General features: G+C 49.3%; 8 protein-coding genes across 17 annotated transcripts; 3 read left to right on the top strand and 5 right to left on the bottom strand.

Moving 5' to 3' along the window:
• Window positions 1–44656: 44656 nt before the first annotated feature.
• On the top strand, window positions 44657–112031 carry LOC116955461 (multivesicular body subunit 12B-like). 4 transcript variants are annotated; one of them, XM_032976554.2, is made up of 10 exons: window positions 44657–45019; window positions 79758–79872; window positions 89069–89176; window positions 92625–92721; window positions 94922–95051; window positions 97028–97189; window positions 99607–99707; window positions 105223–105278; window positions 107427–107486; window positions 111379–112031. In XM_032976554.2, the coding sequence occupies exons 2-10, from the start codon at window positions 79762–79764 to the stop codon at window positions 111439–111441; spliced, it is 888 nt and encodes a 295-aa protein (XP_032832445.1). In that variant the 5' UTR covers window positions 44657–45019; window positions 79758–79761; the 3' UTR covers window positions 111442–112031. The 4 variants fall into 4 exon arrangements, with proteins under 4 accessions (XP_032832445.1, XP_032832448.1, XP_075909130.1 ...); XM_076053015.1 differs by lacking the exon at window positions 44657–45019 and adding an exon at window positions 45026–45410; XM_032976555.2 differs by lacking the exon at window positions 44657–45019 and adding an exon at window positions 74127–74241.
• A 10689-nt stretch (window positions 112032–122720) lies between these two features.
• CSNK2B (casein kinase 2 beta) lies at window positions 122721–132732 on the bottom strand. Of its 3 annotated transcripts, none has more exons than XM_032976309.2 (7): window positions 132591–132732; window positions 131056–131132; window positions 130454–130556; window positions 129608–129723; window positions 127796–127871; window positions 125521–125710; window positions 122721–123201 (listed from the first exon to the last, which is right to left on the bottom strand). In XM_032976309.2, exons 2-7 carry the CDS (start codon window positions 131125–131127, stop codon window positions 123111–123113), a joined length of 648 nt encoding a protein of 215 aa, XP_032832200.1. In that variant the 5' UTR covers window positions 131128–131132; window positions 132591–132732; the 3' UTR covers window positions 122721–123110. The 3 variants fall into 3 exon arrangements, with proteins under 3 accessions (XP_032832200.1, XP_032832202.1, XP_032832201.1); XM_032976311.2 differs by having other exon boundaries at window positions 132582–132604; XM_032976310.2 differs by lacking the exon at window positions 132591–132732 and adding an exon at window positions 132439–132573.
• Window positions 132733–133536: 804 nt separating this feature from the next.
• Window positions 133537–142543, top strand: POLE3 (DNA polymerase epsilon 3, accessory subunit). 2 transcript variants are annotated; one of them, XM_032976306.2, is made up of 5 exons: window positions 133537–133670; window positions 136156–136230; window positions 138965–139050; window positions 140895–141013; window positions 142161–142543. In XM_032976306.2, the coding sequence occupies exons 2-5, from the start codon at window positions 136165–136167 to the stop codon at window positions 142385–142387; spliced, it is 498 nt and encodes a 165-aa protein (XP_032832197.2). In that variant the 5' UTR covers window positions 133537–133670; window positions 136156–136164; the 3' UTR covers window positions 142388–142543. The 2 variants fall into 2 exon arrangements, with proteins under 2 accessions (XP_032832197.2, XP_032832196.2); XM_032976305.2 differs by having other exon boundaries at window positions 133653–133789.
• Window positions 142544–144568: 2025 nt separating this feature from the next.
• RPL12 (ribosomal protein L12) lies at window positions 144569–152453 on the bottom strand. The gene is made up of 7 exons (XM_032976304.2): window positions 152273–152453; window positions 149923–149996; window positions 149354–149452; window positions 148558–148639; window positions 147812–147898; window positions 145520–145632; window positions 144569–144642 (listed from the first exon to the last, which is right to left on the bottom strand). The coding sequence occupies exons 1-7, from the start codon at window positions 152307–152309 to the stop codon at window positions 144637–144639; spliced, it is 498 nt and encodes a 165-aa protein (XP_032832195.1). The 5' UTR covers window positions 152310–152453; the 3' UTR covers window positions 144569–144636.
• A 7225-nt stretch (window positions 152454–159678) lies between these two features.
• Window positions 159679–188471, bottom strand: LOC116955339 (CCN family member 1-like). Of its 2 annotated transcripts, XM_076053016.1 has the most exons (7): window positions 188343–188471; window positions 184338–184409; window positions 176379–176613; window positions 172335–172526; window positions 168593–168751; window positions 166782–167056; window positions 159679–164550 (listed from the first exon to the last, which is right to left on the bottom strand). In XM_076053016.1, the coding sequence occupies exons 1-7, from the start codon at window positions 188364–188366 to the stop codon at window positions 164035–164037; spliced, it is 1473 nt and encodes a 490-aa protein (XP_075909131.1). In that variant the 5' UTR covers window positions 188367–188471; the 3' UTR covers window positions 159679–164034. The 2 variants fall into 2 exon arrangements, with proteins under 2 accessions (XP_075909131.1, XP_075909132.1); XM_076053017.1 differs by lacking the exons at window positions 184338–184409; window positions 188343–188471 and adding an exon at window positions 179864–180417.
• On the top strand, window positions 188365–240124 carry LOC116955433 (N(G),N(G)-dimethylarginine dimethylaminohydrolase 1-like). The gene is made up of 6 exons (XM_032976509.2): window positions 188365–188688; window positions 225493–225592; window positions 232440–232513; window positions 234371–234490; window positions 235031–235174; window positions 236893–240124. The coding sequence occupies exons 1-6, from the start codon at window positions 188365–188367 to the stop codon at window positions 237007–237009; spliced, it is 879 nt and encodes a 292-aa protein (XP_032832400.1). The 3' UTR covers window positions 237010–240124.
• Window positions 240125–242013: 1889 nt separating this feature from the next.
• LOC142905827 (solute carrier family 2, facilitated glucose transporter member 8-like) lies at window positions 242014–256844 on the bottom strand. Its single transcript, XM_076053021.1, has 5 exons — window positions 256670–256844; window positions 255876–255984; window positions 249436–249636; window positions 248967–249112; window positions 242014–248013 (listed from the first exon to the last, which is right to left on the bottom strand). The coding sequence occupies exons 1-5, from the start codon at window positions 256745–256747 to the stop codon at window positions 247720–247722; spliced, it is 828 nt and encodes a 275-aa protein (XP_075909136.1). The 5' UTR covers window positions 256748–256844; the 3' UTR covers window positions 242014–247719.
• Window positions 256845–257018: 174 nt separating this feature from the next.
• On the bottom strand, window positions 257019–267229 carry LOC116955364 (solute carrier family 2, facilitated glucose transporter member 8). Of its 3 annotated transcripts, none has more exons than XM_076053018.1 (7): window positions 266993–267229; window positions 263210–263426; window positions 261482–261644; window positions 260339–260545; window positions 259987–260086; window positions 259253–259482; window positions 257019–257227 (listed from the first exon to the last, which is right to left on the bottom strand). In XM_076053018.1, exons 2-7 carry the CDS (start codon window positions 263389–263391, stop codon window positions 257087–257089), a joined length of 1023 nt encoding a protein of 340 aa, XP_075909133.1. In that variant the 5' UTR covers window positions 263392–263426; window positions 266993–267229; the 3' UTR covers window positions 257019–257086. The 3 variants fall into 3 exon arrangements, with proteins under 3 accessions (XP_075909133.1, XP_075909134.1, XP_075909135.1); XM_076053019.1 differs by having other exon boundaries at window positions 257019–257224; XM_076053020.1 differs by having other exon boundaries at window positions 257020–257221.
• Between the last annotated feature and the right edge of the window lie 19662 nt (window positions 267230–286891).

Genomic DNA, 286891 nt, shown 5'->3' with positions numbered 1-286891 from the left:
TGTCTGTGTGTCTGTGTGTGTGCGTGCGTGTGTCTGTGTGTGTCTGTGTGTGTGTCTGTGTGTGTGTGTCTGTGTGTGTGTCTGTGTGTGGTGTATGTCTGTGTGTGTCTGTGTATGCGTGTGTGTCTGTTGTGTGTGTGTGTGTCTGTGTGTGTCTGTGTGTGTCTGTGTCTGTCTGTGTGTCTGTGTGCGTGTGTCTGTGTGTGTGTCTGTGTGCGTGTGTCTGTGTGTGTGCGTGTGTCTGTGTGTGTGTGTATCTGTGTGTCTGTGTGTGGTAGTTGTGCTCGCTAACAGCACTTGCCCCTACAGTCTGTTAAGGCTATATGGGGGATCTTTGTCTTTGTCTTTGGTAGTTGTAGCGGTTAGCGCTACGCTGCGCTATGAACCCGGCGACCCGGGTTCATTTCCCGCTCACGGCCAACACCAGTGACGATTATCTGAAACGTTCCTGGGCCTCCCCTAAGTCGACTCAGCCTCAAACGAGTACCTGGTGCGGTGTGTAGTAGTAAACATCGCCACTGGAGAGACAAAGGCGGCCGGGCGTGGGTGCTGGCCACCCACCCCCTCGTGTGCCGTGCCGGCCTTCACAGATGCTGCTCGCTAACAGCACTTGCCCCAACAGTCTGTTACAGCCTACACGGGCGTTTGTGCGCGTGTGCGTTGCTGGCCATGTGGGGAGCGGTGGTGCAGCGGTTAGCGCTCCGCCCCGCCTACGATACCCGGCGACCTGAGTTCGATTCCCGACACGAGGTGACGTGGTTGCTGGCCACCTCTACCACCCACCCCCATCGTGTGCCACAGTGCCGGTAGCCTCCATTGGTGCTCTCGCATCACTCCCCAGAGGCTTGACAACCGAGGCAGCGGTAAGGGGGGCCGTCCATAAATGACGTCACGCGATTTTTGACCCCCCCCCCCTTCGTCACACGGCGTCACAAAAAGTCAGACCCCCCACCCCCCACGTCAAATATGACGTCACAAAGCTCTGCGCCCCCCCTCCCCAAAAAAATAAATAAAACATGCTTCAAATCGCTTTAAACTATTGTCATTGTAGTTGCGTGTTTAATGTGGCGCTGACACTCTGATGTTGTAGGAGAAAACATTTATTTAAAAAAAATAGATTTAATTAAGTAGAACGTGTTGTCTTAATTTATTTATAAAGTTGCGCATTTTGATGTGACGTCACATTTCTCAAACCCCTCCCCCCCACCTCCCTCGTCACACATCGTCACAAATGTCTGACTCCCCCCGCTTTCCCCCGGCAGGTGCGTGACGTCATTTATGGACGGCCCCAATACTCATACATCTCCCCGGTGGTTGGACGGTGGAACAAAAGTCATCGATCGCTCGCCTTAGATGTGCGTCATTTTATTGGCTCCCAAATGTTTTGTCAGACGCTGTTGGTGGGCAGACCTCTTTGATTTTATTTAATTGGCATTTGAAGCGTTCAAAAGCCGATTCTGTGGTGGTGTTGGTGGTGTTGGTGATGCTGCGTTGGGCACTTGTGTACAGGGCAGGGTGCTAAAATAAAAGTCAACACGCTCCGTGTCAACAACAACAACCACCACCACTACCACAATTGTGTGTTGTTGTTGTTGTTGTGTGTTAGGGAGCGGTGGTGTAGCGGTTAGCGCTACGCTCCGCTACTTGACCCGGCGACCCGAGTTCGATTCCCGCTCAACTGAACCGGTCCTGGGCCTCTCCTAGGTCGACTCAACATGAGCTCCTGGTGCAGTGGTGTGTAGTAAAAAGCGCCACTGGGGAGACAAAGGCGGTCGGGCGTGGTGTTGGTCCACCCACTCTCTCGTGTGACACGCAGGCCTTCATACTGTAGGTGCTACTTACTCGTTAACAGCACTGTTAATGTTACACGGGGGATGTCTGTCTGGTGTTCGTGTTGCCTTACATCAGGGATATGCAATTGGTGAACTGGACTGCCATGGTGAAGTGGACTTCCATGGTGAAGTGGACTTCCATGGTGAACTGTAATTCCATGGTGAACTGGTCTTCCATGGTGAACTGGACTTCCACAGTGAACTGGACTTCCACAGTGAAGTGGACTTCCATGGTGAACTGGACTTCCATGGTGAACTGGACTTCTATGGTGAACTGTAATTCTATGGTGAACTGGACTTCCATGGTGAACTGTAATTCTATGGTGAACTAGACTTCCATGGTGAACTGGACTTCCATGGTGAACTGTAATTCTATGGTGAACTGGACTTCCATGGTGAACTGGACTTCCATGGTGAACTGGACTTCCATGGAGCGGCTCTTGAAATGTTACTGAATTGTTTTTTGTTTGACCCAATTCAAAATCAAATTCGATCTTCTTGTTGTTGTTGTTGTTAACGACCTCCTGCCTGAAACGAGAAAGAAAACACTGATATACAGGGTGGCCCGAAAGTCAGGACGCGTATTGGGTTACCATATCTCACGGAACCTTTTTCCCCCCCACTATCAAAGGATTGAAAATTAATAATAGTAATAATAATAATAGGCATTTATCCTTTCTGGCAGTGAAATAGGAGCTGTGTTAAGATCTTCAAACGCCAAATAGAAACGTTTTGCAAGGAATCAGGTTCATGCATTAACCACACACACACACACAGAAGTACTTTGCGGTGAACATACAAACACAAACGTGGCTCTGATACTGATGTGTGATGCGTCGTCTTTGAGACTGATTTGGCCTGCAGCAGACACAGCAGCAGCGGGCTTCTTCACGGCCCAGTCCTCACCACCAGTGTCAGACCAGAGAACAACGCCACAAAAGACGAACAGCACAAGGGCAATGCCACGCGCGTGTCGGAGCGTTCGTAGCTCGCCGTGTGAGCAAGCAGCTACAAATCGCGAGAGCTTTGGTTATCGTGGTTTCATTTAACACCGCTGTAAAACAACATTTGAATCGGTGATTCTTCAAGTTGATATCGTCTATCGGGATCTCGTTTATCACGTCTAATTTTTTTTTATTTCCATTACGGTTTTTTTTTATGCGTAAATAAAAATGACGCAATTGACAAAACGTCCAATTGATGAATGTTGGAAGATCAAACGTGTAATCGTTTTTTTGTTTTTTTAAGCCCTAAATTCATTTCAAAAAGATAAGTAATGCACCTCTAATTCATATCAAGAACGGAGGTCGGTTGAACACGGAGGCTTTCCTGGCAAATCGCCCGCTGATGTTGGTTAATGTCATTAACAGCGAAACGTCACAGTACTCAAGTTGTCAATGTTGTACAATTACTCTTTAATACACTGCGCTACTATACACTATACACTACACTACTATACACTATACTATACACTACTATATACTACACTACATACACTACACTATACCATACACTACACTATACACTACACTCTACACTACTCTACTATACACTACACTGTACACTACACTACTACACACTATACTATACACTACACTACTATACACTACACTATACACTACACTACCATACACTACACTATACGCTACAGTATACACTACACTATACACTACACTATACACTGCACTACTATACACTACACTATACACTGCACTGCTATACACTATACTATACACTACACTACTACACACTACACTACTATACACTACACTACTATACACTAAACCACACTATACACTACACTATACACTACACCACACTATACACTACACTACTATACACTACACTATACACTACACCACACTATACACTACACTACTATACACCACACTATACACTACGCCACTATACGCTACACTACTATACACTACACTACTAAACCCTACACTATACACTACACTATACACTACACTATACACTACACTATACACTACTATACACTACACTATACACCGCACTACACACTACACCACACTATATACTACACTATACACTAAACTATACACGACACCACACTATACACTACACCACACTATACACTACACTACTATACACTACACTATACACTACACTACTATACACTACACTATACACTACACTACTATACACCACATTATACACTACACGTTTCGTTTACGTGACAAACCTTACTGGCTTTGGCGGGTGGTGGAGGCTGACGACACATCTACACACTGACCGCCTTTGTCTTCTTTTAGCGGCGATGTTTTTTGTTGTTTTTTACCACAGCGCATCAGAGAATCGTCACCTGGTGGTGTTTGTCGACAGCCTTGGACGGGAATCAAACCTCGGTTGTCGTGGCCGGATTCCCAGTGCAGCAACAGCAGCAGCAGCAGCGCTGAATGCAACCACCACCATCACCATCACCACCATCACCACCATCACCATCACCACCACCATCACCACCACCATCACCACCACCATCACCACCATCATCATCACCACCATCACCACCATCATCACCATCACCATCATCACCAGCACCATCACCAGCACCATCACCACCACCATCACCACCATCACCACCATCACCATCATCACCACCACCATCACCACGACCATCATCACCATCACCATCATCACTACCACCATCATCACCATCACCACCACCATCATCACCATCACCACCATCATCACCACCACCATCACCACCACCATCACCACCATCACCACCATCACCATCACCACCACCATCACCACCATCACCACCACCATCACCACACCATCACCACCATCACCACCATCACCACCACCATCACCACCACCATCACCACCATCACCATCACCACCATCACCAACATCACCACCATCACCACCACCACAATCACCATCACCACTACCACCATCACCACCACCACCACCATCACCACCATCACCAACATCACCACCACCATCACCACCATCACCAACATCACCACCACCATCACCACCACCATCACCACCATCACCATCATCACCAACACCACCACCACCATCACCACCACCATCACCACCACCACCATCATCACCATCACCACCACCATCACCACCACCACCATCACCACCATCACCAACATCACCACCATCACCACCACCACAATCACCATCACCACCACCATCACCACCATCACCAACATCACTACCACCATCACCACCACCATCACCACCACCATCATCACCATCACCACCATCACCATCATCACCACCACCATCACCACCACCATCATCACCATCATCATCACCACCACCATCATCACCATCACCACCACCATCATCACCATCACCACCATCACCACCACCATCACCACCATCACCACCACCATCACCACCACCATCACCACCATCACCATCACCACCATCACCAACATCACCACCATCACCACCACCACAATCACCATCACCACTACCACCATCACCACCACCACCACCATCACCACCATCACCAACATCACCACCACCATCACCACCATCACCAACATCACCACCACCATCACCACCACCATCACCACCATCACCATCATCACCAACACCACCACCACCATCACCACCACCATCACCACCACCACCATCATCACCATCACCACCACCATCACCACCATCACCACCACCATCACCATCACCACCATCACCAACATCACCACCATCACCACCACCACAATCACCATCACCACCACCCCATCACCACCATCACCAACATCACTACCACCATCACCACCACCATCACCACCATCACCACCATCACCACCACCATCACCACCATCACCATCACCACCATCACCAACATCACCACCATCACCACCACCACAATCACCATCACCACCACCATCACCACCACCATCACCACCATCACCAACATCACTACCACCATCACCACCACCACCATCACCACCATCACCACCATCACCACCATCACCAACATCACCACCATCACCACCATCACCAACATCACCACCATCACCACCACCACAATCACCATCACCACCACCACCATCACCACCACACCACCCACACACCACCATCCACCACCATCACCACCATCACCAACATCACCGCCACCATCACCACCATCACCATCACCACCACGTCCGCTTAATTACGGATCTCATTAGCGCAGCTGTAAATGATGGAAATTAACACTTCTCAATTAATCCGATTCATTATGCTAACGAGGCCGGCTAATGGGTAAGTGAGGCAACTTTAAACGCGCGGTGATTTACGCGGCGTTCTGTGAGCCCTGAGCGGACCACAACTCCCCCCCCCACTGCACCCCCCCCCCATTGCCCCCCCCCACTCCACACCCCCCCCACTACCCCCCTCACTCCCCCCTCCTCCACTGCCCCCCACTCTCCCCACCCTCGTCTCGAGCGCGTGGACAAACACGCAGAGCCCTGGGGCTGATGCAGCACAATCACCACTAGCACCATCACCACTACCATCATCACTACAATCATCACTAGCACCATCACTACTACCATCATCACTACAATCATCACTAGCACCATCACCACTACCATCATCACTACCATCACCGCTAGCACCATCACCACTACCATCACCACTAGCACCATCATCACTACCATCACCACTACCATCACCATCATCACTACCATCACCCCACTACCATCACCATCACCACTACCATCACCATCACCCCACTACCATCACCATCACCACTACCATCATCGCTACCATCACCCCACTACTATCACCATCATCACTACCATCACCCCACTACCATCACCATCATCACTACCATCACCACCACCCCACTACCATCACCATCATCACTACCATCACCACCACTACCAGCACGATCACCACCACTACCATCACCACTAGCACCATCACCATCACCACTACCATCATCGCTACCATCACCCCACTACCATCACCATCACGACTACCATCACCATCACCACTAGCACCATCACCATCACCACTACATCATCGCGACCATCACCCCACTACCATCACCATCATCACTACCATCATCACTACCATCACCCCACTACCATCACCATCACCACTACCATCATCACTACCATCACCCCACTACCATCACCATCACCACTACCATCACCACCATCACCACTACCCTCAACACCACTACCAGGACTATCACCACCACTACCATCACCACTAGCACCATCACCATAACCACTACCATCTTCACTACCATCACCCCACTACTATCACCATCATCACTACCATTATCACTACCATCACCCCACTACCATCACCATCACCACTACCATCACCACTAGCACCATCACCATCACCACTACCATCATCACTACCATCACCATCATCACTACCATCACCATCACCACTGCCATCACCCCACTACCATCACCATCATCACTACCATCACCAGGACCCCACCACCATCACCATCACTACCAGCACTATCACCACCACTACCATCACCACTAGCACCATCACCATCACCACTACCATCATCACTACCATCACCCCACTACAATCACCATCATCACTACCATCATCACTACCATCACCACTACCATCATCACTACCATCATCCCACTACCATCACCATCACCACTACCATCACCATCGCCGCTAGCACCATCACGATCACCACTACCATCATCACTACCATCACCCCACTACAATCACCATCATCACTACCATCATCACTACCATCACCACTACCATCATCACTACCATCACCCCACTACCATCACCATCACCACTACCATCACTGCTAGCACCATCACGATCACCACTACCATCATCACTACCATCACCCGACTACAATCACCATTATCACTACCATCATCACTACCGTCACCATCACCACTACCATCATCACTACCATCACCCCACTACCATCACCATCATCACTACCATCACCATCACGACTAGCACCATCACCATCATCACTACCATCATCACTACCATCACCCCACTACCATCATCACTACCATCACCCCACTACCATCACCATCATCACTACCATCATCACTACCATCACCCCACTACCATCACCCCACTACCATCATAACTACCATCACCATCGACACTACCATCATCACTACCATCACCCCACTACCATCACCATCATCACTACCATCACCATCACCACTACCATCACCACTACCATCACCACCATCACCACTACCATCACCACCACTACCACCACTATCACCACCACTACCATCACCACTACCATCACGATCACCACTAGCACCACTACCATCACCATCACCAATACCATCACCACTACCATCACCTCACTACCATCACCATCACTCCACTACCATCACCATAACCACTAGTATCACAATCACCACAAGCACCACTCCCATCACCACTACCATCACAATCACCACCAGCACCACTACCATCACCACTATCGTCACCACCACCACTATCACCACTACCATCACCACTACCATCACCACCATCACCACTACCATCACCATCACCACTACCATCACCACCATCACCACCCTCACCACCAGGACCACTACCATCACCATCACTACTACCATCACCACTACCATCACCACTACCATCACCACCACCACCATCACTACCATCATCACCACTATCATTACCATCACCACCATCATCATCACCACCACCATCATCATCACCATCACCACCACCATCACTACCATCATGGCCACTATCATCACCATCACCACCATCATCATCACCACCACCATCATCATCACCACCACTACCATCACCACCACCATCACCACCACTACCACCACCATCACCACCACCACCACTATCACCACTACCATCACCATTACCACTGCCATCACAATCACCACCAGCACCACCAGCACCACTACCATCACCACCACCATCACAATCACCACCAGCACCACTACCATCACCATCACCACTACCATCACCACGACCATCATCACCACCACTACCACCACTATCACCACCACTACCATCACCACTATCATCACCACCATCACCACTACTATCATCACCACCATCATCACCACCACCATCACCACTACCATCACCATTACCACTACCACCACCATCACGACTACCATCACCACTACCATCACCACCACCATCACTATCATCATCACCATCACCACTATCATCATCATCACAACCACCATCATCATTACCACCACCATGACCACTACCATCGCCACCATCATCACCACCATAACCATCACCACTACCACCTCTATCACCACCACTACCACCACCACCATCAACACCACCACTACCAACCACTATCACCACCATCACCACCACCATTACCATCACTACCACCAATACCAATACCCCGGCCATTCGCCACTAAGTAACGGTGACGTCACCACGGCACCTGTGCCAGGCTAGGTGCACTTTGCGACCACGTGAAGTGTCGAAGGCTCGCTGCTGACAAGAGGTCTCGGGACAGACCCAGCAGGTGCCACGGGTTGGCTGACTGAGATGACTGGCTGATGCACCACCTGTGCCCCCTACTGTGCCAACCTGTTGTGCTTTAGACGCCCGGCGCTTCGCTCGTTGTTGTGAGCGTCGCTCCTCCGCCCTCCGTTGTTGCTGGAGGGCGACTGCCTCCAACTGCCCAGTAGCGTCCTTCACGAGCCTCTTCCCACAGAGGCCGATCTTGACACCGCTAGTACCAGTCATCGGCAAGTCCACTCAGCTCCACGTCCTCCTGTACCACATCACTCCATCTCTTCTCTAGCCCGTGCCGCGCCCGCTTAGCCCCCTCAATCCGGCCAAACAAAAGCTGTTTCGGCATGCGGTGGCTGGGCATGCGGGCTACATGGCCCAACCAACGCAGCCTTGCCTGCCGAAGGAGCTCACCGATGGGACCTTGCCCAGATCTTTCAAGGATTTGTGAGCTCCTCACACAATCAAGGCTGGTTAAACCCGGGATGGATCTTAGGCATGCCAGCCTGAATGTTTCTAAACGGCGCAGATGTTCCACTAGAGGGGTCCACGTTTCACAAGCATAGAAAAGGGAGGGCATGACCGTGGCCGAGAGGACCCGAAGCTTCGTGCGGAGCTTTCACACAGCATTGTGCAGCCAATGCAAAGATCATTCCGCCCCACTGATTCGGAGTGAGACCTCTGCTGTCAACCCGGAGTTGGTCATGAGCACACTGCCCAGGTATGGGAAACTCTCCACTCTCTCCACAACTGCTCCATCACCAATGGGGAGCTGAAGGGGCGATTGTTTAATGGCACAAAATACCCATGCAGGTGTTAGTTTTGGTGGGGCTGATGGTAAGACCCCATCTCTTAGTGGCACACTCCAGGTTCACCAATTGAGAGCCATCCCTCGACCGCACCCGGGCATCAATCAGACTCCCCTTGTATCTGTACCAGATGGAAATTCCTCTGGTACAGCCATGGAAAGCTTCACGAACTACGTGGTCAAAATAGATGTTAAATAATGTGGGAACCAGAGGACATCCCTGTCGCACCCCAAGGTGAACAGGCAATGGCTCCGACTCCCAGCCACGCAGATTTACCCGAGCCTGCCCATCAGGGAGGCCCTTAATGATTGTGAGCAGAGCGTCAGGGACTCTAAAAGCACGAATAACAACCCAGAGCCCAGGCCTACTGATGGTATCATAAGCCTTGACCAGGTCAATAAAGCAGAGATGTAGGTCTTGTTGAAATTCCCTACATCTCTGCTGTAGCAGACCGACAGAGAATATGGCATCCGTGCAGGACCGCCCTGGTCTGAAACCACTTTGGGGCTCCGCAAGCCTCTCCTCAGCGTGCCCGGCAAGGTAATGGTGAATAATCCTTGCCAGGACCTTTCCCGGTATACTGAGCAGAGATATGCCCCTATAGGGTGTTACAATCTGACCACAAAGGGCATCCTTCAAATCCTGCGGAACCCGCCCTAGACAGTTGTTATGTTGTCCTGTAGGGCAGTCTTCACACAGACGCCACCCTCCCTTCAGCATTTCGCTTGGGAGATCGTCTCTGCCCGGATCTTTTCCTGGTCCCCCTCTCGCACCTCTTCCACAGATGGCAACTCAAGCCGGCCATTCAGAATGGGTGGTTACTTCTGCACAATATTTGAGGCACGGCAGCCTGCTAGCAGACTCGTTCCCACCTTGCCCCACGATGTTGTCTGGGCCGATGGAATTCCCCTTCCCCCGTAACCTCAGAAAAATGCTCTGCAGACCTGCAGATATGTTCCTGGGGGTCGGAGATCGGATTACGGTTCTGACCCTAAGGATGGTGATAGGTGAGGCGCTGCAAGTTTTGATGGAATTTAATAATGACTTGTGATTGCGGGCTATTAAGGCAGATGCCATCTCCTCAGCAAACACCATCATCACCACCATCACCACCATCATCACCACCACCATCATCACCACCATCATCTCCACTATCATCACCATCACCACCATTACCACCATCATTACCACCACCATCATCACCATCATCATCACCACCATCATCATGACCACCACCATCATCACCACCATCATCTTTACGACCACCATAACCACCACCACCATAACCACCATCACCACCATTACCACCATCATTACCACCACCATCATCACCACCATCATCACCAACATTACCACCATCATGACCACCACCACCATCATCACCACCATTATCATCACCACCATTACCATCATCATCACCACCACCATTACTCATTCACTCATTCAATCGCTCACTCACACTTTCACCCTCTCATTCATTCACTCACTCGTTCACTCATTCCCTCACCCGCTCATTTACACACTCGTCCACTCATTCAATTACTAATTCACTCATTCAATCGTTCCCTCACCCGCTCATTTACACACTCGTCCACTCATTCAATTACTCATTCACTCATTCAATCGTTCCCTCACTCGTTCATTTACACACTCGTCCACTCATTCAATTACTCATTCACTCATTCAATCGTTCCCTCACCCGTTCATTTACACGCTCGTCCACTCATTCCATTGCCCTTCCAACACAAAACTCCAAAAAATATTTCTAGCGGTTAAGAAGCGAATTCGCACCACGTGCGTCGCCACTTCGGCTTTACATTTTATTTTTTCTTATTTTTAAAACCCAGAGCTCGTTTTTTTAATTAAACATACAGTATATATATGTGTGTGGGGGGGTGGTGGATGTGACGGGATGGGAATTTCATTTTTTTATATTATTTTGTTCTATCTCGTGTAGGATAAAAAAATATATCAGTCGAGGATTGTAATGAGAGCGGGGGGTAAGGTCGCGACAATGCCGCCGTGACCGCACGCTCCACCGCTCCCTTGCCGGGAGATGCGAATGTCGCCTGCTTTATGAGGCCTGAAGATTAAAGGAGAGAGCGAATTGGGGGTTGGGGTGGCTGTGTGGGTGGTTGGGTGTGTGGGTGGGTGAGTGGGTTGGTGTGTGGGTGAGTGGGTTGGTGTGTGGGTGGGTGTGTGGGTGAGTATGTGGGTGAGTGGGTGAGAGGGTGTGTGGGTGAGTGTGTGAGTGGGTGTGTGGGTGTGTGGGTGGGTGAGTGGGTGGATGTGTGGGTGAGTGGGTGGGTGTGTGGGTGGATGGGTGTGTGGATGAGTTGGTGGGTGTGTGGGTGAGTGGGTGGGTGGGTGTGTGGATGAGTGGGTGGGTGGGTGTGTGGGTAGGTGCGTAGTTGGGTGGGCGGGGGAGTGAATGTGTGCGTGAGTGGCTAGATGGGTGAGTGGGTGGGCGGGGGAGTGAGTGTGTAAGTGGATGGCTTTATGGGTGAGTGGGTGGCTGTGTGGGTAGGTGCGTGGTTGGGTGGGTGGGGGGGTGGATGCGTGAGTGGTTGGCTGTGTGGGTGAGTGGGTGGGCGGGGGAGTGAGTGTGTGAGTGAGTGGCTGGATGGGTGGGTGTGTGTGTGTGAGTGGGTGGGTGTGTGAGTGGGTGGGTGGGTGAGAGGCTGGGTTAGTGGCTGGGTGAGTTGGTGCCCTGGTGAGTGGCTGGGTTAGTGGGTAGCTGGGTGGGTGAGTGGCCGGGTGAGTTGGTGCCCTGGTGAGCGGCTTGGTGAGTGGTTAGCTGGGTGGGTGGGTGAGTGGCTGGGTGAGTTGGTGCCCTGGTGAGCGGCTTGGTGAGTGGTTAGCTGGGTGGGTGGGTGAGTGGCTGGGTGAGTTGGTGCCCTTGTGAGCGGCTTGGTGAGTGAGTAGCTAGGTGGGTGGGTGAGTGGCTGGGTGAGTGGCTGGGTGAGTGGCTGGGTGAGTGGCTGGGTGAGTGGCTGGGTGAGTGGCTGGGTGAGTGGGGTCGCTTTGCTTTGTCTCTCGACCACGGGGTGGCGTGGTGGGAGCGGTTGAAGAAATTCGAATCTCGATTCACGACTCGCTCAGTCGTGAGACCCCCCACCACCCACGGATTGTGCGCAACCGCGATTTGCGCGCGACTCGTCGACTGACGCGGGCTTCAGACAAGGAACTCTTCACAACCGGCGCGATTTGTCGCGTTCTGGAGGCGTCGGGGGGGGGGCGGGGGGGGTGGTGGTCCCAGGTAGCGAGGCAGAACGCAGGGGTCAGGGTCGTCGCGGATTTCAAAGTTCGCAGCAGCAATCTTGGTCCAGAATTGTCGGGGGAGGACGGTGAGTAGATGGCTTTCTCGCCTCGCGCAACTCACGCACAGATCCCCCGTGTCGCCTGCGACAGACCGTTGCGGCAGGTGGATGTTGGCGAGTAGCAGCGCCGATGAAATCTTCCGCGCGCTGTGGCGCACGTGGGGGTGGGTGGCCAGCGCAACCACGCCCGGCCGCCTTTGTCTCCCCCTTGGCGGCGATGTGTACTGCACACCGCGCCGTGTACTCATTTTGAGGCTGAGTCGACCTACGGGGAGGCCCAGGGCCGGTTCGGGTTAATCGTCGCCGGCGTTGGTGGCCGTGAGCGGGAATCGAACTGGGGTCGCCGGCTTTGTAAGCGCAGTGCGCTAAGCGTTGCGCCACCGCTCCCCACACTGCACACATGTACGGAGACACAAAGACAAAGATCCACACCCCCCCCCCCCCCCGTATAGCCTCAACAGACTGTTGGGGCAAGTGCTAGCGAGCTGCACCTGTGAAGGCCGGCAAGGCACACGAGGGGGTGGGAGGCCAGCACCACGTGACGATGTTCACACACCGCACCGGGAACTCACTTGAGGCTGAGTCGACCTAGGGGGAGACCCAGGGGCGTTGGCCGTGAGCCGGTATCGAACTCGGGTCGTTCCACTACCGCACTCACCACCAACACCGGCGCCATTCGCCACTAAGTGACGCTGACGTCACCACGGCGCCTGTGCCAGGCTAGGTGCACTTTGACGCCACGTGAAGTATCGAAGACTCGCCGCTGGCAGGAGGTCTCGAGACAGACCCAGCAGGTGCCATGGGTCATCTGACTGAGATGACCACTGGTAGATGCACCAGCAGCTGTACCCCCTACTGTGCCAGGCTAGGTGCAGGAGGTCTCGGGACACACCCAGCAGCTGCCCCTGGTTGGCTGACTGAGATGACCGGTAGATGCACCACCAGCTGTACCCCCCTTCTGTGCCAGGCTAGGTGCAGGAGGTCTCGGGACAGACCCAGCAGGTGCCACGGGTCGTCTGACTGAGATGACCGGTAGATGCACCATCACCAGCTGTACCCCCCTACTGTGCCAACTTGCTGCGCTTTAGCCACCCGGCGCTCCGCTCGTTGTTGTGAGCGTCGCTCCTCTGCCCTCCGTTGCTGTTGCTAGAGGGGCGACTGCCTCCAACTGCCCCAGTAGTAGAAGCGGCGTCCTTCGCGAGCCTCCTCCTCCACACGCACTCACGCGGCTGCGTTCACTTCTACCATTGGGCCGTGACAACGGGGGGAGCGGCTGAGCCCGCTCCACGTTCTTCCAACCAGGGACTCTGGCTCCGTTGAACTTCTTTCGCACCATACGTTGACAGACGCGGTAATAGGAGGTGCAGTGTTGAAGTCTATGGTGAGTGTTGAGTCTGTGGGCAGTGTTGAGTCTATGGGTAGTGTTGAGACTGTGGGCAGTGTTGAGTCTATGGGCAGTGTTGAGTGTATGGGCAGTGTTGAGTCTATGGGCAGTTTCGATTTAAAGCTTTCGTGACTGCAATGATTCATCTTCTTTGGTTCTTTCGGTAAATTCACGTAGAATGAGAATAAAATAATAAATTGATCAAATAAAATAACACAATAATATTCTCACGAAGTTTCGGCCACAACACAAGCGGCCTTCATCAGGTGAAGGGACGAGACTGTCTGGTAGGACAGCGCTGGAGTGAAAGAGCCACGTTCAGATCACGGCCTTTAAGCTGTGTGAGAGGAACAAAGCGCATTGACAAAGGAATTAGCATATAATTTAGCATTGAAATGGCTGAATGATTAGCTTGTGACTGGTCACAGAAAGAGCTATGTTAAAAGCATACACATCCGCAGAGGCACCCCTTGATAAAAGAATTAGCATAGAATTTAGCATTGAAATAGCTAAGTTAAAGCATACACATCTGCAGAGGCACCCCTTGACAAAGGAATTAGCATAGAATTTAGCATTGAAATAGCTGAGTGATTAGCTTGTAACTGGTCACAGAAATAGCTACGTTAAAGTCAGAGCATACACATTCACCGAGGCACTTAGTACAAATCAAACAGGAGAATTAAGCATTGAAATAACTAGGCGAATTTAGCATTGAAATAACTGAGTGATTAGCTAGTGACTGGTCACAGAAATGACTATGTTGAAGTCAAGGCCTACACATCTGAGCTATTCACAGTACTATATAGTGAACCAATAAAAAACTAAAATATAAATTATTTTAATGTTATCAAAAAACTCTATATTCTCCAATCAGCTAAGCTACCAACAATAAGTCGTTATATATCACAATGCTATATGGCGAAAAAATGGGTGGATTCTTACCCTCAACTTTAGCACCACGGATAGCTACGGGCCCCGTTCAGACGGACGAGTTCATCCATGGTCGGAACAGAGGAGGGGGAGAGAGACAGCTGCGAGGCGCTATTATACTCCATGTTGTAAACCATACCATTAACCGTGGTGTGAGAGGTATTAAGAGTCAATGCTGGCGAAAGAGCTGCGGTCTGAAGGTCATCGTAAAATACAATTAATTAAGAACAGAAATGGTTTAAAACATCTTTCCAGTGGTTACTAAGCCAGAATCCATCTTCTCGGTTGAAATTGTCTCTGTGCTTGTATATGTGAATGGCCTCATGAACGAATCTCTCATGGTAGCCGGTTGGTTTGCAAAGAACCTCCGTCTTGGAGAAGTCAATGTCATGTGAGCCCACTGAATTATAACAGTGATTTGCCACAGCAGAGGAGTTCGTCCTACCGTGTTTCAAGTCTGCTTTATGTTCGCGGATGCGGTCCGAGATATGTCGTTTGGTTTCTCCAATGTAGCTACTACCACAGAGGCACTTTAGTTTGTAAACGCCCGGTTACTGTATGTCTGGAACAGCATCTTTTACAGATGGAACTAAATCACGGATTTTATGTACTGTGTTGAATCGGACCTGGATCTTGTGTTTATTCAGGATTTTGGAGATCTTTTTAGTGACCCCTGCAATGTAGGGTAAGGTGATGGTTTTGAGTGGCTCCACAAGAGGATCCTTCTTCATGACTGGAGTGATGGCTTTGCGGATTGTGTAGTCGGAGTAGCCATTAGCCCTGAGAGCCTGGTGTACGTGCTTGAGTTCACTGGTAATGTGTTCCTGGTCGGAAATGCATTGGGCTCTATGGTATAGAGTCTTGATGAGGGAGTTCTTCTGGGATGGATGGTGGTGGGAATCCGGTTTCAAGTAAGCATCTGTATGGGTAGCTTTCCTGTAGACAGAGTGGCTCATTGAACCATCATGTCTCCTTTTAATTAAAACATCCAAAAAGGGTAATTTGCCATCTTTTTCGACCTCCATGGTAAATCTGATGGCTGGGTGTATGGAATTGATGTGGTCGCGGAATTGGTCTAGAGCAGGCTGGCCATGTGGCCAGATGACAAAGGTGTCATCAACGTACCTCTTCCATAAGGTCGGGCGTAGAGTGGCAGTCTGGATGGCGTCAGTTTCAAATTTTTCCATGAATACGTTGGCTACAACCGGAGATAGGGGGGAGCCCATTGGGGTGCCCTCAGTTTGTTTGTAGAAAGTTCCATTCCAGGTAAAGTATGTGTTGGTTAAGCAATGTCTCACCAGGGGGGTACATCAGTATGCAGTCCTTGATGAACCAGGTCTTCAATTATAGCGATGGTGTCAGGTACCGGGACTTTGGTGAACAAGGACACCACATCAAAACTGACAAGCAGGTCGTCTGAGGACAGGGAAATGCCTTTGATTGTCGATACCAGGTGAGTAGAATTCAGTACCGCAGAGGTGGTTTTTCCAGTGAAAGGTCGCAGTATATCAGCCAGAAAACGTACCAGTTTATCACTCAGCTATTTCAATGCTAAATTCTATGCTAATTCCTTTGTCAAGGGGTGCCTCTGCGGATGTGTATGCTTTAACTTAGCTATTTCAATGCTAAATTCTATGCTAATTCTTTTATCAAGGGGTGCCTCTGCGGATGTGTATGCTTTAACTTTTAACATAGCTATTTCTGTGACCAGTCACAAGCTAATCATTCAGCCATTTCAATGCTAAATTATATGCTAATTCCTTTGTCAAGGCGCTTTGTTCCTCTCACACAGCTTAAAGGCCGTGATCTGAACGTGGCTCTTTCACTCCAGCGCTGTCCTACCAGACAGTCTTGTCCCTTCACCTGATGAAGGCCGCTTGTGTTGTGGCCGAAACGTCGTGAGAATATTATTGTGTTATTTTATTTGATCAATTTATTATTTTATTCTCATTCTATGGGCAGTGTTGAGTCTCTGGCAGTGTTGAGTCTATGGGAAGTGTTGAGTCTATGGGCAGTGTTGAGTCTATGGGCAGTGTTGAGTCTATGGGCAGTGTTGAGTCTATGGGCAGTGTTGAGTCTATGGGCAGTGTTGAGTCTATGGGCAGTGTTGAGTCTATGGGGAGTGTTGAGTCTGTGGGCAGTGTTGAGTCTATGGGCAGCGTTGACTCTATGGGTAGTGTTGAGTCTATGGTGCAGTATTGAGTCTATGGGCAGTGTTGAGTCTGTGGGCAGTGTTGAGTCTATGGGCAGTGTTGAGTCTATGGGCAGTGTTGAGTCTATGGGCAGTGTTGAGTCTATGGGCAGTGTTGAGTCTATGGGCAGTGTTGAGTCTATGGGTAGTTTTTAGTCTATGGGCAGTGTTGAGTCTATGGGCAGTGTTGAGTCCATGGGCAGTGTTGAGTCCCAACACTACCCATAGACTGAACACTCATAATAAAGGGTCTTGGGTTAGATCGCGTATGAGTCGAAACCCCCCACCACCCGACACAAACAGAGAGAGACAACACAGACACACAGAGAGAGACACACACAGACACACAGAGAGAGACACACAACATAGACACAGAGAGAGACAACACAGATACACACAGAGAGAGACACACAACATAGACACACAGAGAGAGACACACAACATAGACACACAGAGAGAGACACACAACACAGAGAGAGAGACACACACAGAGACACACAGAGAGAGACAAAACAGACACAGAGAGAGACAACACAGACAAACAGAGAGAGACACACAACATAGACACACAGAGAGACAACACAGACACAGAGAGAGACAACACAGAGAGAGACACAGAGAGAGACACAGAGAGAGAGACACACAACATAGACACACAGAGAGAGACAACACAGACACACAGAGAGAGACACACAACATAGACACAGAGAGAGAGACACACAACATAGACACACAGAGAGAGACACACAACACAGACACACAGAGAGAGACACACAACATAGACACACAACATAGACACACAGAGAGAGACACATGGAGACACACAGAGAGAGACACACAACATAGACACACAGAGAGAGACACACAACATAGACACACAGAGAGAGACACAGAGAGAGACACACATAAAGAGACACACAGAGTGAGACACACAACATAGACACACAGAGAGAGACAACACAGAGACACACAGAAAGAGACACACAACATAGACACACAACATAGACACACAGAGAGAGACACACAACATAGACACACAGAGTGAGATACACAGAGAGAGACAACACAGACACACAGAGAGACACACAACATAGACACACAGAGAGAGACAACACAGAGAGAGACACACAACATAGACACAGAGAGAGAGACACAACATAGACACAGAGAGAGACACAGAGAGAGACACACAGAGAGAGAAAACACAGAGAGAGACACACATCTTCTTTGGTTCTTTCGGTAAAGTCACGTAGAATGAGAATAAAATAATAAATTGATAAAATAAAATAACACAACAATATTCTCACGACGTTTCGGCCACAACACAAGCGGCCTTCATCAGGTGAAGGGACGAGACTGTCTGGTAGGACACTCCAGCACTGTCCTCCAGCACTGTCCTACCAGACAGTCTCGTCCCTTCACCTGATGAAGGCCGCTTGTGTTGTGGCCGAAACGTCGTGAGAATATTATTGTGTTATTTTATTTTATCAATTTATTATTTTATTCTCATTCTACGTGACTTTACCGAAAGAACCAAAGAAGATGAATCATTGCAGTCACGAAAGCTTTAAATCGAAAGAGACACACATCATAGACACACAGAGAGAGACAACACAGAGACACACAGAGTGAGGCACACAGAGAGAGAAAACACAGAGAGAGACACACAGAGAGAGACACACAACATAGACACACAGAGAGACAACACAGACACACAAGCAGAGAGAGACAACACAGAGACACAGAGAGAGAGACTTACAGAGACACACAGAGAGAGACAACACAGACACACACAGAGAGACACACAACATAGACACACAGAGAGAGACACACAACATAGACACACAGAAAAAGACACACAACATAGACACACAGAGAGACAACACAGACACACAAGCAGAGAGAGACAACACAGAGAGAGACACACAACATAGACACACAGAGAGACAACACAGAGACACAGAGAGAGACAACACAGAGAGAGAGACACAACATAGACACACAGAGAGAGACAACACAGAGACACAGAGAGAGACAACACAGAGAGAGACACAACACAGACACACAGAGAGAGACACACAACATAGACACACAGAGAGCGACACACAACATAGACACACACAGAGAGACAACACAGAGACACAGAGAGAGACACACAACATAGACACACAGAGAGACAACACAGACACACACAGAGAGACACACAACATAGACACACAGAGAGAGACAACACAGAGACACAGAGAGAGACACACAACATAGACACACAGAGAGAGACAACACAGAAACACACAGAAAAAGACACACAACATAGACACACAGAGAGAGACAACACAGAGACACACAGAGAGAGACACACAACATAGACACACACAGAGAGACACACACAGAGAGAGACACACAACATAGACACACATGTGTGTCTATGTTGTGTGTCTCTTCGTGTCTGTGTTTTTGTCTCTCTCTCAATTTTAGTTCTACCTGATGACGGTTGCTGATGTTGCAATCGAAACGTCGACTTCTATTATTTAATGTATTTCCTTTCTACGTGACTTTACCGAAAGAACAAAGTTCACATTAGACATTGTAATTGTAGGATGTATTATTTAATACGCTTCTAGGCTGCAAGAGCGGTTAAAATCTTTGTATTTCTCTCAATTTCAATGGATTCTCGAATTAGTCTTGGCCAGTAACAATTCGCTTTTGCACAACACTTCAACGTTGTGAAAATAAATTGGGTGTCCTCGTTGGCAAGCGATGTTCCGACGGTTGTGTTTGAGAGTATTTAATATTTCTTTGGTGTTCTTTTAGCCTTACGCTAATGATACGTCCCGTCTGTCCAATATAGCATCTGCCACATAAGCAATTAATCCGATACACACCTTCTGTTGGTAACTTATGCAATTAATCTTTAGTACAAGATGCTCGCTTTTTGAATTCTGTGCACCGTGCCAAATGTTACTTTGATGTTTTTTTGCTTTTGCAAAACTTGGGGGGGGGGGCCGTCCATAAATGACGTCACGCACCTGGGGGGGGAGGGGGGGGGTCAGGCATTTGTGACGATGTGTGACGAGGAGGGGGTGGGGGGTTGAGAAATGTGACGTCACGTAAAAATGCGCAACTTTATAAATAAATATAGAATTGTTATAACAACACTAATTGTTATAACAACACTCCTACAACATCAGAGTGCAGCGCCGCATTAAATACGCACTACATATTTGACAATAGTTTAAAGCGTTTTGAAGAATGTTTTATTTTCAAAATGAAAATATGGTTTTGTGGGGGGGGGGGGGGCGGGGGGCAGAGCTTTGTGACGTCATATTTGAGGGGGGGGTCTGACTTTTTGTGACTCTGGCGTGACGTCATTTATGGACGGCCCCTTGAGCGAACTTGTCAGTTAACCCCGCAAAAAAAATGCTATGTTAATTGTCCGAACAATCCGATCGCTTTCAGCAGTATTGCTGCTCGATCTTGGTTTCGGCATTGAATGCTCTGCAAATGTGAATATTCTTGTAGCCATTCAATCGTAGCGCTTCTCAAACACGTATAGCCTCTCTCCACACGCCATCTCACACTGTTTTAGCACCCCATGTACGAGCGTCTTGATGAGAGAGGATTTCTGTTGCGGGGTGATGATGCCTTCCACTTTCGGTGAACGCTGCGCGTGTTGTTTTACCATTTAGGCCGCCTTCGAGCAAAATATCCGGGAAAAGGGAGTGTGTTAGTCACCGAAATTTCCATCAAGGCCGTAATTATAATACAAATTGGGGGGGACACATCCCTCACATTATTCAATATGCTCAAAATGTCCCCCCCCCCCCCCCAATATTTTGCTATGAAATAAAAATTGTTATGCTATGTAGATAAAAACAATTTGCTCAACCTTGGCCACAATATCTGGACTCGTCTTCATATAAATCAATGCGTAGATTTCTGTTCCATACGATTGTGGTTATGGTTGTACATTTATTACTCCCTAATCTCTGCCATCACATACGATGAAACAAGAAATGGTAAAAAAAGTAAAAACAGAGCAATATAATACAATACACTATTATACATTATTGTAAAAAAATATATATAAATTAAAAGTCCATCCCACGTGCTAGTGATTTTTTGTAATATTTTAGGCAGGAAATTAGTTTTAAAGTGTAGATATTTTTCTGGGTTGGGACCCCCCAAACACCCTGGATGATTTGACCCCCCCCCCCCTCCATAGCTAGGGCCTTGATTTCCATGGTGAACTGGATGGCCAGGTTTTGTGCATTGAGATGATTTAGAAATGCATTAAGTGTCTATTTACCATGTTGCCACACAACCAAAGTGTCATCAGCATATCTAAATAACAAAAAACTATGGTTTCAATGTACTTGAAGCAAGTGCTCTTACTTCAAGTACATTAACATCGACTCAACACTGCCCATAGACTCAACACTGCCCATAGACTCAACACTGCCCATAGACTAACACTGCCCATGAACTCACCACTGCCCATAGACTCAGCACCGCCCATAGACTCAACACCGCCCATAGACTCAACACTGCCCATAGACTCAACACTGCCCATAGACTCAACACTGCCCATAGACTAACACTGCCCATAAACTCAACACTACCCATAGACTCAACACTGCCCATAGACTAACACTGCCCATGAACTCAACACTGCCCATAGACTCAGCACTGCCCATAGACTCAACACCGCCCATAGACTCAACACTGCCCATAGACTCAACACTGCCCATAGACTCAACACTGCCCATAGACTCAACACTGCCCATAGACTCAACACTACCCATAGACTCAACACTGCCCATAGACTAACACTGCCCATAAACTCAACACTACCCATAGACTCAACACTGCCCATAGACTAACACTGCCCATAAACTAAACACTGCCCATAGACTCAACACTACCCATAGACTCAACACTGCCCATAGACTCAACACTGCCCATAGACTAACACTGCCCATAAACTCAACACTACCCATAGACTCAACACTGCCCATAGACTAACACTGCCCATAAACTAAACACTGCCCATAGACTCAACACTGCCCATAGACTCAACACTGCCCATAGACTCAACACTGCCCATAGACTCAACACCGCCCATAGACTCAACACTGCCCATAAACTCAACACAGCCCATAGACTCAACACTGCCCATAGACTAACACTGCCCATAAACTAAACACTGCCCATAGACTCAACACTGCCCATAGACTCAACACTGCCCATAGACTCAACACTGCCCATAGACTCAACACCGCCCATAGACTCAACACTGCCCATAGACTCAACACCGCCCATAGACTCAACACTGCCCATAAACTCAACACAGCCCATAGACTCAACACTGCCCATAGACTAACACTGCCCATAAACTAAACACTGCCCATAGACTCAACACTGCCCATAGACTCAACACTGCCCATAGACTCAACACTGCCCATAGACTCAACACAGCCCATAGACTCAACACTGCACCCTAGACTCAACACTGCCCACACACCCAACGCCGCACCTCCGATTGTCACGGTTGGCTACGTACGGTGCGAAAGAAGTCCAACAACAACAACAACCACCACCACCACCACACGCAACATACACACGCGCACGTGCGTCAACATCCCCCCACGTACCCCCAGCCCCGCGTCACAGCCGCTTGAAGTTCCACCGCTTGGCGCAGCGATGCTGCCCCCTAGCGGTGGCCCTCTCGCCGCGAGCCAAATCCGTGAGCGCGCGACTGAGCGTGGCACCGCCTGTGGCAGACGCAACTCTCACGTGAACTCACGGGGGGAGGGGTGGGGGGAGGAGTGGGGGGAGGGGTGGGGGGGAGGGGTGGGGTGGGGGGGAGGGGTGGGGGGAGAGGTGGGGGGAGGGGTGGGGGGAGGGGATGGGTGGAGGGGAGGGGTGGGGGGGGGATGGGTGGAGGGGAGGGGTGGGGGGGGAGGTGTGGGGGGAGGGGTGGGGGGGGACAGCGATGCCGCGGCGTGCTTGTGGGGAGACACAAACCCGCCATGGATCATCTCCTGAGATGTCACGATCATCTCCTGAGATATCACAAATCATCTCCTGAGATATCACGAATCATCTCCTGAGATGTCACGATCATCTCCTGAGATGTCACGAATCATCTCCTGAGATGTCACGATCATCTCCTGAGATATCACAAATCATCTCCTGAGATGTCGCTATCATCTCCTGAGATATCACGAATCATCTCCTGAGATGTCACGATCATCTCCTGAGATATCACGAATCATCTCCTGAGATGTCACGATCATCTCCTGAGATATCACGAATCATCTCCTGAGATGTCACGATCATCTCCTGAGATATCACGAATCATCTCCGGAGATGTCACGAATCATCTCCTGAGATATCACGAATCGTCTCCTGAGATGTCACGATCATCTCCTGAGATATCACGAATCATCTCCTGAGATGTCACGATCATCTCCTGAGATATCACGAATCATCTCCTGAGATGTCACGAATCATCTCCTGAGATGTCACGAATCATCTCCTGAGATGTCTTTAATCATCTCCTGAGATGTCACGAATCATCTCCTGAGATATCACGAATCATCTCCTGAGATGTCACGATTATCTCCTGAGATATCACGATCATCTCCTGAGATGTCACGAATCATCTCCTTAGATATCACGAATCATCTCCTGAGATGTCACGAATCATCTCCTGAGATGTCACGAATCATCTCCTGAGATGTCTTTAATCATCTCCTGAGATGTCACGAATCATCTCCTGAGATATCACGAATCATCTCCTGAGATGTCACGATTATCTCCTGAGATATCACGATCATCTCCTGAGATGTCACGAATCATCTCCTGAGATGTTACGAATCATCTCCTGAGATGGCACGAATCATCTCCTGAGATGTCACTAATCATCTCCTGAGATATCACGAATCATCTCCTGAGATGTCACGATCATCTCCTGAGATATCACGATCATCTCCTGAGATGTCACGAATCATCTCCTGAGATGTCACGAATCATCTCCCGAGATGTCAGGAATCATCTCCTGAGATGTCATTAATAATCTCCTGAGATGTCAAAATCATCTCCTAAGATGTCTTTAATCATCTCCTGAGATGTCACGAATCATCTCCTGATATGTCACGAATCATCACCTGAGATAGCAGGAATCATCTCCTGAGATATCACTAATCATCTCCTGAGATGTCACGATCATCTCCTGAGATGTCACGATCATCTCCTGAGATATCACGAATCATCTCCTGAGATATCACGAATCATCTCCTGAGATGTCACGAATCATCTCCTGAGATGTCACGAACCATCTCCTGAGATGTCACGAATCATCTCCTGATATGTCACGAATCATCTCCTGAGATGTCACGATCATCTCCTGAGATGTCACGATCATCTCCTGAATTGTCACGAATCATCTCCTGAGATGTCACGAATCATCTCCTGAGATGTCACGAATCATCTCCTGAGATGTCACGAACCATCTCCTGAGATGTCACGAATCATCTCCTGATATGTCACGAATCATCTCCTGAGATGTCACGAATCATATCCTGAGATGTCACGATCATCTCCTGAGATATCACGATGATCTCCTGAGATATCACAAATCATCTCCTGAGATGTCACGATCATCTCATTAGATGTCACGAATCATCTCCTGAGATGTCTTTGATCATCTCCTGAGATGTCACGATCATCTCCTGAGATGTCTTTAATCATCTCCTGAGATGTCACGATCATCTCCTGTGATGTCATTAATCATCTCCTGAGATATCACGATCATCTCCTGAAATGTCGCGAATCATCTCCTGAGATGTCACGAATAAGCTCCTGAGATGTCATGAATCATCTCCTGAGATGTCACGATCATCTCCTGAGATATCACGAATCATCTCCTGAGATATCACGATCATCTCCTGAGATATCGCGAATCATCTCCTGAGAAGTCACGAATCATCTCTTGAGATGTCACGAATCATCTCCTGAGATGTCTTTAATCATCTCCTGAGATGTCACGAATCATGTCCTGAGATATTACGAATCATCTCCTGAGATGTCACGAACATCTCCTGAGATATCAAGATCATCTCCTGAGATGTCACGAATCATCTCCTGAGATGTCACGAATCATCTCCCGAGATGTCACGAATAATCTCCTGAGATGTCACGAATCATCTCCTGAGATGGCACGAATCATCTCCTGAGATGTCACGAATCATCTCCTGAGACGTCACGATCATCTCCTGAGATGTCACGATCATCTCCTGAGATATCACGAATCATCTCCTGAGATATCACGAATCATCTCCTGAGATGTCACGAATCATCTCCTGAGATGTCACGTACCATCTCCTGAGATGTCACGAATCATCTCCTGAGATGTCACGATCATCTCCTGAGATGTCACGATCATCTCCTGAATTGTCACGAATCATCTCCTGAGATGTCACGAATCATGTCCTGAGATATCACGAATCATCTCCTGAGATGTCACGAATCATCTCCTGAGATGTCACGAACCATCTCCTGAAATGTCACGAATCATCTCCTGATATGTCACGAATCATCTCCTGAGATGTCACGAATCATCTCCTGAGATGTCACGATCATCTCCTGAGATATCACGATGATCTCCTGAGATATCACAAATCATCTCCTGAGATGTCACGATCATCTCCTGAGATGTCACGAATCATCTCCTGAGATGTCTTTGATCATCTCCTGAGATGTCACGATCATCTCCTGAGATGTCTTTAATCATCTCCTGAGATGTCACGATCATCTCCTGTGAAGTCATTAATCATCTCCTGAGATATCATGATCATCTCCTGAAATGTCGCAAATCATCTCTTGAGATGTCACGAATCAGCTCCTGAGATGTCATGAATCATCTACTGAGATGTCACGATCATCTCCTGAGATATCGCGAATCATCTCCTGAGATGTCGCGAATCATCTCCTGAGATGTCACAAATCATCTCCCGAGATGTCACGAATAATCTCCTGAGATGTCACGAATCATCTCCTGAGATGGCTCGAATCATCTCCTGAGATGTCACGAATCATCTCCTGAGATGTCACGAATCATCTCCTGAGATATCACGAATCATCTCCTGAGATGTCACGATCATCTCCTGAGATGTCACGAATCATCTCCTGAGATATCTTTGATCATCTCCTGAGATGTCACGATCATCTCCTGAGATGTCTTTAATCATCTCCTGAGATGGCACGATCATCTCCTGTGATGTCATTAATCATCTCCTGAGATATCACGATCATCTCCTGAAATGTCGCGAATCATCTCCTGAGATGTCACGAATCAGCTCCTGAGATGTCATGAATCATCTCCTGAGATGTCACGATCATCTCCTAAGATATCACGAATCATCTCCTGAGATATCACGATCATCTCCTGAGATATCGCGAATCATCTCCTGAGATGTCACGAATATCTCCTGAGATGTCACGAATCATCTCCTGAGATGTCTTTAATCATCTCCTGAGATGTCACGAATCATATCCTGAGATATTACGAATCATCTCCTGAGATGTCACGAACATCTCCTGAGATATCAAGATCATCTCCTGAGATGTCACGAATCATCTCCTGAGATGTCACGAATCATCTCCCGAGATGTCACGAATAATCTCCTGAGATGTCACGATCATCTCCTGAGATGTCTTTAATCATCTCCTGAGATGTCACGATCATCTCCTGTGATGTCATTAATCATCTCCTGAGATATCACGATCATCTCCTGAAATGTCGCGAATCATCTCCTGAGATGTCACGAATCAGCTCCTGAGATATCGCGAATCATCTCCTGAGATGTCACGAATCATCTCTTGAGATGTCACGAATCATTTCCTGAGATGTCTTTAATCATCTCCTGAGATGTCACGAATCATGTCCTGCAATATTACGAATCATCTCCTGAGATGTCACGAATCATCTCCTGAGATGTCACGAATCATCTCCCGAGATGTCACGAATAATCTCCTGAGATGGCACGAATCATCTCCTGAGATGTCACGAATCATCTCCTGAGATGTCACGAATCATCTCCTGAGATATCACGAATCATCTCCTGAGATGTCACGATCATCTCCTGAGATTTCACAATCATCTTCTGAGATGTCACGAATCATCTCCTGAGATGTCACGAATAATCTCCCGAGATGTCACGAATCATCTCTTGAGATGTCATTAATCATCTCCTGAGATGTCACAATCATCTCGTGAGATGTCACGAATCATCTCACTTAGATGTCACCATCATCTCCTGAGATGTCACGATCATCTCCTGAATTGTCACGAATCATCTCCTGAGATGTCACGAATCATCTCCTGAGATGTCACGAATCATCTCCTGAGATGTCACGATCATCTCCTGAGATATCACGAATCATCTCCTGAGATTTCACGATCATCTCCTGAGATGTCACGATCATCTCCTGAGATGTCACGAATCATCTCTTGAGATGTCACAAATCATCTCTTGAGATGTCACGAATAATCTCCTGAGATATCACGAATCATCTCCTGAGATGTCTTTAATCATCTCCTAAGATGTCACGAATCATCTCCTGATATGTCACGAATCATCTCCTGAGATGTCTTTAATCATCTCCTAAGATGTCACGAATCATCTCCTGAGATGTCACGAATCATCTCCTGAGATATCACGAATCATCTCCTGAGATATCACGAATCATCTCTTGAGATGTCACGATCATCTCCTGAGATGTCATGATCATCTCCTGAGATATTACGAATCATCTCCTGAGATATCACGAATCATCTCCTGAGATGTCACGAATCATCTCCTGAGATGTCACGAACCATCTCCTGAAATATCACGAATCATCTCCTGATATGTCACGAATCATCTCCTGAGATGTCACGAATCATCTCCTGAGATGTCACGATCATCTCCTGAGATATCACGAATCATCTCCTGAGATGTCACGATCATCTCCTGAGATATCACGAATCATCTCCTGAGATTTCACGATCATCTACTGAGATGTCACGATCATCTCCTGAGATGTCACGAATCATCTCTTGAGATGTCACGAATCATCTCCTGAGATGTCACGAATCATCTCCTGAGATATCACGAATCATCTCCTGAGATGTCACGAATCATCTCCTGAGATGTCTTTAATCATCTCCTGTGATGTCACGAATCATCTCCTGATATGTAACGAATCATCTCCTGAGGTATCACGAATCATCTCCTGAGATATCACGAATCATCTCCTGAGATGTCACGATCATCTCCCGAGATATTACGAATCATCTCCTGAGATATCACGAATCATCTCCTGAGATGTCACGAATCATCTTCTGAAATGTCACGAATCATCTCATGAGATATCACAAATCATCTCCTGAGATGTCACGATCATCTCCTGAGATATCACGAATGATCTCCTGAGATGTCACGAATCATCTCCTGAGATGTCATGATCACCTCCTGAGATATCACGAATCATCTCCTGAGAAATCACGAATCATCTCCTGAGATGTCACGAATCATCTCCTGAGATGTCACGAACCATCTCCTGAGATGTCACGAATCATCTCCTGAGATGTCACGAATAATCTCCTGAGATGTCACGATCATCTCCTGAGATATCACGATCATCTCCTGAGATGTCACGAATAATCTCCTGAGATATCACAAATCATCTCCTGAGATGTCACAAATTATCTAATGAGATGTCACGAATCATCTCCCGAGATGTCACGAATCATCTCCTGTGATGTCACGAATCATCTCCTGAGATGGCACGAATCATCTCCTGAGATGTCACGAATCATCTCCTGAGATGTCACGAATCATCTCCTGCGATATCACGAATTATCTCCTGAGGTGTCACGATCATCTCCTGAGATATCACGATCATCTGCTGAGATGTCACAAATTATCTCCTTAGATGTCAATATCATCTCCTGAGATGTCAAGATCATCTCCTGAATTGTCAGGAATCATCTCCTGAGATGTCACGAATCATCTCCTGAGATGTCACGAATCATCTCGTGAAATGTCACGAATCATCTCCTGAGATGTCACGATCATCTCCTGAGATATCACGACTCATCTCCTGAGATTTCACGATCATCTCCTGAGATGTCACGATCATTTCCTGAGATGTCACGAATCATCTCTTGAGATGTCACGAATCATCGCCTGAGATGTCACGAATCATCTCCTGAGATATCACGAATCATCTCCTGAGATATCGCGAATCATCTCCTGAGATATCACGAATCATCTCCTGAGATGTCTTTAATCATCTCCTGAGATGTCACGAATCATCTCCTGAGATGCCACGAATCATCTCCTGAGATGTCACGATCATTTCCTGAGATGTCACGAATCATCTCCTGAGATGTCACGATCATCTCCTGAGATGTCACGAATCGTCTCCTGAGATGTCATTAATCATCTCCTGAGATATCACGAATCATCTCCTGAGATGTCACGAATCATCTCCTGAGATATCACGAATCATCTCCTGAGATGTCACGATCATCTCCTGAGATTTCACAATCATCTTCTGAGATGTCACGAATCATCTCCTGAGATGTCACGAATAATCTCCCGAGATGTCACGAATCATCTCTTGAGATGTCATTAATCATCTCCTGAGATGTCACAATCATCTCGTGAGATGTCACGAATCATCTCACTTAGATGTCACCATCATCTCCTGAGATGTCACGATCATCTCCTGAATTGTCACGAATCATCTCCTGAGATGTCACGAATCATCTCCTGAGATGTCACGAATCATCTCCTGAGATGTCACGATCATCTCCTGAGATATCACAAATCATCTCCTGAGATTTCACGATCATCTCCTGAGATGTCACGATCATCTCCTGAGATGTCACGAATCATCTCTTGAGATGTCACAAATCATCTCTTGAGATGTCACGAATAATCTCCTGAGATATCACGAATCATCTCCTGAGATGTCACGAATCATCTCCTGAGATGTCTTTAATCATCTCCTAAGATGTCACGAATCATCTCCTGATATGTCACGAATCATCTCCTGAGATGTCTTTAATCATCTCCTAAGATGTCACGAATCATCTCCTGAGATGTCACGAATCATCTCCTGAGATATCACGAATCATCTCCTGAGATATCACGAATCATCTCTTGAGATGTCACGATCATCTCCTGAGATGTCATGATCATCTCCTGAGATATTACGAATCATCTCCTGAGATATCACGAATCATCTCCTGAGATGTCACGAATCATCTCCTGAGATGTCACGAACCATCTCCTGAAATATCACGAATCATCTCCTGATATGTCACGAATCATCTCCTGAGATGTCACGAATCATCTCCTGAGATGTCACGATCATCTCCTGAGATATCACGAATCATCTCCTGAGATGTCACGATCATCTCCTGAGATATCACGAATCATCTCCTGAGATTTCACGATCATCTACTGAGATGTCACGATCATCTCCTGAGATGTCACGAATCATCTCTTGAGATGTCACGAATCATCTCCTGAGATGTCACGAATCATCTCCTGAGATATCACGAATCATCTCCTGAGATGTCACGAATCATCTCCTGAGATGTCTTTAATCATCTCCTGTGATGTCACGAATCATCTCCTGATATGTAACGAATCATCTCCTGAGGTATCACGAATCATCTCCTGAGATATCACGAATCATCTCCTGAGATGTCACGATCATCTCCCGAGATATTACGAATCATCTCCTGAGATATCACGAATCATCTCCTGAGATGTCACGAATCATCTTCTGAAATGTCACGAATCATCTCATGAGATATCACAAATCATCTCCTGAGATGTCACGATCATCTCCTGAGATATCACGAATGATCTCCTGAGATGTCACGAATCATCTCCTGAGATGTCATGATCACCTCCTGAGATATCACGAATCATCTCCTGAGAAATCACGAATCATCTCCCGAGATGTCACGAATAATCTCCTGAGATGGCACGAATCATCTCCTGAGATGTCACGAATCATCTCCTGAGATGTCACGAATCATCTCCTGAGATATCACGAATCATCTCCTGAGATGTCACGATCATCTCCTGAGATTTCACAATCATCTTCTGAGATGTCACGAATCATCTCCTGAGATGTCACGAATAATCTCCCGAGATGTCACGAATCATCTCTTGAGATGTCATTAATCATCTCCTGAGATGTCACAATCATCTCGTGAGATGTCACGAATCATCTCACTTAGATGTCACCATCATCTCCTGAGATGTCACGATCATCTCCTGAATTGTCACGAATCATCTCCTGAGATGTCACGAATCATCTCCTGAGATGTCACGAATCATCTCCTGAGATGTCACGATCATCTCCTGAGATATCACGAATCATCTCCTGAGATTTCACGATCATCTCCTGAGATGTCACGATCATCTCCTGAGATGTCACGAATCATCTCTTGAGATGTCACAAATCATCTCTTGAGATGTCACGAATAATCTCCTGAGATATCACGAATCATCTCCTGAGATGTCTTTAATCATCTCCTAAGATGTCACGAATCATCTCCTGATATGTCACGAATCATCTCCTGAGATGTCTTTAATCATCTCCTAAGATGTCACGAATCATCTCCTGAGATGTCACGAATCATCTCCTGAGATATCACGAATCATCTCCTGAGATATCACGAATCATCTCTTGAGATGTCACGATCATCTCCTGAGATGTCATGATCATCTCCTGAGATATTACGAATCATCTCCTGAGATATCACGAATCATCTCCTGAGATGTCACGAATCATCTCCTGAGATGTCACGAACCATCTCCTGAAATATCACGAATCATCTCCTGATATGTCACGAATCATCTCCTGAGATGTCACGAATCATCTCCTGAGATGTCACGATCATCTCCTGAGATATCACGAATCATCTCCTGAGATGTCACGATCATCTCCTGAGATATCACGAATCATCTCCTGAGATTTCACGATCATCTACTGAGATGTCACGATCATCTCCTGAGATGTCACGAATCATCTCTTGAGATGTCACGAATCATCTCCTGAGATGTCACGAATCATCTCCTGAGATATCACGAATCATCTCCTGAGATGTCACGAATCATCTCCTGAGATGTCTTTAATCATCTCCTGTGATGTCACGAATCATCTCCTGATATGTAACGAATCATCTCCTGAGGTATCACGAATCATCTCCTGAGATATCACGAATCATCTCCTGAGATGTCACGATCATCTCCCGAGATATTACGAATCATCTCCTGAGATATCACGAATCATCTCCTGAGATGTCACGAATCATCTTCTGAAATGTCACGAATCATCTCATGAGATATCACAAATCATCTCCTGAGATGTCACGATCATCTCCTGAGATATCACGAATGATCTCCTGAGATGTCACGAATCATCTCCTGAGATGTCATGATCACCTCCTGAGATATCACGAATCATCTCCTGAGAAATCACGAATCATCTCCTGAGATGTCACGAATCATCTCCTGAGATGTCACGAACCATCTCCTGAGATGTCACGAATCATCTCCTGAGATGTCACGAATAATCTCCTGAGATGTCACGATCATCTCCTGAGATATCACGATCATCTCCTGAGATGTCACGAATAATCTCCTGAGATATCACAAATCATCTCCTGAGATGTCACAAATTATCTAATGAGATGTCACGAATCATCTCCCGAGATGTCACGAATCATCTCCTGTGATGTCACGAATCATCTCCTGAGATGGCACGAATCATCTCCTGAGATGTCACGAATCATCTCCTGAGATGTCACGAATCATCTCCTGCGATATCACGAATTATCTCCTGAGGTGTCACGATCATCTCCTGAGATATCACGATCATCTGCTGAGATGTCACAAATTATCTCCTTAGATGTCAATATCATCTCCTGAGATGTCAAGATCATCTCCTGAATTGTCAGGAATCATCTCCTGAGATGTCACGAATCATCTCCTGAGATGTCACGAATCATCTCGTGAAATGTCACGAATCATCTCCTGAGATGTCACGATCATCTCCTGAGATATCACGACTCATCTCCTGAGATTTCACGATCATCTCCTGAGATGTCACGATCATTTCCTGAGATGTCACGAATCATCTCTTGAGATGTCACGAATCATCGCCTGAGATGTCACGAATCATCTCCTGAGATATCACGAATCATCTCCTGAGATATCGCGAATCATCTCCTGAGATATCACGAATCATCTCCTGAGATGTCTTTAATCATCTCCTGAGATGTCACGAATCATCTCCTGAGATGCCACGAATCATCTCCTGAGATGTCACGATCATTTCCTGAGATGTCACGAATCATCTCCTGAGATGTCACGATCATCTCCTGAGATGTCACGAATCGTCTCCTGAGATGTCATTAATCATCTCCTGAGATATCACGAATCATCTCCTGAGATGTCACGAATCATCTCCTGAGATATCACGAATCATCTCCTGAGATGTCACGATCATCTCCTGAGATTTCACAATCATCTTCTGAGATGTCACGAATCATCTCCTGAGATGTCACGAATAATCTCCCGAGATGTCACGAATCATCTCTTGAGATGTCATTAATCATCTCCTGAGATGTCACAATCATCTCGTGAGATGTCACGAATCATCTCACTTAGATGTCACCATCATCTCCTGAGATGTCACGATCATCTCCTGAATTGTCACGAATCATCTCCTGAGATGTCACGAATCATCTCCTGAGATGTCACGAATCATCTCCTGAGATGTCACGATCATCTCCTGAGATATCACAAATCATCTCCTGAGATTTCACGATCATCTCCTGAGATGTCACGATCATCTCCTGAGATGTCACGAATCATCTCTTGAGATGTCACAAATCATCTCTTGAGATGTCACGAATAATCTCCTGAGATATCACGAATCATCTCCTGAGATGTCACGAATCATCTCCTGAGATGTCTTTAATCATCTCCTAAGATGTCACGAATCATCTCCTGATATGTCACGAATCATCTCCTGAGATGCCTTTAATCATCTCCTAAGATGTCACGAATCATCTCCTGAGATGTCACGAATCATCTCCTGAGATATCACGAATCATCTCCTGAGATATCACGAATCATCTCTTGAGATGTCACGATCATCTCCTGAGATGTCATGATCATCTCCTGAGATATTACGAATCATCTCCTGAGATATCACGAATCATCTCCTGAGATGTCACGAATCATCTCCTGAGATGTCACGAACCATCTCCTGAAATATCACGAATCATCTCCTGATATGTCACGAATCATCTCCTGAGATGTCACGAATCATCTCCTGAGATGTCACGATCATCTCCTGAGATATCACGAATCATCTCCTGAGATGTCACGATCATCTCCTGAGATATCACGAATCATCTCCTGAGATTTCACGATCATCTACTGAGATGTCACGATCATCTCCTGAGATGTCACGAATCATCTCTTGAGATGTCACGAATCATCTCCTGAGATGTCACGAATCATCTCCTGAGATATCACGAATCATCTCCTGAGATGTCACGAATCATCTCCTGAGATGTCTTTAATCATCTCCTGTGATGTCACGAATCATCTCCTGATATGTAACGAATCATCTCCTGAGGTATCACGAATCATCTCCTGAGATATCACGAATCATCTCCTGAGATGTCACGATCATCTCCCGAGATATTACGAATCATCTCCTGAGATATCACGAATCATCTCCTGAGATGTCACGAATCATCTTCTGAAATGTCACGAATCATCTCATGAGATATCACAAATCATCTCCTGAGATGTCACGATCATCTCCTGAGATATCACGAATGATCTCCTGAGATGTCACGAATCATCTCCTGAGATGTCATGATCACCTCCTGAGATATCACGAATCATCTCCTGAGAAATCACGAATCATCTCCTGAGATGTCACGAATCATCTCCTGAGATGTCACGAACCATCTCCTGAGATGTCACGAATCATCTCCTGAGATGTCACGAATAATCTCGTGAGATGTCACGATCATCTCCTGAGATATCACGATCATCTCCTGAGATGTCACGAATAATCTCCTGAGATATCACAAATCATCTCCTGAGATGTCACAAATTATCTAATGAGATGTCACGAATCATCTCCCGAGATGTCACGAATCATCTCCTGTGATGTCACGAATCATCTCCTGAGATGGCACGAATCATCTCCTGAGATGTCACGAATCATCTCCTGAGATGTCACGAATCATCTCCTGCGATATCACGAATTATCTCCTGAGGTGTCACGATCATCTCCTGAGATATCACGATCATCTGCTGAGATGTCACAAATTATCTCCTTAGATGTCAATATCATCTCCTGAGATGTCAAGATCATCTCCTGAATTGTCAGGAATCATCTCCTGAGATGTCACGAATCATCTCCTGAGATGTCACGAATCATCTCGTGAAATGTCACGAATCATCTCCTGAGATGTCACGATCATCTCCTGAGATATCACGACTCATCTCCTGAGATTTCACGATCATCTCCTGAGATGTCACGATCATTTCCTGAGATGTCACGAATCATCTCTTGAGATGTCACGAATCATCTCCTGAGATGTCACGAATCATCTCCTGAGATATCACGAATCATCTCCTGAGATATCGCGAATCATCTCCTGAGATATCACGAATCATCTCCTGAGATGTCTTTAATCATCTCCTGATATGTCACGAATCATCTCCTGAGATGCCACGAATCATCTCCTGAGATGTCACGATCATTTCCTGAGATGTCACGAATCATCTCCTGAGATGTCACGATCATCTCCTGAGATGTCACGAATCGTCTCCTGAGATGTCATTAATCATCTCCTGAGATATCACGAATCATCTCCTGAGATGTCACGATCATCTCCTGAATTGTCACGAATCATCTCCTGAGATGTCACGAATCATCTCCTGAGATGTCACGAATCATCTCCTGAGATGTCAACAATCTTCTCCTGAGATATCACGAATAATCTCCTGAGATGTCACGAATCATCTCCTGAGATGTCTTTAATCATCTCCTGAGATGTCACGAATCATCTCCTGAGATGTCGCGAATCATCTCCTGAGATGTCCCGAATCATCTCCTGAGATCCCACGATTATCTCCTGAGATATCACGAATCATCTCTTGAGATGTCACGATCATCTCCTGAGATGTCACGATCATCTCCTGAGATATCACGAATCATCTCCTGAGATGTCACGAATCATCTCCTGAGATGTCACGAACCATCTCCTGAAATATCACGAATCATCTCCTGATATGTCACGAATCATCTCCTGAGATGTCACGAATCATCTCCTGAGATGTCACGATCATCTCCTGAGATATCACGAATCATCTCCTGAGATGTCACGATCATCTCCTGAGATATCACGAATCATCTCCTGAGATTTCACGATCATCTACTGAGATGTCACGATCATCTCCTGAGATGTCACGAATCATCTCTTGAGATGTCACGAATCATCTCCTGAGATGTCACGAATCATCTCCTGAGATATCACGAATCATCTCCTGAGATGTCACGAATCATCTCCTGAGATGTCTTTAATCATCTCCTGTGATGTCACGAATCATCTCCTGATATGTAACGAATCATCTCCTGAGGTATCACGAATCATCTCCTGAGATATCACGAATCATCTCCTGAGATGTCACGATCATCTTCTGAGATGTCACGATCATCTCCCGAGATATTACGAATCATCTCCTGAGATATCACGAATCATCTCCTGAGATGTCACGAATCATCTTCTGAAATGTCACGAATCATCTCATGAGATATCACAAATCATCTCCTGAGATGTCACGATCATCTCCTGAGATATCACGAATGATCTCCTGAGATGTCACGAATCATCTCCTGAGATGTCATGATCACCTCCTGAGATATCACGAATCATCTCCTGAGAAATCACGAATCATCTCCTGAGATGTCACGAATCATCTCCTGAGATGTCTCGAACCATCTCCTGAGATGTCACGAATCATCTCCTGAGATGTCACGAATCATCTCCTGAGATGTCACGAATAATCTCCTGAGATGTCACGATCATCTCCTGAGATATCACGATCATCTCCTGAGATGTCACGAATCATCTCCTGAGATATCACAAATCATCTCCTGAGATGTCACAAATTATCTAATGAGATGTCACGAATCATCTCCCGAGATGTCACGAATCATCTCCTGTGATGTCACGAATCATCTCCTGAGATGGCACGAATCATCTCCTGCGATATCACGAATTATCTCCTGAGGTGTCACGATCATCTCCTGAGATATCACGATCATCTGCTGAGATGTCACGAATTATCTCCTTAGATGTCAATATCATCTCCTGAGATGTCACGATCATCTCCTGAATTGTCAGGAATCATCTCCTGAGATGTCACGAATCATGTCCTGAGATATCACGAATCATCTCGTGAAATGTCACGAATCATCTCCTGAGATGTCACGATCATCTCCTGAGATATCACGACTCATCTCCTGAGGTTTTTTACGATCATCTCCTGAGATGTCACGATCATCTCCTGAGATATCACGAATCATCTCCTGAGATATCGCGAATCATCTCCTGAGATATCACGAATCATCTCCTGAGATGTCTTTAATCATCTCCTGAGATGTCACGAATCATCTCCTGAGATGCCACGAATCATCTCCTGAGATGTCACGATCATTTCCTGAGATGTCACGAATCATCTCCTGAGATGTCACGATCATCTCCTGAGATGTCACGAATCGTCTCCTGAGATGTCATTAATCATCTCCTGAGATATCACGAATCATCTCCTGAGATGTCACGATCATCTCCTGAATTGTCACGAATCATCTCCTGAGATGTCACGAATCATCTCCTGAGATGTCAACAATCTTCTCCTGAGATATCACGAATAATCTCCTGAGATGTCACGAATCATCTCCTGAGATGTCTTTAATCATCTCCTGAGATGTCACGAATCATCTCCTGAGATGTCTTTAATCATCTCCTGAGATGTCACGAATCATCTCCTGAGATGTCGCGAATCATCTCCTGAGATGTCCCGAATCATCTCCTGAGATCCCACGATTATCTCCTGAGATATCACGAATCATCTCCTGAGATGATGTGCTGCAGCTCCACAAATTTGCACCGCTCTTCAAGGATTTGGCCATGCCAACGCCGGAATGTTGCGACGAGGCCAGATGGGTTTGGGTAGGAGACACGAACAATAAGAATAAAACGTTTCCAAGACTTGGAGAATTCAAAACACTTTAACACTTAAATCTTAGTGCCGCTTGGAAGCGAATCGTCAATAATTATAATAATACATTGTTTAAATGCATCCCTATACAGGTCACCATGCTTTAATAGGCATTACAGTCGGTACGGCTATTTTAGTTTAAACACTTCGGAGGCGTTCGCGAGCAATATCGTCCGTGACACAGGTATTTTTGGGGGGGGTTAGATCGCCTAAATATATAATTGTCGTTAAACCCGCCACCACCCGATGCAGCCAACTCGGAAGGAAGTGTCACGTAAACAGAACGTCTCCTAACAGAACATCTCCTGGCCACCGTGATGATGATGAGAGAGAGACACGCAGACTCCAAATATACAGCAGCAGCAGGCGTCAGGGTCAGGATCGAACCCACGACCTCCTGTACACCAGGCGAGGTAGTTAACATCTCATAGCCACCGTGATGATGATGAGAGAGAGAGAGACACGCAGACTCCAAATATGCAGCAGCAGGCGTTAAAGTCGAGATCGAACCCACGACCTCCTGCATACCAGGCGATGGAGAAAACATCTCCTAGCCACCACGGCGCCTTCCTGATGATGATGATGATGATCGTGACCATGTCCCAAGGTTACCAACCCTTGCCTGAGACTCAACCTCACGACCTTACCACTTGCCGAAGCCCTGCTCGCTCGCCCACCAAATCAGTGCACGCTTTAGCCACCGCGCGGGGAGGCGATGATTGTGCGCGTGGACACCCACGCGCGCGCCCGTACAAAAGGTTCGCACTCATCGCGCGCAAACAAAGCGCTTGCCAGTGAATCCACCACGATTACTTCGCCGCTGATCTGCGCCAAACAGCATGAACCATCATCGCGTCCTCGCAGCAACAGCGGCGTTTGGCTCGGCCATCGAACGAAGACGGTGGTCACCGCATCGTCGCGCAGCGCTTTCAGACGCGCTTCTGCGGCCGTCTGGAACGCTCTTCCCTTCCGATGTTCGGAAGCCACTGGGAGCTATGTACCATTTAAATCACACTGGTAAGGAACCTCCTGGTTACTACACCACCAGCCCACAGGGGATTATTGTGTCCGTCCGTCCGTCGTGCATCCGATAATGGGAGGGAGGGGCTGGGTGGGGAGGGTGGGGAGGGAGGGGCTGGGTGGGGAGGGAGGGGCTGGGTGGGGGGTGGGAGGGGTGGGGCTGGGTGGGGAGGGGCTGGGTGGGGAGGGTGGGGAGGGGCTGGGTGGGGAGGGGCTGGGTGGGGAGGGTGGGGTGGGGCTGGGTGGGGAGGGGCTGGTCACCCCGTGGTGCCCTTATAAAACTCAACGTTTAACCTACTCACGCCGGCTTGTGCCCACCCTCACAGTCGGGCATATTGTGCTGAACACACCACGTGGTGCCGCCGTTGACCTTGGCCATTGACCTTGGCCATTGACCGAGCAACCCAACGTTCCTACCAGCTCCCTCCCTCCCTGCAGGAGAATGTGATCATCGTCTAGATTGACAAACTCATTTCCCTAGAACTGCTTGTTGTGTGTTTGGTTTGTTTTCCTTTCCCCGCACCTCCGAATAGCACGGTCGGATACGTACGGTGCGAAAGAAGTTCAACATACATACCACTATACACTACACTGATATTACAGCACACTATACACTACACTGATATTACAGCACACTATACACTACACTAAACACTCTACACCACACACTGCTACACCATACACTACAATACACAATACCACTAAACACTAAACACTCTACACCACACACTGCTACACCATACACTACAATACACAACACCACTAAACACTTTACACCACACACTGCTACACCATACACTACAATACACAACACCACTAAACACTAAACACTTTACACCACACACTGCTACACCATACACTACAATACACAACACCACTAAACACTTTACACCACACACTGCTACACCATACACAACAATACACCACTAACCACTAAACACTTTACACCACACACTACTGCACCATACACTACAATACACAACACCACTAAACACTTTACACCACACACTGCTGCACGATACACCACAATACACAACACCACTAAACACTAAACACTTTACACCACACACTGTGCACCATACACTACAATACACAACACCACTAACCACTAAACACTTTACACCACACACTGCTGCACAATACACTACAATACACAACACCACTAACACTTTACACTTTACACCATACACTGTGCACCATACACAACAATACACCACTAAACACTTTACACCACACACTGCTGCACAATACACAACACCACTAACACTTTACTCTTTACACCACACACTGCTACACCATACACAACAATACACAACACCACTAAACACTAAACACTTTACACCACACACTACAGCACCATACACTACAATACACAACACCACTAAACACTTTACACCACACACTGCTGCACAATACACTACAATACACAACACCACTAAATACTTTACACCATACACTGTGCACCATACACTACAATACACAACACCACTAAACACTTTACACCACACACTGCTACACCATACACTACAATACACAACACCACTAAACACTAAACACTTTACACCACACACTGCTACACCATACACCACAATACACAACACCACTAAACACTTTACACCACACACTACTGCACCATACACTACAATACACAACACCACTAAACACTTTACACCATACACTGTGCACCATACACTACAATACACAACACCACTAACACTTTACACCACACACTGCTACACCATACACTACAATACACAACACCACTAACCACTAAACACTCTACACCACACACTAATGCACCATACACTACAATACACAACACCACTACACACTAAACACTTTACACCACACACTGCTGCACAATACACTACAATACACAACACCACTAAACACTTTACACTTTACACCACACACTGTGCACCATACACTACAATACACAACACCACTAAACACTAAACACTTTACACCACACACTACAGCACCATACACTACAATACACAACACCACTAAACACGTTACACCACACACTGCTACACCATACACTACAATACACAACACCACTAAACACTAAACACTTTACACCACACACTACTGCATCATACACTACAATACACAACACCACTAAACACTAAACACTTTACACCACACACTACTGCATCATACACCACAATACACAACACCACTAAACACTTTACACCACACACTACTGCATCATACACCACAATACACAACACCACTAAACACTTTACACTTTACACCACACACTACTGCACCATACACCACAATACACAACACCACTAAACACTTTACACCACACACTGCTACACCATACACTACAATACACAACACCACTAAACACTTTACACCACACACTGCTACACCATACACCACAATACACAACACCACTAAACACTTTACACTTTACACCACACACTGCTACACCATTCACTACAATACACAACACCACTAAACACTAAACACTCTACACCACACACTGCTGCACAATACACTACAATACACAACACCACTAAACACTTTACACCACACCCTGCTGCACCATACACTACAATACACAACACCACTAAACACTAAACACTTTACACCACACACTGTGCACCATACACCACAATACACAACACCACTAAACACTAAACACTTTACACCACACACTGCTACACCATACACTACAATACACAACACCACTAAACACTAAACACTTTACACCACACACTACTGCACCATACACTACAATACACAACACCACTAAACACTTTACACCACACACTGCTACACCATACACTACAATACACAACACCACTAAACACTTTACACCACACACTGCTACACCATACACAACAATACACAACACCACTAAACACTTTACACCACACACTGCTACACCATACACTACAATACACAACACCACTAAACACTTTACACCACACACTGCTACACCATACACTACAATACACAACACCACTAAACACTTTACACCACACACTGATGCACCATACACTACAATACACAACACCACTAAACACTTTACACCACACACTGCTGCACAATACACTACAATACACAACACCACTAACCACTAAACACTCTACACCATACACTGATGCACCATACACTACAATACACAACACCACTAACACTTTACACCACACACTGCTACACCATACACTACAATACACAACACCACTAAACACTAAACACTTTACACCACACACTGCTGCACCATACACTACAATACACAACACAAGATTTTTGTTTTCTATCTGCCAAGGCCGGAAATATAAACAATATATATTTTAATAATAATTGCTTTGCTATGCAAATAAAAACAATTTGCTCAACCTTGGCCACAATATCTGGGCTTGTCTTCATATAAATCAATGCATAGATTTCTGTTTATATGATTGTGGTTATGGTTGTTTATTAACCCCCCCCCCATGTTGACTCCATGGCTGCGGCCTTGCTATCTCAGTGACTTTTACCGAAATAGCCAACAATATGAATATTCAGAGCGCAGAGAGAGGGAGGGAGGAGAGGGCGGGATTTAAAAAGTGCATAATAAATAAATAATATGCTAATCGTCTCGTGAATAGTGGGTGGGGGTGGGGTGGGATTTAAAACGTACAAAAAATATAAATAATATGCTAATCGCTTCGTGAATAGTGGATGGGGCGGGATTTAAAAAGTATACAGAAATAAATAATATGGTAATCGCTTCGTGAATAGTGGGTGGGATTTAAAAGCAAAAATAAATAAATAATATGCTAATCGCTTCGTGAATAGTGGATGGGGCGGGATTTAAAAAGTATACAGAAATAAATAATATGGTAATCGCTTCGTGAATAGTGGGTGGGATTTAAAAAGTGCAAATAAATAAATAATATGCTAATCGCTTCGTGAATAGTGGGTGGGATTTAAAAAGTGCCAAATAAATAAATAATATGCTAATCGCCTCGTGAATAGTGGGTGGGGGTGGGGCGGGGTGGGATAAAAAAAGTACAAATAAATAAATAATATGCTAATCGCCTCGTGAATAGTGGGTGAGGGTGGGGCGGGGTGGGATTTAAAAAGTGTAAAATAAATAAATAAATATGCCAATCGCTTTGTGAATAGTGGGGTGGGTGGGGGCGGGGTGGGGGTGGAGCCCTTTAAACCCACAGCTGCCCTCGGGGTGGGGGCGGGGTGGGGCGGGATTTTAAAAGTACAAAGCAAATAAATAAATAATATGCTAATCGCTTTGTGAATAGTGGGTGGGATTCAAAAAGTACAAAATAAATAAATAATATGCTAATCGACTCGTGAATAGTGGGGGTGGGGTGGGGGTGGAGCCCTTTAAACCCACAGCTGTTCTCGCCGAGCCTCGCACGGCACTCAACCGCCCAACTCTCTTGCACGATTTTACTGCTAAAGCGGTTGTCGTTTATGGGTGCCGATTAACCATTAGTTTGTTATCGACGTGTTTGTTCGGTGGCGAATAAGTTATCGTATGGAAACCACCACCCCCACCGATCAGAGTTAGCGACTCAATCGTCGTATGCGAAGCGAATTTGCGCGTTATCTGAAATCGCCACACGCGGGAATTTTGTTTAAAAAAAATTTTGTTTATCAATTCGCCCGCGATATCGCCTCAAAAAAAAAGGCACGAGGAGGAAGCTGATTAAGGTAACGCGACGTTTTTATATATTTTAAACAATTACATATATTTTATTTTTTAGCTGTGTTGCAAGTCGCTGGCGGCATTGAAAGCGCCGAAGCTGCCAACGTGGACCCGGTTCGACACCCGGACCACAACAGCTGTTTTAAGTGAAATCTAAGCCGGTAATTGGCCGGGTTTGCGATGATGAAACGTCGTCGGTTGTACGCGATAAAATTGTTAAACTGAACACGAAAAGAAATTGTCGCAGACTTTTTTTTCTCTTTAAAATCGAACTCGCCTCGAAATAACGGGATTGGCCATGACTCCCGCAGCGGCCTAGTCAATCCACGGCGTTGCCTAGAAAGCCCTGCCGAAGATGAAGCGCTTCGCCCGGCCGGTCTTTTCCTTGTGCTCGCTGTAAGTGTGGCCTTTTTTTTATTTTGCGAGGGAAATTTGGCATGAGGGGGATATTGTTACATTTTACTTTTTTGAAATGTAACAAAAAAATGTATTGCCGTGGTCATGTTCGCACATTCATGCCTTTCGTACGTTGCGTATTGTTGTTTTAGCGTGCGGGTTTCGTGTTTGTTTTTATTTTAAATCGCTTTGCCAACGCGTCGCAACAACAATAGTGGCGCGGTCGTGGTGAAGTATGGTCAAACGACGCGAAATGACTCGCACGGCGCGGGGAATGCCTTCATCCCGCAGTGTTTGTACAAAGGGGGACTGTAAGCTACGCTACTTAAAGTGCTGTGCCCGTGCGCGGCAAAGTGTTTAAGAGTTCATAGTTCATTTAGTTCATTTATTTTGGTATAGCCCTGTGAGCCATTCGGCTCTTGAATCGGGTGCAACCTCAACAAACAAAAAACATGAACAAGAAAACATCTTAAAGTGACTTTGTGTGACTGTGCAAACAGAAAATACAGGAAAAAAATATCTAAATATTCCTGAAATAGCACCGTACACCAACGCTGTGTGCAAAAATCCCAGTGGGATGCAAGTGAAATAACAACAACAAGAGGAGTATAAAATCCATTGTTGTACTGTACGTGCTATGTTCCCCGCGTCTACGCGCCCCGCCTTTAACAAACCCGCACTAGGGGAGCGCTCATCCAGCAGTAGATTGACAAAAGGTGTCTCGCCCTCTCTCTCCCTCTCTCTCCCTCTCTCTTTCTCTTTACGCGTACTGTAAAGCATCGTTTATTTTTGGTTTAAAAACTGTTATTTTTGCCTTTTTACATTATGCCTGACTCCGGCCATGGGACTGTGGAACGTCCACTCCCGATCGTCCCACGCTAAAAAGCTCCATCGTGGCCGGTAAAATATGTACACATTTGTCTGGAATTCTGCAGCGATATGCTGCTGCGGATAGACTGATCACGGTCGTAGGAATGTGGAATTTCCATCACTGGCGCAAGACCAGTTTCTCACTTGACTTTTGAACGCATCCGTCAAACTACACATCGATTCACACTCTGGTTCTATTCGGTAAAGTCACGTAGGTAAAAAAAATAAAAACAACAAAAATCACGACGTTTCGGCCACAACACAAGCGGCCTTCATCAGGTGAAGGGATCAGGCTGTCTCGAGGATCCCTTCGCCTGATGAAGGCCGCTTGTGTTGTGGCCGAAACGTCGTGATTTTTGTCGTTTTATTTTTTTTTACCGACGTGACTACCAAATAGAACCAAAGAGTATGGATCCTTGCAGTCACGAAAGCTTCAAATCTAGAATACACGTCGATTATATAACTGCAGTTTTAGAGGTCTACACTGCGTCGATCGAAGCGCTATTATGAATATAAAAATAAGATAGTACATTGTACTCTTATGCGGCACATAACCCGTAAGTGATTGTGACCTGATGTTGACCCTTAAGATGTTCTAGAAGGATTAGAAAGCGGAGAATTAGCACACGTTAGGTACGTAGTAATTCAAGTGTATGCTCCCATAAATTATAGTTCGTAGATCGCTTGGTTGCGATCGCGGGGCAGGGTAGCCCTAAAAGTTCTACAATGCTTTAAAACACACATTTTAGCTTTATCGTAAGCATTGCTGAACCAAGTAATTTACCTCCTGTGGAGTGTGACACTAAAGCGGATGGAGAGCGGGGTTGGTCACAACGCTTGTGTTTATAATTTCAATGATGTGCATTAGGCAGCTATAATTATATTTTAAACTAATTTGCCTATCAATCCAACTTTATTTAAAGGTCCTTTTTTTTTCTTAAACCAGCGTTCCCCCATTTTAAAAAAATATATTATTCTCCAATAAAACTTAAAAAACATTATAATTAGAAAAATAATTAGGTTAGTTTTTTTTATAAGATTAGATTGACGTTATAGTCTTGTACATAGTCAGTGCGAGAACCCCTTTTCTAAATTAGTGGCCAATTAATTCAATGGAAACCAAAATCTAAACTACACTCTCTATATTCTTTGTTCTTTCGGTAAAGTCACGTAGAAGGGAAACTATAAAATCATAACAATAACAGGTCCCTACAGGGTGGGCTGGTAGGAACATTGGAATTTTTCACTTCGTTAAAGTATTGAAAGGGGACGGACGGACGGACACATTAATCTATTGCAGGCTGGTACACTCAGTTTACAACTTCGTTCATACCAGTATAAAAAAATATATTATTCTCGAAACGTCGTGAGAATTTTATTGCTTTATATTTTTATTATTGCATTGTTTCCCTTCTACGTGGTGACTTTACCGAAAGAACCAAGAATATGAATCCCTGCAGTCACGAAAGCTTTAAATCGAAAAATTGTGGTTCATTTGTGGCAAGCGCTTTGTGTGAAATGAGTGCGACTTTTGTCACGTGTTCGTTTGGCAGTCGAAAGCCAATGCAGCTCAACGAGCCTTGGACGGGACAAGGCCGGATCTTGCAGTGGCCCGTCACGACACGTGCCAAGGAATTTTTAATCTGGTGGAATAAGCGAACTCCACTCGGCTACCACCCCCTGATGCTGCCGTGGAATGGCTTTAGAAAATTTAAACAAAAAATGCATTTGTAGTCTGCTGGTGCTGCTTATTCCAAACGCCTTAAAAAAGAGGCAGAGTAAAACATAAATATGGAAAATGGGGGGGGGGGGGGGGAGAGAAAGCACGTGTTAAGAAAATGCGGCAGCGAAATTGAAATTCGATTTAAGTCACACAGTATAGATGAGTTGAGTCGCATACAATGAGGTGTGGGCCCCGCCAAGGCTATTGGCGGAAACGTCAGAAGATATTTTCCCAAAAAATTAAATCGGGCAAAGGGTAGCCAACAAACGGAGTAAACATTAACCGTCTCAGTTTTGTGGACAACGTTTTGTCAATAACAACTGATGTATGCACGTACATGTTGAACATATTTCGTGTTGAGCCTGTGGGCAGCGTTGAGTCTGTGGGCAGTGTTGAGTCTGTGGGTAGTGTTGAGTCTATGGGCAGTGTTGAGTCTATGGGTAGTGTTGAGTCTGTGGGCAGCGTTGAGTCTATGGGCAGCGCTGAGTCTATGGGCAGCGCTGAGTCTATGGGCAGTGTTGAGTCTATGGGCAGTGTTGAGTCTATGGGCAGTGTTGAGTCTATGGTGCAGTGTTGAGTCTATGGGCAGCGTTGAGTCTGTGGGCAGCGTTGAGTCTATGGGCAGTGTTGAGTCTATGGGCAGTGTTGAGTCTATGGGTAGTGTTGAGTCTGTGGGCAGTGTTGAGTCTGTGGGCAGTGTTGAGTCTGGGCTGTGACTCTATGGGCTGTGTTGAGTCTATGGGCAGTGTTGAGTCTATGAGCAGTGTTGAGTCTATGGGCAGTGTTGAGTCTATGGGCAGTGTTGAGTCTATGGGCAGTGTTGAGTCTATGGGCAGTGTTGAGTCTATGGGCAGTGTTGAGTCTGTGGGCAGCGTTGAGTCTGTGGGCAGCGTTGAGTCTATGGGCAGTGTTGAGGCTATGGGCAGTGTTGAGTCTGTGGGCAGCGTTGAGTCTGTGGCCAGCGTTGAGTCTATGGGCAGTGTTGAGTCTGTGGGCTGTGAGTCTATGGGCTGTGTTGAGTCTATGGGCAGTGTTGAGTCTATGGGCAGTGTTGAGTCTATGAGCAGTGCTGAGTCTATGGGCAGTGTTAGTGTATGGGCAGTGTTGAGTCTATGGTGCAGTGTTGAGTCTATGGTGCAGTGTTGAGTCTATGGGCAGTGTTGAGTCTATGGGCAGTGTTAGTCTATGGGCAGTGTTGAGTCTATGGTGCAGTGTTGAGTCTATGGTGCAGTGTTGAGTCTATGGGCAGTGTTGAGTCTATGGGCAGTGTTGAGTCTATGGTGCAGTGTTAAGTCTATGGGCAGTGTTGAGTCTATGGGCGGTGTTTAGTCTATGGTGCAGTGTTGAGTCTATGGGCAGTGTTGAGTCTACGGGCAGTGTTGAGTCTACGGGCAGTGTTGAGTCTACGGGCAGTGTTGAGTCTATGGGCAGTGTTGAGTCTATGGGCAGTGTTGAGTCTATGGGCGGTGTTTAGTCTATGGTGCAGTGTTGAGTCTATGGGCAGTGTTGAGTCTACGGGCAGTGTTGAGTCTATGGGCAGTGTTGAGTCTATGGGCGGTGTTGAGTCTATGGGCAGTGTTGAGTCTATGGGCAGTATGTATGTTGAACTTCTTTCGCCACAGTGCACAGCCAAACGTGCTAATCGGAGGTGATTGAAATGGTGTACTGTACAATACTGTACAGGTAACGATTGAAGCTCTGAACAAAGGAAGTCTGCAAAGTGGGGCTCCAAATAGAATTGAGCAAGGTCATGGACGGCAAGGTCACCAAGGGGATCTGCTTTTTTTGGGATGTTTATCCTTTGGGGGGCCGGGGGGGAAGTTCCTTTTTAATTTGTCAACGTGCAATCAAAACTCTTTTTACCACCGCAGTTATCGTGACTCATCATGGAGTTCATTTGTGCGTTCGTTTCTCAGTCTGCTTGTCCTGGTAAGGGTCGCGGCGGCAGCGTGTTGAGTGGTGACGTCCAGACCTCTCTTTCCCTGGCGACAGACTCCAGCACTACTACACACTACTACACTACACTATACACTACTACACTATACACTACTACACTATAGCAGCGTGTTGAGTGGTGGCGTCCAGACCTCCCTTTCCCTGGCGACAGACTCCAGCACTACTACACTATACACTACTGCACTACACTATACACTACTACACTATAGCAGCGTGTTGAGTAGTGGCGTCCAGACCTCCCTTTCCCTGGCGACAGACTCCAGCACTACTACACTATACACTACACTATACACTACTACACTATACACTACTACACTATAGCAGCGTGTTGAGTAGTGGCGTTCAGACCTCCCTTTCCCTGGCGACAGACTCCAGCACTGCTATACTATACACTACTACACTGCACTATACACTACTGCACTATACACTACTGCACTATACACTACTGCACTATACACTACTGCACTATACACTACTGCACTATACACTACTGCACTATACACTACTGCACTATACACTACTGCACTATACACTACTGCACTATACACTACTGCACTATACACTACTGCACTATACACTACTGCACTATACACTACTACACTATACACTACTATACACTACTATACACTACACTATACACTACTATACATTACTATACACGACTACATTATACACTACACTATACGCTACTATACACTTATACACTACTATACACAGACTCTAGTTCTTCCTAGGGAATTCCCAGGCCAGCCGAGCGACAGTCTCGCCAGCGTGTCCTGGGCTGGCCCCAGGGCCTTGGCCGAGTGTATTAATAGAGTGTGTTCAATAATTGACGGTCTTACCGATAGCAATCTGATTATATAGCGGAGACGCAGTGATTATTATATTTTTTTTAAGCACAGTTAGTTGAATTGAGCAAATGTCGAAGCGCTTGGGAAAAAAATGATGGGAGGGAATTCCAAAATTAGCAGCACATTGCGTTATGAACAGGCTCAGTGACTTTCATTCGATTTTAAGGGACGCTGCGGTGGCTAGGAGATGTTAAGGCCGTCGCCTGGTATGCAGGAGGTCGTGTGGGTTCGATCACAACCCTGACGTCTGCTGCTGTATATTTGGAGTTTGCGTTAGTTTCTCCCCGTGGTCGCGAGGATTTTTCTGCGATTCCTCCGGTTTCTCCCAAATACTCTAAACATAAGTATGCATTTAAAAACTAAGCTATGTTTTATTTTATCAGGCAAGCCCCACTGAGCTATGTAGCTCTTCTTCAGAAGCGACCTGGCCACAGGTGATCGCTCAACAAAGTGGCGTGTGATCATGTGGAAATGTACAGCAAGCCAATTCGAAGGGCCGAATTGAACTTGTGAAATAAACAAATACTCTAAAGCAGTGGTTCTTAACCTGGGTTCGATCGAACCCCAGGGGTTCGGTGAGTCGATCTCAGGGGTTCGGCAGAGCCCCCGCCACGGAGGTCCGGACACACTTGAATTATTGTGTAAATTTGTGATGACACACACGGCCCGCTTGGCCATCACTGGCTGCAGATGATCACGCTACACTGCTTGGCCAATCAGCGCTGCGGGGAATTTAGTGCGTACTCAGTAGTCAACGTGTGACTGTTGTTGTCGTACGTCGTGTGATTTCTTTAATATGTTATCCATACTAACTATGTCGGGCAAAAGAAGAAAGTGGTCGGACGAATATGTACAACATGGATTCTCATGTATCACGGAACGTGATGGGAGTGAGCGTCCTATCTGCATGATTTGCAACGCCAAGTTGAGCAACTCTAGTCTTGCACTGGTAAAACTAAAGGAACACTTCTTGAAGCTGCATGGAGACGGGGAATACAAGAACACAACACTTGCTGAATTCAGGGTGAAGAGAGCCAGATTCGATGAAAGGGCCACTCTGCCTGCTCTTGGATTTGTACCTGTTAACAAACCGATCCTGACAGCATCGTACGAAGTTGCTTACCTGATCGCAAAGCAGGGCAAGCCACACACCATTGGTGAAACACTTGTGAAACCAGCTGCATTAAAGATGGCGAATCTGATACTCGGAACAGCGGCCGAAGGTAAATTATCCCAAATTCCCCTTTCAAATGACACCGTCAGTGACAGAATAGAAGACATGAGTAAAGACATCTTGGCTCAAGTAGTCGCGGATCTGATTTCAAGCCCGGCAAAATTCAGCCTTCAACTCGACGAAACCACAGACGTTTCTGATCTAAGCCAGCTTGCTGTTTTTGTACGCTACGTGAAAGACGACATGATAAAAGAAGAGTTTGTATTTTGTAAGCCTCTTACAACAACAACGAAGGCAGCCGATGTGAAGAAGCTTGTGGATGACTTCTTCAGAGACAACAATCTTTCATGGGATATGGTTTCTGCAGTTTGTACGGACGGAGCTCCAGTCATGCTGGGAAGAAAGTCTGGTTTTGGTGCGCTAGTAAAGGCCGATGCACCACACATCATTGTGACGCATTGTATTCTGCACAGGCATGCGTTGGCAACAAAAATCTTACCTCCAAAAATGACAGAAGTATTAAAAACTGTGGTGGAATGTGTGAACTATGTGCGAAAAAGTGCTCTGAGGCACCGCATCTTCAGTGAGCTGTGTAAAGAAATGGGCTCTGAATTTGAGGTACTTCTGCTCCATTCTAATATTCGGTGGTTATCCCAGGGACAGGTGCTGAATCGTGTTTTTGCCATGCGTGTGGAATTAGCCCTATTTTTGCAAGAGCACCAACACTGCCATGCAGATTGCTTCAAAAATCCTGAGTTCATTCTCATTTTAGCGTACATGGCTGATATATTCGCAGCTCTCAATCATCTCAATCAGCAGATGCAGGGTGGTGGAGTCAATATCATGGAAGCGGAAGAACACCTGAAGGCTTTTCAAAAAAAGCTACCGTTATGGAAACGACGAACAGAGAACAATAACTTCGCAAACTTCTCGCTTCTGGACGACTGTGCAAGTAAGGTCGAAGATGTGTCTGGAATCGGAGATATTTCTGTATCCACGGAACTGAAGCAAACAATTGCCACGCACTTAGATGAGCTTGCAAAGTCTCTCGACAGATATTTCCCTACAAGAGAGTCATATCCAGCATGGGTGAGACAGCCGTTCACGTTTGCTGTTGAAACAGCAGATGTCAATGATGAATTCCTCGACGAAATCATTGAAATTCAGCAGAGCCAGGTTCAACAGCAACTCTTCAGAACAACAACGCTCTCAATGTTTTGGTGTCGACAAATGAACAAGTATCCAGTTATTGCTAAGAAAGCCCTGGATTTTTTTATACCATTTGTTACAACATATCTTTGTGAGCAATCCTTTTCGAGGATGCTGGACATAAAAACGAAGAAAAGGAACAGACTTTGCTGTGAAAATGACATGAGAGTGGCACTTGCCAAGGTGAAGCCACGCATATCTGAACTGATCTCTCAAAGGCAACAGCAGAAGTCACATTGATTTCCAGGTATGTAATTTGTTGTGAGTTTATGCATTCTGTTGGTTTTATTCTTTGAACAAGGTAATGTTCATGCACGGCTCATTTTGTGTACCAGTAAAAAACATATCTGTCTTGAATTTGAAAAAAATCACATTTTATTTTTCACTAAAGAGGGGTTCGGTGAATGCGCATATGAAACTGGTGGGGTTCGGTACCTCCAACAAGGTTAAGAACCACTGCTCTAAAGGCACATGGATTCTCAATGTGGAGGGAAAACTGGAGGAACCGGAGAAAAATCCACCCACCCAACCAAACTCCAAATATGCTGCAGATGTCGGGGTCGGGTTGGAATCAACGACCTCCTATATACCAGGCGAGGTAGTTAACATCTCGCCACCGCTTTAGATTTCCACGCGATGATGATAAGCCACCTCTCGTTGATCTATGATATGTGATGGCCAAGTCTCTTCTGAAAAAAAAGAGCTATATAGCTCAGTGGGGCCTTACCTGGTAAAAAAATAAAGTTTAGTTTAGCTTCATGCCCACAGCGCCTTATCACGGCGCAACATCACCTGGGGGGCACACATCTTTGTGAGGGGCGCACCTCTGGTTGGCTGCTTGCTCGCGGTCAAGTGACGCACTTCAACCAATCCGTGCCGCGTTAAACACAATGACAGAGTCACAGAATGACAGAATGACAGACCTGGGTGTTTATATATATTTACACCCACAAGGGCTGTCTAGGGCTCCCTCTGTTGGACATCTATCCGCCAGCAGTGGCGCTACGAAGCAATTGCAGGGTAGCACCTTTACCTTTAAAAGGCAGCTTTGATGATTCATGCGGTAGGTGGTGTTTGATTAATCGAATGAATACCCACAAGGGCTATACTCGTTGGTTTTTTTCGGCAAAGTCACGTAGGTAAAATTAAATAAATGAGCAAAGCCAAACTTTAGCTGCCTTTTAATTGTACAGCCATTTCCATCTCTTCCAGTTGGTTTCTCTCATTTTCGACAACCGCTCGCCATCGCCTCTCTGTCCCCCTAACCCCCTGCAGCATAACAAAAGGCAGCTTAACTTAGCCCCCACGGCCCTTCCTGGCTCCTCCCCCCCCCCTTAACCTGTATATATATAATCTCGGGTCTCTTAGAGCTCTCTTCACTTGATGCAGCTATTTTGCAGTGACGGTTTCCACCTGAAGACGACGGAAGCTTGTGCTGCCTCCGAAACGTCGTGATTTAATTTGGTTGTTTTCATTTATTTTATTTTACCTTACGTGACTTTACCCGACAAAAAAATCAAATGGTGTGAATCCTTGCAGTCACGGAAGCGTCAAATCTTGAACTCGCAAGGGCTGTCTAGGGCTCCCGCTCGTGTACACATCTCCAGCAGTGACGCTGTGAAGCAATTGCAGGGTAGCACCTTGACCTGTAAACGGCAGCGATGATGATTCATGAGGTGGGTGGTGTTTTATTGATAGAATTCATACCCACAAGGGCCGACACGGCAGTCCCACTCCACCCCCCCCCCCCTTCAAAGAAATATAAGTTGTTGGCTAATTTTGTTTATGCTATGCTTCATTAGCTTATCTACAAAAGCACGAATGTTTGTCAAGATTATCATCGCTCTTTTTTTCCCTTCTGCTTCATAAATCTTTGAGTAACGCTTTCCACGATGTGAAAAACAATACTCCTCCTGGCGAGGCCACTTTTGGCGAGATTAGAAGGCTCGTGACGAACATGGCCCTTGCCAAGGGGCCCGAATTGAACTTGTGAAATCAACTATTTTCAAATACACAATGACACGTACTTTCCATAAATACTCACCCATATATGCCACACATACACACGAGCACACCCATACATAAACACCACAAACGCGTGACACTTGCCATGCCTACATACACTATACACACTCGCACACCTGTCATAAATACTCAGCGTACAGATTTGCACGTGCCATTACCGACAGCACATACCAATACACAGCTTTCGTATGTGTATTACATGTGTGTGTGTGTGTTGAACTTATTTCGCGCCGTACGTGGCCAGCCGTGCTAATCGGAGGTGCGTGCTAATGTATAGCATATACATAACACATGCCATACACACTAATACGTCGTATATCGGACAAACATCCCCCGTATAGCCTTAACAGACTGTTGGAGCAAGTGCTGATAGTGAGCACCTATGAAGGCTGGCACGGCACACGAGGGGGTGGGTAGCCAACACCACGCCCGGCCGCCTTTGTCTCCCCAGGAGCGATGTTTCAATGCTGCACCGGGTGCTCATTTGAGGCTGAATCGACCTAGGGTAGGCCCAGGATCGGTTCGGATAATCGTCACTGGTGTTGGCCGCGAGCCGGAATGGAACTCGGGTCGCCAGGTTTCTTCACGCAGCGTAGCGCTCACCGCTACACCACCGCTACCCACACGTCGTGTATAGACACACACGCACACCACGCACACGAACGCACTTCATATACATGCACACACGCCACAACAACAACAACAACCGCCATTCGCCACTAAGTGGCGGTGACGTCACCACGACACTTTGTGCCAGGCCATGTGCACCTTGAGGCCACGTGAAGTGTTGGAGCAGACCCAGGTGCCACGGGTCGACTGACTGAGAAGACCGAGATGACTGGCTGATGGCACCACCTGTGCCCCCTACTGTGCCAACCTGCTGTGCCTCAGCCACCCGGCGCTCCGCTCGTTGTTGTGAGCGTCGCTCCTCCGCCCTCTTTTGTTTGTTGGAGGGCGACTGCCTCCAACTGCCCAGTAGCGTCCTTCACGAGTTTCCTCCACACACGCCACACTCGCTAACACACACATGCCACACTCGCTAACACACATGCCATACACAGACACTAACCACTGCGCCACCACTCCACCACGGCTCGCATCAGTGGTGACTGATATCTGCACCGCTCCTGAGGCTAATCCACACTGACCAGTGGGATGAAGCACGTTTCAAAAAAAAAAATCCCCCGCGGTTAAGTCATGGGCAGGCCCATCATCCAGCAGTGGATTGACAAAGGGCTGTGAATGACCATATTTCAATGGGTCTCAAAAGTACACGTGTTTTTTACACAAGTGAAACGTTAAGCTCGCTCGGTTGGCTACCTGCTGCAATGATTGACCATTGTGGAAATGATTCTATTAATCCACGTTCATTCATCCGTACGGAAAATTATTTAGCCTCTGACAAGGAGGAGCTTTTTTGCGTTCAGGTTGTCCCCCCCCCCACCCCGCACCTGATAAGCACGTTTGGCTACTGTACAGTGCGAAAGAAGTTCAACCTACATACAGAATGTGATCAGTTCGGCTGGCGATACATTTCCACATGATGATAGGCCTCTTCGTTGAGCTATCATTTGTGGCCACGCCACTTCTGAAAGAGAGCTGTACGGCCCAGTGGGCTTTGCCTGCTATACTGGAAATAGTTAATGGTAAAAATAGTATCTCAATGTAAGTCTATGAGTCTCTGAGTATATGACTCCACTTAAATCTCTGTCTGTATGTGTGTCCGTCGTCGAAGCTTAAATTATTTAAATTTTGCCAGGTAGAGCCCACTGAGCTATGTAGCTCTTTTTCAGAAGCGACCTGGTCGCGAATGATGACTCAATGAAGTGGGCTCATAGTCACGTGGAATTGTATAGCGGCAGCCAATTACTCTACAGCGCATGTTGCTAAAATCCGCGCGACCGCGGAGAGAGAGACACGCAAACTCAAAAATATACAGCAGGCGTCAGGGTCGGGATCGAACCCACGACCTCCTGTATACCAGGCGAGGTAGTTAATGTCTCGCCACCATAGTTAACATCTCGCCAACGTTCCAGGCAATGTAGTTAACAAAATCAAATTCCCCCCGCCCCTCCCACAAATAGAGTCCAGTTATCCCCCTCACTCGTCCGGAACATGGGCCCTTAGTGCAGTTGCATCGCCGACGCACTCCGATAGCCATGCCACCGCTCAGAATGCGTGCCGCTTGTTGCCATGTCGGCTGTGTGGGAATGGCTTCTCTTGTGTAGTCGTGTGGAGCCGGCGTTTTACAATGAGTGCATTGTTAATGCAAGGGCTTCCTGGTGCATCTCTGAGTCCTATTGATTCAGGACGGATCGAAATGAATTACGTCCGTGATTGTGAAGTTTCCAGTGAGAGTAACATTTTTGGTTAATGGGGAAAAAATGTGCAAGCGATGCCACCATTGTGTAATGATTATCAGACTGGACTTTCAGATCCAGGGGTTGACTGTCGAATTCCACGTGTAAATGCTCATTAAAACCCTCTCCCGTTCCGAGACGTCTGCAAGTCGCAGGTTGTGGGTGTCCCCTTCACCGCCAAACCACGTGAACACAGCGAGTGGTTCAGCGTTAATTTTATTTCGAGAGAGGCGTGGTAGTAGCAGCAGCAGAGAGGCGCCGTTGATTTTTTTTAAAAACGTCGTTGCTCACCACAGAGAACTGAAGCGACACGACCGCCGGCGCCAAAACTGTGCCTTGTGGGCGCCTCGGCACTACGTCTTCTGAACCTGAAGACGTGCCGATAAAGTTACTGAATTTTCGATCTTGTACGCCATCGAAATGGCATCGGAAGAAAAAGCGGTGGCGTACACCATCGGAATGGGGAAAGGGTTACACGGCTAGGAAATATCTTACTGTATAGAGGACTGCGGAGCTTGTGGCAATCGTTGTTGGCATCAGCCCACCAACTGGCTGCTGAACTTCCAGTTCGTCTGTGTTTTCCGTCGGTGATTGCGAGAGATGCAGCTTCCACCAACGATGATGCCGCGATATGAAACTGAACATTTTATTTTTCATCTCCCAGAGGTTGCGGTCGAAACAACGTTGCTAGTCTCTTGACTCACCAAACACTGTCCCTTCTCCAGCCAGCCTGCCAGCCTGTACTAACGGGTTCACCACAGTCGATTGGCAGGCCCACGGTCGTGGTAGGGTAAAGTGTGGGTAACTCCCACCTCTTCCGAGACGTATGGGCCAGCGTGGGAAAGTAGGCCAAGAACAACACCCCTCTGGAGCATTGCCTTTCATTTGGCCACTGTACCACTCCCCCCCCCGTTGGATTTTGTGTTCAACAGAGGACTAAACTCCCTTGCATGACCCAACATGGTTCTGAGAAATAAATGTATGAATAATGAATGTTTGTTTGCATGTCAGTAAATGAACATTAATCGTTGTGTTGTACTTCTAAGCTCCCACATCTGTGCTTCCCCCACCCGCCCCCCTCCCCCCCAGAGCATAGACACAGCAGGGGGGAGGGGGTGGGCGCTATGTCCGACGTTTCTCTGCACGTTTCCGGGAGCTTCTTCGGGCTTCATAACTCGGCTCCCTGAAGAAGCTCCCACCCAGCACGTGGCGCATGAAACGTCGGACATCGTGCCAAACAATACGTAGAGGAACGAGGCGCCGCGCGGCAGAGAGAGAGGGAGAGTGAGCTCGTTGACCGTTTGTATAACCTGCGATCATTGAATCTCGCCTGGGTTTCCACGCTGGATTACGCTGGGGCGTTGCCTAGGCATTGGCTTCAATATCGCCACAGGGCTTAAGGCAAGGCCCGGCTTGAATAACAGATGCAGCAGGAATGTTGCGAGCATATTTTGGTCCGTGAAGTCCCTTACACTTACCGGTTGCCGGGGACACACAGCCCTCTCCGTCACGTTACGTAGATATGTCGCGGTAGGATGTGCGACGTTGTGCTGTGCTCGGCAAAATTCGTTGTCTTTCCCATCGCAGTTGGGTTGATTGGTGACCCAGCGCTCGCTGATTAACTCCAGGCACGCGTTTACTGATTCACTCCAGTCACTCGCCTACTGCCAGTCACTCGCCTACTGCCAGTCACTCGCCTACTGCCAGTCTCTCGCCTACTGCCAGTCTCTCGCCTACTGCCGGTCACTCGCCTACTGCCAGTCACTCGCCTACTGCCAGTCACTCGCCTACTGCCAGTCTCTCGCCTACTGCCGGTCTCTCGCCTACTGCCAGTCACTCGCCTACTGCCAGTCACTCGCCTACTGCCAGTCACTCGCCTACTGCCGGTCACTCGCCTACTGCCGGTCACTCGCCTACTGCCAGTCACTCGCCTACTGCCAGTCACTCGCCTACTGCCAGTCACTCGCCTACTGCCAGTCACTCGCCTACTGCCAGTCTCTCACCTACTGCCAGTCTCTCGCCTACTGCCAGTCACTCGCCTACTGCCAGTCACTCGCCTACTGCCAGTCACTCGCCTACTGCCGGTCTCTCGCCTACTGCCAGTCACTCGCCTACTGCCAGTCACTCGCCTACTGCCAGTCTCTCGCCTACTGCCAGTCACTCGCCTACTGCCAGTCACTCGCCTACTGCCAGTCACTCGCCTACTGCCAGTCTCTCGCCTACTGCCAGTCTCTCGCCTACTGCCAGTCACTCGCCTACTGCCAGTCACTCGCCTACTGCCAGTCACTCGCCTACTGCCAGTCACTCGCCTACTGCCAGTCACTCGCCTACTGCCAGTCACTCGCCTACTGCCAGTCACTCGCCTACTGCCAGTCACTCGCCTACTGCCAGTCACTCGCCTACTGCCAGTCACTCGCCTACTGCCAGTCTCTCGCCTACTGCCAGTCACTCGCCTACTGCCAGTCACTCGCCTAGTGCCAGTCACTCGCCTACTGCCAGTCTCTCGCCTACTGCCAGTCACTCGCCTACTGCCAGTCACTCGCCTACTGCCAGTCACTCGCCTACTGCCAGTCTCTCGCCTACTGCCAGTCACTCGCCTACTGCCAGTCACTCGCCTACTGCCAGTCACTTGCCTACTGCCAGTCACTCGCCTACTTGTATTTCTTCTATTGCTACTACTACAGTGATTCTAGTTTCCGGGAACGTCACTCGTTGATATCTCCACCCGTGTTGAGGACTCTGCCACCAGACTGTGACGGTGTTGTCTCATCCCCACTGTATCCAACCACCACACTGCAGATCACAACAGCACCCACTCACCACACTGCAGGTCACAACAGCACCCACTCACCACACTGCAGGTGACAACAGCACCCACTCACCACACTGCAGGTCACAACAGCACCCACTCTCCACACTACAGGTCACAACAGCACCCACTCACCACACTGCAGGTCACAACAACACACTCGCTACCACACTGCAGGTCACAACAGCACCCACTCACCACACTGCAGGTGACAACAGCACCCACTCACCACACTGCAGGTGACAACAGCACCCACTCACCACACTGCAGGTCACAACAGCACCCACTCTCCACACTGCAGGTCACAACAGCACACTCACTACCACACTGCAGGTCACAACAGCACCCACTCTCCACACTGCAGGTCACAACAGCACACTCACTACCACACTGCAGGTCACAACAGCACCCACTCACCACAACACACTCACCCACTCACCACATTGCAGGTCACAACAACACACTTACTAGCACACTCACTACTACACTGCAGGTCAAAGCACAGTCACCAAACCTATTTACTCACGCACCCACTCACTCGCCACACTGCAGCTCCAAACAATTCTCTCTCTGTGCTTATTCCCTTGTACTGTGGAATTTCCCTCCCATTGTCTCGCTTATCTTCTCACCAATCCCATAAACATCTTTACATTACATTATGAGACCTCCTTTGCCAGAAACAAGATATAGGAATAGCTTTTACCCTTTTAACTGGCACAAAAACATGATGCCTTGAATAAAGGTGTCAGTTTTTGTGCCAGTTAAAAGGGTAAAACCTATTCCTATATCTTTACATTATTTTCCAATGCACCTTTAAACAGTGCTGTTTGTTGCTTACCACTTGGCGTGTTGGTCTTTGGGCCCTGTGCTCAGCAACAACCACTTTGGACACCAACGTCTTGAACTGTTTACAGCCTCATGTCACTATACACTGCTATACACTATACACTACACTATCATGGTACAGCCTCATGTTGGTTCTCTGCTGTCGCCCCGTCGGTGTGGAACTCTCGAACTCCTTTGCAGATACACATACGCAACATCGTGTGCACTCTGACTTCCAAGAAACATCTAAAGGCATCCTCCTCTCTCTCTCTCTCTCTGTTGGGGTCGGGGCTTTCAGGGCAGCCCTGAGCTTAGCGCCGTGCCTCTCAGTCGTTGACGTCTGCAAAAATCCGGTGCATTATTAATGTCATTGTCATCGTTATCATTATCAACAACTGTGATTTTTTTTTTTTAAAGAAACTCGCTTGCCACTGATGTTAGCACATTCCTGTCAACCCGTTATCAGTGCCGTACCTTATTACAGACCAATTCCGACCTTATTGGTCACCCCGTGCCCTTTATAAATCTCAACGTTCGTCCTACAAAGTCCCATCACAAGGGAGAAACACAGAGACAAATAATTAATTTAAATTAATTAATCCTCCTTCTTTGGTTCTTTCGGTAAAGTCACATAGAATGAGAATAAAATAATAAATTGATAAAATAAAATAACACAATAAAATTCTCACGACGTTTCGGCCACAAGCTCAGACCGCGACCTTTAAGGTCGCGGTCTGAGCTTGGCTGTGTTCGCTCCAGCGCTGTCCCCCAGACAGTCTCGTCCCTTCACCTGATGAAGGCCACTTGTGTTGTGGCCGAAACGTCGTGATAATTTTATTGTGTTATTTTATTTTATCAATTTATTTTATTCTCATTCTACGTGACTTTACCGAAAGAACCAAAGAAGATGAATCCTTGCAGTCACGAAAGCTTTAAATCGAAAATTAATTAATCCGTATCGAAACAGCTGTGCGCCGTATGTACCGTATGGGATGACGGGTATTTGTTAGCCGTGACTAAATTGTTGACATTCCTGTGCTCAAGTCAAGTCACTTCACGATTACCCTAAACATTACCCACGGCTTCAAAATACTGCCCATCAGAGATCACTACTTTTCAGTATTTATCTTAAAGATAGACTCACTCCCCACCATAGGAATGTGGATTTTCCACAAATGGCTCGGAGCAATACACTGGAGGTGAACCCACTGCCTCAATGCCCCTTTGTGTAGGAAATCCCTTTCAGGTGAGCACTCGAGATGTCGAGATAAGTCTCGCGGGAAAAAAATGTTGGTCAACAATGAAGCAAATAGAAATGGGTGCAAAATCAATAAAATAAAAAAATCAGAGACATCCAGATATACATCAGAGCGGTGACAACCAAATCGACATCAGAGCAGAGACAACCAGATGGATATCAGAGCAGGAACAACCATATGGAGATCAGAGCAGGGACAACCAGATGGATATCAGAGCAGGGACAACCAGATGGATATCAGAGCAGGGATAACCAGATGGATATCAGAGCATGGACAACCAGATGGATATCAGAGCAGGGATAACCAGATGGATGTCAGAGCAGGGACAACCAGATGGATATCAGAGCAGGGATAACCAGATGGATATCAGAGCAGGGATAACCAGATGGATATCAGAGCAGGGACAACCAGATGGAGATCAGAGCAGGGACAACCAGATGGAGATCAGAGCAGGAACAACCAGATGGATATCAGAGCAGGGACAACCAGATGGATATCAGAGCAGGGACAACCAGATGGATATCAGAGCAGGGACAACCAGATGGAGATCAGAGCAGGGACAACCAGATGGATATCAGAGCAGGGACAACCAGATGGATATCAGAGCATGGACAACCATATGGATATCAGAGCATGGACAACCAGATGGATATGAGAGCAGGAACAACCAGATGGATATCAGAGCAGGGACAACCAGATGGATATCAGAGCAGGGACAACCAGATGGATATCAGAGCAGGGACAACCAGATGGAGATCAGAGCAGGGACAACCAGATGGATATCAGAGCAGGGACAACCAGATGGAGATCAGAGCAGGGACAACCAGATGGAGATCAGAGCAGGGACAACCAGATGGAGATCAGAGCAGGGACAGCCAGATAGACATCATACCAGATACACCCAGATAGAGTTCAGAGCGGAGACGACCACATTACAGAATAAATCGATAACAGTGCGCGAATATGAACAATGATTACATTTAATGTATTTCCTGTAACGAAAGTTGGGACGAAAAACGAGTGTCCTCAGCCGCCGTGCATCCCGCAAACCTAACACGTGGAAGGGCCCAATCGGAACACAGCTTTGGGGGGGGAGGGGGGGAAGTTAATAAACCAAATTCTTGGCTTTCTCTCATCGCGCGAGGTCTCAGAAAAAGTTTGGGGGGTCCCCCCGTCTCTCGCAGCAGCCTCTCTCGAGTAAGAGGAACAATCATTTCCATTGTACGGCTGTTGAGAATGGAGTCCCGTGGGGGGGGGAGGGGGGGCCCCTTCCCCTATCCCCCGCCCTCCGCCTCTCTGCTCTGGCCGTAAGAGCCGTCCCTGGGGGGTACGGCGAAGCGGGGTAGACCGCCCCTGTCCCCGCGCTGTGGGGGTGGGTGGGTGGGGGGCCCACATTGCGCACGGAATAATCACACGGAGCGTCGTCGCGGGCGACAGTCGACACAGGCACACACAGCATTGTCAACCACGGTGGCCGTCCTGGTCAACGCTGCTTTGTGTATGAACCGCAAATGCTACGCACCGTCTCCTTAACTCACAGTGGACAGTAAAGATCCTGCGACTGTTACGTCAGATTCGGAATATGTGTTCGTACCGCTGGAGTAATCCGATGCGCTATGAAGCTCTTTTTCACAGATGTCCAGTAGGGGGCGGGTAAGAACGTTACAACAACAAACGGTACAAAGACATGACAGTAGTTCAAGTGCAAGAAAGCTAAACAAATCGCCCGTCAAACGCATACAAATACAACGGAATCATCCCCATCCTACCAGGCAAACCCCACTGAGGTATGAACTTATTTTTCAGTAGCGACCTGACCGTCACAAATAATAGCTCGACAAATCTCCAACGTGAATTGCGGATTGTAACGGCATTCGTTTATACGCGACTTTACCGAAAAAAACTAATGAGTGTGTTGAACTTCTTTTGAAGGCGTGCTAATATGCATGAAGCAGTTCTAAAAAAAAAACTAGTTTTCAACGTAGATTTTAATAGCGCGTGGCTCACGTGGCTTCATAATATCGGAAGGAAGAGCGTTCCAGACGGCCGCAGAAGCGCATCTGAAAACGCGCGGTGCCGGTGGTGGAAGTTCCACACTCGTACGGGCGAGCACGATTCCATCCATGGGACAACCACCTGTTGACCCCTCCACAACGTGGTATGGATTTTATTGACCCCGAGAGGGATGATGGGCTGAGTCCCAACCCACCTCGAACCGGGATTTGAACAACCTTGATGGCAAGCCGCTTGCTCTGCAGCCGAGCCATCTGACCTGTTACATTCCCGGGTAAACAAATGTCATCGTAATCTTTTTCACCCACCCACCTACCCGCCAATTCCTCTTTGACAGTGTCCTGATGGAAACAAGCACTGGCCGTGGCCGGGGAAGTGTGTAGGGGTGTGTGGACGTGTGTGTGTGCGCGCTTGTGTGGAGCGGAAGTGTAGCGGGTTGGCGCTACGCTGCGCTACAAACCTGGGGACACCCGGGTTCGATTCCCGCTCACGGCCAACACCGGTGACGATTATCCTGAACCGGTCTTGGGCCCTCCCCCAGGTCGACTCGGCCTCCAAATGAGCACCTGGTGCGGTGGATAAAAAACATCGCCACCGGGGAGACAAAGGCGGTCGGGCGTGGTGCCGGCCACCCACCCCCTCGTGTACCGTTCCGGCCTTAATAGGTGCTACTCGCTAACAGCACTTGCCCCAACAGTCTGTTAAGGCTACACGGGGGATCTTTGTCTTTGTGCGTACGTGGAGCGGAGAGCGGCCCGCTGCACTTTCGAACCGCGCGCGGCACGAATTGGATTCCCGCTCACGGCCACCAACGCCAGTGACGATTGTTTGTGACCGGGCCTGGGCCTCCCCTAGGTCGACTCGGCCTCAAATGAGAACCTGGCGCGCAGTGCGTGAAACATCAGCACCGGGGAGACAAAGGCGGCCGGGCGTGGTGCTGGCCACCCCCGCCCTCTCTGTGTGCCGTGTTGGCACTTGCCCCACGCGTCTGTGAAGGGTACACACACAGGGGGGGGTGGGGGTCTTTGTTGTATTGTGCGAGTGTGATTTTATATATATCGCAGTTGCTAAGCGAAAAGAGACCCCACCACCACCACCCTCTCCGGCCCTTGGGTCGTGGCGTTGGCCGGCAAAGGAATAGGAGTGGAGAAAGGATAGGAAGTGACGAGGGATGTTGTGTTCATATTCTTGGTTCTTTCGGTAAAGTCACCACGTAGAAGGGAAACAATAACATAATAAAAAAAATATAAAGCAATAGAATTCTCGCGACGTTTCGACTGCAACACGAGCAATCATCATCAGGTGTGAAAAGCACAGCAAGAACAATTTGAAGAAAGAAAAACCCGCCACTTTCAAATTTTCTTGCTGTGGTTTTCACACCTGATGATGATTGCTTGCGTTGCAGTCGAAACGTCGTGAGAATTTTATTGTTTTATATTTTTATTGTTTTGTTCTTTCCCTTCTACGTGGTGACTTTACCGAAAGAACCAAGGATATGAATCCCTGCAGTCACGAAAGCTTTAAATCAAAGGGATGTTGCTTTGACGATGATAACAACAATGATGATTACGGTACTTTGTTGAAGGTAAATGAGTGACGGTGATAATGTATGATAGTTATAATGATAACCATGATGACAGGAGCGATGATTATGATCGTGGTGATTTTGATGGTGATTATGACAGTCATGATGATGGTATGATGACTGATGATAATATAGGCAATGGGTGAGAATGAAAACGATAATCGTGATGATGGTTACTATGATTTTCATGGTTACTATGATGATCACTACGATTACTATGATGAATTTGATGGTTACTGTGATGATTTTGATGGTTATGATGATGGTGACGGTGATAATGTTTGATAGTTATAATGATAATCGTGATGACAGGAGCGATGATTATGTTAGTGATGATTTTGACGATGATTATGAAAGTGATGATGGCGAGTGACTGATGGTATAGGCAATAGGTGAGAATCAAAATGCTAATCGTGGTGATGGTTCCCTATGATTTTGATCATTATCACTGTTATGATGATCGTGATAAAGATGACTGCAACTAAACTATGAACAATTTTTATTTTATCAGGTAAGGCCCACTGAGTATATATACATATTTTTCAGAAGCGACCAGGCCACAAATGATAGCTAATCTAAGTGGCTCACCATCGTGTGGAAATGTATAGCAACCAAATACTCTAAACTCATGTTGATTCTAAATTTGGAGAGAAAACCCGGAGGTCCCGGAGAAAATTCCACGTCACCACGGTGAGAGAGACACGCGTCAGGGTCGGGATCGAACCCACGACCTCCTGTACACCAGGCGAGGTAGTTAACATCTCCTAGCCACCGTGATGATGATGCTGAGAGAGAGACACGCAGACTCCAAATATACAGCAGCAGGCGTCAGGGTTGGGATCGAACCCACGACCTCCTGTATACCAGGAGAGGGAGTTAACATCTCCTAGCCACCGTGATGATGATGAGAGAGAGACACGCAAACTCCAAATATACAGCAGCAGGCATCAGGGTTGGGATTTAACCCACGACCTCCTGTATACCAGGCGAGGTAGTTAACATCTCCTAGCCACCGTGATAATGATGAGAGAGAGAGACGCAAACTCCAAAAATACAGCAGCAGGCGTCAGGGTCAGGATCGAACCCACGACCTCCTGTACACCAGGCGAGGGAGTTAACATCTCACCAAACGTGGCGCGCCCCTTTGGTGAGGTGGGAACCACTTACACCTCACCCCACCCACATGTTCTATGATCGGCGGCAGAAAGGAGGGATTCAAGAAATTCAGCATTGCAATCCCCACCACGCATTGAATTTGTTGTCTTTTCTCAATCCAGGGAATTTAAAATGACTGTGCCCATTGTACAGCAGCTATGGAAAGGGAAAAAAAAACCTAGCAAGCGCTTTTTATAGTGTGCCTGCTCGCCTACTGTATATCTCGTTGGAATGTTGCGCTGAGTTGGGGTGGCTAGTGGGGGTTGTTAGAGGCACAGCCGAGATCCCGTGTTCGAATCCGGGTTTCAACCACACACTGTGATTAAACCCGGGCTCTGCAGTGCAGTGCCGGCTCACACGGTGACTCGCTTAGAGACCGGCGGTGAGTTGATGGCGGTGAGTTGATGGTACCAGCCTGGTCACCAGTGACTCGCAGAGAGATCTACTAACTGACATAGCGACCCACAGACTCGCATAGAGACCCACAGACTCGCATAGGCCGAGCCTGTGATTCTCAGGTGTGGTGAGTTGATGGTACCAGCCTGGTCACCAGTGACTCGCAGAGAGCTCTACTAACTGACATAGCGACCCACAGACTCGCATAGAGACCCACAGACTCGCATAGAGACCCACAGACTCGCATAGAGACCCACAGACTCGCATAGAGACCCACAGACTCGCATAGAGACCCACAGACTCGCATAGGCCGAGCCTGTGATTCTCAGGTGTGGTGAGTTGATGGTACCAGCCTGGTCACCAGTGACTCGCAGAGAGCTCTACTAACTGACATAGCGACCCACAGACTCGCATAGAGACCCACAGACTCGCATAGAGACCCACAGACTCGCATAGAGACCCACAGACTCGCATAGAGACCCACAGACTCGCATAGAGACCCACAGACTCGCATAGAGACCCACAGACTCGCATAGAGACCCACAGACTCGCATAGAGACCCACAGACTCGCATAGAGACCCACAGACTCGCATAGAGACCCACAGACTCGCATAGGCCGAGCCTGTGATTCTCAGGTGTGGTGAGTTGATGGTACCAGCCTGGTCACCAGTGACTCGCAGAGAGATCTACTAACTGACATAGCGACCCACAGACTCGCATAGAGACCCACAGACTCGCATAGAGACCCACAGACTCGCATAGAGACCCACAGACTCGCATAGAGACCCACAGACTCGCATAGAGACCCACAGACTCGCATAGAGACCCACAGACTCGCATAGAGACCCACAGACTCGCATAGAGACCCACAGACTCGCATAGAGACCCACAGACTCGCATAGAGACCCACAGACTCGCATAGAGACCCACAGACTCGCATAGAGACCCACAGACTCGCATAGAGACCCACAGACTCGCATAGAGACCCACAGACTCGCATAGAGACCCACAGACTCGCATAGAGACCCACAGACTCGCATAGAGACCCACAGACTCGCATAGAGACCCACAGACTCGCATAGAGACCCACAGACTCGCATAGAGACCCACAGACTCGCATAGAGACCCACAGACTCGCATAGAGACCCACAGACTCGCATAGAGACCCACAGACTCGCATAGAGACCCACAGACTCGCATAGAGACCCACAGACTCGCATAGAGACCCACAGACTCGCATAGAGACCCACAGACTCGCATAGAGACCCACAGACTCGCATAGAGACCCACAGACTCGCATAGAGACCCACAGACTCGCATAGAGACCCACAGACTCGCATAGGCCGAGCCTGTGATTCTCAGGTGTGGTGAGTTGATGGTACCAGCCTGGTCACCAGTGACTCGCAGAGAGATCTACTAACTGACATAGCGACCCACAGACTCGCATAGAGACCCACAGACTCGCATAGAGACCCACAGACTCGCATAGAGACCCACAGACTCGTATAGATCGAGCCTGTGATTCTCAGGTGTGGTGAGTTGATGGTACCAGCCTGGTCACCAGTGACTCGCATAGCTGTCTACTAAGTGACATAGCGTGGAGACCCGCGGACTCGCGTAGACGAGACGCCGACTATTTGGCTAGAATAATTTGCCATGTCTCTCCCGTCACTTCTCAGTAAAGGAACAACGGCTGGGAGTGGATGGGGGGGGGCGGGGGAGGGAACGTGTTTACGTTCAGAAACATCATCATAAGTTCGGCAATCCCCTTGCGTGTGACCTTCATTGAAAAATGAGGGGGGAGACCCCTTAAAAACATTCCGGGGGTATTGGTTTGGTGGGGGTGGGTGGTGGAAATGCGGTGGGTGCGGGGGTGTATGATCGTCACTGCAAAATGAGATGTTGAACACGAATGTTAAAGAAAACCTGCAGTGTGGATGATATCGGTCATAAAAGCCACCTGCGCGTTAAACTGACCGTACGTTGAACTTCGTTTGCGGCGTACGAAGGCCAACCGTGCCAATCGGAGATGTGGAATGGTGGGGGGGGGTAAAGAGTCTAACGAAAAAATAATTGGCCGCTTTACCCCCCTTTCCGGAAATAATACGAGAGGTTTTTTTTAATCTAAAGCTTTCGTCACTGCAGGGATTCATATTCTTGGGTTTTTTGGTAAAGTCACCACGTAGAAGGGAAACAATAAAATAATAAAAATATAAAACAATCAAATTCTTACGACGTTTCGACTGCAACACAAGCAATGATGATGATTGCTTGTGGTCGAAACGTCGTGAGAATTTTATTGTTTTATATTTTTATTATTTTATTGTTTCCCTTCTACGTGACTTCACTGAAAGAACCATGAATACAAGAGGTTCATATTCTTGGTTCTTTCGGTAAAGTCACGTAGAAGGGAAACAATAAAAAATAAAAATATAAAACAATAAAATTCTCACAACTTTTTTCAAAATTTCTTGCTGTGGTTTTCACACCTGATGATGATTGCTTGTGCTGCAGTCAAAACGTCGTGATAATTTTATTGTTTTATATTTTTATTATTTTATTGTTTACCCTTCTACGTGGTGACTTTACCGAAAGAACCAAGAATATGAATACCTGCAGTCACGAAAGCTTTAAATCAAAATACAAGAGGCGTTAAGGGGCCGTCCATAAATGACGTCACGCACCGAGGGGGGGGGGGAGGGGGGTTCAGACATTCGTGACGATGTGTGACGAGGGGGGGGGGGTTGAGGAATGTGACGTCACATCAAAATACGCAACTTTAAATAAATATTAATTAAATAGAATTGTTATAACAACACGAATTTTTTTATATATATTAATTTTCATTCTTAACTATTTGATTATTTAAATTTACTAAGGTCACCTTTTATTTATTCCAAGATGGAGCATTTCGCTTCCCCATTGCAGAATGGAGAAGCATACGTTTAAAAAAAATAACGATCGTTATTAAACATTTTAATTCTAATGATTCCACCAGGGCTTTTTATTCTGTGGAATGAATATGTGATTGTTATTATTGTACTCTCCAATTTGCTTCGTTCTACTACAAAGTTTCAAGTATTTTATTATAGTTATAATTATTTTTTTTATATTTTATAAGAGAATTTCAATATAATATTCTGAACATCTGCAGTTGTAGTTAGACGTTGAATATTTTCAAGTGAATTTTGGGCTAAATTTCAGCATTCCAACGCCTCCTTTTTAATGAATGTTTTCTCCTACAACATCAGAGTGCAGCGCCGCATTAAATACGCACTACAATGACAATAGTTTAAAGCGATTTGAAGCATGTTTTATTTACAAAATGGAAATATGGTTTTGGGGGGGGGGTGGGGGCAAAGCTTTGTGACGTCATTTGAGGGGTGGGTCTGACTTTTTGTGACGCCGTGTGACGAAGGGGGGGAGGGGGGGTAAAAAATCGGCCAAAATCGCGTTACGTCAATTATGGACGGCCCCTAAGATATATATACACACACACGCACCTATCATCGACAAGGGCATTGACGGGGCATTGAGTTGCAATTATAACCACACACCATTGCTTGTGGCAAAACATGGGAACAAGCATGCTTTGACAATAACATGGACGCCTTGCTCTCGAAACCGATTGGCCTATGGCACGCGGACAGCCGCCTCTCTTTTTCTGACTCGCTTTAATTTAACTCGCTCTGTCTGTTGTGTCCTCAACTCTGTTGTGTCCTCAATTCTGTTGTGTCCTCAATTCTGTTGTGTCCTCAACTCTGTTGTGTCCTCAACTCTGTTGTGTCCTCAACTCTGTTGTTGTGTCCTCTACTCTGTTGTTGTGTCCTCTACTCTGTTGTTGTGTCCTCTACTCTGTCTGTTGTGTCCTCTACTCTGTTGTTGTGTCCTCTACTCTGTTGTTGTGTCCTCTACTCTGTTGTTGTGTCCTCTACTCTGTTGTTGTGTCCTCTACTCTGTCTGTTGTGTCCTCTACTCTGTCTGTTGTGTCCTCTACTCTGTCTGTTGTGTCCTTACTCTGTCTGTTGTGTCGTCAACTCTGTTGTTGTGTCCTCAACTCTGTTGTGTCCTCAACTCTGTTGTGTCCTCAACTCTGTTGTTGTGTCCTCAACTCTGTTGTTGTGTCCTCAACTCTGTTGTTGTGTCCTCAACTCTGTTGTTGTGTCCTCAACTCTGTTGTTGTGTCCTCAACTCTGTTGTTGTGTCCTCTACTCTGTTGTTGTGTCCTCTACTCTGTTGTTGTGTCCTCAACTCTGTTGTTGTGTCCTCTACTCTGTCTGTTGTGTCCTCTACTCTGTCTGTTGTGTCCTCTACTCTGTCTGTTGTGTCCTCTACTCTGTCTGTTGTGTCCTCAACTCTGTTGTTGTGTCCTCAACTCTGTTGTTGTGTCCTCTACTCTGTCTGTTGTGTCCTCAACTCTGTCTGTTGTGTCCTCAACTCTGTTGTGTCCTCTACTCTGTTGTTGTGTCCTCTACTCTGTCTGTTGTCTCTTCTCTCTGTCTGTTGTGTCCTCTACTCTGTTGTTGTGTCCTCAACTCTGTTGTTGTGTCCTCAACTCTGTTGTTGTGTCTTCAACTCTGTTGTTGTATCCTCTACTCTGTTGTTGTGTCCTCTACTCTGTCTGTTGTGTCCTCAACTCTGTCTGTTGTGTCCTCAACTCTGTTGTTGTGTCCTCTACTCTGTTGTTGTGTCCTCTACTCTGTTGTTGTGTCCTCTACTCTGTCTGTTGTCTCTTCTACTCTGTCTGTTGTGTCCTCTACTCTGTTGTTGTGTCCTCAACTCTGTTGTTGTGTCCTCAACTCTGTTGTTGTGTCTTCAAATCTGTTGTTGTGTCCTCTACTCTGTCTGTTGTGTCCTCTACTCTGTCTGTTGTGTCCTCAACTCTGTTGTTGTGTCCTCAACTCTGTTGTTGTGTCCTCAACTCTGTTGTTGTGTCCTCTACTCTGTGTTGCGTCCTCAAATCTTGTAACTAAATTTTAACCCACTTCCCAATGTAGTATCGACTGCAAACTTGGTATACGTATGTCATACCGACGACAATACTATAGTCTATCATTAAGAATATATATTTTTAAGCAATCTTTTTTATATCTTATGTTTCGGCTTGGGTCTAATTGTCCACGCTCAACTCAACGTTGGCTGTAAATCACCACGGTCCCCTTACGTTATGGCAAGCTTCGGGGCCACTTCCTGGAGTCGTGGAGTTCTACCAATTCCTCGTACGGTACATTTCATTAAAGCGTGTTTTTTTTAAGTATTTATAAATATTATTTAAATTGCCTTGTCTCACCGGCGGCGGTGTTGAGACCGGAGGAAACAACGCCAAAAGGCGGGGAAACGCTAAAAAAAAAACGTGGCTCCGATAGAAATGTAAACACTCGGTTATTGTCGTGAAGCGAAATAGAAATCCTGAATTCTTTAGACTGCAGCGGTCCCCAACCTTTTTTGGCACCAGGGACCGGTTTCGTGGAAGACAATTTTTTCACGGACCTGGGGGGGGTGGGAGTTTCATCATTGGGTCTTTCCCCCTTTTCAAAGAAGCTAGGGGTTAGAGCTTGTGGGGCTTACCAACACTGTGACTGAGACTGAGTGCGCAGTGCGGGAAAGAGGCGCGGACGGAAGTGGTGAATAATAAAATAATGGGGGCGGGCCACGTGCGGACTCACCGCCCTCACCTCCTGCTGCTGTGCGGCCAGGTTCCTAACAGGCCACGGACCCTTGCCACCCGTGTTAGTTATTAGATTGAAAACTTGCTTCTTGAAAATAGATTTTTCTATTTAGTTTGTTGTCCTCCACCTCCCAATGATCACGGTTGGCTATGTACGGTGCGAAAAAAGTTGAACGTACATACGCACTGCCCATAGACTAACACCGCCCATAGACTCAACACTGCACCTCCCAGTTATCGCGTTTGTCTGCGAGCGGTGCAAAATAAGTTCAACGTACATACGTACGACAACACGTTTCGACCCGCCCCTTCAAGGATTTAGGCGCTACGCTCTGAAGTTTGGTGATGTCTACAAATTTCCGCTCTACCCATCCGCCCCCCCCTCCGTCATCCACCCTCCCCCCCCACCGTCATCCACCCCCAGCCAGCCACTCCGTCCCTCCACCCCCTTATCCGCACCGTCTCACCTAGCCTCTAACTTCTGTGTAAAAAAATAAAACTCGCCCTCCCAGTTCTACCTGAGACGCGAGCGACACTTGGCACGACCTGGCCGTGCGCGTAACAGTCACAGCCCAGTGTCTCCTCCTCCTCCTCCACCTCCTCTGCCACCTCCCTGTCAGTCACCGCCTCGCGTCCTCCCATACCCCTCCCCCCCCCTCGCTTCGGATCGCTCTTTTAAGCCGAGTCGGCGACCGACGGGCGCCTTGGACGCGTTTGGAAGTCGTTGCGCGATCGACGCCGTTACCGCTCACGCCGATAACGGCGGGAATAGAATCTCTCTTCCCCCTCTTCCGCCCCCACTCCCTGCCGCCAAGTCCGGCTTTCGCGAGAGAGATCGTTTTTGGGGGAGTTTGAAGTTGTTTAAACAGCCGGGGCGGCGTGAAGAAGTGACTGCCGGCCGTACGGATTCACTCGGAAGGAGTCGCCCACCCCCCCCCCGCCGCCCCGCACTGTGAGTGTCGCGCACGTGTTCGTGTGTTCGTGTGTCCTTGTGTTCGTGTGTTCGTGTGTCCTTGTGTTCGTGTGTTCGTGTGTCCTTGTGTCCTTGTGTTCGTGTGTCCGTGTGTTCGTGTGTCCTTGTGTTCGTGTGTCCTTGTGTTCGTGTGTCCTTGTGTTCGTGTGTCCTTGTGTTCGTGTGTCCTTGTGTTCGTGTGTTCGTGTGTTCGTGTGTCCTTGTGTTCGTGTGTTCGTGTGTTCGTGTGTCCTTGTGTTCGTGTCGAGCGATTTGCGTACGGTCGTGAGCCGCTAAGTTTGACTGTGTGTTGGAACTTCTTTCGCGCCATGCGCAGCCAACCGTGCTAACCGGAGGTGCGACGTTTCTGTGTGACGGGGCGCGCGATTTGGCGGATAGGCGCGTAGAGCGGCGCGTGCGAGTTTGGGTTTACACTGCCTAATTGCGATTGCGTGTTTTAGTTTTAAGCGTGTACAGGCCACTGTGGCAAATCGGGACGGTTCACAAATGAGAAGGTGGGGGGGGTCGAATGAGACGGACACCGGCATGCGGCGTTTGGAGCGGTGTTCAGTTTTTGTTCCGCGTTTTTAATTTCGCGACCGCGTGCTTCCGATCAGCGCTCGTGTCGTGTAGAGGCTTCACAAGACCGCGGAAAAGGAGCATCAGCCAATGCTGACACACCACAACCCCCCCCCCCCCCCCCCCCGTGAGGTTGTGTTTTGTGTGGCTTTGCGTCAAACTGTGAGCCGAATCGTCTAAGAAGAGAGAAGAGGGTCCTTGCCTGTAAAAACATCTGGCAGTTCACCAGCATTGGCTCAAGCGAGCCTGGCCCTGCTGATGAGTCGATGCAACGCGGAACCAAATCCTTGCCTACAAACATCTGGCAGTTCACCGGCATTGTTTTCAGGCGAACCTGACCCTGCTGATGAGTTAATGAGTATCAAAACAAGTCGTTGCCTATAAACATCGGGCATTTCGCCAGCATTGGTTCAAGCGATCCTGACTTTGCTGACGAGACCCTGAATGTTGAAACCAGTTGAAAGTTTTGGTGAACCAATGCTGCTGAAATGATGCGCCCTCAGAGGGGCACCGCGGCTGATGGGATGTGTAAAACAAAATGCTTTTTTACGTGGAGAGACTAATTGTTGTGGTTTTCACACCTGATGATGATTGCTTGTGTTGCAGTCGAAACGTCGTGAGAATTTTATTGTTTTATATTTTTTATTATTTTATTGTTTCCCTTCTACGTGACTTTACCGAAAGAACCAAGAATATGAATGCCTGCAGTCACGAAAGCTTTAAATCAAAACAGATGTAGTTGTTACTGAGCAGTATTTGAATAAAGCATTCGCACACGATTTGAATTAAATTTGCATACACAAACCTATTTATCATACGAGACTCTCAAGGCTAACGACGCTGAAGTGTAAAGCCTTATAATTCCGCCAAAGTGTAACGCTCGCGCTGCGTACAGCGAGGAGCAACGTACCAATGTGTGCTTAAAACGACGTTAAGTTGGCATCGGTGATTATCACCCGCTGTGACGTACGGATCGGAGACAACACCGGGCATCGGTGAGGCAAAGTCTAAACACAGCTGAAAGGTGTTGCAATGAAGCGTGGAGAGAGGTGCATGTGTTGATGTGTCAGTGTTTTTTTTCCTTAAATTTTACCAGTGAAGGCCCCAGCTGAGCTGCTCCTGTGTAACTCTTTTTCATAAATTACCTGGCCGTTCACAAATGACAGCCCAACGAAGTGGCCTATTGCCGCGTGGCAATCTATAGCGGCAGCGAAATACTGTAAACGCGTAGTGACGTTGATTCTAAATGTGGAGGGAAAAACCGGAGAGGACCCGGAGGAAAATCCACGCGACCACGGGGGAGAAAATGCAAACTCCAAATATACAGCAGCAGGCGTTGGCGTGGGGATCGTACCGTCGACCTCCTGTATACCAGGCGAGGTAATTAACATCTCCTAGCCAACGTGGCACCCCCAAAGTAAATCATGTATGCATATGTATGTTGAACTGCTTTTGCACCGTACGTAGCCAGCCGTTCTAATCAGAGGTGCAGGGGGAGGACAATCAATCTTGATTTGAAGCTCTCGTGACTGCAGGAATCCATAACTCTTTGGTTCTTTCGGTAAAGTCCACGTGGGTAGAAGAATAAAATAAAACTAAAAATAATCTGCCACGACGTTTTCGATCGCAACACAAGCGGCCGTCCTCGGGTGGAACAAAAAATCATCCAGCAGTGGAACTGTTCCAGTTGTTTTATTTTTATTTTTCTCCCTCCGTCACTTTACCGAAAGAACCAAAGAGTAAGGACAATCAACTTAAACACGAGAAATTATAAACAAATTAGTTTTCAATGTAGATTGTTTAGAGTGCATAGTTCCCAGTGGCTTCCTAACATCGGAAGGAGAAGTATTCCAGGCCACCGGCCACACCATCACCACCATCACCACCATCACAACCATAAATGTTGAACTTTTTGCATCGTACGTAGCCAACCGTGCTCATCGGAGGTGCGGCGGGGGAAGGACAATAAGCCAAACGCAGAAAAGCAATTCTAAAGAAATTAGTTTTCAATCTACAGTCATACCTCGGTATACGACCGCATTGGAATACGTCGAATTTGGTACATGTCGTGTTTTGACGAGAAAAAATATGTCTTGGAATACGACGCCTTGCTTGGGATACGTCTTGCTTGGGATACGACGTCTTGGGGCACGACGTCTTGCTGGGGATACGTCTTGGGATACGTCTTGCTTGGGATACGTCTTGCTTGGGATACGTCTTGCTTGGGATACGTCTTGCTTGGGATACGACGTCTTGGGGCACGACGTCTTGCTGGGGATACGTCTTGGGATACGTCTTGCTTGGGATACGTCTTGCTTGGGATACGACGTCTTGGGGCACGACGTCTTGCTGAGGATACGTCTTGGGATACGTCTTGCTTGGGATACGTCTTGCTTGGGATACGAGGCGCTTGCTAGAACTTGTATGGGTCGTGATGGAATGACCAGACAATGTCACACTTCGGGAACATTCTTAGAAGAAGGCAAAAACAAACTTCAATGGACAGGTTTTTAGTAAAACTCAAAGCTGGTGAGCCTTAACCAGGTCCAAGTCAAGAAAAAAAGACAGAAAAGAGAAAACCCCCCCCCAGATTTTCAGCTTCCTGAAGTTTTAATGGAAGGGGGCTCTCGTTCCAAACAATAACATCTCCTCTTCCCCTTCCTCACCACCATCCTCGTAGGCTATCAACTCATCTCAGCAAGGTAAAGTGACGTTACATTTACATTTTTATTTCAATTTATGTTAATTTATTTACGCACTTATTTTAATGTACGTCCGCATTTTAGTAATAATAAGTAGTGTCTATATTATGTTATACAACCACATTAATGTATAATATGCCATATAAAATATAATTTATTATACTCTGGAACGGATTATTTTCTTTCCATTTATTTCTTATGGGAAAAATTCGTTTGCGAGACGTCATTTTCGGTATAAGTCCTCCTACCCCTTCTGGAACGAATTGACGACGTATAACGAGGTACCACTGTAGATTATTTGCCAGTACCATAGCTCCGGGTGGCGCTTAGCTCCAGCATCCCGCATGCCTGCGTGCTTTACGAGATGTTTACCAGGCGAGGTAGTTAACATCTCCTAGCCACCGTGATAATGATGAGAGAGAGAGACACGCAAACTCCAAATATACAGCAGCAGGCGTCAGGGTCAGGCTCAGACCCACGACCTCCTGTATACCAGGCGAGGTAGTTTACAGGAGGTCGTGGGTCTGAGCCTGACCCTGACGCCTGCTGCTGTATATTTGGAGTTTGTGGTGTTTCTCTCTCTATCATCATCATCACGGTGGCTAGGAGATGTTAACTACCTCGCCTGGTGTACAGGAGGTCGTGGGTCTGAGCCTGACCCTGACGCCTGCTGCTGTACTTTTGGAGTTTGCGTGTCTCTCTCCCGTGGTCACGTGGATTTTCCTCCAGGTCCTCTTGTTTCCACCCCCCCCCCCCCCCTCCACATTTAGAGTCGACATCGTGCGCTCAAGAGTTTCGCTGCTATAAATTCCCCACGTTATAAGAAAGGAGTTTTCAATCTGGACGATTAAAAAGTGCCATAGCTTCGGGTGGCGCTTAGCCACAGCATCTCGCATACCTGCGTGCCTGACGCAAATAACCGGGTGATGGCCGTAGCAGAGCACGGGCAGGGAGGCTGTGCGACTTGCGCACCGGATAACGCCTGCCACTTCATTTGACCTGCTCCGCCACATTTAGGAAACGTGCATTTAGATAATTTCGCTGCTGTGAATTTCCACTTTTTTTTGCTGAGCTATAATTTGTTGCCAAGTAGCTTCTGAGTGACTTGACTTTCGGTGACATCCCGTGTGTAAGCATGCACAGCACGTTATTGGGCAAGAACTGTGCAAATGATTATTGCGAAACACCCGGCTCACTTTACCTTGCCTGTCTCGTCGATCGTGCGTGGAAACGGGAAACGCGTGCAATATTTGCCAATACACCACGTGAACGCACGTGACACAACATGAACAAAGTGATTTGGGTAGGTGAGGGTTGTGCACAGTGGGCTAGGCGGAGACGCCGACTCGGCAACGTCCGAGTCCCCTGGGTTGACCAGCCCTCAACCCCCACGGTGGTGCCAAGTGTCCGTCCGCGTCTCCCTCGAAACGTCATCGGCAGCCACGATCGGTCCACTGCTGCGGACAAAGGCCTACCCCCCCCCCCCCCGAGCCCCCGACGCCATCTCTCACTCTCCGATGATGTGGCAGCAACGTCGCGAGACCCGGGGGTTTAATCGCGTGACCAGGGTTTTAGTCACGTGGTAACGGTAGAGGCACGGCCTTGCAATTGCCTGCTCGTGCCACTGCTGGTAGAAGGATATCCACTCGAGGCAGCCCCGGAGAGCCTCTCTCTCTCTCGAGAGAGAGAGTATTTTGGACCGAATCTTCCACGCCGGGCCAGCACATCACAGAAGGACATGACCATATACCCACACTGTATCTCACCACTGTCGACAATTGAGCAACTGTACTACGTGAAACGAATTTTTATTTTACCAGGTAAGGCCCCACTTGAGCCGTGTAATTTGGAGTTTGCGTCTCTCCCCGTGTTTGCGTGGATTTTTCCCTCCACATTTTAGAATCGACGTCACGCATTCAGAGTATTTTCCTGCTGCTATAAATTTCCACGCGATGATGCTGATGATGATGATGACGATACGCTGTATAGCAACTCAGCGGGGCCTCACCTGGTGAAATAAAAAAAAATAGACTCAATATTATTTTTTGTTTCAAGAAACTCGCGCCGCCATTTCACCCGCCGCGTCCGGGAAATCGGACGGGCCCGGCGTACTCCGTTCCGTTCTCGCTCGCCGTTACGACCGCCCTGGCGGCGTCCCGGCATCGAAATCGCGTCACCGTGGTTTAATCGCCGCCGCCGCCGCCGCCCCGGTCGATATGCGCGCGTGCCACGCAGGAGCATGCCGGAGGTACGGGACATCATGGACGCCCTCCCCGGCGAAAGCGAGGAGCCCATCGCAGCCCTCGGCGTCATCTCCTGCCCATCGAGCGTGCCGCTCGGCTACAGCGTGGTGAGTGGCGGGGTGGGGGGGGGGGGGCGCGAACCGGTGAGCACAACGGGAGGCCCCCTCCGATGCGTTGGGGTGCCGGTACGGGTGGCTAGGAGATGTTAACTATCTCGCCTGGTATACAGGAGGTCGTGTGGGTTCGATCTCAACCCTGACGTCTGCTGCTGCTGTATATTTGGAGTTTGCGTGTCTCTCTCTCTCTCATCATCATCATCACGGTGGCTAGGAGATGTTAACTATCTCGCCTGGTATACAGGAGGTCGTGGGTTCGATCTCAACCCTGATGTCTGCTGCTGTATATTTAGAGTTTGCGTGTCTCTCTCTCTCTCTCATCATCATCACGGTGGCTAGGAGATGTTAACTATCTCGCCTGGTATACAGGAGGTCGTGGGTTCGATCTCAACCCTGACGTCTGCTGCTGTATATTTGGAGTTTGCGTGTCTCTCTCTCATCATCATCACGGTGGCTAGGAGATGTTAACTATCTCGCCTGGTATACAGGAGGTCGTGGGTATCGCATTGTGTCATTGCTTTGTCTCATCACTTTGTGTTCGTCACATTTTCTCGCTTCACTTTATCTCTCATCGCGTTATCTCTCTCTCTCTCTGTATGCAGTCGTGTACAGTTCCAAAATGAATAACGAAGGAATACCGTCTATAAAACTAAACATCCATCATCGTCATTCTCTTCATTGTGCACTCCGGCCGTGCGTCCTGTTGACTCCCAGCCGCCGTTCATTCAAATACTGGCGTGACTTCGACCTTGGCGTTGATCGTTGCGACTAACCCGAATCGCCCGTGTTGCATTCTTACCACGTATTTTGTGTGTGTGTGTGCGCGCGCTACCATCAAAGGCAAATTCCAGACGTTCGTACGCTCTGTTCCGTAATGCTGTGACTGGTAAAACGTCACGGCCACCACCACCACCACCACCGTCAACGTCACCGCCACCTGCGCTGGCCAGCCGCCACGGTGTTTGTTCTCTCATTGTCGGCTGTTTTGTTTATCCTCTGTGGTGACCACCTCCAGTGTCTTGGCAGTGCTAAGCCTCTCCCCTGCACCGACACCCCCCCCCCACCACCACCAAAGACAAAGACAAAGGTCACCCAGTCAACTGTGTTGGGGCAAGTGCTGTTGGCGAGCAGCAGCACCTAATGAAAGCCGGAAAGGCACACGAGGGGGCGTGGGTGGCCAGCACTACGCCCGGCCGCCTTTGTCTCCCCCCAGTGGCGATGTTTGTTGGACATCGTACCAGGTGCTCAATTGAGGCTGAGTTTTGACCCGAGGCGGAGGCCCAGGGCTGTTTGAGATGGTGATGTTGTTGGCCGTGAGCGGGAAATCGAACTCGGGTCGCCGGGTTCGTAGCCCAGGGTTGCGCTAACCGCTGCGCCACCACTCCTCGCCGACCCCTTCACCCCCCCCCGCCCCCATCCCCCACCCTTCCTCGACGTAAAACAAAGAGTTGAAAGAAAGAAGGAAAAAAACAGAATTTCCTTTGGCTCCGAATCGGAAACCGGCTTGGAGCTGCGTTAATGTGCAGTGACATCATCATCATGGGCGTCTGGGTGGCTGAGCGGTGTGTGTGTGTGTGGTGTGTGTGTGTGGTGTGTGTGGTGTGCAGCGTGTGGTGTGTGTGGTGTGTGTAGTGTGCAGCATGTGGTGTGGTGTGTGTGTGTGGTGTGTGTGTGGTGTGCAGCGTGTGGTGTGTGTGGTGTGCAGCGTGTGGGGTGTTTGTGGTGTGTGTGTGGTGTGCAGCGTGTGGGGTGTTTGTGGTGTGTGTGTGGTGTGTGTGGTGTGCAGCGTGTGGTGTGTGTGGTGTGTGGTGCGTGTGGTGTGTGTGTGTGCGGTGTGTGTGCGGTGTGTGTGCGGTGTGTGTGCGGTGTGTTTGTGGTGTGTGTGTGGTGTGCGTGTGGTGTGTGTGTGGTGTGCGTGTGGTGTGCATGTGGTGTGTGTGGTGTGCAGCGTGTGGGGAGCGGTAGTTGTAGCGGTTAGCGCCACGCTGCACTACGAACCTGGCGACCCGGGTTCGATTCCCGCTCGCGGCTGAAACCAGTGACGGTTATCCGAACCGGTCCTGAGCCTCCCCTAGATCGACTCGGCCTCAAATGAGTACCCGGTGCGGCGTGTAAAAGAGAAACAAACATCGCCGCTGGGGAGAGACAAAGGCGGCCGGGTATGGCGCTGGCCACCCACCCCCTCGTGTTCCGCGCCGGCCTTCATACGCGCTTGCTCCTTAACAACACCCCACCCCCCGTAGCCTGTGTAGGCTACACGGGAGATCTTTGTCGTGTTGCGTGCGCTGAAACGCTGGTTTTGTTTCTCCGCTGCCTGCGGCGAGTGCTTCGGCGACGGGGCCCACGTCACCCATCCCGCAAGCGGGCCTTCGTCCAGCGGTGGATAGAGACCTAAGGGCTGCACCGCTCGTGAAACCACGTGGTGCCCTGCCCCCCACCCCCCCATGAAGCAATTGGAATTTAGTTATCATTTAATTGGTGGAAATGTACAGCAACGAAACGACTGGCGGCGAAGATGAACCGTGCGTGTTTCCCGCATTACGTAACGCTTCTCGAGACGCGTTACGCCTGAAGCGGCACAAGGAGGTGACGTCACAAGTGATGACGTCATCGGCTTAGCCTGCAAGGTGAATCGGTGAACTATAAAAAGCGCCTTTTTTTGTTTGTTTACAGATGTGTCCAGTAAGGGGCACGGGGTCAGAACGTTACAGCAGCAAATAGTAGAAACAACACGATTGGAGTGCAGAAAGGTGGAACAAATCAATTAAAATATATACGCAAATAAAACTAAACTCTTTCATATTCTTGGTTCTTTCGGTAAAGTCACGTAGAAGGGAAACAATAAAATAATAAAAATATAAAACAATACAATTGTCACGACGTTTCGACTGCCAACACAAGCAATCGTCGCAAGGTTTGAAAACCACAGCAAAGAAATTTTGAAAAAAGTCGTGAGAATTTTTTTTTATTATTTTATTGTTTCCCTTCTACGTGGTGACTTTACCGAAAGAACCAAGAATATGAATCCCTGCAGTCACGAAAGCTATAAATAAAAATTTCAACTCTTTCATTATATTAGGTAAAACCGACGGAGCTATTAGCTCATTGTTTCAGAAGCGACCCGTCCATCGCAGACTATAGCTCAACGAAGTGGTTTATCATCATCACAGTAGCCAAATACAGTAAAACCTTGGATTGCGAGCATAATTCGTTTCCAGAAACGTGTTTGTAATCCGAAGCGCTCGTATATCAGTTGTGATCACGTGACGCTCGGCAGTACAAAGCGTATACTGTACGTACACTACTCGTATTGCAAGACCCTTGCTCGTTCATCAAATTAATATTTATTTAAAAAAAATTGCTCCTCGTCTTGCAAAACACTCGCAGACCAAGTTACTCGCAATCCAAGGTTTTACTGTACTCTGAATACTCTAAACGCACGTTGATTGAACCGGAGGACCCTTGACAAAAATCCCTACAATCACGGGGAGAACATGCAAATATACAGCAGCAGCAGGGGTCAGGGTCAGGATCGAACCCACGACCTCCTGCACACCAGGCGAGGTAGTTAACATCTCTCCACGGGCCGATCGTTCATCACGTTGGCAGATCAGAATGCGTGTTTTTTGAGCAGCGTAGTGAATAGAGGAACCAATGCGTAGACTACAGTGAGGGAAAAAGTATTTGATCCCCTGCTGATTTTGTACGTTTGCCCACTGACAAAGAAATGATCAGTCTATAATTTTAATGGTAGGTTTATTTGGACAGTGAGAGACAGAATAACAACAACAAAATCCAGAAAAACACATGTCAAAAATGTTATAAATTGATTTGCATTTTAATGAGGGAATTAAGTATTTGACCCCTCTGCAAAACATGACTTTGTACTTGGTGGCAAAACCCTTGTTGGCAATCAGAGGTCAGACGTTTCTTGTAGTTGGCCACTAGGTTTGCACACATCTCAGGAGGGATTTTGTCACACTCCTCTTTGCAGATCTTCTCCAAGTCATTAAGGTTTCGAGGCTGACGTTTGGCAACTCGAACCTTCAGCTCCCTCCACAGATTTTCTATGGGATTAAGGTCTGGAGACTGGCTAGGCCACTCCAGGACCTTAATGTGCTTCTTCTTGAGCCACTCCTTTGTTGCCTTGGCCGTGTATTTTGGGTCATTGTCATGCTGGAATACCCATCCACGACCCATTTTCAATGCCCTGGCTGAGGGAAGGAGCTTCTCACTCAAGATTTGACGGTACATGGCCCCGTCCATCGTCCCTTTGATGCGGTGAAGTTGTCCTGTCCCCTTAGCAGAAAACACCCCCAAAGCATAATGTTTCCACCTCCATGTTTGACGGTGGAGATGGTGTTCTTGGGGTCATAGGCAGCATTCCTCCTCCTCCTCCTCCAAACACAGCGAGTTGAGTTGATGCCAAAGAGCTCCATTTTGGTCTCATCTGACCACAACACTTTCACCCAGTTGTCCTCTGAATCATTCAGATGTTCATTGGCAAACTTCAGACGGGCATGTATATGTGCTTTCTTGAGCAGGGGGACCTTGCGGGCGCTGCAGGATTTCAGTCCTTCACGGCGTAGTGTGTTACCAAGTGTTTTCTTGGTGACTATGGTCCCAGGTGCCTTGAGATTATTGACAAGATCCTCCCGTGTAGTTCTGGGCTGATTCCTCACTGTTCTCATGATCATTGCAACTCCACGAGGTGAGATATTGCATGGAGCCCCAGGCCAAGGGAGATTGACAGTTCTTTTGTGTTTCTTCCATTTGCGAATAATCGCACCAACTGTTGTCACCTTCTCACCAAGCTGCTTGGCAATGGTCTTGTAGCCCATTCCAGCCTTGTGTAGGTCTACAATCTTGTCCCTGACATCCTTGGAGAGCTCTTTGGTCTTGGCCATGGTGGAGAGTTTGGAATCTGATTGATTGTTTCTGTGGACAGGTGTCTTTTATACAGGTAACAAGCTGAGATTAGGAGCACTCCCTTTAAGAGTGCTCCTAATCTCAGCTCGTTACCTGTATAAAAGACACCTGGGAGCCAGAAATATTTCTGATTGAGAGGGGGTCAAATACTTATTTCCCTCTTAAAATGCAAATCAATTTATTACATTTTTGAAATGCGTTTTTCTGGATTGTGTTGTTATTCTGTCTCTCACTATTCAAATAAACCTACCATTAAAATGATAGACTGATCATTTATTTGTCAGTGGGCAAACGTACAAAATCAGCAGGGGATCAAATACTTTTTTTCCCTCACTGTATAGACGATTGTGCCAATGCCATCACCACCGCCGCCGCCTGCGGCTTTTGTACCGCACTAAAGAACAAGCCTGCGCCTGTTCCAGTCACATTAGCCGAGAGCGTTTTCACCACTCCCAGTCGTGGAGAGTTTGTTATATAAATACGTGTGCACAAAGATCCCCCGTATAACCCTAATAGGCGTTTGGGGCAAGTGCTGTTAGCGAACACCTATGAAGGCTGGCACGGCATGCGAGGGGGTGGGTGGCGAGCACCACGCCCGGCCGCCTTTGTCTCCCTCGTGGTGATGTTCACACATCGCACCAGGTACTCATTTGAGGCCGAGTCGACTTAGGGGAGGCCCAGGACCGTTTCAGATAATCGTCACTGGTGTTGGCCGTGAAGGGGAATCGAACCCAGGTCGCGCTAACCACTACACTACCGCTCCCCCACACACACACACGTACACACACGCTTGAAAACTGATATACACATGCTGTATATGTACAGCTACACATAAATAGAATTACTCACCCACACACACCCTCATATTTACAAATACAATGATCCCCCTTATAACCCGAATAGACTTGGGGAAAGTGCTGTTAGCAAGCGCCTATGAAGGCCTTGCACGGTACACGACAGCACCACGCCCGGCCGCCTTTGTCTCCCCCAGTGTCGATGTTTAAATACTGCACCAGGTACTCATTTGAGGCTGAATCGATGCTTTGTGCCAGGTTAGGTGCGCTTTTAGGCCATGTGAAGTGTCAAAGGCATGAATAGCCCAGGTTGAACAGTTATAAATAACTGTGTATCTCTATTGTTCTCTATATATATATCTCTACGTACGTATTCATGTGTAATGCTTCGATATTTGCGTTGCCTTTACGCTCTTCGCCTTTCGGCGTTCTCTTGCCTAACACCGGAGAGACGAGGACATAAATGGGGCTGTCGCTCTGGTTTAGGGCAATCATTTTCGGGGACAAATTATTATCGAAGCACGCTTGTTTGCTCATCTTTAACAGCAGGCATGCTGTGTGGTTGGTGCAGACTCGATGCCTTGCTATGCATCTATGTTGAACCTTTTTCCGAGCGTGCTAATCGGAGTTGCCAACCGTGCAGTAGTCGTCTGTTTGGAGTTTGAACATCTTAACACCTCCCGGATTCTTGCCGGAGAGAGGGTAATGAAGCCTATTTTTAAGGGGGGGGGGGGGGTTTCATCATCTTGACACCGGCAAAAAAGGGGTCCCACAGTTAAACAGGCACCGGTGGGAGATTCCGCTGAAGCAGCGATACATTTGGCACGTTCAATTCACGCGACACCTTTGTTAATTGGGCTTTGTCGGGGTGGCAGGGGAGGGGTTTTACAACACGCCTTTGTTTACGAGACGTAAACTAACCGAAAAGAAACGCAAATCACGGACCGCGATATCGGGCCGTGAAAAGGGCTCTGCGTGCGGAAGCAGCACAAAAAAAAATGATGAACCCGTTACAATTATCGTCGTTGTTACGTCGGCCCATTCGAACGGAAGAAGGGCGTCCGTGTGGGGCTGGCTCCTGCTGATTCCATTAAACACTCAACGGAACGAGGTGAAAATGAGACCACCGTCGTCGTCCGTTCAGAACCAAAAGCCCTCCCTGGCGATTGTTTATTTATTTTTAAAGACTGGGCCACGAGCGGGTTGTTAGGCTCCGAACGCCCGGGCGGGCGGGCAGGCGGGCGGGCTGGCTGGCTGATTTCGTGTCGCGCGTTGTGCAAATTTGAGCGAAGAAACTCTCTGGGTAGTCGGGCTATTTCGCAAACGATCCCAGCACGAGTTGGTCGTCACTTTTGAAGGTGATTAATTGTATCACTTTTCTTTTTTCAAGTGATTCGTTCGTCACTAGACACCACCGGGACCCAGCAGCGTGGCCGATAACGTCGCGTTAGGTCTTGGCACGTCCCAACACCGTGGTGATCATGAGAAATAAGAGCGGCGATTCTGCCTTGTCAAGATTTAACCTAAGATGTTGATTAGCCGCCGTTTTTAATATTGTAAATAACTGACGAGGTAAGCGGGGGGCGGTATGTCTCCCATCAAATATCTGTTTTCTCTTCTTAAACTGTGAACTATAAACTGTTTTTTTTATTTTACCAGGTAAGGCCCACTGAGCTACGTAGCTCTTTTTCATAAGCGACCTGGCCACAAGTGGATAGCCCAGCAAAGTGGCTCGCCATGTGGAAATTTTTAGCAATTTTTTAAATAAATGTGGAGGATTAAAAAACCGGAGGACCCAGAGAAATATCCGCGCGATCACGAGAAGAGCAAGCAAATATACAGCAGGTTTCAGGGTGGGGATCGAATCCACGACCTTCTGTGTACCAGACGAGGTAGTTAACATCTCACCACCGTGGCACCCTCTTGATTGTTTCATTAAATTGCCCAGTGGAGCGCTCTCGACCATGTCCGACCAACGCATGGAACGTGTAGATATTTCCGCTACGGATAGACGTTTGAGGACTTCGCCTGACTGCAAATGCAGTGAGGTGGAGTGATGCGACAACGCGTATTCTGTGCGTGTGTGTGTATGTTGAACTTCTGACTCGCCATACATAGCCAACCGCGCTAATCGGAGGTGCGCGGAGAGGAAAGGACAACAAACTGAGCCTCTTGTCACTGTGTTGCCCTTTCGAGTATTTCTTTGACAACCCAACCAGATGGGCACGGCCTCGTGTGGGAATGTATACAATTCCCGCAGCATTGATTCTGTGGACCCGTTGTGGTTGACACATTGTCTGTTGGGCATGTGAGGAGCAATTCTAGATTTGAAGCTTTCGTGACTGCAAGGATCCATACTCTTTGGTTCTATTCGGTAAAGTCACGTACTGTAAAAAATAAAATAACAAAAATCACGACGTTTCGGCCACAACACAAGTGGCCTTCATCAGGTGAAGGGACTGTGCTGTCACGAGGACAGCGTTGGAGTGAAAACGGCCAAGCCCAGGTCGCGTCCTTTAAGCTCTGTGGGAGGAAGCAAAACGCTTTGACAAAGGAATTAGCATAAAAATGAGCAAGATGTACGTAGGAGGTGCATGGGCCATGATGGACCACTCACTCCACCCACTCCACCCACCCACTCCACTCAGTCTACTCCCCCCCCCCGCTGCTGGTCCGTCATGGCCCATGCACCTCCTACGTACATCGTGCTCGTTTTTATGCTAATTCCTTTGTCAAAGCGTTTTGCTTCCTCCCCACACAGCTTAAAGGACGCGACCTGGGCTTGGCTGTCTTCACTCCAACGCTGTCCTCGTGACAGCACGGTCCCTTCACCTGATGAAGGCCACTTGTGTTGTGGCCAAAACGTCGTGATTTTTGTTATTTATTTTTACCTACGTGACTTTACCGAATAGAACCGAAGAGCATGTGAGGAGCGGGCAGCAGTGCAGCGGTTGGCGCCGCCGCCCTACCAACCCGCCGACCCGAGTTCCTTTGCCGCTCACGGCCAATATCCGAACCGATCCTGGGCCCTCCCCGGGGTAGACTCCACATTGAATGAATTCATCCCTTGGCGCGATGGTGCTTCAATGTCAGCACGGGGAGGGAGACAATGGCGTTTGCTGTTGTGACCTTAATCGGCGGCTACTCGCAAAACAGTGCCTGCCCCAGATGTCTGTTCAGGAAGATTCCAGAACGCGCAGATGAGCGTAGCATGTGCAAAAGCCATCGTCCTTATCTCTGCGCGTTGTTCAATAATTTTTTGTTGTCCAGCCTGCACTCATTTTTTTCTTATGGCGATGGGCTTCGTCATTTGCAGATTTGAATCGAGCCCTGTGTATGCCCTGCATCGGCGACAATGTACTTGTCATATATTTATAGACACATACACGTATTAACGTGTCTGTCTATTGCGTTGTGTGTGTGTGTGTGTGTGATTTTTATCTCCCCGTCTCCCCTGTGCTTAGATCGCTCGCACGATGGAGGGCTCCGACGCAGACCTGTGGAAAGACGGACTGTTCCGTGCAAAGACGAGCCGTTACCTGTGCTACACGCGCCTCCGCCCTCACAGCAACGTGAGCACTCGCACGCAAAGACAACAACCCCTCCCCCATAGCCTGTGACAGACTGTTGGGGCAAGTGCTGTTAGCGAGCACCTGTGAAGGCCGGCAACGGCGCACGAGGCGGTGGGTGGCCAGCACCACGCCCGGCCGACGGTCTCCCCAGCGGTGAGGTTTACACTACCACGCCAGGTACTCATTTGAGGCCGAGTCAACCTAGGGGGAGGCCCAGAACCGGTTCAGGTAATTGTCATCGGCGGTATTCGCCATGAACGGGAATCGAACTCGGGCGGCCGGGTTCGTAGCGCAGCGCGCTAACCGCTGCACCACCACTCCCCCCCCCCTGCCCTCACCCTCCCCCGGTGTGTGTTCACACGCGCGCCCGCACACAACACACATACGGATGGCGCTCTTTAATCACACCCTGTGTCGGACAACCGCCCGTGCGTGCGTGCGTGTGTGTGTGGTGGTGTGAGTGAAGGGCGTCACGGCAGAAACAATTGGCCGTTTCAAAAGCGTGGACTTCGTGTCTCTGTGCAGGATAATGTTTCGGCCCCTTTCAATAAATAATCTCTCGAGAGACGAGACCAGAAATCGGAGACGCGTCACAGCCGACCGCCTTCATCTTTCGTAAAGTAAAAAAATAATAAGAAAATAAAAATAGAATAATTTTAAAAATGATCAAAATAAAAGGTAAAGGCACAGCCCCTGTGATTGCTCACTGGCACCACCGCTGGCGGAAGAGGCCTCCGCCAGTCGAGGAGGAGCTCAAGGTGAGAGCTCCCTCTGGAGGGCATTTGGCCTACTCTTCCATGCCACGTCACGGAAGAAGAGGTGGGAGTATATACCCACACTACCTCGCCTGGTATACAGGAGGTTGTGGGTTTGAATCCAACACTGACATCGTGTGGATTTTTCTCCGGGTCCACTGATTTTTTTTCCTCCGCATTTAGGATCAAAATCACGCGTCCAGAGTATTGGGCCGCTACAAATTTCCACGTGGTGATGATCAGCCCCTTCGTTGAGCTATCATTTGTGATAGCCACGTCACTTCTGAAAAAGAGCTATTTAGCTCCAGCGGGCCTGACCTGGTCATTATATATATTAAAAAAAATGTTTTTACTAGTTTCGCGTTTTTCACGTGACACCTTTATTAATTGGCCGTGCCGGAGTGGCGGAGGGATTTACCGCACGCATTTATTAACACGCCGAACTAACCAGAAAGAAACGCAAAATTACAAACCATGATTTTGGGTCGTCGAAAAGGCCTGCAACGTGAAAGCACAAAAAAAAATGATCGACTGCTACCCCGAGGCGTTCGTCTTGGCTCTGCGGCTCCGCATCGGGTTCGGTCGTTCCCCCCGCGCGCGAGACGTCACGGCGATAATCTGAGACCTCCGGTGTCGGGATGAGGCTTGCCCACCCCCCCACCGCCCCCACCTGACCCTGAGAACGACGGCTTCCCCTTCGATCACCAGAACCTCGCAGTGGCGTTACAAGAGGCCGCGGCGAAGAGAGCGAGTGGTACTCTCTGGTTCTATTCGGTAAAGTCACGTTGTGTAAAAAATAAAACAACAAAAAATCACGACGTTTCGGCCACAACACAAGCGGCCTTCATCAGGCCGCTTGTTGTTTTATTTTTTTACCTACGTGACTTTACCGAAGAGAACCAAAGAGTGTGGATCCTTGCAGTCACGAAAGCTTCAAATCTAAAAGAGCGAGTGGTCTCGGCCAATAGCCGTCGGCCCGACCCCGAGGTGGCCGGGCGTGTCGGAGGTCAGGAGTCGCTGAGCACGCGCCACTAAAATCCTGGGTTGTAAATGACGTGCTGAAGATTTTTTGTTTACTATTTTATTTTATTTTATCGGATGAGGCCCCCCGCTGAGCTGCGATGAAGGTCTTTTCGATAAGCGACGCGGCTGTATCACGAACGATAGCTCCAACGAAGTGGGCTCATCGTCGTCTTCGTCGTGTGCGGATGTGGAGCGGCAGCCAAATATTCCGATAAACGCGCGACGTTCATTCTAAACGTGGAGGGGAAAAACCGGAGGACCCGGAGAAAAATCCACGAGACCACGGGGAGAACGTTTAAACTCCAAATATACAGCAGCAGGCATCAGGGTCGAGATTGAACCCACGACCTCCTGTACACCAGGCGAGGTAGTCAACATCTCGCCGCCGTGGTTCGAATCCGGGAGTCAGCCGGCCATTTTGATTAAGTGTAGTGAGTTGATGATCTCAGCCTGCTCACCAATGACTTACTCACATAGAGACTCGTAGACTCACAGAGTAGAGAGCCGTAGACTCGCATAGAGACCCGTAGACTCGCATAGAGACACGTAGACTCGCATAGAGACCCGTAGACTCACATAGAGACCCGTAGACTCGCATAGAGACACATGGACTCGCATAGAGACACGTAGACTCGCACAGAGGACCCGTATACTCGCATAGAGACCCATAGATTCACATAGAGACCCGTAGACTCACATAGAGACCCGTAGACTCGCATAGAGACCCATAGACTCACATAGAGACTCAAAGACTCACATAGAGACCCTGAGACTCGCATAGAGACCCATAGACTCACATAGAGACTCAAAGACTCACATAGAGACCCTGAGACTCGTATAGAGACCCGTAGACTCGCATAGACTAAGTTGTGATTCAACTGGATGGGTCTCATCCCCGGTCACCAATGACTCACATAGAGGCCCGGTCACCACTGATGATGGCACACGCACCACAAAAAAGACATGGCACAAAATTTGGCTGTGGACGTAGTTTACCATTCCAGCAGTTGGTATAACGAAAGCACCGTGCAACATCAGTATCTTATAAACATAATTGTGCGTTCCTTACTCCATGCATGCCCGATTTAGCACGGTTCTCTTAGGTAGGGTGAAAAAGAAGTTCAACGTACATACCCCTCTCTCTCTCCAAGCCAATCTCCCCCTCTCTGAGAGTGAATACATTATTAATATAGATGGTAGAATTTGTCCATTTTAGGTGGCACTGCCGAACTCATCCGCCTTGTGCAACATGGTGGTGACGACGATGACGACGACGACGACGATGTTGGTGACTTCGATGATGGTGCTGATTATGGTCGCGTGTGTGCGCGCGTGTGAACTCATTCGTTGATCACGCGCGGAGTCAGCGGAGGACCGTTGTTCGCCAGACGTGTGTGGCCTGTTGCGATGGCGATCGCGTGAACTCTTCTTGCTGCTGTCCACTGGTGGTTCCGGGTCATTGTTTGGCGGACGCCGCTTGCCAAACAGTCCCACGCGCGCCCTCTGTCCGCCGGGCTTCTGAGGTTTTTTTTTGCTCGATTTTTTTTTTTGCGTTTTTGTCCTTAGCGTGCCACCCGGTCCACCGCTGAGCCCACGCAACCATTTTTTTTTCTCCACGGACGTGTGTGTGCGTGCGTGCGCACCTTTAATTTCGTCGTTGTCGTCGTCAGGGTTACCCAAGTAACGTGTTGGCCGATCTGAAGCTCCTCGGAGAGAAGGAGACGCTGCCCCAAGGATTCTTTGCCCTGTCCGAGACGCTGGACACAAGTGAGTTGGGCTTGAACAATCGTCGTGTGTGCGCGAGACATCGGTTCCACCCACGTTTTTGGCAGATTGCTGTCCGGTGATCTTCTTCTCGGAGAGTTTTTTTTTTTTTAAAACAAATGTATCTCTTTCAGATTGTAAATGATATGTTTTGATAGCAAGCTCCCAGCGGCAGCTGCTTTAGTGGGAGGAAATAAAGACGCATAGTTGAAGAAGGGTACGTTGCAGTACGTTTTGATGACAGAATGTTGTTTTGCACACAAGCCGGAATGTCCATACGCTTTGGTTCTTTCGGTAAAGTCACGTAGGTAAACATAAAAAAATAAATATTCTTAGTTTTTTCGGTAAAGTCACGTTGAAGAGAAACAACAAAATAATAAAATATATATAAAACAATAAAAAATTCTCACGACGTTTCGACCATAACTCAAACGGTCATCTTCAGGTGTGTTGCATACATTATAAAAAAATTCATCTCCCCCCTCCTCTTTCCAAAATATAGATGGACTAGTCCTGGGTAAACTGCCAAATCGCTGCACGTGACGCTAACGTCTTTTATAAATAAATAAATGCGCCGTTTAAAAATCAATTTATGCAAACCAACACACCTGAAGATGACCGTTTGAGTTATGGTCGAAACGTCGTGAGAATTTTTTTATTGTTTTATATATATATTATTATTTTGTTGTTTCTCTTCAACGTGACTTTACCGAAAAAACTAAGAATATGAATTACTGCAGTCACGAAAGCTTTAAATAAAAAAATAAAGTTAATCAAATCACGACGTTTCGGAGGCAACACAAGCTTCCGTTATCAGGTGGCAACAGCCGCAGCAAACTTACTGTGACGAGTAGAGAGCGGCATCTCTTGAGGAAGGTTAGCGTCTCGATTAGCTGTGACTTCTTGTCTCGTTGCCTGTTAAAAACTCTAACAGATAAGTGGAATTCCTCCCCGTAGAGGTAGTTAATTCTAGATTTTAAATTTTCGTGACTGCAATGATCCATACTCTTTGGTTCTTTCGAATGTCATCCGAAACATCCACGGAGAACAGGGTGATGTATACGCAGGCAGCGTGTTTTATAGAACGCACGATAATCTGCGCCAATGTTTATACCCACCGTGTGTGGATTGTGGGGGGGGGGGGACCCCCCCTTGTCATTGTCAAGATGTAAGAATAGGTTTTACCCTTTTTGGCAATAACACAGTTGTGTTAAGCTGTTAAAACAACTACGACCTTTTGCAAGGAATCGTGTCTGCAGTTTCGAAGACATAATATCAGGGCATGTGTGTTTTTTTCTGCATGTTCACCACAAGTATATGTGGTTAATGCAAAGATCCTCCCTATAGCCTTAACAGACTGTTGGGGCAGGCGCTGGTTAGCGGGCGCCTAGAATGAAGGGCAGCACGGCACACGAGGGGGCTGGGTGGCCAGCACCACGCCCGGCCGCCTTTGTCTCCCTAATGGCGATGTTAACACACCCGCACCAGGTGCCCATTTAAGGCCGAGTCGTTGGCCGTGAGCGGGAATTGAATGAGGTTTGCCGGGTTCCTAGCGTAGCCCGCTAACCGCTTATACTACCGCTCCCCACTGCTAAACACTGCGCACACACACACACGCACAACTTACAAAAATATTTATTATTGTGCACCTTGTTTTTACCTAGGAAAGCCTCACTGAGTCTCAAGATTCATTTTTAAGTATGCTGCCAATTTTGTTTTGCTGTATGGCTATGCTGCCGCCGAGTGTAGTCTACACGTGATAAGCCACTTCGCACCCGGTACTCAAATGAGTACCTCCGATTAGCATGGTTGGCTACGTACGGTTACGAAAAAAGAAGTTCAACATCATACATACATATATGTACGTGCAAAAGAAGTTCAGCAATATACGTATATAACATGTATATGCATGTACGTATGTTGAACTGCTTATGCAACGTACGTAGCCAACCGTGCTAATCGGAGGTGCGGGGGAAGGACGTAAAAGTAAACGCAAAAAGTAATTTTAACGAAATTCGTTTTCAGTTTAGTATAGTGGTATAGTGTGTAGTAGTGAGACAAAGACGGCCAGGCGTGGTGCCGGCCTCCCACCCCCTCGTCCGCCGTGCCGGCCTTCATAGGTGCTCGCTGCTCGCTTAACAGCACTTGCTCCTAGGGTCTGTTGAAGGCTACACGGCGGGGGACCTTTGTCTTTGTGCGACAGATGAGCCAGCGCTGAAGAAGAAGCGTCTGTGCGTCCAGCTCATCCCTCGCGAGTCCACGGAGGCGGCCATCACGGACATCATCGTGAGCGGCAAGCCGAAGCAGATCCCGTCACAGTACACCTGCATCGGGTGAGTGTCGCCATCGTCGCCATCACGGTGGACAAAGTCATCGTCGTCATCACGGTGAACATCGTCATCATCGTCATCACGGGGAACATCATCATCGTCACCATCACGGGGGACATCATCATCGTCACCATCACGGGGAACATCATCATCGTCACCATCACGGGGAACATCATCATCGTCACCATCACGGGGAACATCATCATCGTCACCATCACGGGGGACATCGTCATCGTCGCCATCACGGTGAACATCATCATCGTCACCATCACGGGGGACATCATCATCGTCACCATCACGGGGGACATCATCATCGTCACCATCACGGGGGACATCATTATCGTCGCCATCACAGGGAACATCATCATCGTCACCATCACAGGGAACATCATCATCGTCACCATCACGGGGGACATCGTCATCGTCACCATCACAGGGAACATCATCATCGTCACCATCACGGGGGACATCGTCATCGTCGCCATCACAGGGAACATCATCATCGTCACCATCACGGGGGACATCATGATCGTCACCATCACGGGGGACATCATCATTGTCACCATCACGGGGGACATCGTCATCGTCGCCATCACAGGGGACATCATTATCGTCACCATCACGGGGGACATCATTATCGTCGCCATCACAGGGAACATCATCATCGTCACCATCACAGGGAACATCATCATCGTCACCATCACGGGGGACATCGTCATCGTCGCCATCACAGGGAACATCGTCATCGTCACCATCACGCGACACATCGTCATTGTCTCCATCACGGTGAACATCATCATCGTCGCCATCACAGGGGACATCGTCATCGTCGCCATCACGGTGAACATCGTCATCGTCGCCATCACGGGGTACATCATCGTCATCATCATCGCCATCACGGGATACATCGTCGCCATCATCCTCTCCATCATCCAAACCATCATCGTCACCGTCATTGTCCCCATCATTACCATCGTCGCCATCACGGGGTACATCGTCGCCATCACGGGGTACATCGTCGCCATCACGGGGTACATCGTCGCCATCGCGGGGTACATCGTCGCCATCACGGGGTACATCGTCGCCATCGCGGGGTACATCGTCGCCATCGCGGGGTACATCGTCGCCATCACGGGGTACATCGTCGCCATCGCGGGGTACATCGTCGTCATCGCGGGGTACATCGTCGCCATCGTCGTCATCGCGGGGTACATCGTCGCCATCACGGGGTACATCGTCGCCATCGCGGGGTACATCGTCGTCATCGCGGGGTACATCGTCGCCATCACGGGGTACATCGTCGCCATCGTCGTCATCGCGGGGTACATCGTCGCCATCACGGGGTACATCGTAGTCATCGCCATCGCGGGGTACATCGTCGTCATCGCGGGGTACATCGTAGTCATTGTGGGTACATCGTCGTCATCGCCATCACGGGGTACATCATCATCTTTTTTATTCTTAGTTTTTTCGGTAAAGTCACGTTGAAGAGAAACAACAAAATAACAAAATATATATAAAACAATAAAAAATTCTCACGACGTTTCGACCATAACTCAAACGTTTGTTATTTTGTTGTTTCTCTTCAACGTGACTTTACCGAAAAAACTAAGAATATGAATTACTGCAGTCACGAAAGCTTTAAATCAAAATTTACATCATCATCGTCGTCATCACGGGGTACATCGTCGTCATCACGGGGTACATCATCATCGTCGTCATCGCGGGGTACATCGTCGTCATCGTCACACGTGATGAGCCATTTTGTTGCTCTGTAATTTGTGATAGCCCAGGTCGCTTTTGAAAGAGAGCCACACAGCTCAGTGGGCCTTAGCTGCTAAAATAAACAAGAGTTTAGTTTCATTTGCATGGCGATGACGACGGCCATGACGATGACGGCGGTCATGATGATCGTGACGATGACAACGATTTTAACGGTGACGCTGATGACGGTGACCCCCGTGTTCTCCGTTGCCCAGGGAGACCAACGGGATGCGGATCTGGTACCGCATGGGCCGGGTTCCCAAGGTCGTGCCGGCTCCCGCGAGGAAGGAGGTGGCCATGGGGACGACGAGCGAGGCCACAGCGGCGGTATCGGCGGCACTCCTACAGCAGTCGACACCTCACCCCAACCTGCCACAGTGCGTACTGCCTACCTGAGCACACACACAGAGCTGACAGCCACAGTACGTACTGCCTACCTGAGCACACACACACAGAGCCGACTGCCACAGTACGTACTGCCTACCTGAGCACACACTCAGCCCCAACCTGCCACAGTACGTACTGCCTACCTGAGCACACACACACAGAGCCAACAGCCACAGTACGTACTGCCTACCTGAGCACACACACACAGAGCCGACTGCCACAGTACGTACTGCCTACCTGAGCACACACACACAGAGCCGACTGTCACAGTACGTACTGCCTACCTGAGCACACACACACAGAGCCGACTGCCACAGTACGTACTGCCTACCTGAGCACACACACACACAGAGCCGACTGTCACAGTACGTACTGCCTACCTGAGCACACACACACACAGAGCCGACTGTCACAGTACGTACTGCCTACCTGAGCACACACACACACAGAGCCAACTGCCACAGTACGTACTGCCTACCTGAGCACACACACACAGAGCCGACTGCCACAGTACGTACTGCCTACCTGAGCACACACACACAGAGCCGACTGCCACAGTACGTACTGCCTACCTGAGCACACACACACAGCGCCGACTGCCACAGTACTTACTGATCCAGCTTGTGACAGTACGTACTGCCTACCTGAGCACACACTCGGCCCCAACCTGTCACAGTACTTACTGCCTGCCTCGGCACACACATGCACAGTCCTGACTGCAACAGTACTTACTGAACAGCTTGTCATAGTATGTACTGCCTGCATCAGCACAAAGACAAAGATCCCCCTCATTGCCTTCACAGACTGTAGGGGCAAGTGCTGTTAGTGAGCAGCGCCTATGAAGGCCGGCACGGCACACGAGGGGGTGGGTGGCCAGCACCACGCCCGGGGTCTTGCTAGCGGCAATGATCACACACCGCACCAGGCACTCATTTGAGGCCGAGTCGACCTAGGGGAGGCCCGGGACCGGTTCAGATCATCGTCACCGGTGTCGGCCGTGAGCGGGAATCGAACTCGGGAAGCAGTCAGAATCGGAATCTTTATTTCGACTGCAGGAGAAATCCGATGAGCTATGAAGCTCCTTTTCACAGACGTCCAGTATGGGTACGGAGGTCGGTGGACTGTAATTCATCGCTTAAACGCGAGAACCTTTGACAGGAACGCGTCTACTGCCACGCGAAATGGGGAATTGCGCACCCCAAGCACTCGCTCACTCGCAGGTTTGTTGAGCAACCATTGGAAGGATGTCATCAACCAAGTCAAACTTTAGCTGCCTTGTTGTACAGCCATTTCCATTTCTTCCAGAGGGTTGAGCCCGTTTTCGAGTACAGCTCGCCATCACTTCCCCCGAACCCCCTGCAGCATAACAAAATGCGGCTTAACTTAGCCCACCCCCCACGGCCCTTCCTGGCTCCTCCCCCACCCCACCTTAACCTGTATATAATCTCGGGTGTCTTAGAGCTCTCTTCACTTGATACAGCTATTTTGCTGTGACTGTTCCACCTGAAGACGGAAGCTTGTGTTGCCTCCGAAACGTCGTGATTTAATTTGGTTGTTTTCATTTTTTTGTTTTACCTACGTTGACTTTACCGAAAAAAAAACACTTAAATTTCGATTTAAAGCTTTCGTGACTGCAAGGATGAATCTTCTTTGGTTCTTTCGGTAAAGTCACGTAGAATGAGAATAAAATAATAAAATAACACAATCAAATTCTCACGACGTTTCGGCCACAACGCAAGCGGCCGTCTTCAGCTCTGTCGTCCCGACAGGTCTGTTCCTTTCACCTGAAGACGGCCGCTTGCGTTGTGGCCGAAACGTCGTGAGAATTTTATTGTGTAATTTTATTATTTTATTCTCATTCTACGTGACTTTACCGAAAGAACCAAACAAGATGAATCTCTGACACTTCTCATTCTTCTTTCGTACCACTGCTGACGTAGATGCGGAGCCAACAATTAACAATTTCACATTCATGTCGGTCAAGCCAGACAACCACGTCAAGGAGCCAGTGGAGTTGTATCATCATCATCATCGCCGCCGTGATGTCTCCTTCGTATTTGTGGATCGGCGGGCACTGCGTCCACTCTCTGTTCTTGATGACCACAGTCGCACCACCACCACCACCACTACTGCTACTACTGGAGAGTTTTAAGTGTTCCATCCGTGCATCGGGCATCACCCGCATCTACTGCTGTGCCGCCATGGTCTGCGCAGTCGGTGCGTTTTAGAGTGGACCGTGAGCAGCCTCGTGCAAAATCAAACCCCAGGGGGATCTTCTGCTTCGGGTCTTTCGTAAGAGATGCCGTTCACGAGTTTGACGAATCGTAAGCCAGGGCCGTGATGCGATTTCATTCATCCGTTCATTCCGTACTCCCCCACCCACCCCCGCTCCGTTGATTGCCTGCAGTCAGAAGTCTCTGACCCTGCCGTCGAGTTTCAAGAAGGGTCTCGCCCTGTCCATGGGACACACTCAGCGCAACGGTGGGGACAACATCTACGGCATAACCGGTGAGCGGTGCGCCCCCGCGAAACGATTTCCCCCACCGTCGATGCAGCCGTCGCTACCAGCTAACCAAACGGCTCCACTTTTTTTTTTTACCTGGTTAACTGGCTTTCTTTTTCAGAAGCGACCTGGCCATCACAAATGCTCTAGCTCAACGGAAGTGGCTTATCGTTACCGCGTGGAAATCTGTAGCAGCCAAATGCATACGGGGTGAACCCCCGTACAGTTTACTCCGTATTCTTGTGCAGGGAAATTGAGTTTTCAGGTCCATACGGCGTACAGCCGTTTCACTACGGGCCAAAAAAATACGTCTTTGTTTATGTTTCTCCCTTGTGATGGGCCTTTGTAAGATGAACGTTGAGATTTGTAAGGGGCACGGGGTGACCATCTGAATTGGTCAGTGGTAAGGTAGGGCACTGATAAGGGGTTGACGGGTATGCAAATACACTAAAGGCATGTTTCTACAGACTCGTAGAGATCCATAGACCTATACAGACCCACGGAGCCCCCCCCCGAGATCCACAGACTCGTATGGAACCATAGAGACCCATACTCGCTGAGACCCATCCAAAAACTAAACTTTCTATTTTACCGGGCGAGGCCCACTGAGCCATACGGCCGTTTTTCAGACGCGACCTGGCCACAAGCGATAGCTCCACGATGTGGCCTATCATCACGTGGACATTTATAGCAGCACAAATACTCTCAACGAGTGATGTGGAGGGAAAGACCGGAGGTCCCGGACAAAAAATCTACGCAACCACGGGGAGAGAGAAAGAAGACACCGCAAACTCCAAATATACAGCAGCAGGCATCAGGGTCGGGATCGAACCCACGACCTCCTGTACACCAGGCGAGGTAGTTAACATCTCCTAGCCACCGTGATGATGATGAGAGAGAGAGACACGCAAACTCCAAATATACAGCAGCAGGCATCAGGGTCGGGATCGAACCCACGACCTCCTGTATACCAGGCAAGGTCGTTAACATCTCCGAGCCACCGTGATGATGATGAGAGAGACACTGCAAAATAAAATAACACAATAAAATTCTCATTCTACGTGACTTTACCGAAAGAACCAAAAAAGATGAATCCTTGCAGTCACGAAAGCTTTAAATCAAAATTTAGACACCGCAAACTCCAAATATACAGCAGCAGGCATCAGGGTCGGGATCGAACCCACGACCTCCTGTACACCAGGCGAGGTAGTTAACATCTAGCCACCGTGGCGCCCCAATTTTTGTTTTTGTATATTAATTTGTTTTGGAATCCCAATATTCAAAGCCTGAAATACATATTAGTTTAATGAAATAAAATACATATTAGTTTAATGAAATAAAATACATTTCTACCTACGTGACTTTACCGAAAGAACCAAAGAGTTATGGATTCCTGCAGTCGCGAGAGCTTCAAATCAAGATTGATTGTCCTTCCCCTGCACCTCTGATTAGAACGGCTGGCTACGTACGGTACAAAAACAGTTCAACATACGTGCTTTACTTTGGGGGTGCCACGTTTTTCTAGGAGATGTTAACTACCTCGCCTGGTACACAGGGGGTCGAGGTTTCAATTCCGACACCACAGCGCCTGCTGTATATTTGGAGTTTGCATGTGTGTTTATACGTAAAATAATTTCCCCGTTTTCATCCCGAAACTGCACTCGCTTTTAACCCGAGCCATGCACGCGCGCAGTCAGCGTCACCGTTGATCACGGCACGCGATTCCTCGGTCAACTCGGTGGGGTCTCGGGGGGGGGGGGGGGGGAGGGGGGAGGAAATAAAAAAATATCTAGAAAAAAAATTAACAAAAATTTTATATTGTAAAAAAAAAAATAAGACTAAAAGCCCGACGTCGGAACGCACGAGCGTTAGCGTTCGAAAGCTAATTAAATTTCGGAACAATGCGATGAAAGGAAGTGGGCTTTAAAGCAAGATTGGCACTATCTTTTTTTTGCTCCCTCTCTCTCCCCCCACCCATCACGACCTGTGGAGAAGGGCCGGTGAGAGAGAGAGAGGGGGTTGGGGGGTTGGGCTGGTGGGGTGTGCGGGGGGATGTGCAAACGCTTTTTTTCCACGTTCTCATTTTTGCGAATTAACGTGGATTAAATAATGAGCCGCCACGATCCCTGGGCCGGGCCCCCGCGCGATAAGAAACCATCCCGTGCGTAATTGCCACGGTCCTTCCACGGTGCTGCCACGTATTTTTTTTTTATTCGCCGAGAGAGGAGAGCGAGGGAGCGAGAGATCTACGTGGGAATTGCAGAGAACGCGTTTAATGCATTCTCTTGTACGAACGGTTTGTTGTCCTTTCCCCGCACCTCCGATTAGCGCGGTTGGCTACGTACGGCGCGAAAGAAGTTCAGCGTGTACACACACGTATACAAATGCATACGATAATCAGTTTAACACGTAGGCTTTCTTATTCATAATAAAGCTTTTTGGGTTAGATCGCGTTATTTATAAATGTGTCGTAGCCCTCCACCACCCGACACGGCCAATCGGCAAAAAAAGTGTCACGTTGACAAAGGACAAATAGTTCACTGCTTTAGCCCACCGGTGTGTTGAAGAGTGAATCCACAACATTTACAGTTTGAGTAGTACGACGTTTCGCTGGTAATTACATCCAGCATCATCGAGCAATTCGCCAGAATGCTGATTGGCCGTGTCGGGTGGTGGAGGGTTACGACACATTTATAAATAACGCGATCTAACCCAAAAACCTTTATTATGAAGCATCCGATAATGCACCAACGCTTTCGGCCTCCCTTGTAAAACGTGACAAATGCGTGGGACGAATAGTAAAATAAAATGCTAAAGCATAATCGGACGGAACGTTACGCGTGCGAGATTTTTTTTATTTTTTGTTCGCGCTTAACCCTTTCCCGTTTCGATGACGTGGTGTACGTCGAGAACAACTAAAATACTAAAGAAATAAAACCTCCTGTCAAGGCCGTGCGGGGGGAGGGGCGTCTGCCACCGTTTGGTGCCAGGTTTCGCAGCATCGCGGCCATGTCGCCACGGCTCGCCCACGGCGACTACGACGTCTTTAAAAACAAAAACAACGGCCCTGCTGCGCCTCCTCTCAATTAAAATTAACGGGCGAGATTCGGCAGTGCGGGGGGGGGGGGGGTGTGGGGGGCGGGGGGAGAGAACCCCCGCACCCTACAACTTGCAGACATTTCGAAAACTGGGTGGGGGGGGCGGGGGGTGCGCGGGGGGGTTTGGGTTGTTGAGCGGGGAGAGGGGTTAATGGTTGAACTAAAACGGCGCGAATTAACGGCGTCGCCCGTCGATGGCGTGGGTCCCACCGGGGGGTGAGATGTGATCCCTGGGGCGTCTCTTCGACTGCAAGACGCCCGCGGCACGCTCGCCTTGGCCCCCAACGGACCGCGGCGCAATTAAGGGTGGCACGGCGTTTCCCCTTAATTAGGCAGCCTCCGCTTCCCACAATCCCTTTGGGAGTGCGCAAAATATACCCAGAGTGCTTTGCAAGTTAAACAAGGCACGCGCGGTATAATTTTATCTCCCGCGTCGCATTTTTATTTTTTTTTATTTTTTTATTTTACCGCACGCACGCAAGCACCAGATCGTTTCCTCGCCGTGCTAATTGGAATTATTGATGAAAAGGTTCCGTGACGGTATTGTTCATTATTCTATTCATTAATGTGCTGAGGATTTAATTCCTTTGCCTTCTCGCTCTGCCGTTTGAATTTATTTGCATTATTATTGTTGCTGCCGCATTGTCGCCTTGCAGCCGCCGCTGATGTTATTGTTGCTGGGGACGTTAATGAAACGCCGTGCCGTGATTTGAGTTTGGGAGGCGGAGGGGAGGCGCGGGGGGTGGGAGGGAATTGCACCGCGGTAATTTACGTCCCCGCCGCCACAGAACGCCGAATTTTATCGGGCAATTTCCTTTTTCACGAGAAAAGTCTCCCCCGTCGTGTCGATCCAGCGGTCGCGCCCCGCCGGTGCCACGTCAGGCGCGCTCGCCCGTCGCCTAAGAAGGCGGCGAGGGGCGGGCGGGGGGGGGGGTTGGTGGATCACGCGGAGGTTTTGCCAGGCTTCACCTCCCGTGCGCATCGCAGTGACGCCTTTTACACTCGCCCCGATAGTTGTAATTCTCGGCGCTGGAATTCAGCCCCAATGATGAACCCTTTCCCATTCGGACGACGCACGTGTACACACGGCGTAGGCCGTCAGTTTTTCTTCTGCTTCCGTACGTGCGTCATCGGGACGGAATCGGTAGAATAAGACCACGTGGGTGGTGGGGGGGGGGGCGGGGCGGGGGTGGGGACGTGGCACCGTTTTGGCGTCGTTTTGGCGCCGGCTATCGTAGAGAGGGGTGGCGGCCGCCGTGTCGTTCCGGTTCTCTGCGGCGAGCAACGACGTCGTTTAAAGACCGGCGACGCTGTGGGGTTAACGGCCAGCTGCCCCCCGCACGGTCACACGAGATTCGGCGGTGAACGGGACGCGCCCCACGCCCTGCGACCGGCGGACGCCTCCAGGGCGGGGAAAGGTTTTCGTGCGCAAATATAAATGTGTCGGTTAAAACCCGCCACCACCCGACACAGGCCAATTCGCGAGGTTTGTCACGTAAACGGAACGTGGCCAATTCGTTATTCGTACAGCACACCGGTGTGTTGGAGAGCAGAGGCACAGCATTTATAATCTGAGTACGACGTTTCGCCGGTAATTACAACCGGTATCATCAGGCGACAGCCAGATTTGTGGAGAAATCCTCCACTGTCTCGTTCCTTAGATAGAGGGGCAGATGTGCTGACATCACTTGTGAATCCCTTGAGCAAAGTGGTGGGGGGGGGGGGGGAATCATGAATGCATATAAATGACAATGGGTATCCATTGCCGTTGGGTTATTTATATGGTAATCAACGTACATTATGCATGCACATGCGCGGAATGTGATGGGTTTAATTTTTTTGGGCAATTTTTGCTGACCAGGCTCAGACCATGAACCAAGTCTTTGTGCGAATCTATGCGGCGTCTGTGTGAACCCACGTGCCTCTACGCGAGTTGATGGGGTCTCTACGTCGTTCCGGTCACCGTTGATTTATGTAGAGACCCATAGACTCTGATCGAGACCCAATAAGCTGACACAAAGACCAATGAACTCGCTACACTTTAGGAACCCAGTTTAATCACAACCCAATCTATGTGAGTCTCCATAGGTCCGAGTACATGGATATGTTTGTGAGTCTGTGTGTCTCTTTTTGAGTGGATCTCTGTGCGAGTCTGTGGGTTTCTATTTGGGTCTACGCGTGTGGGTCTGTGCGTGAGTCTCCGGGTCTCCGTGTGAGTCACTGGTGACCCGGGCTGAGACCATCAACTCTCGCCGCACCTGAGGACCCGGTGTAACCGTGGGCGGCTGCAACCCGGATTGTAACCCAGGCCCTCGGCGGTTGCTGGCTCGGCAGCGACGGCCCTGACCTCTGAGACCGAGCGGACTGCCTGTCTTGAAACTGAAATCTCTTAACGCGTGCGTCTGTGCCTGTCTCCCCGCAGCGATAGACGGGGTCCCCTTTGTCCTGAGCGAGAAGTACGACACGTCCTCCAGACACGTGAGCGATTGTTCATGCACGAGCACCCCCTCGCTTGGATCTCCCACCCCCTCGCTCGCTCAGCCTAACGCTCGCTCAGCCTAACGCTCGCTCAGCCTAACGCTCGCCTAACGCTCAGCCTAACGCTCATCCTCACCCTAACGCTCACCCTAACGCTCACCCTAACGCTCACCCTAACGCTCACCCTAACATTCACCCTAACGCTCACCCTAACGCTCACCCTAACGCTCACCCTAACGCTCACCCTAACATTCACCCTAACGCTCACCCTAACGCTCACCCTAACGCTCAGCCTAACGCTCATCCTCACCCTAACGCTCACCCTAACGCTCACCCTAACGCTCACCCTAACGCTCACCCTAACATTCACCCTAACGCTCACCCTAACATTCACCCTAACGCTCACCCTAACGCTCACCCTAACGCTCACCCTAACGCTCACCCTAACGCTCACCCTAACGCTCACCCTAACGCTCACCCTAACGCTCACCCTAACGCTCACCCTAACGCTCACCCTAACGCTCACCCTAACGCTCACCCTAACGCTCACCCTAACGCTCATCCTCACCCTAACGCTCACCCTAACGCTCATCCTCACCCTAACGCTCACCCTAACGCTCACCCTAACGCTCATCCTCACCCTAACGCTCACCCTAACGCTCACCCTAACGCTCACCCTAACGCTCATCCTCACCCTCACCCTAACGCTCACCCTAACGCTCACCCTAACGCTCAGCCTAACGCTCAGCCTAACGCTCATCCTCACCCTCACCCTAACGCTCACCCTAACGCTCACCCTAACGCTCACCCTAACGCTCATCCTCACCCTCACCCTAACGCTCACCCTAACGCTCACCCTAACGCTCACCCTAACGCTCATCCTCACCCTAACGCTCACCCTAACGCTCACCCTAACGCTCACCCTAACGCTCATCCTCACCCTCACCCTAACGCTCACCCTAACGCTCACCCTAACGCTCAGCCTAACGCTCAGCCTAACGCTCATCCTCACCCTCACCCTAACGCTCACCCTAACGCTCACCCTAACGCTCACCCTAACGCTCATCCTCACCCTCACCCTAACGCTCACCCTAACGCTCACCCTAACGCTCAGCCTAACGCTCAGCCTAACGCTCATCCTCACCCTCACCCTAACGCTCACCCTAACGCTCACCCTAACGCTCACCCTAACGCTCATCCTCACCCTCACCCTAACGCTCACCCTAACGCTCAGCCTAACGCTCAGCCTAACGCTCAGCCTACCTCTCGCTCAGCCTAACGCTCAGTCTAATGCTCAGTCTAATGCTCAGTCTAATGCTCAGCCTAACGCTCAGTCTAATGCTCAGTCTAATGCTCAGCCTAACGCTCAGTCTAATGCTCAGTCTAATGCTCAGTCTAATGCTCAGCCTAACGCTCAGCCTACCTCTCGCTCAGCCTAACGCTCAGTCTAATGCTCAGTCTAATGCTCAGCCTAACGCTCAGCCTAACGCTCAGTCTAATGCTCAGTCTAATGCTCAGCCTAACGCTCAGTCTAATGCTCGGCCTAACGCTCAGCCTCAGTCTCGCTCAGCCTACCATACGAAGAATACCACCACCACGGCCACCACCGCCGTTGCAGCCATCACTGCTGACATGACCATGGAGGAGAGACTCTCATCCAGCAGTGGATCCACGTAGCGGCTGTGGACGAAACTAAACCGCTCGTGCTGTGTGTGTGTGTACGCGTGTGTGTGTGTGTGCGTGTGTGTGTGTGTGTACGCGTATGTGTGTGTGTACGCGTGTGTGTGTGTGTACGCGCGTGTGTGTGTGTACGCGTGTGTGTGGGGAGCAGTAGTGTAGCAGTTAGCGTGCTGCACTACAAACCCGGGGACTCGGATTAGATTCCTGCTCACGGCCAACACCAGTGACGAATATCTGAACCGGTCCTGGGCCTCCCCTAGGGAGACTCGGCCTCAAAGTTGGTACCTGGTGCGGTGTGTAGTAAACATCGCCACTGGGGAGACAAAGGCGGTCGGGCGTAGTCTTGGCCAACAACCCCCTCGTGTGTAGTGCCGGCCTTCATAGGTGCTCGGGCTAGCAGGACTTGCCCCAACAGTCTGTTAGGGCTACACGGAAGATCTTTGCCTTTGTGTGCTGTGTGTTTCGCAGGCTCACGGGATGGACATATCGTCCATCGTCATAAAGTCCATCGTCGACATCGAGACTGAAGTACGTTTACTTTGCATGGTTAACGTTGCGTTCGTATGAATCGGGATCGGAACTTTACAGCGGCAAACAATGACATCAACACGATAGGAGTGCAAAGTGCACGAGAGGTCAACAAAAAACACCCAACACAAACACAACGCAACACTAAACCATCTCTACCAGGCAAAGCCCATTGTGAGGTATTAACTATTTTTTTTTTTCGACCTGGCTACCACCAACACGATGGCTCAACAAAATGGTCGCCATCATTTGAACATTCACGGCAGCAAAACAATCTAAATGATCTTGATTTGAAGCTCCCGTGACTGCAGGGAAATCCCCCGCTCTTGAGGCTCTTTCGGCGAAGTCACGTGGGTTAGAAAATCAAATGAATCGCGACATTTCGGGCGCAGCGCAAGCGTCCGTCATCAGGTGAGAAATCAATCTCGGTGCGTGTTTCTAAAACAGGCGAGCAAGGCGTAGCAAAAAATGCAACAGTTTAAAGTATTTTCTTTCAGTTTCTTCTTTCGTGTAAACGTCGGTGCGAGAACAGCTTCGCCCAACCGGTTTCGACAACACAGCGTCTCGTCAGCAGCGTCAGGCTTTTGCTCGTTTGTTGTCCTCATCTCCCCCACACCTACGATTTAGCGCGGTTAGCTACGTATGGCGCGAAAGAAGTTGGACATTCAAAGGACGAAGGTCCCCCCCACATAGACCGAACAGACTGTTGGGGAAAGTGCTGTTGGCGAGCACCGATGCAGAGCGGAGCGAAATTACGAGGGGGTGGGTGGCCAGCACCACGCCCGGCCGCCTTTGTCTCCCTCGCGGTGATGATTTTAGACACCGCACCAGGTGCTCATTTAAGATTGAGTCGATCTTGGGGGGAGGCCCAGGACCGGTTCAGATAATCGTCACCGCTGTTGGCCCTGGGCGGGAATCAAACTCGGGTAACCGGGTTCGTAGCGCAGCGCGCTAACCGCTACACCACCGCTCCCCGCACACACACCTCCACTCCATACAAAGACGAAGATCCCCGCATAGCCTGGTTCTTTCGGTGAAGTCACATTGGTGTATATATATTAACAGACTGTTGGGCCAAGTGCTGTTAGCGAGCACCTACTACATACACGCATTTGTTTTACTGGTAGGAACGAAGTTGTAAACTGAGTGTACCAGCCTGCAATAGATTAATGTGTCCGTCCGTCCGTCCCCTTTCAATGCTTTAACGAAGTGAAATCTCGTGCTGTTGGGTGTAAAATCAGCAATAGACAGCGCAGAGACTTGATATGTCTTATTGCACCCAACATTTGGAAGTATAACAATGTCATAAAATTGCGCAAAATTCCAATGTTCCTTACCAGCCCACCCTGCAGGGACCTGTTTTTACACACCGAATCTCAAACGTAAAATTCCCCCTGGGAATGATGCGGCCACGCACCCGCCTTGCCTGCTCCAGTGGGGGGGGGGGCAGGTTCGTGATGTAACGATGCCACCTGCTGTTGAGGAGCAAAAACGCCGCTCTGCTCTTGGCTAATAAACTATTAAAGCTTTCGTGACTGCATAAAATTACTCATTGGTTATTTTTTTCTTTCGGTAAAGTCACGTATGTAGAAATACAATAAAATTATATATTAAAACAAACTAAAAAAAAAATCTTAATATAATTTAATTGTATTTCTACATACGTAACTTTACCGAAAAAAATCCAATCGGTTAAACTGTTCTTGCCTTTTTTCTTCTTTGGTTCTTTCGGTAAAGTCACCACCACGTAGAAATGAGAATAAAATAATAAATTGATCCAATAAAATAACGCGATTAAAATTCCCACGACGTTTCGGCCACAACACAAGCGGCCTTCATCAGGTGAAGGGACGAGACTGTCCGTCGAGCCAGCACGGTTGGCGATGCTCACGAGTTTCAGCAAGAAGGGTGGGAGGGTGGAGGGGTGGGGGGGGGGTGGGGGTGGGGGGGTGATGCCGCTGCTGCGTGTGAGTGGTGGCGCAGCGGTCGGCGCCGCGCTGCGCTAGGAAGCCGGCGACCAGAGTTCGATTCCCGCTCGCGGCCAACAGCCGGTGACGATTATCTCAACCGGTCCTGGGCCTCCCCCTGGGTCGACTCGGCCTCAAACGAGTAGCTGGTGCGGTGTGTAAAATCATCGGCACTCGGGAGAAAAAGGCGGCCGGGTTGTGGTGCTGGCCACCCACCCCCTCGTGTGCCGTGCCGGCCTTCAAAGGTGCTACTGGTTAACAGCGCTTGCCCCTACAGTCTGTTAAGGCTATACGGGGGGGTGTCTTTATATTTGTGTGTATGTATGTTGAACTTCTTTCACACACCGTGCATAGCCAACCGTGCCAATTGGGGGTGCAGGGGAACGACAAGCAACTAAAAACCAAAAGCAGGGCTAAATAAATGAGTTTTTAAGATAAATAATAATTCGATAAACGAGCGATGGTCTCGCAGTACGTACAGTACACGCTTTGTACTGCCGAGCGTCACGTGATCACAACTGATATAACGAGTGTACTCTTTGGTTCTATTCGGTAAAGTCACGTAGGTGAAAAGATAAAACAACAAAAATCACGGCGTTTCAGCCACAACACAAGTGGCCTTCATCAGGTGAAGGGACCGTGCTGTCACGAGGACAGCGTTGGAATGAAGACAGGGAAGCCCAGGTCGCGACCTTTAAGCTGTGTGGGAGGAGCATTTTATGCTAATTCCTTTGTCAAAGCGTTTGGTTTTCTCCCACACAGCTTAAAGGACGCGACCTGGGCTTGGCTGTCTTCACTCCAACGCTGTCCTCGTGACAGCACGGTCCCTTCACCTGATGAAGGCCACTTGTGTTGTGGCCGAGACGCCGTGATTTTTGTTGTTTTATTTCTTCACCTACGTGACTTTACCGAATAGAACCAAAGAGTATGGACCCTTGCAGTCACGACAGCTTCAAATCTAGAATTGATATACGAGCGCTTTGATATACGAGTGCTTTGGATTACAAACACGTTTCCGGAGCGAATTATGCTCGCAATCCAAGGTTTTACTGCACGTGCAAACGCCACTCGGACAGGCTGTCGAACCTAGGCGCCTTTCTTCAGACGCGGGGCAGACAAGCGTCTCCACTGCGGTGACGCCCTGCCAGTGAAACGGAAAGTGTGAATTTTGTTTTACTCAACCAGGTCAGGGCCCCACTGAGCTGCTACATTTATCACATGCCACCCTGGCGATCACAAATGATAGCGCAACGAAGTGGGCTCCGTCGTCGTCATCGTCGTCATCATCATCGTCGCCATCATCATCATCGTCGCCGTCATCATCATCATCGTCGCCGCCGTCATCATCATCGTCGCCGTCATCATCATCGTCGTGTGGAAATGCACAGCAGCCAAATACACTGAGCGGGCGACGTTCGTTCTCAACGTGGAGGGAAAAAGCCGGAGGCCCCGGAGAAAAATCCACGCGACCCAAACGGAGAACATGCATCATCGCAGATATTGCAGGGCACTTCGAACAAAAAATGTTAACAATGACACGGGACTATCGTTTTAAATGGAAAAAGAACGGATGATGTTGCACTGTGACATGATAGCAAATGTAATGTTAACAGCTTCACAAAGTCAGAGTCTCTCCCACTTGTTCGCCATCGTTGTCAACACGTTGCCTGGAATCTTTCTTGTGGCGTTGCAAATTCTCCCAAGTGTCAACGTTTTTTTTTTTGAAGCACCCTGTTGTACAGCAGGCATCAGGATCTGTAATGAACCGACGGCCTCCTGTATACCAGGGGAGGTGGTTAACAGCTCACCACTGTGGTACCACACTGACCATGCCACCCACATCTCCCGTATAAAGTCTCACCTCTTCCCCCGTATCCCACCTCTCCCTCTCCCTGCGTTGTCCCTCGCTCGCTCTCCCTTCCCAGTACGAGTACAGCTTCGTGACGGAACGAAATGCGGTCTCGCAGTCGCCGGCAGCCTGCAGCTGAGGGGGGGGGGGGGGGCTGCCCACGACTCCCGGCGCCCGCGGTCTCCGACCAAACCCGCCGCCGAAACCTCGTCGCAGCAGAAGGAAAGGTGCCCAACCTCGTCATCCCAGGCGCGGCGACGTGTCCACTCCTCGTGGTTCTTTTCGCCCGATCCGTTGGCGTGGGGGTTGGCGGGGCTCTGGAGCCACAGCCGACCGGCTGCTTTCAAGCGACAAGATCATTCTTCCGGGACGAGCTGTCGGAACGAGAAGATCGGGGAAGTTGACTCCCGAAGTCGGTTGCGTCTCTCGCTCGCAACGGACGCGCGTGCGGACGTGGGCACCGCGCGTACGGACGAACGGACACGAGCAAACGAACGCGCAGACGTACACAGCGCGAACGCACGTACGGAACGAACGCACGTACGCGCGGACGTACACAGCACGTGCGAATGCTCGCACGCGCGGCGGACGAACGCGCAGAACGGTTCTGCGGCGAGCCTGCCGAATTCCGCGTCGCCCGTCTCGTTTTTGATTTTCGTTTTTTTGTTTTAATCCGATTTTTAAATCGCCGGCCTTTGTCGCGACAGCGTTAAAACCCAGAAAACGTAACGATACTAAACCGAGGCGCCGTGATTGTGATCACGTCGCCACGGCGAGCGGCGGCGACAAATTTACGCGGTTGCATAATTTAATTTAATTTCACGTTTTGCCAAATTGGCGGCGAGTTCACGGAGGTCTCCCCGACCCACGCCGCCCGACGCGGCTGCCGAAAGTTTCCCGCTTCGACGAGCCTCGGCGACGGTCGCCTCCGACCTTATCGCGTGCCGCTCGTGTAACGCGTGCCGCTCGCCTTTGCCGCGTCAGACGTTTCGCCCCGCACGTTCTGGGAGCGCACCTTCAGGAAATCGGTTAGTAATAATAATAGTAGTAGTAACGCTTTCATTTTATGTAGCGTCAATCGTGCCAGTTGTGTCCCATAATGCAGTGCAAGGACCGAACCCATGTCCGGCCGCGTAGCCGTTGGCGCGCACTCGTTCACTCGCTGCAGTGTCTGACACACCCGCTCGCCAAGTCTAACACTCCCCTGCACACTCGTGTACACACTCCCTCTCAACACCTACTCGCTCGCTTCAAAACGCCTACTCGCTCGCTCTCCTCTCAATCCACACACTCTTTTTCACACGCGCGCTCACCCGCTCACCGTTCACACGCTCACTTGCAAACTCACTCACACACTTTCACACACGCACACACACACACAAACGCATGCTCTTCTTACTCATTCACCGTTTCACCCAGTCACTCGCTCAACTCATTCGCTCGCACTGATTCACACACCGATTCACACACAGACTCACGCACTGATTCACACACCGATTCACACACCGACTCACGCACTGACTCACGCACCGACTCACACGCAACAGTTGATTTCCTGAAGAAACTCCCGCAGCGTGCACACGTTTGTAAATGTTCTTGGTTTTCCTGTTATCGCGATGATGATGTTTTATGCAAAAATACTGTACGTGGTTTTTGATGGAAGGAGGGCGGCGGTGGGGGGGGGGGTTGGGGGGGGAGGTTGTGAGTTGAGTGAGCATGCTCGGTAATTTTACTGTGAAACTAAAACTGAACTGCTTTTAATTTGACCAGGTAAGGCCCACTGAGGTTTTGGGTTCGATCCCGGACTCCTGACGCCTCCTGCTGCTGCTGTATATTTGGAGTTTGCGTGTCTCTCCCTCTTTCTCTCTCCCCATGCTTGCGTGAATTTTTTTTCCGGGTCCTCCGTTTTTTTTTTCTTCCCCCTTCCACGTTTTAGAATCGACGTCACGACGCGCTCAGAGTGTTTGGCGACCGCTAAACATTTCCACGCGACGATGACGATGAGCCACAGCTTCGTTGAGCTGACGTTTGTTATAGCAAGGGTCGCCTTTCCTGAAGACGACGTTGTGGCCCAGTGGGGCCTTAGCTGGTAAAAATTAAATAGCAAAAAAAAAGTCTCGTTTAGTTTTAGAGTCTGGAGAGTGCTTTGGATGGGTGGACCACCCAGCATCACAGGTGCTATAGGCTTTGGGGTTACATTAGCGGACGATAGAGGGCAGTGCTAGCCACATTAATAGTGCTGCTTTATGCCTCTCCCGTCCTATGCTCCCACACCTTAACTGGCCCGCACTGACCATTGTGGTGAAGTATGGTCAAATATCCGCCCCCCCCCCCCAGACTCGCACGGTGTGGGGAGGCCCTCACCCAGCAGTGGATTGGCTGAAGGGGCCCACAGCCTGCGTTGTGGTGCGATTTATTTATTTCTCTTCCAGAATAACAGCAATAATATTTTTTTTACACTGTGCTTGGAACGTTTTGCTCGCTATCGGAAACGCGTAGGTTCGATTCTGAGTCGGGGGTTTGACTCGGCGAGGGGTGAGGTGGGGGGTGAGGTGGGGGGGGGGGCCCGCCCTACTACCACCACTACCACCAACTACCACCACCACCACAATCGTCAATCTTGTACCGCGTTCTACGCAGAACGCCCAAAAGCCGCCCGCCCCGATCCTCCCGCGTCCCTCGCCGCCGCTTTCTCTCCGCACGTCGTTGCCGCCCGTCGAGTTCTCCCTTTGGCGCCGAGCGTGGACCGATCGGGACGGGGACGGAGACGGGGACGGGGACGGTAGAGGTTGCGGTTCCGCGTCGGTAAAATCCGCCGTCGTCCAAAACGACTCGTGCCTTTTTTGTTCGCGAAGACGCAGGGGTGGCCGGGTGTCGTGCAGTTTAGTGTCGGACGCACGCAGGTCAGGCTTTTGTTTGTTGGTTCGTTGGTTCGTTCGTTCCACTCGCAGAAACGGATCAGCCAATTCCGAGATTCGGACCCGTCGACACAAACCCCCGTCCGGCGTGAAGGTTGTGCGGTCAAGCGAAACCCCCGCCAACGATCGGAGACGCCGTCACGGACGCGGGGGGTGGGGAGAGGCCTTCGCCTCCCGCCCACCCACCCCCCGGTGTAAACATCTCCCGACTCCGAATAACCGCGAGGATCATCGCTTTCAACCGTTGCGACGACGGTCGGTGACGCAACCCGTGACGGAAACGGAACATGAAGTGAATTTTGTCGGCACCGAGGCTTCCCACGCGCTGCAAACCCGGTCCACCCGAGTTAGATTCCCGTTCGCGGTTATTCGAACCGGTCCTGGGCCGACTCGGGGCCTCGAACGAGTACCTGGTGCGGTGTGTAAACATCGCCACTGGGAGAGACAAAGGCGGTCGGAAGCGGCGCTGGCCCACCCACCCCCGTCGCGTGCCGTTCCAAGCCTTAATCGGTGCTCGCTGACAGCACTTGCCCCGACAGTCCGCTAAGGCTACACGGGGTGGAATCTTTGTACGTTGAACCGCGTTGCGCGACGTTCAGGAGCGATTTTGTATTTATTTATTGACTTTAAGCCGCGGTCGGTGGAGTAGAGGTGGCACGGGGGGGGACCGCTTAGATCCCCCCCTCCCCCACCTCGTCCAAACCACGTCTGCCCGGTCTTGGAAGAGTAGGCCAAACACCACCTTCGAGTGGGGGGGGGGGGAGGCCCTTTCCGCCAAGCGATTTCCTGTTTTTTTAACCCCCCTTTTTAACTTATTGCGCCAACATTTTTCCCGCCTCGTTTCCACCCCCACACGAGACTGGGGGACACGCGCAACTCCGCGCGGCTTCCAGTGTTTTTATTTATTTGCGCGAGCCTTGGGGGGGTTGGAAGTGCATGACGGAGAGAGCACGCGGGTGGGTGGTGGGTGGGGGTGGGGGGCCCCCGTTGGCCGGAGGGCTTCAATGCTGTCGTGCGCGTGGCGAGCTTCTTCCGCGCGCCGCAGCCAGCCGGCCCCCTTTGCGCGGCTCCCCTTTGTCGTCGTGTTCTCTCGCGTTTGTGTGTTTGCGTGTTTGTGTGCGTGTGTGTTTGTGTGTGCGTGTGTGTGTGTGTTTGTGTGTGCGCGTGTGTTTGTGTGTGTGTTTGTGTGTGTGTGTACGTGTGTGCGCGTGTGTTGTGTGTGTGTACGTGTGTGCGTGTGTGCGCGTGTGTTGTGTGTGTGTACGTGTGTGCGTGTGTGTGTTTGTGTTTGTGTGTGCGCGTGTGTTTGTGTGTGTGTTTGTGTACGTGTGTGCGTGTGTGTGCGCGTGTGTTGTGTGTGTGTTTGTGTACGTGTGTGCGTGTGTGCGCGTGTGTTGTGTGTGTGTACGTGTGTGCGTGTGTGTGTGCTCGTGTGTTGTGTGTGTGTACGTGTGTCTTTGTGTTGCCCGTTTGGGCGAGGAGCGGCACTGACGAAGGCCGGCACTGGTGTGGCGCACGAGGGGAGGGGGGTGGTGGGTGGCCAGCACCGTTGCCCCCCCGCCCCCCCGCCCCCCACAGTCTGTCAAGGCTACAGGTTTGGGAGAATCTTCGCCTTGCGTTGTCTGCGGGGAGCGGCGGTCCAGCGTTCCGCGCGCCTCGCCACGAACCCCGGCGGCCCGAGTTCGGTTCCCGCTCACGGCCACCAACGCCGGCGACGATCGTCTTGAGCCGATCCCTGGGCTCTCCCCCGAGGTCGACTCGGGCCCAGACGAGTAGCCGGTGCGGTGTGTAGCGAAACGTCGCTGCTGGGGAGACAAAGGCGGCCGGGCGCGGTTGCTGGCAACCCCACCCCCCTCGCGTGCCCGTGCGGGCCCTTGGCGGGTGCCGCTACTCGCTAGCAGCGGTCTGCTACAGGCTACGCGGGGGGGATCTTGGTCTCCGTGTGCGATGTGTTGAGCCCAACGCGGTTGTGACGTTCCACGCAGAGCGGCCGCGTTTGCATCCCCTGTGTGTTTGGGGCGACGCTGAGCCCGGTGTTCGTCACTCGGCGTCGCCTCCCGTGCGTGGTGGCGTCCGTCGTTTTGTGCCGCGAGCACCTTCAGGAACCGGAAGTGGTGGTCGCAGCAGCGTTCTTGATTTTTGAAAAGCGGGGGGGGGGGGAGGTGAAATTTCCGGCACGAAAAGATTTTCCTGCGTCACATCGAGGCTTTTTTATATATATATGTGTTTGTTTGTCAAAACGTTGTCAATTGGACAAAGGCATCTATGAGACAGAAATTTTAAGCGTGAGTTTTTTTTTTATCATGAATAATGCTCAAGCAAAATCGGGTGAATTGCGACGCTAGATTTAAATCTTTTGTGACTGCTAGGATCCATACTCTTTGGTTCTATTGGGTAAAGTCACGTATGTGAAAATAAGTTTACCCAATAGAACCAAAGAGTATGAATTGCGATGCTTGCTCGTCTCAACAGTACGAGAAATACGAAACAGCTTCTGAGTGGGGTGAGAGGGGTTGGCAGTGGAGCTGCGTTAACATCTGAACAGTTTGGCTCGGGGGGGAATGGGGCACGGCTTTAGGGATTCCACATTCACTTCCTGAAGGAGCTCCCAGCGCGTGTCGCGAAACGTCGGACGTGGGTTCACCACCACCACGACCGCGTTCACCACCACAACGACCGCGTTCACCACCACCACGACCGCGTTCACCATCACGACCGCGTTCACCACCACCACGACCGCGTTCACCACCACAACGACCGCGTTCACCACCACCACGACCGCGTTCACCATCACGACCGCGTTCACCACCACCACGACCGCGTTCACCACCACAACGACCGCGTTCACCACCACAACGACCGCGTTCACCACCACCACGACCGCGTTCACCATCACAAACCCGGTCCACCGTAAATACGTTCGCCATAACCACGTTCACAACCCAACCGCCTTCACCGCAACCTCGTTCACCATAAATAAGCTCACCGCAACCACGCTCACAACCGCCTTCACCGCAACCGTGCTCGGCCACGCAGTGGCGGTCGCGTCGTTCGTCACTGTTGTTCGTCACTGTTGTTCTTCGTTGTTGTTGTTGACGCCGTGAGTTTGTTTATTCTCCGCATCCAACAGCCACCGGCGTGGGGAACCCCCCGCGGGCGTCCGTGCGGACTCGCTCGCGGCCAGCGGCAACCCCACAAACCCCCGTCGGAGATTTGCGTAACAAACACCGGGCACTGCCACCGCGAGCTGGCAGTTGCAGGGGATGCGCCTTTACCTTGACCCCTGCCTTATTGTTCGAATGCCGCTCGGGAATTGTTTATTTAAAGTTTAAACCATCGTTTTAGAAGGCCCTCCGGCTTGTTGCCGATCAATAGACTAAAAATGGAATTACATTTTCGCTACGAAGCTGATGTTGCTGTGTTTTTTTGTTTGTTAAATAATATGATATACTACGTTTTAATCGCTCACGTTTTTGCAAGTCGAGACCGCGCAGGCCGATTTAGAAATCCTTTATAGTTGTTGCACTTTACGGTTTGCCTTCGTCTTGCGTCGATTGCAGGGGGCTGCGCCTTTGACCCCTCGGCGGCGGGGTCGTGGATTGGCGACAATAAACCCCCCGAAGGGAGATAATAAAGTGTTACGGCCCATTTTTAAAAAGGAAAAAAATAGATTTTGCGAAAAACATTTTTTTTTAACAAATGTTTCAATTTCTTTTTTTTTACATATTATTTGTTTATTAGACTTTTTTACGAATATTTTTTTCTTTTTAAAAAAAAATGTTTACGTGTTTTAATTTTTTTTACTTTATTACTTTGACTGACTTTTTTTTTTTACAATTTTCGACACTTTATACATTGACTTTTTTTACATTTTTCTTTATTTCGTTGACATTTTTTCGTGACGAAGTCTACAATTTTTTGTTTTTTTACACTTTGACATTATTTTCTTTAACATTTTCTTTTTTTAAAGGCATTTTCCGAATCGCCTGATTTATTAATTGTTCTTGTGTGTCGCTTTCTAGCGTATTTAAAAAAAATGGAATGTTTTATTATTTTTTTTCTTCACCTTCGCTGGTTCAACGTTTTCGCCAAATCTCTTTATTTGGTTGAGCGGCTCTCCCCGCGTCGCTCGCAACAAAAAAAAAACCCGCGGGGACTTGTTGTTTATTTTGTAACGCCCTCTGCCCTCCTCCACGCGCGTTCTCTCGTTCGTCCGTCTTCCCATCGACTCCTTTCCCCCACAACCCCCCTCCCCGCTCCGCTCCGTTTTTTTAAAAAGCGTTTTGTTACACAATCGCACGCGGTTTTTTTTGTGTTTGTTTTTCTTACGCGCTACTAATAAATTCGTGTTCTTAACAAGAACGATTCCTCATTTTGTTTTTGTTGTTACGGCATACGAGAGAGCGGTTATTTATTTTTCGATTTGAAGCTTTCGTGACTGCAGGGATTCATCTGCTTGGTTCTTTCTGTCAAGTCACGGAGAAGGGAAATAATAAAATAATACAAATAAAACGTAATAAAAATAAAATTCTCACGACGTTTCGGCCACAACACAAGCAGCCGTCCTCAGGAGCGCTCTTTCCGACAGCTGTTTCTCGACCTAGGGGGACGGCTGCTTGTGTTGTGGCCGAAACGTCGTGAGAATTTTATGTTTGTTCCTGGGTAGTGTTATTTTCCAATTGCCTATGTCTCAAAGTACAGCAAATGGTTATTATTCCCCACAAACTAATCTTTGGTTCTTTCGGTAGTAAAGTCGCGGAGAAAGAAAGTAAATTAAATAATAGAATACGACGTTTCGGTTGCAACACAAGCAATCGTCATCAGGTAGAAAATAAACCTAGTGAACTTAGAAATACAATGCAATACAACAGTCGGCTAACACAGCAATCAGCACCTTACCTGGTTGATTACGTTCTTCCAGAGATTTCTAAATTTGAGAGAGACAAAGAGACACAGAGAGTCTGTGTACACAATCTCTGTGTCTCTCTCTGCTCGTGTGTCTGTGTGTCTGTCTCTCTCTGCTTGTGTGTCTCTGTCTCTCTCTCTGCTTGTGTCTGTGTGTCAACATGTCTGTGTTTTGTCTCTCTCTCAAATTTAGCAATCTTTGGAAGAACGTAATCAGCTCTCTCTCTCCTCCTCCTTGTGCTCAATCCACGCTCTCTTCCTTATGCTCAATCCACGCTCTCCTCCTTGTACTCAACCCCTAGTCTCTCTCTCCTCCTTGTACTCACCCCACACTCCTCCTTGTACTCACCCCACGCTCTCTCTCCTCCTTGTACTCACCCCACCCTCTCTCCTCCTCCTTGTACTCACCCCCTAGTCTCTCTCTCCTCCTCCTTGTACTCACCCCACACTCTCTCTCCTCCTCCTCCTTGTACTCACCCCACACTCTCTCCTCCTTGTACTCACCCCACACTCCTCCTCCTTGTACTCACCCCACGCTCTCTCTCCTCCTTGTACTCACCCCACGCTCTCTCTCCTCCTTGTACTCACCCCACACTCTCTCTCCTCCTTGTACTCACCCCACACTCCTCCTCCTTGTACTCACCCCACGCTCTCTCTCCTCCTTGTACTCACCCCACACTCTCTCTCCTCCTTGTACTCACCCCACACTCCTCCTCCTTGTACTCACCCCACGCTCTCTCTCCTCCTTGTACTCACCCCACACTCTCTCTCCTCCTCCTTGTACTCACCCCCTAGTCTCTCTCTCCTCCTCCTTGTACTCACCCCACACTCTCTCTCCTCCTTGTACTCACCCCACACTCTCTCTCCTCCTCCTTGTACTCACCCCCTAGTCTCTCTCTCCTCCTCCTTGTACTCACCCCACACTCCTCCTCCTTGTGCTCAATCCACGCTCTCCTTGTACTCAACCCCTAGTCTCTCTCTCCTCCTTGTACTCACCCCACGCTCTCTCTCCTCCTCCTTGTACTCACCCCACGCGCTCTCACCTCCTTGTACTCACCCCACGCTGTCTCTCACCTTCTCCTCCTCCTCCTTGTACTCAACCCACGCTCTCTCTCCTCCTTGTACTCACCCCACGCTCTCTCTCCTCCTTGTACTCACCCCACACTCTCTCTCCTCCTCCTTGTACTCACCCCCTAGTCTCTCTCTCCTCCTCCTTGTACTCACCCCACACTCTCTCCTCCTTGTACTCACCCCACACTCCTCCTCCTTGTACTCACCCCACGCTCTCTCTCCTCCTTGTACTCACCCCACACTCTCTCTCCTCCTTGTACTCACCCCACACTCCTCCTCCTTGTACTCACCCCACGCTCTCTCTCCTCCTTGTACTCACCCCACACTCTCTCTCCTCCTTGTACTCACCCCCTAGTCTCTCTCTCCTCCTCCTTGTACTCACCCCACACTCTCTCTCCTCCTTGTACTCACCCCACGCGCTCTCACCTCCTTGTACTCACCCCACGCTGTCTCTCACCTTCTCTTCCTCCTTGTACTCAACCCACGCTCTCTCTCCTCCTTGTACTCACCCCACGCTCTCTCTCCTCCTTGTACTCACCCCACACTCTCTCTCCTCCTCCTTGTACTCACCCCCTAGTCTCTCTCTCCTCCTCCTTGTACTCACCCCACACTCCTCCTCCTTGTGCTCAATCCACGCTCTCCTCCTTGTACTCAACCCCTAGTCTCTCTCTCCTCCTTGTACTCACCCCACGCTCTCTCCTCCTCCTTGTACTCACCCCACGCCCTCACCTCCTTGTACTCACCCCACGCTGTCTCTCTCCTCCTCCTCCTTACCCCACATTCTCTCTCCTCGCCCCATCACTGGAACAAGCCTCCCCCTCCACATCAAGCGGTCACCTTCACTCGCTTAAGTTTCCACTCCTCACTCACGACTCACTCACTGTTACCCCTCTAGCTCACCCCCCCACCCCCATCGAACCACCACCATTACTGTTCCCTCTTCAAATTATCATTGTGGCACTCATTAGCCCCTTTTCATTCAATCCATTCATCATTTACCGGCAGAATAATAATCATTGTCTATCACTCATTAGCACCCATTCATTCATCATTTACTGTCATCACGTTTACAGAATTGACGCATCACAGATTCACCACCCATTCCTTCCTCGCACCTATTTTTCATTCACCTCACCTACCATGACATTCATCAGACTGTTGTTGCTGTTGTTGTACCGTTATTAATTCTTTGTAAAGCGCCTTGGTTAAAGGGGGCTCGGTATAACATTCCTTTTAAGATAACAGCAATCGGGCATCCAGCAATCGACGCTGTCGGGAAGAATTTTATTTCACAAACACAGAACATCCGCAAAATAAAAACGAATTAACCCTCTTGGAAAACGCCATGCGTCTGCAACAGCAATCTTCAGCGTGTCACGTTGCCTTTTTTTGTATTTAAATGTTAACTTAAACTTTCTATAGACGTACTCTTTTTCTCTAATCTTTTGTGCCTGATAAGTGAAGAGCCAATGTCATTGTTTTTTCTAAGTATTCGTTTTCTTTTAAATTAGTGTGTGGTGGGGTGGGGTAGCGGTTAGCGCGCTGTGCTATGAACCTGGAGACCCGAGTTCAATTCCCCCTCACGGCCAACACCGGTGACAATTATCTGAACCAGTCCTGGGCCTCCCCTAGGTCGACTCAGCCTCAAATGAGTACCTGGTGCAGTTTAAACATCGCCACTGGGGGAGACAAAGGCGGTCCGGCGTGGTGCTGGCCACCCACCCTCTCGCGTGCCATGCCGACCTTCACAGGTGCTCCCTAACAGCACTTGCCCCTACAGTCTGTAAAGGCTACATGGGGGATCTTTGTCTTTGTGGTGCGTGTTGATGGCTTAGAGGTGAGAGCCGAGGAGTCCGTTGTGAGCCTGGGTTCAAACCCGGGTTCCCAGCCCCCCCAAACACAGCTGTTACAACCCGCGGGCCTTCTCCAGCGGCGAGAGTTGATGCTCTGGCGGGTCGCAGTCAACCGCACTCCGTGGGGGGGGGGAGGGGGGGTGGATGGGGGGCAGAAATCCCCCACCACGTCAAATGTGAATTCGCCTACATTCACAGCTTCCGTCTGCGACCGGCCAGAGAAACGCCGAGGGCCCCCCCCCAAACACCACCAGCCCCGGTAACCGGCCCCTTGAGTGTTTCAGCGAAAGGCGGCCGGACGCCCGGGACGAATCGGACCCACGACTGACTTCCGTCGGGGTGGAAATCGACGCGGGAGCGTTCGCCCGCGAAGACGAATGTAATGAAAACACCGAAGCGTTCGCTGGGAGTGTGGATTATCATTATTATTTTTTTCTCTTGTGCAATCGGGTCGCCAAACTCAAACTGCATTCATCTGCGTGGGGGGAGGGGGGAGGGGGTCACCAGAGGCCAGACTCAAAACGCTGACCATCGACGTTTCTGCCAGAGCTCCTTAACATTCACGATTTAATGTTAACGAACTAATGCGGACTTTGGGAGTCGCAGCTATCTGTGTGTCTCCGTATGTGCGCGTGGCGGGTGGCGATTGTGCACGCGCGTGCGCGTGTATGCGTACGTGCGTGCAAGGATACGTACGTGCGTGCAAGGATATGTGCGTGCAAGGATATGTACGTGCGTGCGCGCATGTTTCCCTCCATACGCACGTTTGTGCGTGCATACATCAGTTGCATACACACACGCGCGCGTACATGCGTACCTGTGTCTGTGTGTGCAGTCGTGTATATCTATATTCGTGCGTGTAGCTTTTTTTATCAACGTATGCATAAATGTATATACGCACGCATGCATAAGCACGTGTGTCCACACACACACACACGTGTACGCGTGTGCATGGATACAGGTGAGGTGTGCGTGTGCATACGTGCGCATGTGTGTTCATGCGTGTACGTGCGTGTACGTGCGTGTGTGTACATAGTCGAGTCTTCTCCGCGCCAGTGATTTTAGCGCAGGGCCTTCACTGGGCTTTTGAAGTTGGCGGCGGCCTGCAGCTGCAGCTGGTAGGCCATGGGGTGGATCTTGAATCCGTAGAGGCTGCAAGCGAAAAAAACCGCACCCACAAGTGTTCACGTCAACCCGCCCCTCTCCACCCAAAAGACATCCACGCCAGTGGTGGCCAACCGGTTCCTCCTCTCCTGAGCCGCACGCGGATCTTTAATCCACCACGTGCGGCTATTTAAACGCACCGCATAGCGGCTCTCGCGAAGGAGCGCGAACGTAGATGGTAGAACGTACTGGCAAACGTATGTAAGAATAATGAGCGTCTCCCGATGAGAGGGTGGTGATGATGAGAGGATGATGGTGATGATGAGAGGATGATGGTAAAGAGAGGCGTGGCGGCGGCAGGAAAAGGGGACGGGAATCAATCGGTTCCCGGTACGCCAAAGAATCCCTCCCTCCCTCCTCGCCACCCCTTCCCCCGATTTTTACCGATCACCCCTCGATTGGTCAAGCCACAGTGGCTAGGAGATGTTAACTACCTTGCCTGGTGTACAGGAGGTCGTGGGTTCGATCCTGACCCTGACGCCTGCTGCTGTATATTTGGAGTTTGCGTGTCTCTCTCTCATCATCACGGCGGCTAGATGTTAACTACCTCGCCTGGTATACAGGAGGTCGTGGGGGTTCGATTCCGACCCTGATGCCTGCTGCTGTATATTTGGAGTTTGCGTGTCTCTCTCTCATCATCACGGCGGCTAGATGTTAACTATCTCGCCAGGTGTGCAGGAGGTCGTGGGTTCGATCCCAACCCTGACGCCTGCTGCTGTATATTTAGAATTTTCAGTGTCTCTCTTGTAATCATCACGGTGGCTAGATGTTAACTACCTCGCCTGGTGTGCAGGAGGCGTGGGTTCAATCGCGACCCTGATGCCTGCTGTATATTTGGAGTTTGCATCTCTCTCTTTCATCATCACGGTGGCTAGGAGATGTTAACTGCCTCGCCTGGTGTACAGGAGGTCGTGGGTTCGAGCCCGACCCTGACACCTGCTGCTGTATATTTGGAGTTTGCGTGTCTCTCTCTCTTCCCGTGGTCGCGTGGATTTTTCTCCCCCGGTTTTTCCCTCCACATTTACAATTTGCTAAATGACCTATAAATTGTGATAGCCAGGTCACTTCTGAAAAGGGGGGTACTATATAGCTCAGTGGGCCTTACCTGGTAAAATAAAAATAGTGAAATAATATTTCGAGTATGTGTCTGATATTCATTTCCACACAACGATGATGATTATGATAAGCCACTTCGTTGATCTATCATTTGTGATGGTCAGGTCGTTGCTGAAAAAAAATCGATGACCGATGTATGAAATTATTATGTATTTTTATTAGTGCGCTGCTACTGCTATTGTTAATCCGGCTATTATGGATTGACTTATGCATCTCGCGTAGGTTTAGTGATGTGTGTTGTGTGTGTCGCTATTGGAAACTTGTAATCACATTTGTTGGGAAAACTGTTACGTTGTTTATATTGCATTGTTTTAGTAAGTTTTAGAGGGGCTTGGTTTGGCCCGATTTTTATTTATTTAGTATAGATACTTAAAGTTTCGATCTGTATTGTATTATGATTGTTATTGGGATCAAACATCGAAATGGAATTTTTTGCACTTTTTGTACGCAGGACGGACGGGTGGTGCTTTTTCTGTAGGATTTTATTGTTTACGTACGTGATGTTTAGATTTGTGTACAATGAATTTTAGGTGCCTCTTGTAATTTTATTGTTTGTTGCGGTTGCACCCAAGTCAAGAGCCGAACGGCTCACAGGGTAAATCCTAAATAAATACAACTGAAAAACTCAATAATCCCTATAGCTCAAGTGTTGGGGGGCCTTACCTGGCAAAAATAAAAAAAATAACATTCTTAGCTCTTTCGGTAAAGTCACGTTGAAGGGAAGCAATAAAATAATAAAATATTTTTTCATTTTTGCCAGTTAAGGCCCCCCAACACTTGAGCTATAGGGATTATTGAGTTTTTCAGTTTCATTTATTTAGGATTTACCCTGTGAGCCAATCGGCTCTTGACTTGGGTGCAACCACAACAAACAATAAAATTACAAGAGACGCCTAAAATTCATTGCACACAAATCTAAACATCCCCACGTACGTAAACAATTAAATCCTACAGAAAAAGCACCACCCGTCCGTGCTGCGTACAAAAAGTGCAAAAAAAATTCCATTTCGATGTTTGATCCCAATAACAATCATAATACAATACAGATCGAAAAATACATATATATTTCATTATTTTATTGTTTCCCTTCAACGTGACTTTACCGAAAGAGCTAAGAATATGAATTACTGCGGTTACGAAAGCTTTAAATAAAAAAATAAATAAACGTTTTTATCAAGGGCAGCCACTCACCGCGGCACGAACTGGTTCGCAGGGCGCTTGGGCCGGTACTCGGGGTGCACCATGAAAAGCATGTGCGGGAATCCGGTGCCAAAGTAGGCTCCATCGGTGTGGTGATGACGCGACGACTTGGGTGTGTACACGTCCATGCACTTGGGGCAGTACAGCTTGACCATCGCCTCGCCCGGCACATCCGACAGACCTGGTTCGGTTTCGGCGAGAGGCACGATTATGCAACGGTTTCACTCAACTTGATTCCCCCCCTCTCGTTTGTCGTGGCCGAATCTTGTAATCCAACATTTCGTCCGCTTCCCGTTGTCCAATCAATTCGGCATTTTGCACACAGTGCTCGGATCCGGTGGCGATGCAATGCCTCTGTCAAAATCGGCATCAATTAATCGATTAATTCGCTACCTTAAAGCGGGGATCACAAAAAAAGATCTCCAAAATCTTGAATAAACACAAGATCCAGGTACGTTTCAACACATTACAAGCAATCCGTGATCTGGTTCCGTCTGTAAAAGATGTGATTCCGGACATACAGTACCCTGGTGTCTACAAACTAAGTTGCCTCTGTGGTCGTAGTTACATTGGAGAAACCAAACGACATGTTTCGGACCGCACTTCGTGAACACAAAGCAGACCTTAAACACGGTAGGACCAGCACCTCGGCCGTGGCAGATCATTGTTATAATTCAGTAGGCTCACATGACATTGACTTTTCCAAGACAGAGGTTCTTTGCAAGGCATCGGGCTACCATGAGAGATTGGTTCATGAGGCTATCCACATATACAAACACAGAGACAATTTCAACCGAGAAGATGGATTCTGGCTTAGCAATCATTGGAAGGATTTGATAAACCATTTCGCGTCTTAATTGATTGTTCACGCTTACGGTGGCTTTCAGACAGCATACATTAATTTTTCGTCTCCCCCCTCCTCTTTTCAGAACATAGATGGACTCGTCCTTCTAAACAAACTGCCAAATCGCTATCCGTGGTGCTAACGTTTTAAAAATAAATAAATAAAGACAAACCGCCACTTCTTTCAAATGTTTCTTGCTGTTGGTTTTTCACACCTGATGATGACCGTTTGCGTTACAGTCGAAACGTCGTAAGAATTTTATTGTTTTATATATATATTATTTTATTGTTTCCCTTCAACGTGACTTTACCGAAAGAACCAAGAATATGAATCACTGCAGTCACGAAAGCTTTAAATCAAAATTTACAGTTTGTGTGGACGCCATATTATTTACACGTATATATTTGCGCAGGTCAAAAACGCCGCGGTCCCTGAACTGTGGAATCGGCTCGCGCAAAACGCGGGCGCCGCGTGTCTCAGGCGCCACTGACGCACTTCTCAAAGACCGCGAGTTAAACCAAGTTGTTGTTGTTTTTTAAAAAAAACACTTTTTTAAAAGGGGTCTATTATTACGACTCTCTCGCCGCACTCACTACGGCGACGTTCTGGCAGGAAAAAAAAAACCATCGAGGCGAGACCCCCCCCCCCCCCGCGCGCGCGCCAAGTTTATCCCGGCACGCGCCGCGACGACGGGGGTACGGCGAGATCCGACCGCGGCCCGTCCGGCGCCCGCCTAGTTGCCGTTGGCTTCCGGTTGCCGAACGAATGCTGCGCCGGTGAGGTCGCGGCGCCCGTTGCACGCAGAGGCGCGCGAGCGCAACACCCACAAAGCGCCCGCCACAAATCAACTGAGCGATCGATGATACCTTGCTGATCCTCGTCAAGCGGCATAAACCACACTCTTTGGTTCTATTCGGTAAAGTCACTTTGCCGAATAGAACCAAAGAGTATGGATCCCTGCAGTCACGAAAGGTTCAAATCTAGAAAAGCATAAACCATCATCGCGCCAACTCCGGTCACCCTCGCAGCAGTGGCAGCTTCCGGCTGGCCACCGAACAAAGGCGGTGGTCACCGCACCGCCGCGCTTTCACAGTCGCGCGTCTGCGGCCGTCTGGAACGCTCTTTTCCTCCCGTCATTAGGGAGCCACGGTCGCCCTCCAGCAACAGCGTAGGGTGGAAACGAGCGAACTGCCGGGCGGCTAAAACACAGCGATTTGGCAGAGTGGGGAAAAGAGTTGCTGGTGCATTGGCCAGTCGTCCCGGTCAACTCGTGGCACCTGGGTTCTGCCCTGTGACCTCCTGTCAGCGAGCCCATCGAAACATCACGTGGCCTGAAAGCGCACCGCGCCTGGCACGAGCGCCGTGATGACGTCACCGCCAGTGGCTGCTGCTGTCGCGAGTGCGTGCGTGCGGCTGTCTCACCAATGGGCAGCATCGGCTGGTTCTCGCAGTAAACGCGGGGGCAGTGGCCAAAGTCGCCCTGCTGGTACTTCTCGAGCTACGCAGACGCACAAAACAACACAGGCGCAACAAGGGGTCCGTATGTACGTGTGTACGTTGAACCTCTTTTGTACCATACGTCGCCAACCGTGCGAATCGGAGGTGCGGTGTTGAGTTTATGGGCAGTGTTGAGTCTATGGGCAGTGCTGAGTCTATGGGCAGTGTTGAGTCTATGGGCAGTGTTGAGTCTATGGGCAGTGTTGAGTCTATGGGCAGTGTTGAGTCTATGGGCAGTGTTGAGTCTATGGGCAGTGTTGAGTCTATGGGCAGTGTTGAGTCTATGGGCAGTGTTGAGTCTATGGGCAGCGTTGAGTCTATGTGCAGCGTTGAGTCTATGGGCAGTGTTGAGTCCATGGGCAGTGTTGAGTCTATGTGTAGTGTTGAGTTTATGAGTATTGTTGAGTCTATGGGCAGTGTTAGTCTATGGGCAGTCTGTATGTATGTTGAACTTTTCACACCATATATAACCAACCGCACCAATCGGAGGTGTGGGGGAAGGACAACAAGCTAAAGACAAAGACGAGAGGGGGCAAGACAACACAGAGTGGTTTTGTACAACGAGCAAACGCGGCCAAATCTCAAGAGGCCTTAAACAGTGGACGTGTTTACGTCAAAGAGAGCGGCGGTCTTCATCACAAGGCCCCGGCGGGCCACTGGCAGCCGCCTGGTGGCCTTTAGTGCAGCCCCTGACGTGCAGCCCCTCATGACGATACACAAAGTGTGAGAACACCCCCCCCATCATCATCGTGTTGCTGTCAAACCCTCAATGGTTTCAAATGGTGTGACGGCCCTCCTCACACTGATGAGGTCCTTATCGGTGAAAATTGCCACCCCCCTCTGAAAATAAATGAAGGACACTGCTATATAGAGAGAAGGAGTTATAGATCTCTATGTGAGAATGCGGGTCTCTTTGTGAGTCCACAGATCTCTATCTGAGTCTATGGGTCTGTGCGAGTCTGTGGATCTCCATACGAGTCTATGCGAGTCTACGTGTATGTGTCTGTGGGTATCTATGTGAGTCTGCATCTCTATGTCAGTCTGCAGATGTCTGTGCGAGTCCTTATGACGCAATTTGGATGTGGATTTAAGTAGCATCTAAATGTGATTAGAGTGGTGTGAGGTCAGAGGCGAAAGGCAGGAGAGTGCGTGTAGGAGAGTAAAGTGAGTTGAGAGGGGAGAGGTAGGGGAGAGCGTGGAGGGGAGTGGAGTGAGATGAGAGGGGAGAGGTAGGGGAGAGCATGGAGGAGAGTAGAGTGAGATGAGAGGGGAGAGCGTGGAGGGGAGTGGAGTGAGATGAGAGGGGAGAGGTAAGAGAGTGCGTGGAGGGGGGTGGAGTGAGATGAGAGGGGAGAGGTAGGAGAGAGCGTGGAGGAGAGTAGAGTGAGATGAGAGGGGAGAGGTAGGGGAGAGCGTGGAGGGGAGTGAGATGAGAGGGGAGAGGTAGGAGAGAGCATGGAGGGGAGTGGAGTGAGATGAGAGAGGAGAGGCAGGAGAGAGCATGGAGGGGAGTGGAGTGAGATGAGAGAGGAGAGGCAGGAGAGAGCGTGGAGGGGAGTGGAGTGAGATGAGAGGGGAGAGGCAGGAGAGTGCGTGGAGGGTAGTGCAGTGAGATGAGAGGGGGGAGGTAAGAGAGAGCATGAATGGAAGTAGAGTGAGATGAGAGAAGGCTGAACACCCCTAAACCCCTCTTGAGGATCTCCCCACACGGCGAGTGTGTGCGTGGTGAGCGGTTACCATCTGTGCAATGCCACGGTTGGTGAGGATGTAGCGCGCGTGGATGAGGCCGTACAGCATCTCAGCAGCCTGCTCAATGAGGTCGCTCTGATTGGGGTTGTCCTCCAGCTCATCGTCTGTGACACACGCACAAAGATCCCCCGTATAGCTTCAACAGACTGTTGGGGCAAGTGCTGTTAGCGAGTAGCGCCTATGAAGGCCGAGGGGGTGGGTGGCATCATGCCTGACCACCTTTGTCTCCCCAGTGTCGATGTTTGCACACCACGCAAGGCACTCATTTGAGGCCCAATCGACCTCGTGGCGCAGGACTAGTTCAGATCATTGTCACCGGGCGTTGCCCATGAGCGGAAATCGAACTCAGGCCACCGGGTTCATAGCGCAAGGCGCTCACCGCTGCACTACCGTTCCCCACACACACACGCACAATACATCAACACGCACGCATAATAATCTACACGCGCGTACACAAACGTGCACAACAACTCACAGGCAAGCCACATGCTACGCCCACAATTCCGCCACAATACGTTCATGCGCGCACACACAAACACATATACGCGCGTGCACACACGTAGACACACCACGAGAAAACTCGCACATCGATGCGCACACGAATAAAGAGGCGGACCGAGCGAATGCGTAAAACGTGCGAGGAGAGGGACCCAGTGAGGGCGCTGCAAGGAAATCGCAATAGGCATTCAAAACGCCTCGTGCGACGCTCCCTCGTTTACAGAGCGACGGACAGAGCCGATGAACGAACACGCTCTGACTCGCGTCGGAAAGCGGCGAGCACGGGGAAGCCTGGCATGCGCGGTCGAAACGCATCACAGCGGCCGTAAGCCTGACCTGGCTCCAGGTCGAGGATCATGTCGAGCGCTTGGCGGTAGTGAGGAACCTGCTCGTTGAGACCCGTCAGATTGAACTTGTCCTGGATGTAGTCTTCGTCTACCTGTGGGCGGAGAGAGGGAGGTGGGGGGGGGGGGACACGTCAGAATATGAGAATCAGAATATTTGTTTCTACTACAGGAGGAATACGATGAGCTGTAAAGCTCTTTTTTTCACAGATGCCCGGTAAAGGTGGGCAGGGGTCAGAAGGTAACAACAACGAACAATATAAAACCACGACAGGAGTGCAAAGTATGGGAAATGCAAATGAATCACTTTGAAAAAATATCCAAATAAAATTGAACAATTTTTATCTTAACGAAAACTAAACTATGTTTTATCTTACGACATAAGGTCCCACTGAGCTAGAGCTCTTTTTCAGAATGTATGTACGTTTGTTGAACTTCTCCGCACACACTCGGCTCCAGCAACGAACGCTTTACATCAAAACCCCCATTCAATCGTACTGCGCATCTACGCTCCCGTGCGTACGTCCCACACCTTCAGTAAACCCGAAGCGAGGTCAAATAACCCGCGTGATCCTCACGTGGCGTCGGCATTACCTCGCAGAAAAACTCATTTCCTCGCAGGCCACAGAACCAGGAGATCCACGACACTTCTTCAGAGCTACTCATTTTGCCTGCGTAACCGCACACACACACAAACACACAGACATACAAATCAGTTTTATCTTAGCAGGTAATGCCCCCACCCGAGCTGCTGTGCAACTATTTTTTTCAGAAGCGACCCCTGGCTATATCAGAAATGATAGCTCAACGAAGTGGGCTTTAAGTCATCGTCGCGTGGAAATGTACAGCAGTCAAGAACCGGGGGAACGCGGAGAAAAAATCCACGCGACCACGGGGAGAACATGCAAACTCGAAACCCACGACCCCCTGTATACCAGGTGAGGTATTTAACATCTCGCCACCGTGGGTGCCACATATACAATTAGAGACACACTTTTTTTTATATACAGTATACAAATGCACAAACACAGATAAACACAAATACGACACCCAGGTGTAATAACATACGCTCAGAGCTAAACGAAGGTATTCTTAAGGTTCTTATTGTTTGTGCGTGTTAGGAATTGGGTGAATGAGTGAGAAAGCTGGTGGGTAGGTGAATGTGAACAAGCAAATGTCTCGTGTGTGTGTGTCTTGCACAACGCAGTGTAGTGTGTGCATAGTCACACATTCACATGGTACAGTATTATGTAGGTGACGGGGAGTGGTTGGCGCACTACGCCACAAACCCAATGGACCTACGTTCGATTCCCAGCCACGGCTAAAGTTCGTGGCACGCGAGTGGCATTTGATCCCGTCCCTAACTCTCCCCCACCTCCACTAACCAAAGTGGTGAAGTATGGCCATTCAACCCCCATAACCGACACGGCGCTTGTAAGGTTTTCACTCGGCAATGGATCGGCAAAAAGTGCCCGTAAGTTACTAAATCGAAAGAGCTAAAAAAAATCGTATTCATTTACACGATTTCAGTATTGTGTTAACAACGGTATCCAGTCACTCGTGTAAATTACACGTTACAATGGGGGGGGGGGGGGGCAGTCCATCCAGAGAGTAACCATTCTCTACAGTACGCAAAACGGTACTTAATTTTATCCCACCCCGGCTTTTAAACGCGGTTGTTAATCGTCAGCCGTGATCAATCCACTGCTGGATTGAGGCCTCCACCTCAGCCGTCTCTCACGAGCCTGCGACGTCTATAGCGTTGTTGATCGGGAGACAGTGACGCTTGTCCGCCGTTGTACACTAGAATATCGTAATTTGGCGAGCGAGCGAGAGAGAGAAAAAAAGGGGAGAAATTTAATTGTTTTAAAGAAAATCTTTATAGATTTTTTTTTTATTATAGCGCGTGAGGCCTATCGCAGGCTTTTCCTAGCGGCTGCGTCGACGGGGACGAGGTTGAGGGGTGGAATTATTCACCTTTCGGAAACGCGACCGCGAGTTCGTCTCGACGCACACGAAACGCGACGGTTAGACGGCTAAAGTAGTAATTTTAGTTTTATATCTCGCGTAAATATTTATTATTTTTAAAAAACCCCCCTCAACGCCAAAGCCGAACGCACCCAACTCACCTCCCTATAGTAACCGGGTGGGGGGGGGTAGGCTTCTGTTAGGGCTCCAGTGCGCATGCGCGTGGGTTTGGCTTCCGGAAGACGCTAACGAAACATTCTCCTATTCTTGGTTTCTTTCTGTAAAGTCACGTAGAAGGGAAACTTATTTTAAAAAAAGACGCCACTTTTTTACATTTTCTTTGCTGTGGTTTTTCACAACCTGATGATGATTGCTTGTGTTGCAGTCGAAACGTCGATGATAATTTTATTGTTTTATATTTTTATTATTTTATTGTTTCCCTTCTACGCGGTGGTGACTTTACCGAAAGAACCAAGAATAGGAAATCCCTGCAGTCACGAAAGCTTTAAAATCAAAATGAAACATTCTCCGTTTTTTGTTGTTGTTGGAATTCTGCCGGAAGAGGTAGACGTGTCGATTGACATCTACCTCTTCCGGAAGTTGTCACGAATCATCCCGTGATAGGTAGCAGTCTTCCGGAAGAGGTAGATATCTTCCAAAATATTATTTTAATCTCCCCGGAGTAATTAGTGATCTTCCGGAAGATGTAGGTTTTCCGGAAGATGATACAAATTATACCGAGTGAGTAGTAATCTTCCGGAAGATGTAGATTTTTCCAGAAAATTATACAAATTATTCCAAAGTAAGTAGCAATCTTCCAGAAGACGTATATATCTTCCGGAAGATGGTAGAAGGTACGTCGACTTCTACCACTTCTGGAAGATCTAGAACCAATCACACGTGCCTTTACTTTAACCAATCACACGCGAGGCGCTCGCATGCCTATGCGATGTATGAATTTGATGCTCGTTTCCAGATTGTAAAACGTAGTGCGTATACGTCGATCGCTTGCTCAGGAGCGAACAATAGAAACGAACGAACCATTAAAACCAAATAAAAAAAATTGTTGACCAATTCTTGGTAACCTAATCTCCAGTAAAACATCGAACAAAGCCTCGTAAAACGCAAAACATGTATTTAACGTAATCTATAGTTTTTGTAAACCGGATGTAAAGGAGGAGGGGTCAGAGGTCACCCACGTGTGGTTTTCCCGCGCGTTGGGTGACGTGAATCGACGTGAGGTAAATTTTTGTTTTCTCTTAAGAACATTTTACTTTTATTCTAGATTTGAAGCTTTCGTGACTGCAAGGATTCTTAACGATTCCCACGACTGAAACGAACGTCGCTGTCGCCCTTCGTGGTGAGAGCGCTGCAGCCCCGATACAGAACTTCGCGATGGGTTTGATCCCAACTCTGATGCCTGCAGCTGCTGCTGCTGTATATTTGGAGTTTGTGTGTCTCTCTCTCATCATCATCACGGTGGCTAGGAGATGTTAACTACCTCGCCTGGTGTACAGGAGGTCGTGGGTTTGATCACAACCCAGACACCTGCCGCTGTATATTTGGAGTTTGCGGTGTCTCTCTCTCACCCCGTGGTTGCGTGGATTGTTATGGGGAGTCCTACAGTTATTTTCCCTCCACATTTATAATCAATAATCACCACGCGTGTAAGAGTTATTGCTATACATTCCCACGCGGCGATGATGATGATGATGCGAAGCGACTTGGTCGAGCTATCATTTGTGAGAGGCAAGGTCGCTTCCGAATAAACTATCTATACAAAATGCGGTTCGGTAAGTGGGCCTTGACCTGGTAACATTTTTTTCCTCCCTCTCTCTCAAAATCTTTGTGCACTTTGTGGTCCCCGGGGCCTTGTTTGTGTGTGGCACAGCGCTCCACCGCACTCACAACAACCACCCGCCGCTGGTGCTTTATCGCTCCACGTTCGGTTCGGTATCCCACAAACTCGGGAAGCTAAGCAAATGGTTAAGCCTGGATTTTGGGAAATTCCGTTTAAAAAAAAAACATGTTTATGTTGGCCTCATTCCTCCAGCCTAGCGAGCGATGTTGCTCGCTAGCAGCACTTGCCCCCCGACAGCCTGCGAAGGCTGTGTGGGGCGGGGGGGGCTTTGTCTTTGTGTGTGGGGGAGCGGTGGAACGGCGGTTGGGGAGCGGTGGGGCAGCGGTTAGGGAGCGATGGAGCAGCGGTTGGGGAGCCGCGGTTAGGGAGCGGTGGGGGAGCGGTGGAGCGGCGGTTGGGGAGCGGCGGTTAGGGAGCGGTGGAGCGGCGGTTGGGGAGCCGTGGAGCGGCGGTTGGGGAGCGGTGGAGCGGCGGTTGGGGAGCGGTGGAGCGGCGGTTGGGGAGCGGTGGAGCAGCGGTCGGGGAGCGGCGGTTAGGGAGCGGTGGAGCGGCGGATAGGGAGCGGTGGAGCGGCGGTTGGGGAGCGGTGGAGCGGCGGTTAGGGAGCAGTGGGGCGGCGGTTAGGGAGCGGTGGAGCGGCGGTTAGGGAGCGGCGGTTAGGGAGCGGTGGAGCAGCGGTTGGGAGCGGCGGTTAGGGAGCGGTGGAGCGGCGGATAGGGAGCGGTGGAGCGGCGGTTGGGGAGCGGTGGAGCGGCGGTTAGGGAGCGGCGGTTAGGGAGCGGTGGAGCGGCGGTTAGGGAGCGGTGGAGCAGCGGTTGGGAGCGGCGGTTAGGGAGCGGTGGAGCGGCGGATAGGGAGCGGTGGAGCGGCGGTTGGGGAGCGGTGGAGCGGCGGTTGGGGAGCGGTGAAGCGGCGGTTGGAGAGCGGTGGAGCGGCGGTTGGGGAGCGGTGGAGCGGCGGTTAGGGAGCGGTGGTTAGGGAGCGGTGGGGCGGCGGTTGGCGAGCGGTGGAGCGGCGGTTGGGGAGCGGTGGAGCGGCGGTTGGGGAGCGGTAGGGCGGCGGTTGGAGAGCGGTGGGGCGGCGGTTAGGGAGCGGTGGAGCGGCGGTTAGGGAGCGGTGGAGCGGCGCTTGGGGAGCGGTGGAGCGGCGGTTGGGGAGCGGTGGAGCGGCGGATAGGGAGCGGTGGAGCGGCGGTTGGGGAGCGGCGGTTGGGGAGCGGTGGGGCGGCGGTTAGGGAGCGGTGGAGCGGCGGATAGGGAACGGTGGAGCGGCGGTTGGAGAGCGGTGGAGCGGCGGTTGGGGAGCGGTGGAGCGGCGGTTGGGGAGCGGTGGAGCGGCGGTTAGGGAGCGGCGGATAGGGAGCGGTGGGGCGGCGGTTGGGGAGCGGTGGAGCGGCGGTTGGGGAGCGGTGGAGCGGCGGTTAGGGAGCGGTGGGGCAGCGGTTGGGGAGCGGTGGGGCGGCGGTTGGGGAGCGGTTGGGGAGCGGTGGAGCGGCGGTTAGGGAGCGGTGGGGCAGCGGTTGGGGAGCGGTGGAGCGGCGGTTAGGGAGCTGCGCTACGAACCCGGCAGAGACTCCCAACTTCCATTCCCGCTCACGGCCAACACCAAGTGACGATTGTTCGAATCGTTCCTGCGCCTCTTTTCCCCGAGGTCTGCTCGGCCTAAAATGAGTACCTGGTGCGGTGTGTAGTGAACGTCGTCACTGGGGAGACAAAGGCGGTCGGGCGTGGTGTTAGCCACCCACCCCCTCGTGTGCCGTGCCGGCCTTCGCAAGTGCCGCTGGCCAACAACGCTTGCCCCCGGCGGCAGACTGTTAACGCTACACGGGGGTGGCGGATATTTTGTCGTTGTGTGTACGCACGCAGGTTCCCAGCATGGCAGAGAGACCTGAGGACCTGAACTTGCCAAATGCGGTCATCACACGGATCATCAAGGACGCGGTGAGAAACACGCCGTCCGCTTGGGCCTGTTTCATTGGCGGCGTTTGAACCCCTGGTCGCTACGTCATCGTTTGCATCGCGCGGCGCTTTCGGATGCGCTCCCGCGGCCGTCTGGAACGCTCTGCAACCCGATGTTAGGAAGCCTACTGGGAGCTTCGGTGTACTTTTACATCAGCTACGTAACGCTACGGGGGCTCTCTGTGTAACTCTATGGATGTCGAACTCTTATGCAACTGCAATGTCCTGTTGCTGATCTCGTTACGGACCATAAGCCACTATCGCGCAAATCTCCGGTCATCCTCGCAGCAACAGCGGCTTTTAGCTCGGCCATCGAACAAAGACGGTGGTCACCACATCGTCGCGCGGCGCTTTCAGATGCGCTCCTGCGGCCGTCTGGAACGCTCTTCCCATATTAGGAAGCCACTGGAGCTATGCAGTTTTAAATCGTCATCTAGATTGACAAACTCATTTCTTTAGAATTGCATTTTGTGTTCAGTTTGTTGTGCTTCCCCCTCAAACCACTCATTAGCACGGTTGGCTACGTACGATGCGAAAGAAGTTCAAATACAGAGACTCCTCTACTTACGAACGAGTTAGGTTCCAGAGGTCTGCTTGTATGTAGATTTGTTCGTTAGTCCAACTTTACTTTCGTCGATTCCAAACGTGTTGTACAGCATGCACACTAAACACGGGGAATGGCTTTAAAAGTTGTGTAATCTCACGTAGATGCCACTGGTAGATGTAGATGCCACTGGTTCTTCACGTTCTGCAGATGTAGATGCAACTGGTTCTTCACGTTCTGCAGATGTAGATGCCACTCGTTCTTCACGTTCTGCAGATGTAGATGCCACTCGTTCTTCACGTTCTGCAGATGTAGATGCCACTGGTTCTTCACGTTCTGCAGATGTAGATGCCACTGGTTGTTCACGTTCTGCAGATGTAGATGCCACTGGTTCTTCACGTTCTGCAGCTGTAGATGCCACTGGTTCTTCACGTTTTGCAGATGTAGATGTTACTGGTTCTTCACGTTCTGCAGATGCCACTGGTTCTTCACGTTCTGCAGATGTAGATGCCACTGGTTGTTCACGTTCTGCAGATGTAGATGCCACTGGTTATTCAGGTTCTGCAGATGTAGATGCCACTGGTTGTTCACGTTCTGCAGATGTAGATGCCACTGGTTCTTCACGTTCTGCAAATGTAGATGCCACTAGTTCTTCACGTTCTGTAGATGTAGATGCCACTGGTTCTTCACGTTCTGCAGATGCCACTGGTTCTTCACGTTCTGCAGATGTAGATGCCACTGTTTGTTCACGTTCTGCAGATGTAGATGCCACTGGTTATTCAGGTTCTGCAGATGTAGATGCCACTGGTTGTTCACGTTCTGCAGATGTAGATGCCACTGGTTCTTCACGTTCTGCAAATGTAGATGCCACTAGTTCTTCACGTTCTGTAGATGTAGATGCCACTGGTTCTTCACGTTCTGCAGATGTAGATGCCACTGGTTCTTCACGTTCTCCAGATGTAGATGCCACTGGTTCTTCACGTTCTGCAGATGTAGATGCCACTGGTTCTTCACGTTTTGCAGATGTAGATGTTACTGGTTCTTCACGTTCTGCAGATGCCACTGGTTCTTCACGTTCTGCAGATGTAGATGCCACTGGTTCTTCACGTTCTGCAGATGTAGATGCCACTGGTTCTTCACGTTCTGCAGATGTAGATGCCACTGGTTCTTCACGTTCTGCAGATGTAGATGCCACTGGTTCTTCACGTTCTGCAGATGTAGATGCCACTGGTTCTTCACGTTCTGCAGATGTATCTGCCACTGGTTCTTCACGTTCTGCAGATGTAGATGCCACTGGTTCTTCACGTTCTACAGATGTAGATGCCACTGGTTCTTCACGTTCTGCAGATGTATCTGCCACTGGTTCTTCACGTTCTGCAGATGTAGATGCCACTGGTTCTTCACGTTCTACAGATGTAGATGCCACTGGTTCTTCACGTTCTGCAGATGTAGATGCCACTGGTTCGTCACGTTCTGCAGATGTAGATACCACTGGTTCTTCACATTCTGCAGATGTAGATGCCACTGGTTCTTCACGTTCTGCAGATGTAGATGCCACTGGTTCTTCACGTTCTGCAGATGTAGATGCCACTGGTTCTTCACGTTCTGCAGATGTAGATGCCACTGGTTCTTCACGTTCTGCAGATGTATCTGCCACTGGTTCTTCACGTTCTGCAGATGTAGATGCCACTGGTTCTTCACGTTCTACAGATGTAGATGCCACTGGTTCTTCACGTTCTGCAGATGTATCTGCCACTGGTTCTTCACGTTCTGCAGATGTAGATGCCACTGGTTCTTCACGTTCTACAGATGTAGATGCCACTGGTTCTTCACGTTCTGCAGATGTAGATGCCACTGGTTCGTCACGTTCTGTAGATGTAGATGCCACTGGTTCTTCACGTTCTGCTGATGTAGTTGCCACTGGTTCTTCACGTTCTGTAGATGTAGATGCCACCACCGCCATCTATTGCGCAGCGATTTAACTTACGACTCTGGGTCAGAACGGGCAACTGGACATACGGACAGGGTTGCTCGCGTCTCTGAAAGTTCGTAAGTCGAATGTTCACAAGTAGAGGTGTCCTTGTATATAAGTACTTGGTGACGTCACCACCACTTAGTGACGAGTGCCAGCTGCTGCTGCTGCTGTTGTTTTTGGGCCCTGGGTGTGCGCAGCTGCCCGAGGGCGTGAACGTGTCGAAGGAGGCGCGCAGTGCCATCTCCCGCGCCGCCAGTGTCTTCGTGCTCTACGCCACATCCTGGTGCACCGCCGCTCAGCACTCGCTCGCAAACCGCTCGCTCACAAACCGCTCGCTCACAAACCGCTCGCTCGCAAACCGCTCGCTCGCAAACTGCTCGCTCACATACCGCTAGCTCACCAACTGCTCGCTCACAAACCGCTCGCTCGCAAACCGCTCGCTCGCAAACCGCTCGCTCGCAAACCGCTCGCTCACAAACCGCTCGCTCACAAACCGCTCGCTCACAAACCGCTCACCAACCGCTCGCTCACAAACCGCTCGCTCACAACCGCTCGCTCACAAACCGCTCACAAACCGCTCGCTCACAAACCGCTCGCTCACCAACCGCTCGCTCACAAACCGCTCGCTCACAAACCGCTCGCTCGCCACTCGCTCACAAACCGCTCGCTCACAAACCGCTCACGAACCGCTCGCTCACAAATCGCTCGCTCACAAACCGCTCGCTCACAAACCGCTCACAAACCGCTCGCTCACAAACCGCTCGCTCACAAACCGCTCGCTCACAAACCGCTCACCAACCGCTCGCTCACAAACCGCTCACAAACCGCTCGCTCACAAATCGCTCGCTCACAAACCGCTCGCTCACAAACCGCTCGCTCACAAACCACTCGCTCACAAACCGCTCGCTCACAAACCGCTCGCTCACAAACCGCTCACAAACCGCTCGCTCACAAACCGCTCGCTCACAAACCGCTCGCTCACAAACCGCTCGCTCACAAACCACTCGCTCACAAACCGTTCGCCACTCGCTCTCAAACCGCTCGCTTGCCATTAATTCTCAAACCGTTCGCTCACCACTCACAAATCGCTCGCTCACCACTTGCTCCCCACTCACTCACAAACCGCTCGCATCGCCACTCAATCACAAAACGCTCGCTCACCACTTGCTCGCCACCCACTCACGAACCGCTCAGTCACCACTTGCACGCCACTCGCTCTAAAACCGCTCGCTCACTCGATCACTTACCAGCCCATTCGCCCGCCCACTCGCTTACTTAGCAACCACTCACCAACTCACTTGCTCAACAGCTTACTACATTGTTTGGTCACCCACAAACCACGCTCCAACTCAATCACATTTTCACATTCACCTCTCGCCGCTACATCACTCACTCAACCAATCGTTCATTCGCTCAAGAACTTGTTAACTCTATTACCCACTAACCAAACTCTCTTGCTCAACCACCCACTCAATCAACCGCTTCTGTGTCAGACATCCAGTGGACGATAAACGGATTTCATTTAAACTAAAACTGCTTTTTTTATTCTACCAGGCAAGGTCCCCATTGAGCTATGTAGCTTTTTTTTCAGAAGCAACCTGGCTACTAATGATAGCTCGACGAAGTGGGCTTATCATCGTGTGAAATTTTATAGCAGCAGGCAAATACTTTGAACGTGCAAACTCCATATATACAGCAGGCATCAGGGTCGGGATCAAACCCATGACCTGCTCCATACCAGGCGAGACGGTTAACATCTCACCATTTTAAAGAAAAACAAAGACACACACCTGCGAGCCTCTCCCAGTAAAATTATCTTCACATTTATAAATTGAATATTGTATACTGTTTGGTTCTTTCGGTAAAGTCACGTAGGTAGAAATAAAATCAAACAAATCACGACGATTCGATCGGAACACGAGCAATCTTCAGCATGTTCTTGCTGTGGTTGTTCCACCTGATGAAGACTGCTTGTGTTGCCATCGAAACGTCGTGATTCGTTTTATTTCTGCCCACGCGACTTCACCAAGATAAACAAAGCGTGTGGATTCCTGCAGTCACGAAAGCTTCAAATCAAGATTAATATTGTACCTCCCCTCCTACCTCTCTCTCTCTCTCGGCAAACAGTGCCAACAACTTTGCGGTGAAGAGTAAGCGGAAAACTCTGAGCGGGAACGATGTTCTGTCCGCCGTGGAGGAGATGGAGTTCCAACAGCTGCTGGCTCCGCTCCGTGAGAGCCTGGACGGTGAGGACCGGGGCCATTCCATGCAACGCGATTTCACATAATTGGTTCGACAACTTCTAGATTTGAAGGTTTCGTGACTGCAATGATCCATACTCTTTGGTTCTTTCGGTAAAGTCACGTAGGTAAAAATAAAAATCAAATCACGACGTTTCGGAGGCAACACAAGCTTCCGTTATCAGGTGTAGCTAGCACGGCAAAATTACTGTGAAGAGCTCTTCACAGTAATTTTGCTGTGCTAGCAAAATTACTGTGCTCTTCAGCTCTTCACAGTAATTTTGCTGTGCTAGCTACACCTGATAACGGAAGCTTGTGAAGAGCTCTTCACAGTAATTTTGCTGTGCTAGTTACACCTGATAACGGAAGCTTGTGCTGAAGAGCTCTTCACAGTAATTTTGCTGTGCTAGTTACACCTGATAACGGAAGCTTGTGTTGCCTCCGAAACGTCGTGATTTGATTTTTTTTATTATTTTTACCTACGTTTTACCGAAATAACCGAAGAGTATGATTTTACAACGCAATTGATTTTTAACGTAACCGCGATCGTTTTTTTTATCAGTAATTGTGGAATGCTTTTAAAGTCCTGTGAAGGTGAAGTGTAACCCGTATGTACGTGTCTGTCGAACTTTCGCGCCGTACGCAAGCCAACCGCGGTGGCGAGATGTTAACTCCCTTGCCTGGTATGCAGGTCGTGGCTTCAATCCTGACCCTGAAGCCTCCCCTATATTTGGAGTTTGCCTCTCTCTCTCCCCCACCCCCCACCCCCCCCCCCCCCCCATAATCGTGTAGATTTTTCTCCAGGTTCCCTCCACATTTAGAATCAACACGTGCTTAAAGAGTGTCTGTCTCGTGCACATTTATCAACGATAAGCCGCTTCGTTGAGCGATCATTTGTGGCCAAGTCGCTTTCTGAAAGAACTGTGAAGATCCGTGGACCTTACCTGGTAAAATAGTATAGTTTTTAGTTTTAACCGCGCTAATCGGAGCGGGCGGGGGAAGAACGACAAACTAAACGGTTAAAAGCCGGGGGGCACGTGGTCACCGACCCCATGGGCCAGTCGTATCTTCCGTCCCCGACTCTCGTTTGGACTCGCCCACGCGCCTTTACCCCGTCCTTCCACTCCCTCGCTCTCTCCGTCACAACGGCCAGCGTACAGACGCGACCTCAAGGGGCGCAAGGAGGCCTCGGAGCAGCGCAGGAAGGACAAGGAGACGCCGCGGAGAGACGCGGGCGACGAGGGGGACACGGGCCCCGCCGACGGCTCCGTCGGGGACGAGCCGGCAACTGACGAGGCAGCGGCTGACGAGGCAGCGGCTGACGAGGGAGCGGCTGACGAGGCCGCGGCGGACGAGGCCGCGGCGGACGAGGGAGACTGAGCGGACTCCCCCCCCCACCACGAATGTTGGATGGTGCCAGAACGAGCGAGGGGGGGTGGGTGGGGTGAGAGGAAATCGTCTTCACCACCTCATGAATTTAACTTAAAATGGAAGTCGTTTTGTTTTCGGTAATAAATGTGCTTTTTTTGTATACGAGTTAAACGCCTTAACGCCACCTCTTATTTGGCAGTGCGTATGGAATTATTTCTTGTGGATGTCCTCTTGGGTGTTTCCCTCCTTTGGCTGCCACTCGTGTTGGTCTCGGCCACTGCCCACCAGCCCCTCTGTTTTGATGACGGCATCATTGTGCGCGCTTCGCTGCGATCTGCGTTCCAACAATCCGCTGCATTCCTCCGTGACCCTCCATTGCTTGTCATTGAGAGGTGGTGGCAGGGTGGGGATGCCAGAATCCAGCAGTGGATGAATGATGGCTTGGACATGATACAGATGCTTACACGAAGACCCATCGATTATTCAGATGGCTTTGCATTCAGACGTATAAGTCGTCGCGCCCTATGTGCGTCTGTGGCCTTCTGGAACGCTCTTCCGATAATAGGAAGCCACTGGAAGCCGTGTACTTTTAAAATTATCTAGATCAAAAACTAATTTTTTTTACAACCGCAGTGTTTAGTTTGTAATCCTTCCCCCACAGCTCCGATTCGAGCCGTTGGTTACGTACGGTGCAAGAGAAGTTCAAACAAATGGTGGATTTCGATTTAAAGCTTTCGTGACTGCAATGATTCATCTTCTTTGGTTCTTTCGGTAGTCACGTAGAATGAGAATAAAATAATAAATTGATAAAATAAAATAACACAATATTCTCATTCTACGTGACTTTACCGAAAGAACCAAAGAAAATGGTGGATTTGTTTAAATGTGACCGAATTTCGTAGACAGAGAAAAAAAAAGTTGAGCCTGGACTTGATATTGAGCCCAAAACTTGTGGGTGATCGATAGACTTGCATCTACATCTTACAATGTGTATTTACATACTATATAAATTGTGGCCTTATCTCAAGCCTGCACAGAAACAGTGGGCGTATATAGTTTATCGGAAAAGTCAAATCATTGGTTCCTGTGCTAGTCTGGGTCTCTTGTTTATGGGTCCCTATGCGAGGATTTGTCCCCGGTTCTGTTAGAGGCAGTCGACAATAGGCAGGGAGTCGACAGCACAGGTGGCTGGGGGAAGAAAATTCGCACCTCCGATTAGCACCCTTGGCTAATCAGAGGATCCTTGCATACTGCCCATAGACTCAACACTGCCCATAGGCTCAACACTTCACATAGACTAACACTGCCCATAGACTCAACACTGATCATAGACTCAACACTGCCCATAGACTCAACACTGCCCATAGACTCAACACTGCCCATAGACTCAACACTGCACCATAGACTCAACACTGCCCATAGACTCAACACTGCCCATAGACTCAACACTGCCCATGGACTCAACACTGCCCATAGACTCAACACTCCCCATAGACGCAACACTACCCATAGACTCAACACTGCCCATGGACTCAACACTGCCCATGGACCCAACACTGCCCATAGACTTGGCACTACCCATAGACTCAACACGGCCCATAGACTAACACTGTGCATGGACTGAACACTGCCCATAGACTCAACGCGGCCCATAGACTCAACACTGCCCATAGACTCAACACTGCACCATAGACTCAACACTGCCCATAGACTCAACACTGCCCATAGACTCAACACTGCCCATAGACTCAACACTGCCCATGGACCCAACACTGCCCACGGACTCAACACTGCCCATAGACTCAACACTGCCCATAGACTCAACACTGCCCATAGACTCAACACTGCCCATAGACTTAACACTGTGCATAGACTAACACTGACCATAGACTCAACACTGACCAGACTACCCATAGACTCAACACTGCCCATAGACTAACACTGACCAGACTACCCATAGACTCAACGCTGCCCATACTCAACACTGCACCGCCAATTAGCACGGCTGGCTATGTACGGTGCAAAAGAAGTTCAGCGTAAAAACAATGGAGGCAGCTGAGGCGGTGTGTTAGGTGGCGATAGTGATGGGGTTTTTTTGCATTTCCTCCTGAAACGTCGAGTGTTTGGGAAGAAAAAAAACAAGATAATTTATTGGTACTTTTTTTAAAAACCAGACAAAAAAAACCTTGAGATTTTTTTTTAGTTTTTATTTAAATTCGATGCTTTGTTTCCCACAATCACTTCGGAGCTGGTGTTCTTTAATCCTGCAACACAACACACACACCCGTTGCAGCACAACCTCCACACACACTCTACACAGATTGACAATCACCGTGGGGGTGACGACCAGCAGCAGCGCCGCCGTCGTCAAAAGCTTCACGGTTCTAACCCAGCAGCCGCCCTGATTAACACTGCCGGTGGGCGACAGCCATAATCGCACACACGACGACACCCTGTTTCACTCACGGCGGACGTTTAAAAGATCCGACCCCTCCCCCCCGATGTACTTCTCAAGAGGTTGTCGTGTGTCAGCGTCGGGTCCAAATTTGCCACATTCGAAAATCACCTGTCGAATCACTCGGTTGGGATACAGATAGCCACACGTAATCCAAGTTGTGTGTATCTGCACACGTGTGTACCTCTACCCGTGTGTATCCGTGTAGCACGCAGTACTCTACGTATCTCCACGTGCGATTCCTCGCGGAGTGGACCACCCGTCTATTCGGTGTCTGGGTGTGTTTCCCTTCTGAGTCCATCCGAGTGGAGTGCCCCTCTGCATCTACAGGAGTTCTGTATCTCTGCGTGTACCGTCTCTCTGGACAAGCAGCTGACGGAGGGGATCTGCATTTGGGTGTTTCCCTTCGCCGGGTAGCTTCTAAAAAGGCGCTTATAGCTCAGTGGGCTTCACTTGTAAAATAAAATAAAAATTGTTTAGATTTGAGTGCATGTGCGTGTACCTCTGTAGTCGTATCCCTCTGCATCTCTCACGTGTTCTGTCTGGAGAAGAACTCACCAAGGGGATTTTCAATGTTGAGGTATTTCCCTTCTGTCTATCTCCGAGTCCTGTACCTCTCTGCATACTATGTCTCTTGAGTCCTGTGCCTCTCCGTGCGCCATGCGTCTGCGGGGGCGAGAACTCACCGAGGGGATCTCAGTCTCCCCGTTGTTGATCTCGTCGATGACGTCGTGCGGGTGCTTCCCATCCACGGTGCAGCCCACTGACTGGGCCGTGCCCAGGATCTCCTTCACCGTGCCTAACACAAATACAAAGACCCCCCCCCGTCCATCCGCGTAACTTTAGCAGGCTGTTGGGGCAAGAGCTGTATGTATGTTGAACTTCTTTCGCACCGTACGTAGCCAACCGAGCTAATCGGAGGTGCGGGGGAAGGTCAACAAGGTTTTCATGGCCCGTGAGCGGGAATTGAATTCCGAGTCGCCGGGTTCAAAGCGCAGCACGATAACCACTACACTACTGCTCCCCCACAAAGACCCCCCCCCCGTATAGCCTTGACAGACTCTTGGGGAAAGTGCTGTTATCGAGCACCGACGAAGGCCGGAACGGCACACGAGGGGGTGGGCGGCCAGCGCCGCACCCTTCGTCTCCCGAGTGGCGATGCTTACACACCACAGCAGGTACTCACCAACCCGGAGGCCCCAGTTCGGGAATCGAACTGCGGTCTCCAGGTTCGTAGTGCAGCTTGCTCTAACCCGCTACAGTCCAGCGGGCCCCATCCTTTTTGGCACCAGGGAACGGGTTTCGTAGAAGACAAATTTTTCACGGACCGGGGGGGGGGGGAGGACGTTCATCATTGGGTCTTTCCCCCTTTCAAAGAAGCTCTCCAGCGACGTTTGTGTTTTACTCATTGTGGCTTCTAGGGGTTAGAGCTTGTGGGCTTACTCATTGTGGCTACTAGGGGTTAGAGCTTGTGGACTTACTCATTGTGGCTACTAGGGGTTAGAGCTTGTGGGCTTACTCATTGCGGCTACTAGGGGTTAGAGCTTGTGGGCTTACTCAATGTGGCTACTAGGGGTTAGAGCTTGTGGGCTTACTCATTGTGGCTACTAGGGGTTAGAGCTTGTGGGCTTACTCATTGTGGCTACTAGGGGTTAGAGCTTGTGGGCTTACTCCTTGTGGCTACTAGGGGTTAGAGCTTGTGGGCTTACTCATTGTGGCTACTAGGGGTTAGAGCTTGTGGGCTTACTCATTGTGGCCACTAGGGGTTAGAACTTGTGGGCATACTCATTGTGGTTACTAGGGGTTAGAACTTGTGGGCTTACTCATTGTGACTACTAGGGGTTAGAGCTTGTGGGGCTTACTCATTGTGGCTACTAGGGGTTAGAACTTGTGGGCTTACTCATTGTGGCTACTAGGGGTTAGAACTTGTGGGCTTACTCATTGTGGCTACTAGGGGTTAGCTTGTGGGCTAACTCATTGTGGCTACTAGGGGTCAGCTTGTGGGCTTACTCATTGTGGTTACTAGGGGTTAGAACTTGTGGGCTTACTCATTGTGACTACTAGGGGTTAGAGCTTGTGGGGCTTACTCATTGTGGCTACTAGGGGTTAGAACTTGTGGGCATACTCATTGTGGTTACTAGGGGTTAGAGCTTGTGGGCTTACTCATTGTGACTACTAGGGGTTAGCTTGTGGGCTAACTCATTGTGGCTACTAGGGGTTAGAACTTGTGGGCATACTCATTGTGGTTACTAGGGGTTAGAGCTTGTGGGCTTACTCATTGTGACTACTAGGGGTTAGCTTGTGGGCTAACTCATTGTGGCTACTAGGGGTTAGAACTTGTGGGCATACTCATTGTGGTTACTAGGGGTTAGAGCTTGTGGGCTTACTCATTGTGGCTACTAGGGGTTAGAGCTTGTGGGCTTACTCATTGTGGCTACTAGGGGTTAGAGCTTGTGGGCTTACTCATTGTGGCTACTTGGGGTTAGAGCTTGTGGGCTTACTCATTGTGGCTACTAAGGGTTAGAGCTTGTGGGCTTACTGATTGTGGCTACTTGGGGTTAGAGCTTGTGGGCTTACTCATTGTGGCTACTAGGGGTTAGAGCTTGTGGGCTTACTCATTGTGGCTACTAGGGGTTAGAGCTTGTGGGCTTACTCATTGCGGCTACTAGGGGTTAGAGCTTGTGGGCTTACTCATTGTGGCTACTAGGGGTTAGAGCTTGTGGGCTTACTCATTGTGGCTACTAGGGGTTAGAGCTTGTGGGGCTTACCAACACTGAGACTGCGCAGTGCGGGAAAGAGGCGCGGACGGAAGTGGTAAATAATAAAATAATGGGGGCGGGCCACGTGCGGACTCACCACTCTCACCTCCTGCTGCTGTGCGGCCCGGTTCCTAGCAGGCCACGGACCGGTACCGGTCCTCGGCCTATTGGGGACCCCTGCGCTACACAACCCCTCTCCCACGCACGCGCGTAACTCACCCTTGAGCTCACGAGCCAGGGACCTGGGTCTCATCTGGCGGGCGATGTTGATGATCTCATCCAGACCCAGGTTTCCCGTGTGCTTGACTGCGGGCGGCATAGGTAACGCACAGAGACAACATGGGTCACATACGGAGGCAAGACATGTTACACAGAGACAAGACATGTTACACGGAGATCAGACATGTTAGAGAGTCGGCCTTTCAGGACCTTGTCCTGAAGCCCAGCGGTGCAGTTTCAAGCGAAACGACTGCACAGAAACTGGCCATTTTTTTAATATATATGGGAAGTAATTTGTTGCAGTGCGAGTCCGGGTACCTAATTGTTACATTTTAGCCGTGACGACTGTTCTTCCAACTCCGCCAGTAAGGGAGCAAAAACGATCATTAGCGTGCAAAACGCGTGTACGTGGTAACTCAATTCGGTTTGGCCATCTCTGCTCGTGCAGCTCAAGATTCGCATGGCCTAGCCCAAAAATCGAATTGCGAATCAAACACACAATCCTGAGTGGATTGAGTGAGCGGGATGGGAGAAGCCAAGTTGATGTAACGGGGCGGTAGGAGGAAGTGACCAAGTGGACAACGTGGGGGGGGATGGGAGAGACCAAGTGGACATAATGTGGGGGGGGGGGGGTAGGATGGGAGAGACCAAGTGGACATAACAAAGGGGGTGGCAGAATGGGAGAGGCCACGTGTGCCGGGTGTAGGGGTCGCGTTTGTAATGATCAGTAGTTGTGCGCGTCTCACTGTTCTTCTGCTTCTTGCGATCGCGAGGAGGCTCCTTCAGGGCCTTGATGATCAGGGCCGACGCTGAGGGCACCACCTCAATCTGTCAAAGACAAAGATCCCCCCCCCCGTATAGCCTTAACAGACTGTTGTTGCAAGTGCTGTTTCCGAGTAGCAGCTATGAAGGCCGGCACGGCACACGAGGGGGTGGGTGGCCAGTGAAAATAATGAAATAAATAATGGAAGTAAAAATTCCACAAGTACTTCAATTCCTGTCGATTTATCAATACCAAATGCAAGCTTGAGGCAAGGCAGCAACAAAAACAATCCCAGACCACAACAAGGCAAGAGATTCCCTGAATTGCACATTAAAATGGAACTATCGATGATGCACAGGATGAAAGTTACAAATCACGATAGCTTAATAGGTTTAAGCCGGCGTTAACACGTGCTCACAAACGGCACTTTCCCCATCAGTTCATGTAGACTGCTAAACGTACTGTACACGTTGAACTTCTTTCGCACCGTACGTAGCCGACCGCTCTAATCGGAGGTGCGGAGAGGGAGAAGACCAACAAACTAAACACACAACAAGCAGTTCTAGGGAAATTAGTTTGTCCATCTCGATGATGATTTCAAAGTTGCGTAGCTCCCAATGGCTTCGAAATATCGATAGAAAAGAGCGTTCCAGACGGCCGCACGACTCGGTGAACCGCCGTCTTCGTTCGATGGCTGGGGGGAGAGGGGGGATATCCCTGCCTGGGTATTTGTGCGTACGTATTAGGCGTGGTTAGTCGGCGAGCTTCCGTTAACTCACGGCGGCCTGACGGTTCTGGATGGTGAGGCGCACGGTGATGCGCAGACCCTTCCAGTCTCCGGTCGCCTTGGCGATGTCGTCGCCCACCTTCTTGGGCGACTGTCGGGGAGACAAAAAGTCGCGCACGCGCGTCGCCTCGTCAGCAATAGAAGCATCAGCAGCAAAGGCTGCATCAGCAGCAGCTGCAACAGAATGTTATTGACCAAGTAAAGTGTCACTAAGGTCCCATGACTAATTTTCAAGAGGGTCCCCCCCCCTGCCAAGTTTTCCATTACTATTTTTTTTATTCTACCAGGTAAGGAAGGGCCCACTGAGCTGTAGGCGACCTGGCCACAACGAGATGTGGGCCTCAACATCGCGAGGATATTTGTGGCCAAATACCCGAAAAACGCGCGATGCCGATTGTAAATGTGGAGGGGAAAAACCGGAGGGACCCCGGAGAAAAATCCACGCGACCACTGGGAGAGAGACACACACAAACTCCAAACACACAGCCGATGTAGTTAGCGTCTCACCACCGTGAATGTAATGAAAGGCACGGGGGGGGGGGGGAGGGAGTAATCACGTACCAGACCCAGAGGTCCGATCTTGGGAGCCAGCGCTGATGTGGCACCAACTTCCCCGCCTGTGCATCGCAGGCACACTGAGGGCGACACAGAGAATAGAACACGGAGGTTAACCACGGTGGTTGTGCCACTCCACACAACAGCTGTGCCACCATCACAATAGTTGTGCCACACCACAATAGTTGTGCCACTCCCAGAGTAGTTGTGCCACTCCCAACAATAGTTGTGCCACACCACAATAGTTGTGAATAGTTGTGCCACCCTCACAGTAGTTGTGCCACTCCCAACAGTAGTTGTGCCACTCCACAATAGTTGTGCCACTCCCAACAGTAGTTGTGCCACACCACAATAGTTGTGCCACCCTCACAGTAGTTGTGCCACTCCCAACAGTAGTTGTGCCACTCCACAGTTGTTGTGCCACTCCCAACAGTAGTTGTGCCACACCACAATAGTTGTGCCACTCTCACAGTAGTTGTGCCACTCCACAGTAGTTGACACGTTCCGTGGGAAGCGGTTGCTGAACCCACACAGCGATGGATCAATCCCTCAATAATGGCGGAGTGCTACTACCTTTGTCGGCATGTTTTACTTTAGTCAATCGATGCCTTAACCTGATCGATTAAAGCCCGTGGAGCATGTGGACTTGATTGTCACTTTTCCTCTCAAATAGTTTAAACGCGGGGGAGTTTTGCACGATTTTATTTAACTCTGTTGTTCTATCCTCAAATCTGTTAACTGAATTTTAACCCACAGCAAGAGTTTTCACACCTGATGATGATTGCTTGTGTTGCAGTCGAAACGTGAGAATTTTATTTTTATATTTGTATTATTTTATTCTCTTCTACGTGACTTTACCGAAAGAACCAAGAATATGAATCCCTGCAGTCACGAAAGCTTTAAATCAATTTTTAGTACATTCCATTAAAGCTTGTTTTAAAAAAAGTTTTTTTAATATATATTACAGATAACTTTTGCGGCATTTTAGCCGACTGTGCGAGTCGTGTGTCAACCATTCCCTTCAGTGGAGTCAACTAAACCTGTGACAAGATGTCACTTACGTCGAAACAAACACACAAAACAGACGTTTCGGGCAACGACCCGACCACGGGTGTTGAGGTGGCCGGCCCCGCGATCCCCGCTACGACCTCCCACCCCCCCCCGCCCTTGGCGCATCCACGGTTCAACTCCAGGCACGCGCATCAACAATTCCGTAGCACGGGGAGCGAAATCTTAAGCGGCCAAATAATTCCGCCCCAGCCGCAGTGACCAGCCGTTGTTGCGCGTCTAAGGAGGCACAGTTTGTTAACGTGCCTACTCGTATATACTGACACGCACAGAGACCACCTACCCCGTGCAGCCTGTAACAGACTGCAGGGCGGCCAAGTGGTGTCAGCGAGTAGCCAGCACCTATGAAGGCTACCGGCACTCTGGCGCACGTGGGGGTGGGTGGGTCAGCACCACGCCCGGCCGCCTTTGTCTCCCCCAGTGGCGATGTTTATTACTACACCGCACCAGGTACTCATGATGAGGCTGAGTCTACCCAGGAGAGGCCCAGGACCCGGTTCAGATAATCGTCACTGGTGATGTCGGTGGTGGCCGTGAGCGTGGTCGCCGGTTTCGTTGCGCAGCGTAGCGCTTATCCGCTAAGCTACCGCTCCCCAGACTCATATACTGACATATACACACGTGCACACCAACGCACACCTACACCAACACACAGACGTGCACACTAACACACACGTGCACACCAACACACACGTGTACACTTAACACACGTGCACACCAACACACACGTGTACACTTAACACACGTGCACACCAACACCCAACACACGTGCACACCAACACACACGTGTACACTTAACACACGTGCACACCAACACCCAACACACGTGCACACCAACACAAGTGCACTAGGATAGGTTCACGTCCAGGCCACGTGAAAGGGGCCCGCCTCGCGTGTTACTACTACACACGCGGCTCCTAGGGAGGAACCCCACCCCTTCATCAGCGGATCCGGCGAACTGTCGGCGAGTTTTTAATTTTCTCACAATCGCTCGCCAGCCACGCTCCATCCACTGCTGGTTGCCTCCCTTTGGTTAGCCATCGCCACCAGGCATTCATCCTCAACCCGCGCACCGATTCCGTCGCCGCTCCACCTCCGCGCTACGTTCGCCCCCGGAGGTCATCGCTCCGCGCACTCTTGATAACCGCGGCGACAAACCGCCGAGCAAACAACGCCAGAGAGAGAGCGAGAGAGAGCCTCGATTGGGCCGCCTTTAGAGCAAAACTCTCCCACACCGCCCCTCCCGCCCGCCCGCCCTCGATCCGCCATCACCGCCGCCGACCCTCACCGATCTTAATTTCGTTCGGGTCGAACTTGGGGGCCATGGCGGAAGGTTTTTGAGCGGAGCTGCGCGGCTAGAGGACGAGGGATGGCGTCGGATGAGCCTGGATTCAGGTCGACCGAGACAGATGCGCCCTCCCTGTTGCCTTCTCTCTCGACTGCTGCGGCCTCGCTTCTCGTTGGAAAGGGAGAGGCGTCACTTCCGCTGGAACGTTTATACTCGGCAGGCCCTTTTTTGTCGTCACTTCCGTCCGACAAAAAAAAACACGAGTGCCGATGACGTCGGTATCGGTGGGGGGGTGGGGAGGCGAGGACGTCGTTTCGATTGAGATGACGTCGTTTTCAGTGGCGATATCTTCCATGGGCGATTACGTCATTTTCAGTGCCGGTGACGTCTTTCAGTGAGAAAAAACGTCGTTTCAGTGGCGATGACGTCATTTTCTGTGGCGATATCTTCCATTGGGGATTACGTCTTTTTCAGTGGCGATATCTTCCATTCGGCGATGACGTCATTTCTGTGCCGGCGACGTCATTTCAGTGAGAAAAGACGTCATTTCAGTGGCGATGGCGTCGATTTCAGTGGCGATATCTTATGTTAGCGATGACGTCATTTTCAGTGGAGGTGACGTCATTATAGTTGAGATGACGGCTGGACATCTTCCATTGGCAATCGTCCAAAATGAACATAAAAGACAATTATGGTGTTGTCCATAAATGACGTCACGCACCTATTGGCGGGGGGGGTCAGACATTTGTGACGATGTGTGAAGGGGGGGGGGGTTTGAGAAATGTGACGTCACATCAAAATGCGCAACGTTAAATAAATATAGATAACACGTTCTACTTAATTAAATATACTTTTTAATAAATGTGTTCTCCTACAACATCAGAGTGCAGCGCCACATTAAATACGCACTACAATGACAATAGTTAAGTGATTTGAAGCATTTTTTATTTTGGGGGGGGGAGGGGGCAGAGCTTTGTGACGTCATATTTGAGGGGGGGGGTCTGACTTTTTGTGACGCCGTGTGACGAGGCGTGGGGGGGGTCAACAATCGTCCAAAATCGCGTGACGTCATTTATGGACGGCCCCTTAGATCGCGTCAATACAAATGTTGTGTCGTTAAACCCGCCACCACCCGACACAGCCAACTAGCAAAGTTTGTGTCGCGCAAACAGAGCGTGGTGCCAATTTCTTAACTCCTGGTTGTTGTGTGTTGAAGACTTAAACCCACGACAACATTTACAATTAAAGTCTGGCTGTTGCCTGATGATGCTGGTGGTCGTTGTTGTAATTACCTGATGATGATGCTGGTGGTCGTTGTTGTAATTACCTGATGATGATGCTGGTGGTCGTTGTTGTAATTACCTGATGATGCTGGTGGTCGTTGTTGTAATTACCTGATGATGCTGGTGGTCGTCGTTGTAATTACCTGATGATGATGCTGGTGGTCGTTGTTGTAATTACCTGATGATGCTGGTGGTCGTTGTTGTAATTACCTGATGATGATGCTGGTGGTCGTTGTTGTAATTACCTGATGATGATGCTGGTGGTCGTTGTTGTAATTACCTGATGATGCTGGTGGTCGTTGTTGTAATTACCTGATGATGATGCTGGTGGTCGTTGTTGTAATTACCTGATGATGATGCTGGTGGTCGTTGTTGTAATTACCTGATGATGCTGGTGGTCGTTGTTGTAATTACCTGATGATGCTGGTGGTCGTTGTTGTAATTACCTGATGATGCTGGTGGTCGTTGTTGTAATTACCTGATGATGATGCTGGTGGTCGTTGTTGTAATTACCTGATGATGCTGGTGGTCGTTGTTGTAATTACCTGATGATGATGCTGGTGGTCGTTGTTGTAATTACCTGATGATGCTGGTGGTCGTTGTTGTAATTACCTGATGATGCTGGTGGTCGTTGTTGTAATTACCTGATGATGATGCTGGTGGTCGTTGTTGTAATTACCTGATGATGATGCTGGTGGTCGTTGTTGTAATTACCTGATGATGCTGGTGGTCGTTGTTGTAATTACCTGATGATGCTGGTGGTCGTTGTTGTAATTACCTGATGATGCTGGTGGTCGTTGTTGTAATTACCTGATGATGCTGGTGGTCGTTGTTGTAATTACCTGATGATGATGCTGGTGGTCGTTGTTGTAATTACCTGATGATGCTGGTGGTCGTTGTTGTAATTACCTGATGATGCTGGTGGTCGTTGTTGCAATTACCTGATGATGCTGGTGGTCGTTGTTGTAATCACCGGCGAAACGTCACGGTTACCGGAATTGTAAATGTTGCAGTGGGTTTACTCTGTTTTAACATGCAGGGTTTCGCGAGCAATATCATACATGATAGAGGTTTGTTTGGGTTAGTGTTATTAATGTGAGAAATTAGCATGATGTTAATGTGAGAAATTAGCATGATGTTAATGTGAGAAATTAGCATGCTGTTAATGCGAGAAATTAGCATGATGTTATTGTGAGAAATTAGTATATGTTAATGTGAGAAATTAGCATGATGTTAATGTTAGAAATTAACATGATGTTAATGTGAGAAATTAGCATGATGTTAACGTGAGAAATTAGCATGATGTTAGCGTGAGAAATTAGCATGATGTTAAATGTGAGAAATTAGCATGATGTTAATGTGAGAAATTAGCATGAGGTTGATGTGAGAAATTAGCGTGATGGTAATGTGAGAAATTAGCATGATGTTCATGTGAGAAATTAGCATGATGTTAATGTGAGAAATTAGCATGAGGTTGATGTGAGAAATTAGCGTGATGTTAATGTGAGAAATTAGCATGATGTTAATGTGAGCCAGGAGAGCGGCCTCCTAGACGAGGCCGCTTTCCTAACAGTTGCATGCTAATTTCTCACACTAACAGTTGCATGCTAATTTCTCACATTAACATCACGCTAATTTCTCACACTAACAGTTGCATGCTAATTTCTCACATTAACATCACGCTAATCTCTCACATTAACATGACGCTAATCTCTCACACTAACATCACGCTAATCTCTCACATTAACATCATGCTAATCTCTCACATTAACATCACGCTAATTTCTCACACTAACAGTTGCATGCTAATTTCTCACATTAACATCACGCTAATCTCTCACATTAACATGACGCTAATCTCTCACACTAACATCACGCTAATCTCTCACATTAACATCATGCTAATCTCTCACATTAACATCACGCTAATTTCTCACACTAACAGTTGCATGCTAATTTCTCACATTAACATCACGCTAATCTCTCACATTAACATGACGCTAATCACTCACACTAACATCACGCGAATCTCTCACATTAACATCACGCTAATTTCTCACACTAACAGTTGCATGCTAATTTCTCACATTAACATGACGCTAATCTCTCACACTAACATCACGCTAATCTTTCACATTAACATCATGCTAATCTCTCACATTAACATCATGCTAATCTCTCACATTAACATTACGCTAATCTCTCACACTAACAGCATGCTAATTTCTCACATTAACATCACGCTAATTTCTCACACTAACAGCATGCTAATGTCTCACACTAACATCACGCTAATTTCTCACACCAACAGCATGCTAATTTCTCACATTAACATCACGCTAATTTCTCACATTAACATCACGCAAATTTCTCACATTAACATCACGCTAATCTCTCACACTAACAGCATGCTAATTTCTCACACTAACATCACGCTAATCTCTCACATTAACATCACGCTAATTTCTCACATTAACATGACGCTAATCTTTCACAATAACATCATGCTAATCTCTCACACTAACAGCATGCTAATTTCTCACATTAATATCACGCTAATTTCTCACATTAACATCACGTTAAGCTCTCACAATAACATCACTAGCCCCGCCCACTTCTTTGTGACCCTTGGGCTACACCCATTTCAAACATTTTAAAACAGTCTGCCTCAGTAGCAGGCCACGGCTTTCCCACCTGATGATGGACGCTTGGTGTTGCGCCCGAAACGTCGTGATTTATTTTATTTTCTACCTACCACGTGACCTTAACGAAAGAACCAAAGAGTACACACACAGCAGTTTACAGGAACCACTTCAGACCACGGTTTACCGTTGGACAATATAAATATTTATTTGCAGAACTGCAGATGTTGCTTTGAAAAGCCTCATTTTATTGTTTTAAAAAAACTGCTGCCGAGTGTGAACAGTCAGCAAGACCTGGGAGAATAAAGATGGAAAGTTTCTTCCGATGGCGCACGTTTACTTGGTGATGAATAACGTCGTGATGACTAGCGTCGTGATGAATTACGTCGTGATGAATTACGTCGTGATGAATAACGTCGTGATGAATAACGTCGTGATGAATTACGTCGTGATGAATAACCTCGTGATGAATAACGTCGTGATGAATAACGTCGTGATGAATAACGTCGTGATGAATTACGTCGTGATGAATAACCTCGTGATGAATAACGTCGTGATGAATTACGTCGTGATGAACAACGTCGTGATGAATAACGTCGTGATGAATTACGTCGTGATGAATAACCTCGTGATGAATAACGTCGTGATGAATAACGTCGTGATGAATAACGTCGTGATGAATAACGTCGTGATGAATGACGTCGTGATGAATGACGTCGTGATGAATAACGTCGTGATGAATAACGTCGTGATGAATAACGTCGTGATGACTAGCGTCGTGATGAACAACGTCGTGATGAATAACGTCGTGATGAATTACGTCGTGATGAATAACCTCGTGATGAATAACGTGGTGATGAATAACGTCGTGACGAATAACCTCGTGACGAATAACGTCGTGATGAATAACGTCGTGATGAATAACGTCGTGATGAATAACGTCGTGATGAATAACGTCGTGATGAATAACCTCGTGATGAACAACGTCGTGATGAATAACGTCGTGATGGACAACGTCGTGATGAATAACGTCGTGACAAATAACGTCGTGACGAATAACGTCGTGATGAATAACGTCGTGATGAATAACGTCGTGATGAACAACGTCGTGATGAACAACGTCGTGATGAATAACGTCGTGATGAATAACGTCGTGATGAATAACGTCGTGATGAATAACGTCGTGATGAATAACCTCGTGATGAATAACGTCGTGATGAATAACGTCGTGATGAATAACGTCGTGATGAATAACGTCGTGATGTATAACGTCGTGATGAATAACGTCGTGATGAATAACGTCGTGATGAATAACGTCGTGATGAATAACCTCGTGATGAATAACGTCGTGATGAATAACGTCGTGATGAATAACCTCGTGATGAATAACGTCGTGATGAACAACGTCGTGATGAATAACGTCGTGATGAATAACGTCGTGATGAATAACGTCGTGATGAATGACGTCGTGATGAATAACGTCGTGATGAATAACGTCGTGATGAATAACCTCGTGATGAACAACGTCGTGATGAATAACGTCGGGATGAATAACGTCGTGATGAATAACGTCGTGATGAATAATGTCGTGATGAATAACGTCGTGATGAATAACGTCGTGATGAATTACGTCGTGATGAATAACGTCGTGATGAATAACGTCGTGATGAATAACGTCGTGACGAATAACGTCGTGATGAATAACGTCGTGATGAATAACGTCGTGATGAATAACGTCGTGATGAATAACGTCGTGATGAATAACGTCGTGATGAATAACGTCGTGACGAATAACGTCGTGATGAATAACGTCGTGATGAACAACGTCGTGACGAATAACGTCGTGATGAATAACGTCGTGATGAATAACGTCGTGATGAATAACGTCGTGATGAACAACGTCGTGATGAATAACGTCGTGATGAATTACGTCGTGATGAATAACCTCGTGATGAATAACGTCGTGATGAATAACGTCGTGATGAATAACGTCGTGATGAATAACGTCGTGATGAATAACGTCGTGATGAATAACGTCATGATGAATGACGTCGTGATGAATAACGTCGTGATGAATAACGTCGTGATGACTAGTGTCGTGATGAACAACGTCGTGATGAATAACGTCGTGATGAATTACGTCGTGATGAATAACCTCGTGATGAATAACGTCGTGATGAATAACGTCGTGACGAATAACCTCGTGATGAATAACGTCGTGATGAATAACGTCGTGATGAATAACGTCGTGATGAATAACGTCGTGATGAATAACGTCGTGATGAATAATGTCGTGATGAATAACGTCGTGATGAATAACGTCGTGATGACTAGTGTCGTGATGAACAACGTCGTGATGAATAACGTCGTGATGAATTACGTCGTGATGAATAACCTCGTGATGAATAACGTCGTGATGAATAACGTCGTGACGAATAACCTCGTGATGAATAACGTCGTGATGAATAACGTCGTGATGAATAACCTCGTGATGAACAACGTCGTGATGAATAACGTCGTGATGGACAACGTCGTGATGAATAACGTCGTGATGAATAACGTCGTGACAAATAACGTCGTGATGAATAACGTCGTGATGAATAACGTCGTGATGGACAACGTCGTGACAAATAACGTCGTGACGAATAACGTCGTGATGAATAACGTCGTGATGAATAACGTCGTGATGAATAACGTCGTGATGAATAACGTCGTGATGAATAACGTCGTGATGAATAACGTCGTGATGAATAACGTCGTGATGAATAACGTCGTGATGTATAACGTCGTGATGAATAACGTCGTGATGAATAACGTCGTGATGAATAACCTCGTGATGAATAACGTCGTGATGAATAACGTCGTGACGAATAACCTCGTGATGAATAACGTCGTGATGAATAACGTCGTGATGAATAACGTCGTGATGAATAACCTCGTGATGAACAACGTCGTGATGAATAACGTCGTGATGGACAACGTCGTGATGAATAACGTCGTGATGAATAACGTCGTGACGAATTACGTCGTGATGAATAACATCGTGATGAATAACGTCGTGATGAATAACCTCGTGATGAACAACGTCGTGATGAATAACGTCGGGATGAATAACGTCGTGATGAATAACGTCGTGATGAATAATGTCGTGATGAATAACGTCGTGATGAATTACGTCGTGATGAATAACGTCGTGATGAATAACGTCGTGATGAACAACGTCGTGATGAATTACGTCGTGATGAACAACGTCGTGATGAACAACGTCGTGATGAATAACGTCAGGATGAATAACGTCGTGATGAATAACGTCGTGATGAATAACGTCGTGATGAACAACGTCGTGACGAATAACGTCGTGATGAATAACGTCGTGATGAATAACGTCGTGATGAATTACGTCGTGATGACTAACGTCGTGATGAATAACGTCGTGATGAATTACGTCGTGATGAATGACGTCGTGATGAATAACGTCGTGCCGTGGTCAGTCGAAGAGTGGCCGGAGTTCGGCACTAAACCGGTTGTCGTGTGTCGAGTTAAACCCACAACAACATTCACAATTCAATTCTGGCCGTCGCCTGTAGATGCTGATGGTTGTTGAGGTTTGGAGTCTCAATCAAGGCACTCGATCCTGAAACCCACAGTGTCTTATCATCCCAACTCTCCATCCTGGTCTCACCGAGTCTCAAGACGCCGTGTGTGAAATCCAAGTCTTCCAGAAAGAGAAACTAAGCTATTGTTTTTATTTGACTGAGGCTACACGTGACTCTTTTTTCAGACGCCACCTGGCCACAAACGATAGCTTAACGAAGTGGGCTTATCGCCGTCGCGGGGGAATTTATAGACGCGTCCAAATACTCTAAACGCGTGTTTCTAAATGTGGAGGGGAAAACCGGAAAAGCCGGAGAAAAATCCACGCGACCACAGGGAGAACACGCAAACTCCAAATATACAGCAGCAGGCGTCAGGGTCGGGATCTAACCCACGACCTCTTGCATACCAGGCGAGATAGTTAACATCTCGCCACGGGGAGAGAGAGAGACACGCAAACTCCAAATATACAGCAGCAGGCGTCAGGGTCGGGATCGAACCCACGCCCTCCTGCATACCAGGCGAGGGAGTTAACATCTCACCACTCCAGCAGTGCATCTGAAACCCGGTGTCTCGAAATTCTCCCCTCTGATCCCGAGACCCGGTCCGCTGGGAGCTGAGCTTGAAGATGTCAATCACTTTCTCACTTTTGTCAGTCGGTCGTGCAGATGAATGCGTGCAAACCACGGACATGATTGAGGACTGCGTCGACATCGTCTATTTACAACAACACACAACGCAACATATTTTTTTTTTCACTTCAGGTTGCTTGCCACCAAGCAAAACCTCCATCGTGAAAGGTATTGACGCGCTGCGAAGACGGGACATTGCCCGCAGACACGGCACCTCTTGTGTATTCGTTTTCGTTTTTCAGACCACAGTGCCATTGACGAATGCGTTTGAGTTTTCACGTGTAAAGTGTTGCTACAGCAAAGAGCATGTTGATAAGTTAACGGAAACGAAATATTCTTAGCTCTTTCGGTAAAGTCAACGTGACTTTACCGAAAGAGCTAAGAATATGAATTACTGCAGTCACGAAAGCTTTAAATGGAAATTAAAGTCGGTTCAAAATACATTTCTGCAGGCAATGAGGCCATTACGTTTTTTCTGTTAAAACGTCTGATACTACCAGTCACAGCAACCCATCCCATACAGAACCCTCGTCCCATCCCATACAGAACCCTCGTCTTATCCCATACAAAATCCTTGACTCATCCGATACAGAATCCTCGTCTCATCCCATACAGAACCCTCGTCTCATCCCATACAGAACCCTCATCCCATACAGAACCCTCATCCCATACAGAACCCTCGTCTCATCCCATACAGAACCCTCGTCTCATCCCATACAGAACCCTCGTCCCATCCAATACAGAACCCTCATCCCATACAGAACCCTCGTCCCATCCCATACAGAACCCTCGTCTCATCCCATACAGAACTCTCGTCTCATCCCATACAGAACCCTCATCTCATCCCATACAGAACCATCGTCTCATCCCATACAGAACCCTCATCCCATACAGAACCCTCATCTCATCCCATACAGAACCCTCGTCTCATCCCATACAGAACCCTCATCCCATACAGAACCCTCGTCTCATCCCATACAGAACCCTCATCTCATCCCATACAGAACCCTCGTCTCATCCCATACAGAATCCTCGTCTGATCCCATACAGAACCCTCATCTCATCTCTGATCCCATACAGAACCCTCATCTCATCCCTGATCCCATACAGAACCCTCATCTCATCCCTGATCCCATACAGAACCCTCATCTCATCCCATACAGAACCCTCGTCTCATCCCATACAGAACCCTCATCTCATCCCTGATCCCATACAGAACCCTCATCTCATCCCATACAAAACCCTCGTCTGATCCCATACAGAACCCTCGTCCCATCCCATACAGAACCCTCGTCTCATCCCTGATCCCATACAGAACCCTCGTCTCATCCCATACAGAACCCTCGTCTCATCCCATACAGAATGCTCATCCCATACAGAACTCTAGTCTCATCCCATACAGAACCCTCATCTCATCCCTGTTCCCATACAGAAACCTCATCCCATACAGAACCCTTATCTCATCCCATACAAAACCCTCGTCTGATCCCATACAGAACCCTCGTCCCATCCCATACAGAACCCTCATCTCATCCCTGATCCCATACAGAACCCTCATCCCATACAGAACCCTTATCTCATCCCATACAAAACCCTCGTCCCATCCCATACAGAACCCTCGTCCCATCCCATACAGAACCCTCGTCTCATCCCTGATCCCAGACAGAACCCTCGACAGACAACCGTACTAATGCCAGACCCTCCGTGGTCTCTCGCGAATGGACTCGTGCCAATACGCGTGAGCGTCTGTATAGAGTAAATAACCTCGCTCGTCCTAATGCGGCGGGGCCCGTCAGGCAGACTCTAAAACGCTCGCGCACGGCGGCCAGCCAGCCGCGGCTTTCCGCGGTGGAATCTGTCGATGGAACGAGGTCAAATCGGCGGGGGGGGGGGGGGCCGCCACTAAATCGCCATGAAAGGCACCGCGGGGAGGGGGAAGTTCAGTCCCGTGTGGTGCGACATCGCTCAAAATAAATTAGGTGGTTATTAATCGCACTTTTTCCTTACCTGTTAATTTATATTTTTTTTAATAAGTGCAAGTTGCGTAAAATATATATATTTTTTTGTCGTAAAAATCCGTTCAAAGGCACTGCGGCATTGGCAGCCCCACGTGATGTTGTCGTTGATATCACCTGTCAGATGGGGAAACGTCTGGAATCCAGCGCTGTAGGTATGTATGTTGAACCTCTTTTTGCACCGTACGTAGCCGACAGTGCTAATAGGAGGTGTAGTGTTGAGTCTATGGGCAGTGTTGAGTCTATGGGTAGTGTTGAGTCCATGGGTAGTGTTGAGTCTATGGGCAGTGTTGGGTCTATGGGCAGTGCTGAGTCTATGGGCAGTATTGAGTCTATAAGCAGTGTTTAGTCTATGGGCAGTGTTGAGTCTATGAGCAGTGTTGAGTCCATGGGTAGTGTTGAGTCTATGGGCAGTGTTGAGTCTATGGATAGTGTTGAGTCTATGGGCAGTGTTGAGTCTATGGGTAGTGTTGAGTCCATGGGCAGTGTTGAGTCTATGGGCAGTGTTGAGTCTATGGGCAGTGTTGAGTTTATGAGCAGTGTTGAGTCTATGGGCAGTGTTGAGTCTATGGGTCGTGTTAGTCTATGGGTCGTGTTAGTCTATGGGCAGTGTTGAGTCTATGGATAGTGTTGAGTCTATGGGCAGTGTTGAGTCTATGGGTAGTGTTGAGTCCATGGGCAGTGTTGAGTCTATGGGCAGTGTTGAGTCTATGGGCAGTGTTGAGTTTATGAGCAGTGTTGAGTCTATGGGCAGTGTTGAGTCTATGGGTAGTGTTGAGTCTATGGGCAGTGTTGAGTCTATGGATAGTGTTGAGTCTATGGGCAGTGTTGAGTCTATGAGCAGTGTTGAGTCTATGGGCAGTGTTGAGTCTGTGGACAGTGTTGAATCTGTGGGCAGTGTTGAGTCTATGGGCAGTGTTGAGTCTATGGGCAGTGTTGAGTCTATGGGTCGTGTTAGTCTATGGGCAGTGTTGAGTCTATGGATAGTGTTGAGTCTATGGGCAGTGTTGAGTCTATGGGTAGTATTGAGTCTGTGGGTCGTGTTAGTCTATGGGTCGTGTTAGTCTATGGGCAGTGTTGAGTCTATGGGTAGTGTTGAGTCTATGGATCGTGTTAGTCTATGGGCAGTGTTGAGTCTATGGGCAGTGTTGAGTTTATGGTTAGTGTTGAGTCTATGGGTCGTGTTAGTCTATGGGCAGTGTTGAGTCTATGGGTCGTGTTAGTCTATGGGCAGTGTTGAGTCTATGGGCAGTGTTGAGTTTATGGTTAGTGTTGAGTCTATGGGTCGTGTTAGTCTATGGGCAGTGTTGAGTCTATGGGTCGTGTTAGTCTATGGGCAGTGTTGAGTCTATGGGTCGTGTTAGTCTATGGGCAGTGTATGTATGTTGAACTTCTTCCACACCGTACGTTGCCAACCGCGCTAATCGGAGGCTAACGCGGGTTGGCTTTTAAAGCCACAGCGTTATTGAGGGGACGTGCCAATTCTCTTGTTTGTGCAGGAGCTCGCGCAGTTGCAGCACATTTAAATAATTAGCTTACATCGAAAAATAAATTGTAATTACTATTATTACAGACGGATATAAAAAAAAAACATAATTAGTCGACGTGACGAGCATGACCCGGACCCGTCCGAGACAACGCCGGGCGGCCATGTTGCCGCCCCCCCTCGGCCACTGCGCGCCTCCCTTCCTCCCCCGCTCCCCCGCGGCAGCCGTCCCGGCAGCGGCACAGGCGCGGCCACGGCACGGCCATTGCCACCACGCGGCCAGAACCGGAGCCGCCGGAGGAGCCGGAGGTGCCGGAGGAGCCGGAGGAGCCGGAGGTGCCGGAGGTGCCGGAGGAGCCGGAGGAGCCGGAGGTGCCGGAGGAGCCGCAGCGGAACGGAATCCGGCGCTCGGCGGCGGCGGCGGCGGCGGCGGAGCGTGGCTGTGGCTCGCAGCCCGCGGGGCAGCGTGGGACGCGGAGAGGGCGGACGCTCACGCAGCCGCCTGCCGCCACGGCGGCACGCGGCGCCGGGCGCGGCGGCCGCACGAGGCAGCCGCCGCCGTCGCGGCGGCGGCGCTGGCGCCGGCGGCGGCGGTGGTGCCGATGGCGGTCGCTGCGGTGGTGGTCCTGGTTGAGGGTGGGGGGGGTAGGTGCCGGGGGTAGGAGAGCGTTATCCATAACACAGGTGTTTTTTTTTTGGGTTCGATCGCGTAAATATAAACATTGTGTCGTTAAATCCGCCGCCACCACCCGACACGGCCAATCTGGTAAGGTCGCTGTCACGTAAACAGAACGTGGCCAAATTCGTGACTAGCACGGCAACGAAACGGGTTGTGTGTTTGAGGGTAAAAACCCACGAGGCAACATTTGCAATTCGCGAGTGGCGTGACGTTCCCCGAGTCACTGCAACAACAACAACCAGCAGCAGCATCAGCATCATTAGGCGGACAGCGACAGAGTTGTGGATACATCCTCCTCCTGTCTTGGCCTTAAATGAGACTGGCTGGGATAATTGTGACATCGTCACCGGTGAGCCAATCAGGTGCAATGTCCAGAGGCGGGGGGGTGGGGTTTAATGTATGCATGTGTAATGACAGTAGAGTGTACATGCGGTGTGAGTGGACTAGTGGCCACGGGAGGTAATGACAGGGGAGTCAGCCTGCAGTGCGAATGCATTAGTGGCCACGGGAGGTAATGACAGGGGAGCCAGCTGTGAGTGCGAAGGGACTGGTGGCCACGAGAGGTAATGACAGGGGAGTCAGTTGTGAGTGCGAAGGGACTGGTGGCAACGGGAGGTAATGACAGGGGAGTCAGTTGTGAGTGTGAAGGGACTGATGGCAACGGGAGGTAATGACAGGGGAGTCGGTTGTGAGTGTGAAGGGACTGGTGGAAACGGGAGGTAATGACAGGGGAGTCAGTTGTGAGTGTGAAGGGACTGGTGGAAACGGGAGGTAATGACAGGGGAGTCAGTTGTGAGTGTGAAGGGACTGGTGGCCATGGGAGGTAATGACAGGGGAGTCAGTTGTGAGTCCGAAGGGACTGGTGGCAACGGGAGGCAATGACAGGGGAGTCAGTTGTGAGTGTGAAGGGACTGGTGGCAACGGGAGGTGATGACAGGGGAGTCAGCTGTGAGTGCGAAGGGACCGGTGGCAACGGGAGGTAATGACAGGGGAGTCAGTTGTGAGTGCGAAGGGACTGGTGGCAACGGGAATGATCGAGAAGGGAGCGTGGTCAGGTGACGGACGAGGACGGTAGAATCTGCCCGTACAGCGAGCGTCCAGATTCAGCGAGAATGATTGAGAAGGGAAGCGTGGCCTCGTGTCGGTATAAAAGGGAGATGCGCAGGAGACTCGGAGCTGTTGCAGTAGGGTCTATGCCTGTGTCAAATGGACATGTCTTCAATAAAGTGCCATCTCAAAAGAAGTGTCTCAATTTTGATTTAAAGCTTTCGTGACTGCAGGGATTCATATTCTTAGCTCTTTCGGTAAAGTCACGTTGAAGGGAAACAATAAAATAATAAAATATATAAAAACAATAAAAATTCTCACGTCGTTTCGACCATAACACAAACGGTCGTCATGTTATGGTCGAAACGTCGTGAGAATTTTTATTGATTTATGTATAATTTATTATTTTATTGTTTCCCTTCAACGTGACTTTACCGAAAGAGCTAAGAATATGAATTACTGCAGTCACGAAAGCTTTAAACCAATTTTATTGGAATAGGGAATTGTTTCTGGCAAAGGAGGTCTCATAATGTAAATGCTCACCAATTTTATTGTTTTATTTTTTTATTATTTTGTTTCCCTTCTACGTGACTTCACCGAAAGAACCAATAATAAGTGTGTCAATATTATAGAAGTGTATCAAGTCGTCTTTACACATATAGGACAGTGTTGTTCACTCATTTTTCAGTGGGGGAGCAAAGCTCAATGGGTTATTTTCCACGGATAATAAACTTCTGATTCTGACACACGGTTCGGCCACTACACTGCAGCTCACAAGAAACACAACGATCCTCCGTGTAACCTCAACAGACTCGTCGGAGTAAGTGCCGATAGCGACTGGAGCCTATGATCGTTACATTTAGTTACTAGTTCAGCACACCGGTGCGTTGGAGAGCAAACCCCACGTTCTGCTTATGTGACAAACCCCTAAAAAAAAACCCTTTCGTTACGTATGATGTTGTTCGTGAGAGCCATCCTACTACTACTGCTACGTGTGAAACTTGGGCGATTCATTCGCACGCAACCAAACGAACCAAGTTGCGAGCATCAGGCTCCTCCGACTGGCACGGTTTGGCTTTGCAGGGTGCAAAAGAAGTCCAACGTGCATACACAGACATGTGGCTCAGGTACCTTGGGGACGCCGCCATCGCCACGGTGACGGCGAATGTGGCGCGGGGACGATGGGCGAGCGCACGGCCTCACAAGGCAGGCTCTTGTGCGGCGGACCGGGCGGCACCCATCCCCGATCCCCCCCGCAAGGCGCGTGGCGCGGCCCCGGCCGCACGACGCGGAGCAGGGAGACCAGCCGGGCGACGGCTCGCCCCGGCACGTGCCGAGCGGCTCGGCACGTGCCGCGGGCGGGGCAGGAGGAGGGAGAAGGCGGGAGGCGGCGGAGCCGCGGAAAGCTGCGGAAGGGGTGAGACAGCGCGGGGCCCCCCCCCCCGGGGTTGGTTCGATCCACACCGTCCGTTCGTAACGCGGAGTGTACGATAAGTCTCGTAGAGTTGAGCCGATAGGAACGAAACGCTCGCGCTGAGTTGTGTTGCAAGCGGCGACTCGCACGAGAGTCCGACTGGCACGGTTGGCCACGCACGGTGCGAAAGAAGTTCAACATACATGCACACTGCCCATAGACTCAACACTGCACCATAGACTCAACCCTGTCCATAGACTCAACCCTGCCCATAGACTCAACACTACCCATAGACTCAACACTACCCATAGACTCAGCACTACCCATAGACTCAACAGTACTCATAGACTCAGCACTACCCATAGACTCAACACTGCCCATAGACTCAACACTGCCCATAGACTCTAAACTGCCCATAGACTCAACACTGCCCATAGACTCAACACTGCCCATAGACTCAACACTGCCCATAGACTCAACACTGCCCATAGACTCAACCCTGCCCATAGACTCAACACTGCCCATAGACTCAACACTACCCATAGACTCAACACTGCCCATAGACTCAACACTGCCCATAGACTCAACACTGCCCATAGACTCAACACTACCCATAGACTCAACACTACCCATAGACTCAACACTGCCCATAGACTCAGCACTACCCATAGACTCAACACTGCCCATAGACTCAACACTGCCCATAGACTCTACACTGCCCATAGACTCAACACTGCCCATAGACTCAACACTGCCCATAGACTCAACACTGCCCATAGACTCAACACTGCCCATAGACTCAACCCTGCCCATAGACTCAACACTGCACCATAGACTCAACACTGCACCATAGACTCACCACTGCACCATAGCCTCACCACTGCACCATAGCCTCAACCATGCACCATAGCCTCAACGCTGCACCATAGCCTCAACGCTGCACCATAGACTCAACGCTGCACCATAGACTCAACGCTGCACCATAGACTCAACACTGCACCATAGACTCAACACTGCACCATAGACTCAACACTGCCCATAGACTCAACACTGCCCATAGACTCAACCCTGCCCATAGACTCAACACTGCCCATAGACGCAACACTGCCCATAGACTCAACACTACCCATAGACTCAACACTGCCCATAGACTCAACACTGCCCATAGACTCTACACTGCCCATAGACTCAACACTGCCCATAGACTCAACACTGCCCATAGACTCAACACTACCCATAGACTCAACACTGCCCATAGACTCAACACTACCCATAGACTCAACACTGCCCATAGACTCAACACTACCCATAGACTCAACACTGCCCATAGACTCCACACTGCCCATAGACTCAACACTGCCCATAGACTCAACACTACCCATAGACTCAACACTGCCCATAGACTCAACACTGCCCATAGACTCAACACTGCCCATAGACTCAACACTGCCCATAGACTCAACACTGCACCTCCGATGAGCACGATAGGCTCCGTAGAGTGAGAAAGAAAGTAAAAAAAAGCACACACCTGCCAATGTTTTCACTCCTTTGAAGCCCTCCTTTAGGATATCCCCTGCCGTGTCTGCCACCACCTCATCATCACTCCCTCCTGCTCCTCCTCCGCCACTCTCCAGGCTGTGTGCAGACGACGGCCCACAGTCCCACTCGAGGCAGCAGGCGTTTGTGCCTAGTGAGAGAGGCCAGAGAGGCACCCGAAGATCACCGATCACTCTCATCATCGTCGTCATTGTCGTCGTCGTCGTCATTGCCGTCGTCATCGTCATCGTCGTCATCATCGTCATCGTCGTCATTGCCGTCGTCATCGTCGTCGTCATCGTCGTCGTCGTCATCATCGTCATCATCCTCGTCGTTGTCGTCATCGTCATTGTCGTCGTCATTGTCGTCGTCGTCATTGCCGTCGTCGTCGTCATCGTCGTCATCGTCATTGCCGTCGTCATCGTCGTCGTAATCATCGTCATCGTCGTCGTCGTCATCGTCGTCATCGTCATCATCGTCGTCATCATCGTCATCATCCTCGTCGTTGTCATCATCATCGTCATCGTTGTTGTCGTCGTCATTGTCGTCGTCATCATCATCATCATCGTCGTCGTTGTCGTCATCATCGTCATCGCCATCATCATCATCATCGTTGTCGTCATCATCGTCATCGTCGTCCTCATCATCGTCACCATCATCATCGTTGTAGTTGTCGTCATCATCATCATCGTCATCATCATCATCATCGTCGTAGTCGTCATCGTCATCATCATCGTCGTCGTTGTCGTCATCATTGTCATCGTCGTCGTCATCATCGTCATCGTCGTCGTCATCATCGCCATCGTCGTCATCATTATCATCATCATCGTCATCGTCGTCATCGTCACCAACATCTGCAGGGGAAGTTGATTCCAGTGGAGTGGTGCAAGGAGGGAGAAGAACCGAACACGGGGACTGGACACACGGAGAAGGAGGGACAGAGAGAGAGAGAGAGAGCGGAGATTGGGAATGAAGAGGGCCAAAGTAAGGCGGGGGGACATGGAAGGAGACGAAAAAATACGACACAAATTTATATCACCGTTAAATAATAAATCCACCGTAGCGCAAGTCGGCTCGGGGATATTATTATTCCTACACTATAAAACTGTATTCTATTTCCTATTTTACCAAGTAAGGGTCTTACTGAGCTATGTAGATCGTTTTCAGAAACGACCTGGCCATCACAAATGATAGCTCAACGAAGTGGCTTTTCATCATTACGTTGAAATTCATGGCAGCTGCCAAATAACTCCTAAATGCGTGGTGACGTTGATTCTAATTGTGGAGGGAAAACCCAGAGGACCCGCACAAAAATCCACGCATCCACGGAGACAGAGAGAGACACGCAGACTCCAAATATAGAGCAGGCGTCAGGGTCGGGATGGAACCCACGACCTCCTGCATGCCAGGCGAGGTAGTTAACAGGGTACTCTGCAAGCCCACTGGCTATCAGCAAAAATTCGTTCATGAAGCCATCCAGATAAACACAGACACAATTTGAACCGAGAAGATGGGTACAAACTGAGCAATCATTGGAAGGACGTTAGTAACCAGTTCCCTCCCTACCTGCCTATGTTAGCAGTTATTTTCGACTCTCTGAGTTACATTCACGACCACAGCGACCGTTAGCTGTGTTAGTGAATGGCGGACTGCCATCCTTGTCCACCTCCAAGTGGCGATGGCTCTCTCGAGCTCTCTCCGAGCTTACATTCACAAGCAAATATCTTACATTGACATGCTAATCTCTTACATTGACACGCTAATCTCTTACTTTCACAAGCAAATCTCTTACATTGACATGCTAATCTCTTACATTCACAAGTAAATCTCTTACATTGCCATGCTAATATCTTACATTGACATGCTAATCTCTTACATTCACAAGCAAATATCTTGCATTGCCATGCTAATCTCTTACATTCACAAGTAAATCTCTTACATCGACATGCTAATCTCTTACATTCACAATCAAATATCTTGCATTGCCATGCTAATCTCTTACATGCACAAGTAAATCTCTTACATTGACATGCTAATCTCTTACATTGACATGCTAATCTCTTACTTTCACAAGCAAATCTCTTACATTGGCATGCTAATCTCTTACATTCACAAGTAAATCTCTTACATTGACATGCTAATATCTTACATTGACATGCTAATCTCTTACATTAACAAGCAAATATCTTGCATTGCCATGCTAATCTCTTACATTCACAAGTAAATATCTTACATTGACATGCTAATATCTTACATTGACATGCTAATCTCTTACATTCACAAGCAAATATCTTGCATTGCCATGCTAATCTCTTACAGTCACAAGTAAATCTCTTACATTGACATGCTAATATCCTACATTGACATGCTAATCTCTTAAATTGACATGCTATACCTCTTACATTGACATGCTAATCTCTTACTTACATTCACAAGCAAATTTCTTACATTGACATGCTAATATCTTACATTGACATGTTAATCTCTTATATTGACATGCTATACCTCTTACATTGACATGCTAATCTCTTACTTTGACATGCCAATCTCTTACATTCACAAGCAAATTTCTTACATTGACATGCTAATCTCTTACATTCACAAGCAAATTTCTTACATTGACATGCTAATCTCTTACATTGACAAGATAATCTCTTACATTTACATGCTAATATCTTACATTGACATGCTCATCTCTTACATTGACATGCTAATCTCTCACAATACAATGGCCACCTCCACAGCTTTGTTTGTCAAGATTTACCCGATGTAACATTTACGTGCAAATTTCATCTCTAGCCCCGCTCACTGACCGTTGGGCTACACCCATCTCAAATCTTTACGTAACTCCCTGCCTTAGCAGCGCTCCCACCATATATTTGCAGCAGCTCTCCCGCTATATTTTTCACCTGATGACCATTGCTTGTGTTGCGATCGAAACGTTGTGATATTGTTATTCTTTTTTTTATTATTTGTTATATCTACGTGGCTTTACCGAAAGACCCACAGAATATAGAGGCAGCCGTTTGTGTCGGGATCGAACCCACGACCTCCTGTGCACCGGGGAAGGTAGTTAACATCTCCTAGCCACATGATGATGATGATGAGAGAGTGACACACAAAACATCTCTGAGCCACTATGGTGCTTCGTCTTATCTTAACATAATTTATAAATCGCCTTGACCATGGCACAATTAAACAGATAGATGGGCGATGCATTGCTTATTCATTATTATTAAATAATTGTAATTAAAATTGTAATTATTTAATTTAATGATTAATCATTAATATTACTCATTATTATTAATAATTATCATTAATCATTATCATTAATTAATCATTATTATTAATCATTATTATTAATTATTATTACTCATGATTATTAATAATTATCATTCATCATTATCATTAATTAATCATTATTACTAATCATTATTATTAATCAATATGATTAATACTTTTTAATAACTCTTTATTAATCATTATTATTAATCATTATTTATCAACCATTATTATCACTCATTATTATTAACCATCATTAATAACTCTTATGATTAATCATCATTATTTATTCATCATTATTATTAATAATCATTAATCATTAATAATTATTATGATTAATCATCATTATTTATTCATCATTATTATTAATAATCGTTAATAACTCTTATTATTCATCATCATCATTGTTATTATTATTCGTCATCGTCATTATTTCCCCCCGCGGTGCGCACCTGGTGTGCGCCGCAGCAGGGGCCGCGGGCAGGCGAGGAGCGGCGGCAGCGGCGGTCGCGGGCGCGGGCACAGCGGGGCGCACCCCGCGGCGCCGTCCACGCACGAGCAGCGGTGGGTGCAGCTCACGGAGAACGACTCCCCGTGCTGATACACGCGGCCTCCCAGCTCGCACGAGCGGCCCTCCTGCAGCGCTGTGGACACACACACACGGGTACACACACACACAGGTACACACACAGCTACACACACACAGGTACACACACACACACAGGTACACACACAGGTACACACACACAGGTACACACACAGGTACACACACACAGGTACACACACACAGGTACACACACAGGTACACACACACAGGTACACACACAGGTACACACAAACAGGTACACACAGGTACACACACACAGGTACACACAGCTACACACACAGGTACACACACAGGTACACACACAGGTACACCAACAACAACAACCGCCATTCGCCGCTAAGTGGCGGTGACGTCACCACGACGCTTGTGCCAGGCTATGTGCACCCTGAGGCCACGTAAAGTGTCGAACGCCCGCTGGCAGGAGGTCACGGGGCAGACCCAGGTGCCACGGGTCGACTGACTGAGATGACTGGCTGATGCACCACCTGTGCCCCCTACTGTGCCAACCTGCTGTGCTTTAGCCACCCGGCGCTCCGCTCGTTGTTGTGAGCGTCGCTCCTCCGCCCTCCGTTGTTGTTGGAGGGCGACTACCTCCAACTGCCCAGTAGCATTCTTCACGAGCCTCCTCCACAGAGGTCGATCTTGACACCGCTGGTACCAGTCATCGGCAAGTCCACTCAGCTCCACGTCCTCCTGTACCACATCACTCCATCTCTTCTCTAGCCTGTGCCGCGCCCGCTTAGCCCCATCAATCCGGCCGAACAAAAGCTGTTTCGGCATGCGTTGGCTGGGCATGCGGGCTACATGACCCAGCCATCGCAGCCTTGCCCGCCGGAGGAGCTCACCAATGGGGCCTTGCCCAGATCTTTCAAGGATTTGTGAGCTCCTCACACAATCCAGTCTGGTTAAACCCAGGATGGATCGTAGGTAGGCCAGCCAAAATGTTTCTAACAGGCGAAGATGTTCCATTAGGGGGGTCCACGTTTCGCAAGCGTAGAGAAGGGAGGGAATGACCGTGGCCGAGAAGACCTGTAGCTTAGTGCGGAGCGACAGACCAGGTAGCTTCCACACAGCGTTACGCAACCGATGAAAAGATATTGCCGCTCGACTGATTCGGAGTGAGACCTCTGCTGTTAAACTGGAGCCAGTCATAAGCACACTACCCAGGTATGGGAAACTCTGCACTCTCTCCACAACTGCCCCATCACCGATTGGGAGTTGTGGGGGTGGAGTGTCCGATGGTACAAAATACCCAGGCAGGTGCTTAGTTTTGGTGGGGCTGATGGTAAGGCCCCACCTCTTAGTGGCACGCTCCAGTCTCAACAGCAGCGTCTCCAACTCCTCCTCTGACTGAGCAGCTATTACCAAATCATCAGCATACATAACGTGGTTGACCAATAGGGAGCCATCCCTTGACCGCACCTGGGCATCGATCAGCCTCCCATTATATCTGTACCATATGGAGATTCCCCCGGTACAGCTATTGAAGGCTTCACGAACTACGTGGTCAAAATAGATGTTAAATAATGTGGGAGCCAGAGGACATCCCTGTCGCACCCCAAGGTGTACAGGGAATGGCTCTGACTCCCGGCCACGTAGTTTTACCCGGGCCCGCTCACCATCATGAAGGTCCTTAATGATCGTGAGCAGGGGTCAGGTACTCCAAAAGCACAAAGAACGACCCAGAGCCCAGGCCTACTGATGGTATCATAGGCCTTGACCAGGTCAATAAAGCAGAGATGTAGGTCTTGTTGGAATTCCCTACACCTCTGCTGTAGCAGACGGACAGAAAATATGGCATCTGTGCAGGACCACCCTTTCCTAAAACCGCATTGGGGCTCCGCAAGCCTCTCCTCAGCGTGCCTGGCAAGGCAATGCTGAATAATCCTTGCCAGGACCTTTCCCGGCACACTGAGGAGTGAGATGCCCCTGTAGTTGTTACAGTCTGCGCGGTCCCCCTTCTTAAAGAGGGGGACCACCAGGGCATCCTTCCAATCTTGCGGAACCCGTCGAGCGGCCCAGACCGTTGTTATGATGTCATATAGGGCAGTCTGTACACAAACGCCACCCTCCCTCAGCATTTCGCTGGGGAGATCATCTCTGCCCGCTGCCTTTCCTGGTCTCAGACTCTGGATCGCCTTCAGTACTTCCTCAACAGATGGCACCTCAGCCAGCCACTCACAGGGGGTGACTTCTTCCAATATTTGAGGCACCGCAGCCTCAGCAGGGTCATCCTCACTTTGTGCCACAATGTTTTCCTGGCTGAGGGATTTTCCCTCCCCCAGGACCTCACAGAAATGCTCAGCAAATCTGCAAACCTGTTCCTGGGGGTCGGAGATTGGATCACCGTTTTTTCCCCTAATGATGGTAATAGGTGTGGCGCTGCACACACACACAAACAAAGATCCCCCATATAGCCTTAACAGACTGTAGGGGCAAGTGCTGTTAGCGAGCACCTATGAAGGCCGGAACGGTACACGAGGGGGTGGGTGGCCAGCACCACGCCCGACCGCCTTTGTCTCCCTAGTGGCGATGTTTACACACCACACCAGGTACTCATTTGAGGCTGAGTCGACCTAGGGGAGGCCCGGGACCGGTTCAGATAATTGTCACTGGTGTTGGCCGTGAGCGGGAATCGAACCCGGGTCGCCAGGTTCATAGCGCAGCGCGCTAACCGCTACACTATCGCTCCCCACAGACACACACACACACACAGGTACACACACACACAGGTACACACACACACAGGTACACACACACACACAGGTACACACACACACAGGTATACACACACAAAAGATCCCCCGTATTGCCTTAACAAACCGTAGGGGCACGTGCTGTTAGCGAGCACGAGGGGGTGGGTGGCCAGCACCACGCCCGACCGCCTTTGTCTCCCTAGTGGCGATGTTTACACACCGCACCAGGTACTCATTTCAGGCTGAGTCGACCTAGGGGAGGCCCAGGACCGGTTCAGATAATTGTCACTGGTGTTGGCCGTGAGCGGGAATCGAACCCGGGTGGCCAGGTTCGGAGTGCAGCGTAGCGCTAACCCTCTGCACCACAACAACAACAACAACCGCCATTCGCCACGAAGTGGCGGTGACGTCACCACGACGCTTGTGCCAGGCTATGTGCACCACACACACGTAACGAACTCGCTAACCTACTCACAAACTATTCAACTAAGTAACAAACTAACTAACCAACTAAATAAACTATCAAAGCCAGTAGTAACCAACACACTTTGCTCACCAAACTATTTAATCAACTAATCACTTAACTAAAATAACGAATCCACTAACCAAACGACTAAATCACCAAGCAAGCAAGCAACGAATGAGGTAACCAACGTACAAACTCACAAACTAACCAACCAACCAAATGGTACAAATATATCAAGGAAAACGAAACTTTTTAATTTATTTTACCAGGTAAGGCTGTGGAGCTCACAAATTACACTTCAACGAAGTGGCGGCTTATCATCATTATCATCAAGTGGACATTTATAGCAACCAAATACTCAGTGACGTTGATTCTAAATGTGGAGGGGGGAAAACCGGAGGACCCAGAGAAAACCCACTCGACCACGGGGAAAGAGACCGCAAACTCCAAATATACAGCAGCAGGCGTCAGGATCGGGATCGAACCCACGACCTCCTGTACACCAGGCGAGGTGGTTAACATCTCCTAGCCACCGTGATGATGATGAGAGACACGCAAACTCCAAATACACAGCAGGCGTCAGGGTTGAGATCGAACCCACGACCTCCTGTACACCGGGCGAGGTAGTTAACATCTCCTCGCCACCGCAGCGTCCCGTAACTCGTGAACCGGGGTGTTTGTTTGTTTGTGTGTGGGGGGGGGGGGGGGGGTCGCGCGCGCGCGCCACCTCTGCAGACTCCTGGCGCGGCGCTGGTGGGGGGCCGCCCCCCCGCGTCGCACGTGAGCCCGCGGAGCGAGTCGCAGGGCCTCTGCGAGTCGCAGTCCTCGTTGAATAGCTGCGCGCACACGCGGCAACAGCCGCACGCGTCCCACACGAGGGGCACCCCGGGGCGGCACGGGGCCTCGGGGACAGCCGCGGGGCACGAGCACGGGGAGGGGCACGAGGAGGAGACGACACGCGCCTGGGGAGGGGGGGGGGGAGATGGGGGTGGTGGGTGAGGGGGGTGGTGGTGGTGGGTGGGGGAGATGGGGGGATGGTGGGTGAGGGGGGTGGGGGGAGACGGGGGGTGGTGGATGGGGGAGATGGGGGGTGGTGGGTGGAGAAGGGGGGTGGTGGGTGGAGAAGGGGGGTGGTGGAGAGTGGGGGGGATGGGGGTGGTGGGGGGTGATGGGTGGGGGGAGATGTGGTGTAGTGGGTGGGGGGATGGGGGTGGGGGGGATGGAGGGGGTGATGGGGGGGATGGTGGGCAGGAGGATGGGGGTGGTTCATATCAATCAAAATTACAAAGGTAAAGGTCACCCGTGTAACCTGTACAAGCTGCAGAGGAAAGTTCTGAAAGTAAGCGGCACGGTGTGTGTGGAGGGTCGGGGGGGGGGGGCTTTGGGGGCATGCGCACACGGGGAGAGAGGGAGTGGGGGAGATGAATATAAACAATGAATAAGGATATTGCACACGCATGGATTCTTAAAGATGTCTTTGTTTACTTAACCTTCACCCTCTGTTGTAGATTATATAAGAAAACCCTTCATCTTCTCCTGACTGCTGACTGCCTCTCTAATAAACACGGAGACCCCCAGAGACTCGCACCGAGATCCACAGACTCGCACAGAGACCCACAGACTCACACGGAGTTCCACAGCCTCACACGGAGCTCCATAGACTCGCACCGAGACCCACAGACTCGCACCGAGACCCACAGACTCGCATGGAGACCCACAGACTCACACCGAGATCCACAGACTCACACAGATACCCATAAACTCACACGGAGACCCACAGACTCACACCGAGATCCACAGACTCACACGGAGACCCCCACAGACTCGCACCGAGACCCACAGACTCGCACGGAGACCCACAGACTCACACCGAGACCCACAGACTCACACGGAGACCCACAGACTCGCACCGAGACCCACAGACTCACACGGAGATCCACAGACTCGCACGGTTATCCACAGACTCACACAGATACCCACAGACTGGCACAGAGACCCACAGAATCGCACGGAGACCCACAGACTCGCACGGAGACCCACAGACTCGCACGGAGACCCACAGACTCGCACCGAGACCCACAGACTCGCACCGAGACCCACAGACTCGCACCGAGACCCACAGACTCACACAGATACCCACAGACTCACACGGAGACCCACAGACTTGCACAGAGATCCACAGACTCGCACGGTTATCCACAGACTCACACAGATACCCACAGACTCGCACAGAGACCCACAGAATCGCACCGAGACCCACAGACTCGCACGGAGACCCACAGACTCACACCGAGACCCACAGACTCACACCGAGACCCACAGACTCACACCGAGACCCATAGACTCACACGAAGACCCATAGAATCACACAGAGACCTATAGATGATTAAACATTGTATAAGTCGTCGCGCGCTTTCAGATGCGCTTCTGCGGCCGTCTGGAACGCTCTTCCATCCAATGTCAGGAAGCCAGTGGGAGCTGTGCACTTTTAAATCATCCAGACTGAAAACGCATTTCTTTCGATTAGCGCAGTCGTCTACGTACGGTACGAAAGAAGTTCAACATCCATTCATTGTATTCAGTGGGATTTTTTTTTATTTTTTATTTACACGCTTTATATTAACTCACTGTCTGTTGTCGTTGTATCCTCAAATCTTGTAACTCAATTTTAACCCGCTTCCCAATGTGATATCGACTGCAAGCTTGGTATGCTTATGTCATACTGACGACAATACTATATTCTGTCATTTTAAAAAAATCTATATTTTTTTCAACAATCTTTTTTTATAAGTTATGTTTCGGCTTGGGTCTAATTGTCCACGCTCAACTGACGTTGGTTGTAATTGGCCACGGTCCCCCTTACGTTGTGGCAAACTTCGGGGGCCACTTCCTGGAGTCGTGGAGTTCTGCCATTACTAGTACGGTACATTTCATTCAAGCGTGTTTTAAAAAAAGTATTTTAAAATATTACTTATTTACAAAGTTCTATTGAATTTACAGCGTACGACGTGTTTCGTAGTGTGCGGAGCCACTAGGTGGCCACACAGCCCACGGGATTGGTGTTTATCGTCAAAATAATACAATTCACCTCCAAGTCTCCAATTGTCCCTCCAAGTAAAATAAAAGTTTATACGTAGGGATTTGTTGACACATCCCATCAGCCACACAGCCTTCTGGGAGTGCATCGTATCAGCAGCATTGAGTCAACAGTCTATGGGTAGTGTTGAGTCTATGTGTAGTGTTGAGACTATGGGTAGTGTTGAGTCTATGGGTAGTGTTGAGTCTATGGGTAGTGTTGAGTCTATGTGTAGTGTTGAGTCTATGGGCAGTGTTGAGTCTATGAGCAGTGTTGAGTCTATGGGCAGTGTTGAGTCTATGGGCAGTGTTGAGTCTATGGGCAGCGTTGAGTCTATGGGCAGCGTTGAGTCTATGGGCAGCGTTGAGTCTATGGGCAGCGTTGAGTCTATGAGCAGCGTTGAGTCTATGTGCAGCGTTGAGTCTATGGGCAGTGTTGAGTCTATGTGCAGCGTTGAGTCTATGTGCAGTGTTGAGTCTATGTGCAGCGTTGAGTCTATGGGCAGTGTTGAGTCTATGTGCAGCGTTGAGTCTATGGCAGTGTTGAGTCTTTGTGCAGCGTTGAGTCTATGTGCAGTGTTGAGTCTATGGGCAGTGTTGAGTCTATGGACAGTGCTGAGTCTATGGGCAGTGTTGAGTCTATGGGCAGTGTTGGGTCTATGGGCAGTGCTGAGTCTATGGGCAGTGTTGAGTCTATGGGCAATGTTGAGTCTATGGGCAGTGTTGAGTCTATGGACAGTGCTGAGTCTATGGGCAGTGTTGGACCTATGGGCAGTGTTGAGTCTATGGGCAGGGTTGAGCCTATGGGCAGTGAGCATACGGTATATATGTTGTTTTATATTTTTATTATTTTATTGTTTCCCTTCTACGTGACTTTACCGAAAGAACCAAGAATACGAATCCCTGCAGTCGCGAAAGCTTTAAATCAAAATGTATACGGTACATGTTGAACTTATTTCGCACCGTACGCAGCCGACCGTGTAAATCGGAGGTGCGGGACAAAATACATCGCAGGATCGTGAGAGGTTGGCGATGGCTTGGGGAATGCCTCAAGTCCAGCAGTGGATTGAACATGGCTGATGATGATGATGATGCCGATGAGTGTTCCGTATCTGTGTGCATGCAGTGCTGACTTACCTTCATTACTAGACACGTCAAGGAAATTAATAACTTGAAGGTCCCTGTCCAGTTCCGCAGCATCGCGCGTGTGGCCTCCGCACCGAAGTCGAACGATGAAAATATTCCACGCTCACGGCGAACGGGCGTTTTAAGTGTTCACATGAAGGTGTCACGCAAGGATTTTTTTTTATTAAAGTTGGAAGCCCTGAGAGTCTATAAATCAGCTACACTGCTCAAATGCGGCGACGGGCATTCTGTGCACGCAGTTGCGACGCACAAAAGTGTTACCCGCACGGGCGACTTGCAAGGTGCAGGTGAGCCCGCTACACTTTTTACCTGCAATACTTTTCCACCACATTTCCCGCGTTATTATAGGCGTGCGCGAGCCACGCCCTCGCCGTGACGTCACGCGCTCAAGGCCCCGCCCCGCGCAGCGGCGGCTGGACCGCGTGCCCGATGGACAAATAATACGCGGATGACGTCACGTAGCTGCCAAGCCCTTATCAGTGCCCTCCCGACCTTAGGGGCCGTCGAAAAATGACGTCACGCGATTTTGGATGATTTTGGACCCCCCCCCCCCCCTTCGTCACACGGCGTCACTAAAATTCAGACCCCCCCCCTCAAATATGACGTCACAAAGATCTGCCCCCCACCCCCAGTTTTTTAAATAAAACATGCTTCAAATCCCTTTAAACTATTGTCATTTTACTGCGTATTTAATGAGGCGCTGCACTCTGATGTTGTAGTAGAAAACATTTATTAAACCGTCTATTTAATTAAGTAGAACGTGTTGTCTATGTTTATTTAAAGTTGCGCATTTTGATGTGACGTCACATTTCTCACCACACCCCCCTCGTCACACATCGTCACAAATGTCTGACCCCCCCCCCCCCAGGTTCGTGACGTCATGTATGGACGGCCCCTTATTAGAGACAAATTCAGAACTCATTGGTCACCCCGTGCCCCTTATTAATATCAACGTTCATCGCACAAAGTCTCATCACAAGGGAGAAACACGACCAAATCGACAAACATGATTTTTGACTCAATTTCCCTGTACAAGAATACGATTAAACCGTATGGGTTGACAAAAATGCTATATCTATATATCTCTATGGGTCTCTGTGTATATCTATGGGTCTCTATGTATCTCTGTTGGGTCTCTATCTATCTCTATGGGTCTCTGTTAATATATCTATGGGTCTCTATGTATCTGTTGGGTCTCTATCTATCTCTATGGGTCTCTGTGTATATCTATGGGTCTCTATGTATCTGTTGGGTCTCTATCTATCTCTATGGATCTCTGTGTATATCTATGGGTATCTATGTATCTGTTGGGTCTCTATCTATCTCTATGGGTCTCTGTGTATATCTATGGGTCTCTATGTATCTCTGTTGGGTCTCTATCTATCTCTATGGGTCTCTGTGGATCACTATGGGTCTCTGTCCATAATAATAATACCAGTCAACCCCTTATCAGTGCCCTACCTTATCACAGACCAATTCAGACATTATGGGTCACCCCGTGCCCTTTATAAAATCTCAACGCTCATCCTGCGAAGTCCCATCACAAGGGAAAACACACAAACAAATTGACAAAATTGATCTTACTCAACAAAATGTTTTCTATGTATTCATTTTTATACTTGGTATCAATCATGCTGCTTATGATGCGACTGTCTGATCTTGCATGGTGATGCTGCTGCTTGCTTGATATGTGGATACACACATTCACATACCCGTCAACCCCTTATCCATGCCCTATCTTATTACAGACCAATTCAGACCTTATTGTTAACTCGGTGTCCCTTATAAATCTCAATGTTCATCCTACAACGTCTCATCACAAGGGTGAAACACAAACACATAGACAATTGTTTTGTTTGCCAGTATTGAAACTACTGTACGCCGTATGGAGCTGAAAACTCAATTTCCATGTACAAGAATGCGTGTAAACCGTATTGGTTGGCAGGCGTGCATTACACTATACACTACAATATACACTACCATACACTACACTTTACACAACTATACCCTATACTATACGCTACACTATACATGACCATACCTGTCAACCCCTTATCAGTGCCCTACCTTATCACAGAACAATTCAGACCTTATTGGCCACCCCGTTGCCTGATAAATCTCAATGTTCATCCTGCAACATTTCAGCACAAGGGTGAAACACAAAGAAATAGACACTTACATTTCGATTTAAAGCTTTCGTGACTGCAGGGATTCATATTCTTGGTTATTTCGGTAAAGTCACGTAGAAGGGAAATAATAAAATAATAAAAATAAAACATAATAAAATTATCACGACGTTTCGATTGCAACATAAGCAATCATCATCATGTGTGAAAAACCACAGCAAGAAAATGTGAAAAAAGTGGCGGTTTTTTCTTAACATTAAGCAAGAAAATTTGAAAAAAGTGTATAGTGTAGTATGCATGCTATATGATATAATTTCACGCGCATTTATAAATGACCTCACGCACCCCCCTGAGACATTGCCACGTGTACCCCCCCCCCCCCCCCCAGGGGTCCGCGTTGAGAACCACTGCTCTGAGGGGCTAATGTTTTCATACCTCTCAACCCATCACGGTTTACCCAGTATTCTTGTGCAGGGAAATGTAGTTTTCATGTTCAAACGGTGTACAGCCGTTTCAATACATGCAAACGAAATGACTTCTATTTGTTCGTGTTTCTCCCTTGTGGTGTAGGATGAACGTTGAGGTTTACAAGGGGCACGGGGTGACCATTAAGGTCTGAATTGGCCTGTAATAAGGTACGGCACTGATAAGCGGTTGACAGGTTTGTAGTGGTGAATGTACTAGTGGTGAGTGTACTAGTGGTGAGTGTACAAGTGGTGAGTGTACAAGTGGTGAGTGTACAAGTGGTGAGTGTACTAGTGGTGAGTGTACTAGTGGTGAGTGTACTAGTACTACAATTGGTGAGTGGAGTGGTGAGTGTAGTCGTGGTGATCGTCTATTTGTTTGTGTTTCTCCCTTGTGGTGGGACTTTGTAGGATGAACGTTGAGGTTTATAAGGGGCACGGGGTGACCAACAAGGTGTGAATTGGCCTGTAATAAGGTAGGGCACTGATTAGGGATTCACAAGTTTGTGTTTTACTCTCCAACGTTGACCAAACGTCTCGCGGGAGAGGTTTTGGCCTACCCATATTACGCCCGCACGCGACTCGCTCCGAGTACGTCATCAACTGTGACGTCACAATTGATTACACTGACGCGTGGACAGAGGCGGGTCGGTGGGGGGAGGGGGGGTGCCGCTGTTTGTCGACTGTCGTGCGCCTAGCGATGGAATCCAACCGGCGCTCCTCTGGATTGCAAGCCGAGCGAGTTTAATCGTCACCTCCACTGTGGCAGAGCTTGCTTATATCGAGGTTAAGCAAAGGTGAAGTAGCCAGCACACACACGCACGGTGCCATGAGAACGCATTGCCAAGGGACACGGGGCGAAAGAGAGAGAGAAATTTCGTCCAATTTTACTGGGACAACTTCAGGCAGCGACATTGTCGCTGACAACCAAAACAACGGAACAAAGGCCCGAGGGGGGGGGGGGGGAGGGGGGGGATGGTGGAGAAGACGCGCGCTTGGAATTGTAAGGGACGGTCCGTTTTGAAAGGCTAACCACGTGGCTCCCGTCCGTTCACTCGGCCCGGGCAACTCAACCCGGGCAACTCAACCGGCCGCACGCGAGAAAAGCCCCACTCACCACAGGCAGATTCACAACTTTATCAACAGGATATTAAACATCGACTCACAACAACCACCTGCAAACATTACATTCATTAACTGTATATTTTGCTGTAGGGGTGAGACGCGTTGCCTCACTTTCCCAACCCAGGTGAGTTGTTGAACTCGAACCACAGGTGAGCTGGCATCTGAACACCCTGGCAGGGCGAGACGCATTACCTCACTCTTCACACCAGGTGAGTCACTGAACTCGAACCACAGGTGAGCTGGCATCTGACCACCCTGGCAGGGCGAGACACGTGACCTCACTCTCCCAACCCAGGTGAGTTGTTGAACTTGAACCACAGGTGAGCTGGCATCTGAATACCTTGGCAGGGCGAGACACGTGACATCACTCTCCCAACGCAGGTGAGTTACTGAACTCGAACTACAGGTGAGCTGGGGTCTGAACATTCTGGCAGGGCGAGACACGTGACCTCACGCTCCCAATACAGGTGAGTTGTTGAACTCGAACCACAGGTGAGCTGGCATCTGAACACCCTGGCAGGGCGAGCCAACGTGACCTCACTCTCCCAACCCAGGTGAGTTGTTGAACTCGAACGACAGATGAGCTGGGGTCTGAACACTCTGGCAGGGTGAGACACGTTACCTCACTCTCCCAACACAGGTGAGTTGCCCCCTGCAGCAGCTGAATGATTAGGTGTACTCTCAGCCTGGTAACGCAGTCATCCACCTTTCCCCACTGGAACAAATACTGTGTTCGCCGGATATACAAACCTGGGACTTGATGGGAGCGACGTCATCAGCTCGTGTCGTAACTTTCTGAGCCCCGTGCCCCCGACTGGAAGTCTGTTGGGGGGGGGGGGGGAAGAGCTTCATAGCTCATCGGATTCCTCCAGTATAAATCAAGATTTTATATTCTGTGCGCAGGAGCGAGATGAATTGTGTCGCTCGGCTGTGCGAGGGATCCAGCAGTGGAAAGACCACGGCTTAATGTTGGACTGTCTGTGGGGAGCGGTGGTGCAATGGTTAGCGCGCTGGGCTACGAGACTGGCGACCCGGGTTGGATTCCCGCTCATGGCCAACACCCCTACAGTCTGTTAAAGTCTACAGGGGGATTATTGTCTCGTGTAACTCCTCCACAATTCGATTCAATAATCGATTATCGATACTTTAGTTCAAAGAGAATCTGCAAGTACAAATATCAGCTCTACGAAGTGATAGCGTCATGAATCTAATCGCAGCTAAAGTGGTTTTCACGCACCTGTCCCCGCTATCAATAAAGTTCCACGAATCTGGTCACACATATCAACCGGATTATAAGACGCCACCACCCGTGTCAATAAAGTTACACGAAGCTGGTCACACACATCTACCGGATTGTAAGACGCACCATCGATTTTCGCGTTAAAATACAACGCGAATAAGTTGTGTGTTATAATCCGGAGGCAATGCTCAGACGTGTTAATGTCACCTAAAGTAACCTTGTAAATCTACCGCTGGATGACGATATACTTCACCACGATGGTCAACGCGGATTATAAGACGCACCCCTACTCCCTCACCCCTCCACCATATTTTAAAAGCAAAGGTACAGGTGCGTCTTATAATCCGGTAGGCGTGTGTTTGTGAGCTCAGATTTGTATAACTTTATTGACACCTGGTACGGTACATGTGTGTGGTGCGTCTAGAGGCCGTCCATTAATGACGTCACGCACCTGGGGGGGGGGGGGGGGTGGTCAGACATTTGTGACGATGTGTGACGAGGGTGGGGGGGGGGTTTGAGAAAAGTGACGTCACATCAAAATGCGCAACTTTATAAATAAATATAGACAACACGTTCTACTTATATTCTTGGTTCTTTCGGTAAAGTCACGTAGAAGGGAAACAATAAAATAAAATAAAAATATAAAACAATAAAATTATCTTCTACGTGACTTTACCGAAAGAACCAAGAATATGAATCACTGCAGTCACGAAAGCTTTAAATCAAAACGTTCTACTTAATTAAATAGACTTTTTGATAAATGTTTTCTCCTACAACATCAGAGTGCAGCGCCACATTAAATACGCACTACAATGACAATAGCTTAAAGCGATTTGAAGCATGTTTTATTTTTGGGGGGGGGGGCAGAGCTTTGTGACGTCATATTTGAGGGGGGGTCTGACTTTTTGTGACGCCGTGTGACGAAGGGGGGGGGGTAAAAATCGTCCAAAATCTCGTGACGTCATTTATGGACGGCCCCTAAGGTAGGTGCACTGATAAGGGGTTGACACGTATGTCAGTGTGTGCATCCACATATCTAGCGAGCAGCAGCAACAGCATGGAAAATCACAGACACTAGTAGCATGATAAGTAGCATCATTGACACCAAGTATCAAAATTAATACATAAAACAAAACGTTTTTGTTTCGTAACATAACTTTTGTCTATTTGTTTGCATTTCTCCCTTGTGATGGGACTTTGGAGGATGAACGTTGAGATTTATAAGGCACTTGTAGTGTTGTAAGGACGAGCAGACTTCTTAGGAGGCACACTCTGTTTACTGTATTATTTCCTTATACAATGCTTAACACACACAGAGGGATATTCGGTCCCCTCACCCGATACCCTAGGGAGGTACAGCCTCCGGACTTGGCCGGATTCACACGTCTACCGCTAACCTCCTTGATACCTAAGGAGGTACAGCCTCCGAACTTGGCGGGATTCACACGTCTACCGCTAACCTCATTGATACCTAAGGAGGTACAGCCTCCGGACTTGGCGGGACTCACACGTCTACCGCTAACCTCATTGATACCTAAAAAGGTACAGCCTCCGGACTTGGCGGGACTCACACGTCTCCTGCTAACCTCCTTGATACCTAAGGAGGTACAGCCTCCGGACTTGGCGGGACTCACACGTCTACCACTATCCTAGTCCTCCGGCTAGGACCTAGGGGAGGCTATCTGACCCACCGCTGGCCCGGTGGGTCCTGACCACTGGGTATGCCGAGCCTCTGCCCTCAGAAGGGCTGGAAGGCTGGTCCAGGGTCCTAGCTAGGCATCAGCCCAGTCTTCTGTCTTCGTGCAGGGAGAGAACTCCCCGAGGTCCGTTGGGTCTCCCGTCTTATACTCCTTCGTGGCCAGGTAGAACCAATCATACATTCCCACGTGGAACCGTCTGATTGGTTCGTACCAAACCCTGGCTACGATCCGTTTCACCTCGACTGACCCCAACCGTTGTACCCAGGGGTAATGCTGCACTGCCCTGGTGGCAATGCAGGTTACGCAACAGCGCGTAGTTAACGCCTCTACACACTGATAAGAGTTTGACAGGCATGCGATGCCGAATAAGGAATCGAAACGAATCGATTCCGATGCGATGAATTCTAATGCTGCATCGCTATTGTAAGAATAGATTCATTATAATTGCATCAATCAATAATCATTCTCGTCGTTATGCAATTATCAATTTCCTGGAAAGCAGATGTCATCGGGGTGAGGGGGAGGGGTTTGTGGGGGTGAGGGGCGGGGCTCGGGGTTTTAAATGGAGGGAGAGGGCAGGGTTTGGTGGGGGGTAAGGGGCGGGGCTTGGGGGTTTTAAATGGGGGGGGGAGGGGTTGATGGGGCGTAAGGGGCGGGGCTTGGGGGTTTTAAATGGGGGGGGGAGGGGTTGGTGGGGGGTGAGGGGCGGGGCTTGGGTGTTTTAAATGGGAGGGGGGAGGGGTTGGTGGGGGGTGAGGGGCGGGGCTTGGGGGTTTTAAATGGGTGGGGGGGTTGGTGGAGGGTGAGGGGCGGGGCGCGGGGTTTTAAATGGGTGGTGGTGGGGGGGTCTGCGGTTGTTAGGGGGAGTTTGGGCTACGGTGGATGTGGGGGGGTGGGGGGTGGAATGAGGGGCGGAGGCGGGGGGGGAAAAAAACCGCGCGCGCTCATTGGGCGCGCGCAATCATTTGGTGGTGGCATTGGTAGAGGTGGGGGGGGGATTAGTGGGGGGGGTTAGTGGGGGGGGTTAGTGGGGGGGGGGGTTAGTGGGGGGGGTTAGTGGGGGGGGGGGAGCTTGAGGGGCGGGGTTGATTGCAGCGTGAACCCCACCCCCTGTGCATGGGCAAGAGAGCCCCTCCCCTCACGTCCTACATAACGGGCTGTCTCACGCGTGAGCGCGACGCACGGTGGAACGGGAGTAGGAGAGAGACTGTGAGAGAGAGAGAGAGATAAGGAGAGAGATAAGGAGAGAGGGATACAAGAGAGAGAGAGAGGAGAGAGAGGAGAGAAATCGCGAGCGAGCACGCCGAGCGGTGCAGAGGGACGGGAGAGAAAAGGGCGGGAAAACAATTTAGCGCGAAAGGGAGAGAAAGCGGTGGAAGGGCTGCACGCTTTCTCTTAATTTTGGCGGGAAAATATACGTTCCTCCACGACAATTAAATTGGTAAAATTAAATAAATATTTCCCCCCCCATCAACCTCCGCTAAATTGATACCAGTAGGTTGTGAGGCGAGGGGGAAAAATTTTTTCGTGGAAATTTGTATCCGTGTGAAAAGTGCCACTAAAAAAAGTGGGAAAAAAACCGCACAAAACGTGAGGTAAAAAAAGCAAATCTTAAAAAAAATTTAATATTTTTAAATTACAAATATTTAACATATATATTTTTTTAAAAAGCACCAACAACCCACCATCACCCCGCCATCGCCTTACACTGCGCATTGTACTACGCACCCAAAGCCACCACCACCTCCATCATCACCATCACCACCACCACCTCCATCATCACCACCTCCACCATCACCCGACTCAACCACTCACCGAGAGAGAAGGAGAGCGAGACATGGCGGCGGCGGCTTCCTTCGGCAAATTCACTCACGCCGTGGTGAGGGAGCTGCCCGCTTCGCTGGCTTCGGGCGCGCTGCGGCACCACGCGAGCGCCGAGGCGGCGGACCAGGAGGAGGGTGAAGCGGCGGTCGACATGGCGAAGGCGTTGCGGCAGCACGGCGTCTACGTGGGCGCCCTGCGGCAGAAGCTCGGGCTCCAGGTGGTGGTCATGCCGGCCGACGAGGCGCTGCCCGACTCCGTGTTCGTCGAGGACGCGGCCGTGGTGTGTGGCGACACGGCCCTCCTCACGCGCCCCGGGGCACCGTCGCGGCGGCTAGAGGTCAGTGGGAGTTGCGGGGGGGGGGGGGTTGGTGGTGGTGGTAGAGGTTGTGGTGGTGGTGGTAGAGGTTGTGGTGGTGGTGGTAGAGGTTGTGGTGGTGGTAGAGGATTGTGGTGGTTACGGTAGTGGAGGTGTAATGGTGAGGGAAGGTGGTGGTAGAGGTTGTGGTGGTGGTTGAGGATTGTGGTGGTGGTGGTAGAGGTTGTGGTGGTGGTGGTAGAGGTTGTGGTGGTGGTGGTAGAGGTTGTGGTGGTGGTGGTGGTTGAGGATTGTGGTGGTTACGGTAGTGGAGGTGTAATGGTGAGTGAAGGTGGTGGTTATGATGAAGGTGGTGGTAGAGGTTATTGTGGATGAGGGTTGTGATGGTTACGGTGGTGGTGATGATGGTGGTGGTGGTAGAGGTTATGGTGGTTGGGTGGTGGTGGTGGTTACGGTGGTGGTTATGATGAATGCGGTGGTAGAGGTTATGGTGGTGGTGATGATGGTGGTAGAGGTTATTGTGGATGAGGGTTGTGATGGTTACGGTGGTGGTTATGATGAAGGTGGTGGTAGAGGTTATGGTGGATGAGGGTTGTGATGGTTACGGTGGTGGTTATGATGAAGGTGGTGGTAGAGGTTATGGTGGATGAGGGTTGTGATGGTTACGGTGGTGGTTATGATGAAGGTGGTGGTAGAGGTTATGGTGGATGAGGGTTGTGATGGTTACGGTGGTGGTTATGATGAAGGTGGTGGTAGAGGTTATGGTGGATGAGGGTTGTGATGGTTACAGTGGTGGTGTATGAGAGGGTGGTGGTGGCGCTCCAGGTTGTGATTGCGGTGGGCAATGTATTCGGTTGGCGGAGGGGTGAGGGTGATGTGGGTGGCGCTGATGGCGAAGGGCTGGCGGTGTGAGAGTGATGGTAGATGGGGTTGGTTCGGGAAGGTGATGGTAGTCGAGGTGGCGCTGATGTGGATGGAGTAGGTAAGGATTGTAGTGGTGGCAGTCATGAGGGTGATGAGGGATGGCGGCGTTTTAGGTTGTTCTGATTCTGCAGTAAAGCGAAAGTGTTGGTGATGAGGCCCCCGCGGTGGCGAGATGTTAACTACCTCGCCTGGTATACGGGGGGTCGTGGATTTTCCCCTCTACATTTTATAAAACGTGCGTTAAAAGTATTTGTCTGCTGTGAATTTCAACATGAGCCACTTCGTTGGTCTGTCATTTGCGGACAGGTCGCTTCTGAAAAAAGAGCTAACAGTATATACCTCGCTGGGCCTTACATTTCTAAATTGGAATAAATGACAGGATGGCGGTGATAGGGTCCTGAATGTAATGACTACCGGTAATTGTGGAGATATCTTGTGGCGATGTAGCGTTTCAGGAGTTGGTGATGGTGGCAAGAGGTGTGAGGGTTAAATGTTCGTGACATTGGTTCTGATCGTAAAGGTTATGATGGTGGATGTTCAGTCGGTGGTGTTGGTAATGATTGTGGAGGTGATGGTGTTGGATGGTACAGCTGGTGGTGCATCTACCGGTCATCTCAGTCAGCCAACCCGTGGCACCTGCTGGGTGTGTCCCGAGACCTCCTGCACCTAGCCTGGCACAGTAGGGGGGTACAGCTGCTGGTGCATCTACCGGTCATCTCAGTCAGCCAACCCATGGCACCTGCTGAGTGTGTCCCGAGACCTCCTGCACCTAGCCTGGCACAGTAGGGGGGTACAGCTGGTGGTGCATCTACCGGTCATCTCAGTCAGCCAACCCGTGGCAGCTGCTGGGTGTGTCCCGAGACTTCCTGTACCTAGCCTGGCACAGTAGGGGGGTACAGCTGCTGGTGCATCTACCGGTCATCTCAGTCAGCCAACCCATGGCACCTGCTGGGTGTGTCCCGAGACCTCCTGCACCTAGCCTGGCACAGTAGGGGGGTACAGCTGCTGGTGCATCTACCGGTCATCTCAGTCAGCCAACCCATGGCACCTGCTGGGTGTGTCCCGAGACCTCCTGCACCTAGCCTGGCACAGTAGGGGGGTACAGCTGCTGGTGCATCTACCGGTCATCTCAGTCAGCCAACCCGTGGCAGCTGCTGGGTGTGTCCCGAGACCTCCTGCACCTAGCCTGGCACAGTCGGGGGGTACAGCTGGTGATGCATCTACCGGTCATCTCAGTCAGCCAACCCGTGGCACCTGCTGGGTGTGTTCCGAGACCTCCTGCACCTAGCCTGGCACAGTAGGGGGGTACAGCTGCTGGTGCATCTACCGGTCATCTCAGTCAGCCAACCCGTGGCAGCTGCTGGGTGTGTTCCGAGACCTCCTGCACCTAGCCTGGCAAAGTAGGGGGCACAGTTGCTGGTGCATCTACCAGTGGTCATCTCGGTCAGATGACCCATGGCACCTGCTGGGTCTGTCTCGAGACCTCCTACCAGCGGCGAGCCTTCGACATTTCACGTGGCCTCAAAGTGCACCTAGCCTGGCACAGGCGCCGTGGAGACGTCACTGTCACTTAGTGGCGAATGGCGCGTATTGGTATTGATGGTAGTGGCTATGGTTCTGCTAGTAAGGGTTGTAAATGGTGCGAGTGTTGCTCATGGCGAATTGTGCTATTGATGGAAATGGTGTTTATGGAAGTTGCGGTGATCTGGTGGTGGTGGTGATCGCTATCGCGTTTGGTGGAGATTGTGGAGGTTTGCAATGGGAGGGATTCGTGAAGGCATGTATGATGGGTGCGGGAGCGGATAAAACAATACGCACTGGAAGCGGTGGTGGAAGCAATTAATTAGGATACATTAGTAGCAACGGTGGTGGGTGTGGCAACTTACTGGAAAGCATGGGGAAACATTTGAAGCAGATGGAGCATAAGTGAAGGCAGCTGTAGAATTAGAATAAGCAGCATTTGAAGCAGAAGAAGCATTGTACCAGCAGCAGAAGCATTGTACCAGCAGCAGAAGCATTGTACCAGCAGCAGAAGCATTATAGCAGGGGCAGAAGCATTATAGCAGGGGCAGAAGCATTGTAGCAGGGGCAGAAGCATTATGCCAGCGGCAGAAGCATTATACCAGCAGCATAAACGGCAGCAGTACTGCGGCAAAGTAGCAGGCAGCAGTACTGTCTTGTATTAGCACTGCGTTCAATTAATTTTCTATGACCGAGATAACCCGCTGCCTCCCTCAGTAGGCTCATTATTGCCATATCCAAGCAGGCACAGCTAAAAAAAAAACCTCGGAGTTGCTGGGTACCCTGCCCTTGATGATGATTGTCTGAGCAGGTTCACAATGGCCATGTCGGAGCACAGCGACTGTAATCGGATGCAACCCTGTTTTGTTGTCAAGGTCCGTTTTGTTGTTATCAGATTGGCACAGAGGAAGTATTGCCGCTGTCTGATTGGTGGCATAGCTGTGGTATGGTTGTGGCTTGTTTACGATTTTTTTTTTTTAAACTGAGACTCGAGAGCAACTCCCGTCGTGTAATGGTGAGCGACTTTGACTAATAAGCCCAGAGGTCGCCGGTTCGATTTCATCTCCCAGCGCGAAAAGTGTCACCGATGGGCGAAGTTTGTTGAATCGCTCTGCAACCTCCATCCTCCACCCAGCAGTATAAATACCGTAACACCGCAGTCGGTCGACATGTTGCATGTGGTGGGACAAAGTGTGGGTAACTCTCACCTCTTTTAAGACGTCCGAACAGCGTGGACAGGTAGCTCAAGTACACTCTAGACGGGACTCCAGAGCTCCTTCCTAGTAGAGGCCCTTTTGCAGTGGTTTGAGAAAACAATTGCAGAGCTGCACCTTTAAACCTGCGGTATAACAAAACTATAGCGCTGAACTACCGGGTACTGTGACTGCATATTCACCCATTATAAATTAAAACAATACGATGTTTTAGTCCGTCGGCCTATATTAGCTTTGCGTTCAGACAGATTTTCCGTCAACATTTGCTTAAGAAAGCAAGCTTCTGGGACTGGTTTCGATTTTCCTGAGTCTGATGGGCAGACTCGTGTTCGTTAAACATATGCCGCTAGAAATTAATGATGGGGGAGGGGGCTTTTTTAATACGAAAAGAAAACAACGTTGTGTAAATTTCGATTTAAAGCTTTCGTGACTGCAAGGATTCATATTCTTTGGTTCTTTCGGTAAAGTCACGTAGAATGAGAATAAAATAATAAAATAAAATAACACAATAAAATTCTCACGACGTTTCGGCCACAACACAAGTGGCCTTCTTCAGGTGAAAGGAACAAACCTGTCGGAACGACAGAGCTTCAATTGTGTTGTGGCCGAAACGTCGTGAGAATTTTATTGTGTTATTTTATTATTTTATTCTCATTCTACGTGACTTTACCGAAAGAACCAAAGAAAACGTTGTGTAAGTAAGTTAATTTACAAATTCGTCTTCGTGCGCTTGACTTAAAAAAAAAATAATCGCAATATCTGTCAGAAAAATCGCGATTAAAAGCTACGTCAGGTCGAGACGAATTGAAAGCCTTGTTTAAAATCGTTACAGAATCGTTTTAACGCGTATTTGGGGGCATTCTCGCGCGTATTACACGCTCCTCGCGCTTGTTGCAAAAGTAGGACTGTACGATTTGGGGTAAATATCTAATTGCGATTTTTCTGGCAGATATTGCGATTTGATTTGCGTTACATTTCTTTAAAGTCAAGCTTCAGTTTAATATTCACTGTGTAATATATTTAAAACGTGTGACGGAGCATTGCCACATGATACCATCACAATATGAACTGCTCTATATATTCTAATGCAAGGATGATAACTTAAAATATATGAATTGCTTCCAACATGTATTTGTTAAAAAAAAATTGTAAAGAGAACAATAAAACATAGAGCAATTGTTAACATAAAGAAATAAAGTTATCATTCAAAAATCAAACCATTCTAATAAGAAAGTAATAGGACTTTTAAAATCGCAAAAAATCGCAGCCTTTGCGATTTGTTAAACGCATTGTTTCAAATTGCGATTTGAAATCGATTAATTGTTCAGCCCTATGCAAAAGTACCGGGGAGGTGGAGTGGGTGCGTTATTTCGTCGGCATCCCCCCCCCTCCCCTCTGGTGTAGACCAATCAGTTTCAAAGCCAATGCCATATATTCACAGAGCATGTTTTGTTTGCATGTTCACCACAAGTACCGCGTGTGGTTAATGCAGTACTTGATACCTTGCAACAAGGCCGTAATTATAATATATATTGAGGGGGGGGACACATCCAATATTCAAATATGCTCAAAATGTCCCCCCCCCCAATATATTGCTATAAAATAGATTTCTGTTAGTATGATTGTGGTTATGGTTGTACTTTATTCATCCCTAACCTCTGCCATTACATACAATGAAACAGGAAAAGGTAAAAAAGAAAAAAACGGAGCAATGTAATACAGTACACTATTAGACATTATTGTAAACAATAAAGAAAAAGTCCATCCCATGTGTTAGTGAATTTTTTTTTAATATTTTAGGCAGGAAATGGCAGGGAATTCGTTTGCAAATTTAGATTTTTTTCTGGGGGTGGACCCCCAGACCCCCCGGAAGATTTGGTCCCCCCCAATGTTGACTCCATGGCTACGGCCTTGCCTTGCAAAAGGTTTCTATTCTATTCTTGGGTCTTTCGGTAAAGTCGCTTTCCCGAAAGACCTAAGAATATGAATTCCTGCAGTCACGAAAGCCTTAAGTCAAGATCTTAACACCTGTTTTATTGCCAGGAAGGGTAAAACACTATTCTCATTTGTTTTTTTCACATCCCCCCCGCCCCCCTTTGTCTGGGCGAAATCGGATCCATAAATAACAACGGCAGCGTGCGAGGAACGCCACACCCCACCACGGCGACCCACTTGCCGCAGTTGTGTAGTAATCTCGCTTTGAATGTCCCCCCACGACCCCACCCTTTACAATCTCGATATCGTCGTATGCGCGTCCCGATAATCCACTAAGTACGTTGTAATTTCTGCTTTTTCTTTGGCCGTGTCCCAATTTGCTGCATATCGCGACCTTGCTGTAACAGTAGCTTTTTTTATTCACGGCTTTGTTCCACGTACCAATTATATTTGTATAAAAAAAATTATACTTCTCCTTCTTATTTGACTCTCAGGCGGCTATACATATCGTTGCCAAAAATATATTCTTCGCATAATACAATAATTATCAATGGGATTTTTTTCTACTTGGGGGGGGGGAGGGTGGTGGTGTGGAGGTTTGTGCACTGTGCTATGAACCTTGCAATCTGTGTAATACGTATGTTTTTGTACAGTATCCGTCTTGGTATATATGTGGCCTCGGTGCACTTAAGTCTGGCCCAAGTTGTGCGTCTGTTTATATGCATATATTTTTTGCGGCGAGTGGTGGTGTAATATTTAGTGCAGCAAAATCCATTGTTGTACCGTGATTCGACGCTTCCACATCCCTGCTTCCCGCCCTCACCAGACCGCACTGACCAGCATGGTAAATCATGGTCTATTTTAACATGATGCTATTACATTTTTATTTTATTTTACCGGATAAGGCCTACTGAGCTATATTGTTCTTTTTTTGTTGTTGAGGTTACCTGGTCACAAATGAAAGTTCAACGAAGTGGCTTATCATGTTGGACATTTATAGCAGCCAAATACTCAAAACGCATGGTTTTATTTTAATGTGGAGGGAAAAAACTGAAGGAACTGGAGAAAATTCACGCGACCACAGGGAGAACATGGAAACTTAAAATATACAGGCGTCGGGGTCGCGATCCAACCTACGACCTCCTGTATACCAGGCGAGATAGGTAACATCTCCTAGCCAACACAGCGGTTGATAACTGCCACCACCCAAACCGGTATGGGGTGGTGCAATATTTAGTGCTCTGTACTACGAACCTGATTTCAACTCCCTCCCCACCGCGGATATTTGATATCTGAACTGGTCTCTTAAGCCGTCTTCTATATCAATGTTCATTGACCAGTGTGGTGAAGTATGGTAATTATTATATCTTGACTTAAAGCTTTCGTGACTGCAGGAATTCATAATCTTTGGGTCTTTCGGTAAAGTCACGTAGAAAAAAAATCACGACTCTTCGATCGCAACACAAGCAATCGTCCGCAGGTGAAAAAATACAGTGAGAGAGCTGCTGAAACAGGATGTTATATAGGCCTGAGATGGGTGCAGCCCAAGGATAAGTGGGCGGGGTTTCGAGATGGTATTTGCATGTAAATGTAAGCTCGGAGGGCGCCCTGAGGCTGTGGCGGTGGCGATTGTATTGAGAGAGATTAGCATGTCAATGTATTGTGAGAACGGAGGGCGCCCTGAGGCTGTGAAGATAGCCATTGTATTGTGAAAAAACGAGAACCACCGCCACATCGAGGGAAAAGAGCATCGGTGACTGTGCTAGTAAGACATACAGCCTGTCAATGACAAAGACCTCCTCCAACCTGGCAATGCAACTCAGAGAGTCGGAAATAACTGCGAACATCGGCAGGTAGGATGGAAACATCAGAGCCGGTTTTGACTTAAGCTGGTTGATAACGCCCTTCCAATGATTGCTCAGTTTGTACCCATCTTCTCGGTTTAATTTGTGTCCGTGTTTTTCTATCAGGGTGGCTTCATGAACGAATCTTTGTTGATAGCCAGTAGGTTTGCAGTGTACTTTTGTCTTGGAAAAATCAATTTCGTGGGGTGATCGCACCCCCTCCCCCCCCCCAGAAAGTTTATATATCTATCTTTCACATCTGCTATTTATCAGATGCTTATAAGAACAATATTAATCTCAAATGCAAACGATTTCCCAACCGTGAGTGTTGCAAATTGTGCTTGTGTTAACAGATGAGGACGATACAGCATCTCATTGTGAAAGCTGTTCTGCTGCAGCAATACAGTAGCTCATGCGTGTAACTTAAGTGGTGTGATTAATGATCAAATTCTGCAATGCTACCATCGACGTGGACAATTACATGAACCTAATAGGCAACGTGACGTTCCACCTTTTCATACTTAGGGGCTGTCCATAAATGACGTCACGCACCTGGGGGGAGGGGGGGGGGTCAGACATTTGTGAAGATGAGTGACGAGGGGGGGTTTGAGAAATGTGACTTCACATCAAAATGCGCATCTTTAAATAAATATAGACAGCACGTCCTACTTAATTAAATAGACTTTTTAATAAATGTTTTCCCCAACAACATCAGAGTGCAGCGCCACATATAAATACGCAGTACAATGACAATAGTTTACAGTGATTTGAAGCATGGTTTTTTGGGGGGGGGGGGGGCAGAGCTTCGTGACGTCATATTTAAGGGGGGGGGAGGGGAGTCTGACTTTTTGTTACGCCGTGTGACGATGCGGGGTGGTCAAAAATCGTCCAAAATCGCGTGACGTCATTTATGGACGGCCCCTTAATCAAATTTGTCAAAGTGCCTGCGAAGCAAAGCCCTTGGAATGTACCCGAACGCTACGCAGAGTTGAGCTTGTTCGGTGCATGATATGGATGACCACAACATGCACCCTCACCGCAGGTTAAATTTCGATTTAAAACTTTCGTGACTGCAAGGATTCATCTTCTTGGTTCTTTCGGTAAAGTCACGTAGAATGAGAATAAAACAATAAAACAAAATTAGACTATAAAATTCTCACGACGTTTCGGCCACAACACAAGTAGCCTTCTTCAGGTGAAGGAACAGAACTGTCGGGACGACAGCGCTTCATTGAAGCTGTTCCTTCACCTGAAGAAGGCTACTTGTGTTGTGGCCGAAACGTCGTGAGAATTTTATTGTCTAATTTTGTTTTTTATTTTCATTCTACGTGACTTTACCAAAAGAACCAAGAAGACTCACCGCAGGTTGTTAGACTGCCGAGGGGCTACGTTGCAGACGGTAGAAGCAGTGCAGCAGAATCAAATCATTTGTACCGTACTTATTTTCTCCCAACGTCTACTGACTGCGCTGCTAAGCTTCACCAACCCACACTCTCACCAGTGTGGTGAAGTATAGTCACACAATCACCCCAGACCTGCACGGTGTGTGAGGAGGTCCTCATCCAGCAGTGTATTGACAAAAGGGTTGTCCAAGTCCGCTGTCTCTGCGCTCAAATGAGTGTTGGGTGGGTGTTCGTCTCTGAAACGTGATCCTGAGGCAGTGTTAAGGTTACAATCGTTGGAAATTCCACATTACTGTGTCAAGGAATTTCTATGCAAAGGGCAACCGCTGGTGTACTTCCCCGAATCGATTGCATAAGATGTGGATAGTGATGACGATGTTATTATTGGTGGAATGATGATCAGGTTGAGGCGTGGTGATTGTGATCTACAGGGTGTTAAAGATCAAATAGGCGATGGTAAGGTTGGTGATAGAAGTGACTGATGAAGGTGATGGTAATAATGATGCTGAAAGTGACATTGGCAGTGAGGATGATGATATATTTTGTGCTAACCTTGGTGAGATTTTAACATCGTTATCTGAATAATCAGCAGTGTCTTAGACTCTAATGCACCATTTAATTTACTTGTTAATTCACGTCTGTATTACACTATCGATACACTTATTAATAATTCATTAGAAACGCATTACGTACAGTATGTATCACCATAATGATAATTACAATCCACAACACTGCATATGCATGATAACTGTACGTGCGTTATTAACACCAGCGACAATCAGGATTAACGCTTTGCTTGTGAAAATAAATGTATTGACAGGCGTATTTATGAAATGTTACAGGCAGCCTTTTAACAAAGTCTCCCTGAATGCATCCGATCTCATCGGATCTCCGATAAGCAGGTTTGTGCCTGGGATAGTGCTTGGACGAATGACCACCGTTGCATAACAGGTTGTCATAGTTTACCACGAAGGTTTTTCACGACCAATATTATCCATAACAGAGGTTTTTGGGTTAGATCGCGTGAAATATAAATGTGTCGTTAAACCCGCAACCACCCGAAACGGCCAATTATAGCAATCTTGATTTGAAGCTTTCGTGACTGCAGGAATCCATACTCTTCGTAACAACCACCTGATGACGATTGCTTGTGTTGCGATCGAAACGTCGTGATCTATTATATTTTCTACCTACGTGACTTTACCGAAAGAACCAAAGAGTATAATTATAGTAATGTTTGTCACAAACAAACCATGCCAATTCGTTATTCGCTCAGCACACCTGTGTGGTTTGAGAGTAAACCCACTACAACATTTACAATTAAGAGTATCACGTTTCGCCGAGTAATTAGATTGTTATAGGCTGGAGAGCTTGTGTGGTCGGAAACGGATTGCTGTGCAGAAAAATCCATTTGTTGTACCGTGATTCGACGCTTTCACGTCTCTGCTTCCCGCCCTCACCAGCCCGCACTGACCAGCACGGTAAATCGTGGTCTATTTTAAAACTATACGATTAAAATATATTTTTTTATTTTACCGGATAAGGCCTACCGAGCTATATCGCTCTTTTTTGTGTTAAGAGGTCACCTGGCCACAAATGAAAGTTCAACGAAGTTGGGGCATTTATAGCAGGCAAATACTCAAAACGCATGTTTTTTTTTTGTAATGTGGAGGGAAAAACCGAAGGAACTGGATAAAATCCACGCGACCAGAGGGAGAGCATGGAAACGTCAAATATACAGGCGTCAGGGTCGCGATCGAACCTACGTCCTCCTGTATACCAAGCGAGGTAGGTAACATCTCCTAGCCACCACAGCGGTCGATACCTGCCACCACCCAAACCGGTATGGGGAGGCCCTCATCCAGCAGTGTTTACAAAAGGGCTGTAGGTGTACAATGATTAACACGTATGCATTAAATGTAAACATTGGGCGCCAGGCAGGCACAGTTGTGACAACTTGTGCAACACAGCAAAAAGGCTCATGGGTTCGATTTCGATTCCCGATTTTGGGGTTTCCCTTCCTATGTGGAGTTTGTGTATTTTCTCCTCCCTCTTATGCATGGTTTTTCCTCTGGGTTGCTCCAATTTCCTCCCACATCTAAAAACCATAAACTATGTAACTGGTATTGAACACACATCCCAATCCTAACAAAAAAACCCTGCAAATGACTCCTTTAGGATTACACAAAGCAACAGTGCACCCCCCCTCCCCCGCTGCAAAAACGTAGCGGGTACCCTCCTGAAATATATATTGAGACTCGGGTGAGGCTTTCCTGAGTGAGCAAGCGTGGTAATAATACCACGCATGCGCATGCAACGTGTACACAATTTGAGCAGCAACACAACCCGACCATTCCTCTGTAATCCATCTAACGAGCAGGTAATTGTATAGTGTGGTTTCCTTAACGCAAAGAGCTCGGCAGGAGTAAGGGGTGGGGGCGAATGGACAATGCTGTCTGGGAAAGCTTTGGGTGTCGTGGGGGAGGCAATACTGCAACCCCCACAGCTCGATCTGCATTTCAAGATCTTGGCCATTTGCAATTCATGGGCTTAAACACCTGAGTCGGCGTATTTTAGAACCTTATTTGGCAACTTGAAACATCTGTTTTGGAGGCATCAGCAGAACGGACGTTTTTTTGTTTGCGCAACTCACTTATTTATTTAACTTGTTAACTTCCCTCCTTGGTCAGCTGCATGAGGAAGCACATTTTAGCGTGCCGGTAGAGTTGAAGATTCTGGTAAGGGCACAAAAACCAGTGAACCAGGTTATGCGCAGTTCACGGTTTGATTCCTACCACAGATGCGCGATCAAGCGATTAAAGGAATCTGAAAATATTTTTCGTGCCTGTAATAATTAATGGCGTAATTCGAACTGTGCCTCCATTCCATATTTTGGGTCCCTTTTTTTGCCAACCACGGGGCCGTCTTGGGGAGTGTCTTATCGGCAGTGATATTTCAACACAGGCGAACTCGGGTCAGGTTTTTGAACCAATGATGGTGAATGGCCCAGCGTTTATAGGCAAGGGGGCCCTCTCTGATACACGGGTTGTAGTGTTATACAAACCCATACATGTAATAACATAGACGATATGCGTCATTGTAGAGACTGTTAATAACAAAAAAAAGTATTAGTGGGCTTGGGCAGGACGCGTCCTGGCTCGAAGGGATTTATGGCCGATGGTCAAGAAGAATGGCGGTGAAAGCAAAAGATTGGAACTCGTCTCCAGAGAATGAACATTTATAATTCACCACCCCACCGCAATTCAATGAATCGTCACGTTGAAGAATACGTTTCTTTTGTCTTATTACCACCATGTTTGTTTTACCGGTTACTATTAGCACATTCTCATTTTCCGTTACTGTAACATTCCCATACAATTTGTACGAATCGCACGAACAATTATTCTGGCACCTGCGAGCCGATGCGTGCATCCTGAGCGTGAGAGTTGATTTTTATTCAAGCTATGTAACAATGGATGCATGTCCCTATAAATAAATAATGCATGGCAGTCAACTTGGTTCCAACAGCATTCCATGTTCAAACAACATAGAGTTGTATTTACATCCGTCGCCGACTCTGAGCCAATGAAGGAAATTCCAAGTTGTCATGGTATGGGCCATTGGTTCGATAGGATGAACACTCGATAGACCACATTGGCTCCAAGAGATGATTGGTGAAGAATATCGGAATATCAACTCGTGACCCGACTATGAGCATTCATTACTTTCAAACCATAGCACCAGATGGATAGATTGCTATTGTGTATCTTTATTCTCAGGATTATAAGATGCATCCCCCCCCCTTATTTTAAAGCAAAGGTTAGAAGTATGCTCCTGTGTGTGTGTGTGACCCGGAATTGTACAATTTAATTGACACCAGGCGTCAGGGTCGGCATCGAACCCCACGACCTTATTTGGCTGCTTACATTTCCACACGATGATGGTAAGCCACTTCGTTCAGCTTATTAGTTGTGGCCAGGTCGCTTGTGTAAAAAAGAGCTATGTAGCTCAGTGGGCCTGACAATCTGGTGAAATAAAAAAAATCCGTTTTAAGAAGTGAGTTTATACGGGAGGGTTAAAGGTAAGGGGGAAGATGACCAACATAAAATGTTGGAGGGGCACGGGACGGGGGGAGAGGGAACGGGAAAGGCATGCAATAAAACATACTTGACAGTAATTTAAACGCGCCTATTTACATTTTACAGCAATCTTCAGCGCTTTGCATACTGGCACGTGCTTTAAGTAATTTTCAAATTTGCTTCGTCTTTTTGGCGTGACTATAGCAGGAGCGTCTAACCAAGGGGGATGCCCGGTGAAATATGCGGTGCGGTGGGGGCGGGAGAGCGGGGTATAATTTTCAGAAATCTTCTTCTTCGACAGATGGTTTTAAACGCATTAAATTGGGGTCTTCCCACGAGATGGCCACGAGTGAGCCACGCCCAGCCTAACAAAGACAGAGTGCCTGGCGTCTCTCTGTGTGGGTGGGGTGGATAATGTATTTTATGTGTCTCCCTTTCAGAATGTATTCTCGCAAAACGCGGGGGGGGGGGGGGGGACGGGGCGCTGGCTAAAACATCGGCTGCTGATGGAACTTTAGACAATTTAATCTGGCTCGTTTACAATGTAATGTATACATGGCGGCGGGGGGGGATTGGTGCAATTGTGTAATGGTTAGCACACCAAGACTTGCCGTCGTCGTTAGCTTCGTTTTGAACGCTGCGCAGACATGTCACCGTGCCGGCGAGCCTTTAGATTTTGCATCGGCCTTTCATCAAACGGACGAAATAAGTTGTTGCGGCTTTAAGTAAAAATGTTCTGACTATGACGAATTGTATATGATTATTTTACGCAAGCACGTTGATGACCAGTCTCTCGGACCATTGACTCGCTCAACTTTCCGAACCATGTTGTAATGACGGGTGGTTTAAACGTCGATTCGAAGACTGGATCGCAACGGTACAAATTTTGTCTCCGACATAGCTGTTACAAACTCGCCGAGCCACCCAAACGAACGCTTTCAAGAGTTCGGAATCGTTATTTATACCGGAGGAATCCGATTAGCTATAACAGCTCCTTTTCACGGATGTCCGGTAGTTAATGCCTATCGGAGATGTTTGGTGCGAAGTCATGGCGCATTGGTTGATAACAACATGATAAACGTCATCGAGAAGTGGATTGACAAAGGGCTGTAAATTATTATCACATTATGAATGTATTGCAGCTGTTGGGCAATATATACAGAAAATTACCAAAACATTCCATCTGCTATATAATGAACGTTAAATAGCCTGGAATATCATTTGCAAAGTCCCACAATTATAAATTGTCCATAATTCAAAATCGTAACAAGCTGGAAAGCCATTTCTCTTAAAGGAGCCTTCATTTGGATATGTAGTTTGCTTGCATGAAGAAACGTGCAAATGGAAATATGCAAACGCACATGCGTCAACCATGTTTGGAAGCAGCATAACCTTTGGGGTTTTCCCCCTTTTCATGGTGCTGCATTGTTAATAAAAGACTACAGATCTGGACATTGGTTGTCTGTACGCTGTGTTCTAAGTTTTATAACAATTGGGTTCAGGGTTTTTTTTTTAAATACGTGGAAGTGTTTGTGAAAGCATCCATTATTTTCGTCTCCCCCCTCCTCTTTTCCGAACATAGATGGACTCGTCCATCTGAACAAACTGCCAAATCGCTCTCCGTGGTGCTAACGTTAAAAAAACCGCCACTTTTTTCATATTTTCTTGCGGTGGTTTTCACACCTGATGATGATTGCTTATGTTGCAGTCAACGTCGTGAGAATTTTATTGTTTTATATTTTTATTATTTGATTGTTTCCCTTCTACGTGACTTTACCGAAAGAACCAAGAATACGACGAAGTGTCCTTTGATGGACAGGTGGTTAGGCGGACAAACTTAATATTTTCTGTGCATAACAATACATTAACTAGCGTACTGACTCTCTTGATAGCAGCAACGAACTACAAATGATGTAGACAACCTGGCATTTTGTGCATTATAAAGTGTAAATTATATAGGGCATTAACATTTTAGTGCAAAGCAATACGAATAGCAAATTTGTTGCTCCGCTCATGTGCAATGAAGAAGGACCATTGCCTAAAGCGATGCCTATATATATTTTTTCTTTTCAGGCCGCGGTGTTATTGATAAAAGTGTTTCAGTGTTTTTGTTAATTGTGCTTGTGTGCCACTGCCAACCCGGCACCGCAAAATAAATGTGTACACATTGAGTTCACATGCCAGAAGAGCGAAAAAACAACTCTTAAAGTTGTAGTCACTCGATCTATGTGGCCAGTAATAAATAGGCTTGTGTATCTCGGGAGACGATTCGTTTGCACCTTACGAGGTCAGCTGTGGGGTTTGCAGAGCCTAGAATGACTTGGTACATCAATTCTTGCGGTAGAATCCTTGCCACAGCCATTGCAAGTGCATATGGTGGCAGCTTCAGATGTGTTTGTTGCTTTTTCTTTACGTAGCGCCCTCTTGGTATGCCACGCAGTGTGGCTGTCTTTTCTCCTGAGGCCTGTTTTCACAGCCTTCTGCCAGCTGAGTCGGTCGCCGGCAGTTTGCTACCAGTCCCCTGGGTTGATATCGCAGCTCTTTGAAGCGCAGGACTCGGCGACCATCTTTGTGTATTCTTCCATACTGCATGTGGCACACGTGTCCAAGCCATCTCAGGCGCCTTTGACTGAGTAGAGAGTACATACTGGGAATGTGGACCATGTTGAGGACTGAGGTGTTGGGAATGCGGTCTTGCCATCTGATACCGAGGATGCGCCTGAGACATCTGAGGTGGAATGTCTTTAGTCAATGTTCGGACCCATAAAGGAGGGTGCTAAGAACATAGGCTCGGTACACCTGTACTTTGGTGTTGAGAGTTAGGGATTTGTTCCCCCACACTATTTTGGCCAACCTGAACATAGCTGTAGACGCCTTCCCAATGCGCATGTCAAATCGCTGTGCCAAGGGACAAGTTGCAGGTGATGGTGTAACCCAAGTAGGTGAAGTCCTGAATAGCTTCCAGGGTGTAGCTGCCAATGTTTATGGAAGGGGTGTCTCTGACATCCTGACCCATGACATTGGTCTTTTTAGGCTGACTGTCAGGCCAAAGTTGTTACAGGCATTGGCAAGCTGGTTGAGTTTGCAGACCTTGTTCTTCTGTGACCTGTGAGCGCGGCATCATCAGCGACTATAAGTTCTCTGATGAGGACTTTGCGGACCTTTGTTTTGGATCTGAGGCGGCCAAGGTGGAAGAGTTTGCCATCATATCTTGTATGGAGAAAGACTCCCTATTCTGTTGTCCCAAAGGCGGGCAACTTTCAGAGCCCTTGATGATCCTGCATTTGGGGTGTGCTCATACTTCAAGAGCAGGAGTGAGAAAAAGATGCCAAACAGTGTCGGGACAAGCATGTACCTTTGCTATACACCGCTGACTATAGGAAATGCCTCCTGAGGTGGTGCTGCTGTGCTGTGTTGGTCCTTGCATGTTGTCATGGAAAGAGGAGATGACTGCTCGCAGCTTCGGTGGGCAGCCGATTGCTTTCAGGAGTTTGAAGAGGCCTCCACTGCCGACGAGGTCAAAGGCCTTTCTTAGATCAATGAATGCTCATTACAGGGGCATTCTTTGTTCGCAATATTTCTCCCGTAGCTGACACAAGGAGAAGAGCATGTCGATGGTGGACCTTCTTGCTCTGAAGCCACACTGTGCTTCAGGATACATCCTCTCAGCTAGGATCTGCAACCTGCTGAGGACCACACGGCAAAAGCTTTCCCCACGATGCTGAACAGGGAGATGCCGCCGTAGTTATTGCAGTCCCCACGGTCACCCTTGTTTTTGTATAGGGTGATGTTGAAGTCACATGTCTCGAAGCACTGCACTCTCTTCCCAGAAATGTCAGAGAAGTTCGTGGAGTTTTGTGAGGATGGCGGGTTTCGCACATTTCAGGAGCTCGGGTGTGATGCCGTGCTGTCTCCGAGGACTTGCCGCTGGCTAGCGAGTTGATGTCGTTGTCAAGTTCCTTCAAAGTTGGAACATTGTCCAGTTCGTGCATGGTTGGTAGGGGATTTACAGCAGCAAGGGCAGCCTCTGACACAGACTTGTGAGTAGAGCTCTGAGTAGTGTTCTACCCACCTGGCCATTTGCTCTAGTTTATCAGTGATGGTAGAGCCCCTCTGCTGGATTTCAGGGGGGCAGTCCTCCTGATGTTTGGACCAAAGGCTCTCTTGATGCCTTTGTGACTGGCACTGATATTGCCAGTGTCAGAGGCGCGTGGGATCCTACTGCTGAGATTCAGCCAGCAGTTTTTGGCGCAGCGTCTGGCCGTCGTTTGAGCTACACTGCGGGCAACTTCAGAGCCCTTGATCATCCTGCATTTGGGGCGTGCTCGTACTTTAGGAGCGCCGTCCGCTTGGCTGGGTTCCAATAAAGCCAGGGGTTCCTCAAACCAGTGTGTTCTGCCTTGTCTGCTTGCCAAAGGTGTTGATGGCCGCATTGAAGATGGCGTCTCTGATGTACGCCCACTTTTGTCTCCACGGTTCCATCTGGTGTGTCATGTAGGGACTGCTCAAGGCTGTGTTGGAACGCTTGAGTGAGCTCTGGGAGGGAGGTTCTGGCAGAGTTGATGTGTGGGTAGCGCATTTTGATTGAGGTGTATCTTTTTGGGGTGCAGTCTGGCGTTGCTGGATACCGGTGAGTGATCTATGTCACAGACTGCACTGCGGTGGCTGCGTGAGATGAGTACTGAGTTGAGGAAGGCTCGCCCGGTGATGACAAAGTTTATTTGGTGCCAATTAAGGGACCTTGGGTGTCTTCGTGACACTTTGTGGCAGAGTTTTGTGAGAAAGAATAAGTTTGTGATACCGAGATTTGTGGTATGAGCAAAGCTCCCAGTAGCCTTTGGCTGCTGGCGTTCAGTTTTTTTCCGACGCTGCGATGGCCAAGGCAAGCGGTCCGCACGTCATGGCCAGCCCCCAACCCTTGCGTTGAAGGCTCCCAACAGAAACACATGCTCAGAGCTGGGGATTTTGCTGTATGATGTTGTGAAGCTCCTCATAGAACTGGTCATGAATCTCCGGAGGTGAGTAGTTTGGGGCACAGACGCTCGGGACGTTTACATGGCCATAAGCGGTGAGCAGTCTCATGAGCAGAATCTGCTTTAAACCTGCAGTTGGTGATTCTGTCTTCTCAAGGAGTGTTTTTGACGGCGAATCCGACACCATATTGCCTTGGTTTGTTGGCTCATTTGCCTTGCCAGGTAGAAAATATAGTCACTCTCTCGTAGTGAGCCACTGTCAGCAATGGGAGGCTTGCCAGGTCCCTGTCGATAATTGCGGTCTTGCGGATGTCCTCAATCTGCAATAGATCTTCGGAGAGACCAGGACACATTGTGCGTGCATTCCAGTTTGAAGGGCTGGTACCTTCTTTACTTTTGTTTTGCTTTTGTCGGGTAAGGGTGTTGCAGCCTACTTGTTTGGTGATAAACCATGAGCTTCAAGCACCCACTGGAGCAGTTGAGCCGTGGCGGAGAAGTACTTTATACCAGGTACAGACAGCTGGGCAAACTACGCTTGGGACACGCCTGGGGCTTGGTCGTAATGCCCTGAGGTAGTTTGTTAGGCAATAGCTCACAAACTACCCGCTACAACAGGTACAGTAATGTGTACTGCTAAACTACAGTGCTTTACAGAGTCTTAAGTGTTTTTTTTAATGAAATTCCAAGTTTCTCATTGACAATTTCTGGGGTTTGTAAGACCAAAGTTTTTGTGCGGTATTTCAATGTAACATTGCAGTTAAAGTGTAAGGCTCTAGTAAAAAAAAAGGGGCGGGGGTAGGTAGAATATCCTCCAGACAGGCTGTCTAGCATGCCCGCTAGAGGAGGGCCCTTCAGTTCGCGTGTGCATGACCAAGCAATTGTAGGGTTGCATCTTTCCCTTTTTAGCATGAACAGGGACCCGTGATGACCTCTCTACTGCCGAGTAAATTAATCCTGCTGCTCATTTACTAACAGAGCCACGTTTAATTCTGCTCACGTGGAGATGAGATGTTAGGAACATCGGCTTACAGAGTTCAAATATCAGACGTGTTATGCAGACTGCTTGCCTGCAAAACACTTTTCTGGATTACTGTGGGAGCCAGACATGAAAGGGGCAATTTTTATGAATTACCCATTATGTCTGGTCCACACAACTTTCAGAAGCTCATGATTTATGATCCCAATACATGCATCAAAACACCCGCAGCATCATTTGTGACACATAGCCATTGCATAACATAGATTTCTAGTGCCTGTGTAATTCAGGAGCACCGTACCTCTGATGTGAACCGAGAGCCATGTCCATGCACCTCAACCAATCTGGCTTATGAGTATTATTGCATCGCATGCAAACAAAACGCTGTGTGGCCTCCGCTACATTAAATGTCTAGGTGATTTACATTTTCCCCACGTCTTCTGGCACCTTGCCAGCCAGACTTATCCAAGCCAGTGGCTAAGAGTGGTGACCGTAGCTCCAGTGACGTTTGGGTACGTGACCTTGTCTTGGATTTCTGGTGGGAATGAGACTATAAAAAGGTCCAGCCGACAGGACTGAATGATTGCCTCGCATTCGCTTAAAACAATTGCATTGTAAAATTCTCGTAGAACTTTCCCCAGTTTTTCGGTTTTTGTATGTGGCGTTACCACCGGTTGGAACCCACATTTGTTTACGCAACACATTTTCATTTTCGGGCAACTTGGGACAGCAAGGGCAAACGTAAAGCCTTATTTCTGCACGTTGCTTGAAAGGTTCAGGAAATTTAAAATATTTTCAAATCCCTTCTTAGATAGCTTCTCTAATCACATTGAAATGAGAATTGAACACGGGAATAGCATCTACAAGTACACTATTCTAATTAATCATATTGAAAGCTGAATTGAGCCCAGAGAATCGTCACCTAAATGCATTATACTCCTTAAAATCTTATTGAAATTAGAATTGTGGCCATGAATGCATCCCGAACTGTGAATTATGTAAACACTGGTAATCAGGAAACATTTATAATTGAATACTTATCAGACCCCCCCCCCCCCCCCCCATGGTATATAGTGCCGTCTCCAAATGTTATCCACTCCACCTTGCTGGCCTCTCGCTGTGATGAAGGGCAATTCCCCAAAACGTTCACTTATGATATACATGTACTTTTTAAAGGCAATGCTATTGATGAACTTGTTTGGTTTTTTAGAAACGTAACGGCAATATTTAAGGACCTATGACCTGGTTGAGACTCGGCTCCGGGAATACCGGGTTCAGGATCTGAGCCTTGAGATTTGGCTCTAGGAGACCGGGTTTCAGGTTTAGAATCTTGAGACGGGAGACGTGGTTTCAGGATCAATGTCTGGAGACTCGGCTCCAGGAGACCGGGTTTCAGGTTTAGAATCTTGAGACGGGAGACGTGGTTTCAGGATCAATGTCTGGAGACTCGGCTCCAGGAGACCGGGTTTCAGGTTTAGAATCTTGAGACGGGAGACGTGGTTTCAGGATCAATGTCTGGAGACTCAGCTCCAGGAGACCGGGTTTCAGGATCGGAGTGTTGATACTTTGTCCCCAGAGAACCAATTCAGGATGAGTGTTTCGGGATCGGTCTCCAGGGTTTCGGGGATGAATAAACATAATTATCTGGTTTATTGGATTAAGTCACTCATCTCTAATTTTTGTTTGGAGCTAATCTCCTAAAATGTAAGTTTCAAAACACAGAGGCGTCGTTGTGGATTTAAAAGCCTATCGCTCAAACAGTCTGCTCGGTAGCCGTTTTTGCAGATATCCAATACGCTCTCACTGCAGCCGGAGCCACCGATAAAATACATTTCAACTCACCCCTATTTTCACGGTGAGTGCAAGTCCAACATACCATGTACCCATTGCAATGCAGCACTCACCATTCTTTGCAGCTGGGTGGGGTTTTATGACTCATTAAGTGATACATCCCCCCCCACCCCCGGCGAAGACATGGTGCATTCCCGCCATTAGCGCCACAGATCAATACAGATCCATAAAGGCTGTTTCCTCTGGCAGGGATGTTGCTGCATTAATTGTGGGCTGTACCATTCCCAGGAGTGGGGGTTTTGAGGAGGGTGGGGAGGGCGCGCGCGCGCGTGTGTGCATCATCAGCCACACCCTGAAAAATGCGGCATTGCTTTTTTTGCTGCCTGTCACGTGAGGTAAAAGTCCATTGTCCCTTTTTTAACCAGGTGAAAGGCCACTGAGATTGAATCGCTTGCGTCTGGCAGCCTTTATTCCATCGGTTGAGTGCCCGTGGAGATTAATTAACTATTCTAATTTACTCCTTTATTTAACCATTCGCTTGAGCCCACCTGAGAGTATTATCTCATTGGCAAGATGTGTCTGAATAACTTGTTACTTTAGAACAGTGTATTTGTTTTTATATAAACACAAAAAAACTCATACCGCTGTCATGGTTATCACGGTCTTATTTTAAAACAAATATTTAACATGCGAGCATGTCGGGCAGTCGCTCTTCAGAGTAAAGAAGGATGGCTGGGAGAATGACTGGCATAAGGTTGGGGAGAGCTAAGATATTGATCGAATTATTTCTGGAGAGCACGCCTTTAAAACGTTGTTCTTTGGAAACCCTGGAAATTGTTGAAGACTGTTGACCCTGAAGACGGTTTTGAAATTTGCATATTGAACAGCTTTTTAAAAAAATTATTCGTTCATTCTCCATTACCCCGTAGGCGGATTGCGGATTAACCGTGGCTTGCGATTATTACTTTCTAAAATAAAATGTCATGACACGTGCTTATTTCTTTGTGTCTTACTCCCCGGGGTCGCGTGGATTTTTCTCTGGGTCATGCGGTTCTTTCCCTTCACGTTTAGAAGTAATGTCACACGTTTTGAGTATTTGGCTGCTTTAAATTTCCACCTAAGCCACTTCGTTGAGCTGTCATTTGTCGCCAGGTCGCTTGTGAAAAAGAGCGTTATAGCTCAATGGGCCTTACTGTAAAATAGAAATAGTTTAGTATTAAAAGTGTTTTGTGTTATCATCATGTTGGTTTTATCTGGGCCACCATGCCCCCCAGTACCCCAGATAATCAATAGCTGCCTTTATTTAAATGGAAAATGAATAGTTTATCTGAGGACACAGTAGGCATGCATAATGCTAAATTTTAATTAATTGTCCCTTATTTAACAGGTCAGAGGCCATTATCATCTCAATTAGATCTTGCTTAAACTGATGTGAAGCAGTGTCATTTATTTCATCTCTCAATTACAGCCCGGGGGTGGAGTGGCCGTGCATTGGTTAGCGCATTGCACGATTTTAACCGGGCGTCCTGAGTTTTATTTCTAGCCACGGCGAAGGATATCGGTCCTGGACCAGTCCTGGGCCCATCCCCACCCCCATCACCATGCCTTCCCTTCACTGACCCATACTGACCAGCGTGGCGAAGTATGGTTAAAAAAAAACGCTGAGAAATTGTCCGGCGTGGTGAAGTATGGTGAAACAACCACCGTCACCGGACACGGCTAGGGGAAGCCATCATCAGGCAGTGGATATGTCATGGCTGATGGTGACGACTTACAGCCCCGAGTCCTGCGTGGTAATTAAACATTACATTACTTTACCCGTTGTAGCCATGCACGAACTGCTGTTAACCTCCCGACTGTGACTGAAAATTATTCTCAAGAGTCTGTACATAATTTATCAAAATTCCAGCTCCGATTATTAAAAAAAAGATCACTCTGAGTCTTTTTTTGCCTATTCAACATTACGATCAGTGGCAGGGTGAATAGGAACGTGCTGTCGGAGGACCGGATGATACACGAAGGGTTCTCTGTGGGCTGCTCTCTAACACGAAGGGGTTTCCAATGGTCTACGAGAGTTCTGAATGAGTACTTTATCTCGTCGTCACCCAAGACCCAATAGCAACAACTGGCGTATAAAGACTGAGACCATTTTAAACGTTCCTCATCGGAGCAGATGGCACATTTTTGGTAATCTGCAGAAATTACCGTGCAACTGTAGCAGGAATCGAACCCCCTCAAGTCTTTACAAATGACTAAGTGTCGTTAAGTGCTTTGCCCCTTTAGGGTCACCCATCCACCTAATCAATGCAAGGATCGAACCATTTTACTGTGGGGGGGGGGGGGGGCATGGGGTTTGTGAGCCCTGGAACAGATAAGGCTTACGCCTGTCTGTGATGTTTCAATGAAAATGCATCTCAATAAGCAAAATAACTTTTGCAGAGTTTTATGATCTTGGGGCTTTCTGAAAGGTATCCCAACGTAACTTTGAATCGTCTTTTATGAGGGGGGGGGGGTGAAAGCGAAATTATCAGTCGCATGCATCGGTAGCCGTCGTGATATCACTCAAACAAGTTTGGACTGCAGCATCAATGCAGTGACCTTAATAGACTGGGTGCATGACTGAACTCCCTAACCAATGATTTAAAGTATTTTTTTTATCATTACCAATTCATAAGATGACATCTTCACGGTTAGTTTGTGTTGTTGCTTCTTCCTACTAAACAATAACCATTATGCAAAATCACTCGCCGATCTGATTTGCCCTCGGTGGAGAAAAAATACCATTACCACCCACGGGCTTTTACTTAACTCGCTCTGTTGTTGTATCCTCAAATCTTGTAACTCAATTTTAACCCACTTCCGAATGTGATATCGACTGCAAACTTGGTATACTTATGTCATACTGACGACAATACTATATTCTGCCATTGAAAACATCTATATTTTTTAAAACAATATTTTTTTATTAGTTATGTTTCGGCTTGGGTCTAATTGTCCACGGTCAACTAACGTTGGTTGTAATTGGCCACGGTCCCCCTTACGTTGTGGCAAACTTCGGGGTCACTTCCTGGAGTCGTGGAGTTCTGCCATTACTAGTACATTTCATAAAAGCGTGTTTTTTAATACCACTATTTTCAAGCAAAAGTCTGAACATTTTCAACACAATCGCTCAAAATGGACATTTTATGCAATAATCAGATCTCAGGGGCAGCCACGGTCGGTTATGTCTTTCACAAGTGCCGACGATACAACCCGCAACCCACCAGGATCTGGATGATCGTCCCACAGACAATTGATACTGGTAGGAACGAAGTTGTAAACTGAGTGTACCAGCCTGCAATAGATTAATGTGTCCGTCCGTCCGTCCCCTTTCAATACTTTAACGAAGTGAAATCTCGTGCTGTTGGGGTGTAAAATTAGCAATAGACAGCGCAGAGACTTGATGTGTCTTATTGCACCCAACATTTGGAAGTCACATTATCTCATTTGCGAACTTCTACCAGCCCACCCTGCAGGGACCTGTTATTTACAGCCGTATTATTATTATTTAGGGTTGAGTCGCACCACATGCAGACGTTGCGTTTCGAATGAGACAAAATGAGGCAAGAGTAAACGACCGTGCTATAAAGAGGATGACGCCAGCGGGATTGTACTCGTCAAAGAAAAAAGTAATAGATCGATTAAGTCGGCATTGTAACACACGTAAGTACTCTAATCGTAAAACGTCAATGAATTACAAAGTTAATAATTACCTCCTTATACAACATAAATCTTGAGGAGCCAGTTGAAACAGCAATTGGCACATGTCTTAAATTCCACCCCCCTTCCCCGCCCACCTTTGTCAAATTTGTTTTTATTTTCATTGTAATTGTTATTCACCAGAGGTCACGTGGAGTGTTTTTTTTATTTGTGCAGCGTCCTGTTTAAAAAAGAAAGCTCTGCGTTTCAGTACCGCCCCTCCCGATTGAGCATGGTTGGCTACGTACGGTGCGAAGTTCTACATACGGTGCGAAGTAAGTTCTACATATAAACATAATCGGGTGCAATTAGATCAGCCAGGTCGCATGTTGTGTGTGGAGGATGGAACTATGGGTATTGCCATCTTTTCCAAAACGTACTGGCCAGTGTGGGGGCCGTCCATAAATGACGTCACGCACCTGGGGGGGGGGGTCAGACATTTGTGACGATGTGTGACGAGGGGGGGGGAGGGTGAGAAATGTGACGTCACATCAAAATGCGCAACTTAAAATAAATATAGACAACACGTTCTACTTAATTAAATAGACTTTTTAAAATAAATGTTTTCTCCTACAACATCAGAGTGCAGCGCCACATTACACTACAATGACAATAGTTTAAAGCGATTTGAAGCATGCTTTATTTTCAAAATGTAAATATGGTTTTGGGAGGGGGCAGGGGGGCAGAGCTTTGTGACGTCATATTCGAGGGGGGGGTCTGACTTTTTGTGCCGCCGTGTGACGAGGGGGGGGGGGTCAAAATCGTCAAATCGCGTAACGTCATTTATGGGCGGCCCCGTGGACAAATAGGCCAAAATTTCCTGCCTTGAAGGGATATCTCGACATTTCCCTCTAGTGGAAACTACGGCCAGCGGTGTCGTGCGCAAGTAATTGCAGGGCTGCACCTTTGGCTGTTCTACAACATACTCAAACATTCACGATAAAGGGGGTTGTTTTTGGTTAGATCGCGCGAGTGTAAAATGTGTCCATATTCTTGGTTCTTTCGATAAAGTCACGTAGAATGGAAATAATAAATAATAAAACATAATATAATCAAATTCTCACGACGTTTCGGCCACAACGCAAGCGGCCGTCCTCTACGTGCCTTCACCGAAAGAACCAAGAATATGAAACCCTGCAGTCACGAAAGCTTTAAATCGAAAAAAGTTTAAATGTGTCGTTAACCCAAGAAAACATTTTATTACGAATAATACCGGTCGCGGAAGCCTACGTGTCAAACGTACTCAGAACGTTTTAAAACTAACGTAGAAAACGTTCCGTGGTTTTGCAACACAGGGAAATGGTTACTGTAATCGTAAAGCGAGTCGTTGTGGCACTTTAGTGGGTTGCTAATCGTAACGTTGAAGCACAGGGTAATCACTGTCATGCATGCGGTGATGATCAAATAACGATGATGTATGGCAGATTTATTTATTTAACAAAAATGTTCTGCTTTTCTGTTTTATTTTAAGACCTGTGCAGTTCCGGATAAATTGCCACTTCCATTTGCTAGTTTGTTATAATGACATGGTTTTATGTGTGTGTGGGGGGGGGTGGTAGTGTAGCGGTTAGCGCGCTGCGTTACGAACCCGGCAACATGGGTTAGATTCCCGCTCACGGCCACCAACACCAGTGACGATTATCCGAACCGGTCTTGGGCCTCCCCTAGGTCGACTCTGGTGCGATGTATAAACATCACCACTGGGGAGACAAAGGCGGTCGCGCGTGATGTTGGCCACCCACCCCCTCGTGTGCCGTGCGGATCTTCATAGGTGCTGCTAATAGCACTTGCCCCAACAGTCGTGTTAAAGGCTTTTGGAGGTGTATGTGAACAAGTGTGTGTGGATACCTGAGTCTGGGTGTGTATGCATGTTGAACTTCTTTCGCACCGTACGTAGCCAACCGTGCTATAATGGGAGGTGCGGGAACGGTGGTTGTTGTAGCGATTAGCGGGAACGGTGGTTGTTGTAGCGATTAGCGGGAACGGTGGTTGTTGTAGCGATTAGCGGGAACGGTGGTTGTTGTAGCGATTAGCGGGAACGGTGGTTGTTGTAGCGATTAGCGGGAACGGTGGTTGTTGTAGCGATTAGCGGGAACGGTGGTTGTTGTAGCGGATAGCGGGAACGGTGGTTGTTGTCACGGTTAGTGGGAACGGTGGTTGTTGTCACGGTTAGTGGGAACGGTGGTTGTTGTCACGGTTAGTGGGAACGGTGGTTGTTGTCACGGTTAGCGGGAACGGTGGTTGTTGTAGCGACTTAGCGGGAACGGTGGTTGTTGTAGCGATTAGCGGGAACGGTGGTTGTTGTAGCGATTAGCGGGAACGGTGGTTGTTGTAGCGATTAGCGGGAACGGTGGTTGTTGTAGCGGATAGCGGGAACGGTGGTTGTTGTCGCGGTTAGCGGGAATGGTGGTTGTAGTTGCGGTTAGCGGGAACGGTGGTTGTTGTAGCGGTTAGCGGGAACGGTGGTTGTAGTCGCGGTTAGCGGGAACGGTGGTTGTTGTCACGGTTAGCGGGAACGGTGGTTGTAGTTGCGGTTAGCGGGAACGGTGGTTGTTGTCGCGGTTAGCGGGAACGGTGGTTGTAGTTGCGGTTAGCGGGAACGGTGGTTGTTGTAGCGGATAGCGGGAACGGTGGTTGTTGTAGTGGTTAGCGGGAACGGTGGTTGTTGTAGCGGATAGCGGGAACGGTGGTTGTTGTCACGGTTAGCGGGAACGTTGGTTGTAGTCGCGGTTAGCGGGAACGGTGGTTGTTGTAGTGGTTAGCGGGAACGGTGGTTGTTGTCACGGTTAGCGGGAACGGTGGTTGTTGTAGTGGTTAGCGGGAACGGTGGTTGTTATAGCGGATAGCGGGAACGGTGGTTGTTGTTGCGGTTAGCGGGAACGGTGGTTGTTGTCACGGTTAGCGAGAACGGTGGTTGTTGTAGCGGTTAGCGAGAACGGTGGTTGTTGTCACGGTTAGCGGGAACGGTGGTTGTTGTAGCGGTTAGCGGGAACGGTGGTTGTTGTCACGGTTAGCGGGAACGGTGGTTGTTGTAGCGATTAGCGGGAACGGTGGTTGTTGTAGCGATTAGCGGGAACGGTGGTTGTTGTAGCGATTAGCGGGAACGGTGGTTGTTGTAGCGATTAGCGGGAACGGTGGTTGTTGTAGCGATTAGCGGGAACGGTGGTTGTTGTAGCGATTAGCGGGAACGGTGGTTGTTGTAGCGATTCGCGGGAACGGTGGTTGTTGTAGCGGATAGCGGGAACGGTGGTTGTTGTCACGGTTAGTGGGAACGGTGGTTGTTGTCACGGTTAGTGGGAACGGTGGTTGTTGTCACGGTTAGCGGGAACGGTGGTTGTTGTAGCGATTAGCGGGAACGGTGGTTGTTGTAGCGATTAGCGGGAACGGTGGTTGTTGTAGCGATTAGCGGGAACGGTGGTTGTTGTAGCGATTAGCGGGAACGGTGGTTGTTGTAGTGGTTAGCGGGAACGGTGGTTGTTGTAGCGGATAGCGGGAACGGTGGTTGTTGTCACGGTTAGCGGGAACGTTGGTTGTAGTCGCGGTTAGCGGGAACGGTGGTTGTTGTAGTGGTTAGCAGGAACGGTGGTTGTTGTCACGGTTAGCGGGAACGGTGGTTGTTGTAGTGGTTAGCGGGAACGGTGGTTGTTATAGCGGATAGCGGGAACGGTGGTTGTTGTTGCGGTTAGCGGGAACGGTGGTTGTTGTCACGGTTAGCGGGAACGGTGGTTGTTGTAGTGGTTAGCGGGAACGGTGGTTGTTGTTGCGGTTAGCGGGAACGGTGGTTGTTGTTGCGGTTAGCGGGAACGGTGGTTGTTGTAGCGGTTAGCGAGAACGGTGGTTGTTGTCACGGTTAGCGGGAACGGTGGTTGTTGTAGCGGTTAGCGGGAACGGTGGTTGTTGTCACGGTTAGCGGGAACGGTGGTTGTTGTAGCGGTTAGCGGGAACGGTGGTTGTTATAGCGGATTGCGGGAACGGTGGTTGTAGTGGCGGTTAGCGGGAACGGTGGTTGTTGCAATACGAACTCGCCAACCATCGGTAACACCCGGTTTATTCCACAAGGTCCACTCAGTCTTAAATTAGTAGTGCTCAGTAAACCTCAACCCTGTGGAGACATTGAAAGCCAGGCGTTATTCTGGCCGCAGTAGCCCCTCCGTGCACTGCGCTGACCTTAATAGGTGCTTGCTAATACAGAAACACTAGCCGCGATAGTCTGTGTCAGGGGTTCTTTGCGTGTAATAGACAAATGGGTAGACGTGAAAGGATTGTCTCATTTACAAAATACGAATGTGATCTAATTAAGAATTTCAAAAAAAATGTTAAATGTCACCTTTAGACTAATGGAACAATGAGACGGACCATACTCAGGAGAGATAGTATTGATGGGAAATATTCAAATTCTTATCACTTATTCTCCCCCATGACACCAGTCATACCCCCCCCTGCCCTCCACTTATCAAGTGGAAGACCTCTCAGAAATTCTTGTACGCCTGTATTTCTTTCGCCGTTTGACACCATTATTTTTTTTTCCTTAACGAGGGCTGAATAATACCTTCAAATACATTTGGGTAGGCAACCACACACACCTCATTCACTTCTTCCACCTGCACGTGGCCCTTGGTAGTTGTTCGTAAACAGCATTTGGCCCCGTCCTGTCTATGTAATGCTAAATGGACAATCTCTGACCCCTGTATTTTTGGAGTTTGCATGTTCTCCCCGTGGCCGTGTGGATTTTTCTCCAGGTCCTCCGGGTTTTCCCTCCGCATTTTCAATCAACGTGCGTTTAGAGCATTTTCTTGCTATAAACTTCCACGTGATGATATGCCACTTTGTTGAGCTATCAATTGTGGCCAGGTCGCTTCTGAAAAAATGGCTATTTCGCTCAGTGGGCCTAACTTGGTCAAATAAGAAAAATAGTAAAATAGTATGCGTATGATCGGCATTGTGTGATAATACATTGCCCACTGAACTGCAATCTCAGTATTACCCAGATTGTTTAACACGTAGGCTTTCGCGACCAGTATTATTCATAATAAAGGTTTTCGGGTTAGATCGCGTTATTTATAAATGTGTCGCAACCCTCCGCCACTCGACACGGCCAATCGGTCTAAAAAAGTATGCCGGATGGAATTTTCAGCGAAACGTCGTAACCAAATTGTAAATGTTATGGATCCGCTCTTCAACACACCGGTGGGCTAAAGTAGTGAAATTTTTGTTTTGAAATTTTTTTTTGGGCTAAAGTAGTGAAATCTTTGTCAACGTGTGACACGTTTTTTACTGATTGGCCGTGTCGGGTGGTGGAGGGTTGCGACACATTTACAAATAACGCGATCAAACCCAAAAACCTTGATTATGAATACCCAGATTGTCTCTGACCACCGTGTGTATTACAAGTGGCAACTGGCACCCGTGCTTTACCTGGTTCTCTGAGGTCAACTTGGCCTCAATTGCGTAATGCTTGATGGAGCGGTATTAATCATGCGCATCAACACTGGCGAGACGACGATTATCTTGGGCTCTCACCTGCCTAATTGATGGGAGTGAGTACAGTGCCTCTGCCGTTATTAAAATCTAACAAAAGCGCCTATGACACGGATGACTGTAGACTTGTTGAATATCTTGTTTTATTTTAATTGTTTCCTTAGCGTAATTACACCTCCTGTGACTCGCTCTAATTGAGGTGCATGACACTGCCGAAAGTATTTTGTTTTTTAAGTGTTTCTGTTAGGATATCGCACGCATTGAGATGTTGTGCATTTTATCGTCATGCACAAGGTCTAACATAAAGACTAGGTATTGTCACAAGTTACTCGGCAGCGTTTAATACATCTGAATCTACTGATGAGACCCAGAAGGTCAAAACCGAGTGCAGAGATTTCTTGCTTAAACAAACGTTTCTGGGTAGTATTGGTCTGGACATCCAATAGGTTAAAGGAATAAAACACGTGCATTTAATTTGATATGTAGATATTCATTATGAAGTTCCGCTTGTATTTGATCAATTGATGAAGGGCCGTGAGCTACGAAGAAGGACAATAGCCCAAAACGTCAGCGCTAATTTTTTTTATTTTAAGGCCACGGTGTTATTGACGATTGTGTTGACTTTTTTGTTTTTAGAATGCCAAAATTAGACATTGTGGCCATTACTACTACAATGAGCCAAGAATGTCTGTCTGTGTGTAACGCGTGTGACGTCACTCCACATGCTGCACCCCCGTCATTAATATTCATGAGCGGGTGGATTTTTACACTCGCGCAGAAGGTCGAGTGGAATTTTTTTTCGCAAATTCGCTTTAAGTTTGACGTTTCTTTATTGAAAGTGAATCTCATCAATCGTTCTACAAGCAACAAAGTGGATTTGGTATCTTTATTTATTTATTCAGCACTTGAGACAAAAGGTAAGTCGAATTTATGCTTCTACATTTTGGTGATATATAAATTTCTCGGTGATTTTCCAGATATTGTATCGAATTCAAATTTATTTAAACCCCAGCGACCGACAGCAGAAGAGAATGAAGTATCAGAGCAGTGAATTTAAACAAGTTGAAGGTCAGTTATATACAGTTTTACAGTGACATGAAGTGAGGTGTTTGACGTAGTTTTGTGCAAGAATCACTGCCATTAACACAGCGCTACAGCGAAATGCAGTGAAGTGTTTTTGATGACATTTGTGCAAGATGCACTACCATTAAATTTACACGAGATACAATTATACTCTGGACAATTCTTTCGTAGATATAACAGCTTCCGTCCTAGGACGGGCAAACAAGCTAGTGTATTATACTTTTTTTTGTTGAGTTTACCCTTTGGCAGGAATCATCAATACAATATATCAACCCTTGCCTACCCCGCATGCTTTTGACAGAAGCGAAGCGTTTGCAATGTATGTTGAACTTCTTTCACACCGTACGTAGCCACCCGTGTGCCCCCCCCTTTCAAATGTCAGCCACCCCTTTTGAACTCCACCGCCGTGTCTGGCGCCAAAAGACCAATCCAATAACCGGTAACCCTGCCAGCCCCCCCCCCGCCCCTCCACTGTGACTCCTTCTTGACCTCCCGTGTATTTTTTTGCGGCTGTGTGAGAAGAGAAGACAGTTGTTGGTGTGTGTATGTATATTAACGTTTTCTTTGGTGTAGGAGCGCTGAATGAGGGGTTGTAGGGCGGTTAAATGGCCTATCGAGAGGGTTGCAGTGGTTCACGGTTCGAATCCAGTGGCCGTCCTGCTTATTACCGCTGATGTATGCGTGTACGTTGAACTTCTATCGCACCGTACGTAGCCAAAGGCGCCAATCGGAAGTGTTGTGTTTAGTCTAGGGGTAGTGTTAGTCTATGGGCAGTGTGTGTGTGTGTTGGCCTTTATTTGCACCGTACGTAGCCAACCGTGTGAATCGGAGGTGTGGGGGAAGGACAACAAACCAAGCTCAAAAAGCAGGTGTCTCGACCTTAAACGATGTGTGTTGTACGCTTCACAGTGGACGTTAAAGATCCCCCTGACGTCAGTCGCAAGACGAGGTCATCATCGTGTGCTGGCGTCATGGTTCAAATCCGACATTGAACTCGCAAAATACTCATTTGAACTTAACTGCATTCTTATTTTAGCAGGTAAAGCCCACTGAGCTATGTAGCTCTTTTTCAGAAGCGACATAGCCACAATGATAGCTCAACGAAGTGGCTTATCATTTTGGCAATTCGTGGCAACCAAACACTCTGAACTCCCTGACGTTGACTCTAAATGTGGAGGGGGGGGGGGGGGAAACCAGAGGACCCAGAGAAAAATCCACGCGACCACGGGGAGAACACGCAAAACCCCTGTATGCCTGACACGAACCCAAGACCTCCTGTATCACAGGCGAGGGAGATAACATCTCACCACCTTGGCGCGCTTTTGGAATCGACTTGGCAATCGTGACCCCTCCCCCCCCCACTACGAAAACTTGGCAGGGCCCTCGTGTAAAAGAGATTTCCTCGGCCGACAAGATTCGGAACAGCTACTCGTAATTCTTTGTTTTTGAGAGCCACAACCGTTCCGCTGGGGGGCCTCCGAGTCCTTTGCACGCGGTAAGCAACTTGCATCAACATCTCAAGGGCACTCCCAGCGGCAGCTATTCCTGTGTGGCGCAAGGTGGCTCCGCACCTGGCCTGCAAGTTTCGCGGGAATGTACCAGTAGGTGGCGATGCTGATGTATGTAATCCCAATCGAGTAATTGGCAGGTATTTTGTTGTTGTTGTTGCTGCAAATATGCAGCAGTGCACAATGGCGTGCTCAAAATTTTGATTGAAAGCTTTCGTGACTGCAGTAATTCATATTCTTAGCTCTTTCGGTAAAGTCACGTTGAAGGGAAACAATAAAATAATAAAATGTATATGAAACAATAAAAATTCTCACGGCGTTTCGACCATAACACAAACGGTCGTCACCGACACACCTGATGACGACTGTTTGTGTTATGGTCGAAACGTCGTGAGAATTTTTATTGTTTTATATATTTTTTATTATTTTATTGTTTCCCTTCAACGTGACTTTACCGAAAGAGCTAAGAAAAATGGCGTGCTCGTTAAAGTGCGAGTCCTGTGTTTTTGTCTACAGTGTTCGGTAGCGGTTAGCGCGCCGCGCTCCCAACCTGGAGGCCCGAGTTCGATTCCCTCTCACGGACAACACCGGCGACGATTATCTGAACCGGTCCTGGGCCTCCCCTAGGTCGACTCGGCCTCAAATGAGTACCTGGTGCGGTGTGTAGTAAACATCGCCACTAGGGAGACAAAGGCGGCCGAACGTGGTGCTGTCCAAGGCCCCACCCTCTTGTGTGCCGTTCTGGCCTTCGTAGGTGCTCGCTAGCTGCACTTGCCCCAACACCCCGTTAAGGCTATACGGGACATCTTTGCCTTTGTTTATACAGTATGTCCTTCAAATACCTGGCTAATTCAGGGATGGGGTGCCCTGGTTGATCAGTTTTCTTAACTGAACCCCGTTATTTACATGAAGACCAACGTGTTTGCCCATTTACATCTGATGACGACTGTTTGTGTTATGGTCGAAACGTCGTGAGAATTTTTATTGTTTTATATATATTTTATTGTTTCCCTTCAACGTGACTTTACCGAAAGAGCTAAGAACATAATTTACATGTTATTATGTTTTTTTAAATATTTACTTTTAGAAATGGGGAAAAAATACACAGTACATATAAATATACAAACGTACAAAAACACTGAACCCAACACAAATAATTTGCTACGGCTTGGCGGGAGATCCTCATCCAGCAGTGGATTTCAAAAGTGCAGCGCTTGTGCAATGGTTGCTTGCAGGCAACAGTTTTATAAGGCTACACTGGAGTCTTGTACTTGTCTCCGTGTGCATGTAGTGGGAACGCTAAGTGCAGTGGTTAAATGCATTGCACTAAAACACCCACCACCGCCTGCTACCCGAGTTCGATTTCCGCTCACGGCCAACATCTGTGGCGAAAATTTAATCCGATCCTCTGCCTCCCCGAGGATGACTTGGCCTTAACGGGGAGTACTGGTGCAGTGCATAATCATCAGCACTAGGGAGACAAAGGCGGCTGGGCCTATTGCTGGCCACACCACCCCCATGCTGTGTGCCGTGCTCGTCTTCATAGGTGCTTGCTAACAGCACTTTACCCAATGGTCTGTGTAGGCTACACGGGGGTCTTTTGTATTTGGTACGTGTGTGTGGTTAAGAGGAGCGTTAGGTGTGCTTGTGCTAATACTAGGCAGGGGGGGGGGGGGGGTGTGGAATGAGATAAGGCGAGGTAGATGGAGCGGTTGAGAACGAGAGCGAAAGTAATATAATTCGAGAGGTAGGGATAGGGGGAAGGGAGGGAGGAGAAATGTTAGAGGTGGTGTGAGGAGAGAGAGAGACCGGGCCAGATAGAGGAGGAGACGAGGAAGCAGGGGGAAATAAATAACAAAATAATTGTCGGCACTTCTAGATTTGACGCTTTCGTGACTGTGTTGTGGCCGAAACGCCGTGATTTTTGTTGTTTTATTTTTTACCTGCGTGACTTTACCGAATAGAACCAAAGAGTAATTGTCGGCATTTTAAAAAAAGTCTTATTAAGGAAGAGGGCATAATTTTCAAAAAATGTGTTCGTTTCAGTCTCGTATTGATTATCATTTTGTCTTGGAAAAGTGGCTTAAAACCTGGCCTCCTGGAGGCGATTCGCAATCGAGACGCCAAATTATAAAAACCCATTTCCTGTACAGATTAATTATGAGTATTGCGAGGTTCTTCATTGGGACATTGGGAATTTAGGCGTTTGAATTGCATTTTTTTTACGTTAATGTTTATACTTTGGGGATGCATATTTGATACATGCCAATTCCTATGCACAGTACTGCATGCATGTTGAACTTCTTTTGCACCATACGTACAATACAGTCATGTATTGTTTTAATCTTCTTCCTCGGCTTAGTTTTTCGTCTTTGAACGTTTGATCTCCACTTTTCAGTCCCATGTGTTTTTAATTTCAATGTTTAATTTTAACTTAAATCTTCAGTTCCCGTTTTGCTGCAAAGTTTTATCCTTTGTTTTTATTTCGTTTGCTGTCCTCTCGACGGTAACCCAGCATTCCACCCTTACAGGATTCATAATTGACCCTACCATAGCAATGTGGATTTTCCACCACTGGTTCAAGGCTGCCAACAAATCCCGCCTGCTCTTGTTTCATCTCGGATACGCTTGGACTTTTTTTATCAGGAAATCTTCATTATATGTACAACCCTTTTTGCTGGATGTGTGCATGTGTTTATGTTGAACTTCTTTCGCGCCATACGTAGCCAACCGTGCTTAATCAGAGGTGTGCAGTGTTGAGTCTGCCGGTAGTGTTGAGTCTAGTCTATGGGGAGTGTTAGTCTATGGGCAGTATGTATGTCGGTTGAACTTTTGTACCGTACGTAGCCAACCATGCTAATCAAATGAGAGCCCCCCCCCCACGTCACGTCATGTGGGTCATGATGGCTGTTTCACCATACTTCACGCTACAGTCAGAATGTAGAATTTATGCAACTGGTTTGGTACCACTCGTAAAAGATTAACTAACCCATATTTATTTGAGCATGGAAACTATGACTTTGAATAATTTGTAGGTAACTTTTAGCATTGGGATATTTGGCCTAAGACCAGTTACATTGTGTATATATTTTAGCTATTGGAGGAACCTGAGTACCTGGAGGAAACCCCATGCAGAACAGGGGGGAGAACATACAAACTCCATGCAGATTGGCACCCGAGTCAAGAATAAAATCCAAGGCACGAGTGTTACCACTGCGCTCACCCACCCTCTCCTACCCATGTTGATGGAAATGTTTGTGGCTTTTCAGCATGTCCGGTAAAAAAAAAATGTGTGGTAGGAAACCGGCAAGCCACTTTCCATATCGGCCCAGACCCCACTGTAAATCAGCACTGACCTTCCGATTAATATTGCAGTGCCATTTGCATCGGTGGCCGGGCTGAGAAAAGTCAATTCGCTGCAGGCAATAATCTGGTTTAATCTAAAAAAAAAAAGCTGCCTGGGAATTAAACCCGGCATTCTTGTGATTCTAGTGGCAATATTTGTTGGAATGGATGGACGTACCCACGCTTTCTCACCAAATTGCTACCGCCAATCAGCCAATTTGGTGTAGAATTTAAGAAATATTCACCGTTGTTTCAACTGCTGTGCCAGAACACGGATTTGAACTTTTGCAACCTTTAGCTTGCAAGTTGCTTGTGCTAATAATTATTACACTACAGCAGCTGCATAGTAATACTGAACTGGTTAGATAATTATTCATTCACAGAAATTTCCAAGATTTGAACTTCTGCCCACGCTGCTTCGTGGCTTTGTGAGCTGCCTCTGCGTATAAATGTAGCCGCAGAAATGAGCCCCAAAGCCTACAGGGCACAGGCACTGGACTGTGGCATTAAACCAAAATTATGGCTGGAGTCTGGGTAAATTCAGTGATTCAGACATAAGCATGAATTCAAATGAAGAGAAGCAGGAGGGAGTGGGTGTATGTGACAGTAGCGGACGCGCTTGTGTGTGTGTGTATATACGTGCATCGTTGTGTGTGTGTGTATATACGTGCATGGTAATGTGTGTGCATTGAGTGTGGTGTGTGTGGAGAGCGGCCGTGTAGTGGTTCGCGCGCTGCGCTACAAATCCAATGACTCGCGGCCAACACCAGTGACGGTTATCTGAACCGATCCTGGGCCTTCCCTAGGTCAACTCTGCCTCAAATGAGTATCTGTTGCGATGTGTAAAAACATTGCCACGGTCGGAGACAAAGGCGGCCGGGCGTGGCGCTGGCCCCCCCCATTGCTCACGTGTGCCGTTCCGGCCTTCATAGGTCGCTCACTAACGATACTTGCCTTAACAGTCTGTCAAGGCTACACGGCGGGGGGGGGTCTTTGTCTTTGTCTCTGTGTAGGTGGAGGCCATGAAGGGTGTTGTGGAGGAGCTGAAGATGCGCATCGTGGAGATGACGGACGAGAGCGCGTGTCTTGACGGAGGAGATGTCCTCTTCACTGGTAACCGCTTCACTCGGGTCGCCCAATGCTGCCTGTCGTCAATGCACTGGGATGGGGTGGGACACCAAGGTGGCTAGGAGATGTTAACTGCCTCGCCTGGTATACAGGAGGTCACGGGTTCGATCCCGACCCTTACGCCTGCTGTATATTTGGAGTTTGCGTGTTCTCCCTGTGGTGGCGTGGATTTTTCTCCCAGGTCCTTCGGTTTTTACCTCTGCATTAAAAAAAAAACATTCGTTTTGAGTATTTGTCTGCGACAAATTTCCAAGTGATAAGCCACTTCATTGAGCTGTCAGTTGTGGCCAGGTCACTTCTGAAAAAGAGCTATGTAGTTTAGTGGGCCTTACCTGGTAAAATAAACAGTTTAGTTTATTTCCATTTTGTTAGCAACGCCCACGTTATTCCCATTTTCAAAATAAAATCATTGGGCCTAGGTACCACATTTTATTATACAAAAGCCGTTTATTTTACATTTTGGATTTATCTAAATGTGACATCACAGCAAGTGTGACGCCACTGAATGCCATGTTATATGTGTCATATACATATCGGCATTGCATTCTTAGAAAAATACATACAAACAGGGATAAAAGTACAAGTGCAGACCTTTTTCAATCCACTGCTGGATGAGGGCTGACCCACTTAATGCGAGTCGTGGGTGATTATTTGACGTTACTGCGCCACGTTGCCCAATGCTGCTTGATCAAAGAAAGGGGTTTCCAGGCATCGGTGAAGATGTTACTCGCCACTAATCGTTAACCGCGCCAGGCTAGGTGTACACCTTAAGGAAGCCGCGTTAATTTTTTTGTCGATGGCTGGCTGGCTGGCTGTCTGGCAGAAGAAGGTCAAGGAACAGAGAACCCAGGTGTTCATATTCTCGACCACTGACAGAGAAACCCAGGTGTTATGAGATAATTGATTTGAGATGACTGGCAGATGCAGCACCTGCGCTCCCCACTGCCAACCAAAACACAGATTTATATGTAGACAGAGATAAAGATCTGCCATATAGCCTTAAAGACTGTTGGGGCAAGTGCTGTTAGCGAGCACCAATGAAGGCCGGCACGGCACACGAGGGGGTGGGTGGCCAGCACCACATTGCGGCCGCTTTTGTCTCCCCAGTGGCGATGTTTACACAGCGCACCAGGTACTAATTTTAGGCTTAGTCGACCTAGGGGAGGCCCAAATAATAGTCACTGGTGTTGGCTGTGAGTGGGAATCAAACTCTGGTCACTGGGTTCGTAGCGCAGCGCGCGAACCACTACACTACCACTGTGTGTGTAAAGACGGACGCGCACACACACACACACACTACCCACTGCTTTATTACTTCAATAAAATGAAGGACATTATGACTTGTATACATTACACATTTGATTGCGATGATGCAATTCAACTTCAAATAGTCTAAAACTGGTTGTTGCTACATTCTACGCAGTTTCCAAGCAAAACTGTATACACGGGCGTGTGTAAAATAATAGCAGCAGTGGCATGTGCAGGTATGAAATTAAAGTATATTGCACGTTTAGGAATTTAGACACGGGGCGTTTAATGTTAGGCGTCGGCAGTGATTACCCATAAGCGGAGCAGAAAGGTGAAGCGTGCATTAGGACTTGAATTTTGGGGGGGCGGGGTGGGGGAGTCTGAGCTACGGATAGATGGTAAAGGTGGAGCCCTGCAATTAACTTGCTCTGGATCTGAATCGAGAATCTAAGCGGGGTGTCGCTTCCGTGCTCTGACATCCGTATGCACGTACGTATGTTGAACTTCTTTCGCACTGTACGTAGCCAACCGTACTAATCGGACACATTAGTGCCCCCCCCCCCCCACACACCCCACCCATCAGGATCGCTATTGAGTGCTTTGTTGTGGAGGAACCACCCAGGCAGTATTTCAAGAATGTAAAGTTGTATTGATGAACACCAGTCCTTACCTTTTATGAGGCATGCAATTCGTATACGCTGTACGTCAGGGGTTCACGGACACCCCGCGGCCACTGTAGATTCTACGTTGATCATAAGAGCATGACTTTTTATTTTCAATGTATTTTGATGAAGATTGCGTCGTCGTGAAATACCGGCGAAGGGAGCGAATCGTTACATCGCAAATAATCTTCTTCCATGTCCCCTTGGCATTTTCGGCCCGATCCGTTTTTCTTCGCCCTCGGTCTAATCGCCGTACTTTCTCCACTTGTCGTATGTCCGTCACCGGCATCGTCCAACTGAGACGGTTTCCGTCACGTCCAGTGGTTTGATGCCTGACGCTCTCTCGGATCATGGTCTTCTTCTTTTTCCCCAAGCACCTCCCCAGCGTGTCCTCTCCATTATCGCGATTTGGCAGCCGGTCACCAGTCTTTGTGTCACATGTCCGCAGTTTTGACAGTTTCCTGTACTAGGCCTGACTTGGTAATCTTGATTATTTGTCTGTGTATATTGTTGCCGGGGCTTCCTTCTTCGTCGCATTATCCTTCATAAAAAAACAACACATTTTTGAGTCTCCTGTCCTAATAAAAGAACGCTTTTCCTAGCATCTTCAGCAGGGGATTATAATCGTCAACTCGATCTTTAAAGTGACTGGGGGGGTGGGGAAATTGATGTCTAGCTCGGTGGCAGAGTGTGAGTGGCTTGCAATCCAAATGTTGAGTTCACATCCTGATAGCGGTTGACGCGGCCCATCATCCATCTTTGATAAATAAAATAATAACACTTAATGAGGTCAAGAGTGTGGTTGTCCGATGCACATACTCTCCCCCCACCATCGGAATGTGGAATCTTCACCACGGGCCGAGGGCTGTAAATCTCACATGAGCACAGCCTGAATGCTCAGTTGAGCAGAAAAAGTACTTTTGACTTTCTGACAGTTAACCAATTCAGTACCCAAACTTCTAAGAAGAACTAAAGAATGGCAAATTACGTTGCAAATGTGCCGAGACTTCTGTAAGAACACGACCGCACACAAAGCTTCAGAGTAAAAGCAGCGCGATCAAGACCAAGTTTTCGTGAGGGGGTGGGGTGTGGTCGTATTTTCCTTCTTTTTTTTTTTGGACCCGTCAAATTAAGCCTTCGAAAAATCTCCATGACCTTTTTCGCCAATTCTTTCGCGTTGTTAAAATATAAGCTCGCAAATCGCTCGCCCTAAACCCTCGCAGTTTGAGTGGCTTCTGTCTGTATAGCGCTTTAATCTAGGGCCCACCGATTTACGATCCTTCTTAACGTGCGCAATGTGCTATCAGATTTCATTTCGTTGGCAAGCCGTCGAGAAATTTAGAAACTCTGCATTTTATTTTTAGGTCGCTTTGCTATTAGATAGAGCGTACGAGTGTGCGCACACATTCCTGCCCTGCCTAATACAGAAACCAACACCTCCTCCTCCTTGAGCACAGACGAACACGAGGCCACTATGTGTCATAATCCCGATCTCGATCGAGACTCGGCTCTAGGTGATTTTGGTTGAACTTCCACTCGGTGGTTTATTCAGGCCATCATCATTCCTCCTGCATCAGGTAAAGTGGTGAGTACCACTTTGTAGGACGTCAACAGTGGATGTCTTATGGAATGGACTAATCCCCTGCCCGTAGGAATTTAGAATCCCCAACCAAGGGAGGGTGATCTTCGTTTGAGCAGGGAGATCCTTTTTGACTTGACATGACCGCAGTGAATTTTGATTTAAAGCTTTCGTGACTGCAGGGATTCATATTCTTGGTTCTTTCGGTAAAGTCACGTAGAAGGGAAACAATACAATTATAATTAAATAAAACATTTTTTATTTATTTTCTTGCTGTGGTTTTCACACCTGATGATTGCTTGTGTTGCAGTCAAAACGTCGTGAGAATTTTATTGTTTTATGTATTATTTATTTGTTATTTTATTGTTTCCCTTCTTCGTGACTTTACCGAAAGAACCAAGAATATGACCGCAGTGGTTAAGGTTATTGGTTCACCACACCTGACCGAGCGAAGGTAAAGATTCCATTTTGACTTCAGCAAACCATCAGCTGCATGCCTGAGCATGCTTGGAATCGCACTTGGGAGTCGGGGAAGATGAACACGTGGATTCAGCAAACATTTTGACTTGAGAAAGGTGAGCGGGGCTTGGGCTGAAGAGGTTGGTTGGCCGATGGTCGTGAGCTTTAGTGGAGATGGAGCGACATAAATCGGCATGTGCATGGGAGCCAAAATGGATTGTTAAGTTTCAGGATTGTGAGAGGTCAGAATCAAAATATCGATGTATGACTGGAGTGTGATATGAAGCTCTCTTTCACACATCCAGTGGGGGCTACGGGTTGGAGGCTTTCATCCAGCAGTGGATAGATGACCTAAATGATGAGGATTATGATGATGAAGCATCGACTGAGGCGCGTCAGTCACTTTCAGAAGAAGAAAATAATAATATAAAATTGAACACTTTTTTTGCTGTAGTTATATTAAAAAAAGCGTCTTTTGAATGCAAATGTGCCCGTGGTCACATACACACACAAAAACAAGCGCACGTTAAAGGGCAGCTATTTGAAACATCCCTGGATTTGCGGGATCGTGTGAATTGGGCCGGCGTTTGCAGTGGCAGCTAAAAAAAAAAAAATCGCACCTATTAGCCCCGGGGGTGCTAGTAGAGCACTTCATTTTACTTCATTTTTTTAGTTAAAAGCGGGGGCCCCTCCTTCTAAGCCACCCGGGTGGCGCTGTGGCCAGGAATGCTTCAACTCGGCAATCGGAACGGTCGCGAGTGAAATTTCCCAGAGGTCAAGTTGCTGCTCGTCATCTCCAGCAGCAGCACTCGCAGAATCGCTGCAAGTCACTCGCTCACGAGCGGTCGGTTGTCAGCGCCGTCGCTCTTGTATCGCTGCTGCTGCTGCTGCTGCTGCGGTGGCTGTTCCTGTGAACTTCAATCGGTGTATCCGCCGAACATGTTGAGGAATTCGGTCTATCAAGCCGACCTGTATCGCCTCCTCCACACTGTTCACTCGGCACACTGCAGGATGGAACAACGCGCTCACGCGCCCACTGATTTGCGCACCCGCCCACTCGCCGCACTCAATGTCGCAACTACAGCGCTCGCTCGCTCGCCGGCTCATTCACTCACCAAACCAACCTACTGAGTCACTCACTCGCCCACTCGCCAACCCGCTCGCTGCACTGCAGGTCACAGCGCTTCTCTTGCCGCTTCTTCCGTCGCACTGCGCCGCCTTGGAGTTCTTTGCCGTCATTTATCGCCGCAAAATTTCCAGGTTCTTACAACCTTGCTCGATTGTAAATAAACGCGTGTGTTTTTTTTTTAAACTGTAAACCGTTTTACAACTTTTATAGTGCTGGCCACTGTTAGGAGGGCTGGGGGAACCCGCACGTACATACAAAGACGAAGCTACCCCATGATATGGCCCTCAACAGACTGATGGGGCAAGTGCTGTTATCAAGCACGTATGTTAAGGCTGGTACAGCACATGAGGGAGTAGGTAGCCAGCACCACCCCTGGCCACCTTTGTCTCCCCCAGCGATCACGTGGAAGCAGATCCGTTGGTAAACACCTCGGTGCGATTCGAGCCTCGATCTGCTACTCGCAACCGAACGAGCTCGATGGACCAAATGGGCCCCTCGTATTTCTCACCTTTCTTTTATGTTCTCACGCCACACCAGCTGTTCAATTTATTGCGGGCGAGTTGATGCCGTAAAGGCTGAGTCGACCAAGGGGGGGGAGGCCTAAAACCGGTTGAAATGTTCGCCCGACGACACTTGGCCGTGAGCGGGCGTAAGACTCGCGTCGTTGGGCTCGTAGCACAGTGCACCGACCACTGCGCTACCGCTACCGCTACCCCCCACCCAACCCCGCACAAGCGCGCACAATCTCGCGCACGCACACACGCACATACACACGTACGCACACACACACACACACACGCGCGCTTCTAAAAGGTCTGCGGTGGGGTCTCCCCGGAGCGAGAAACTTAAACCCAGGGACCACCCGATTTTATATATATATATAAAAGTGGCGTGAAATGTCGGTTGCATCGCGTGCATGCAGACAATCATTCCTCACGCGCGCGCTCTCGCCGGTATCTCGCCCTGCGGGCCCGCGTCACACCTCGAAGCCACCAACCCCCCCCCCCCCGCCGCCGCCTCGCTCGCTAAACAACAAAAAATGCCTCGCTTGCGTCACCTCCGAGCGCCGCAGTCTGGGCGATAATTAATACAGCGGCGGTAATATTACAGGGCGGCGCTGTGTTCTTTTCTTTGGGGGGCGGGGGGGGGGCGTGGGTTTGAGAGCTCGACTAGCGACGAGAGACGTGCGTGGGCTGAAATCGTCTGTCCGGGGCTGGCTCCGGTCTCGCCGCGTCAATGTTATGGACGTCGCCCGACGGCATCGTCAATAAATATCGCATTGGCGTCATCGTCATTACCATCGTCAATCTCATCTTCTCGTCATGAGCGTCATTGCCGGCATCCTGAAAACGTAAGAAGGATTGCAAGCGAGAGGGGTGCCCACTCGGTTCATCGGGCTCATTCGGTTAAATCGTTAAATCTCCGTAGCAAACATCAGCCGTGAAAATAATAACTCGTCCTTATTAAATTAAAACGTCAAACTTCATCATTGGTAGCAGAAGCGGCCGCATCATCGCTACAGACACCATGCTTCTATGCCTTCACCATCCCACATTGACGATCATGGTGAAGTATGGTCAAACGAACCCCCACGACTCACACGGCATGGCGAGGCCCTCATCTGGATTGACAAAAGGGCTGTATGTGTACTACGTGTGTGTGTGTGTGTGCTCTCTGGATGTTCACTGTAGACATTTACAATGTAGATATGTGTAAAAAGAAAAGTCTCCATGCGTGTCTGTTTATTTACCACAGGACGGGAGTTTTTTGTGGGTCTGTCCAAGCGCACCAATCAGAGAGGAGCCGAAATTCTGGCGGACACGTTCAGGGTAAGAGTTCTGTCCCATAGCACTGTGTTGTGTGTGAACATGTGTGTCAATAACACGGGTGCTGTGTCTGCATATGCAAGCATACACGTACAACACTCGTGTACAGGGATACGAAACAAAGCTGTCCGTATGTCCAGTTGCCTGTTGGGACCAACAATCGTAAGTTCAACCGCCGCACAATAGATGGTGGTGGTGGCATCTCCATCTGCAGAACGTGAAGAACCAGTGGCATCTACATCTACAGAACGTGAAGAACCAGTGGCATCTACATCTGCAGAACGTGAAGAACCAGTGGCATCTCCATCTGCAGAACGTGAAGAACCAGTGGCATCTACATCTACAGAACGTGAAGAACCAGTGGCATCTACATCTGCAGAACGTGAAGAACCAGTGGCATCTACATCTGCATAACGTGAAGAACCAGTGGCATCTCCATCTGCATAACGTGAAGAACCAGTGGCATCTACATCTACAGAACGTGAAGAACCAGTGGCATCTACATCTGCAGAACGTGACGAACCACTGGCATCTACATGCACAGAATGTGAAGAACCAGTGGCATCTACATCTGCAGAACGTGAAGAACCAGTGGCATCTACATCTACAGGAGATTATACGACTTTTAAAGCCATTCCCCCGTGTCTAGTGTACATGCCGTACAACGCGTTTGGAATCGACAAGAGTAAAGTTGGGCTTACGAACAAATCGACCTATGAACAACCCGTTGGAACCTAACGTGTTCATAAGTAGAGGAATACCTGTAGATATCTACGTGTGCATGTACATGACAGAGGTGGTGCAGTGGTTGGCGCACTGTGCTAAAAACCCAGCGGCCAGAGTTAAATTCCCGCTCACGGCTACATCTATGACAAGTATCTAAACTCGTCCACGGCCTTAAATAAGGACCTGGTGCTGTGTGTAATACATCGGCTCTGGGGAAAACAAAGGGAGCCGGCCAAGGTTCTGACCACACCACCCCATCGTGTACCTAGCCTGGCACAAGTGTTGTGGTGATGGAATTATTACTTAGTGGCGAATGGCGACTGTTGCTGCTGTATGGTGTGAAAGAGTGAACGGTGGTGGAGTGGTTCCCACACTGCGCTACAAACCCGGTGACCACAGCGTTTAGTTTACGGTTGTGGCTAACATGAGTGGTGAGTTAACCTTAACCAATTCATCAACAAGCGTGGTCAAGTTTGGTCCAACTCAAAATGTTTTGCATACTTCCCGACATGCAACAAACTTGAAATTTGGCATGTGGCTAGCTGATGCAAAAAGTATAAAAATACACTTTTGCATTTGGGGGGGGGGGGGGTGCAATAATGTATATATTTTGCACGGCAAGTGAGCGGTGATGTCATATCTGTGATGTCACCCGCATGAGGCAGCGTCATGCAGTGTGCCTGCTGACGTCACGCAGGGTGCCTGCTGACGTCACACATCCCCCCTCCCCAACCCTCCGCGTAGGCTGTGTATTAACCCAAGACAAGAATCCAAGTTCCGGGCGAAGCCGGGTAGTAAAGCTCGTTTATTATATTTCACTGTGTGTGTGTGTGCGTGCGTTCAGTGGGGGAGCGGTGGTGTAGCGGTTAGCGCGCTGCGCTAAAAGCCTGGTGACCCGAGTTCGATTCTCGCCCGCAGCCAACACCAGTGACGATTAAGTATCTGAACCGTTCCTGGGCCTCCCCTACGTCAACTCGGCCTCATATGAGTACCTGGTGTGATCTGTGTAAACATCGCCACTAGGGAGACAAAGGCGGCCGGGCTTGGTGCTGGCCTTCATACGTGCTCGCTAACAGCACTTGCCCCAACAGTCTGTTAAGGCTATACGGGGGATCTTTGTCTTTGTGCGTTCAGGACTATGCCGTGTCCACTGTGCCTGTGAGTGGAGCTCTGCACCTCAAGAGCTTCTGCAGCATGGGGGGACCCGACCTGCTCGTCATCGGCAGCAGCGAAAACGCACAGCGTGCGCTACGGGTGAGGGGGAAGCGCACGCACTTGTGTGTGTGTGTGTGCGTGTTTGTGGGTGCACGTGTGTGTAGCGGTGAGCGCGTTGCGCTGCGAACCTAGCGACGTGAGTTCGACAGCAACTCCTATCGTGTTTTACGTTTCGTTTGTTGTTGCAACGTTCTGACCCGCCCCTACTGGACATCTGTGAGAAAAAAAAGAGCTTTATAGCTCATCGGATTCCTCCAGTATAAAGATTCTGATTCCCGCTCATGGCCAACAGCAGTGACGGGAATCTGAACCGGTTCTAGGTGGATTCGGCCTCAAATGAGTACCTGGTGCGGTGTGTAGTAAACATCGCCACTGGGGAGACAAAGGCGACCGGGCGTGGTGTTGGCCACCCACCTACCCACCCACCGTGCGTGCCGTGCCGGCCTTCATAAGCGCTCGCTAACAGCACTCGCCTCAACAGTCTGTTAAAGGCTACACGGTGGGGGGGGGGGGGTCTTTGTCTTTGCACGTGATGCTCGCTGACGGCGCCGTGTGTGTTTGTGCGCGCGTGGCGAGTAGACCATGCAGCAGCTCACCGACCACCACTACGACAAACTCACCGTGCCGGACGACGGCGCCGCCAACTGCGTGTACGCGCGGCTCGGCAACAAGGGGCACGCGCTCTTGCACGCGTCCGCCGAGGACTTCCCCGAGTCTGCCAAGGTGACGCCCGTCCGCTCATCTCCTTTTAATTGCCACCTCGTTGATTCACGCATCCGCCTGCTCGGCAACTCAACTCTCATTCGCTTGCCTACCCACTCTGCTCAATCATTCATTCACCTACCTACTTGCCTGCTCGGCAACTCAACTCTCATTCGCTTGCCTACCCACTCTGCTCAATCATTCATTCACCTACCTGCATGCTTGGCAACTCAACTTTCATTCGCTTGCCTACCCACTCTACTCAATCATTCATTCACCTACCAACTTGCTTTCTTGGCAACTCAACTTTCGTTCACTTGCCTACCCACTCTACTCAATCATTCATTCACCTACTTGCTTGCTTGCTCAGCAACTCAACTCTCATTCGCTTGCCTACCCCACTCTACTCAATCATTCATTCACCTACCTACTTACTTGCTCAGCAACTCAACTCTCATTCGCTTGCCTACCCACTCTACTCATTCATTCACCTACTTGCTTGCTTGGCAACTCAACTCTCATTCACTTGCCTACCCACTCTACTCAATCATTAATTCACCTACTTGCTTGCTTGGCAACTCAACAACTCTCATTCGCTTGCCTACCCACTCTACTCAATCATTCATTCACCTACCAACTTGCTTGCTCAGCAACTCAACTCTCATTCGCTTGCCTACCCACTCTACTCAATCATTCATTCACCTGCTTGCTTGCTCAGCAACTCAACTCTCATTCGCTTGCCTACCCACTCTACTCAATCATTCATTCACCTACCTACTTGCTTGCTCAGCAACTCAACTCTCATTCGCTTGCCTACCCACTCCACTCATTCATGAACCTACCTCCTCACCACCTGTCATATACTTACCTAGCCACTCGGTTCATTCAACTCGCCCACCCACTTATTAATTTACCAAAATTGTCACCTAACCTTGCTCACTTGTGCTCTTTCATGCAATCGCCCCCCACATCCATTCTCACTCGCCAGCTCACTCTCATCCATTCTCACCCATTTTGCCACTCACGATTTTCATAACTCACTCACTCATTGAATCACCCACCCGGTAACTCACTCGCACACAAACTGGCTCGCTCGTTCGCTCATTCATGCACTGCTTTACTTGACACGTTCATACTTGAGCTCGCTCTCACAATTTAGCCGACTCTCCCGAATGTTCACACAAAGACAAAGATCCCCCGTGTAGCCTGTAACAGACTGTTGGGGCAAGTGCTGTTTGCGAGCACCACCTATGAAGGCCGGAACGGCACACAAAGGGGTGGGTGGCCAGCACCACGCCCGGCCGCCTTTGTCTCCCCAGTGGCGATGTTTACACCGCACTAGCTACACACTTGAGGCTGAGTCGACCTAAGGGGAAGCCCAGGACCGGTTCACTTGTGTTGGCCGTGAGCGGGAATCGAACTCCGGTCGCCGGGTTCGTAGCGCAGTGCCGCTAACCGCTATCCTACCGGTCCCTACTCTCACACACACTCACTCTGGCTTGTGTAAAACACTCCCCCCCCCCCCCCCCCACTTTTTAAGCACAGCATGGACGGGTTGTGCTTTTTCTGTAGGATTCTATTGTTTGCGTATGTGACGTTTGGATTTGTGTACAATTAATTTTAGGTGAATCCTGTTCTTTTATTGTTTGTTGCGGTTGAACCCAAATCAAGAGCCGAGTGGCTCACAGGGTAAATCCTAATAACTGAAACTCACCTCCAATATCTCCACGTGGTGGCAGGCGTTTGAAAAGCTGAAGGATTACTCCCTCATCCCGGTGTCGAACTCGGAACTGGCGAAGGTGAACGGCGCTCTCACGTGCTGCTCTGTGCTGATCAACAAGCGCCACCAACTGTGACGTCACCCCGCCTGCCCCCCTCCCTCCCTCCCTCCCCACCGATCGCGGTCAACCACGCTCGCTCTCTAACGCACGCACGCACGCACGCGCACGATTTTACACGCACACGCAATGTCACGCATACACGCACGCAGTGTCCCGCGAACGAACGCGCGCGGTTCACGTAGTCTCACACGAGCACGGTGCTCTCGCGTGCTCGCACGCGTGCTGATAACTGCACGCACGCAGGCACACAATCAGCGCACGCTCCTTCACATGCCCAATGCTGGTCCCAAATTGCCCCTAACCCCCCCTGATGTCACAGCTGATCACCAGGCACCAGCGCGATGAAGGCTCATTTAAGCACGAAGCAAACCACAACGGCCACTTCTAACCGACCAAGCAGCCTCCTGTGGCTCCGATGGCGCTGAAGATTCTACAACGTCGCGTGCCCCGCCTCGCTGGGGGACTGGAGGATAGGTGGATATAGGTGAAAGGTTCAAATTTGTGAATGTTTATAGAACACGATGGTTACGCCATCATGCACAAATCCAGCAGTAGGGGGGGGGAGGGGTGTGGGTCTGATATGCAGCGTTGCACGACGGTGGATCCCACAGTGTACCATCACAATACATTGGCGTTTTATTCGTCGGTGGTGTTGCCGGGGGGCATCGTTCTGATATCGGCAGAAATTTCTCAAAGACTCGGAAAACATACCGCAGCCCAAAATGCTTGCCGTGTGAGCCAACCAATTTGATCAGATGCGCAATACATTGAGCTGGATTTACATATCGATTATCAGTTGCATTACACAGCTCCCATCGGATCACACAATACGAGTTGGGGGAGCCAAGAAGTTCAATAGATTTCGCCTCTGCTCCAGTGTGTGCCGCTGGACGGGAACATGATGGGGGGGGGCGGGGCTTGGTGATGTCATCGGCATCGTCAGCCCACCGTCACGCCGCGTGTGGCCTCCTGGGGGAGGGGTTTGGGGGGCGACGTCTTTTAAAGGGAGTGCCGAGTAATCGCCCACGAAAAAAAAATAGATTTTATAAGTCACAATAAAAAAAAGTTTTTGGCCTAATTATGTGCGGTAACCCTCCACCACCCGAGACAGGCAGTAAGGTTTGCCACGTAAACAACGCGCGAGAGCCTACGTGTTAAGCCGATTTATAATTCTTGTTAAAACTAAAATTAACCGACCTTAAATTGACCAATCCCAGCTTTAGTGTAAATACTCGTGTAGCATCCAGAACAACTCCTGGCTGTCGCCCCGATGAGGCTGGTTGTAATTGCTGGCGAAACGTCACCGGTACTTGAATTGTAAATGTTGTCGATTTGCTCTCCACCACACCGGTGTGCTACACCACCAGTAACGAATTGGCACGTTTTGTTAACGTGAATGAACCTTACTAATTGGCTGTGTCGGTTGATGGCGGGTTTAACGACATATAGTAATAGGGTTTTTCCCCTTTTTTCTGGCAACAAAACTGAAACCTTTTTACAAGGATTCATGTTTACTGCATTAACCACAATACCTGCAGTCACGTGGTCGAGCACCAATTGGGTCGAGGCTCAAAAGAAAGCCGTCCCTTGGTGTGGACCAATCAGTTTCAAGGACAATGCATATATTATCATAGTATGTTTTTTTTTGCATTTTGACTGCAGGTATTGTGGTTAATGCAGACATGAATCCTTGTAAAAAGGTTTCAGTTTTGTTGCCAGAAAAAAAGGGGAAAAACCCTATTACTACATTTTGGTACTGGCAAAGGAGGTCTAATGATGTAGTTAACGACATATATTTATGCGATCTAACCCTCTTGTGGATATTGGTCGTGAAAAAGCCTACTACGTGTCAAAGCGACTCCCAGAATGATGGTATTATCTTTTGAGCATCTGCTTCATAGGTATTTTGGAGTCTCGACACCTGCCACGATGGACAATAGCCAAGTTGGATACGCTGAACCGGTACTAGCCGAGGTCGGGATTTTGTTTTTGTAATTTGTATCTCCCAAGTTCTGATCCAGAACTTGCCCATCGGTGTCACGTCCTGAAACGACGAATCCGTTCCGGATCTCCTGAGGGCAAAGCGAGACCCTTCGTGCTGGAGAATGGTCCACAGAAGCGGATGTCACAAAACTTCCTCTCCGAGATTGCTTCTGTGGATTATTCTGGTCAGTTTGGCAGACGACAAATGCGTGGTTTTGGTAAGAGAAACACCGTAAATGATGTTTGGCAATCGCCTGTGATATGTAAATGAAAATATGGGTCCTGATATTCGTTAGTTCGTTCCTCAGTCCACTTGTCCTGGCGAGGGTCGCCACGGCAGCGGCAGCAGCAGCAGCGTGTTGAGTCGCGGCGGTCCAGACCTCCCTCACCCTGGCGAGACTCCTAGCGCTTCCTGGGGAATTCCCAGGAGGGGTTCCCAGGCCAGCTGAGCGACAGTCCCGCCAGCGTATCCTGGGCCGCCCCCCCCCCCCCCACCCCGGGGTCTTCTGATACGCGAATGAGAATTCTGCAATTGATTGAAAGCGTTTCTGTGCTCTCGGGTGCCAATCTTGTCCCTTTTTAGGCTAGGATCGCTGAAAAACCGTCGCATACGTATTAAAGCATTAAACTCTACACAAACACACGTCAGCGCCACACACCGACGAACTCATACCAAGCAACAAACTCTGGCAAACAATGTTTTTGGGGGGCGTGATTGCGGATAATTTAACTTGTGAACATGTTACTCTGTTATGAGTATTTAACAATCTGATTTTCCGATCCGAATCATGCATGCATACATTTTAGAACGACTTCTGTCATTCTGATTGGCCTATAATTCCATTGTCGGGGCACTGAGCCCAACACAGGCCCTGGGTGTCTCTCAGGACACTTTAACTATTTTTATTTTTAAAGTGTCCATCGTCTCGCCAGTGTTGATACCCATGATTAATACTGCTCCATCAAGTATTATGCATTTTAGGCCGAGATGAGCTTGGAAGAACCGGGTAAAGCACAGGTGCCAGTTACTACTCGTAATACAGGTGGTGGTCAGGGACAATCTGGGAAACATGGAGATTGCAGTTCAGTGCCCAATCTATTACCACACATTGCCGATCATACACGTGTACTTTTGCTGTTTTACGAATTTTTTTTTCCAGGTAAGGCCCACTGAGATATGTAGGTCTTTTTCATAAGCCACCTGGCCACAAACGATAGCGCGACGAAATGGATTATCACGTGGAAATTCATAGCGGCCAAATACTCTGAACCCATGATGTTGATTCTAAATGTGGAGGGGGAAAAAAAACCGGAGCAGGACCCGGAGAAAAATCCACGCGACCACGGGGGGTGAACACGCACATCCGTGCTATACGATCATGGAGCCAACGCGGAATTTTCCGCTGGCTATTTGCCGTTTGCCGAGCTGAAACCAATCTGTGATACTCTGGCCTGACAATGCTGTGTTGCGGTCAGTAGGACGCGAACACTGCGTCACCGCGTCACCTGCATGTGTTCTCGACGGGCACGCGTCGCGCCCATCGATGGTACGGGCGCGGCTCTTGCTCGTGCAGTGGAAAAGCAAAACCCGCGCTTCGTGACCTGTGCCAGGGAGGCAGGGGTGGGAAGAGTGAGCTTAAAAATGGGTGTTGCATTCGGGTTATATTAGCACGGTTGGCTACATAGACCACTGGCTGAACCAGTAACCCTGGGAGGCCCTGGGAACCCTGGGGTCTGCCGCTGTCACCGAGCTGATGGCCGCAGCAAAACACCCGAGGTCAGGCGTCTCGAGAGCACCTGAATTTGAATGGCGATGGAACAAATTGCCTGCCACTTCCTTCGGGGTGAACACTGCCGTCAGCTGTCAAGCACGGCGGGGTTTAGCAGTCGGTCGGGAGTCCAGTCGCAGACATTCCTGCAAGTGAAATGCGGTGCAGTACGTCACGTACCCAAATTCCACCGTTGGACCGAGGTGTCGGCGGACGTTTGAACGTCCGTGGAAAGTGTAAAGTGGCAGCGTCATTTCACGCAAAATCGGCGACTGGACAAAACAAATATGGCAAACTGGTTCAAACATCGGGAAATGCTTCGCTGTGCTTTAGGAGTGAGCAAAAAGTGAAGTGAGATTATAGGAATATATTCCCGTGTGAAAACGGTCGGATTTGTGAAACATCTGGAGGGTAACACACCCAGTGCTCAAATACTGCACTGGGTGTTGCGCGCATCGGTTTAAGTGGTCGGGGCAGATACTTTGTATCGTACTCAAAACCTCACGGTTTTTTGTCCTCAGCCAGGTTAAACTCCTCAGCTGTGACCTGTAAAACGTCTGTGTCGGAGGCAGTTGAGAACCCTTGCAGCTATAGCCGAGGTTGAAGAAGTAGTTCATGAGCCCAGACCAGATTTATCACTTGTAGTCTGTACCACCTGAAGTTGGCATCGCATCGTGGGGAGCGGTAGTGCAGCGGTCGGTGCTCTGCGCTACGAATCCTGCGACCCGGGTTCGATTCTTTCTCACAGCTAACACCAGGTGACGATTATCTGAACCGGTCCTGGGCCTCAGCGAGGCCGATTCTGCCTCATGAGTACCTGGTGCGGTGTTTAAACATAGCCACTGGGGAGACAAAGGCGGCCGGGCGTGATGCTGGCCACCCACGCCTGAGTGTGCCGTTCCAGCCTTCATTGGTGCCACTCACTCGCAGCACTTGCCCCACAATAGTCTTAAGGCGACACGGGGTGTCTTTGTTTGGGAATCACATTAGCCGTTACAATTCTTTGTGTGACCAATATCGGATAATTATTGCAATACCCATTTAAAATGAATGGAGCTATCGTGTAATTCGCAATTCTAGGTATGTAAATCAAATCGGGCTCTGCTCAATGGACTAAAGATGCAAAGCCTCTTAATTAACGGAGGGCATGACAGAATGATTCAACTGGATTAATTGACTGGCCAATTGATCTGTCATGTCTAACGTCGAGGTTTTCTGTGCGTGTGGGAACTCACTGAAAATAGTCAAAAATTAATCTGTCCCAGGAAACATTTTAACAATTTATTTGGTAGCCAGTCATTCATCCTTTGGTGACCGAATTTTAAATGTCAATAAAAAGCCGTGTTCAGATTATGAATATATAATACATTGTCTCAAACATCAAGTTTTATTTTGCTAACCTTACTAAGTATTATAGTTTTTCTTGTAACGCCATAACCTAATATCAATGTGTTCTACTGAGAATTACTAAACTTAACTGTGAAAGTTCTTGTCCGTAAATTTTAATCAGAATATGAAAATAAAAATATTGCAGTGTTATCGTCAACCAATTATTCTATATATAACAAAAATAATCGTATCCTGTGACGGCGTCGCCAATTTTATTTTTGGCCGATTTTTATCCTAGCTTAAACTCGCTCTGATCTTTGTGTCACCAATGACAAGTGTTTATCATGTGCAGCATTGAAGGCAGTTTCATTAATTTTCACTGTCCCAAATGCTTTTTTAAAAAGTGCATATTCCAGTCCCAAAATTTCCCATTTTCATGAATAAAATAACGGAAGACTGTAATCAAAAATGACAGATCTTCGCAGACATTCATACAGCGCGTCCGGACCCGAGTGTTTTCAGCGTTCTTCCTCATTACGGAAGCTTCAAACTCGTGTGTTTGGACAGCGCAGGCGACACGCAGCGTAGGTGTGTGACTACCACAGATGAATGTTTTTTTTTTCTGTCGTCCTGTTAAACATCAGAAGAGGGGGGGAGACAGTGCCAGTAAAACGACGGTGCCAATAACCATCGTGGTGCCCTCCCAGCTTGACGACAGATCCAATCCTGCTGCAGTAGCCACCAGGTGCGTTTTGCTCAGATCCTACCAAGGCATTGCCCACCTGCCGTCTTCTGAATGAAAGTGGTGTGCGGAGCCTTTTCAAGAACGCGCAAAGTCATCACTCCACGTAAAAGTTTGCTACTGTGTGTGGCGGCGGCGGCGGCGTAGCTACCCAGTTCGCTAACGTGATCCTTGCCTGTGGGGGTATATGACAAACGCCGTCAATCGCCGTTCTGATGCAACGCGTCTCTCGCGTTTTCCTTGAAGGAAAAGTGACGAGCATAAAAAATACGACTCCTCAATGGAAATGTTGACACACTCGCACGCGTGAAATTGTGAGGTGTAAAGGACTGGTTGGTTCCACATTTTATCCCACTAAACGTGCTCCAGGACTGTAAACTAATTATTTTGTGATGCTCACGCTTTAGCAGTGTGGTGCACAAAAACACGAAATATGTTCCGTGTCAATAACACCGTGGCCTTCAAAGTGAAATATACAATAACACATACATCATTGATATAAATTATGGATTTAAAGCGATGATTTGTGCTATGAAAGGCCTGTAATGTCACCTGTAATATATATTTTTTTAAAGCCACCGTGTTATTGAGGAATGTGTACTCTATGAACTCATACCCCAATTCTGCAAAGCACTGCAGCATGCATGCCTTGCGGCCCCCACATCGCATGTACAATGCTCTCAGCCATGTCCAGACCACCAGCTTAAGAGCTAGAATGTATTATTTAGGCCACTATGCAGAAAAAAATGTAATTATGACCCTAAACTGTAAAAGGTCAATGAATCATGAAGGGTGTTGGATCATTTTAAATAATGAAGATAACATTTTTTAATTTGCGGCAAGTTGACATAAAACCACTTCAATTCCACTCCAAAAAAGCCACAACTTCTGACGTAACGAAAATAAACTCGCACTCAATAGCACTGCGGCCTTGAGAAACGTACACAGGAGGTGACATTTCAGGCAATGGCCCTTAACATACTACCGACCTCTTGCCTACGTGTTGCGCTGTAACGCGTTGTTCTTTCAAGGCCACGGTGGTATTGACAAGCGTTTGATTGTTTTGTGATTTTTCGCGCTGTTGCCATCGCTGCGGTACTGGCTGCGGCAGCGTCGCCACCCAGATAATTTGTTTTTACTCCGGAAGGACGTAATTCTGAAGCAAACCCAAGTTTTAAATCTACGTCGTCGATAAGAACCGTCTTTTTGGCGACTTGAGATGTCGGTGGCACGCACTGTGATCCATGTCCGCCGTTTATATGGTTGTGAATTTTTGTTAATTCTCTCCACCTCCCCTCCCCCCAAAATAACTGCTGTCAGAGGATCTGTGTTTGTAGACTTATTGCCAAGCCATTCTCTGCGCACAATTTCTCGCACCTCTCAGTCACGGCGCCAATAATGCAGCAGCATCTGAGTGGTGAAACAATAACGTTTGTTTTTTTCATCTCCTGCGACTCCGCTCGTTTCAACCCGCCCTGCAATAATGATGATTCCTGTAGCCTTGTAGAGTTTCACGAGTTTCTGACGCACATTCAAAAACGTGGCCAAATGAATGTTTTTTATTCAACCAAAATGGCCTCGCCGAGTCTATCTCTGAAGGGGGGGGGTCCTGGTTTGGCAATCTTGTGGCCACTTATTTGAACACGACTAAGGGGAAAAAATCAAATCGGTACCCAGAGAACCCATCACATATGGGTGGATATAACACTGAAACTCAAACAATGGATTTCTAAGATTCCTCGATGTGCTTCCTCCAGGCAGCTTGAGACGAGTTGTTAAACCACCACTGCTGGTGTAGGCTTATTTGGTTGTGCCGCTGTACAGCTCCCCCCCCCCCCTTTTTTTGGGGGGGGGGGGGTCGTGCTGCTACGTGTTTGTTAGGCACAATGTCCGACGTTTCGCTCCATGTGCTGGGAGCTTCTTCATGAACATGCTGTTCAGGAACTGAAGACGCTTCCACCGCTCGCAGCGAAACGTCGGACATCGTGTGTTGGGCAACAAACGGCGGCACAACCCGAACGCGCGTTTTAACTTCCCACGTGGCCACAGGCCTCCATCACAGAGAGACGCCAAACTTCAATGGGGCCCCTCACTGTTAAATATCAGCGGCGGCCTTTCTCTTGGTTAAATAAAGACCGTCCACGTGGCATACGCCACACACACACACACACGTATGCACAAGCACACTACTATATAACAAGGTGCCATCAACTTGTTTTGTTTTGCTTCTGCCTTGGTAAGAACGTGTATTGTTCACAGCTAATGGGGATCCCTATCAGCTGAACCGCAATGTGAGTGAGACAACCGCTATCCCACCCACCGCCCTCACGCCCGTGCACGATGCAATTACATTCTGGGTTTGTTGCGTGTGCAAGGGGGGGGGGAACTCCCTCCTCTTAACCAACCCCCTCCACCCAACACTGCTTTGCCCATGGATGGTTCAAATTAGCGCACGACGAGATTTAACGAAAAATAATAATAAAAACAAATATTCCAGCACCGCAAGTGGCGTCCGCGTGTCCTGTGTCTCTTGCCTCACTGGGAACATTGGCAGCTGCTGTCTCTCTCCGTATTCGCTGCCCGCGGTCGAAGTGTCCACTCTGGGTGTTGTGTCGATGCGTTTCGATCTCGCCGTCGACCGCCCCAAGTGGCCATGCCCCGAGGGCCAACTCCACCTCGGCTCCAGAACAACGGGGTCAGCGACCTGAGGCTCCCGCCTGCGGCTCTTGACATTCGAATTGAAACAAAATATATGGCTCTTCTAATTATTTTTGTTTTGCCACATAGAAAAAAAAAAGTGGCTGCTCTTGATTTTGGTTTCAGACCCCTGCTCTGGACTGCGCTTGGCTAAAGCGGCCCATTGATACCGCACTGCTGATGATTCGGAGCACGGGCGAAACCTGCCCCCCCACCTGCATCGTCAAAGGCCAGTCTCCTGGCTGTAAACAATCGAGACTTGGTGGCAATCCTCTGGACGGTTCTGAAACCAACCAACAAGAAAAAAAACACTGGAACACGACGACAAAGATACGGCGCGCCCTCCGATTTGCCGGGATAATTCGAGACAATAAATCGGCACACAACACGCCGCCTCCTTCCCATAGTCGTGTCTTCACGTATCAACAAAAAAAACTCAAGTACTTTCCCCATCGGCCCACGCGGCCTTCTGGGAGTGCAACTTATCAACAGCATTTGGGGGGGGGGGGGCACATTTTACCCCCACCAAAACGTGAACCTTGCCCATCCACTGTGATGCACCCATTTAAACTGCTGGGTTGGACAGAGGCGGACTTGTGATTTAAGGTGTTTGCATCGTCGTTTTTATGCAATTTGAATTTCATACACTTGATCTATTTTAAATTAGCAACTCGTTTTTTTGTATTGATTGTTGTAACTTTATATGATGCCCGTGCCCCTACTGGACCATCTGTGTGGGGAAAAAACCAAAAAGAGCTTCACAGCTCATCGAATTTCTCCAAAGATAAAGATCCTGAACAGAGTTGCCCTCCGGTAGCGGCACCTGGGGATGCTGCCATGGTGCGAGGCTGGGGGACCGTGCACTCACGACGTAGAGGTCGCAGGTTCGACCTCGTGTAACCACAAGAAGTATTGCACTTTCACAGACGAGGTAAATGGCCCACGATATATTTAGGTCTAAAAAAGGACGGGCTAGTTTCTCTGTTCGACCCGTGGATTCTGCACGCATCTGCAAGTCAGCTGCTCCGTTGTCACCGGCTCGGCAGCCTTTGCAAATCCACCGCTGGACGGAGGCCTTCTACCGTGGCCGTGTTCGATCATGGTGGCTGTTTGACCATACTTCACCACGCCTGGCAGTGCGTGTTTGACTGGTGCAGAGGGGAGAAACTCACAATTGCACATCCGATTAGCGCGGTTTTGGCTACGTACGGTGTGAAAAAAGTTCACCATAAATACCACCCACACTCAACACTGCCCCTCTGATTAGCACGGTTGGCTGCGTAGTGTGAAATAAGTTTAACGTACATACCGCCCAGACACAACAATGTCCATAGACTCGGCACTGCCCCTCCGATTAACGCGGTTGGCTACGTACGGTGTGAAAGGAGTTCAACATTACATAGCGCCCATAGACTCAACAATGTCCATAGACTCGGCACTGCCCCTCCGATTAACGCGGTTGGCTACGTACGGTGCGAAAAAAAGTTCAAATTACATACACATACAGCTGGTTTCAAGGTTCAGATACCACTTCGCCAATGGTGTAGGCCTTTGCCGCGGATGATAAACCGGAGCTGTGGTGTTTTATAGCGAGGTTCACCAACCGCTCCGCCACCGCTCACGACAACGCGCATCTGGTGCAAAAAAAAAAAATCAAATCACGATTCCATTATTTTAAATGGAATTATATACGATCACTCTAAGAAACATTTGCGATTAAAATCCATTAGCTTTTTTTTTTTTTTACTCCAAGCAAATATTGCTCTCACGGCCACGAGTGAACGTCGCAGTAATGGGATAACTAAACTACGACAAAAAAAAATACCGATCACGGAATCGATTCGCGCTGCTAAATCGTAGCGATTCATAGAATCAATACTCGGCGAGTCCTTTTGTAAGTCTAAGATATAGAATGTTTGTACACACGCGCGGTCGTGTGCGTTTGCTCTGTAAGGTGCCAATCGACGCCAGGGACGCCCTTGCAATCGGGATGGTTCCATCTCAAGCGAGTTTCCAGGCAAAATATTTCAATGAAACAAAATAACTCCCAAGTCGTCTCCACCACCACCATCACCACCACCACAAACTTCACCGTCATGACCACCAACTCCTCCACCACAACATCATCACCACTGCTACCACCGTCACGACCACTTCCAACTTTCACACCAACGCCACCACCAAAAACTCCACCACCCTCAAGCCTCAGGGTTCCTGCACTGAGGGTTCACCCCCTGCCCCAGCCACAGCAGCCTGGCTAAGGGAACCTGCTGCTGCCGCCGCTGCTGCTGCTCCTGCTGATGCTGCCGCAGCAGGGGTTGAGGAAGCAGCGAGCGGTGGCGATGGAGGAGAGGGGGGCGGTGGTCGCCCCTCGAAGTGAGCCTGGATCTGCTCGAGGGATCGGCCTTTGGTTTCGGGAAGGGCGACGATCGTCAGCACGAACCCGGCGGCACACACGCTGGCGAAGAACCAGAACGTGCCGGGGAAACCCAACCACTCCTGGACACGGTGGGGGTGGCGGGGCACAAAGGGAACGTCACAGTGGGGACACGGGGGGGAGGGAATCCATAGTATGAGCGCGAGAACGGGATTACGGCCCTGGTGATCGTGGTGGTGGTACTGGTGATGAGTCGTGTTACAGCTGAGAATTCTATAGAGGTGATGGTGTTGGTATGAGTGGTGGTGCTGGTTTAAGTGGTGATGGTGGTAAGTGATGGTGACGGTGGTTGTGGTGCTGTAGGTATGAGTGGTGGTGGTGGTGGTATTGGTTGGCACTGTTATTGCTGAAAATGTCTGTAGTGATGCTGATATTGGGGATGTTGCGAGTGCGAGCAATGATGGTGGCGGTAATCTTGGGTGTTTTTGACGGTGCCCACGATGTTGTTGGTGCTGCGAATAGTAACGGCGGCGCTGTTGCCGGTGCTGCTGACGACGCCATGATGCTCACGATGACGCACAAGGTGATGCCGAAGGTCTGATAATGCTGACGACGCCCATAACGTCCATGATGTTGACGGTGATGGTGATGATGGTGGTGATGATGGTGATGTTGATGGCGGCGCTGTACGTACGTACTTTTAAAGTCTTTCGCGCCGTACGAAGCCAACCGCGCGAAATCGGGAGGTGCGGGAAATCGGGAGGTGTGGGTGAATAATTTTGATGCCGATGATGATGACTGCAATACTCATACTACTGCTGCTGATGTTGGCAGGAAGAATTTTGATGATGCTGCTTCCACTTATTCTGCTGCTGATGATGATGATGCTGATGATGATGATGCTGATGATGATGTGGCTGATCCTGCTGCTGGTGATGATGCTGCTGCCGATGATGATGCTGCTGGTGATGCTAATGACAATGATGCTGGTGATGATGATGATGTGGCTGGTGATGCTGCTGCCGCCGCCACCGATGATGATGATGATGCTGCTTCCGCGCGGCCCGCTTCTCACGCTGAAGTCGTGGAACTCCTTGGTGACGACGAACGCCGAGATCCAGTTGACGGCGACGCACACGCCGCTCGCGACACCCCTCCAGCGCACGGGGAACACCTCGGACATCACGATCCAGGGGATGGGACCCCAGCCCAGCGAGAAGCCTGCAACAGGTGGGACACGGGGAGGCGGGGGGGCACACGGGGGGACACGGTGAGACAATGCAAGGGGACGCCGCAATCCAGGGGATTTTGTCCTCGTGTGTGGGGGATCTTTGTCCTTGTGTGTCCGTGTCTTTGTGTGTGTGCGTGCGTGTAAGTATCGCCATTGGGGAGACAAAGGCGGCCGGGCACGGTGCCAGCAACCCGTCACATTCGTGTGCCCCATTCCGGCCTTCATCAGGTGCCGCTCGCTAACGGCACTTGTCCCCCCGACGAGTCTGTTGAAAGGCCACGCGGGGGACCTTTGTCTTTGCGTGCGCCCGCACCTACGATGTAGACCAGCATGCTGGCGAGCGCCAGCCAGCCGAGCGAGCCCGTGCTCGCCCCCTCCATCGCCAACCCATGGTCCGGGGCCCCGCCGGCGTACGGCAATGCAAGGTCCGTGGCGCCCAGCGTCCCGTTGCCGTCCGACCCCGTCAGCTTGAAGTAGGCCCCAAACGCCGCGGCGCTGCCGGCCATGATGAGTCCTGGCAGCGGGGCGGGGTGAGGGGGAGAGGGGGTAAGGCGGGGGGTGGGGAGGGGAGAAATTAAACCCAAAAACTAAACTATTTTTATTATATATTCTTGGTTCTTTCGGTAAAGTCACCACGTAGAAGGGAAACGATAAAATAAGAAAAATATAAAACGATAAAATTCTCACGACGTTTCGACTGCAACACAAGCAGTCATCATCAGGTGTGAAAGCCACAGCAAGATTTTTTTTTTATTATACCAGGTAAGGCCCCAGTGAGCTTCCATGTAGCTCTTTTTCAGAAGCGACCTGGCTTTCACAAACGACCGCTGAACCACGTGGCTTGTCATCATCACGTGGAAATTGATCGCGGCAGCCAAATACTCTAAACCATGACCTCATCTCCCGTCTCGAGCTCTGCGAAATCGTGACCGGCACGTGATGCCGCCTCCTCTCCTTTGCCGCCGTGCCAATTATTTCGTGTTCTTTACAACTTTACAGCCTTCGTAAATAACAGCAGCAGCAGCAGAGAGAGAGAGAGAAGCCTTAAATCTGTTTCCCTTTGTGTTAGCCACAAACACAGCACGATACACAAACCACGTGTGGGGAAAATGACTTCAACGCTCATAGTATGAGCAACGTTGCCAAAAGAACACCACTGTTCCCAACAATGAATGATATTCGTCTATAAACTATTTTTTTGTTACTTTACCAGTTAAGGCCCGCTAGCTATTTTTCAGAAGCGACCTGGCTATTACAAACGATAGCACAGCGAAGTGGCTTATCATCACGTGGAAATGTATAGCAGCCAAATGTTCTAAACGCGCGTTTCTAAATGTGGAGAAAAAGCAGAGGACCCGGAGAAAAATCCACGCAACCACAGGGAGAGAGAGAGAGATGCAAACTCCAAATATACAGCAGCAGGCATCAGGGTCAGGATCGAACCCACGACCTCCTGTACACCAGGCGAGGTAGTTAACATCTCCTAGTCACCGTGATGATGATGAGAGAGAGAGACACGCAAACTCCAAATATACAGCAGCAGGCGTCAGGGTCGGGATCGAACCCACGACCTCCTGTACACCAGGCGAGGTAGTTAACATCTCCTAGCCACCGTGGTGATGATGAGAGAGAGAGAGAGAGACGCACACTCCAAATATACAGCAGCAGGCATCAGGGTAAGGATCGAACCCACGACATCCTGTATACCAGGCGAGGTAGTTAACATCTCCTACCCACCGTGATGATGATGAGAGAGAGAGACACGCAAACTCCAAATATACAGCAGCAGGCATCAGGGTAAGGATCGAACCCACGACCTCCTGTATACCAGGCGAGGTAGTTAACATCTCCTAGCCACCGTGGTGCCCAGTGCTATCGTTCTCACAGTTGCGTTGCCCGAAGGCCCCGCAACAGATCACAACTGTGGCAAATTTCGCCTGATCAGGCCAGTTGTTGTTGTCATCGTTGTTGTTGTCGTTGTAATCGCCCAGCGAGACGTCACGGTAGACAAATTGTAAATGTTGTTGTGGGTTTTACTCTCCAACACAAGAGCGGCGAGTGCTGAAGTCGTTAAATAATTGACGCCTTTTGTTTACGTGACACAACCTTGCTAATTGGCTGTGTCGGGTGGTGGTGGGTTCACGACACGTTTATACGTGTGATCGGGTCATGCCCGCTGCGCGTGTTGTTCGGCGCGACGTCCGACGTTTCGCTTGCGCGTGCCGGAAGCATCGGCAGCTTCGTCACCCTCCCCACCACCACCCCCGTTTCTCTCGCCAAGCAGGCCGGGCACAGGCCCCGAGGTGACGTCACTGAGTGGCGGGCGGCGGCTGTCGCTGTTTGTTGCTGCTGGGGCTGTCACGCAGACGCTGTAGTGCGAGTCGGCGGAGTGAGAGAATGAGAGGGCGAGTGAGTGAAATCACGAGAGTGTGAGGAGTGAGAGAGTGGGAGAGTGAGAGAGTGAGTGAGTGAAATCACGAGAGTGTGAGGAGTGAGAGAGTGAGAGGGTGAGTGAGTGAGAGGGTGAGTGAGTGAAATCACGAGAGTGAGGTGAGAGAGTGAGAGGGTGAGTGAGTGAGTGAGTGAAATCACGAGAGAGAGAGTGAGGTGAGAGAGTGAGAGGGTGAGTGAGTGAGAGGGCGAGTGAGTGAGTGAAATCACGAGAGAGAGAGTGAGGTGAGAGAGTGAGAGGGTGAGTGAGTGAGAGGGCGAGTGAGTGAGTGAAATCACGAGAGTGAGGTGAGAGAGTGAGAGGGTGAGTGAGTGAGAGGGCGAGTGAGTGAATCACGAGAGAGAGTGAGGTGAGAGATTGAGAGTGAGAGAGTGAGAGATGAGTGAGTGAAATCACGAGAGTGAGGTGAGAGTGAGAGATTGAGAGAGTGAGTGAGTGAGTGAAATCACGAGAGTGAGAGATTGAGAGAGTGAGAGGGTGAGTGAGTGAAATCACGAGAGAGAGTGAGGAGTGAGAGTGAGAGAGTGAGAGGGTGAGTGAGATCACGAAAGAGAGTGAGGTGAGAGAGTGAGAGTGTGAGTGAGTGAGAGGGTGAGTGAGTGAAATCACGAGAGAGTGAGGTGAGAGTGAGAGATTGAGAGAGTGAGAGAGTGAGTGAAATCACGAGAGTGAGAGAGTGAGAGGGTGAGTGAGTGAAATCACGAGAGAGAGTGAGGTGAGAGTGAGAGATGAGAGAGTGAGAGGGTGAGTGAGTGAGTGAAATCACGAGAGAGAGAGTGAGGTGAGAGTGAGAGATTGAGAGAGTGAGAGGGTGAGTGAGTGAAATCACGAGTGAGAGAGTGAGAGGGTGAGTGAAATCACGAGAGAGTGAGGTGAGAGTGAGAGATTGAGAGAGTGAGAGAGTGAGTGAGTGAAATCACGAGAGAGTGAGGTGAGAGTGAGAGATTGAGAGAGAGAGTGAGTGAGTGAAATCACGAGAGAGAGTGAGAGAGTGAGTGAAATCACGAGAGAGTGTGAGGTGAGAGATTGAGAGAGTGAGAGAGTGAGAGGGTGAGTGAGTGAAATCACGAGAGAGAGTGAGGTGAGAGATTGAGAGAGTGAGAGGGTGAGTGAGTGAAATCACGAGAGAGTGAGGAGTGAGAGTGAGAGAGTGAGAGGGTGAGTGAGTGAAATCACGAGAGAGAGTGAGGTGAGAGTGAGAGATTGAGAGAGTGAGAGAGTGAGTGAAATCACGAGAGTGTGAGGTGAGAGATTGAGAGAGTGAGAGAGTGAGAGGGTGAGTGAGTGAAATCACGAGAGAGTGAGGAGTGAGAGTGAGAGAGTGAGAGGGTGAGTGAGTGAAATCACGAGAGAGTGAGGTGAGAGATTGAGAGAGTGAGTGGGTGAGTGAGTGAAATCACGAGAGAGTGAGGAGTGAGTGAGAGATTGAGAGAGTGAGAGATTGAGTGAGAGGGTGAGTGAGTGAGTGAAATCACGAGAGAGAGTGAGGTGAGAGTGAGAGATGAGAGAGTGAGAGGGTGAGTGAGTGAGTGAGTGAAATCACGAGAGAGAGTGAGGTGAGAGTGAGAGATTGAGAGAGTGAGAGGGTGGGTGAGTGAGTGAGTGAGTGAAATCACGAGAGAGAGTGAGGTGAGAGTGAGAGATTGAGAGAGTGAGAGGGTGAGTGAGTGAAATCACGAGTGAGAGTGAGAGAGTGAGAGGGTGAGTGAAATCACGAGAGACAGTGAGGTGAGAGTGAGAGATTGAGAGCGTGAGAGAGTGAGTGAGTGAAATCACGAGAGTGTGAGGTGAGAGATTGAGAGAGTGAGAGAGTGAGAGGGTGAGTGAGTGAAATCACGAGAGAGTGAGGTGAGAGATTGAGAGTGTGAGAGAGAGAGTGAGTGAGTGAAATCACGAGAGTGTGAGGTGAGAGATTGAGAGAGTGAGAGAGTGAGGGGGTGAGTGAGTGAAATCACGAGAGTGAGGTGAGAGATTGAGAGAGTGAGAGGGTGAGTGAGTGAAATCACGAGAGAGTGAGGAGTGAGAGTGAGAGAGTGAGAGGGTGAGTGAGTGAAATCACGAGAGAGAGTGAGAGTGAGAGATTGAGAGAGTGAGAGAGTGAGTGAAATCACGAGAGAGAGTGAGGTGAGAGTGAGAGATTGAGAGAGTGAGAGGGTGAGTGAGTGAAATCACGAGAGAGTGAGGAGTGAGAGTGAGAGAGTGAGAGGGTGAGTGAGTGAAATCACGAGAGAGAGTGAGGTGAGAGTGAGAGATGAGAGAGTGAGAGGGTGAGTGAGTGAGTGAAATCACGAGAGAGAGAGTGAGGTGAGAGTGAGAGAGTGAGAGGGTGAGTGAGTGAAATCACGAGTGAGAGAGTGAGAGGGTGAGTGAAATCACGAGAGAGTGAGGTGAGAGTGAGAGATTGAGAGAGTGAGAGAGTGAGTGAGTGAAATCACGAGAGAGTGAGGTGAGAGTGAGAGATTGAGAGAGAGAGTGAGTGAGTGAAATCACGAGAGAGAGTGAGAGAGTGAGTGAAATCACGAGAGAGTGTGAGGTGAGAGATTGAGAGAGTGAGAGAGTGAGAGGGTGACTGAGTGAAATCACGAGAGAGAGTGAGGTGAGAGATTGAGAGAGTGAGAGGGTGAGTGAGTGAAATCACGAGAGAGTGAGGAGTGAGAGTGAGAGAGTGAGAGGGTGAGTGAGTGAAATCACGAGAGAGAGTGAGGTGAGAGTGAGAGATTGAGAGAGTGAGAGAGTGAGTGAAATCACGAGAGTGTGAGGTGAGAGATTGAGAGAGTGAGAGAGTGAGAGGGTGAGTGAGTGAAATCACGAGAGAGAGTGAGGTGAGAGATTGAGAGAGTGAGTGGGTGAGTGAGTGAAATCACGAGAGAGTGAGGAGTGAGTGAGAGATTGAGAGAGTGAGAGATTGAGTGAGAGGGTGAGTGAGTGAGTGAAATCACGAGAGAGAGTGAGGTGAGAGTGAGAGATGAGAGAGTGAGAGGGTGAGTGAGTGAGTGAGTGAAATCATGAGAGAGAGTGAGGTGAGAGTGAGAGATGAGAGAGTGAGAGGGTGAGTGAGTGAGTGAGTGAAATCATGAGAGAGAGTGAGGTGAGAGTGAAAGATTGAGAGAGTGAGAGGGTGAGTGAGTGAGTGAAATCACGAGAGAGAGTGAGGTGAGAGTGAGAGATTGAGAGAGTGAGAGGGTGAGTGAGTGAGTGAGTGAAATCACGAGAGAGAGTGAGGTGAGAGTGAGAGATTGAGAGAGTGAGAGGGTGGGTGAGTGAGTGAGTGAGTGAAATCACGAGAGAGAGTGAGGTGAGAGTGAGAGATTGAGAGAGTGAGAGGGTGAGTGAGTGAAATCACGAGTGAGAGTGAGAGAGTGAGAGGGTGAGTGAAATCACAAGAGACAGTGAGGTGAGATTGAGAGAGTGAGAGGGTGAGCGAGTGAAATCACGAGAGAGAGTGAGGAGTGAGAGTGAGAGAGTGAGAGGGTGAGTGAGTGAAATCACGAGAGACAGTGAGGTGAGAGTGAGAGGTTGAGTGAGTGAAATCACGAGAGAGTGAGGAGTGAGAGAGTGAGAGGGTGAGAGTAAGAAAGTGAGTGAGGAATGAGTGAGTGTGAGTAAGAAAGTGAGTGAGAGTGATACTGGTAGGAACCTCCTGGTTACACCAGCCCACAGGGGATTATTGTGTCCGTCCGTCCGTCTGTCGTGCATCCAAAAATGGGAGGGGTGGGGCTGGGTGAGGCTGGGCTGGGTGGGGAGGGGCTGGTCACCCCGTGGTGCCCTTATAAAACTCAACGTTTAACCTACTCACGCCGGCTTGTGCCCGCCCTCACAGTCGGGCATAATTGCGGAATACACCACGTGGTGCCGCCGTTGACGCTGGCCATTGACCGAGCAACCCAACGTTCCTACCAGCTCCCTCCGCAGGAATGTGAGTGAGAATGAGTGAGTGAGAGTGAGTAAGAGAGTGAGTGTGAGTAAGAGAGTGATTAAGAGAGTGAGAGTAAGAGAGCGAATGAGAGTAAGAGAGTGAGTGAGAGAGGGAGTGAGTGTGAGTGAGAGTAAGAGAGTGAGAGAGAGTGTGAGTAAGGGAGTGAGTGAGAGAGTGTGAGTAAGAGAGTGATTGAGAGTAAGAGAGTGAGTGAGAATGAGTGAATGAATGAGAGTGCGTGAGAGTGAATGAATGAGTGTGAATGAGAGTGAATGAATGAGAGTGAGTGAGAGTGAATGAATGAGTGAATGAATGAGAGTGAATGAATGAGAGTGAGTAATAGAGCGAGACAGTGAGTCCCGGAGCGCCGGGGCTGGCGACGAACCAGAGAGGCAGAGGAGAAGCTTGCGGCCGGCACGGTCCATGAGGAACCCAGAGAAGAGCGTGACGCCAACCTGCACCGCGGCGATCATCACGGGCGCCTCCGCGCTGTTCTGCACACACGTTACACACGTACACACACGTACACACACATTACACACGTACATGTAACACACGTGCACACACATGTACACACACACGTTACACACATATGTACACACGTACGCACACACACGTACGCACGCACACGCACGCACACGCACGCACGCACGCACACGCACGCACACACACGCACGCACACGCATGCACACACACGTACGAACACGCACGCACACGCACGCGCACGCTACACACATGTACACACGCACACACACACACGCACACACACGTACGAACACGCACGCACACGTTACACACGTCACTCGCCACCGATGTTTCGAACAGCGATTTTCTAATCCCGCACCTCCGATTAGCGTGGCTGGCTACGTACGGCGCGAGAGAAATTCAACACACAAGGACAACAGATCGCCCGTGTAGCCTGAAGAGACTTGTCGGGGCAGGCGCCGCTGGCGAGCGGCGCCCATGGAGGCCGGCACGGCACACCAACGGGATGGGGTCGCTAGGCAACCACGTCCGGCCGCCACCGTCTCCCCACGCTTCACCAGGTGCTCATTTGAGGCCGAGTCGACCCGCGGGAGGCCCGGGACCGGTTCAGAGACACCGAGCCGGAGCCGCTCGTCACAAACGACTTCGTCCGCGTTGTCGCCGCCGTTTCGTGTGCTCGTCAGCTCGCCCCACCTGGATGTGTGCCGCCCTGAAGATGGATTCGGCGTACAGCATCACCGCGTTGATCCCCGAGAACTGCTGCAGCGTCATCAGCAGCACGGTCACGGCCAGCGGCTTGTACAGGACGGGCAAGCGCAGCTCCCTCCAGCTCAGCTGCTCCTACACGGTGGAGGACATCATCATCAGCATCATCATCAGCATCATAATCAGTATCGTCATCAACAGCACGGTCACGGCCAGCGGCTTGTACAGGACGGGCAAGCGCAGCTCCCTCCAGCTCAGCTGCTCCTACACGGTGGAGGACATCATCATCAGCATGATCATCAGCATGATCATCAGCATCATAATCAGTATCGTCATCAACAGCACGGTCACGGCCAGCGGCTTGTACAGGACGGGCAAGCGCAGCTCCCTCCAGCTCAGCTGCTCCTACACGGTGGAGGACATCATCATCAGCATGATCATCAGCATGATCATCAGCATCATAATCAGTATCGTCATCAACAGCACGGTCACGGCCAGCGGCTTGTACAGGACGGGCAAGCGCAGCTCCCTCCAGCTCAGCTGCTCCTACACGGTGGAGGACATCATCATCATCAGCATGATCATCAGCATCATAATCATTATCGTCATCAACAGCACGGTCACAGCCAGCGGCTTGTACAGGACGGGCAAGCGCAGCTCCCTCCAGCTCAGCCGCTCCTACACGGTGGAGGACATCATCGGCATCATCGTCATCATCAGTATCGTCATCAACAGCACGGTCACAGCCAGCGGCTTGTACAGGACGGGCAAGCGAAGCTCCTTCCAGCTCAGCCACTCCTACACGAAGGGGAGGGACATCATCAGTATCATCATCATCATCAGCAGCATCGTCGTCATCGTCATCATAAGCATCAGCATTGTCATCATAAGCATCGTCATCATTAGCATCATCAGTATTATTATCATAAGCATCATCAGCAGCATCGTCATCATAAGCATCATCGGCAGAATCGTCATCATAAGCATCATAAGCAGCATCGCCATCATAAGCATTATCAGCATAAGCATCATCAGCATTATCATCATAAGCATCATCAGCATTATCATCATAAGCATCATCGGCAGAATCGTCATCATCGGCAGAATCGTCATCATAAGCATCATAAGCAGCATCGTCATCATAAGCATCATCAGCATTATCATCATAAGCATCATCAGCATCATCGGCAGAATCGTCATCATAAGCATCATCGGCAGAATCGTTAGCAGCATCGTCATTATAAGCATTATCAGCATCACCGTCATCATAAGCATTATCAGCATCATTGTCATCATAAGCATTATCAGCATCATCGTCAGCAAATTTGTGCAAGAACGGCTCACTCTTGCAAATGAGACTCCTACCCTGGTTTCTGAACCTGGTCACACAAAATACACTTTCCACTTGAATGGTTCTGCACTGGATGGAGAAGGGGCAATGTTTATTATTACAGTGGCTAGGAGATGTTCACCACCTCGCCTGGTGTACAGGAGGTCGTGGGTTCGATCCCGACCCTGACGCCTGCTGCTGTATATTTGGAGTTTGCGTGTCTCTCTCTCTCCCCCGTGGTCGCGCAAATTTTTCTCCGGGTCCTCCGGTTTTGCCCTCCACGTTTAAAATCGACGTCACGCGTTCAGAATATTTGGCTGCTGTAAATTTCCACGTGATGATGATGATGATGATAAGCCACAATTCGCTGGGCTATCATTCGTGATAGCCCAGGGATCGCTTCGGAAAAATATCTACGTAGCTCAGTTAGTGGGGCCTTACCTGGTAAATTGTTTAGTTTGACTTCATATCATGATGATGACAGTCATGATAATCATGAGGATGGCAATAATTTCAATGATGACGTTGCTGATGACGACGATGAGTGTTCGTGGCGACGGTCGCTGTTCCCCCGTTGATCCCCACGTTCTCCGTTGCCCAGGGAGACCAACGGGATCTCATCTTAACGGAATTTATCACGCGCCTGAACCAAGCTGCTTTGCAAAATAATTAACAACGGTACTACAACAAGTGATAGCCACATAATGAGAATGTGAAGGGGGAACAGTAAAGGTGGTGGTGGTTAGGAGGCGGAGATTAAGGGGTGGGGGGGGTAGTGGGGTGAGCTAGAGGGGTAACAGTGAGTGAGTTGTGAGTTAGGAGCGAAAACTTAAGCGAGCGAAGTGGACCGCTTAATGTGGAGGGGGGAAGTTTGTTCCAGTGATGGGGGTGGTGGGGCGAGAAGAGAGAGAGACAGCGTGGGGTGAGTACAAGGAGGAGGAGGAGAGAGAGTGGATTGAGCACGAGGAGGAGGAAGAGAGGGAGACAGAGTGGGTTGAGCACGAGGAGGAGGAGGAGGAGAAGGAAGAAAGAGACCGGAATGATTGAGAAGGTAGAGGGACGAGATCAGAATCAGAATATTTATTTACACTGCAGGGAAAAATCCGATGAGCTATAAAGCTCTTTTCCACAGATGCCCAGCAGAAGGCGACACGTCGAAAGATCCCAAGAGTGGCGAGATACGGTGGGGCAAGCCCACGACGGGATTTGTAGGCCAGGGTGATGAGGGGGAGGTTAACGACCTGCTGCTGCTGCTGCTGCTGCTGGCCTTGTCGGATGAGCCGAATCTCGGTGCGGACATCGACGGCGCTCCCCCGCAGTACCGTCAGCGCCGCCACGGCCTCCGCTCGGCGCCGGGGGCGGCTCAGCAGGAACCGCGGAGACTCCGGCACGACGGCCACGAGCAGCAGCAGCATCAGCGTGGGCGGCACGGCGCACAGCACGGCCAGCCAGCGCCAGCCCAGGATCAAGCCTCACCAGCGTAGCGGAGGAGGGGGGGGGGGGGGGGGGCGGTGTACGTTGAAAAATTCTTTCGCGCCGTACGTAGCCAACCGTGCTAATCGGAGGTGCGGGGGATGGACAACAAACTAAACACAACAACAGGCAGAGATGATTTAAAAGTGCATTGCTCCCTCGAGTGGCTTCCCAATTGGAAGAGCGTTCCAGACGGCCGCAGGAGCGCATCTGAAAGCGTCGCGCGATGCGGTGACCACCGTCTCTGTTCGATGGTTTGGCCAAACGCCGCCGCTGCTGCTGCTGCGAGGATGACCGGAGTTCACGTGATGCTTCATGCTCCTCGGCGAGATCAGCGAGGTATTGTGCTTCTTTTGCGGCAAGCACTCTGTGTGTAACGTATTCGTTCGGTTACCGTGGCGAGTGTCACTGCACCGAGTATCACGGCGAGTCTGGCGGTGAGTACCGGTGGTACAGAGCGCCACGGTGAGCATCCCCGTGGCGAGCGTGCCACGACTCTCACCGGCGGCGTAGGCCGTGAAGATGCCCAGCACCACCATGAGCTGCATGCAGGAGCCGAGGGCTCCGCGCACCGCTGGGTGAGACACCTCCGAGATGTACACCTGGGGGGTGGGGTGGGGGGTGGGGGGTTAGGGTGGGGGGCAGGGGGCGGCACCGTGCCCATGAGTGGGGGGGCGGGGGGCGCGCGTGAATCTGCATCTGAAATAATTACCGTAAAGCGGAAGGTCGGTGCTGCGTACTGCCCACAAAGACAAGGACGTTGCCTTTGTACGCAAACTCGCGCGTGGGGAGTGGGGGGTGGGGAGTGGTGGGGGGTGGGGTGTGGGGTGGGGGGGGGCACCGTGTCCACTCACGGGCACGACGAGCGACGCGGTGCCCCCCGCTAGCCCCGTGAGGGTGCGGCCCGCGTACAGCGACCCGGGGCTCTGCGCTGTCACCAGCAGCAGCCAGCCGGCCACGAACGGCACCGAGCTCAGCATCAGCGTCGGCTTCCTGCCCAGGCGCTCCACCAGCAGCCCCGCCAGCGGCCCCGCCAACACCGCGCCGATCGTCACCAGCGACTGGGAGACAAGAGGACGGGGCGTGGACGTCACGCGCGTCTACACGCGAGTCACTCACCGCCGATGTTTCCAATGCCGTTCTGAAATCCCGGGACCACCTCCGATTAGCGTGGTTGGCTGTGCACGGTGAGATACAACAGACATACTTACTAAAACAAAACAAAGATCCCCCACGTAGCCTCCAACAGACTGTTGGTGCAAGTGCTGTTGGCGTGTAGCAACTCCTAAGAAGGCCGGCAAGGCACTCGAGGGGGTGGGTGGCCAGCACCACGCCCAGCCGCTTTTGTCTCCCCAGTGGCGATGTTCACACACCGTACCAGGTACTCGTTTGAGGCTGAGTCGACCGAGGGGAGGAGGCCCAAGACCGGTTCAGATAATCGTCACTTGTGTTGGCCGTGAGCGGGAATCGAACTTGGGTCGCCGAGCTCATAGCACAGCGTGCTAACCGCTGCACCACCGCTCTGAGAGAGCCACCCCTGTCACGTAACCATGCACACCCACAGCTATCACTCATCCACACTTAAAACTATTTTTTTTACCATGTTAGGCTCTTTTTCGGAAGCAACCTGGCTATCACATATACAACTAACAAAGTGGCTTATCGTGTGGAAATTTATAGGAGCCAACGTGGAGGGCAAAAACCGGAGGACCCGGAGAAAAATCCACACTACCCCGAGGAGAGATAACACGCAAACTCTAAATACACAGCAGGCGTCATCAGGGTCGGGGTCGAACCCATGACCTCCTGCATACCAGGTGAGGATGTTAATATCTCCTAGCCACCGTGGTAATGATGATGAGAGAAAGAGAGACACACGCTATCTCCAAATTATACAGCAGGCGTCAGGGTCGGAATCGAACCCACGACCTCCTGTATACCGGGCGAGGTAGTTAACATCTGCTAGCCACCGCGGCTCCCACAGAGTGGCCACTCACCCCGAACCACGACACCTGCGCGGGGCTGAGCCTGAGCTGGGCCTGGGGGCTGCGCTCGAGGTCGGGGATGGCCGGGGAGCTGTAACCCAGCGTCAGTCCCAGGCTCAGCGGCCCCAGAGCCGTGCTCAGCACAGCCAAGTACAGGCGCCCGTTCTGCACCTTGCTGCGGTTGGGAAAGATGCGAGGGGGAAGGGGAGGACAGTTGTGAGGAGAGGGGGAGGGGGAAGAAGGAAATGGGAGGAGAGAGGAGGGGAGAGAGGGGATGATGGGGTAGGGGAGGGGTGGAGCAGGTGACCAGACAAAAGAACCACAACTGAAGGAGTGCACCGTGGAACTCCTTCCTGACGTTTTTTTCTTTCAAATCATGCACCGGTGTGCTATTTACGTGGTTCCGTGCAAAGTTGTTTGAAACTCACGTTTTTTTTCCGACCGGCACTATTATTCTGTAAGCCTTGTTTTTTTTTTCCTCTCTCTCTTTCTCTCTCGTCACGTACAGAATTTGAGAGTGCACGTGACTTCCTTTGTTGAGCGGTGCTTTTGGGCCGAGGTCGGCAGGTTCGTCGCAGCCAACACAACAGCGATTATCAGTAGCATAACGAGCTAAAAAAAAACCGAGGGCCTTGAGAAAAATCCACGTGACCACGGGAAGAGAGAGACATGGAAACTCCAAATATACAGCAGGTGTGTAGTTGCAGTTTGCATGACCTCCTTTATACCAGGCGAGGTAGTTAACATCTCCTAGCCACGGCGTGTCAAGGTCGGGATCGAACCCCCTGTTTATCAGGCGAGGGAGATAACATCTCGTGTCAGGGTCAGGAGCAAACCCACGACCTCCTATTTATCAGGCGAGGGAGAAAACGTGTCCTAGCCACCGAGATTTGTTTTAAAAAACTGTGTAAAAAGAGCAAGAAACTAATTTCAAACGCGGTTTAAGTTGTATTTTTTTTATAAAAATGCTTTCATTTAAGTTCCACGTTTTTATTATTTAACTAGAGCAAATTGCGCAAATCAAATATTGGGGAGGGGGGGGAGCCCACCTGACCGATTGCCGCATCCCTTGAGCTGCTTTAAATGTCAACTCTGCGCTATACTTAGCTAATTCATGAACCCCATTGTCAAATCCAGGAAACCTAAGGCGTCCATCTAATTGCCTTTCAACAAGAATTGGAATTGGTGACAAAGCCATGGCTGCTTTTTCCCTCTCTCTCGCCACTCCAGTGCCCGTGGTCTCGGTAACCCACTGGACATCTGTGAAACTACTGGACACCTGTGAAAAAGTGCTTCATAGATCATCGGATTCCTCCAGTATGAATAGATATTCTGATTCTAAACCTGCCCTCCCTCCACCCTGCACACCACTCGTCCCACCCATCACTACCTCTTCCTCCTCTCCTATTCCCAACTTCAAAATAGCTGTTGAAAAAGCTCGTTTGTCGTATTGGCACTGCAGAGTATCGTACACCGGCAGTGAAGTGTCGTATTTTACAACTGCTTTTTGTGTTTGGTTTGCTGTCCTTCTCCCGCACCTCCAATGATGACGGTTAGCTATGTACGGCACGAAAGAAGTTCAACTTGCATATACCTACCCTACTCAACTGCTCGGCAACTCAACTCTCAGCCGCTTGCCTACCCGCTCCACTCAATCGTTCATTCACTCACTTACCTACTCGCCTGCGAAATAAGTTCAACACACATACGTATGCGTTGTGTGCGCATGCGACGTCGCACCTGTAGTATTGCTCCACCACGTGCGGATCCAACTCTCCTTCTCCCTCATCCTCCTCGTCGTCACCTCCTCGCTCTTCCAGCGGCCCGCCACTGCCACCAGCACGTGAGCCCAGAAGCGGCTCTTTCATGGAGTCGCTCGCTTCTCCTCCTGCTGCTCCGATGATTCCACCCCTCCCCTCCATCTCTCGTCTCCCTCCCTCCCTCCCACACCGACAAACTAAACCACAAACACATGGTGGCTCAGAGTTCAGACAGCTGAGCTGGCATCGCTGGGATCATGTGTTCGAAAACAAGTGTAGCAGAGTTGGGTCACCAATTGCTGCGTACAAATATAAAAACATCAGCCATTAACAATCCATACTCTTTGGTTCTTTCGGTAAAGTCACGTAGAAAAATAATAATAGATCGCGACGTTTCGATTACCGAAAGAACCAAAGAGTATGGATTCCTGCAGTCACGAAAGCTTCAAATCAAGATTGTTATCAACCCACTGCTGAAGGCATCCCTCCGATTTGCCCCCGCACCTCCGATTAGCACGATTGGCTACATATGGTGCGAAAGAAGTGCAACATACATACTGCCCATAGACTCAACACTGCCCATAGACTAACACTGCCCATAGACTAACACTGCCCATAGACTAACACTGCCCATAGACTCAACACTGCCCACAGACTCAATACTGCCCATAGAACTAACACTGCCCATAGACTCAACACTGCCCATAGACTAACACTGCCCATAGACTAACACTGCCCATAGACTAACACTGCCCATAGACTAACACTGCCCATAGACTAACACTGCCCATAGACTAACACTGCCCATAGACTAACACTGCCCATAGAACTAACACTGCCCAAAGACTCAACACTGCCCATAGACTAACACTGCCCATAGACTAACACTGCCCATAGACTAACACTGCCCATAGACTCAACACTGCCCATAGACTCAACACTGCCCATAGACTAACACTGCCCATAGACTCAACACTGCCCATAGACTCAACACTGCCCATAGACTCAACACTGCCCATAGACTCAACACTGCCCACAGACTCAACACTGCCCACAGACTCAACACTGCCCACAGACTCAACACTGCCCATAGACTCAACACTGCCCATAGACTAACACTGCCCATAGACTAACACTGCCCATAGACTAACACTGCCCATAGAACTAACACTGCCCAAAGACTCAACACTGCCCATAGACTAACACTGCCCATAGACTAACACTGCCCATAGACTAACACTGCCAATAGACTCAACACTGCCCAGACTCAATACTGCCCATAGAACTAACACTGCCCAAAGACTCAACACTGCACCTTCGATTAGCACGGTTGGCTACGTACGGTGCAAAATAAGTTAAACATAGCGTACATACATAAAATAAACACTGTCGGATATTTTTTTACATAACAATAGTTTTTTAAGAGTGAACTATAGAATTAAACTGGTTACAAACGATAGCTCAACGAAGTGGCGTATCATCATCACGTGGAAAGTTATTGCAGCCAAATACTCTAAACACGTGATGTTGATTATAAATGTGGAGGGGAAAACCGGAGGGCCCGGAGAATTAGTCCCCGTGACCACGAGGAGAGAGAGAGACACCGCAAACTCCAAATATACAGCAGCAGCAGGCGTCAGGGTCGGGATCGAACCCACAACCTCCTGCACACCAGGCGAGGTAGTTAACATCTAGCCACCGTGATGATGATGATGATGAGAGAGAGACACGCAAACTCCAAATATACAGCAGCAGCAGGCGTCAGGGTCGGGATCGAACCACGACCTCCTGCACACCAGGCGAGGTAGTTAACATCTCCTAGCCACCGTGATGATGATGATGATGAGAGACAGACAAGCAAACTCCAAATATACAGCAGCAGGTGTCAGGGTCGGGATCGAACCCACGACCTCATGTACACCAGGCGAGGTAGTTAACATCTCCTAGCCACCGTGATGATGATGAGAGAGAGACACCGCAAACTCCAAATATACAGCAGCAGGCGTCAGGGTTGAGATCGCACCCACGACCTCCTGTATACCAAGCGAGGTAGTCAACATCTCCTAGCCACCGTGATGATTATGATGAGAGACGCAAACTCCAAATATACAGCAGCAGGCGTCAGGGTCGGGATCGAACCCACGACCTCCTGTACACCAAGCGAGGTAGTCAACATCTCCTAGCCACCGTGATGATGATGAGAGAGACACCGCAAACTCCAAATATACAGCAGCAGGCGTCAGGGTCGGGATCGAACCCACGACCTCCTGTAACCCAGGCGAGGTAGTCAACATCTCCTAGCCACCGTGATGATGATGATGAGAAAGATACACACAAACTCCAAATATACAGCAGCAGGCGTCAGGGTCGGGATCGAACCCACGACCTCCTGTACACCAGGCGAGGTAGTCAACATCTCCTAGCCACCATGATGATGATGAGAAAGATACACACAAACTCCAAATATACAGCAGCAGCAGGCATCAGGGTCGGGATCGAACCCACGACCTCCTGTACACCAGGCGAGGTAGTTAACATCTCGTCAACGCGGCGAAGTGGAGTGTTTGGCGTCGTGGTGATCACACCGGACTATCAATCCAGCCTACCTGAGTTCGATTCCCCGGACGAGGCTAATATCGGTGGTATAAGAATCGGTCCATAAACCCGCATCGACCAGTGCGGTGAAGTATGGTCAAACATCCAGAGAAGGCGTAGTAGGGACTCCTTCATATAGCAGTGGGTGACAACGTTGGGCTGTTATGATCAATTAAGTAATTTTAATAGCCCTTAAAACAATGATCACAACGTATTGATTGTGTCAATTTTTAAAGAGTTAAATAAAATATCTGCTTAAAAACCCACAGGCGAACAGTACTCGTATGTGTAGGCAGCACTGTTGCCGGTAGTATACATTCCACGTTACTATGACGGAGGCCAGGACATCCTTACCTTTTGACGGATAAAGTCCAGGATGACGATAATATAAATTAAAGCGTCTCGGTGGAAATTCCACGTTTCCGTGACGGAAGCCAGCCTCTCCACAGCACGAGGGCGATTGACTTCCCGCAACGGTAGGTGCCACACCGACGCTTTGCTTCTTTCGGTGAAGTCACGCAGGTAGAGATAAAACGAATCACGACGTTTCGATCGCAACACAAGGGATCTCCATCAGGTGGAACAACCACAGCAAGAAAATACCGAAGTAGGCGAGAGAGCTGACCGTGGCAAGAGGTTATATAGGTACGAGAAAGGGGGGGGAGAGACTTTACCGAAAGAACCAGAGTATGGATTTGTGCAGTCACGAAAACTTCAAGTTTTGGTACCATACCAGTCAACCCCTTATCAGTGCCCTACCTTATCACAGACCAATTCAGAACGTATTTGGTCACCCCGTGCCCCTTTAAAAAGCTCAACGTTCACCCCACAAAGTCCCATCACAAGGGGAAAAACACGAACAAATAAGACACATTGTGTCTGTTTCACTGTACAAGAACACCGAGTAAACCGTGGTGGGTTGACGAGGTATTTTACATTATGGATTATGACGAATGAAGAGGAAAATAAGGCAGCCGAGAGCCAGTCGAAGCGCCAGAGTGGAAATTCCACATTCCCGTGGCCGGTTCCGGCTGCCCATCCAACCACAAACTGTCATTGACGACCCTCACGAAATTCGCCGGGACGCCACCCCCCCCCGACACCCCTCCGAACCAAGCGGCGAGCCCCTCTCGCGGGCAGGGCGCGTCAGGCAAGGCCGAGGGCTTACCGAGGCCCTCACGAAATCGGCCTTGGCAGCATCGGAGGCGGCGACGCGCGCGAGTCGCTGCAGAGCGGCGAACTTGACGCGGCCCTCCCCCCCTTTTGAGGCAGGAGGAGCCCCGAAAACAATTAAATATTTAACTTTATTTTCTTATCGTCTGAGGCGGAGTCGGTTAACCCCCCCCACAACACCGCTTCGAAACTCCAGGGGAGGGCGGATGTAAACAAATTAGCCGCCTCGTGCGTGATTACGTCATCGCGTAAGGACCCATGCGTACGTGATTACGTCACTGTGCGGGTGGTTGCTGCGTGCGTGATTACGTCACCGCGCGGGTGGTTGCTGCGTGCGTGATTACGTCACCGCGCGGGTGGCCCCTGGTGCGTGAATGTCACCGCGCGGGTGGTTGCAGCGTGCGTGATTAAGGCACCGCCCGGGTGGCCCCTGCCTGCGTGATTACGTCACCGCCCGTGTAGCCCCCGCGTGCGTGATTACGTCACCGCGCGGGTTGCACAGGCGGCGTGTCACAACTTCGCGGGCAGTTTCAAAAGTGACGGCAATTTGTGGGTGGTGTGTGGGTGGTGTGTGGGTGGTGTGTGTGGGTGGTGTGTGGAAGGTGTGTGGGTGGTGTGTGGGTGGTGGTGTGTGGGTGGTGTGTGTGTGGGTGGTGTGTGGGTGGTGTGTTTGTGGTGTGTGTGTGGGTGGTGTGTGGGTGGTGTGTGTGGGTGGTGTGTGGGTGGTGTGTGTGGGTGGTGTGTGTGGGTGGTGTGTGGGTGGTGTGTGGGTGGTGTGTGTGGGTGGTGTGTGTGTGGGTGGGTGGTGTGTGGGTGGTGTGTTTGTGGTGTGTGTGGTGTGTGGGTGGTGTGTGGGTGGTGTGTGTGGGTGGTGTGTGGGTGGTGTGTGTGGGTGGTGTGTGTGGGTGGTGTGTGGGTGGTGTGTGTGGGTGGTGTGTGTGGGTGGTGTGTGGGTGGTGTGTGGGTGGTGTGTGTGGGTGGTGTGTGGGTGGGTGGTGTGTGGGTGGTGTGTTTGTGGTGTGTGTGGTGTGTGGGTGGTGTGTGGGTGGTGTGTGTGGGTGGTGTGTGGGTGGTGTGTGTGGGTGGTGTGTGTGGGTGGTGTGTGGGTGGTGTGTGGGTGGTGTGTGGGTGGTGTGTGGGTGGTGTGTGTGTGTGTGGTGTGTGTGTGGGTGGTGTGTGGGTGGTGTGTGTGGGTGGTGTGTGTGTGGTGTGTGTGTGGGTGGTGTGTGGGTGGTGTGTGGGTGGTGGTGTGTGGGTGGTGTGTGTGTGGGTGGTGTGTGGGTGGTGTGTGTGGGTGGTGTGTGTGTGGGTGGTGTGTGGGTGGTGTGTGGGTGGTGTGTGGGTGGTGTGTGGGTGGTGTGCTTGTGGTGTGTGTGTGGGTGGTGTGTGGGTGGTGTGTGGGTGGTGTGTGTGGGTGGTGTGTGTGGGTGGTATGTGGGTGGTGTGTGGGTGGTGTGTGTGGGTGGTGTGTGGGTGGTGTGTGTGGGTGGTGTGTGGGTGGTGTGTGTGGGTGGTGTGTGTGTGGTGTGTGTGTGGGTGGTGTGTGGGTGGTGGTGTGTGGGTGGTGTGTGTGTGGGTGGGTGGTGTGTGGGGTGTTTGTGGTGTGTGTGTGGGTGGTGTGTGGGTGGTGTGTGTGGGTGGTGTGTGGGTGGTGTGTGTGGGTGGTGTGTGGGTGGTGTGTGGGTGGTGTGTGTGGGTGGTGTGTGGTGTGTGTGGGTGGTGTGTGGGTGGTGTGTGGGTGGTGTGTGGGTGGGTGGTGTGTGGGTGGTGTTTGTGTGGATGTGTGGGTGGTGTGTGTGGTGTGTGGGTGGTGTGTGGGTGTGTAGGTGGTGTGTGGGTGTGTAAGTGGTGTGTGGGTGGTGTGTGGGTGGTGTGTGTGGGTGGTGTGTGTGTGGGTGGTGTGTGTGTGGGTGGTGGTGTGTGGTGTGTGGGTGGGTGGTGTGTGGGTGGGTGGTGTGTGGGTGGTGTGTGGGTGGGTGGTGTGTGTGGGTGGTATGTGTCTGTGGTGTGTGGGTAGTGTGTGGGTGGTGTGTGGTGTGTGGGCGGTGAGTCGGTGGGGTGTGGGTGGTGTGTGGGTGGTGTGTGGGTGGGTGGTGTGTGGGTGGTGTGTGGGTGGGTGGTGGTGTGGGTGGGTGGTGTGTGGGTGGTGTGTGGGTGGGTGGTGTGTGGGTGGTGTGTGGGTGGGTGGTGTGTGGGTGGTGTGTGTGTGGTGTGTGGGTGGGTGGTGTGTGGGTGGTGTGTGTGGGTGGTGTGTGGGTGGTGTGGTGTGTGGGTGGTGTGTGGGTGGTGTGTGTGGGTGGTGTGTGGGTGGTGTGTGGGTGGTGTGTGGGTGGTGTGGTGTGTGGGTGGGTGGTGTGTGGGTGGTGTGTGGGTGGGTGGTGTGTGGGTGGTGTGTGTGGGTGGTGTGTGGGTGGTGTGGTGTGTGGGTGTGTGGTGTGTGGGTGGTGTCGGCAGGACGCAGCACAACTCGCGAGTCCTGCGGGTGACCAATGGGGAATTAGTTTACATTTATTGTGGATGTTGAACTTCTTTCGCACCCTACGTAGCCAACCGCACTAATCGAAGGTGCAGTGTTGAGTCTGTGGGTAGTGTTGAGTCTATAGGTAGTGTTGAGTCTATGGGCAGTGTTGAGTCTATGGGTAGTGTTGAGTCTATGGGTAGTGTTGAGTCTATGGGCAGTGTTGAATCTATGAGCAGTGTTGAGTCTATGGGCAGTGTTGAGTCTATGAGCAGTGTTGAGTCTATGGGTAGTGTTGAGTCTATGGGCAGTGTTGAATCTATGAGCAGTGTTGAGTCTATGGGCAGTGTTGAGTCTATGGGCAGTGTTGAGTCTATGGGTAGTGTTGAGTCTATGGGCAGTGTTGAATCTATGAGCAGTGTTGAGTCTATGGGCAGTGTTGAATCTATGAGCAGTGTTGAGTCTATGGGCAGTGTTGAGTCTATGGGCAGTGTTGAGTCTATGGGTAGTGTTGAGTCAATGGGTGGTGGTGTAATACCAATCGCATTTACACTGACCTCTGCTGCTGTAACTGCTAATGCGAAACGAATTCTTTTCAAAACTAGCTTAGCTCTTATCTCAGAAAAAATCAGACTTATACGCACCGAACTAGATCAGTTAGACAAGACACTCTACAAATCACACTTATCATTGACGGCAACAATGTCCACATCGGATTGGGAACATGTAGACAATATGACTGCCTCTTCAGCTGCTACTATGTCGACCAAATGTAAGGACAACCTGATTTCCAAATTTAACCTCCTCTTCAACAAAAGACCGGACCCACACACCAAAAAGTTAAACGTTAACAAAGTCGTAAGTAATCGCAGTAACAGTTCTATTTCCGATGCTCTAAAATCTGTTTTAGCTAAAGGTCTAAACTTTGCAGTCACACCTAAACACATACCAGTTAATGATATAATTGCCCAAGTAGACGTTGCTCTCAGGGGCCTGGGTCGCATCGCTGCAGACGTAGCAAGATCCGAAATCGCTGCAACCCTCAAAAACGCTAAGATGCCAGCTAGCAACCTCAGCAAAGATGAGCGTTTTGAATTATATAAATAAAAAAGAGGGATGACATTGTAGTCCTCTCAGTTGACAAGGGCAATGCGACTGTCATCATGGATAAAATAGAATACAACAACAAAATGAAATAATTACTCGACGATGGTAGTTATACAAAAATAAACAGAGATCCCACCAACAGCCTCGTCACACAAACCAACAAAATAATTTCTGATTCAACCGCATTAATTGATCAATCTAAACAGTTTTCGTTGAAACCTTCTGCTGCCAGGCCACCAAGATTATACGGCTTACCAAAAATACATAAAGTAGATACACCCCTTCGTCCCATCGTCTCTACTATCAACTCCCCCACCTACAAACTGGCTCGTTTTTTGTCTGAAATCCTGCGTCCTTTTACTGGAAAAACCACCTCTGCGGTACAAAATTTGACTCACCTGGTATCGACAATCAAGGGTATTTCCTGTCCCCAGACGACCTACTTGTCAGTTTTGATGTAGTTTCCTTATTCACCAAGGTTCCTGTACCTGACACCACTGCAATCATTGAAGACTTGGTTCATCAAGGACTAAACACTGAGGTACCCCCCTGGTGAGACACTGTTTAACCAATACATACTTCACTTGGAATATAACTTTCTACAAACAAACTGAGGGCACCCCAATGGGCTCCCCCCTATCTCCGGTTATAGCTAACATTTTCACGGAGAAATTTGAGACTGACGCCATCCAGACTGCCACTCTGCGCTCAACCTTATGGAAGAGGTACGTGGATGACACTTTTGTTATCTGGCCACATGGCCGGCCTGCTCTAGACCAATTCTTCGACCACATCAATTCTATACACCCAGCCATCAGATTTACCATGGAAGTCGAAAAAGATGGCAAGCTACCTTTTTTGGATGTCCAAATAAAAAAGAGACCTGATGGTTCAATGAGCCACTCTGTCTACAGGAAAGCTACCCATACGGATGCTTATCTGAAACCGGATTCCCACCACCATCCATCACAGAAGAATTCTCTCATCAAGACTCTGTACCATAGAGCCCAATGCATTTCCGACCAGGAACACATAGGCAGTGAACTCAAGCACGTACAACAAGCTCTTAAGGCTAATGGTTACTCCGACTATACAATCCGCAAAGCTATCAATCAAACCATGAGGAAGGACCCTCTTGAGGAGCCTTTCAAAACCATCACTTTACCCTACATTGCGGGGATCACAAAAAAGATCTCCAAAATCTTGAATAAACACAAGATCCAGGTCCGTTTCAACACATTACATAAAATCCGTGATCTGGTTCAGTCTGTAAAAGATGTGATTCCGGACATACAGTACTCTGGTGTCTACAAACTAAGTTGCCTCTGTGGTAGTAGTTACATTGGAGAAACCAAACGCCATGTCTCGGACCGCATTCGTGAACACAAAGTAGACCTTAAACACGGTAGGACCAACACCTCGGCCGTGGCAGATCATTGTTATAATTCAGTAGGCTCACATGACATTGACTTTTCCAAGACAGAGGTTCTTTGTAAGCCATCTGGCTCCCATGAGAGATTCGTTCATGAGGCTATCCACATATACAAGCACAGAGACAATTTCAACCTAGAAGATGGATTCTGGCTTAGCAATCATTGGAAAGATTTGATTAACCATTTCAGGTCTTAATTGATTGATCACGCTTACAGTGGCTTTCAGACAGCATACATTAATTTTTCGTCTCCCCCCTCCTCTTTTCAGAACATAGATGGACTCGTCCTTCTAAATAAACTGCCAAATCGCTGCGCGTGGCGCTGACGTTTTTTAAAATAAATAAAGACACCGTTTAAAAATAAATAAATTAATGCGAACCGACACACCTGGTGACGACCGTTTGTGTTATGGTCGAAACGTCGTGAGAATTGTTATTGTTTTATATTTTTTATTATTTATTGTTTCCCTTCAACGTGACTTTACCGAAAGAGCTAAGAATATATATGGGCAGTGTTGAGTCTGTGGGCAGTGTTGAGTCTGTGGGTGGCGTTGAGTCTACGGGCGGCGTTGAGTCTATGGGCAGTGTCGAGTCTATGGGCAGTGTTAGTCTATGGGCAGTGTTGAGTCTATGGGCAGTGTTGAGTCTATGTGCAGTGTTGAGTCTATGGGCAGTGTTGAGTTTATGGGTAGTGTTGAGTCTATGGGCAGTGTTGAGTCTATGGTGCAGTGTTGAGTCTATGGGCAGTGTTGAGTCTATAGGCAGTATGTACGTTGAACCTCTTTCGCACCGTACGCAGCCAACCGCGCTAATTGGAGTTGCGAGGAAAGGACAACCAACTAAAAACACAAAAATCAGTTCTAAATAAATGAGTTTTCAATTTAGATTTTAAAGTGCATAGCTCCCAGTGCCTTCCTAATATCTGAAGAGCATTCCAGACGGCCGCAGAAGCGCATCTGAAAACTCGCGAATATGAAAGACTCGCTAATCCAGAACTCGCGGATGGCGAGGGTTTCCCGATGAATATTGCTCCTTACTGACGAACGGTGTTAAAATCGTGTCTCAAACACGCATGGATGTTCCTTCGGATCGAATCACGGTGAATGAGCCACCCCGAGAGTGAAGTGGTGAGCAACACAGAGACAAAGATCCCCCGTATAGCCTTAACAGACTAGTTAGGGGCAAGTGCTGTTAGCGAATACCTATGAAAGCCGGCACGGCACACGAGGGGGTGGGTGGCCAACACCACGCCCGGCCACCTTTGTCTCCCTAGCGGCGATGTTAACACATTGCACCATGTACTCATTTGAGGCTGAGTCGACCTAGGGGAGGCCCGGGACCGGTTCAGATAATCGTCACTAAATGTTGGGCGTGAGCGGCAATCGAACCCGGGTTGCCAGGTTCATAGCGCAGCGCGCTAACCGCTACACCACCGCTCCCCCCACTCACACACATCACAAAAAGAAGCTGTTAGGAACAAATGGAAACTTAAAAAAAAAATTTGAATACATAATGACCTCATCTCCTGTCTCAAGCTCTGTGAAATCCTGACCAGCACGTGATGCCGCCTCATCTCCCTTACCGCCGTGTCAATAATTTCGTGCTCTTTACAACTTTACAGCCTTCGTAAACAAAGACGGCAGCAGCAGCAGTAGAAGCAGCATCCCGTGGTCACGAGAGAGAGAGAGAAGCCTTCAATCTGTTTCCCTTTGTGTTAGCCACAAACACAGCACGATACACAAACCACGTGTGGGGAGGATGACTTCACCGCTCAACGTCCCCTGCGGACGTCCAAGCAACGTTGCCAAAGGAACCACCATTGTTTCTCCTTCTCCTCCTCCAAAATGTGTTTTGTAAATGTGTTATTTTTCATTAAAAATAATAGTCGTTGACCCCCCCCCCCGCCCCTTCTGGCAATTAAACAGTTGTGTTAAGATGTTCAAATATCAAATACTGTAGACATATTTTGCAAGGAATCACGTTACTGCATTTACCACACAGTCCTTGTGGTGAACATGCAGACAAAACATGGCTCTGATACTAATATTTGGCACCGTCTTTGAAACTGATTGGCCTATTTTCATTGTGTTTGTTCCCAACAATGAAGGATGTTCTTCTATAAACTATTATATTTTATTTTGACCAGCTAAGGCCCACTGAGCGATGCGGTAGAACGCTCTTTCAGAAGCGACCTGGCCACAAATGATAGCCCAGCGAAGTGGCTTATTAATCAAGTGGAAATGGATATCAGCCAATTACTCTAAACGCACGTTTCAAAATGTGGAGGGAAAATCTCGGAGCAGGCCCCGGAGAAAAATCTTCGCGACCACGGAAAGAAAAATGAGACGCAAACTCCAAATATACAGCAGGCGGTTTGGGTCGACATCGAACCAAACAGGGGCGAAAGTTACAGAAATTATGTGCTACTATATATGTATTTATCAAACACTTCGAAATGTGTACACACACACAACAAAAACACAATGTAAACATTTATTTTTATACGTTTTATTATTTTTTTAAACAAATTTTTTTCAAGCCAAGCAGTGCATTCGCGATGGAAATGAGGGGACATTTAAACGCCGCAGCATTTTCTGTTTCGTTAGTAGGTTTAAATCAATGGTTTACTGTCATTCACAGAACTCCTCTTATCCGCAACACCCCCCCCCCCCCCCTATTATCCGCATCGTAACCGGTGGGATCCACGGTCGCTCTCGATCACTCACCGCTGTAGCCCGCCCCCCCCGATCACCAGCCACGATCAATCCACTGCTGGATGAAGGCTTCCCACGCAAGCGAAAAACAGAGCTTTGAAGCTCAGCGGATTTCTCCTGCAGTCTGGAGAGAGATTCCAGAAGCCGCCGCCGCCGGCGCCCACGACGCGCGGATAAGCGGAATAAAAAAATCGTGGCAGGCAACCCTACGGGTAAATAGGACCCTTGAAATGTTTTTGTCTTGCCAGCTAAGGCCCCCCCGCCCCGCCCCCCACACTTAGCGCTCGAGAGACAATTTTCAGAAGCGACCTGGCCATCGCAAATGATAGCTCGAACGAAGCGGGCTCGTCACCGTCGCAGGAAAATGTTTGGCAGCAGCCGAACAATCGAAACGCGTGACGTTGATTCTAAATGTGGAAGGGGGTGGGGGGAGGGGAATCGGAGGACCCGGAGAAAAAATCCACACGACCACGGGGAGAGAGAGAGAGAGACACGCAAACTCCAAATATACAGCAGGCATCATCAGAGTTGGGTTCGAACCCACAACATCCTCCATACCAGGCGAGGTAGTTAACATCTCCTTGCCAACGCAGCGCCCCATATTTGGTCTACCCCCACCGCCAGATCATCGCGGATAAGCGGAGTTCCGAATCTAAAAACCTTACGACCGTAAAACTTGCTTTAGATGTCAACGTGTGACGAAACCCACCAAAAAAGAACCACCATGGCAACTTCATTCTCTCCAGCACCAGGTTTAATAACCGGGGGGGGGTTGCCACCCGTCCAGGTTTTACCGGGACAGTCGAGGAATGCGTTCGACTGCGTTCGGGTTGGTCAACTGCACACAGTTCTGATGATCTACCCTAGTGCTGACTTGAGACGTAGCTGAGGGTGGTGGTGGTAAAGGTGGCAACCCCGAGGTTAGCTCTGTCGACAGATCTCAATGACAGATGCATTTCAGTCCGAGTCCACCCAGAGGAGGACCACACCAACTCCACCTCGCCCGGGGGGGGGGGTTGCGGGGCGATTCAATTTTCGCGATTCTATCGAATCCAATAATCGATTCTATATATTTGTTGTTGTATATAACACTGTGGGGACTATATCGGCCTCTAGTGGCTGTAAGGTGGTCGTGAGGTCGCGATAACCCCGGAGGAATCACGCGACTTCTTTAGTCGATTCACCAAACACGCGATTTCACGCATAGCGCTCGCGAGCTTAAGAATCAAAATATTCATCGACGTCTTAACATTCTCATTTCAGGCTGAGCCAACCTAGGAGGAAGGGGGCAGGCGCTACCACCTCAGGCTGGGGCCGACACGAAAGCGGTGGCTCTCATAGCTGTAAACCCATCACGGTTTACTCCCCGTATTCTTGTCGCAGGGAAATTTGAGATGTCAGGTCCATGCCGGGCATGCCGCCGTTCCAATACGGGCAAACGTTTTTGTCCATTGGTTTGCTTCTCCCTTGTGATGGGAGACTTTGTGGGGGTGAACGTTGAGATTTACCATGGGCACGGGGGGACCAATAAGGTCTGAATTGTTCTGTGATAAGTTACAGGGCACTGATGACGGGTTGAGAGGTGTGGCCTGTAAAGTGGTCCCTCCTCGCATTCAGGCTGAGGCGACCCAGCGGGTGCGCTCTTACCTCGCCCGGTACAGAAAAAAGCATTCAATCAGTTTGCCGAAAAAACACAAACACCGAGGTTCGAAGAGGAAGTGTGAGTCTCCGCGGGCCAAAGGCGCAGCCCTGCAACGGCCTTCTCACGCCACCGCTGACGGAAAGGGCTTCCCCGCCAGAGGGTTGAAGCGCTCCACGAGTAGACGCCATCTCACCAGAGAATATTTTTTGTTTGGTGTTTTGGCAAACTCTTCCACGCCGGCCAGACGCACGCATCGGAAGAGCGGCGTGACGGAGTTGCCCGCACCTCGCCCCCGCCGCGGATCCGACTTTGAGCCGCCGTCTGGCCAAGGCGAGCCCCGATCGTGTTGCTTGGTGTGTCGGGGACGCGGGGAAGGGGGCTTCAGGGAGACAAACTTGGGGGGGGGGGACGAGGAAAGCTTTAGATCAAATGTCATGTGTTTGAGCTCACCTTGCCCTGCACACGACTCGTAGAGAGAGACTCATAGCCCTGGCTCCCAGTGACTCGCAGAGACTCACAGCCCTGCGTCCCAGCGACTCGCAGAGAGAGACTCACAGCCCTGGCTCCCAGCGACTCGCAGAGACTCACAGTCCTGGCTCCCAGCGACTCGCAGAGACTCACAGCCCTGGCTCCCAGCGACTCGCAGCGACTCGCAGAGACTCACAGCCCTGGCTCCCAGCGACTCGCATAGAGAGACTCACAAGCCCTGGCTCCCAGCGACTCGCAGACTCACAGCCCTGGCTCCCAGCGACTCGCATAGAGACTCACAGCCCTGGCTCCCAGCGACTCGCACAGAGAGACTCACAGCCCTGGCTCCCAGCGACTCGCAGAGAGACTCACAGCCCTGGCTCCCAGCGAATCGGTTGTAACGCGCACTCTCTCTCTCTCTCTCAAGACTGTGGACACACAACCTCCTCTCTCCAGACGTCTCGTCACGCGCTCCCCGTTTGTACGTCGACATTGTGCTTGGGTGCCGGCAGACACATTTGGGGGGACGAGGAAAGCTCCTTCACATCCCACAAGGAATCGGTTATAACACGCTCTCTCGCTCTCTCTCAAAACTAGACACAACATTCTCTCTCCGACGTCTCGTCACGCACACCCCCCCCCGCCCCCCGCGTGTGTACGTGCGGTTCGCATGTCGACATTATCACGGCAGAGCATGGAGTTTGGGGGGGGGGGGGGTGCCGTCAAAGACTCGCAGATTTACTCTTAATTTTTTTAATGTCATTTAGAAGGATCTCCGGAAAATAACGAATCGGACCAAGGCACCCTTAATGAGCAGTGTCGGAGATGAGGGTTCTGTAAGGAACTTTCTGACCCCGTGTCCCTACTGGACCGTCTGTGAAAAAGAGCTTTATAGCTCATCGGATTTCTCCAGGATAAAGAGATTCTGATTCTGCATCGGACAAGGGTTTTCTGTATAGGATGAGGCGAGGGTTCTGTATGGGATGAGGGTTCTGTATGGGATGGGATGAGGGTTTCTGTATGGGATGGGACGAGGGTTCTATATGGGATGGGACGAGGGTTGTATGGGATGGGACGAGGGTTCTGTACGGGATAAGACGAGGGTTCTGTATGGGATGAGACGAGGGTTCTGTATGGGATGGGACGAGGGTTCTGTATGGGATGGGACGAGGGTTCTGTACGGCATGAGACGAGGGTTCTGTACCGATGGTTTACGTAAGTGTGGAAGGCAACAAGGCCGATGGATTGAATAAGCATGTTGTATTCGCGTGGAAATGCAGGGAAACATTTGCATGTCTTGTTTTATCACCCAATTAGTCCAGCCGGCTTCAAACTGCAAAAGTAACTCATCAAATGGTTTAAACTCGAATATATCTCGGCATACATCTACACGCACAAACACACACACACGTGCACACGTGCACGTGTGTGTACGTGTGTGCACGAGCGCGCGCACACGCACACACGCACATGGACAGCTGAATGGTGAAACGTATGAACACGGCATACATACGCGAGTCCACACCAATGCACGTGTGCAATACTGTACATACAGGCGTGTGCGTGCGTGTGTGTGTCTTTGCGTGCGAGGGCTGATGTTAAGGTCTGTGAGCTGACAGAGCAGTGAACGTGCCTGATGAACCTCTGTTCATTGCCCTGCACGGTATCATTGGCCCATCATCGCCGTCATCAGTCCGGAACCTCTGATCATCCCGGTTGGCTACGTACGGTGCAAAAGAAATTCAACATGCACACATACTGCCCATAGACTAAACACTGCCCATAGACTCAACACTGCCCATAGACTCAACACTGCACCATAGACTCAACACTGCCCATAGACTCAACACTGCACCATAGACTCAACACTGCACCATAGACTCAACACTGCCCATAGACTCAACACTGCCCACAGACTCAACACTGCCCACAGACTCAACACTGCCCATAGACTCAACACTGCCCATAGACTCAACACTGCACATAGACTCAACACTGCCCATAGACTCAACACTACCCATAGACTCAACACTGCACCTCTGTCTGCCACGGTTGGCGACGTACAGTGCAAATGAAGTTCAACATACATTAATCGCTATTAGAGTCATCATCATAATCAACGTTACCATCACCAACACCATCAGCACCATCGTCGTCGTCATCTGCTGTCGTCACCCTCGTCACAGTCATCGCGATTATCGTCATCATCATCATCATCATCGTCGTCGTTACTATCATCATAAACACCACGGTCACAAGGCAGCGGACTGTGTGTCTGGCCCTGTTCACTCCACTCGCTTCATTGTCGCTAAACCATCGCTCTGCCATGCCCCGTGAGCGAGTCTCTGACTGTGAGTCGTTGGGAGCCAGGGCTGTGAGTCTCTGACTGCGAGTCTGTGAGTCTCTGTGAGTCTCTGAGTCGCTGGGAGCCAGGGCTGTGAGTCTCTGACTGTGAGTCTCTGTGAGTCTCTGAGTCGCTGGGAGCCAGGGCTGTGAGTCTCTGACTGAGTCGCTGGGAGCCAGGGCTGTGAGTCTCTGACTGTGAGTCTCTGACTGAGTCGCTGGGAGCCAGGGCTGTGAGTCTCTGTGAGTCTCTGACTGAGTCGCTGGGAGCCAGGGCTGTGAGTCTCTGACTGTGAGTCTCTGCGAGTCTCTGGGAGTCTCTGTGAGTCTCTGACTGTGAGTCGCTGGGAGCCAGGGCTGTGAGTCTCTGACTGTAAGTCTCTGTGAGTCTCTGGGAGTCTCTGTGAGTCTCTGACTGTGAGTCTCTGGGAGCCAGGGCTGTGAGTCTCTGACTGTGAGTCTCTGTGAGTCTCTGACTGCGAGTCTCTGTGAGTCTCTGGGAGTCTCTGACTGAGTCGCTGGGAGCCAGGGCTGTGAGTCTCTGACTGTGAGTCTCTGTGAGTCTCTGACTGAGTCGGTGGGAGCCAGGGCTGTGAGTCTCTGACTGTGAGTCGCTGGGAGCCAGGGCTGTGAGTCTCTGACTGTGAGTCTCTGTGAGTCTCTGATTGCGAGTCTCTGTGAGTCTGACTGAGTCGCTGGGAGCCAGGGCTGTGAGTCTCTGACTGTGAGTCTCTGTGAGTCTCTGACTGAGTCGCTGGGAGCCAGGGCTGTGAGTCTCTGACTGTGAGTCTCTGACTGTGAGTCTCTGTGAGTCTCTGACTGAGTCGCTGGCAGCCAGGGCTGTGAGTCTCTGACTGTAAGTCTCTGACTGTGAGTCGCTGGGAGCCAGGGCTGTGAGTCTCTGACTGTGAGTCGCTGGGAGCCAGGGCTGTGAGTCTCTGACTGTGAGTCTCTGTGAGTCTCTGACTGAGTCGGTGGGAGCCAGGGCTGTGAGTCTCTGTGAGTCTCTGTGAGTCTCTGACTGTGAGTCGCTGGGAGCCAGGGCTGTGAGTCTCTGACTGTGAGTCTCTGTGAGTCTCTGACTGTGAGTCTCTGACTGTGAGTCTCTGACTGAGTCGCTGGGAGCCAGGGCTGTCTCTGACTGTGAGTCTCTGACTGAGTCGCTGGGAGCCAGGGCTGTGAGTTTCTGACTGTGTTGTCTCTGACTGTGAGTCGCTGGGAGCCAGGGCTGTGAGTCTCTGACTGTGAGTTTCTGACTGAGTCGCTGGGAGCCAGGGCTGTGAGTTTCTGTGAGTCTCTGACTGTGAGTCTCTGCGAGTCTCTGACTGAGTCGCTGGGAGCCAGGGCTGTGAGTCTCTGACTGTGAGTCTCTGTGAGTCTCTGACTGAGTCGGTGGGAGCCAGGGCTGTGAGTCTCTGACTGTGAGTCTCTGTGAGTCTCTGACTGTAAGTCTCTGTGAGTCTCTTACTGAGTCGCTGGGAGCCAGGGCTGTGAGTCTCTGACTATGAGTCTCTGACTTCGAGTCTCTGCGAGTCTCTGACTAAGTCGCTGGGAGCCAGGGCTGTGAGTCTCTGACTGTGAGTCGCTGGGAGCCAGGGCTGTGAGTCGCTGCGAGTCTCTGTGAGTCTTTGACTGAGTCGGTGGAAGCCAGGGCTGTGAGTCTCTGACTGTGAGTCTCTGTGAGTCTCTGACTGAGTCGCTGGGAGCCAGGGCTGTGAGTCTCTGACTGTGAGTCTCTGTGAGTCTCTGACTGCGAGTCTCTGTGAGTCTCTGGGAGTCTCTGACTGAGTCGCTGGGAGCCAGGGCTGTGAGTCTCTGACTGTGAGTCTCTGTGAGTCTCTGACTGAGTCGTGGGAGCCAGGGCTGTGAGTCTCTGACTGTGAGTCGCTGGGAGCCAGGGCTGTGAGTCTCTGACTGTGAGTCTCTGTGAGTCTCTGATTGCGAGTCTCTGTGAGTCTGACTGAGTCGCTGGGAGCCAGGGCTGTGAGTCTCTGACTGTGAGTCTCTGTGAGTCTCTGACTGAGTCGCTGGGAGCCAGGGCTGTGAGTCTCTGACTGTGAGTCTCTGACTGTGAGTCTCTGACTGTGAGTCTCTGTGAGTCTCTGACTGAGTCACTGGCAGCCAGGGCTGTGAGTCTCTGACTGTAAGTCTCTGACTGTGAGTCGCTGGGAGCCAGGGCTGTGAGTCTCTGACTGTGAGTCTCTGGGAGCCAGGGCTGTGAGTCTCTGACTGTGAGTCTCTGTGAGTCTCTGACTGAGTCGGTGGGAGCCAGGGCTGTGAGTCTCTGTGAGTCGCTGGGAGCCAGGGCTGTGAGTCTCTGACTGTGAGTCTCTGTGAGTCTCTGACTGTGAGTCTCTGACTGTGAGCCTCTGACTGTGAGTCTCTGACTGAGTCGCTGGGAGCCAGGGCTGTCTCTGACTGTGAGTCTCTGACTGAGTCGCTGGGAGCCAGGGCTGTGAGTCTCTGACTGTGAGTCTCTGTGAGTCTCTGACTGAGTCGCTGGGAGCCAGGGCTGTGAGTCTCTGACTGTGAGTCTCTGACTGTGAGTCTCTGTGAGTCTCTGACTGAGTCGCTGGCAGCCAGGGCTGTGAGTCTCTGACTGTAAGTCTCTGACTGTGAGTCGCTGGGAGCCAGGGCTGTGAGTCTCTGACTGTGAGTCGCTGGGAGCCAGGGCTGTGAGTCTCTGACTGTGAGTCTCTGTGAGTCTCTGACTGTGAGTCTCTGACTGTGAGTCTCTGACTGAGTCGCTGGGAGCCAGGGCTGTCTCTGACTGTGAGTCTCTGACTGAGTCGCTGGGAGCCAGGGCTGTGAGTTTCTGACTGTGTTGTCTCTGACTGTGAGTCGCTGGGAGCCAGGGCTGTGAGTCTCTGACTGTGAGTCTCTGACTGAGTCGCTGGGAGCCAGGGCTGTGAGTCTCTGACTGTGAGTCTCTGAGTCTCTGACTGAGTCGCTGGGAGCCAGGGCTGTGAGTCTCTGACTGTGAGTTTCTGTGAGTCTCTGACTGAGTCGGTGGGAGCCAGGGCTGTGAGTCTCTGACTGTGAGTCTCTGTGAGTCTCTGACTGAGTCGCTGGGAGCCAGGGCTGTGAGTCTCTGACTGTAAGTCTCTGTGAGTCTCTGACTGAGTCGCTGGGAGCCAGGGCTGTGAGTCTCTGACTGTGAGTCTCTGTGAGGCTCTGACTGTAAGTCTCTGTGAGTCTCTGCCTGAGTCGCTGGGAGCCAGGGCTGTGAGTCTCTGACTGTGAGTCTCTGCGAGTCTCTGAGTCGCTGGCAGCCAGGGCTGAGTCTCTGACTGTGAGTCTCTGTGAGTCTCTGACTGAGTCGCTGGGAGCCAGGGCTGTGAGTCTCTGACTGTGAGTCTCTGTGAGTCTCTGACTGAGTCGCTGGGAGCCAGGGCTGTGAGTCTCTGACTGTGAGTCTCTGAGTCTCTGACTGAGTCGCTGGGAGCCAGGGCTGTGAGTCTCTGACTGTGAGTTTCTGTGAGTCTCTGACTGAGTCGGTGGGAGCCAGGGCTGTGAGTCTCTGACTGTGAGTCTCTGTGAGTCTCTGACTGAGTCGCTGGGAGCCAGGGCTGCGAGTCTCTAACTGTGAGTCTCTGTGAGTCTCTGACTGAGTCGCTGGGAGCCAGGGCTGTGAGTCTCTGACTGTGAGTCTCTGACTGTGAGTCGCAGGGGGGCAGGGCTGTGAGTCTCTGACTGTCAGTCTCTGTGAGTCTCTGACTGAGTCGCTGGGAGCCAGGGCTGTGAGTCTCTGACTGTGAGTCTCTGACTGTGAGTCGCAGGGGGGCAGGGCTGTGAGTCTCTGACTGTCAGTCTCTGTGAGTCTCTGACTGAGTCGCTGGGAGCCAGGGCTGTGAGTCTCTGACTGTGAGTCTCTGTGAGGCTCTGACTGTAAGTCTCTGTGAGTCTCTGACTGAGTCGCTGGGAGCCAGGGCTGTGAGTCTCTGACTGTGAGTCTCTGCGAGTCTCTGACTGAGTCGCTGGGAGCCAGGGCTGTGAGTCTCTGACTGTGAGTCTCTGTGAGGCTCTGACTGTAAGTCTCTGTGAGTCTCTGACTGAGTCGCTGGGAGCCAGGGCTGTGAGTCTCTGACTGTGAGTCTCTGCGAGTCTCTGACTGAGTCGCTGGCAGCCAGGGCTGTGAGTCTCTGACTATGAGTCTCTGTGAGTCTCTGACTGTGAGTCTCTGTGAGTCTCTGACTGAGTCGCTGGGAGCCAGGGCTGTGAGTCTCTGACTGCGAATCTCTGACTGTGAGTCGCTGGGAGCCAAGGCTGAGTCTCTCTCTGCGAGTCGTGTGCAGGGCAAGGTGAGCTCAAACACATGTCAGAAAAATAACAAGCGTTCATCTACTCCCATGACATTTGATCAAATGTCTGAACAACGGCGGACTTTGAATGGGAACTCATCCTAAGAACGCGCGGATTCACCGCTCCAAGACAGCCCACAGATTTGTCTGATCACCCTGCACACACGTGGTGCGAGCGTTGTGTGTTTCTGTGTATGTCCGATTATGTGTACGAGTGTGTTAGTGTTTGTGTACGTGTGTGTGTATGTGTACGTGTGTCTATGTGCTTGTGTGTGTGCTTGCATGCTTATGCGTTTCTGTGTACGTATGTGTACGTGTGTCTGCGTGTATATATGCTGTATGTTACGTGTGTACGTGTGTGTGTATGTGTGTGTATGTGTGTGTGTATGTGTGTACGTATGTGTACGTGTGTCTGCGTGTATATATGCTGTATGTTACGTGTGTACGTGTGTGTGAGGCGACCCGAGTTCGATTCCCGCTCACGGCCAACACCGGTGACGATTATCTGAACCGGTTCTGGGCCTCCCCTAGGTCGACTTAAATGAGTACCTGGTGCGGTGTGTAAACATCGCCACTGGGGAGACAAAGGCGGTCGGGCGTGGTGCTGGCCACCCACCCCCTCGTGTACCGTTCCGGCCTTCATAGGTGCTCGCTAACAGCACTTGCCCCTACAGTCTAAGGCTATACGGGGGATCTTTGTCTGTCTTTCGTGTGTGTGTGTATGTGCACGTCCATGCGTTTTTTCCCCCCATAGGTTAGGCAGCAAAAACGTCGCTAGTTTCCCCGTGAGGGAAAGTGGTTTCATCCCAATAAACAAATCGAAGAAATAAATTAAACTTTAACGAACGCTAATTGAGAAACAAAAAATTACAACGCGGAGCACAGAGCGATGAATAAAAGTTAACGCAAAAAAAAAAACAGAACGGGTTACCAAACGCAAAACGGGCTAAGTCGACGACTTCAACGACAACAACAACAAACAACGTCTCAAGGTTAACACTGACGGATCAAACAACTTTGAAAACATAAACCCAACATGGGCTAAATAAAGCGAAATGAAAATCGGCAAAAGGTAAAAAAATAAACAAGGCAAGGTAAGGAGGAGGGGAGGGGGAGGGGGGCCGCACGAGCAGCGGCTGAAATCGCTCGCCCCCCCCCCCACCACCCCCGGAACGCCGTTCTGAAGGGCCTCCTCCTCCTCCGCCTCCTCCTCCTCCTCCGCCTCCTCCTCCGCCTCCTCCTCCTCCTCTCTTCCACGCTGCGCCAGACGCCTCCCGGAAGACGGTGGGGGGGGCGGGGGTGGGAAACGTGGTCGGTGGGGTGAGAGCTACCCACACTTTAACCTCACCGCGCGTGCGAGCGAGAGGGGGGCGAGAGCGAGCGAGCGAGAGGGGGGGCGAGAGCGAGCGAGCGAGAGGGGGGGCGAGAGCGAGCGAGCGAGAGGGGGGCGAGAGCGAGCGAGCGAGAGGGGGGGCGAGAGCGAGCGAGCGAGAGGGGGGGCGAGAGCGAGCGAGCGAGAGGGGGGCGAGAGCGAGCGAGCGAGAGGGGGGGCGAGAGCGAGCGAGCGAGAGGGGGGGCGAGAGCGAGCGAGCGAGAGGGGGGGCGAGAGCGAGCTGCGACAACGACCCCCGACTGCGGTCGCAAACCCCCCTCCACGTACACGCCGGCGGAGATGCGGCGCCATCCGACCGGCCGCCGCCCCCCCGCCACCACCCCCCACCGGCCGCCGCGCTTGCTGACCGGCGGCGTCAAACGAGAAATTACAACAACAACAACAATCGGGGCTCACGATCCCTGCGTACTCGTGACAGGGGAAGTCGGGGCCACCTCGCAAGAGACGCCCCACAACGGAGACGGGAGCCTCGCTCGCGACGCGACAACCCCGCGGGGCGTGTGCCCGGCGGGGTGGGTGGGAGGGTAGACTCGTTTGAGCTCGAGTCAATCCAGGGGAGGCCCAGGACCCGTTCAGATGATCGTAAACCGCTGCTTGGCGTTGGCCGTGAACGGGAATTGGAACTCGGGCCTGCCGGGGTTCGGAGCGCAGGGCGCTAACCGCTGCGCCACCGCTCCCCCCCCCTTCCCCCCCACTCCACGCTCTTGCGTGCACGCAACGCCCAACTTTTGCTTTAAAATACCGGTTGGTGGTGGTGGGGCGTGGGGGGGGGGGGGTGGAGGAGGGAAACGTGTAGCATCTCACGATCTGGAAAACACGGTAACGTCTTAAGATTTTCCGACAACTTTGCACGGGAGGCGAAGGCGCAGCGCTGCAATTGCCTGCCCCGACGCTGGCAGAAGAGGCCTCCACGTCGAAGGCTCGCTCTGGGAGAGCCCGTCGCGCGTGTGCGTGGCCTACTATTGGACATCTGTGAGAGAAAGAAACAGAAAATCTTCACAGCTCATCAGATTTCTCCCAGGGCAAATAACGATTCCGATTCTCTTCCCCCCCTCCCCCCCACCTCTTCCGCGCAGTTCCAGACGATTTCCGAAACGCCCCGTCGCTACGCGCGACCCGGCCGATTTGACTCGACAGTGACGAATCCCTTTGCAGTGCCGGGTGATGCCCGGAGCGGGACCCCGAGAGGCTTTTCCCCGTCGTTCCGACGGGGGAGATGGGGTGCCGAGCCGCCGCCTGGACCGCCTCCCGAAGGCTTCGCACGCGCAAAACGTCGTCCGGCAGATGCCGAAGGACTCGACGGGGTCGCCGCACGCCGAGTTGCAGGTTTGCAGTCGAAATTTTTCGTCGTCTTCGCCCCCCCCCCCCGATGTGATTTTTTTTCTAGGCCTACCCCCCCATTGACCAGGACGTCTCGGGAGCTTGGTTTTCATGCTTCCATGCGTTATTATCCACGCGTTGTCTTCCACGCGTTGTCTTGCACGTGTTAATCATGTTATCCACGTGTTTTCCATATGTTATCCATGTGTTAATCATGTTATCCATGTGTTTTCCATATGTTATCCATGTGTTGCGTACCATGTGTTATCTTCCACGTGTTTTTCATGTGTTGCCCTTCCACGTGTTGTTGCCCACGTGCTATCCCCAGGTAAATGGCACTGTCCATCGCGCCTGCAGTCCCCCCCCCCCCCACCCAAAACGGACCTTTGCAGTCGGCTTCACTCAAACGACATGAGGTTCGCCGGCACCTGCAAAGCGTCGGAACACAGCAGAAAAAAAAACGACGCACGGTCACTCAGCCGCGAAAACCAGCTGGTCGGTCACGCGAGTTGCCTGACCGCCGCCCGGCACACACGGCCCTGCCTCTCCCCCCGAAGGGCGGGAGACCCCCGCCCCCACCGCGAGCCACGCCCCACGCCGAGAGGCCCCCGAACGATGTTCACGTTCCTCCGGTGACGATCGGGAGAAGGCAAAGATTTGCACGCAGCGGAACTGCGCCCGGCCCCAGTGGTCTCAGATCGCCGCATCTCACGGCG

Source organism: Petromyzon marinus, chromosome 59, assembly GCF_048934315.1.
Source record: "Petromyzon marinus isolate PM22_M1 ecotype Great Lakes invasive population chromosome 59, UKy_Petmar_22M1.pri1.0, whole genome shotgun sequence".
In the NCBI taxonomy this organism is placed as follows: Eukaryota; Metazoa; Chordata; class Hyperoartia; order Petromyzontiformes; family Petromyzontidae; genus Petromyzon; species Petromyzon marinus.
This window is presented reverse-complemented; position numbering and strand designations above follow the sequence as displayed.

Coding starts and splice junctions, on each gene's coding strand:
- LOC116955461 (XM_076053015.1), top strand. CDS start 45,370: ATGAAGCGCTTCGCCCGGCCGGTCTTTTCCTTGTGCTCGCT. Junction 89,177..92,624: donor GCCTCCGCCCTCACAGCAAC/GTGAGCACTCGC, acceptor TGTCGTCGTCAG/GGTTACCCAAGTAACGTGTT. Junction 97,190..99,606: donor CCTCACCCCAACCTGCCACA/GTGCGTACTGCC, acceptor GATTGCCTGCAG/TCAGAAGTCTCTGACCCTGC.
- CSNK2B (XM_032976309.2), bottom strand. CDS start 131,127: ATGAGTAGCTCTGAAGAAGTGTCGTGGATCTCCTGGTTCTGTGGCCTG. Junction 127,872..129,607: donor ACCGTGGCATTGCACAGATG/GTAACCGCTCAC, acceptor GCGTCTGCGTAG/CTCGAGAAGTACCAGCAGGG. Junction 125,711..127,795: donor CCAGCCGATGCTGCCCATTG/GTGAGACAGCCG, acceptor AAACCGAACCAG/GTCTGTCGGATGTGCCGGGC.
- POLE3 (XM_032976306.2), top strand. CDS start 136,165: ATGGCAGAGAGACCTGAGGACCTGAACTTGCCAAATGCGGTCATCACA. Junction 136,231..138,964: donor CACGGATCATCAAGGACGCG/GTGAGAAACACG, acceptor GGGTGTGCGCAG/CTGCCCGAGGGCGTGAACGT. Junction 141,014..142,160: donor GCTCCGTGAGAGCCTGGACG/GTGAGGACCGGG, acceptor CACAACGGCCAG/CGTACAGACGCGACCTCAAG.
- RPL12 (XM_032976304.2), bottom strand. CDS start 152,309: ATGGCCCCCAAGTTCGACCCGAACGAAATTAAGATCG. Junction 149,997..152,272: donor CCCGAACGAAATTAAGATCG/GTGAGGGTCGGC, acceptor TGTCGCCCTCAG/TGTGCCTGCGATGCACAGGC. Junction 145,633..147,811: donor CCTGGCTCGTGAGCTCAAGG/GTGAGTTACGCG, acceptor TATTTGTGTTAG/GCACGGTGAAGGAGATCCTG.
- LOC116955433 (XM_032976509.2), top strand. CDS start 188,365: ATGGCGGCGGCGGCTTCCTTCGGCAAATTCACTCACGCCGTGGTGAGG. Junction 232,514..234,370: donor TTCTGGCGGACACGTTCAGG/GTAAGAGTTCTG, acceptor TTGTGCGTTCAG/GACTATGCCGTGTCCACTGT. Junction 235,175..236,892: donor ACTTCCCCGAGTCTGCCAAG/GTGACGCCCGTC, acceptor ACGTGGTGGCAG/GCGTTTGAAAAGCTGAAGGA.
- LOC116955339 (XM_076053016.1), bottom strand. CDS start 188,366: ATGTCTCGCTCTCCTTCTCTCTCG. Junction 167,057..168,592: donor AGGAGTGAAAACATTGGCAG/GTGTGTGCTTTT, acceptor CCCCTTCCGCAG/CTTTCCGCGGCTCCGCCGCC. Junction 164,551..166,781: donor GCGATGGCGGCGTCCCCAAG/GTACCTGAGCCA, acceptor ACCCTCAACCAG/GACCACCACCGCAGCGACCG.
- LOC142905827 (XM_076053021.1), bottom strand. CDS start 256,747: ATGACGCTGCAGCAGTTCTCGGGGATCAACGCGGTGATGCTGTACGCC. Junction 255,985..256,669: donor TCAGGGCGGCACACATCCAG/GTGGGGCGAGCT, acceptor ACGTGTGTGCAG/AACAGCGCGGAGGCGCCCGT. Junction 249,637..255,875: donor GCTTCTCCTCTGCCTCTCTG/GTTCGTCGCCAG, acceptor CCCCGCTGCCAG/GACTCATCATGGCCGGCAGC.
- LOC116955364 (XM_076053018.1), bottom strand. CDS start 263,391: ATGGAGGGGAGGGGTGGAATCATCGGAGCAGCAGGAGGAGAAGCGAGC. Junction 260,087..260,338: donor CCGCGTCGCTCGTCGTGCCC/GTGAGTGGACAC, acceptor CCCACCCCCCAG/GTGTACATCTCGGAGGTGTC. Junction 257,228..259,252: donor AGCAGCAGCAGCAGCAGCAG/GTCGTTAACCTC, acceptor TCCACCGTGTAG/GAGCAGCTGAGCTGGAGGGA.